Source organism: Dasypus novemcinctus, chromosome 18, assembly GCF_030445035.2.
Source record: "Dasypus novemcinctus isolate mDasNov1 chromosome 18, mDasNov1.1.hap2, whole genome shotgun sequence".
NCBI lineage: Eukaryota > Metazoa > Chordata > Mammalia > Cingulata > Dasypodidae > Dasypus > Dasypus novemcinctus.
The window spans coordinates 63,603,344-63,883,029 of NC_080690.1; the positions used below are offsets into that span (position 1 = coordinate 63,603,344).

Consider the following 279,686-nt stretch of genomic DNA (forward strand, 5'->3'; position numbering starts at 1 on the left):
AGGAGCCAAGAAAAAAAAAAGAATTTCTTTGGGACTTTCCACAGAAACCATAGCCACTGCCATCCAGGACTCAATGAGGCCTCTGGAGGGAGCCTGTCACAAGAAAGTGCAGCAGAAAGAGGACGAGATGGCACCCCCACTTCTCAGCAATCCTGGGAGGAATAGGCCTGTTCAGCATCTGAGCTCATTTATTATTCATTCCACTCACATTCATGGAAACCCTCCTTTTGTGCCAGCCCTGAGCTGGGCAGTGCTGAACACACAGCCCTGCCCTGCCTTCACGGCCTAAAGTCCAACTGGGGAGACAGACTCCTTCCCCAAATAGTGACCATCAGAGTGATCAGAACAATTGTGGGGGAAGCCCAGGAGCTGTGCGAGCCCCAAAAGAGGCCCCTGACCCAGACGGGTGGTCAGGGAAAGCTTCCTGATAGAGAGGGTATCTGAGCTGAGGTTTGGAGAAGGAGTAGGTGTCAGCCAGGTAGAGAGAGAGAGAGAGGAAGACAGGGAAAAGCAGCCAGGCAGAAGGAACAGCACATACAAAGACCCGGAAGTGACCTAAAGAGAATGATGGTTACAGTCCACTAAAGCTGAGTACAACCAGCATACGAATGTAAATATGGGGAGGGGGAAGGTAAAATTATGCTGGAAGCGGTCAGCTGCATGAGGAAAGCGCACATCATGGACAACCTTCTAAGCCATGATAAGGCATGTGGACCTTATCCGAGATGCTGGGGAGTCATGAAGGGTTATAAGGAGTATTTGAACTTGACCATATGTGCATGTGTTCCAGTTACAGAACAAGTGAAGGGGGAGGAGAATGTATCAGTCAGGATTGGCTAAATTAAGCTGCAGTGACAAACAATTCCAGAATTCAGCGGCTTCAAACAACCGCCTATTCCTGGCTCTTCTGACACTTATCACAGATCTATAAGGACTATTCCCCATTATCCTCATTTTAGGACTCGGGCTGACAAAATCACCACCATTTACAAGGTTGGTTGTCCTACCAGCAATCACACACATGGGCTCTTAAACTTTCCACCTGGAAGCAACACTTGTCACTTCAATTCTTATTTCATTGGCCATAGCAAACCACATGGCCATGCCTTCCTTTAAGCCATGGGAAGAGTGATCCTCCCATCCGCCCAGAAGCAGAGGAGAACTGGCTCCTGGAGAACAGGCTTGTCTGTGGCAGTCGGCCAGACAAAAAGATGAGGTGGCCTGGCCTTGAGCGGCAGAAACGGAGGAGGTGAACAGATTTAAGAAACATTTAGGAATCAGACAGAATTCTCTCTCTGATGTAAATAGTCTCTTTATTAAACTCTTCTCAAATCACTCCATTTGTGTGTGCTGTCTGGCTCCTATGCTTAAAAAATAAAATAAAAATGTTTCCTCTGTATTTAGTGCCAAAATAATGAGGTGCCTGCTGGAACTAATTGGACTCCTAGGGCTGCTTGCTGTGGCAGCTAAAATGCATGTGCACCTTTCTACACCCTTTATACGACAGCGATGTCCAATAGAAAAAGAATGCAATCCCGTAAGTAATTCCTGACTTCAAGCAGAGCCACATTTTTGAAAAGGTAAAAAGAAACAGGTGACATTAATTTAATATTTTAACCCAATATCAATTCCGCCAGTCATCAGTATGAAAGTGATGACCGAGGCATTTCACTTTCCCTGTGTTTGCGTAGGAAGCCCTCCAAGAGTGCTGCGTTCATCCCCAGCGCATCTCGAGTCGGGCCAGCCCCAGCGCATCTCGGGTCGGGCCAGCCCCAGCGCATCTCAGGTTGGGCCAGCCCTAGGGCATCTCGGGTTGGGCCAGCCCCAGGGCATCTCGGGTTGGGCCAGCCCCGTCTCAGGCGCCGAGTGCCCGCGGGCGGCTGGGCTCTCGCGCTGGACGGCGCCGCTTCAGGCCCAGGCGCTAATTCTCTCCTCACAGCGGCTCCAAGGGCAGGTGCTAGCACTGTCTCCAGTTTATAGCTGAGGAAACCGAGGCAGGGAGAGATGAAGGGGCTTGCTCAAAATCACCAGCCGGTGGAGGAGTGGGGATGGGGACCGAGGAGACCCGAGATGGGCCCCTGCCCTGGCCTCGAGTGGGGCTGGGTGAGCAAGAGGCCACGGGGCCACCCAGCCCCACGGGGCCACCTAACCCACTGGCAGTCTCTGCTTCAAGAGAATGATGGCGGCTCCTGAGGCTCCTGAAGGGGAAACTAGCGTTGGTCCCAAGCAAGAGGGTGTAGGTGGGGAGGGAGCGTCGGGACAAGGTGGACCTAGCTTCCCTCTGACTTGCCGCCGCCCGCCAAGGGGCTGGGAAGTCTCCTTAGGCTGCTGGGTGCAGACCGGGGGCCGCCGACGTCACAGTCTCTTAACCGTCAAATGAGGCGGAGAGTTGCAGTGCGCTCCCTGTGAGGGCCAGAAGGGGGCGTAGAAAGGCCTCTTTTTAAAAAAAAAGATTTATTTTTTATTTATTTCTCTTCCCTCCTCCTCCCCCCAGTTGTCTGCTCTCTGTGTCCATTCCCTTGTGTTCTTCTGCGTCCACTTGTATTCTTGTCTCGGCACCAGGAATCTGTGTCTCTTTTTTTGTTGTATCATCTTGCTGTGTCAGCTCTCTGTGTGTGCAGCTCCACTCCTGGGCAGGCTGCACTTTTTTCGCACTGGGTGGCTCTCCTTTCTGGGTGCACTCCTTGCACATGGGGCTCCCCTACGCAGGGACACCCCTGCATGGAACCGCACTCCTTGTGTGCAGCAGCACTGCACATGGGCCAGCTCATCACACGGGTCAGGAGGTCCTGGGTTTGAACCCTGGACCTCCTATATGGTAGGCAGATGCTCTATCAGTTGAGCCAAATCTGCTTCCCGAAAGGCCTCTTTTTAACAATCACCCCTGGTGTGCCCAGCCCTGGAACCAGCATTCCAGTGTCTCATTTAAAGCCCCTCTCTTTCCAAATGAGGAAACTGAGGCTCAGAGAAGATACTTGGCTTGTTCAAGATCGCACAGAGAGGAGGGGATGGAAAAGTCTCCTTCCACCCCCAGCCTATGGCCACCCAATTCCTTTCCCCAAGAGAATGGTATTTATTGCCTGTGGCTAAGCCCGGAGATATTCTAGGCACATATAAGCATTTACACATAAATTGTTTTTTAGACAAATGGTGGCCCATTCTTCTGTATCTGACCTTTTTTTTTTTCACTTACTATAATCTTTTCTTTTTTTTAAGATTTATTTTTATTTATTTTTCTCCCCTTCCCTCCCCTCCCAGTTATCTGCTCTCTGTGTTCAGTCACTGTGTGTTCTTCTGTGTCTGCTTGCATTCTTGCCAGCGGCACCGGCAATCTGTGTCTCTTTTTGTGGCGTCATCTCTCCTTGCTGTGTCAGCTCTCCATGTGTGCAGCACCACTCCTGGGCAGGCTGCACTTTTTTTTGCACGGGGCAGCTCTCTTTGCATGGTGCACTCCTTGCACGTGGGGCTCCCCTACTCAGGGGACACCCCGGCATGGTACAGCACTCCTTGCATGCAGCAACACTGCACATGGGCAAGCTCACCACAGAGGCCAGGAGGGCCTGGGTACTGAACCCTGGACCTTCTATTTGGTAGGCAGACGTTTTATCAGTTGAGCCACATTCATTTCCCCACTTACTATTATCTTTAAGATTTTTCCAGGTTAATACATATAGCTATGAGTCATTTTTTTGTAATGCCCACAAAGCCTCACACTTTCTGAATGTAACTAATTAACTTAACCCATCCCCTCCTGATGGATATTTACGTTGTTTCTAGCTTCTTAACATTACAAGCACGGCAGCAGTTAATATCTTTGGGCGGGCCTCATGTCAGCACATGAAGCCATTGCCATAAGATACATCCCTAGGAGTGGAACTGCCCAGCTGAAAGTGGTGTATATTACCATTTTTAAAGAAATTTCTGAATTGCACTCCAAATTCCCACCCCTGTGTTGATTGATCGCCCATTTCTCAGAAAGGCTTTTTGCTCTCTCTCTATTGTCTGAAAGTTGAACCATGAGAAGATATTCATGTAGTACTTCTGTAATTAAAACTAAATAAACCCTTCATTAAAAACACAAACTTGAAAAGAAGAGAAACCAGCAAGGCCAGTTCAGAAGGAGCCTCCCCCACCGTGTCTTGTCACACCTGCCCTGTCCCCAAAAGGCCTTGCTGCCTTATGTTGAAATCCATTATTTAAGCACAAACATGGATCTCAAAGACAGAACCTTGGAAAAAGCACGGGAAAAAGATTCTGTAATTTGCCCCTTCTGTTGCTTTAACATAACTAGATTCTCCTGCTCCTCCTTTTTATTCATTCTCTAACTTCTGGGTTGGTGAGCACTGTACTGAAAATATGTTAAAGCTATGGCCAACAAACGAACACTTATGTTATAAATAATCCAGTATTTTTCACAAGAAAAAGCAAAGGAAAGTCAGGAATAGCCAGAATCTTAGATATAGAAGTTGGAAGAGCATATCAATCACCTCGTGTTATTTTCTTAAACCCACTAAGCTCTTGCCTACCCTTCCTGAAGAATCCAGGGCAAAAGGCATCAGATGGAGCCAAGCAATAATGTGGCTGCAGAAGGGCTGGAGTGGGGGATGTGGGGCCCAGGGCAGGGTGACAGACCCCCGGAGGGTGAGAAGGGTGCTCCCACCCCTAATGGCTGGGGCTGTGGACAGCGGAAGCCACAAGAGATTGGTCACCTGCAAGGGGATCGATCAAATAAGTAAATACATTAAAAACAGTGGGAGCCATTGGAGCCACTGGAGAAAGGAGCTACAAATACGCAAAGGGATAAAACGAGAATGAACCCTACAGTGTGGGACTGCAATCAGAAATAGTGTAAATTCATTATTTTCCATATATGGAGACAGATATAGAGTAAATACAGATGTAAATATGTGTATATGTATGTATTTAATATATATATGCATATATTCTCTAGCTGTGTCCACACAGAAGGTCTGGGTGTAGCAACAGGCAAGCAACAATGGGCATACAAATCCAAATCTTTGCTTCTAAATACCATTCTCCAGTGAAAAATACCAGGCATCTTCGGAGTAAAGACTAAATCAAGGACGGAAAGAGGGAAGGTACAAGATGAGCCTGGAACATCTTGTCACAACAGAAAGTAAGGAAATGCTCAAAGAATGATGGGCGCAGGTCAAAAGGTCACAGGAGCCAGCCTGAAGGGGCTACCTAATTGCTTGGCAACAATTTGAACATCAAGATAAACAATTCCTTGAATCTATTCTGACACAACTAAGAATGAATGAATAATTTGAAAGTTGGGAGAAGTGGATTTGGCTCAACTGATAGAGCATCTGCCTACCATATGGGAGGTCCAGGGTTCAAACCCAGGGCCTCCTGACCCGTGTGGTGAGCTGGCCCACGCGCAGTGCTGATGCATGCAAGGAGTGCTGTGCCATGCAAGGGTGTCCCCCATGTAGGGGAGCTCCACGTACAAAGAGTGCACCCCACAGGGAGAGCCGCTCCATGCGATAAAAGCGCTGCCTGCCCAGCGATTTTAGGAAGCGCCACACACACAGAGAGCTGATGCAGCAAGATTATGCAAAAAAAGAGACACAGATTCCCAGTGCCTCTGACAGGAATGCAAGCAGACACAGAAGAACACATAGTAAATGGACACAGAGAGCAGACAACAGGGCGGGGAGGGGGCGGCGCCGGATGGGGAGAGAAAGAAATTAAAAATCTTTTTAAAAATGTTTGCAAGTTGGATGACAGCAGGATATTTACAGTCTCAAAATACCTTCTGAGAGAACACATTAATTACAAAGAGGAAAAGAGTAATTTCACATGGAGAAGCCCAAAGACACCACCTTATTCAGATGATCAAATTGGACATGGCCTGTAAAGGGCTAAGTCAAAATCACGGGCACCTGACCGGAGGTCATAAGAAGATGCAGAAGCTGAGTCTACTGATGAGAAGATATCACACAAACAAAAAGCAAGGGACGTTCTGCCCAAAGTAACTGGTAAAGGTCATGGAGGTCAAGGAAAGAAAGAGGAATTTTTCCAGACTTAAGAGGGCTAAAAATTCAAGACCACTAAATACAACAAAGCAGTCTAGATTGGATCATTTTGTTTTCATGGTCATTGTTGGGTCAACTGGTGAAACTTGAACAGTCAGAATTAGATGGTAGTAATCGATCAATACTAATATTTTTTATTTTTGAAATAATATGTGGTTATGTGGGAGAAGATCCTTGTTTGTCAGAAACACATCTGTGGGAGATGGGCCATAATATTGGCAACATACTCAAGGTTTAAAGAAAATAATGTATTTGTATGGTCCATGCAACTTTTCTGTATATTTTAGATCTTTTGAATTGAAAAAAAAGAGTACTTTTTAAACTTGTTTGAGCACAAACTTGAGTAAAAAAATTATATTCGATATTGAGGCCAGGACAAAATATATTTATGGAACGGAAACAAATGCTTCATAAAACAAAATGTGTGGTAGAGTGGGTGTAGCTCAGTGGCTGAGCACCTGCTTCACATGTAGGAGGTTAGGGGTTCCATCCCCAGTACCTCCTTAAAAAATGTATACTTACGTAAAAAGATAATATCAGAGATGATTTTATAAATGGTTACATTAACACAGGAAAATAAATTCCAAGAGAAACAGCAAGGAAACAAACTTAAAAAAGCACACTGGTTGACTTATTAAATTGATTTCATGACCCACCATCTTTGTCTAGTCCTTTCACAAGGATGTTCTAATAATAAGAGTGAACAAGGATGTAGGTTGTATCATGCCCTAGCCACTGATCTGAGTACTCGGCAGATACTACTTAATCCCCACAACAATTGTATGCGGTGATTAATATTAATTTCCACCTTGATGTTGAGAAAATTGAAGCCGAGGGAGGTTAAGTAACTCCCCAGGGTCACCACGCTGGGAAAAGGTGGAGCCGGCTTAGTATTTCATCCTCACTTCGTAACATCCTGTAAAGGGATATTATTATTCATAATTTGACAGATTGGGAAATTAAAGCTAAGATAAATTCCATGACCAGTCCACAGTCACGCTGATATCAAAAAGCATAGACAAATCCCCCAAAACAGTCCTGCATAGTCATGGAAACGTTACGGCAAATGCTAAGAACCACTGGGTGCTCATCCAGCCCAATTATGAGAGGACAGTGCTCCAGCTTTGACTGTCAATTTGGAAGCGTGCTGTCCAAAATGGTAACTATGAGCCACATGTGGCTGCATTTAAATTAAATAAAATTAAAACTTTAGTGTCCTGGGGGGTGGATATAGCTCAAGGAGTTGAGCGCCTGCTTCCCAAGTACAAGGTCCCCGGTTCATTCCCCAGTACCCTCTAAAAACAAACAAAACAAAATGAACGATAAAACCAACTCAGCTCCCAGCCACAGTACCTTAAATAAATGAATAAATAAGCAAACAAACAAACTCGGGTAATCACAATCACCACTTTTCAAGTACTAGTAGCCAACATGTGGCTACCATATTGGACAAGGCAGACTATAGGGAATCTCCATCATCACTGGAAGTTGGACAGCACCAAATCTAGAGATGGCTCTGCAAGGACCCAACAATTATTCTTTCAAAAGAAGGGTTCAGGTATTCTGATTATTCTTTTAATTAAGCAAGAAAGGCAAGACAACTCTATCTGATTTGTTGTTAACAACCACATTTAACTGTGTTTCCTTTGGAATGGTTTTGTCAGATTTCTCATATCAACTCACCAGTCAGAAAAAGAAAATACCATCAGCCCATAAATCCCAATTTGGCTTTTCAATCCGTGGCCATGATACCCAATGGTACCTGAAAACTTCCACCCTCTGGATTTTTAACCCACTGGCTTGAAACCCCAGATCCTGCTTCTGTGTTTGGTATTCTGTGCCTTTTTCTATTGCACAATGTATTTATTGCTTCTGGAACAGCCAGCCAAGAAAACAGAAAAACTGAATGTCTAGAAATAACAGCAGCGACCAATTACCAAATCCTCTACCCAGCTAGGATTGTTACAGACCTAATCATCACCTCTCAGGCGATCACCGGGAAGCCCATATAGTTACACCCATTTTATAGATGAGATGCTCGAGGCTCACGGAAGTGAAACTAATCAAATCTACACAGGTAACAAATATAGACTATGAACTTGAACCTGCTCCACCCCAAACTCTATATCCAGCTTTTTCGCATGAATAGATTTACCTACTTTAAAGCAAGCTAAGAGGAGACAGTGTTCCAGCGTAAAGCAATTCTGACTCAGCCCGGTAAAGTTTATCACAGCATTCGTCAAGGCAATTAGGATTACAGTAGACTGACAGCTGGGTGTATGCTAATGACAGACAGGTCAGAGATAGACTAGCAAAGAATAAATAGACGTGAGGGCTCAGGAAAATTTAACAACAACAAAAAAGGACTTAAAAGAAGAGCGAGGGGATAAAATGCTGAGCTAAGTTTTTCCCCTATCTCCTGCTGGTACCTTCTCCAGCCAGGCTCCAATGCACACCTTCATGACCACTGCCAGTGGATTGGAGTTATAGGTTTCTTGGCAATTACACCCACCAGAGTCCAGTCCTGCTCAATAGAACTTTCTGTAATAATGGAAATTTCCATATCTGCCCTCCCTGTCCTTATAGTAGTCACAGGCACATGTGGCAAGTGAAATGTGACAAGTGTGACCGAGGAACCGAACGTTAAATTTTATTTAATTGTAATTATTTTAAATTTAAGCAGCCATATGTGGCTAGCGGCGACCAAATTAAACAGTGCAGCACTAAAATGATGAGCTGTGGGGGGTTTGGGCAGAGCCTCCCCCATTTTTTATTTTTTTGTACTGTGAAAACAGTCTTTTGATTTGTTTTTAAAATTAAGTAAAATACAAGCTTTCTCACCACTAATTACTTATATCGACATACAATGTTTTTTTTGAAAATGAAATTTTTATTGTCTTTTTTTTAAAGATACATAGATCACACAAACTGTTACATTAAAAAATATAAGAGGGAAGTGGACTTGGCCCAGCAGTTAGGGCGTCCCTCTACCACATGGGAGGTCCCCGGTTCAAACCCCAGGCCTCCTTGACCCGTGTGGAGCTGGCGCATGCTCAGTGCTGATGTGCGCAAGGAGTGCCGCGCCACGCAGGGGTGTCCCCCGCGTAGGGGAGCCCCACGCGCAAGGAGTGCACCCTGTAAGGTGAGTCGCCCAGTGCCAAAGAAAGTGCAGCCTGCCTAAGAATGGCGCCGCCCATATGGAGAAATGACACAACAAAATGATGCAGCAAAAAGAAACACAGATTCCCGTGCCGCCGACAAAAACAGAAGCCGACAAAGAAGACGCAGCAAATAGACACAGAGAACAAACAGCGGGGGTGGGGGGGTAGGGGAGAGAAATAAATAAATAAATCTTTAAAAAAAAAAATATATATATATATATATATATATAAAAGAGGTTCCCACATACCCCACTCCCCACTTCCCCACACTACTCCCACATCAACAATCTCTTTCATCATTGTGGCACATTCATTGTATTTGATGAATACCTTTTGGAGCATGGATTATAGTTTACATTGTAGTTTACACTCTCGCCCAGTCCATTCAGTGGGTTATGGCAGGATATATAAAATGTCCTGCATTTGTCCCTGCAGTATCATTCAGGACAACTACAAGTCCTGACAATGCCCCCATATCACACTTCTTCTACCCTCTCCCTGTCCTCAGCAACTCCCATGGCCACTGTCCCTACATCAATGATACAATTTTTTCCATTGCTAGAGTCACAAAAGTTCTATAGTAGAATACCATAAGTCCACTCTAATCCATATTTTATTCCTCCATCCTGAGGACCCTGGGATGGCAATGTCCACTCCACCTCTAAATCAAGAGAGGGCTTAGATCCCACATGGCTGATGGATGCAATTTTCCTGCTTGCAGTTGTAGACTCAGTTCCCTGGTGTGGTGGTTGACCATCCTCACCTCCCTGTTAGCTGACCTGGGTAAGTCCAAGGAATAGCAGAGTAGGTGGTGCAACTCTGCTGAGGCTCAGGGCCCAGCTGGCACATGGACGGTCCAGAGATTCAAGTCACCCAAGCATACACCAATCCCAACACCAACCACAGGTTCAGAAAAATTGGCAGAAGAGGCATGTGTAGAGAGGTCACACATGAGTCCAACTCTATCACACTCAGGAGCACAAATTCCAAAGTAGGGCCCACCAGCAAGACACTGAACTCCAGAGCCATCTGCCATGACCGTAGGACCTGGGTGTCTCCATAGCCCTTAGCAGCACCACTACCTGGGGTTGTATATACTTTGGCTGCCTCTGAGATCCTGCTGAGATGTGCATAAGTACGACCCCTCTGATGACCTCCCCACTCATTTTGAAGTCTCTTAGCCATATAAACTCATTTGTCTTTACCATTTCCCACTTTTATTCAAGGTCTTTTTCTAGTTGCATCACCAGCTGGTGAATGGTAGTAATTCCTCTGTGCCAGGGAGGCTCATCCCCGGGAGTCATGTCCCACACTGGGGGAAGGTAATGCATTTACATGCTGAGTTTGGCTTAGAGAGTGGTCACATTTGAGCAACATGGAGATTCTCAGGAGGTAACTTTTAGGCACCCTACAGCTCTAGGCCTAGTTGAAATTACAAGCATGCAGGCTCATAAGCATAGTCATCAGTATCAAGGGCCCATCACTGGACCATCCTTCTTCACTGGTCTTTGCCCTTGCACTTGCCTCCCCCATTTTTATTCTTCAACATCTAACATGCAGAATTGTTGTTTTGAGGGCACAATCTAAGGTTAGGCTGCCCAATCCCAATTGAGGGGAACTTTAAGGAAGTGACTGAATCTTGTTGGTGGCTCAGTGTTTCCCTGAATAAGACAGAGCATCGTAAGACAATCTTGGAAAATGTGAAAAAAATGTTGCATCCAAGTGGAGGGCAAATGGAAGTTCACTGTATGATCTTTTCAACTGATCTGTAGGTATCAAATTTTTCATACTAAATGTTGGATGCCAAATAGTAATGCTGTTTTACAAGACTGCTCTGAGCATCCAAGATTGTATGTAAAGTACTGCACAGTGTCTGGTACTCAGAAGTAATGGAGGCTCTAAACACTGATAAGCATTTACTAGGCAAATATCTAGGCTCTGCGAGTCCTGGAAAAATGAGGATGAAATCAACATGAACCCCTGAGGAGTACCTCCTAGGGGCCAGGTGCTAGCCTGTTTCACACATCGATCTCATTTTAATCTTCACAACTGCCCTAGGAGGTAGATGTATTATTATTTTCTTTTAGTGTCAAATCATTACCATCTCTATCATTTTTCCTTTTTAAATTTCTTACATAATTTCAGACTTACAGGAAAGCTGTAAAAACATACAAAGAGGGAGAGATGTGGCTCAAGCGGTTGAGCATCTGCTTCTCACATGGGAAGGCCCTGGGTTCGGTTCTGGTGTCTCCTACGAACAAAAAAAAAAAACAAGCAAGCGAATGAAAAAAAAACCCAACTCAGGGCAGCTGATATGGCTCAGTGGTTGTGTGCCGGCTCCCCACATATGAGGTCCTGGGTTCAATTCCTGACCCCAGTACCTCAAAAAAAAAATTAGGAAGAATTCCTGTATCGCCATCAGCCAGATTCCACTACAGTTAATGTATTCCCATGTCATGGGTTAAACTGTGTCCCTTGAAGAGATGTATTCAAGTCCTAAGTCCCATTCCATGAATGTGACCCTAGATGGAAACAGGGTCTTTGAAGACATGATTAGTTAAGATGAGACCAAACTGGATTGGAGTGGGCCAAAATCCAATATGGCGGGTGCCCTTATAAGAAGAGGAGCAAGACTCAGGCACAGAGGAAAAGGTCATTTGAAGAAGGAAGCAGAGACTGGAGCGAGGCATCTACAAGCAAAGAATGCCAAGGATCACCAGAAAACACCAGAAGCTAGGAGAGGCGAGGAAGGAGTCTCCCCTCCAGGCTTCTGTGGGAGGATGGCCCTGCTGACACCTTGATTTTGGACCTAAAGCCTCTAGAACTATGAGACAATAAATTTCTGTTGGTTGAAGTCACGCACTTTGTGGCGCTTTGTTACAGAAGCCTAAGAACTAAGACGCCACATTTATTTTCTCATTTGCTCTCTCTCTGTATATGGATGTGTGTGTGGATATACACGTACAAATTTTACACGTTTTTCCTGAATAGTTTGGGAGTAAGTTGCAGACATGTTATCACTAAATATTAATATACATCACCAAGTATTTCCTAAAAACAAGGACATTCTCTTACATAATCATAGTACATTTAGCAAAATTAGGAAATTAACATTGAACATAAATTATCCAATTTATGGACGTTACTGAGATTTTTGTCAGTTGCCCCAGTAACATCCCTTAAAGCAAAGGACAATCCTGGGTCCTGCATTGCATTCTGTGGTGAGGTCTCTTCAGTCTCCCTGCGTCTGGAACAGTGTCCCAGTCTTCCCGTGTGTTTCACAACACTGGTGTTTTTGAAGCGTAGAGGTCAGTTATCGCGGAGAACTTCCCTCAGTTTGGTCTCGTCTGACGTCACACGATTAGGTTCGGGTCTGCACGTTTGGCCAAATACCACAAAAGGGAAGCCCTGTCCTCCTCAGGGCATCCCAGGAGGCAGGGGATGTCTGTCTGTCCCATAACTGGCAATGTGAACTTGGAACACTTGAATAAAGGGTGTCTGACTGGTTTTTCCATTGTAGAGTCACTATTTGCCTCTTTGTAATTGATAAGAAACTTGTGAGAAAATACTTTAAGATCATGTAAATATTCTGTAACTCCTCAAACTTGCACCCACTAGTTTAGCATCTATTACTGATTCTTGCCTGAATCAACTAATATTATGATGGTTACCAAATGGAGATTTTCTAATAACCATCATTTCTTCTATAGAAATTAAATAAATAAATAAATCTTAAAAAAAAATATTATTACTAACTACATGTAATATCTTACATTTGGTGTATTTTTCCCCAACCCACCCAATCATTAACACCCTATATTAGTATTATATATTTGTTTTCGTTCATGAGAGAACGTTCTCATATTTGTCCTGTTAACCACAGTCCACATCTACCACTGGATTCCCTGCATTATACACAGTCCCATGCTTTGTACAGTCCATTCAGAGTGTACACTTGGTGGCTCTCATTCTCATCACAGAGTTGTGCTGTCACAATCTCAGTCAATTTTAGAACATTTTCATTACTCCAGAAGGAAAAATTCCATATCCCCTAATACTCTCCTATTGTTCTCCCTTAGAACTGACATATCTTCTCTGCCATTGTTGCAAAAATATTACAATATTACTGTTAACTATTGTCCATAAGTTATATTAGTTGTAATTTTCCTGTATATTAATATATTCTAAACAGTTCGTAAAAGAACATTCTTATGTTTATACTATTAACCACAATCTTCATTCACCACTGGAATCACTGTTTTGCATTCTCTAGATTATTCTCTAGCTTCCTTTCAATTGACATTTATGTCCACAGACTACCCACAGGGAGCTCTTTTGACACACAGCCCCAATGTTCTTTGAGCACTTTCTTTCTGGATCATCTCTGTTTTAAAGACGAAGAAACTGAGGAACAGAGAAGCTGAATAGCTTACCCACATTACACTGCTAGTAAGTGGCAGGACCAAGATCTGAATGCAGGGCGTGGATGTGGCTCAAGCAGTTGGTGCCCACTTCCCACATGGGAGGTCCTGGGTTCAGTTCCCGGTACTTTCTAAAGAAGACAAGTTGACCCAACGAGCTGACACAACGAGCAGATGCAATGAGTCAACACAATGAGCAGGTAACGACATTGCTTCCTGCTTTGCTGAGAAAGCCGAAACATCAGAAGAAAAGTTCCACAAACTCCCACCACAACCCACCTGAGCCCACAGGCTCTGCCTCTTTCTCCTATGCCAAAGTATGCTTTTATTTTTAACATCTTTGAGGTATCATTAATGTACGGTATGTATGATATATTGACACATGATGTAATAAGACATACAATAAACTGCATGTGTTTAAAGTGTACAATTTGGTGATAAGTTTGACATATGTGTACATCTGCTAAACCATCACCCCTGGAGGTTTCCTTGTGCTTTTTTTAAAAAAAGATTTATTTTATTTATTTATCTCTCCCCATCCCCTCATTGTTTGCACTTGCTGTGCCTGTTGATCTTCTTTGTTTTTCTAGGAGGCACAAGGAACTGTACCCATGACCTCTGATGGGGGAGGGAGGCACCTAATCACTTAAGCCACCTCCGTTCCCTCCTTTGTTGGGTCTCTCATTATGTTTTTCCTCTTGTGTCTCTTGTTTCGACCCCTTGTTGTGCCAGCTCACCATCCTTCTCATCCTCTTTAGGAGGTATCAGGAACCTCTGCTCTCTGCTTTGTTGTGTCTCTCACTGTGTTTTTTCTTCGTGTGTCTCTTGTTGCATCATCTAGTTGTATCCACTTGCTGCGCCTACCTGTCATGCCAGTTCACTGTCTTCTTTAGGACGCAGTGGCAACCGAACCACAGACCTCCCATGTGGTAGCTGGAAGCCCAATTGCTTGAGCCGCATTCACTTCCCGCCTTGTGCCTTTTTAATCCCCACCACCACCATCACTCCTCACCCCATCCTTGCCCTCCTAGGCAACTGTTGATCTGCTTTCTGTCATAAGGAATGCTCGAATTTTCTAGAAATATATATAAATGAAATCATCCAGTATGTATTCTTTTTATTTTTATTACTTTTTTATTTATATTACTCCACGACCTGGTTACAACTAATAACTCTTTATATTAAACTCTTCCTGTTCAACTTACTGTGGGATTTCTCTCTTGATGGGACCCAGAGTGAGGAAATACTCTTCAGAAGAACATAAAGAATCCAGAGTCTCTAAAATCTGTCATTCACAATGTACAGGATAAAATCAAAACCACAAGACATACAAAGAAACAGAAAAATGTGAACAACATTCCAGAACAAAGGCAATCAGGAGAGACCAACCCAAAAAGGACCCAAGCAAGAAAAGATTTTACTGTAGCTATTATAATTGGGCTTATGGACATAAAGGAAAATACACTCACAATGAATGAAGAAAAAATATGTTAATTCTCAGCAAAGAAACAGAAATATGAAAAAGAACGAAATAGAAAAACTTGAGACTTGAAAACAGATAAACAGAAATTATCCAATCTGAAAAAGTGAGAGAAATAAAAACTTTTTCAAATAAACACATCCTCAGGGACCTGTGGGACATCAAAAGGGCTAGCATGTGTATTGGAATAAAAGAAGAAAGGTAGAAAGTGACTATATTAGAAAAATTAATAGGCAAAAATTTCTCAAATTTTGGAATAATAGGAAGTTACAGATACAGTCAACCCAGTAAAATCCAAGCAAGGATCAATACCAAAAACCTAACAGACAAAAAAAACTAAATCTAACCTAAAAAGAATCTCAGCACACTATAGTCAAATTGCAAAACACCAAAAATAATAAGAAAATCTTGAAAGCAGCCAGAAGAAAATGTCCCGTTATGTACAGATGAGCAAAGATAAGAATTACCAATGATTTCGCATCAAAAGTTACAGAGGCCCTGGCCGGATCCAGAGGGCAGCATGAGACATCTCACAGCTCTGTCTTCCCTGAGAAGCTCTGAACAACCAACAAAAACAGGAGGGAAGCGGCTGTGGCTCAATCGGTTGGGCTCCCGCCTACCATACGGGAGGCCCTGGGTTCGCGTCCCGGGTTGCCTGCACGCTGTGGAGAGCCGCCGGCCCGGGAGTCGCAGAGTGCTGCCTGGGCCCGCAAGCACCGCAGAGTGCCCCGCAGCCGGTGGGTGCTGTGGAGTGCCACCAGCCTGCAGGTGCCAGGGAGAGCCGACTCAGCAAGGTGACTCAACAAAAGAGGGAGACAAGCAAAACAACATAGAAGAGTGCACAGCGAACAGACACTGAGGGCAGACAGCAAGCAAACCACAAGGGGGTGTGAAATAAATAAAAATAAATACAGACACAGAAGAACGCACAGCAAATGGACACAGAGAGCAGACAGCATGCAAAAAGCCACAATGGAGGGGGATTAAACAAAAAAACAACAAACAAACAAAAAAAAAACAGACAGAAACGTCTTTCTGAAAACTCCAGAAAACAGATCAAGGACTGCAGTCACAGGGTGAGTGCCGAATCAAGGGAAGGCCACTTAGAGGCAGGGGTCTCTCCTGGCGCCCTGGCTGCCCCTCTTGCCTCCCCACCCCGGCTTGGTGCAGAGCCAGCCGACACTCCTCTTGCGGGCCCCTGGACTCGGTTCCAGATGGAGCAGAGTGACCCTTGAGCACATCCTGGGAGCATGATGTCCAGCTCACTGTCTGGTGGTGGCCCGAGGGCTCGCCATCCCGGAGCTTGCCTGGTGTGGACGGCGGCTCACAGAGCTCCCCCACGGAGCGCTGCGGAGAGCAGTCAAGTGGCTGTCGGGGCAAGGGACTGCTGGCTGTAGGACACACCACAGTGCAGGGCCTGGACCACAGGGAAACTTTTCTAGGGAAGAGGGGACACCCGTATCTGTGCAAATGGGGGGATTCTCAGGGCCACAAGTGCATGCCAAGTCAGGATGCAAGTGCAGACAGAATCCGGCAGCCTCTACACTCCTCTCTAAAATGTTGTATGGATGAGCTCTGCAGGACAGCGCTCACACAGGCCAATCTGCGAGGCTGGGAAAGGTGGTTTCTTTTTTTCCTTTTTTTTTTCATGAGCTCCTGCTCCTGGCATTCGAGGAGAGCTCTCTCATAACACTAGCTGCATACAAGCTTAAGGAACAGATGTCTCGAAGTCCAAACTCCAGTGATACATTAAGATATCAAAACGTCAAAGATTATTTAAAAATTTCAGAACATAGAAAGACACAGGAAATGACGGCCCAGATAAAGGAGATTAATATATTAGAAACCACCCATGAGGAGGATCAGACCTGGGATGCAGCAGACAAGGTTTTAAAAAGGGTCCCAACTGTGCTCAAAATTTTCCACATAAAGGAAAACATGAACAAAGAACTAAAAGAAATCAGGAAAATAATAGATGAACACAAAGAGAGCATCAATAAAGAGATGGAAATTATAGAAAGGAACTAAATAGAACTGAAGACTACAGTAATGTGTTATACACAAGAAAGTTCCAGTAAGATTACGTATCAATTTCTCATCATCAGAAACCATGGAGGCAAGAAGGCAGTGGGGCAAATTTCGAAAGTGCTGAAAACGATTGCCAACCAAGAAGTTTACATCCGGTGAGAATGTCCTTCAAAGATGAGGGAGAGATTAAGACATTCCCAGATAATCAAAAGCTGAGGTAGTTTGTCACCATTAGATCTACCCTACGAACAATGCTAAATTAGATCTACCATTAGATCCACCCTACAAACAAAGCTAAAAGGAGGTCTTCAGATTGAAAGGAAAGGACACTAGACAGCACATCAGGCAGCATAAAGAAATAAAGAACTCCAGTTAAAGGTATGGGTAATTATAAATGCCAGTGTTCTTGTATTTTTTGGCATGTAACTCCACTTTTCACTTCTTACAGGCCCTAAAATGCAAGTGCATAAAAAGTAATAATAAATCTATGGTTTTGGACATGCACTGTAGAAAGATATAATTTGTAACAAGTACAACAAAAAGGTGAGGGAAGAGGGGTAGAAGAACTGTGTATGTATATGCCATATGAAGATACATTGGTATCAAATCAAACATGATTTTTATAGATTTTGGATGTTAAATTTAACTCCAGTGGCAACCACAAAGAAAATACAGGAAAAATATATACAAAAAAAAAATGAGAAGACACTCAAAATGATACACTATAAATATATATATATATATATGAAAGTAGGCATCAAAGGAAGAATTGAAGGACAAAAAAAGGTATAATACTTACAAAGACCGAATAATAAAATGGCAGAAAAAGGTCATGCATTATCAATAGTTACTAAATGTAAATGGATTAAACTCTCCATCAAAAGGCAGAGAGTAGTAGAACAAATTAAAAAAAAAAAAACATGACTCAACTATATGCTGTTTATAAGAGACTTACCTTAAATTCAGAGATGTAAGTAGCTTGAAAGTGAAAGGATGAAAAAAGGTACCATACAAATTGTAGCCAAAAGAGAGCTGGGGTAGCTATACTAATATCAGTTTAAGATAGACTTAAAGTTAAAACTTTCACGAGAATCAAAGGAAGTCACTATATCCTGACAAAGGGGTCAATTCACCAAGAAGACATAATAATTCTAAGTATATATGTACCTAATGACACAGCCCCAACATATATGACACAAATATTGACAGATTTGATGGGAGAAAAACAATTCTACATTTATAATAGGAAGCTTCAATATGCTACTTTCAATAATTAATAGAACACCTACACAAAAGACCAATAAGGAAATAGAAGGCTTGGTCAATACTATAAACCAACTGGACCTAAAAGATATATATAGAACACTTCACCAAAGAGTAGCAGAATATACACTCTTCTCTAGTGCACATGGATCATTCTCTAGGACAGACCATATATTAGGTCACAAAACAAGTCTCAATAAATTAAAAAATATTGAAATCCTACAATGAATTTTCTCTAACCAAAATAGAATGAAGCTAGAAATCAATAACAGAGAGAGAACTGAAAAATTAGGTAGAAATTAAACAACTACTAGGTCAAAGAAGAAATCACAAAGGAAACTAAGAAATATCTTGAGGCAAATGAAAATGAAAACATAGCATACCAAAATTTATGGACTGCAACAAAGGCAGTGCAGATGGGAAAATTTATAGCTCTAAATGCTTATATTAAGAAAAGAAGATCACAAATCAGAGAAAACAGTAGGATATAGAAAAAGAAGAGTAAACTAAACCCTAAGTGAGCAGAAGGAAGGAAATAAAGATTACAGCACAGATAAATGAAATAGAGAATTTAAAAAACAATAGAGAGAATTAACAGAATCAAAAGTTGGTTCTGGGGAAAGATCTATAAAATCAACAAATCTTTAGCTCAGGGGTTCTTAACTTTTTTTTGTTCCACGGACTCTTTGCCAGTCAGGTGAAAACCATGGACCCCTTCTCCGAATGTAGGGCAGAGAGTTTTATGACACTCAACTTTGGCATATCTTTAAATTAAATTTTAGGATTATTCAAAATTACATTTTACAACTTTGCCATAATTTCAATACCTGATAACCTAACACGGTTCACGTCTGTTCAAATGGTCATTTTCAGCAAACATTTAGAAATTCAAGTTTTCCCATGGTGTCCCATCTCTGTCATCCTTATCAACCTTTTCTGTAGGCAGTTATCCACTGCACTCAGAACACACTACATCAAAATAAAAATGAGACTAAGTCCACACTATACTGTGCATTATTTTAAAAATATATCACACTTGCACCAATAAGAATTTTTTTTTTTAATTTTCAATTCACGCTCACAGACCCTTTGAAATCTTTCCTTTGGGGTCTGTGGACCTGGTTAAGAACCCCTGCTTTAGCTAGACTGAAAAGAAAAAAAGAAAGAAAACGCAAATCACTAAAATCAGAAATGTAAGAAAGCAAATTACTATCGACCCCACCAAAATAAAAAGGACTAAAGAAGCATACTAGGAACAACTGTATGCCCACAGATTAGATACCCTAGATGAAATGAACAAATTCCTAAAAACACACCAACTACATACATTTACTCAAGAAGAAATAGAGTATCTCAACAGACCAATACCTAGTAACAAGATTGAATCAGTAATCAAATATTCCCCAATAAAGAAAATCCCAGAACCAGATGGCTTCACTGGTGAATTTTACCATATATTCTGTAGCTGTTTGATATTATTGATGAATTCCAAAAAGAAATATTGGATTATGTTTGTATGCTAGTTTTTTCCTCTGGGCATATTGAGTGTATTGGATTCAGAGGTTTTACTTTTACTTGATTAAATAATGATTAAGGCTTTTATTGGGCCATGTCATTCAGTTCCCACTGGGGATTCACAGAGAAACTGCACCATAGAGAAGGGAGGTTAGAATTTTAAGCTCGAGCCCTGGGAAGTAAGCACACAGAGAAGCTTGGTCATGAGGAAAGAGAGAAGGCCCCAGGAAGAAAGATGAGCTGTTCTCTTGACAGTTTGCAGCTGCAGAGACCAGAGAATGAGCAGCTGAACCCAGAGAGAGGCAAGCCCTGGAAGAGAAAAACCCATGAAGCCTGAAGCCTGACAGATGTAGGCAGCCATCTTGCCCCGACACATGGCAGTAGACTGGTAAGGGAAGTAACTTATGCTTTATGGCCGGGTAACTGTGAGCTCCTATCCCAAGTAAATACCCTTTATAAAAACCAACCAATTTTTGGTATTTTGCATCAGTACCCCTTTGGCTGACTAATACACATTCCAAGAAGAATCAACACCAGTCCTGCTCAAAGCCTTCCAAAAAATTGAAGAGGAGGGAACACTCTAACTCATTCAATGAGGCCAATGCCACCCTAAAGCCAAAGCCAGATAAATATGCCACAAGAAAGGAAAATTACAGACCAATATCCTTTATGAATATATATGCAAAAATCCTCAAGAAAATACTAGCAAACCAAATCCAACAGCACATTAAAAGAATTATACACCATGATCAAGTGGAATTTATCCCAGGTGTGCAAAGGTGGTTCAACATAAAATCAATTAATATAATATACCACATTAATTGAACAAAAGAAAATAATGATCATCTTAAATGATGCTGAAAAGGCTTTTGATAAAATCTACACCCCTTAGAAAACTATGAATAGAAGGAAATTTCCTCAACCTAATAAAGGGTATATATGAGAAACTCACAGCTAATAGCATACTTAATGTTGAAGACTGAAAGCTTTCCCTCTAAGATCTAGAATAAGACAAGAATGCCCCCATCACCACTGTTACTCAACACTGTACTGGGAGTTCTAGCCAGAGCAGTTAGGCAATAAAAAGAAATAAAAGGCATCCAAAGTGGGAAGGAAGAAGTAAAACTTACCTGTTTGCAGATGACAAGATCCTATATAAAGAAAATCCTGAAAAATCTAGAGCAATGCTACTAAAGCTATGTTATAAACAAATTCAGCAAAGTAGCGGGGTACAAGATTGACACAAAAAATCAGAAGTGTTTATACAACTAGTAATGAACAATCTGAAGAGGAAAATCAAGAAAAAATCTACTTCAATAACAACTAAAAGAATCAAATATCTAGGAATAAATTTAACCAAAGATATAAAGGACTTATACACCAAATACTATAAACCATTGCTAAAAGAAATCAAAGAAAACCTGGATAAACGAAAGGGTATTCCAAGTTCATGAACCAGAAGACTAAATATTAACATGTCAGTTCTACCCAAAGTAATTTACAAATTCAATGCAATCCATAAAAATTCTAACAGCTTCTTTGCAGAAATAGGAAAGGAATGGGTTAGCATAAGAACATAATTTTCTGAGATCCACAAAAGACCAACCAGGACATATGCATATACCACATTTTGTTTATCCATCTGTTGATGGATACCTGGGTTGTTTCCACCTTTTGGCAAAGTAGTATATATGGAGACTTTTGATGAGATTCAGTTAAGGGACCTTTGATTAGATCATTTTTTTAAAAGATTTATTTATTTATTTATTTATTCCCCGCCCCCCGCCCCCGTTGTCTGTTCTCTGTGTCTTATTTGCTGCGTTGTCTTTATTGTCCACTTCTATTGTTGTCAGCGGCACAGGAATCTGTGTTTCTTTTTGTTGTGTCAGCTCTCCGTTGTGTGTGGCACCATTCCTGAGCAGGCTGCACTTTCTTTCGCGCTGGGCGGCTCTCCTTATGGGGCGCACTCCTTGCGCGTGGGGCTCCCCTACGTGAGGGACACCCCTGCGTGGCAGGTCACTCCTTGCACACATCAGCACTGCGCATGCGCCAGCTGCACACGGGTCAAGGAGGCCCGGGGTTTGAACCGCGGATCTCCCATGTGGTAGATGGACGCCCTAACCACTGGGCCAAGTCCGCTTCCCTATTAGATCATTTTTGATAAGATTACTTTAGGACCTTTGATTGGGCTTCATCTGTGAGTTGTGACCCAGGTTGGGTCTTTGCCCTCTTGCTGGGGTCTTATAAACTGAGAACTGAAAACAGAAATACAGAGTAAAAGAGTTACCACCATTTTTTACCCTGTCATGTGGCAGAGAGGACTTCAGGAACAGCAGAGATCTGCTGCCATCTTGCCTCGCACATGGCATGACTCCAGGATCTGCCAGCAGACAACCCTTGGTGAGAAAGCATCTCTGAGGATGACTTGATTCGAACATTTCATGGCCTCAGAACTGTAAGATTTGATCCCAGATAAATTCCCTTTATAAACGCCAACCAGCGGCTTCCAGGAGGATGGAGGATTAGAGAGGCAAAGGGGTCACTTTCTCACTCTCATGGAAGACATGAATATACGTGTCCAGGGAGCACAGCATACTCTAATTAGAGTAAATCCAAACAGACCTACCCCAAAACACATAATACACAGAATGCCAAATGCCAAAGATAAAGAAAATTCTGAATGCATTAAGGGAAAAGCGAGACATCACATACAAGAGACGTCCAATAAGACTCAGTGTGGATTTCGCTTCAGAAAATGTGGAGGTGAGAAGGCTACAATTACAGAACTGAAAGAGAAAAACTGCCAGCCAAGAATTCTTTATCCAGCAACACTGTCTTTCAAATGTGATAGTGAGTTTAAAATATTCACAGATAAACAGAAACTAAGAAAGATCAGAAACAAGAATACTGCTCTGCAAGAAACACTGAAGGGAGTTCTGCAGCCAGAAAAGAAAAGAGAGCGAGGCTTGGAAGAGAGTATAGAAGTGAAGACTATCAGGAAGGGAAACCAAAAAAGTAAACAGATGGACAAAATAAGATATGACATATGAAGGCCAAAGGATAAAATGGCTGAACTAAGTAATGTCTTTACAATAATATATTGTAAAGATAGACACATTGATAATGGATTAAACTCCCCAATCAAAAGACACAGGCTGACAGAATGGGTAAGAAAATGGGACCCATCCATATGCTATCTGCTGGAAACTGACCTTAGACCCAAGGATGCAAATAGACTAGAAGCAAATGTTGAAAAAATATATTTGACACAAATAATAACCAAAATAGATCAGGGGTTGCTATATTATTATCAGACAAAACAGACCTTAAAAAAAAAAGTGATAAGAGATTCAGAAGACAATTATGTATTAATAAAAGAGACAATCCACCAGAAAGGAGTAACAGTCATAAATATCTATGTACCTATGTACCTATGTAGCCAAGGTGCCCCAAAATATATGAGGCAAACTGGCAAAACTGAAAGGAGAAAGAGATGTCTCTACAATAGTAGATACACATTGTTATTCAGTATTGTACTAGAAGTTCTAGCTAGGGCAATTAGACAAAAAAAAAAAAAAAAAAAAATTAAAGGCATCCAAATAGGAAAAGAGGAAGTAAAACTCTTACTATTTGCAGGTGACATGCAAATAGCGAGAGTATCCATAACAAAGCTACTTGAGCTAATAAATGAGTTCAGCAAAGTGGCAGGATACAAGATCAACATGCAAAAATCAGTAATGTATTTGAATACTAGAACTGAACAATCTGAGAAAATCAGGGGGGGAAATTCCATTTTCAATAGCAACAAAAAGACTCAAATACCTAGAAATTAATTTAACCAAATAAGTACAGGACCTATATGCAGAAAACTACAAAATAATGCTAAAAGAAATTTAAAAGGACCTAAACAAATGGAAAGACATTCCGTATTCCTGGATTGGAAGAATAAATATCATGAAGATGTCACTCTTATCCAAACTGATTTATAGATTCAATGCAATACCAATCAAAATCCCAACAGCTTACTTTACAGAATTAGAAAAGGCAATTACCAAATTCATTTGGAAGGGAAAGTGCACTTGAATAGCTAAAAAACATTCTAAAAAAGAAGAGCAATATGGGAGGAATTTCACTGCCTGAACTTGAAACATATTACAAAGTTACAGTGGTCAAAACAGCATGGTACTGGCATAAAGATAGACACATCAATCAGTGGAATAGACTTGAGAGTCCAGAAATAAACCCTTACCTATACAGTCAACTGGTTTTCACAAGCCTTCCAAGCTAATGTTAATGGGACAAAACAGTTTCTTCAACAAACGGTGCTGAGTTAACTAGATATCTATAAACAAAAGAATGAAGGAGGACCCCTATCTCACTCCCTATACAAGAATCAACTCAAAATGGATCAAAGACCTAAATATAAAAGCCAGGACCATAAAACTACTAGAAGAAAATATAGGGAAATATCTTCAAGATCTTGTAGTAGGTGGTGGTTTCTTGGACCTTACACCCAAAGCACATGCAACAAAAGAAAAAATAGATACATGGGACCTCCTCAAAATTAAACACTTTTGCACCTCACAGGACTTTGTCAAAGGGTGAAAAGGCAGCCAACTCAATGGGAGAAAATATTTGGAAATCACATATCTGATAAGGGTTTAATATCTAGGATATATAAAGAGATGCTACAGCTCAACAGTAAAAAGACAGTCTAATTTAAAAATGGGCAAAAGACTTGAATTGACATTTGTCCAAAGAAGAAATACAAATGGCAAAAAAATATATGAAGAAATGGTCAACATCACTAATGCTTAGAGAAATGTAAATCAAAACTACAATGAGGGAAGCAGACTTGGCCCAGTGGTTAGGGCATCCGTCTAGCACATGGGAGGTCACGGTTCAAACCCCGGGGCCTCCTTGACCCGTGTGGAACTGGCCCATGCGCAGTGCTGATGCACGCAAAGAGTGCCGTGCCATGCAGGGGTGTCCCCCATGTAGGGGAGACCCACGCGCACGGAGTGAGCCCGGTAGGGAGAGCAGCCCAGCGTGAAAGAAAGTGCAGCCTGCCCAGAAATGGTGCTGCACACACGGAGAGCTGACACAACAAGATGATGTAACAAAAAGAGACACAGATTCCCGTGCCACTGACAACAACAGAAGCGGACAAAGAACACGCAGCAAATGGACACAGAGAACAGACAACTGGGGGCGGGGGGGGGGCGGAAAGGGGGAGAAATAAATAAATAAATAAATAAATCTTTAAAAAAAAAACTACAATGAGATATCATTTCACACCTACCAGAATGGCCATTATTAAAAAGGCAGAGAACTACAAGTGGTAGAGAGGATGTGGAGCAATAGGAACATTTACTCACTGTTGGTGGGAATGCAGAATGGTACAGCCACTGTGGAGGACTGTTTGGCAGTTCCTAAAGAAGTTGAATAGAGACTTGCCACATGACCCTGCAATACCACTACTGGGGATATACCCAGAAGAACTGAGAGCAGTGACATGAACAGACACCTGCGCACTTATGTTCATAGCAGCATTATTCAGGAATGCCGAAAGATGGAAACAACCCAGGTGTCCATCAATCAATGAATGGATAAACGAACTATGGTGTATTCACACGATGGAATACTATGCAGCTGTAGGAAGAAATGAAGTTGTAAAGCCTATGACAACAAGGATGAGCCTGGAGGACATTATGTTGAGCGAAGCACAACCAGACACAAAAGGATAACTACTATATGATTGCATTACTCTGAACCAAATATATTGTGTAACATATTGTATGATTTTTTAAAAAGTATATATATTCAGTATATTTAATTGAGAAACATGTTTTTGTTCAAATGTGTTTTCTTTTTAGTTTTAAATTTTTTATATTTTCAATTATTAAATGTACAAATGAAGTTAAATAAATTCAAAAAAATAGAAATTGGAGACTTTAACATGCCACTCACATCAATAGATAGAACAACTAGACAGAAGATCAACAAGGAAATAGAGAACTTGAACAATATGAGAAATGAGCTGGACCTGACAGACATATACAGACAGAACATTGCACCCCAAATCAGTAGATTATACGTTATTCTCCAGTGCTCATGGATCTTTCTCCAAGAAAGACCACAAGTTGGGCCACAACACATCTCTCAGTAAATTTTAAAAGACTGAAATTATACAAAGCACCTTCTCTGATCATATTGGAATGAAGGTGGAGATCAATAATAGGTTGGAAAGGAAAAATTTAATAAATATATGAAGGCTAAACAACACACTCCTAAACAGTCAGTGGATCAAAGAAGAAACTGCAAGACAAATTAGTGTATATCTCAAGACAAATGAAAATGAGAAAACAATTTATCAAAACATGGGATGGAACAACCAGCAAGATGGCGGCAGAGTAAGGAGCTTGTGCTATAGGGCAGTTGGTAATCACCCAGAGCTATCTAAAGCTCCTGTTTAGGGGCTCCAGGAGACCAGAAGAGCATCCTGCAACATCCTTGAAGGAACGGAAGGAGGACACTGACAATCTACAGTGAGGATTCGTAAGTAGAGCGCTCCATGCCACGGAGGTTGGTACCAGCCTCCACTGGTGGCACAAGCCACCTCAGGAGCAGTTCTGAGGCTGGAATTGGAAGCTCCGCTTTCAAAAATGGGGGAGGAAGGGACAGTTGGGCACCAACTTCAGCTACTGATGAGTGCATTCCGCAGGCTAAAGAATAACCCTAAGAACAGCTAAAGTTTAAACCTGTCCAAGTTGGAAAGAGGCCAGTAGCTGCCACTTTAACTCTGCCCCTGGCATGAGGAGAAGCCGCGGGGACTGAAAATCCCAGGGCTAGTAGGGACCAACTTCTTTCCATCCAGATCAGTTTGCAGCTCTAGCATAAGACCCAGCCCCACCTCTGGCAGGGAGGAAGTTGGGGGGATCTGCTCCAGCGTCTTTGAAAAAATACCAGCCATGCTGTGGAGGCTGATGATCATCCTACTCTGGCAGCACAAGTCACCTCAGGAGCTATTCTGTGGCTGGAATTGGAAACTTCAATTCCCCAAAACAAGAGAGGAAGAGATGGTTGGCCACCAGCTTCAGCTACTGATTAGCCAATTCGACTGGCTAAAGTATAACCCTAAGGAAAGCTAAAGTCCGAAACTGTCCAAGTAGGAAAGAGGCAATAGCCGCCATTTTGACTCCATTTCCTGGCATGAGGAGAAGCTGGGCTGAATGAAAATCACAGTGAGTTTAGGGACAAGCTTCTTTCACCCAGATAGGCCTGCAGTCCTAGCCTAGGCTTCAGCCCGAACTTTAGCAGGGAAGAAGCTGGTGGACCTTGCACCAGCCTCTCCAGGTAACTGCAGATACATTTGGCTGGCACAGACTGAATAGTCAGAAGTCTACCAGGTTAACTGTAGTCATTTTGCACCCACACAGCATATACTGCTGCCCACACCTGCAGCTCCATCCCCACCACAGGTAGTGGAGAGAGGGGTGTGAAGCTTCATCAGTCTCTCTAGACAACTAGAGTCTAGGCCTGCATGACTTGGATTATTACACATGACTGTGGCTCTGTCCCTACCTCTGGCAAAGGAGAAAGCTGGGAGAAGCTTCATCGGTCCTGGGAAAATGAGGGCAGTTTGAGCCTCCACAGCTTATAGCACCAACTACATCCTCAGCAACTACTACACAACCAGCAAAGGAGAAAGGGCAAGAAAGCCCTAAATTAAAGAGAGTAACTGCACCCAGAATAAATACATCTAGTAAGCCAGATGCTAAGGCACCAACAAAAAATTACAATCCACACCAAGAAACAGGAAGATTTAGCCCAGTTAAAGAAACAAGATAAGCCTCCAGATGACATAAAGGAGTTGAGACAACTACTCATAAATGTTCAAACAAATCTCCTTAATAAACTCAACGAGATGGCTAAAGAAATTAAGGATATTAAGAAGACAGTGAATGAGCACAAAAAAGAATTTGAAAGCATACATAGAAAACTAGCAGATCTTATAGGAATGAAAGGTGCAATAAATGAAATTTAAAAATACACTGGAATCATATAATACTGGGTTTGAAGAGACAGAAGAAAAGATTGGTGAGCTTGAAGAAATGGCCTCTGAAAGCAAACATACAAAAGAACAGATGAAGAAAAGAATGGAAAAAATTGAACAAGTTCTCAGGGAACTAAATGACAGCAAGAGACCTGCAAAAATACATGTCATGGGTGTCCCAGAAGGAGAAGAGAAGGGAAAAGGGGAAGAAGGATTATTTGAAGAAATAATGGTAGAAAATTTCACAACGCTATTGAAGGACTTAGATATCCATGTCCAAGAAGCACAACCTACTCCCATCTGAATAAATCCGAATAGACTAACTCCGAGACACATACTAATCAGAATGTCAAATGCAAAAGGCAGAGAGAGAATTCTGACAGCAGCAAGAGAAAAGCAATACATAACATATAAGGGATACCAATAATATTAAGTGCTGATTTCTCATCAGAAACCATGGAGGCAACAAGACAGTGGTATGATATATTTAAGATACTGCAAGAGAAAAACTTCTTCCAACCAAGAATCTTATATCCGGCAAGACTGTCTTTCAAAAATGTGGGCAACGGGAAACGGACTTGGCCCAGTGGTTAGGGCATCCGTCTACCACATGGGAGGTCCGCGGTTCAAACCCCGGGCCTCCTTGACCTGTGTGGAGCTGGCCCATGCACAGTGCTGATGCGCGCAAGGAGTGCCGTGCCACGCAGGGGTGTCCCCTGCATAGGGGAGCCCCACGCGCAAGGAGTGCACCCCATAAAGAGAGCCGCCCAGTGCGAAAGAAAGTGCAGCCTGCCCAGGAATGGCACCGTCCACATTTCCCATGCCGCTGACAACAACAGAAGCGGACAAAGAAACAAGATGCAGCAAAAATACACAGAAAACAGACAACTGGGGGAGGGGAGGGGAATTAAATAAAATAAATAAATCTTTAAAAAAAAAATGTGGGCAAGTTTAGAATATTCACAGATAAACAGAGAGTTTGTAACCAAGAGACCACCTTTGCAGGAAATACTAAAGGGTGTGCTATAGTCTGAAAAGACAGGAGAGAGAGGCTTGGAAGAGTCTAGAAATGAAGATTATATCAGTAAAAGTAACTAAACGTGTAAAAGGAGTGGTGAAAATAAAATATGACTGATAAAACCCAAATATTCAGGAATAAACTTAACCAATGTTGTAAAGCACTTATATTCAGAAAACTACAACTCATTGTTAAAAGAAATTTAAAAAGACCTAAATAAATGGAAGAAAATTCCATGCTCACAGATTAGAAGACTAAATACCATTGAGATGTCAATTCTACTTAAATTGATATACAGATTCCATGCAATCCCAATAAAAATTCCACTAGTGTTTTTTAAATAAATGGAAAACACAATTATCAAATTTTTTAAATACTATTTTTATTTATTTTTCCCCTTCTCTCCCCCCCGCCCCCCGCCGTTGTCTGCTCTGTGTCCATTTGCTGTGTCATCTTCTGCATCCACTTGTATTGTCAGGCAGCACTGAGAAACTGCATCTCTTTTTGTTGCGTCATCTTGCTGCATCAACTCTCCGTATGTGCAGTGCCACTCCTGGGTAGGCTGTGCCTTTTTTTCATGCCGGGTGGCTCTCCTTGTGGGACGCACTCCTTGCATGTGGGGCACCCCTACGTGGGGGTGCCCCTCCGTGGCACAGCACTCCTTGTGTGTGGCAGCACTGCATGTGGGCCAGCTCACCGCACAGGTCAGGAGGCCCTGGGTATTGAACCCTGGACCCTCCATATAGTAGGCGGATGCTGTATCAGTTGAGCCACATCCACTTCCTATTACTATCAAATTTATTTGAATGGTAAAGGGTCCTGAATAGCCAGAAACATCTTAAAAAGGAAAAGCAAAGTTGGAGGACTCCAACTGCTGGACTTTGAATCATATTACCTAGCTACAGTGGTAAAAAAAAAAAAAAAAGAAAAGAAAAGACCATGATACTGGCATAAAGACAGACAAGTAAACCATTGGAGCTGAACTGACGGTTAGAAACAGACCCTCACATCTAATGGTCAAGTGATTTTTGACAAGCCTGTAAAACCCACCTAGCTCAGGCAGAACAGTTCATTCAACAAATGGTGCTCAAAGAAGCAGCTATCCACAGTCAAAGGAAGGAAAAAAGACCCTGAGCTCACACCTTATACAGAAATTAACTCAAAATTGGGAAACGGACTTTGGCCCAGTGGTTAGGGCGTCCGTCTACCACATGGGAGGCCCACGGTTCAAGCCCCGGGCCTCCTTGACCCGTGTGGAGCTGGCCCATGCGCAGCGCTGATGCGGGCAAGGAGTGCCGTGCCACACAGGGGTGTCCCCCGCGTAGGGGAGCCCCACGCGCAAGGAGTGCACCGATAAGAAGAGCCGCCCAGCGCGAAGGAGGGAGCAGCCTGCCCAGGAATGGCGCTGCCCACACTTCCCGTGCCGCTGACGACAACAGAAGCGGACAAAGAAACAAGACGCAGCAAAAAGACACAGAAAACAGACAACCGGGGGAGGGGAGAGGAATTAAATAAATAAAAATAAATCTTTAAAAATAAAAATAAATAAAAATTTTAAAAAATTAAAAAAAGAAATTAACTCAAAATGGATCAAAAACCTAAATATAAAAGGAAGAACCATAAAGCTTCTAGAAGAAAATGTAGGAAATATCTTCAAGACCTGGTGGTAGGTGGGAGATTTTTAAAGGAGATAAGAGGAGGTCTGAGATGGACTACTCATGTTTAATGTATATAGAAGTTTTAATTTACTGTAAAAGTGTGGAAATGTTGGTAGAGGGGTGTTGTATGGGAATTCTCCATATGTGCATGATTGTTTTGTAAATTTACAACTTCTGTCATAAAAATATATTTTAAAAATAATAATAGTGTGCGTTGGGGGGAAAATACACCAAACCACCCACCCCCACCCTCAAATAACTTATGGTATGCGATACAGCAAAGGCAATGCTGAGAGAGAAATGGATAGCCCTAAAATGCCTAAATTAAAAAAGAAAAAAACTAAAATCAAAGATCTAACTGAACAACTACAAAAAGAACAGCAAACAAGTTCCAAAGCAAACATAAAGTAAGAAATAACAAGTATTAGATCAGAAATAAATGAAATTGAGAACAACAATTAAAAAAAAATAGAGAAAATCCACAAAAGAAAAAGTTGGTTCTCTGAGAAAAATCAATAAAATTGACAAACTCTTAGCAAGACTAACAAAGAAAAAAGAAGATGCAAATAAATAAAATCACAAATGAAAGGAGGAACATTATGACTTCCTCCACAGAAATAAAAAGGACCATAAGAGGATATTATGACAAACTGTATGTCAACAAATTAGATAACCAAGATGAAATGGAAAAATTCCTAGAAATGTACAAACAACCTTCATTGACCCTACAAGACATAAAGGAACTCAACAAACCAATCACAAGTAAAGAGAATGAGTAAGTCATCAAAAATCTTCCAACAAAGAAAAGTCCAGAACCAGATGGCTTCACAGGTGAATTCTACCAAGCATTTCAAGAAGAACAAATACCAATCCTGTCTACTCTTCCAAAAACTTGAAAAGGAAGGAAAACTACCCAACACATTTTGTGAGGCCAAAATCGCCCTAATACCAAACCCAGATAAAGATACTGCAAGAAAAGAAATTACAGACCAATCTCTCTAATGAACAAAGATGCAAAAATTCTCAACAAAATACTTGCAAATAGAATCCAACAGCATATCAGAAGACTTATATACATCACGACCAAGTGGGATTTATTCCTCGTATGCAAGGGTGGTTCAACGTAAGAAAATCAATTAACGTAATTAAAAAATCAAAGGGGAAAAACCAAATGTCATCTTCATTGATGCAGAAAGGGCACTGGACAAAACCCAGCATCCTTTCTTGAAAAAACACTTCAAAAGATAGGTATAAAAGGAAAGCTCCTTCACATAATAAAGGGCATATATGAAAAACCTACAGCCAACATTGTACTCAATGGGGAGAGGCTGAAAGCTTTCCCTCTAAGATCAGGAACAAGACAAGGATGCCCACTGCCATCCATAGCCAACTGTTACTCAACATTGTGCTAGAAGTTCTAGCTAGAGTAATTAGGCAAGAAGAGAAAGGCATCCAAATTGGAAAAGATGAAGTAAAACTCTCACTATTCACAGATAACAAGATCCTATATTTAGAAAATCCTGAAATATCAACAAAGCTATTAAAGTTAGTAAATGAGTTCAGCAAAGTGGCAGGACAACATCAACATGCAAAAATCAGTAGTGGTTTTGTTTGTTTGTTTGTTTTTAAGGAGGAACCAGAGATTGAACCTGGACCTTGTACATAGGAGGCAGGTGCTCAGCCACTGAGCTACATTCACTCTCCAGTAGCATTTCTATACATTAGTAATGAGAAAGTTGAAGAGAAAGTCAAGAAAAAATTTCATTTATAATAGCAACAGAAAGATTCAAATATCTAATTTAACCGGAAATGTAAAGGATCTGTATTCAGAAAACTACAAAAATTGTTAAAAAGAAATCAAAGTAAACCTAAACAAATGGAAGAGCATTCCGTGTTTATGGATTAGAAGACTAAATATCATGAAGATATCAATCCGACCCAAATTCATTTATAGATTCAATGCTATACCAATCAAAATTCTAACCACCTACTTTACAGAAATAGAAAAGTCAATTACCAAATTTATTTGGAAGGAAAAGGGGTTCCAAATAGCCAAATACATCCTAAAAAAGAAGAGCGAAATCAGGAGACTTGTGCTTCCTGACCTTGAAGTGCATCATAAAGCTACAGTGGTCAAAACGGCATGGTATTGGGAAAGCGGATGTGGCTCAAGTGATAGAACTTCTGGCTACCATATGGGAGGACCTGGGTTCGATCCCTGGGGCCTCCTGGTGAAAAAGAAGAAGAGAAATTGTGCCCTCACAGTGAGCCAGTACCCACTCAAGTGCCCATGTGGTGAACGCAAGTGCTCATGTGGTGAGCCAGTGCCCATGCAATGCCCATGCAGTGAGCCAGTGCCTATGCAAGTGAGTCATGCAGCAAGATGATGCACATCAAAAGAGAGATAAGGGGAGAGTCAAGGTGAAGCACAGCAGAGACCAGGAACTGAGGTGGCACAATTGACAGGGAACCTCTCTCCACATCAGAGGTCCCAGGGTCAAATCCCGGTGAATCCTAGAGGAGAAAGGCAAGAAGAGAAGACAATACAGACAGCAAAACAGCAGGGCAGGAGAAGGGGAAGGGGGGGGGGGAGCAGAATAAATAAATAGCTATTTTTTTAAAAACCAAAATAGCGTGGTATTGGCATAAAGATAGACACATTGGCCAATGGAATCCAGTTGAGAGTTCAGAAACAGACCCTCACCTCTATGGTCAATTAATTTCTGATAAGCCTACCAAGACCAGTTTTCTGGGACAGAACAGTCTCTTCAAAAAATGGTGCTGGGAGAACTGGATATCCATAACCAAAAGAATGAAGGAGGACCCCTATCTCACTCCCTACACAGGAATCCTCTCAAAATGGATAAAAGACCAAACATAAAAGCCAGGATCATAAAACTACTAGAAGAAAATGTAGGGAAATATCTACAAAACCTTGTAGTAGGTGGAGTCTCTTAAACCTTACACCCAAAGCATGAGAAACAAAAGAAAAAATATATAAATGGGACCTCCTCAAAACTAAATACTTCTGCAAAAAGACTTTGTGAAAAGGGTAAAAAGGCAGCCTACTCAAAGGAAGAAAATATTTGGAAATGATATATCTGACAAGGGGCTAATATACATGATATATAAAGACATCCTACAACTCAATAATAAAAAGACAAATGAGTCCATTTTTTAAAAATGGGCAAGAGACCAGAATAGATATTTTTCTAAAGAAGAAATACAAATGGCAAAACAAAAAACAAACAAAAGAACATGAAAGGGGAGTGGATGTGGCTCAAGCAGCTGAGTGCCTGCTTCTCACATGGGAAGGTCCCGCCCTGGGTTTGGTCTTGGTGCCTCCTAAAAACAAAAAACAAAACAAAACAAAACAAAAACAAGCAAAGAAATGAAAAAATCAACTCAGAGAAGACAATGTGGCTCAGTGGTTGAGCACTGGCTTCCCACATACGAGGTCCCAGGTTCAATCCTCAACCCCAGTACCTCAAAAAACAAAAACAAAACCATGAAAAAATGTCCAACATCACTGGCTATTAGGGAAATGCAAATCAAAGCTACAATGACTTATCATTTCACACCTACCAGAATGGCCACTATTAACAAAACATAAAACTACAAGTGTTGTGAGGATGTGGAGCGACAGGAACGCTTATTCACTGCTAACTGGAATATAGAATGGCACAGCCACCGTGGAAGTCTGTTGAGCAGTTCCTAAATAAAGTTAAATAAAGATCTAATCTACCAGGTGACCCTGCAACACCACCACTGGGTATATTTGCAGAAGAACTGAGAGCAGTGACACGAACAGACATCTACACACCAATGTCCATAGCTCCATTATTCATGATTGCCAAAAGATGGAAACAACCCAGCTGTCCATCAACAAATGAATGGATAAACAAACTGGTATATTCACATGATGGACTATTATGCAGCTGTAAGAAGAAATGAAGTCATGAAGCATATGACAGTATGGATAAACCTGGAGGACATTATGTTGAGTGAAGCAAGCCAGGCACAAAAGGGCAAATATTGTATAATTTTGCTGTTATGAACTAAACATAATGAGCAAACTCAAGGAATTAATAGCTAGAATAGGGGTTCTTAACCTCTTTTGTTCCACAGACCTCTTTGCTAGTCAGGTGAAAACAACGGACCCCTTCTCAGAATGAAGCGGCAGTAACTTTTATGACATTCAACATTGGCGTGTCTCTCTTTTTTTAAAATTTTGTTAATCGTTTTCATTATTCAGCATGTCCTTAAATTTTAGGATTATTCAAAATTATATTTACAACTTTCCCATAATTTCAATATCTGATAACTTAACATGGTTCAACATCTATTCAAATGGTCGTTTTCAGCAAACATTTAGAAATTTGAGTTTTCCCATGGCATCATAAAACCATCTCCGCCATCCTTACCAACCGTTTTGCAGGCAGTTATCCCCTACACTCAGAACACGCTATATCAAAAGGAAAATCAGGGAAACGGACTTTGGCCCAGTGGTTAGGACGTCCGTCTACCATATGGGAGGTCCGCGGTTCAAACCCCGGGCCTCCTTGACCCGTGTGGAGCTGGCCATGCGCAGCGCTGATGCGCGCAAGGAGTGCCCTGCCACGCAAGGGTGTCCCCCGCGTGGGGGAGCCCCACGCGCAAGGAGTGCGCCCATGAGGAAAGCCGCCCAGCGTGAAAAGAAAGAGCAGCCTGCCCAGGAATGGCGCCGCCCACACTTCCCGAGCTGCTGACAACAACAGAAGCGGACAAAGAAACAAGACACAGCAAATAGACACCAAGAACAGACAACCGGGGGAGGGGGGGAAATTAAATAAAATAAATAAATCTTTAAAAAAAAAAAAAAGAAAAGAAAAATCATACTAAGTCCACATTATACTATTATTTAATAAATATATCACACCCAACCAATACATCCCAACAAAAATGTTTTTAATTCACTTCATTTTTTTTTTCTCTCCCTTTCCCCACCCCCCTGCCCAGTTGTCTACTCTCTGTATCCATTCACTGTGTGTTCTTCTGTGTCTGCTTGTATTCTTGTCAGTGGCACCCGGAATCTGAGTCTCGTTTTGTTTTGTTGTCTCATCTTGCTGCATCAGCTCTTAGTGTGTGCGGCACCATTCCTGGGCAGGCTGCACTTTTTTCACGCTGGGCGGCTCTCCTCCATGGCACATTCCTTGCAAGTGGGGATCCCCTATGCAGGGGACACCCCTGCGTGGGAGGGCACTCCTTGTGCGCATCAGCGCTGCGCGTGGGCCAGCTCATCACACAGATCAGGAGTCCCTGGGTTTGAACCTTGGACCTCCCATGTGGTAGGTGGGTGCCCTATCTGTTGGGACAAATCCACTTCCCTTAATTCACTTCAAACTCACAGACCCCGTGAAATCTTTCCACAGATCCCTTGGGGGTCCATGGACCCCTGGTAAAGAACGCCTGAGCTAGAATATAAGTCACCAAAGAATAGAATGTGGTTAGAGAATGGGAAGCTGAGGTTTAATTTGTGCAGAATTGGTAAAAAGTTGTTTGGAAATGAATAGAAATGGTGAAAGCAGGTTACAGGATTTGTAATTAGTAGTGCTAACATATGGGTATATAGTGGTTTGTTTTGTTTTGTTTTGTTTTGTTGAAGTAATAAAAATGTTCCAATATTGAAGTAATGAATGTGCAACTCGATGGTTATACCAAATGCCATTGATTGTATCCTTTAGATAAATTATATGGCTCGTGTACAGTAATAATAGTAGGGTGGTGTGGTAGTCAGCCAAAGGGGTGCTGATGCAAAATACCAGAAATTGGTTGGTTTTTATGAAGGGTATTTATTTGGGGTAGGAGCTTACAGATACCAGGCCAGAAAGCATAAGTTACTTCCCTCACCAAAGTCTATTTTCACGTGTCGGAGCAAGATGGCTGCAGATGGCTTTGAGGGTTCAAGATCCCTGGGTTCCTCCCTTGCAGGGTCTTGCTTCTCTCTGGGTTCAAGTTTACTATCTTCCCAGGGTTTGCTTCTTCCTAGACTCAGGGTTCCTCTCTTTTTGAAGCTTGCTTCTCTTTCCTTTGTGAGCTTACTTCCCGGGGCTCCAGCATCAAAACTCCAACATCAAAAACCCTCAACTCTATCCTTTGCTGTGTCTTTTATCTGTGAGCCCCCACTAACCAAGGGGTGGGGACTCAACACCCTAATGATGTGGCCCAATCAGAGCCCTAGTCATAACTTAATCATGCCCGGGTACAGACCAGATTACAAACATAATCCAGTATCTGTTTTTGGAATTAATAACCATATCAAACTGCTACAGGTGGGTTGGGGGGGAAATGTACCAAATGTAAGATAGGACTATAGTTAGTAGTAATACTTTGATGATGTTCTTTCATAATTTGTTACAGATGTTTCACAACAATGCAAGGTCCTTGTGGTGGGTGATGTATGGGATAGATGCCGTTAGGCATGTTTGTTCTGTAAATTCACAACTTTTACTATATATTTATTGTTTATATATGTTCATGGATGAACAATATACTTCAATAAATTGTTTTTAAATGAAAAAAAAAGCCAGTCAATTTCTGGTAATTTTGCATTGGCAGCTTTAGCAAACTAAACAACATAAAATGGAATATTATCCAGCCATAAAAAGAATGACGTTCTGTTACATGCTACATCATGGCTGAACCTTGAAGACATCATGTTGAGTGAAATAAGCCAGACACAAAAGGACAAATACGATATCACTGATATGAGAAAATTAGAGTGAGAAAAATCTACAGAGTTGGAAACTAGGACACAGGTTACCAAGGGTCAAGGGGAAGGGTGGGATGTGGGGAGTTAAGGCTGAATCGGTACAGAGTTTCTGTTTGGGGTGACAGAAGAGTTACATTAATGGATGGTGGTGCTGGTAGTACAATACTGCAAATGTAACCAACATCACAATTATATTTTGAATGTTGTTTTAAGGGGAAATTTTAGGTCATATTTATGTTACTAGAATAAAAATAGTAATAAACCATAGGACTGTACAACACAATGAATGCTAATAAATACTATGGACTAAAGTTAATAGCATAATGATAATCACCTTGTTTCATCCATTTTAACGAAGGTACCACACTAATGCAAAGTGTTCCTAACAAGGAAAACTGTGGGGACGATACAGGGAAACTGTGTTTTCTGCATGATTTTCTGTAAATCTATAACTTTTCTAGTGAAAAAAAATGGTATAACCAATTTTGAAAGGGTCTGGTAGTTCTTATTAAGCCAAATATATATTACGCCAATCCTTTGATTCAGAAATCCCACTAGGAAAACGGACTTGGCCCAGTGGTTAGGGTGTCCATCTACCACATGGGAGGTCCGCGGTTCAAACCCCGGGCCTCCTTGACCCATGTGCAGCTGGCCCATGCGCAGTGCTGATGCGCGCAAGGAGTGCCCTGCCACGCAGGGGTGTCCCTCGCATAGGGGAGCCCCACGCGCAAGGAGTGCGCCCTGTAGGGAGAGCCGCCCAGCGCGAAAGAAAGTGCAGCCTGCCCAGGAATGGCGCCGCCCACACTTCCCGTGCAGCTGACGACAACAGAAATCCCACTACTAGGTATTTTACCCATGAGAAATGAAACTATGCATCCATAAAAATAATTGTACAATAATCATCACAGCAACATTATTCTTAAATCCCCAAACATGAAGCAGCATATGTGGCTGTCAATAAAAGAAAGGATAAACAAACTGTGTTGTATTCATACAACGAACTACTACTCAACAATACAAAAGAATGAACTGCTGACACGCACTGGAACATGGGTGGATCCCAACAATGTTACACTGAGTGAAAGAAGTCTTACATAGGAGAGGAGATACTGTATGCTTCCATTTATCCAAAGTGCTAAAATTTTAGATGAAACTAATCTAGGATGGAAAAAAAGGGACATTGGTTGCCTCTGGGGCTTGGGGGAAGGTGACATAACAATCTTTTTGCAATTATGGTAACATTGTATATCTTGAAAAGTTTTGGGTTGCACAGGTGAAAGCAATTGTCAAAACTCATCAAATGGTACACTTTAAAACTGATGTATTTCACTGAATGTAAATTTAGCCTTCCTCAATACAATGACCTGTAAGTAAATACTGAACACTAGGTAATAAATACAGATGCTGAGCTACTTAGGAACAAAGGATCCTACTATTTCCAAGGCACTTTGAAATGCATAAAAAAATATAAGGTGGATAGAGTGATGGACAGATGGACAAATACGTGATAAAGCAAACAGCTAAATGTTAACTGTGGAATCTCAGCACAGGGGAAGGGGTGTTTGGATACAAGTCTCTCAACTTCCCTACCTGTCTGAAATTTTTCATTAAAAGGAGGGGTGGGAATGTTTGGTGGACGGGGCCACAGACAGGAAGACAGGAACGGTCTCTGAGGAGATGACACCGAGGCTGAGACCTAAAGGACAAGAAGCCAGCAGCCCCATGAAGATCTAAGAGAAGAATATTCTAGAAAGAAGAGGCAGTGCATGCAAAGATGGAAATCCATAGGCCAGGATCGAGGAAAGGAGAAAAGACCTTCGTGCTCACAGAGCAGTAACGAGGGAGGAAAGTGGTAGGATGAAGACCGACCGGGGTCATCACAGGGGCCTTGTCGATGGTGACGCAGCGCCGAGAATTCCTTCGAGTAGATCGGAAGCCACTGGAAGGAGTGCCCTCTGATTTACATTTTTAGAGTTCCCTTGATCACTGTGGGGAGAAGCGACGGTAAGGGGCAGGCGTGGCTGCAAGGAGGGCAGTGAGGACACCACTGCACGCGCCCGGGCACAGGATGACGGGGCGCCACCGAGACACAGACTGGTGCACAGCTGGTGTCCTAGGGCCCCTGACAAGGCCACACACTGGGTGCCGTGGAACAGCTGGAACACGGGGAGCAGATGTGGCTCAGGGGTTTGGGCACCCGCCTCCCACATAGCAGGTCCCAGGTTTGGTTCTTGGTGCCTCCTAAAGAAGACAAACAACAGTAGTCATTGGGCGGGGGCGGGGGGGGGGATTTAAAAAAAACAACCAGCAGACAATGAGCAAACAATGAGCAGATAGCGAGCAAAAAAAACCTAAAATGAGCAGGAAGCAGATGTGACTCAAGCAGTCGTGTAGGGAAAGGTTCAAGTTAATTTTCACGTAAAGGTGAAGCCAGAGCCGGCTCTGCAGTTAGGGGAGGGAGGGAAAGGGGTTCTAGCGGCTTTGGCACCAAGAATTCGAAAAGTGCCCTCAAAGCAAGGGCAGGGCCAAAGTGAGGGCGGGCCAAAGTGAGGGCAGCCACTGGTGAGAAACGAGGGCTGGACCAACAGTGAAAGAGGCACTGAATTTGAAAAGCAGCGCCAGGGGTGAGAGCAGCACTGAGCCCGCCCAGCCCAGGGGTTTGTAGGGACCGGGAGGGGTGTGGCCACTCAGAGCAGGAACCAGGTAAGTTAGTTAGAGCTCTCGGATAGGCTGGAACCCCTGAAGTACCCAATCAACGGGGAACAGGGGAGGGACCTGCAGGTTAGGTTTACGGTATAAATGTCAGTGTTTCTTGCTGTTTGGTGCACTGGCCATTTTGTCCAGCTCACACACCCATTCTTGCAAGATCGTTAATAAACTTCTTTTTTCCTCCACAATCAGGTGAGCTTTTGTTCTCTTACAGGTGCAGTTTTCTTTCTAACAGGTGGGCACCTGCCTCCCACATAGGAGGTCCCAGTGCCTCCTAAAGAAGAAACAAAGGACAACGAGCAGACAACAAGCAAAAAAACCCAGACAACGAGCATAAACAATGAACATAAACAATGAGCAAACAGAGGAGGGAGCCATGGAGAGGGCAGGTAACCGAAAACGAAACACATTGTCTCACAGCTGTGGCGGTTTGGAGCCGACGGCGATGACGGTGTGGGCAGAGCCGGCTCCCTCGCAAGGTTCTCCGGGAGGCCTTCCTTCCTCTTCTAGCTGGGGTGGTCTGGCCGCCACCAACGGCGTCTTGGTCTGCAGGTGCAGCACTTCCCGCTCTGCCTCTACAGTTGCGTGATGTTCTCCCCGCATGGCTGTGTCCACAGTTCCTCCTCCTCTAAGGACACCAGTTATTTTGGAGAACGGCCCATCCTAGTGCCGTGTGGCCTCATCTTAACTAAACCACAACCACACCTTCGAATACCCTATTTCTAAATAAGGCCACATTTGCAGCACCAGCGGTGAGGACATCTTCTGGGGGGACAGAATTAAACCCATAGCAGATGTGTTTCATGGGTAATGAGAGCCAACAGGACTGAGAGATCTGATGGAGGAGGTAAATGAAAGGGAAAAGTGAGGGGTGACCATTTTGGCCTGAGCAAGCAGGGAGCTGGTTATTGCACTTGGTAGGTGTAGCAGTTTGATTATAGTTATGAATTCCAAAAATAGGTTTTGGATTATGTTTGTCATCTGGTCTGTACCTGAGCATGATTAAGTTATGATTAGGGCTTTGATTGGGCCACGTCATTAAGGTGTTGAGTCCCCGCCCCTTGGTGCGTGGGGACTCACAGATAAAAGACATGGCAAAGGACAGAGTTAAGGGTTTCTGATGTTGGAGTTTTGATGTTGGAGCTTGATGCTGAGGACTTAAGCTGGAAGACTTAAGCTGGAGCCCCAGGAAGTCAGCACACAGAGGAAAGAGAAGCAAGCCCCGGGAAGAGAGGATCTGAGCCAGGAGAGGAACACAGGTATAGAGACAGCTCCTTAGGCACTGCAGAAACCCCAGGGAGAGAGACAGAGCTGCTCAACTGATAGTCTACAGCTGACCTTGTGGAGAGAGGCAAGGTATAGAGAGGCTTGTAGTCTACCGCTGACCTTGTGGAGAACACACAGGAGCTGAGCCCAGAGGAACCCAGGAAGCCTGAATCCTCAGATGTCAGCAGCCGTCTTGCTCCAACACGTGAAAATAGACTTTGGTGAGGGAAGTAACTTACACTTTATGGCCTGGTATCTGTAAGCTCCTACCCCAAATAAATATCCTTTATAAAACCAATCAATTTCTGGTATTTTGCATCAGCACCCCTTTGGCTGACTAATAGAGTAGAGCTGCAGGAAAAACAGGTTTGGTGAAGGCTGGGGAATCAACAAGGCTTTTGTGTTGTTTCAGTGACTCTAAACCGCCTAAATGAAGAAGTCAAGCAGCCAAGAGAGTATATAAGTCAGGAGCTCAGGGGAGTGCTTGGGAAAGGTTGTGGACATAAACTAGGGAGTCAGCCTATTGGTTGTGTTCAGAGAGTGGAAGGAGATAGATAAGGTCACCTCTTACAGGAAGGCAGTACAGGGACAAGGAACCAGGACCAAGCCCCAAGGCAAGGCAGGGGCTCCCGGGTCATCACAAAAGATCTAGAAGGGACATGGAAGTGACTCAAGTGATTGGGCTCCCATCTACCATATGAGAGGTCCAGGGTTTGATTCCCAGGGCCTCCTGGTGAAGGCAAGCTGGCCCGCGCAGAGTGCTGCCCCACGCCGAGTGCTGGCCCATGCGGAGAGCTGGCGCAGCAAGATGACACAACAAAAAGAGACACAGAGGAGAGACAATAAGAGATGCAGCAGACCAGGGAGCTGAGGTGGTGTAAAGAATGAGCGCCTCTCTCCCACTCCGGAAGATCCCAGGAGCAGTTCCCGGAGCCACCTAATGAGGAGAGAAGCAGACACAGAATAACACACAGTTAATGGCCACGGAGAGCAGACAACAGGGGGAATAAATAAATAACTTTTTTAAAAATCTAAGTACAACCAGTGAGGTAGAAGGAATTCAAGAAGCAAAAAGAAAAGAGATCCTAGAAGACATGGCTGACCTTGAGGCCATAATGTTGAGTGAAATAAGCCAGACACAAAAGGACAAATATTGAATGATCTCAGTGCTATGAAATAATTGGAATATGCAAACTCAGAGAATCAGAAACTAGAATGCAGGTTACCAGGGGTTAAGATGGACGTATGGAATGGGGAGTTAATGCTAAATTGGTATAGAGGTTCTTTTTAAAAAAAAATTTAAGGAAGTATCAGAGATTGAACCCAGGACCTCATACAAGGGAAGCAGGAGCTCAACCACTGAGCTACATCCGCTCCCCAGGACAGAGTTTCTGTCTGGGATGATGAAAAAAATGTGGTTATGGATAGTAACGGTGGTGGCACAACACTGAATGTAATTAACACCACAGAAATGTATATCAAAAGTGGATAAAAATGGGAAATTTAAAGGTTTATGTATGTTCCCAGAATAAAAATCTAAAAATAAAAATACATAGACCACCACAAAGGGTGAGTCCCAGCATTACTATGGGTTATAGTTAATGGGGTAACTAAAGGTACCACACTAATGCAAAGTGTTAAGAACAGGGAAAGCTGTTGGGGGAGTGCATATACGGGAACTACACTTTCTGCATGATTTTTCTCTAAACCTACAACTGTTCTAGGAAAGAGGATAGTGGCAGATCCTGGAAGGAGAAAGTGTCCAACTGGGTCAAAGGTGACCCAAAGCAGAACACAAGGAGCCTCGGTGACCTCAGGAAGGGGAAGTCATTGCTGGAGTGAGCACATAGTGTAACCATAAGATAAATTCACTACTTTGAGAAAAAAGGGAGGTTACTGATAATTACACTGAAACAACCGGTGTAAACAGGGAGGCCCAGGGAGAGCCAGGACACAGAGTCACCCCAGCCACTGGCGACCATGACCAGGGCGTTAGGAAAAATGATCTAAAATCATGCTTTCGATATAGTAGCCACGGGCCCTATGTGGCTACTGAGCACTTGCACTGCGGCTTGGGCAAAGTAAAACATAACAGGAGTGTAAAATACACATGGGATTTCAAAGGCTTAGCACACACAAAAAAAGAATTTAACATATCTCATTAATGTGTTTATATTGGCTACATGTTTAAGTGATAATATTTTGCAGATATTGGATTAAATATTATTAAAATTAATCACACCCTCTTTTTACTTTAATGTGGATGCTAGAAAATATTAAGTTATGTATACATCTCGCAGATCTAAACCTTAGAAATAAGACAAAACGGGGACTACACGTACTTTCAGTATCATTCTGGACCACAGTCTAATAGACCCACTCAAGGATTATTTGATTCTCTGGGGGGGATATACTTTTGTTTGCCTTACTATCTATTACTGATTAGGGACCAGACACTATGTGTTTAGATATTAATTGACAGAAGATTAATAAGTTACAAATTGTGTCTGGTAGAGATGCAACTGATTTCTGACAGAAATTATTTCTGCCAATAGAAAATATAACACCAGAGATTAAGGTTTTATTGCCCTACTGGACAAGAACTAGTTGTTGCTGTTGTTAACTTTTTATCTTAAGAAATTTCAAACTTACAGGACAGTCACAAAAATAATATAAACTCTATACAGAGAACTCCAACATACCACACCCCCTCAAATCCCAGACCACCAATTTTAACATTTTTCCTCCTTTGCTGTATCACTCCATCTGTCATCCATCCATCCATCCATCCATCCAAATATCTATATATTCTCTGAACATTTGAGAGCAGGTTGCACACATCATACTCCTTGACCACATAATATTTCCATTACAATTCCTAAGAACAAGAATATTCACTTATGTAATCACTTTCAGCGCAAGCTCAAGAAATTTAACATTGATGTAAAGCTTACATTCTATACTCCAATTTTTTATGTCCCAATAATGTTCAAATTTTGAACCTTTTCTCTTCCATATGTAGATCCCATCCAATATTGCATTTAATTATTATTATATCTTTAGATCCTCTATAGGTTTTTAATTGTGGAAACATATACAACATAAATCTTCCCATCCCAAAACAGCCTAAGCACACCATTCAGTGGATCAGTCACATTCACGGAGTTGCAGTAGCCTCACCACCACCCATTACTAGGACTTTCCCTTCACCCCAAACAGAATCCCTTCAATCATTTTGCATTGACTCCCCACTGCCCTTGCCTGCCCCCTACCCCTGGTAAACTGTACTCTAATTTCTGTCTCTATGAATTTAGTATATTATATTTTCTTTGTGGTTACTATGGGGTTTAAATTTAACATTCTAGATCTGTGACAACCTCATTTGCTTTGATACCAACTTAAAAACTTCAATAGCATATGTAAAGCATGTTCCTATATCCCTCCCTCCCCCTCCTTTATGTGGTCCTTGCCACAAATCACATATTTATACACTATAAGTAAAAAACCACTGATTTAACATTGCGTTTTATGCATTTACCTTTTAAATTCTGTAGGAAGTGAAAAATGGAGTCATACACAAAAAAAATAGTACTGGTGTTTATATTTACCCGGCTCATTATTTTTACCAGAGAGCATTATTTCTTCATGTGGCTTCAGTCACTTTTCTAGTGCTCCTTCCTTTCAACCTGAAGAATTCCCTTTAGCATTTCTCGTAGGACCCGTCTAGTGGTGCTGAAGTATCTCAGGTTTTGTTTAATCTGGGATAGTCTTAATTTCTTCCTCATTTTTGAAAGATACTTTTGCTGATACAGAATTCTCAGCTGGAAAATTTTTTAAAAATTTTAAATTTTTATATCAATGTTACAAGTTACACAAGATAGTAACTACAATAACAATAAATCTGCTTTGGTCCATGGGTATGCTCCCCCCTTAATTCTGTTCATTCCTCAATTTTGAGGGATTTGAAACGATGTCCACTCTGACTTCTTCAAGGTAAGAAGGGATGTAGATATTATGGGGCAGAGGCAAGGACCTGCTTTTCTTGTAGTTGGAGATACTCCTTGTTTTGGGATGGGACTTATCCATCATCGTTGTTTTGTTAGTTGTCCAGGGCATGCCCAAAGACCTGGAGAGTAGGAGTTGGCTGCGACTCTGCTTGGTTTCAGGGCTCCACTGGCACAGGAACGATCTGAAGATTTAAAGTCTCTGAGAAGTATACTTAACAGGTACATTGAAAGGTATGTATTCAAGAAAGAGAGGAGAGAATCATGATTAGGGGAATTATAAATGAGTATAACTATGTTATATTGGGGAGATAGATTTTCCTGTATTCCCAGACAGGGACCATCAATGGGGGGGTTAATTCCACGAGGCTGTGTGAGGCTTATCTGTGGTGTCCGGATGTCCTTCAAGCTCTCGGGAGCACTTTTGTTTGAGGCGTTGTTTACCGTGGCATTTTGTGAAATCTGCCTGAGACCTACAGTATTAGTCAGCCAAAAGGGTGCTGATGCAAAATACCAGAAATCTGTTTGCTTTTATAAAGGGTATTTATTTGGGTTAGAAGCTTACAGTTACCAGGTCATAAAGCATAAGTTACTTCCCTCACCCAAGTCTACTGCCACATGTTGGGGCAAGGTAGCTGCTGACATCTGCCAAAAGTTCAGGCTTCTTGGGTTCCTCTCTTCCTGGGGCTGTTTCTCTCTGGGCTCAAGTGCTGTGCTCACTCCACAAGGCCAGCTGTAGACTATCAGGCAAATGCTCTGTCTCTCTCCCCAGGGTTTCTGCCATGTCTCTCTTCCTCTGTGTTGTTCTCCTGTGTGTTCATATCCTGGGCTCCAGCTCAAAACTCCAGCATCATAAACTCCAACTCTGTCCTTTGCCATGTCTTTTATCAGTGAGTCTTTACCCACCCAAGAGTAGGGACTCAACACCCTACTGACCTGGCCCAATCAGAGCACTAATCATAATTTAATCATGTCCAGGTACAGACCAGTTTACAAACATAATCCAATATCTAGTTTTGGAATTCATAACTATGTCAACCTGCTACACCTACATAAGTGTAACCTCTGGGTGACTTACTGACTCACTTTGAAATCTCTTAGCCATAAAAATTCTATTTTATTTAGTATTTCCTCCTTTTAGTCAAGGTCTTTTTCTAGATGCATCACTGATGAATATTTGGTAATAATCCCTCAGTGCCAGGGAGGGTCAGCCCTAGGAGTCATGTCTTCCCACTGCCTTCTTGTCTCTGTGGTTTTCTTTTTTTTTTTTTAGATTTATTTTTTATTTATTTCTCTCTTGTCAGCAGCACCAGGGAATCTGTCTCTCTTTGTTGCATCATCTTGCTGAGTCAGCTCTCTGTGTGTGTGGCACCACACCTGGGCAGGCTGCACTTTTTTCACATGGGGTGGCTCTCCTTGCAGGGCGCACTGCTTGCACGTGGGGCTCCCCTATGAGGGGGACACCCCTACATGGCATGGCACTCCTTGCATGCATCAGCACTGTGCATGGGCCAGTTCACCACAGGGGTCAGGAGGCCATGGGTTTAAATCCTGGACCTCCCATATGGTAGGTCAATGTTCTATCAGTTGAGCCAAATCCGTTTCCCCCTCTGTGGTTTTCAATGAGAAATCAGCACTTAGTTTTATTGAGATTCCCTTTTATGTGACATGTTGCTTCTCTCTTGTGTCTTTCAGAATTCTCTTTATCTTTGGCATTTGCCAATCTGTCAATAACATGGCATGGTGTTGGTCCATTTGTGTATATCTTGTTTGGAATACATTGAGCATCTCAAATGTGTATATGCATGCCTTCACTAAATTTGAGAAGTTTTCAGCCATTCCTTCTTTGAATATTCTCTGTGCCCCTTTCTTTCTTTCTTCTTCTGAGACTCCCACAAAGTGCATGTTGGTATGCTTGATGGTGTCCCACTGGTTCTTCAGGCTCTGTTACCTTTTCTTCACTCTTTGCTCTTCCTATTTCTCAGACTGGATTATTTCAATTGTCTTCTCTTCAAGTTCACTCTTCTTCTAGCATCAATCTCCTGTTGGATCCCTCTAAGGAATTTTAAATTTCTGTAATTTGGTCTTCAGCTTTGGTTCCTTTTCATAATTTACGCCTCTCTATTGCTATTCTCTTTGGGCTCATCTATCAGTTTCCTGATTCCTTTAGATTCTTGTCCATGTTTTCCTTTAGCTCTCTGAGGGTAGTTAGGACCACTTTTTAAAAGTCTTTGTCTAGAATGCCCCAGATCTGATCCTCCTCACTGATGGTTTCTAATACTGTAGTCGTCTCCTTTGCCTGGACCATCACGTCCTGTTTCTTTGTATGTTTTGTCTACCCAGAACCTATGACTGTGACCTTATTTGAAAAGGGTCTTGGTAGATATTATTAAGGATCTTGAGAAAAGACCATCCTGAATTAGGATGGATGGTGAATCCAATGACAAGTGTCTTTCTAAGAGAAGAACTGGAGAGAAGACGGAGGAAAAGGCCACGTGAAGGAGGAGGCAGAGATGGGAGTGATGCAGCTACCAGTCAAGGAAAGCCAAGGACTGCTGGAGGCTTCTAGAAGCTAGGAAGAGGCAAGAAATGGATTCTCCCTCAGGGAATCCAGAAGGAAGCAAGCCCGCTGACACCTTGATTGTGAACTTACGGCCTCCAGAATTGAGAGTGAATGAACTGCTGTTGCTCTGAGCCATGCAATTTGTGGTAATGTGTGACAGCAACCTAGGACACTAATCTACCTTTTAAAAAAGCCGTCCTTTAACATCTGCTTTGGCTCTGAGGCTGGAGCCATTGAATCCAGGCCTCTGCAGGTAGCTGGGAGGTGAAGTCAGTCTGCCTGGGTTCAAATCCAGGCTCCACTCTTTCTGAGCTGGGTGACCTGGGGCAAGTTTCTCAACCTCTCTGGGTCTGGTTTCCTCATCTCATAAAATGCAAATGATTATTATTTATCTAATCTCATGTAGATTAAATATATGAAAACAAGTAAAGCACTTAGGACACTTAAAACAGTATCTAGCACGTAATAGACGTATTCCTTGTGGGTTCCTCACTGTTCTGGGCTTCGACTTCCTCAATCATCCCATCTGAAGATGTATGAGGAAAATTCAATGGGACGATTGATGCAAACATCCTTAGCACAGGCCTGACACCCGGTGGAACACTTTTTAACCACTAACATTCTTCTAACTGCAGCAGCCATCACTGATATTCCCATCTGCACTGCTGCGCATGCACTTAGGAATTCTCTATCTTGTTGCTGGAATCATTATTTACTGTTGTTCTGTTATTAGTCTCCATTATTCATAGTCATAGTGGCCATATCACTCTCATTAACTCCCTTGTCCTCATTTCTGTCCCCTTTCCATTAAGCAGATCCGAGGCCTGCCAAAGACTTTTCACCCCCAAACCTCTCCCTCCCTGGAGTATCAAGGGCCAAGGCTTTTGGGTGCAGGCCCCAGGCCCCCAACATACAGCTAAGACTCACAGCAGCACCCTCAGTCCCTTCGCCCAAGCGGGACGCAGCGGGTGAGCTCATGGCACTGTTAATAAGCCAGGTGGACGGCAAGGCGGGTGGGACCTGGGCAGGGGCGGTCCTCTGTTCCCCAGCACTGCTAAAAACTTCATTCACCCCTCAAGATGTTTAGTGGTTTCTCCCAGTCTCCCCCTCACCAGTGGGATCGCCCACAAGCTGGCTAGATGCCAGAAAACAGAAGGAGCTCCAACCCAACTCCCCGCTCCGCTGTGGGTAGAGATCTCAGCTTCTCTGTCCCAACCCAGCCTCAAGAAAGAATTGTTCACAGCCCTAAATTTATATTTTAACAAAGGAAGAATTTTAGGTTGTATATGTGTTACGAGATAAAAAAAAAACAAAACCATAGGACTGACAAACCATAAATCCCAATGTTAACTATGGCTACAGCTAATAGTACAATTATTCTTTCACTAACTGTAACGAAGAAAGAAACCACACTAATCTAAGTGGTTAATAACGAGGGGGTGTATATGGGAACTGCATGATTCTTCTGTCAGCAGCTCCAGTAAAAAAAAGAAATACATTAAAAGAGATGACTGTGTTGTACATATGGTACCACAATAAAAATTTAAAAGAAAAACGTGAGGTGGGGGGGGGGGGGAAGATTACTGTGAAAAGTGAGGTGGAAACAACTCTTTGAAGCACTATACAAAGTAATTCAACTTTTATTGAGGCCTCTATGTGCCAGAAACTGGCCACGCGGAGACCAAAGGCACCATCCCTGCCCTCGAGGAGCTCACAGTCTTCCCACAGAGGGGCAGGGGCAGCAGTGACCACAGGAGGGTGTGATTCCCAGTCCCCCCACATTCGAAGCTGGCTAGGAGAACGCTAACGGGAAGCTCCTCATTGTCGCACCCACCTTCCCCGTGACAGTTCCGAGTCCTCTCACTGTCCTGGTCACCACGTTGGGAGGCGGGAGGGCCAAGAACGAGAGGGACAGAGCTGCTGCCTTCACGCTACAACACCCGGGCAGGGTATAGACAACAGTAACTTTATTTCCCAAAGCCGCAAACCAGTGCAGCAGAAGCAGGGGAGGCTGGGGGGAGACTGGAAGAGCAGGGGCTGGGCCAGCCCAGTCCACTGGTGGGAAAGGGAAGTCGTAGGAAAAAGGGGTGCCCAGGGCCAGGGAAGTAGGGCAAGAGGCAGGTGCCCAGGTGGCGAAGTTCATAAGAGGGCACCAGCGGCCACAGCCAGGAGAAGAGCCGCCAACCCCGCTGCAGGAGCTGCAGGGCCTTTACTAGGGGTGTAGTGGGCCCCACCTTTTGTGGGGTACTGTCCCATATTACTGCGGTCCTGGTGGCCAGCAGCTCCTCCAGACAAGCCGGGGTCCTCTCTGGAGCCCTCTCCCCGAGAGGTCTCGGATTCTACCTCCCGCGGGGGAGCCTGGGTGGCTGGGGTGCGTTTGGCGGTGGTGGTGGAGGTGGAAGTGGTTGGGGCTGGGGTGGAGGTGGTGACAGAGGTGGCCGAGACCATAGTGGTGGATTTACGGGGGGGCAGCAGGACCAGGGGCGGGATTCGAGGCGAAAAGTAGGTCTTGTTGCGGAGGTCGGAGTTACAGCGGGACCCCTGGCAGCAGGAGCCACTGAGCGTGAAGCCGGGGCCGCTCACCCCATCCCGGGTGCAGAGCTCATCTTGAACGCAGCCCCGCACCGGCAGTGACACAGTCACGTTGGCTGCAGGAGGGAGGCACAGGTCAGTGGTGAGGGGAAGGCGGGGAGGAACAGCCAGAACGAAGCGTGGGATCCTCAGGAGCAAGGCAGGAGCAGAGAAGCTCCAAATCCAGAAGCAAAAGGGCTCCTCATCCCTTAAGCCAAAAACTCTCAACTCCAGCCTCACTCTGAGCAACAACACCCCACCGTCTTTGGCACATGGGGGACCACCGTGGCCAGGTTTTTTTGAGGGGAAAGGCAGGTAGGCTGAGCTCCAAGTCCCACTCTGCCTTGGAAGAAAGGCTTGGACTAGGACAGACCACCTTTCACAGGACCAAGGAACAGAATGAGCGCCTCACGCGCCTCCCCACCGTTTCCTCCTGCCACGCCCCACCAGAATTTAGTCTCAGATTAGAAACCACATCTCCCGTAGAGCACCTGGCAGGGGGCTCGAGGAACAACGTCTCCCACGGTTCCTGAGGCAGAGCCCCCAGGGCGAGCTACCTCTCTCCTAATTCTCTGGGGCAGGTGGGGGCCCTAACCCCTTGAGTTTAAGGGGTTATAACTAAACGACCTGCAGTGCTGGGCACAAGTTTAGGGGCTTAAATACCATTCCCATAGCACGTGCTCCCATTCTGCACCTGGCGTTCCTCTGGGGAGCGCCAAAACTAGGAAAAAGCATCCCTGTCCCCAAGGTATAGCGGGAATATACCGTGAGGCTCTAGGCCAAGACAAGCACGTGCCACTACAGTTCCTAGAATGCGCTGGAAGTGAGAGGAGACTTTGGGTAAAAGGCTACCTAGTTGGCCTACGGTGCCCCACAACTCCAAGGGGCCCGTGCCCCGGCTCGCTCACCTGCTGTCAAGGTGACGTTGCCGTCGAAGCAGCCCCTGTAGAAGCGGTCGCTGGCGTTGTAGCAGCTCACGACGGGCGGCGCCGCACCCTGGCACGCCTCGCGGCTCAGCCCCACGCAGCTGTAGCACTCGACGCCGTTGGGCTGGTACGCGCTCTCATTCCCTGCGAGGGGAGCAGGAAGGAGGGGGCGCGGGTCGCGGAGGCTCAGCAGCCAGAGCGCGGCCCCCCACCTCTTCAGCGCACGCGGAGCTCCGCCCCAGCCCCGCCCCCACGGCTGGCCCCGCCCCACGGGGTAACCCCGCCCCCGGCGGCCTTCCCCCGGGCCCTACGGCAGACGTGCCGCCGGCCATGCTCAGCCCCGCCCCCGGCCGTGGCCCCGCCCCCAGCCCGGCCAATCAGCACAGCCCCGCCCCCGGGCAGCCCCGCCCCCGGGCAGCCCCGCCCCCGCGCACCTGCCGGGTTGAGCGCTGACGAGGAGAGGTTGAGCTTGACGTTGCAGCGGTCTTGGGCGCACTGCTGCAGCTGGATGAAGGCCAGCAGCCCGTGGAGGTCCAGGCCGCGGTCATTCTTCCCGGGGAGTCCCGAACCGCAGCCCCGCACTGCCACCGAGAATTGCCCGTGGACTGCGGAGAGGAGAGGGGCGGGGTCAGGGGCGGGGCGGGGCCTCGTGCAGAACCGGCCCCCGCACCCGAGAGGCGCAGGTCCGAGGGCGGGGGCTTCAGCAAGAGCGGACCGAGGGGCAAGAACGGCAGCCGGACCCCGGGCCGGAGGGGCGGGATCGCGGAGCAACGGAACGCAGAAAGCTGGGCCGGAGGAGACAGACAGGCTGACAGACACCGGACAGACTCCAAGAGAGGCGCTCAGACCCGCACCGCCAATGCGGGGCGGAGCTGCAGAGGGACCTCGGAAGGATCCGAGAGCCTGACAAAAAAGATGCAGGATCAGAGAGGGGTGGGCTTCCTAGGGGTCGTGGTGACGTGGGGCAGGGGCTTCCGTGGCCGACATCGAAGGGGCGAGATTCCGCAGAAGAGAGTCTGCGGGGACGGGGCTTCCAGGGAGGGCGGGGCCGGGGGAGGGGGCCCGGCTGCGGGGACCTAGGAGAAGAGCTCTTAGGGGGTCTCCATCACCAAGGGCCCCGCTGGATAGGGCGGGCAGCGCTGGGGAGGGAGGATTCCGGCAGGGACGGAAGGGGGATGCGCGGTCTCAGCGATGGAGGGGAAATGGACAAGGGATGCCCGCGAAGGGGCGAGGTCCCAGAGGGTGGGCCGGGGTCTCAGATGCGGGCTCTCGCGCTCCGCCCCACCCAGCCCTCCACCCTCAGCCCCCTCAGCCCGCCCCTCGTATCCCTGCCAGCCAGGGCCAGGCGGGGAGTGAGGGGCGTGGATGTGCTCCAGGGCCCGGCTGAAAGAGAGGAGAGAGCTGTCCTGAAAGGGTCTGCTCGGATTGAGAGGGAGGAGCCCGAGGGGGTGCGCTGGGGCCGGGGACCCCACTCACTGGTCTCCACCGCCCCCACGGCCTCGGTGCAGACGTCCACGCCCGGCGCGCACTTGACCGTCTTCATCTTCTGCGGAGAGCACCCGTCATCCGCTTTCTGCACGCAGCTGTAGCACTCCAGGGCCCGCGCTCCTGGGGTGCAGGGCCGAGAACTGAGCCCTCTCCACCAGGGCCTCCCCCTCCTCCCCGTCCCAGGCCGCCTGTCCCTGGGATGAGACCACCCTTACTGCACACGCTCTTTTCTGGGGTAGAAGAAAACTTTGCCCCAATCTTGGGGGCGCGGGGTACACCAAGCCCATTTCCTTCCAGCCCCCTATGCCTACATGGAAGCATCCTTCCCACAGCCCCCCATGCCTGACGTGGGAGATCCCTGCCACGGAGACCCATCGTCCCAGGAGAGGGGGACCCCTTCCCACGGCCCCTTCTGATCAGAGCCGGGGTCTCTCCCTACTCCCCTCTGCTCAAAATGAGAGCACTCTTTCCTCAGTCCGCTCTGCCCCGACTGGGGGGAAGCTCTTCCCACAGCCGGCTCTGTTCAGAACAAAGAGAACTTTTCCCACCCTCCAGCCCCGCCGCCCACTCTCGCAGTCGACCCACCTTGCTGAAGCAGCGCCGGCAGCAGCAGCAGCAGCCAGCCTGTAGCCCAAGTCACCGCCCGGGTGCCTGCTTTCCTGGCGGGGGCCATGGCTCCGTCCTGCTCCCTCGGCGTCCCCCCTGGGTGTGCCGCCTTCCCACTCGGGCCCTCTTACCTGAGCCCGGGATGAGTAACTCCCCCCAAGGCAGCCCTAGCCCTGCCCAACCGGGCCAGCTCAGCGTCCTGCGGGACCGGCCCGCCCGCCCGTGCGTCACCCACGGGGAGAGCAGCCCCTGCCCTAAGCAGCTGCCAGGAGGGAAGGGGCGGGAGTCGAGGTGCCCCGGCAGCTCCCGGGAGAAAGTCTGCATGGGGGGTCATGGGGGTGAGGAGGGCTATGATATGATACGATATATGGTATGACGACATGATGATACAACATGACATTACGTTATAGGCTATGCTGTGTTTCATATGTTGTGTTATAACATGCATTAATATAAGTGACAGCTTTAGCCTTCCTTGGTTCCTCCTTCCTCATAGACAAGATTTCTTAGAATCACCCCCACAGCATCCACTCCAGAGCAAAGCCCGGCTTCCTCAAACCCTCCACAAAACCATCAAATGCACGCCCAGCTCCTACAATCAGTTCCTTCTCACACCCCTTTCCCAGCTGCCCCACAGTTCTCCCATGACGTACATTCCTCCTCGTTGCAAGTAGCAGTAAACCCAACTCGCTGAACCATAGGTGGGTTCTGAGGGATCTTGGGCTGGAGGGCAGTGACGCAGGCAAGAGATGAGGTGGCTTGGCCTGGGGCAGTCGCAGTGGGGACGGTGAAAAGGGCAAGATCCAAAATATATGAGAGGAAGAGTTGGCAGGAAATTACTGATGGATGGGAAGATGATTTCCCGGTAGTTCTTGTCAAAAACCACATCTGATAGTAATAACGATAACAAAAGCAATAATAATGCTGACAATAACCAAGTACTGGGTGTTTACCATGAACACTGGGCATGCCTTATGTCGTTCAGTCCTCGCCAGCTCCTTTAAGGTAGCCATGGCTATATCGTTCCCTGGGCACCTACTGTGTGTCTGGCACTTTCTGTGAATCATCTCTGACTGTCCCACAGGTCTGCAAGGGGAGGAGTGTTCCCCGTTCCACAGAAGAGGAAACTGAGGCTGGGAAAAGCTTGGAAGTGGCTGAAGTAGCTATGAACCCAGACCCGTCTCCAAATTTCCCACTGCCACTTGTCGGGGGCCCCAGACTGGTCTTGGCCCTGAGTCTACGTTTTGCAGTGACCCTAAGCTTAGGAACCAGACTGGCTTGAGTTCCAGTCCCAGCTTGGCCACTGATGAGCTGTGTGACCGTCAGCAAATGGCTTCAATCCTTTGATGATCAGAGACCTCCTTTATAAACAGAGGTGCTTCCTATGTGTCAAACACTGTCCCCCACCCTTTTACATGAGACTCGCGCAATATTTTTATGATAACCACTGTACAGATGTGGAAATCGAAGCAGAGAGGGGTTTAACCACTTGCCCAGGATGACATGGCTAGGAAGTGATGGAAGCGGTATTTGAACCCTGGCAGTCTGGCTCCAGAACCCACACATATGTACACGTACAAGTGAACGTGGGTACACAGGCTGCCAACTGTGAAACCTGGACAACGGCTTGAATTCTGTGTGCCTCAGTGTCCTCATCTGTAAAATGGGAATTGAAACAGGACCTACCTCTCAGGGCTGTTGTGAGGATTAATAATATCATAATGCATGTGAACTAGGGCCCTAGTGCTAGGTGCTATAAAAGGACTAGCTATTATTATTAATAGGCTGAAAATATGTTGATATAAAATCAACTATTATATTATAACTATTATCACTCATTCGTAACAGTCCCCACTTCTTGAGCTCCGACTCTGTGCCAGGCACTGTGCTCCATTCTTTAAAAGCAACCGCTCCTTGAATTCTGAGGAAACTGGTACCCAGAGAGAGTAGGGTCAAGTTCGAGTTCCTATGGCAAGGCAACAGCAGAGCCAGGCGTCAAACCCAGCTCCCTCCCTCGGCTCGTATCTGACGGCAGGAGAAATAGCGGCAGTGGTTGTAAAGATGTGATCTGTTCCCCAGACCTGGTTTGGCTCCCCCAGTCCAACCATGACAGGCATCTCAGTCACCCAGGTGGGGTCACTTGGCTTCACGCTGAGGCTCAGAGCGAAAGTGGCTCCCTATGACGTCACTCAGCGCCGGCCCCTGCCTCCCAGGCTCCGAATCTCAGCCCAAGCTCTGCTTTGCCCGCTGACACTTGAAAGTGTCTGCACCTCTTTGTTCTCCCCGAGCTCCCCTTTGTATAATAAAAGGGGTGTCTTCCATGGCTGATGGAGGCCATGGGAAAAGAATCAAGTCTGGAATCAGATGGACTGCAATTTGAATCCTGCTTCTGCCACCTCCTTTCTGTGTGACCTCAAGCAACTCTCTCTCCCTCTCTGAACTTCAGCAGTCTCCATTGCCAAAGGGATCTGTAAACCCCTACTTCCTGAGGGACAGAGTAAGGGCTCAGAGAATGGCAGCCTGCAACTATGCTGTTATTATTGTGTGCAAGAGGCCGCGCAGGCCCCCAGTGTGGGAGAGTTTCGGGGAGGAACCCTGAACTGGCCCGACCGGAAGAACTAGCGTCCTGGGAGGGAGTGGGACCCAGGGTGGGGAGTCTCCTCTTGCTCAGGCCTGCCTGGATCCTCGCTGCTGACCCTGGCCTGGCCTGGGACCAGAAAGCAGAGGGAGGCTTGAATGCCGGCCTCCACGCACGCCTGCTCGGTGGCTGCTACCAGCCTCTGTCTGCTGGGGCTCCCTGCGGAGAACAGAGGGGTCAGTGTGCCAGCGGCCCCCGCCAGGGTCTCAGACAAGCCTGGGCAGGTACCCACTCTGGATTCCTGTGCCCCAAGGCAGGGCAGGCACAGACCCACTTCCCTGGGATGTACCGTCTGGGACACGTCAGGGAAGGGGCTGGGGCAGGGGCAGGGCCCGCTACAGAATTTGTGGAGCCCAGTACAAAATGCAAATGTGGGGCAGGAAAAAAGTGCCATTAAAAGGTACTGAAATACAGCTTTTCCTTTCTTTTGCAATCTCTCTCGACCTGTTATAGCATTGTTTTTGTTTTTGCTATTTAATTTGCTATTTAATGTCGTGTTCCCTTTGGCAGAGGGATATTGGGAAGGTGAGAACAGACCCTCACAGTGCAGGGACCCCACCCCGCCACTTGGGCAACGCTGCTGCTGGGTTAGGCTCTTCTCGCCAGCTGCGGGCCCCCCGCCCCGTCCCCAAACGCCCTGGTCCCCCCTGCACCTGTGGCCAGGCCCCTGCCGGGACTGGAGAGTCACAGGGACACAGGGCAGGAGGTGGCGGAGGGTGGGTAGGGGAGGCCCGGCGGGGGTGGAGGGAAGGTCACGGGAAACTCATCCCCCCGGGAGGTGACAGGTTGGGACCACGTGGGCTTGTCTCCAACTTCCCCGGCACATACTCCATTGTCTCATCAGATTTTACTTATAAAACCTAAAGATAAGACCATGAGGAATTTCCAAACGGTGACGGCAGAGCACTGTACCCCAAGAACAGAATCCTTCTGAGCAGGGGACCCCGTAAAGCCAAGCGTGATCAGGGGGAGAAGTTAGGGGATGAAATGACCCAAGAATCCACACGTTTTACGCCTGTGGTGAAGGCCAAGGGGCCCCTGGGGTCTGAGGGCCTGGGGACTTGGGTGTTTACATCTCCAGGACTGGGGAGCATATTTAAATCCTCGGAAGGATCTGGAGTCTGGGAAGTGGACACCCAGGTCCTGAGGAGAAAGGACAGAGGGACTGCCCGCCGGCATCCAGAGGCCTGTGAGGACCTGGTGTGGTTAGGGCAGTGAAAGCCCAGAGGAGGGGCCTGATCCAGCCTAGGGATCAAGGAGCACTTCCTGGAGGAGGGGGCACCTGAGACGTAAAGGAGGCAAAGAAGTCAGCCAAAGAGCCTCTGTCTGCTTTGTTCATGGCTGTCCCCAGTCCTTAGCCTCTTTCTCATCACTTTATTCAATCATCGAACATTCACTCAGTGCCTTACTTACAGTGAGCTCTTTGCTGGGTGCCAAGGACTCAGTGGTGACTGAGACAGTGCCAGTCCCTGCCTCCTGGAGTTTCTGAACGAGCAGGGAGAAAGCCACATTCAGAACAGTGGTCAGGGCCACAATGGTGGAGGCACAGGCACAGGGGTCAGGGCCGGGATGGGAAGCTTAGGGGGCTGCTGGAGCCCAGAAGCCTCTGACTCAGCCAGGAAAATCAGGGAGGGCTTCCTGGAGAAGGAAACATCTGAGCTCTGACCTAAATGAGTAGGAGTGGGTGGAGTGGGAAAAAGTGCCTGAGCAGAGAGAACAGTAGGTACGAAAGCCTAGAGGGAAAAGGGAAGCATTGCTTTATTCACTTTCGGGGAGTGAAATGTGCCCCACGGTGGAGACACAGCGGTGACCAAGGCAGCCTGGCTCACCCCTCCTGGAGCTCCGGGTCCAGTAAGGGGCTTGTATTCACAGAGGTCCAGCGGGGACCCAGGGTGCTCAGGGAGCCGGGGTCGGGGAGTGGGGGGAAATGCCTGAGCCAGCCAGGAGGAGACATCTGCACTAATACCTGTAGAATGAGAAGCTAGCTGGCTACCAGAAATTAAGGAGAGAGGGAACGACATGTGCAAGGGGGAAGGAGCCCAGTAATTCTTAGAAATTGCAAATAGCCCAGTCACGCCAAAAAAAAAAAAAAAGCAGAAGCAGGCGGCCCAAACAGGAAAAAAAAATGGCCAAAGACTTAAGAACGCATCTCCCTCCTTCCCCCACCCCCCTGCCATGGCCTGAGAGTGAAGGCCTCCATTCCTCGAGAGGTACCAGTTGTGGGACGCCGGGCTCTCACAGGTACCCTTAACCCTGAAGTCCTGCCTAGGGGCCCGGGGTCCCAACGCCCGGGCTGGAAACCACAGCAGCACCCCCGATTTTCGTCCAGGTTTAATTCGGTATCCCAGGAGCTCCAATAAATAGTTCCTTCCCGCCCCGCGCAGGGCCCCCGGGGCTGGAGATCCCGCCTGGGGAAGGCGCGCGCGGCGCCGCGGCTCAGGCCAGCAGAGCGCGGCGCCAGCACACTCCCCGCGGCGCCCCCTTGGCGCCCCCTCGGCGCGGGCCTGGGCTGCCCGGGGGCGGGGCCGCTCAGGGGGCGGGGCCGCTCAGGGGGCGGGGCCGCTCAGGGGGCGGGGCCGCTCAGGGGGCGGGGCCGCTCAGGGGGCGGGGCCGCTCAGGGGGCGTGGTTCTCGTCGGCCGCCGTCACGATGACGTCGATCCAAATCCGCATGGCCTCGGGGCTCGGCGCCGCCATGCAGAACAGGCGCTCGTAGGTCTTGACGCAGAACGTCAGGCGCGGGCTGGGGCTCTGGAAGAAGCACGGAGAGGACGTGGCGGGGTTAGCCCGCAGGCGCCCGCGGCACCCTGCCGCTGCGGCACCCTGCTGAGGCACCCAGCCTTCCCACTTACAGGCTGTGGGAACTGGGAGCAAGAATTAAAAGAGAACGCCCTGCCCCCCTTCCTCCAATTCCCGCTCCCCAGGTTCCAGGGCTCCCAGTGTATGGCTGGGGAAGGCTGGGGACCATACACCGAGCACTTCCCTGCTACCTGGCAACCGCGAGTTGAGTGAATCCCTATAGCCGTGTCCTGTTTTCACCTTCTCTATAGGCCTAAAGAGCTGGGGTGGGTTGTGCCCATGTTGCAGATGAGAAAATTAAAGTTCGAGAGGGGAAGTCACTTCGCAGCCACGGTCACACAGCTGGCATTCCAACTTAAGTTCCCCAAAGCCACAGGGGCTTGCCCTCCACGGCACTTCCTTTAAAAATTCAATCAGTTGTCAACATTTAAATCTCTGGCACTGGCTTGTACAAAAGTTCCAGTTCCTGAGCTCTCTGGGGGTGGGGGATAACTAGATGGGACTCCACGGGGCCCATGCCCACCTGGGGACCAGGGGTAGGAGCCGAGTCCTGCCCGGTCCCCTTCACACGCTGCCCAGGCGGCCGCAGTCCTGACCCTGCCCTCTTCATTCATTGACCCAGCTTGGCCTCAGATTTGCCAGATATTTGCTCAAAAACGTTTGTTCCAAGAGGAGTAACAGCGGCTGAGAGCCCAAGCCTGAGGTCTTAATTTCTGGTGTCTGCCATGAAGTGACCTGCTGGTCTCCTGGGAAGGACAGCCAGTACCGTGGCCGTAGGACCTGCAGGTGGCCCTTCCTGGGACAATCTAGAAATGGGGTGAGGCTTGATGGCAGGGGCGCCGACCCCGGGGGCCTCACCTTGAAGGCAGAGCGTAAGTGGTCGTAGTAGACCTCCTCGATGGCCTGGAAGTAGATGACGCCTTTGAGCTTGGTCTCTTCCTTGTCTGGTGGAGGAAGATGAGGGAGAAACAGAGCCGGTGAGAGGTGTGTCTGTCTGTCTGTGCGGGGGGTCAGTGGGCCCAAGTCCTGAGGTTGGGGTTGGGGTGAGGAACAAGGCGACAGGAGTCTGAGGGTTCCTAAAGTACCCTGGCTGGGAGGCGGGTTTGCAGGTGGGAGGCTGGGCGTGGAGGCTGCGCAGGGGTGGGGCCTCGCTCCTGGCTGTCTTAGGGAGCTGGAGTCCTGGGTCCCTGAGAAGGGAAGGAACCCGGGAGAGGCTAGAATCCTGCAGCCCCTAGAGAGGAAGGACTCAGGCCTGGGCTCCGAGGAGGGAGGCGGGGCTGGTATCTCAGGAAAACGGGGCTGTGGGGAGCCAGAATGCACAAACCATTTTCTATGTTACTCAGGAGGGCTGGGGTTTGGATCCTGGGTCACTTCATGAGGAAGGGGCTAGGGAGCTGGGCTCCGGGGGCCTGGCAGCTGACACTCCTTGGTTGTGGGGAAGGAGTTTGGGGCCCAAACGCTATAGGATCTTGGGGGAAGTCGGGACTGAAGGCCTGGGTTCCTGAGTCCTCAGGATCCAGCTCACAGGCCTAAGAGAGAAGGCGCCGGGTCCAGGACTCCTGGGAGTCTGCAGGGAAAGGTCCCGAGACCGGACTCTTCCAGGGTCCCAGGGGGCCCCCAAGGCGGCCAGGCGGGGCTTACCTGCGAAGTAGGCCAGGCGGCGGGCCTGGCGGTCAAAGCAGAACCACCGCTTCCTCCAGGTCTTGATGCGGCCGCCCATCTTGACCAGGGGCCCGCGGCAGCAGCCCCCCGACACCTGCACCTGCGGGCAGCTTTCCGGGTTGTGGCCCCACCGCTCCAGGTGCTGCCGGAGATCCAAGGCCTGGGGGCCTGGAGGACGGGGTGGGGGTGGGGGTGGGGCCTAGGGAGGTAGGAGAAAGGGGCAATGGACCACCAAAGGGCCCTGCAGCCTGCAGCCCCCCCCCCAAGGGATCCCAATCAGAGCAGCTCGTGTGCCAGTGTGTTGGGCTGCCACAGCCCTTCCCAGGAACAGCGCTACAGTGACACCAGCAGCCACGATTATTGACTGTGACACTCTGCCAGGACTTTATGCGCATCAGCCCCTTGACAACACACAGCCCCCCTCGGGATGTGGCTACTAGAGGCCCGTTTTACAGATAAGCCAACCGAGGTGCTGAGAGATGACATAATCCACCCGAGGTCCCACAGGTGGCAGAGCCAGGACTCGCACCAGGTCTTCCCGACCCTACAGCTCATGCTGAAATACCAGAGGCATGTCAGAGAAGCAAGGGGCCCAGGCAAGGGTCCCCAAAGTGGAGCTTTGGTGCTGCCTTGGTAAAATGAGGACCAAATAGTAAGTGATCAATAAACGAGAGCAGTGTTTCCCTGATTGTTGTTGCACCAGGTCTTCCCGACCCTACAGTTCATGCTGAAATACCAGAGGCATGTCAGAGAAGCAAGGGGCCCCAGGCAAGGGGCCCCAAAGTGGAGCTTTGGTGCTGCCTTGGTAAAATAGGACCAAATAGTAAGTGATCAATAAACGAGAGCAGTGTTTCCCTGATTGTTGTTGCTATTACATATGTTCTGAGGAAATCAGTTACTATCCATGCTAAGCCCTTGATAGGTGTGATGTCTGCCTCCTCCCACTTCCCTGGCAGTAAGGACATTGGTTCCCATTATACAGAAGTGGAAGCCAAGACACAGAGAGGTTAAGTCATTAAGCTCGAGTCACACAGCCAGAGCTGACTGAGCCAGGACTCTCCTGGCAGAGCAGTCATCTCAGGTGGCCATAAAGGTTAGCAGAGAAGAATTAAGGCCAGGGAAATGTGTCTATGGCTTACAGGAGCCCCAACCCCACACCCGGTCTGATCACACCCATGCTTCCCAAATAATCCCTACAAAGAAAGGGGTGTTTCTGATCCCCATGGTCAAACTGAGGCTTAGAGCAGTACATCTCAGACATCTGTGTGCCAGCGGCCCTTGGACATTTTGTTAAAATGCAGACTCTGGCTCAGTCCATCTGGGGCAGGGGGACATTCTAACCAGCTCCAAGGGGATGCTGGCGCTGTTGGCCCACGGACCACACTTTGGGTACTGGAGGAAAAGAAGGAATGAGAAAGGGGAGATTCACAGGCTGGAAGGAAGGGAGAGCGAGGTGGAGGGGAAATGGGAAGGAGCCAGGGCCTGCACGGGAGGGCAAGGGACCAGGGCCTGGACAATTCTGTGAGTCGTCTCGCCAAACCCATGCGTAATCACGACTGCCACCAATGCACACGGGAGCTCTACCATGTGCTGGCCACTGTGCCCATCCACCCCAGTGATCACCTCGTGTCTTCTTCAAAACGACCCATGGTTGTCCCCATTTGACAGATGAGGTAACTGAGGCTTTGAGAGGAAGCAGCTCACCCCGGTCACCCAGCTAGGACGAGGTGGAGCTGGGGCCCAATCCAAAGAGCAGGGACTCTCGACTGCTCCCCACCGTGTCACCTCCGTGGAACCCCTGTCCCCTCCAAGCCTCAGCTCTGGAAAGGGGTTCTCACAGCCCCCTGCTCACAGGGCTCTTTCACGGCTGAGCTGGCTGCTGTTGCGTTCAGCGATTCACTCTAGGTGTGCGCCTCAGACGCACTTGCACACGTGAACTGGAAGACAGCTTGGAGCGTGGGGGCAGGGGCGGGGCAGGGCGCGGAGAGAGCTGGGGACTGCTGAATAAATGATGGTACAGCCACACCGTGGAGAACCATAAAGCAGGGGCGTTTTATTTTTTAATGAGGTAGAGCTCATACCTAACAACCTGGAAAGCCCCACTGCCCTTCCTGCTTTGCTTCTCCCTGGCTCTCCTCAGCACCTGGTTTGCTCTGTATTGTACTGACTTAGGTTGCTTTTTGTCCATCTCCCCCACTAAATGCCAGCTTCCCGAAGACAGGGCTTGTTATTTGGGTGTCTGCTCTAACCCCAGGACCCAGCATGCAGTCAGTACTCAATAAATATTTATTGGGAAAGGACAAATTGTTGAGAAAGCAAAGAGCAGGTTGTGAGTGGTGTGTCCGTTTATGGAAAAAATTAATTCACAAAAGATGGTTCGAGAAGTGCATGTGGAAAAGTATAAACGAAATTGGAAGGCTTCTCAGCCATTGGAAAGTGCCAGCACAAAGGAGAGATTGTGGAGGTTTCAAGGGCAACCTTCACTTTCTTGATACTGCCTCATGTTCTTAGGACAAAAACATATTCATGCTGTTAGCTTAGGCACAAATAAAATTTCAATAAGGAAGCCTCCAGCTAAAACCACAATGTGAGAAAGTCTACAGGATAAATGACAGGATTTTCTTCCACAAATGATATTTTTAAAAAAACAAAGTGGGAGGGAAGACTCAGAGATTAAAAGAGATTTAAGAGATATTTTCACCAAATGCATTGTGTGTGCTTTGTTTGGATCCAGATTCAAATAAAACAACTATTAAAAAGGCAATTTGGAGACAACTGGGGAAAAATGAATATAAATGGTATATTAGGATGTTACAGAATTATTAATAATCTTGTAAAGTATGAAAATGGAATTTTTGTTAAGTTAAAAAATACCATTTATCTCTTGAAGGTACAGAGTGGGGGATGGAAGAAATGATACGAGCTGGACTTTACTTCAAAATCTTCTAGAACAAAGTGGGAAGTATGAGTGGGATTAGCAAAAGAAGTTGGCAAGTAAGACATGATTCAAAATTGACAATTATTCAAGCTGCATGGGGGTATGGGGGGGTTATTTATCTATTTGTTCTACTTTTTGCATATGCTTGAAAATTTCTATAATAAAAAGTTTTTTAAAAAAGAAACAAAAATAAATGAACAAGACAAAACTTTTAGATTATTTTTTAAAGCCCTGGCATGCAGTCTTCCTCATTCTGTAGTCACCGCTAACATTGTCAGCAGCTTGCAAAAGAGGAAACTGAGGCACAGGAGTGGAGCAAGTTACCCGAGGACATGCTAAAGATACAGAAGACCTTAACGGGAACAGAAACTGGGCTCCTTTTATCTCCCTTTCCCCTGACAAGCCCAGGACCCTTTTCTATTCCACTGGAGCGGAGGAAAGGGGTGAGATAAAAGAGAGGACATAGGCTGGGGGGTGGGGAGGGGAACAGAGTAAAGGAGTGGGGGGGAGGGCCAGAGGGGGACGTACCATGATGGCAGGGACAGCGGGCTCTGAGGGACCTTCTGGGCTCCTTTTTGTCCCTTCCTGTGGGTTTAGGATGCAGGAGTCAGTGAGGGTGCTGACCAGGAAGATGTGGGGAAAAACGTGCTGGGGTTCCAGGGTATAAAGGAGAAAGGCCTGGGGGCCCAGACTCCAGGTCTGAGGGAGGAGGGGGCTGGGGCCTGGATCCCTGGGTCTAAGGGAGGAGGGGGCTGGGGCCTGGATCCATGGGTCTGAGGGAGGAGGGGGCTGGGGCCTGGACTCCTGGTCTGAGGGAGGAGGGGGCTGGGCCTGGACTCCTGGTCTGAGGGAGGAAGGGCCTGTGGCCTGGACCCCTGGGTCTGAGGGAGGAGGGGCCTGGGGCCTGGACCCCTGGGTCTGAGGGAGGAGGGGCCTGGGGCCTGGACCCCTGGGTCTGAGGGAGGAGGGGCCTGGGGCCTGGACCCCTGGGTCTGAGGGAGGAGGGGCCTGGGGCCTGGACCCCTGGGTCTGAGGGAGGAGGGGGCTGGGGCCTGGACCCCTGAGTCTGAGGGAGGAGGGGTTTGTGACCTGGACTCCTGGGTCTGAGGGAGGAGGGGCCTGGGGCCTGGACTCCTGGGTCTGAGGGAGGAGGGGGCTGGGGCCTGGACCCCTGAGTCTGAGGGAGGAGGGGTTTGTGACCTGGACTCCTGGGTCTGAGGGAGGAGGGGGCTGGGGCCTTGACTCCTGGGTCTGAGGGAGGAGGGGGCTGGGGCCTTGACTCCTGGGTCTGAGGGAGGAGGGGCCTGGGGCCTGGACCCCTGGGTCTGAGGGAGGAGGGGCTGGGCCTGGACTCCTGGTCTGAGGGAGGAGGGGCTGGGCCTGGACTCCTGGTCTGAGGGAGGAGGGGCTGGGGCCTGGACCCCTGGGTCTGAGGGAGGAGGGGGCTGAAGTGGGGCTCACCCTGGCCTTGAGCAGCCGCTCCCGCTCTGCCATGGCCTGCTGCAGGAGCCGCTCCATGTGGGCAATGTCTGGGTGGAGGGCCCCACGGCTAGGAGGAGGGGAGAGACCAGAGCAAGTTGGAGCGTCTTGGCCCCCTCCTCCCACCTCCCCACCTTCTGTTTGATGTCTCACCTATTCTCAGAGCCACAGTTTAACAGCTGATAAAGGGGGTGTCTCCCGGAGTCCCCTGCTCCTGGTGGGAGAGCCGAGGCCTCCAGGGATCCTGGGAGAGAGAGCCGGGTTAGGGAGGATGGCTACTCCCTTGCCCGAGCCACTTCTTCCCTGGTGGGCGTCCTGGCCAGTGTCCTCCGCTGTCTGCTGCAGGAAGGTGGTGATGGGGGCAGGGGTGGGGGGAACGGGAGGGGTCCTCACCAGCAGAGTGGAAGGACAGAGGCCGGGGGTTTCCTCTCTGGCTCGCCCTTTCCCCCCTCTTCCGGGGTAGACTTCCGGTTTTCTGGAGGCCAATGGAGCCCTAGAAATACACAAGGACTTTGTATAAGGTCAAGACACTCAACCTCAACCATGAATCCCAGAAGCAAACGGTCAATGCGGATGGACAGTCAACGTGGATGAACCTTGAAAACATGACAGAAAGAAGCCAGACACAAAGGGCCACTTATCACCCAATTCCATTACAGGAAATGTCCAGAAGAGGCAGGGGAATTGGGGCGGGCGTGATGGCTAAAGGGTACGGAGTCTCTCTTTGGGGTAAAGAAAATATTCTAAAATTGATTGTGGTAATGGCTGCACAACTCTGTGAGTATACAAAAATCATTGAATTGTGCACTTGAAGTGGGTGGATTGTATGGTATGGGAATCACGTCTCAATAAAGCTCTTTTCCATATATAAACACAAAGCCCACTGTGCTTTGGTGGGGACATGGAAAGCCAGACTCTCTCATGCAAAGCAAAGGGGTGTGCTATCAGAAGCACCTCTACGGATGGCTTTTTATTTTTAATCAAAATGGCAAATGCAAAAACTTCTGGAAATTTATCCTACAGACAGACTCATACATGTGCAAAATGATCCAAGTTCAAGGTTATTCACCGCAGGCCGCCTATGCTGGCAAAAGCCTGGACTGACCGACGAGCCTATCGGAATGGGGCAAGCCAAACAACCAGGGACCAGCCACAGCACGGAAAACTGCAGTGTGAAAAAGGAGGAGGTTGCTCTTCATGTGCAGACAGAAAATCATCTCCAAGATAAAAGCAAGGTTTGGGACAGTGCGCAGGCTCTATGCCTGTGCACAGAATGGGGAAAAGTACATGCATAGGCTAAGACAGCGTCTCTGGGAAGACTGGCCACCCTGGGGGCACTCCAGAGGTGAGCTGGGTGGCCAGGAACAGAGGTGGGAGTCTTCTCTCTGAATATCCTTCCATCCTGTTTGAACTTTTTTTTTTTTTTTCACTAAATAAACATGATAGCTAAATGTAACCTGTGTTCCTGGACCAGAAAAAAAAAAATTTTTTTTTTTTTTTGCTAGAAAAAATTATTAGTGGGACAATTAACAAAATAACAATGAGGTCTCTGGATTTTATTGATACTGTCTTAAAGGAACCTTCCTGAAATTGATCATCATACTGTGGTTATATAAGAGAATGTCCTTGACCTAAGGCAATACATGTGTATTTATGAGTAAAGGGGAATCATGGTTCAAAAAAGTACAATTGTGTGTGTGTGTCTGGATAGACAAGGGTGATAGCAAAAATTAAATGTGGTAAAATGTTAACAGTTATGGAATCTGGATGAAGGATATACAGGAATCCTTTCTACTATTTTTTAAATTTTTCTATAAATCTGAAATTATTCCCAAATAAAAAGTTAGAAAAAAAGAAAAAATAAACATATTTGAAGACAAAAAAATAAAGAAAAATGAACTTTTAAAAAAGAAAATGGGAGCAGATGTAGCTCAAGCGGTTAAGCGCCTGCTTCCCACATATGAAGTCTTGGGTTCAATCCTTGGTGCCTCCTAAAAACAAAAAACAACAAACAAATGAAAAAACCAACTCAGAGGAGCTGATGTAGCTCAGTGGTTGAGTGCCGGCTTCCCACATACAAGATCCCAGGTTCAATAGCTGGCCCTGGTACCTCAAACAAAACAAAACAAAACAAAACAAAAACACAAAAACACTGCAGCAGGGGGTACTAAAGAGTCATAAAAAGAATAAATGAATAAATTACATGATTGCATCGATAAGGATACTTACTTCCATAGACCAAAATTCACCAAATACATTTAATTCATGAGTTAATAATTAATACTAAAAGGAAAGTCAAATTGGGCAGCTTGGGAGGGTACCAGAGAAGGAGCTTTTTATTTTGAAGATAAATAAAGTGAAACGATCAAGCATTTTCCCTGCCTTGCCTCCAAAAACCATACTGCTGGGTAACCAAATAGTAAAGGAGAGCTAGTCCTCTTTCTAGAAGTATTTCAATAAATAAATGCATAGAGAATGATAAAATTGGGATTTCACTATCTGCAACTCCAAATGTATTAATGGATATAGGTGCTGATGTCACAAAGAGAGAAGCAGCAGACAGTCTTCTTGGAAGACCTGCCAAAATGCTGAACTTGAATCTAATCAAGACTCAACATCCAACTTTGCAGTTAATACAGAGGCAGAGGAAAGGGATAAGCCCTCCACCCTTGGGTGCAACCAGCAAACCCTGTAGGGAGCTCTACAGAGCAATGATCTGGTTTCCTCTACAATTAAATTTACAAAGGGGACCAAAAGAGAAATGGAAGGGGTGCCCATAGATTAAGGGTGACTTAAAAGACACATCCACACACACCCACCAAAAAAGGCCAAACTAAACTACAGTGTTTAGTTATTACTTAGTTAGTAATAAGATATTACTCTCAAAGCAGGGCCAGCAGTTATTGAGAGGGGCATGAGGTAGGCTCTTGGTGCGGCTGCCAGTGCCGACAGCTACCCTTATAATCATAAGCTCTGTGTTCTTTTAATGTGACTTTCTATATTTGGGTTTTTAATAAAAAAGTTAGTTTAAATGCTAATAGCAGCAGCCAATATTTCACAAATGCTCATTATGTATCTATGAGTGGTCTTGGCACTTTATAGACCCATTGAAGGATTCCCAGACCCTGGGAGTTGGGAAACGTGAGCGCCACTTCACAAAGTGGACCAAGTCCCAAGTCCCTGGGCATCCCTTCAGTCTCTCCTACCTTCAATCCATATTCCCAGCACTTGCTAGGTGGGAGACCCCAGACACTGTGCACTTAGGGGCAGGTAAGAGAGACTCAAGTCTTGTCCGCCAGCCGCTTAACACTGTCGGAACTGAATAAGCCATTGTACAGATAAATGTATAAACAGGAATTGCCATGAATGATGAGGATAGGGTGTCATCAAAGAGGATCACCTTCCAACTGGAAGACCAGAGAGAGCCAAAGACCCAAAGGATGAGGGTAGGCCAGGGGAAGGCTGAAGGGAAGATGGTTCCAGCAAGTGCAAAGGTCCTGCGGCAGGAACAAATTGGCACGTTGGAGGCTCGGCGGGGCGGCTGGTGTGGCTGAGCAGAGCATTAGAGTGTGGAGAGAGGTAAGCAGGGATCTGCAGACCAGGGTGAAGAGGGCTGGAGCAGGGGTGGGGAGAGGACACTCTAGACTGGAGTAGGAGGCATAAAGACCACTCTGGCTGTTGCATGGAGAATAGAATGTTGGGAGACAAAAATTTCAAGATGGGGATTTCTGAGGGCCTGGTGTGGGATCTTGCAAGATGGAGATGAGGTGGGGGTGGAAGGAACAAGTTAATAATACTAATCACTGTCATCATAATCCTAGTGACAGCGGCTCCCATTTGCCGAGCACCCTCTATGTACCAAGCACGGTGTTAAGCTCTTTAATAATGCATTAATCTTCAGGTGCAATCTTCACTGTGCAGCTAAGGAAACTGAGGCACAGAGGGGTGAAGTATCGAAGGACACCCAGCTAGGAAGTGCCTGGACAGGCAGTTGAACCCGAGCAGGCTAACTCCAGAGGTGGTGCTCTTAGGCGTCACATAATACTGGGAAGAAGGGGTGGAATTTGAGAGGAATTTAAGAGGACCTGGAGGGAAAGGGGGAGGGAAGGAGGGAAGAGCGAGGAAGGAGCAAGAATTCTTCACTTAAAAACTGCTTCTCCGACTGAGTCTTTCTGTGCCCTGGGGTCCCCCAGTGCTCGCTGGGATTCTGGAGGACTCCAGGGAAACTGTCTCCAGAAGAGCTCAGGCCAAGGGCACAGGCAGACCGGGGTTCAAAGCCTAGTTCTGCCACTCCTGGCTGTGACCGGGCTGTTCCTCTTCTCCCAGGCCGGGCTTCCCGTCCACAAAGGGGACAGCATCCCCCGCCCTCCGGGGGCTGTTGCCAGGACTGGAAGCGCGCCCTCCTGCCAAGCACGCGGGAGAGGCCCCGACTCACCAACCAACCTGGGCCTGGCCTTCCTGGGGGCACCCCAGGTGCGAGGGGATGCGCTCCGTGTTGGTGGGTGCTGCGGAGCCTCGCTTCCCACAAGGCCTCGGCAGCCGCTCCACGGGGCCGGCCACGGCTTCCCACCCGGAACCTCCGGCCCCACCATTTACTAACAAGGCTCGTGTTTACCCTAAGTCGTGGCAACACAGCTGCACTCCACCTTCATCGGTTTCCAGGGGAATGAGCTGGCAAGTTAACCCAAGGCGAGGTTCTCACTCTGAAGAAACCCTTTGCCCATGTGGGGATAATAATAGGACCTACTTTTGGGGGTTCTTCTGAGCAAAAAGTGAGATTATGTGTATTAGGCTGAACCCCCATATGAAATTGCCAGTGTTTTGATGGTTTTTCATCTCCCAATAATAGCAATTCCACATGGTTCAACCTGATAAAAAGGCTGAGAACAGACCCTGGCCTATACTAAGCTCTTAAAAGTGATTATTATTAATACATAATGCTATTGCTATTGATTAATAAATAATAAAATATTCTGTTATAAATTGCATGTTATAACATTATACAATATACTGCTATTATTACATATTACCAATATCTGAATAATATAATAATACTGTTCATTATCATGTGTGCAAAGACATGCGTGCGGGGATATTCATAACAGCCTTGCTTAACCTGCAAAAGCCTCAAATTACCTTCCACAGAGGGCTGGCTAAACGCCCAAAAAGAATAGTATACCACAAAGAAGCCAGAGCGGTTAGAGCTTAGGCTCTGAAAACACACTGTCTGGGATCCCTGCTCTGCTCCATTCTAGTTGGTTAGTAATTTAACTTCTCTGCCTCAGTTTCTCTACCTAAAATGGAGATAGAAGAACCTACTTGGTAGTTGGTGCAAAACTAACAGTGGATTCAGGTAAAACATTTAACAGTGTCTGGCACTCTCTAAGGACTCAATAACTATCTTAGCTGTTATTATTATTATCCTCCTGGTTAATATTGTTATTATACAGCCATTAAAATGATGAGGCAAGTAGGCGGGGTACATGGGAACTCTGCATTTTTTCTGCATGACTTTCCTGTAAACCTGCAATTTCTCTAATAAAAATACTTAAACAATGAGGCAGCTATAAATATATCAATAGAAAACAATCTCCACGATATATAGTGTCAAGTTTTTAAAAAAGCAAATGGTAGCGCATACATTTTTGCAAAAGAAATGTTTGCATGATCAAATGGCTACCAATTTCAAAGCATTTCCCTCATATCCACACAGCTGAATCACCCTCCTTTCATCTAATACCCACCCCTACTTCATGGCACAGCACTATGATATTTTCTATTTTACTTCATTTTTTAAAGTTAGTAGTGACCCCTCAATGACTGTATTAGCCCACTAATAAGGTGGGACCCCCTGTTTAAGGAGACTCAGGAAACCAGCAGCACAGGAAGTGGAGTTGGCCCAATGGATAGGGCGTCCGCCTACCACATGGGAGGGCCAAGGTTCAAACCCTGGGCCTCCTTGACCCGTGTGCAGCTGGCCCACGTGGAGTGCTGATGCATGCAAGAAGTGCCGTGTCACGCAGGGGTGTCCCCCACGTAGGGGAGCCCCACGTGCAAGGGCTGTGCCCCATAAGGAGAGCCGCCCAGCGCGAAAGAAAGTTCAGCCTGCCCAGGAGTGGCGCCGCACACATGGAGAGCTGACACAACAAGATGATGCAACAAAAAGAAACACAGATTCCGGGTGCTATTGACACAAGCGGACACAGAAGAACACACAAGAACACACTGCGAATGGACACAGAGAACAGACAGCTGGGGGCGGGGAAGGGAAGAGAAATAAATCTAAAAAAAAGAAACCAGTCGCTGCGCAGCTTCTGGGGAGGGGGTCTATGGAACAAGTGGGGGCAGGATAGGGCACTCTCTTATCACTCTACTCTTTGAGCACTTTACACATGTATTCCTGGGTGCACACATTCCCATTTCACTGGAGGATGGGTGGGGAGTTAAGCAAAAGAAAGAAAGAAAGAAACCTGGAGCCTGATAAAAGATATTCCTGATCAACCCTCCCCTGCTACCCGACTCCCCTAGAGTAGAGAAAGTCATGGAGAAACCAGGGTTGGGGGAGACCCCTCAGCCCAGTCCCTCCCCACTGAACGAGACATATGGGGAAACAGAGGCCGTGGGAAAGCCACCTGCAGGGAGCTGTGAACGGAGAAGAGGCAGGAAGAGGTAGAGGTGGCAGCGGCGTGGGCCGTGGGGTCCTGGAGCACCAGCACCTGGCGGTCTGTCTTCTGGGTGAACAGGAGCTGCAGAAGGCGGGGTGAAGGTTACGGGGAGCTGGAAGGATCACAGATGACGCTCTGCGCCAGGCCCCCCGCCAGCCCATTTCTCGTCTGGAGAAACAAAGGCTCTACGTTGACAGGGCGAGCTGGCATGTGATCCTGAGCGTCCAGCCCCCCAGCATGAGCGAAGCCCGTGAGCAGAGACTGCTGGCTCCCTGAAGAGCCAGGAGCAAGGAGGCTGGGCCTGGACTCCTGGGTTGAGGGAGGAGGATTTTGGGAGGCCTGGACACCTGGGTCTGAGGGAGGAGGAGTTCGGGGACCTGGACTCCGGGGTCTGAGGGAGGAGGATTTTGGGGGGCCTGGACACCTGGGTCTGAGGGAGGAGGAGTTCGGGGACCTGGACTCTGGGGTCTGAGGGAGGAGGATTTTGGGGGGCCTGGACCCCTGGGTCTGAGGGAGGAGGGGGCTGGGGGCCCAGTCTTCCGGGTCTAAAGGAGGAGCAGCTGGCAGGGGCGTGACCTCTGCATACCTTGGTGAGGGCCTGGTTGGGTTCTGAGAAGTCTCCACCAGGTGTTCCTTGGAGGCGATTGAGCTCCAGCAGTCGGCTCCGTTCCTAGAAGGCAGGCGTCACGGACTACCACGTCACATCAGGGGCCGTCCCAGCGGCTTTACCTGATGCCGGGGGACATCTGGGGCACGGGGAGGTGGTGGGAGGCCCCGGGGGCAGGAAGGAGGATGGCAAGAGCAGGTGTGCAGGGGAACGCACCTGCGTCAGGGCCTGCAGGGCCTCCTCCTTCTTGCGGCTCAGCCCCCAGCTCTCAGCCACCATCTGCTCCCCCAGCAACTTGAGCTGCTCCTCCAAGACCTGGATCCGGCGCTGCAGGGCACCCCCAATGCCGTGGTTACCACTCACTGCTCCAGGGTTCCCCAGCTGGCTCCCTGTGCCCACCTTCCCCCAGAACCAGGTCCTCCTCAAGGGCCTCTCACAGAGACCCTGGGATCTGTGTGCTAGGGGCAGGGACTCAGAGTTGAGCTTCCTGGGGCCCTTGTCCCTTATGGGGTCCCGTAAGAGACCAGGGGCGGGTGGAGGGGATGGAGGATTTGATATACAGACTGAGACCGAGTGAGACAAACAGAGACAGAGACCCAGAGAGAGCAACCGAGAGAAAAGGATAGAGAGACCACATAGAGACAGAGAAGAACAACTGAGACAGACCAAAAAAAACAGATGCAGGGAACAGATGTGGCTCAAGGTTGAGTGCCTGCCTCCCACATGGGAGGTCCTGAGTTCAGTTCCCAGTGCCTCCTGAAAAAAAAAAAAGCGAAATAACGAGCAAAACAACCACAAAAAGCAACCCAGGGAAGCCAATGCAGCTCAGTAGTTGAGCTCCAGCTTCTGACATATGCAGTCGCAGGTTCAGTCCCTGGGCCCTGGTACTTAAAAAAAAACTAAAAACAAAAAACAAAAAAACCCAGAGATGCAGAGAAAGGAGACAAAAAGGCAGAAATAGACCAGAGCCAAACAGAAACTGTCTGAGACAGAGGAAGAGACATGACTGGAGAAAGATCTAGAAATAGAGGTAGGTAAGAGCTTTCTAATCCAGTAACTTTGGGAAACTGTGTTAAACACAATCATACAGCTTCTTCCCATAGGACATATCCGATCCTTGAACATGAAAGCTCCCGGAAGGGACCACTGGGAGCGTCTTTTTGGACTGAGGGTTGAGAGGTGTAGTGTGTAGTGGCAAAGCCTAAGCAGGTACAAATCCTGATTCTGCCACTTCCGTACTAAGTGACCCTGGAAAAGTCACTTAGTATCTTCATTTATGAAATGGAAAGTATAACAGGACTTGCTTCATAGGACTGTTGTAAGGATTCAATGAGTTAATACATTTAAACGCTAAGGACAGTGCCAGGCATGTAGAAAACGTTCAATGACCATCAGCTATTACTTCATTATTCTGAAGAACACGGCACAGGCTGGAAATGGGGACAAAGTCCCAGACCCGGAGTAGAGGGACGGAGAGGAGCGGTGAGGGTGGCAGGGCCAGCTTGGCCTGGCTGGCTCACCCTGTGCTGTGCCACACTGGCCTGGAGCTCCTGGATCTTGGAGTCCAGCGCCCGGGCCCTGGGGCTGCCCCGGCCCTCCTCCTCCCGCCGGCTCTCCCGCTCCAGCTGCTGGAACTCCAGGTCCTCATAGGCATGCTGGGCCACATCCAGCTGATCCCTCATCTGTTGGCGAGGACAGAAAAGGGCTGAAGGCCTGACCCCTAGGGCCCGGGGGGATGTCGGGGCAGGGGGCCCAGACTCCTGGGTCTGAGGAAGGAAGGGGCTGGGGGCCTGGCCACCTGGTCATGGGAGGAGGGGCCTGGCCAATGGGTCCCTGAAAGGGCCGGAGGGGCCCTCACCTCCTGCACCCCCTGCAGAAGCTGCTCCCGCTGGTCCTCTGGCTGTGAGTCGAGCTGTCCTTGGGCCTCCCGGAGCTTCCTGCGAAGGCCCTCCACGTGCTCCCGCTCCTGGCTCAGCTGCCTCTGCTCCTGAAAGGACACGCCAGACTCTCGGGCTCAGCCTGACCGCAGCAGGGGAAACAGGCCGGCGAGGGCCAGGCCAGCCAGACCTCAGACCCCTCCCTGGGGTGTCGGCTCCAGGAGGACAGGGACTTGTCCGTCTGGTTCGCTCCTGGACCCGCCTGCCCTAGAGTGGGTGCAAAGTAGAGAGTTGTTGGAAGGAAGGATTCCTGTAAAGGCATATCCCATGCTGGGTGATACTGGGGACCCAGAGGTGGGTCGGGGCCGCGCCTTGCCCTCCAGGTGGGGACACAGACAGTCAGGGCAGTGAGACACCCAGGCCATGGGAACCAAGAGGAAGGAGCAATTTCTCCTGGGGTAACCCAAGGCTTCCAGGATGTGGGGATTCTGAAGTGAGCCAAAAGGTCAGGAGTTTGGGGCCTGAGGAGTTTGGGGCTGGAAAGGCATTTTGGGCAGAGGGAACAGCATGATGCAAATGTTTGGAGGTTAGAAAGGGGGAATTTGGGTGGCAAACTCTGGTCAGGGTGGAAGAGAATATGGCGGTGGGAAGAGATGGGGAACATGAAGTGAGGTGACAGTGGACGGAGGAGGGGGCTGGGGCCTGGACCCCTGGGTCAAGGGAGAAGGGGGCTGGGGGCTGGACTCCTGGGCCTGGGTGAGGGAGGAGTACTATTCCTCCTCCTTTATTCAGGAGGCAGGACACACAGGTCTAGACCTCTGGAGAGAAATCAAGACTGGGAGAAATATAAGCTCCTTGAGGGTAAATGAGGGCCCGTGACCAGCCCCGGGAAATCATATTAGATACAGGCAAAGAGAAAGACTAATTGAATCAGAAAGTCGCTATTTTCCAACGGGTCCAAGCAATGGCCATTAATGGATATTAAAACCTTTAGGTAAGAGCATAAGAAAGGGATCTGGGTGATGACACGGGGTTTGGATGACGGGACGTGATGCCTGCTGCAAGGGGGCACAGCAAGCACTGAAGCCTGTTAGCAATGGGTGACACTTCTACCTCTAACCACCCATTTGCAGGAAACACCAGGGACAGAGGAACAGGTAAATGACACGACAGGGATACAATCAGCCAAACCCTGTCTGTGTGACAAAAAGCTTGGTTTCTCCAACAGATAAACAGTATGGGAATAAAAAAGTAGGAGGGACTCATTAGAGCTGAAACAACACTCATGAGGCTTATCAACTAATTACAACATTCCAGCCCTTTGGGGACTTGATTCAAACAAACTAAGCATTAACCAGCATTCTTGAGACAATGTGGGAAACATGAAAACCACCTGGATAGGAGATGATATTAGGAACGTCTTAATTCTTTAGGCATGAGGATAATATGGTAATTATGTTTTTTGTTTTTGTTTTTTAAAGGCATTTTGCTCTGTAAGCCATATGCTGAAGTATTCACAGATGGGATGATATGATGTCTGGGACACGCTTCAAAAACAGACTGGGAAGCAAATGGGGGGACGCTACAAGAACAGAAGAAGGTTGATCACCGAGGGTGCAGCACACACACAGGCTGCTGGCCCGACTCTACTTTTTTATTTGTTTAGGATGCACCAGGGATTGAACCTGGGAACTAGTACATGGGAAGCTGGCGCTCAACCACTGAGCTACACTCACTCCAGATTCTACTTTTGTGGATTTGAAATTGTCCATGATATTACACTTAAAGAACAAGAGACAGAGGCAAAGGAAGAGGTCCCTCTGAGTCAGACCCAAAGAATACCAACAGGGAGGAGGAAAGCAGGAACATGGCCCTCATCCTCTCTGGAGCCCAAGGATCCCCACCATTTGCAGAATGGGGAGAACCCTGGAGCCCAGGTCACCGCTGAAGACAGGATTCGAAGACCCAGTGAGTCAAACAGACCTGTTCGCGCTGCTCCCGGCGGCCCTGCTCCGCGTCCACCTGCCCCAGCAGCTCACAGAGCTGCTCCTCTTCCCGCCGGGCGGCCACTCGCTCCGCAGCCAGCTCACCCTGCAGCAGCGCCACCTCCACCTCCACCTGCAGAGAGGATGCAGGACGCCTGGGTCTGACTCCTGGGTGTGCAGGAGGAAGGGGTGGGGGACCCAGGCGCCTGCATTAGGAGGGAGGATAGATGGGGCTGGGGGCCTAGAATCCCATCCCGAAGGAAGGAGGGGCCGGTTCCCCAGGAGCTGGAGCCGGACACCCCCACGGGGGCCGCAGCCTCACCTCGATCCTCAGCTCCTTCCTCTGGCGTTGCAGCTCCTTCACCCGCTGCTCCATCAGGATCACCCGAGTCAGGGCCTCCAGCTGCTGCCCTCGAAGCCGCCGAGCTGCTCCCCGGGCCCCTTCCCCCGGGGGGCTGGACGCCCCCGAGGCCTCGGACTAAGGGGGAGAGGAGTGGTCCAGGGCGAGGCCCACGCCCTGCAGTCACTAACTTGGTACCCCCTCATGCCCTCCCCAGGGGGCCTGAGTCTGAGCGACTCTAGCCACCATAATCAATAACCAGTATCTATCTCAGGCTCAAGGTCGGGGCTGGGGAGAGGGGGGAGGTCCGGCGACCACCCGACCCCAGGAGGCTCGGGGTCTCGCCTTCCGGGTTGGGGGAAGGAGGTGGGCTGGTGGAAGGTGTTTATTTCCCTCTGCCCGGGTCCCATTCTCCTGGGCCTCCGTCTCTCCTCTGGGTCTCTCTAGTTTCTCCCGTGTCTCTGCCTCTCACCCTCTCTGGCTCTCAGTAGTCTGCGCGTCCCTGAGACTCGGTCTGTCTCCAGTTTCTGGACATCTGTCTCTGGGTCTGTCTCAGTCTCTCTGAGTCCCTCTGGCTGCGCGTGAGTCTCTGTCTCTCGGCATACCTCTGGGTCTGCTTTCTCTATACCTGTCTCTCCGAGCCTCGGTGTCTTCGCTGGGTCTGCCTCTGCGGGTCTCGGCCCCTCGGCGTCTCCCCGCGGCGCTCGTGCTCCCAGGTCCGCCCCGCTTCGCGGCTGCTCTCGGTGCTGCTGCCTTCTCCCGCGTCCTCCTCGTCCTCCGCCTGCCGCTCCATTCCTTGGCCGCTCGGAAGCTCCGCCGGGGCCTCGGGAGCCTTCTGCTCGCGGGGCTGCCCGGGGGGCTCCTGGAGCGGGGCGGTCCCTTGGGGCCCGGCGTCCGCGTCGCGCTCCGGGACCGGCGGCGGCGTCGCCTTCTCGGAGTTGCTCCGCGTCCCCATGGCCGCTCCTAGCTGTGGCGGGGTGGGCGTGGCCTGAGGTTCCGTGGGCGTGGCCCAGCCGCGTCGGGGGCGGAGCCCAGGGGCCCGAGCGAGAGCTCCGGAAGGCGGGGCCTAAGTTCCAAGCAGGGCTGAAGCGCCGGGGGCGTGGCCCGAGCTTTCCCAGGGCGGGGCTTGCAGGCTCCTGGGGAGCCACGCCCCCGAAGGGCGATCGGAATTTGAGTGCCGGGTGCTAGGGCGCCCCCTACTGCCCTCTCCCACCCCGCGTTTCCCTCCTCCAGCTGTCGGCCTTGTACCCTCCCAGCAGGCCCCCCAAATCTATGGACTTCTTTAGAGAGACCCCTCTCCCCGTCTCCCTCGGGGACTCAGGAGCCCCCCCCTCCTTGAGCCCCGCAGTCTTGGCCCCAACCTCCCTGTGCAGGGGGCCGGGGCTCCCACTGTCCCCCTCTCTGGACAAGCCAGGAGTCTGGGTCCTCTCCTCCTCCCGGCAGGCAGATTCCCGAACTGCAGCGCCCTCCTCCCGCGCGGCCCCAGGAGGCCGAGCCTCGAGCCTCCGCCTTCCCGCAGCCCCGGCCCCCTCACCGGCTCAGGCTAGGGCGCTCCCGGCGCTGCCGCGTCTGCCTGTGAGACAGGTGGCTGGGGAAGAGGGAGCAGGGAGGCTGCCCGGTCCCAGCAGGCCGGAAGTGGAGGGGGGGTGGCGACAGGTCAGGCAGCTCCCGAGGGAGGGGAGCCACCAGCCTGCCCCGCCCCGCGGCTTCTGGCCGTCCCGGCCCCGCCCTCCGAGAACCCAGCGCTCCGACCCCCACTCTGCCTCCAGCGCCCCATTCCTGAACCCTGGAGGGCCAGATGTCCTGGCCGCCTGTGATGCCGAGACCCTGGGGGGCCGGAGATAAAAGAGGAAGGGAGATGGAGGCATCTCACCTCTAACGAGCCTGTCAGAGGGCCCCGACCGGTTTGGGGACTGGGCATGGGGGGGGGGGGTCCCTAAACTGAGTCAGAAACCTGCCCAGAGATAGGGGGAAGTGTGCCCCACCCCCACTTTCCTATGGGTGGAGGGCAGAGGTTAAAGGTCTCAGTCAGACCTTTCCTCTCTGGGCAAAAACAGGAAAATAACTGCTGAGGGAGAAGAGATTATTCGATGTCAGGTGCTGTTCTAAACCCTTTATACATGTTCACTGAAAGTCATCCTCACAGCAGCTCTTGGACAAAGGGATTCTTGTCCCAATTTACAGTTGGGGAAACTGTGTCCGAGGCCTACACACGGTGTAAATATTCATGCCAGATTCATTTGCTAGGAAGCCCATGCGCTTTACCATTATGCCCACTGTCCCCCCCTCCAGGAAGTGCCTGAAAGATCATTCCACCTGATAGTAACAATAATAGCTAAGGCTGGGACCAAGCTTCCCAGGCAGGCACCCGTTATCATTTCCATCTTACAGTTATGGAAACAGAGCCCCAGAGAGGTGACATACCTCATTCTTGGTCTCACAGGGAGACGTGGCTCAAACTCAAGTCCGTTTTCTAATCCAAACTGCTAAGGAGACCGACCCCAGATTTCTGTGTTTGCTTCTGAGCTTGTGCATTAAGAATTCTGCTCCTTCCAGGCTCCCTGGACGTTCACTGCGTCCCACTGCCCTGGCCTCTCCAGGCGACCAGAACTAACCCCAGGCACTTCAGTCCAGAACAGAAACTCAACTGTTTTCCCCCAGGAAATCAGACGAAGTCAGATTCACAGCAAATATATATATTTTTGTTTGTTTGTTTTGGTTTTTTTTTTTTATTAAGAAGCTTGAGGCTCTGGTGAAGGCGAAAAAAAGGAGGGTATGAGTGGTGGGACCACCTCGCCCCTCACCCCACCTGGTGCACTTTTAACGGATACGAGCACCTGACAGAGAAGTGCGTCAGGAAGGGGGGCTCTGGACCCCACAGCGCATGTTGGCTGGAACGGCGAAGTCTGAAAGGAAGAGACAAAAGTTGATACTAAAGGGTCCAGGCAGACTCCCTATGTCCCACCGGGACCCAGAAATCTAGGAACCCTTCTTTTTAGGGATTTATAATTCTGGCCCCACCCTCCTCCCTCAGACCCATGAGTCCAAGCCCCCAGCCTCTCCCTGGACCCAGGAGTCCCAGATCCCAGCTGCTCACCTATTTGCATTGGCTTGGGCAAGTTCAGGTTGTCCATGACCTTGACAAACTCCTCACAGCTGAGGGTGAGCCGGGGGTTCAGAGTCCGCTCCTCCTCCACAGTGGACACTGTGTGCCCTAGTGACCGAGGGAGGGGGAAGGGAAGTCCACCAGTCGGGCGCCTCGGGCCGGGGACTACATTCCCCAGGAGGCCTCGGGGTCCCCAAATGTTAGAGATTGCGTTCCCTCCTCGCACAGCACTATGGGAAGTGTAGTTTCCCACAGTTCCCTAAGAAACCCAGGTCCTCCAGGGTTCTAGTTTTTTCCACATCCACACACACTGCATCTAACAATTGATCTTTTTAGCCAAAGGAATTTCTGGGAATTGTAGTCTGCGTGCTCCCCAAGGATTGTGGGAGTTTGGTGCCCCCTCTCAAATAGTAATTATATAAGCCCCATGCCTCCTCTAGGAAGCCCTCACCATGGTAATCGTGAGCAGGGTAGATCAGACAGTCACCCGGAAGCGTGAAGATCTTTTCGTGGACCGAGTGGTACAAGGTCCTAGCACAGCCTGGGAGGGAAAGTTCAGAGGTCACCAGACCAACAGGACAGGAGAGGCCCCCTAACGCCTTCCTTTGGGAAAAGAGTAGGAGTATATGATCACCGGAGCTAAACCTTCTCTCTCATCTCCTGCCAATACCCCTTTGTCTGGGTAGAGAAGGGGCGGAAAGGGCATTCCAGGCAGGTGGAACAGCATGTAAAAGGATTGAGGAATAGTGAGAAATTCAGCATGGCTGTAAAGAAGGGGGGGATGAGCCTTTGAGGTACCAACAACTTGTGACCTTACCCTGGAGGTGCCAAACAAGGGTTCTGGGCAAGAAAGTGGGCTGGAAGGTCAGAAACAAAAGACCTGAGGCCAAGGAGGAGCCTGGGGCCAAGCTTCCGACAAGAATCTCTGAGTCCAAAGTTGGAGCTGGGGCAAACCTCTCCAGAACATTCTTCTGCCCTTTGTTTCAACCTAACTCCTTCAATTTCATGACTGTGTCGGGAGTGGATAGATGGGAGACCGGAAGCCTCAGAGAGAAAAAGACAGAGACCGAGACGGAGCGATAAGGAACGAGGGAAGAGGAAGCAAGAGGCAGCCTGGGGATCTGGCTGCCCGCTGCCAGCTCATCACGGCTTCTGTCTTCTCTCTCTCACGCAGCTTTGTCCTCCTCCCCACGAGGCGGCTAAATCTTCCGAATCTGATGTCAACCCCCACATTCACACACGTACTCAAAGGGCAGCTAAACCCTGAGATTCTGAAACTGAACTCCCTATCCCCCTGCTAAACCCCTGATTCTATCTGCCCCCAGCAGCTAAACTCTAAATTTAACTACAACCCCCAGCAACTAAACTATTGAATCTAACAACCTCCTTGCAGACAGAACCTAGAATCCAACTGGCCCCTAGCAGCTAATTCCTGATTCTAACACTTCATACACATACACCAGCATTTAAATTCCTCAAGGCAGTTTTAAACTATGTCCACAAATTCTTTGATATTCCTCTCTTCAAAGTGTAAAGCTTAATTCTTCTCACCTTTGACTTAGTGGTTTGGACTAAGTGATTTCCTTCCAATAAACAGGAAATTGCAGAAATATTGGAGTTTCAGGGCTGGATCATTAAAAAAACAAAAAACAAAACTGGCTCGTCTATCTCTCTTTAATCACTCCCTGGGAGAATCCAGAAGCCATGTTGTGAGGACACTCAAGCAGCCCTGTGGAGAGGTCCACGTGATGAGGAACTGAGGCTTCTAGCAACAACCACCACTAACTTGCCAGCCACGAGAATAAGCCACACTGTAAGCTGATGAATGTAAACCAGTCTGACAGTTTGATTGCAAGCTCAGGATGAGCAAGAACCACCCAGCTAAGCCGTTCTAGGTTCCTGACACTCAGAAACTGTATGAGATAAGAAATGCTAATCACTGTTTCAATCTACTATATTTCAGAGTAATTTGTTACACAGCAAGAGCTAACTAATACACCCTGAATCTAACTTTCCAGCAACTAAACCTCTTGAATCTAATCCTGACCCCCTAAAAGTCTAATGTTCACTCATTCATTCTTGCAATGGATACTTAAAACCCTGACACACGCATCACTATACTAAGGTCTTGGGCTGGGAAAGGGGCCTGAGACCTTGCTGGAAGTCCGTCCGCCCACATCCTCGGATGAGCAGGGCATCTCCAGTGAAGGCCATGCTGTGGTCATTCAGGACAAAGGTGACACAGCCTGGGGTGTGGCCGGGGCTGGCCCGGGTCTCCAAGGCCTGGCAGGGAGAGGAAGTACAGAGACAATTACCAGCAAGCCATAGCTCCATCCTCATGGTGAAACTAACCCCAGAAGTCCCCACCCCACCCCAAGGTCACATCTAGATAATCTCTGCAGGTTAAAAAAGTTAGATTCCCAAATTCAAACCTTACTCCAAATGGATTAAAGACTTGAATGTGAAAAAAAAAAAAAAACAAGTCATAAAACTCTGACAACAACAACAACAAAATACAAATGTGAATATGTGATCTCTGGTTAGGGAAGAAGATTCAAATGTGATCCCTACAGCCATAAATCACTAAGACAAAGATCAACAGTTTGACTTTTAATAAATTTAAAGTTGCTGAATGGCAAAAAGACCATAAACAAAATTTAAAGGGATCCAATAAGCTGGGGAAATATCTGCATAATATATACATATATTTGTATATATCACACAGTGGTCAATATACTTAATATACAAGCAGATCTTGCAAATCAACAAATGAAAGATAAGCACACTAATATAAAAATAGAATACTAACCAGTAATTTAAAACAATGTTGGCAAAATAAAACTTAACAATTAAACCTAAATGTTTAATGACAGGAAAAGATGTTTAAGTACAAAAAATAGATAACAGCAACTTGTACATCTGTACTTGTTTGCTGTTGTTTTTTTGAGGTACCAGGGGCTGGGGATGGAACCCAGGACTTTGTGTGTGGGAAGCTGGTGCTCAACCACTTAAGCCACATCTGCTCCTGTGTTTAAGATTTTTATTCATTTTAACTGTCAATATATATTTTAATCACTAGACTTTCCCTATATTATCCTATTTATTTTTATAGTACACTAGTTTTGTAATTAGAAAGAAAAAAACACAAATTTAGCATAAAATGAAGATCTAAACATTGAAAAGACATAAAAAAAACTAGAAGAAAATGTAAGATATAGAAACAGACATAGATAGATACATAAGGACACACAAAAAATCTTGAGGTAGAAAATATTGTTCTGAGCATGCTAGGAAATTCAGAGGCCATGAAGAGAAACAGTAACAAGTGTACCCCCCAGGAGTTTTCACTGTGCTTAGGAGCGGTTTATATATTCAGGCTGTTAACATTTTATAATATTTTGGTATATGGACAGCCAATATTGTCTCTGAGTTTTTATTGCCTTTTAACTCTGTTAAATTTAATATATATAAATGTAATACATAATATATAAACAGCTCCTAAGCATAAGTAAGAACTCCTGGGGGAAGTGGGGAATGGGTAAAAGAAGAGAACGGGCGATTCAGGGAAGGTGAAACAGAAACAGTCAAAAAGCACCTGAAAGCATGTCTTCATCTACCTGAAAGGAAGGGAGGGAGAGAGGGAGTTAAAGTTTGAAAACCTTACCTGACTGGTAACTGTCGAGAGTTACCCAAGGCATTAGAGACAATCCTTTGCATTTCCTGAGTGTAAGTATAACTGACTTGGAGGGCAAGTTGGCAGTATCTATCAACATCTCAAATGTGTACTTTATGATCCTCAAAGCCACTTCTAAGACTTGGTCATTAAGAAGCCCTGCCAAACACGCACAAAAATGCCCATTCAGGAAGTCCTTGTTATCTAACTTCCCACACTCAGCTCAGGGAGCAAGTTATCAGAAAAAAATATTAGCCTAATGATCTAACGTGACTATCCATATGTAGGCGCATTGTATTTCATCTAGCTCCTCCACCAATCAGCATCCCCGTCTCGGTCGGTCATCTGCTGGTTCTGAAAGGATACCATGTGCAGATCCTAATGTCCATCTCCCAAGAGCCATTCTGCCCTTTCCCCCTACTCACAGAGCCCCAGCTTGGTTCTGGGCATAAATGTGCCCAGTCAACTACACACTTTCCTGGCCTCCCCAGCAGCTTGGGTGGCCCCTGACACTGTTTTCTGGCCCTTGAGATCCCAATAAAATTCTCCTGAGCATTGCTGGGAAAGCGTTTTCCTTCCTGATGAAAAGAACCGGTGTCTCCCCTTTCCCCTTCCTCTGGCTCTGACCACAGGGCTGATAGCGGCAGCTGCAGGAGCCGCCTCACAGACGTGAAGCAAAGGCCAAGAGAAACCCACAACCAGTGGTGCTGCCGCATCCAGGGCAGCAAGGGCCTGCTTCCAGATGTCCTGTTACAGGAGAAAATTAAACTCCTTTTGTTTAAGCCGCTACAGTGAGATTTTTTTTTTTTATATACTAAACTTTATTTTTAAAGAAGTTTCAGATTACAGAAAAGTTACATCACAAGTATAGGGGATTCCCATGTACCCCACTCCCTACCCTTCCCACATTTTCCACTATTAACAACGTACATTATTTTGGTACATTTGTTACAACTGATGAACATATATTGAAGTATTGCTACTAACCAAGATCTATAGTTTACATTATGTCTACACTTGGCACTGCACAGTTTCATAGGATTTGACAAAATGCATAATGGCCGGTATCCATCATTGCACTCTCATGCAGAGCAAGTCCAGGGCCCTAAACATGCCCTGTGTTCCTCCTGTTCTTCCCTTGCTCTCTCCTCAGAGCCTCTGGTAACCACTGTCTGTATCAGGGTTACAAGTTCTTCTGTTACCACACTAGTAAGGCTACTTTGGTCCATTGGTGCATTCCCCCCTTATGTCTGTTCATTCCGCTCTGCTTCAAATTGAAAGGGGGCTTAGAGCTCAGGGCAGATGGAAGGAACTGTTTTTGCTTGCAGTCGTAGATACCCTTTGTTTTTTGGGGGAATGGGGGAGATATTTTTAAATACAAAAATAAGTTGTGCGCTTACAGAGCATGCATAAAATGTAGCATTTTGCAGTGGGTTTTTTAGTTACTTGCCGTCAAACACCTTCTTAATTCATATACGAGAGGATATATGTGCAATGCAAAACAAGTGACAATCTTACAAAATTTGATGGGGAACATTTATTATCTGCCCCCTCCAAATTAATATTACCGTATTAACCTTGATGAGTACCAAGGAGGGGGTGATATTTTACTTTTGATTTCACGTGTTTCCATATTCTGATTTTTTTTCTTTTTTAGCAAAAAGCATGGGGTGTCTTTTGAATTAAAAATGTAGACAGATATTCAGGAGTGATGTTCAAAACAGTTAACCACCGCTATAGCATGGGTGTGGGCCAACCCAAGGACATTAGATGAAAGCAGGCGGAACACCTATATATGGTATATATGTATATATGGTACCGTTAGAGCAAATGCATAGGATAAATGTCTGTGTGTGTATATGTTTGCATATACACTGCACCAAATATTAATATCACCTAAATAAACTCCTGCTTGCCATATGGATTAAGACTACCTTGGTCTGTGTCACAGTGGATTTGCTGATAAGCCTCTCGGCTGCAGGATCTTTCCTTTCTCTGGAATTTCTAGAATCGATCCACTCTACCGACCCCCACAGCCCTGCCCAGCTCAGCACTCCAGCCTCCACCTCCCATGTGCTCCTGCGGGCATTTCTAACGTTTCCAAGTCTGCCTGTCCCTGCTCAAATCCTTTCCAGGGCTCCCACTGCCCCCACGGCAGAGGTCTGGTTCCTCACCTGAACTTTTATTTTTTTGTTTGTTTGGGGTTTTTTTTCCTTTTTTTGTGTGTGGTTTTATTTTTTATTTTTTTAAATTTTTTTATCTAGCACCTGAACTTTGGAAACACCCATGCACCTGTGCCTGCTCACCTTTCCAGCCCAGTGTTTTACAACAGCCTCCTTTCCCGCACGACCCGCCACACTAAACACCTGGCGGGGTTCTGGAATGCACCAGGCTTTCCACACCTCTTTGCGCATGCGCTTCTCTCTGCCAGGCCCACCCTTCCCTGTTCTCCCATCAGCTGTGTCTGGCCATCCTTCGCGAGGCCCTGGTGTGGACTGACCCCTGCTCCCGCGCCCAGGCTCTCTCCAAAGCACTTCTAAGTTCAGGCCCGAGCTCATTTACCCACATATATCCTGATGTGGTAGGTACCATTTCTGTCCCCATTCTACAGATGAGGAAATGGAGGCACGAAGAGGTTAACTCACCAACCCAAGATCACACAGCTACCAAGTGGTGCTGGATTTGAACCCAGGCCGTCAGTTTCCAGAAGGCTGTGCCCTGGATCGCTCCATGTCACTGCCTATCTGTGTTTTGCCCTCCAACTGCTCTGCCTCCAGGGATCTGACCTGATTCTTTCAGGGTTCCTCATTTACCTAACAAATATTTACTGAGCACCCACTACAGGCCAGACATTGTTCTAGAGCTGGGAATACAGCTGTGTTAGAAAAAGAGCCCCTGCTTTTATGGACTAGTGGGTGGAGAGAGACAATAAACCAATGGATATAGCATGTCAAGAGGTGAGATGTCGGTCAGGTGGTGCGATGTGCCAGGGAACACAGAGGGGATACAATTTCATCTAACATAGTTAAGGAAAGCCTCACCAATACAGTGACATTTGAGAAAAAACCCAAGGGAAGTGAGGGTGTGAGCCATGCAGGTACAAAAGAGCACAGCAGGTGCAAAGGGCCTGAGGTAGAAATGTGCTTGGTGTGTTAGAGGAACAGGAGGTGGATGGAGTGTGGTAAACAAATGGAAAGTGGCAGGGGGAAGTGGATGTGGCTCAACTGATAGAGCATCTGCCTACCATATGGAGGGTCCAGGGTTCAATCCCTAGGGCCTCCTGACCCATGTAGTAAGCTGGTCCACATCAGTGCTGCCACATGCAAGGAATGCCATGCCACGCAGGGGTGCCCACATGTAGGGGTGCCCCATGCACAAGGAGTGCACTCTGCAAGGAGTACGCCCCACGAGGAGAGCTGCCCCGTGTGAAAAAAGCGCAGCCCGCCCAGGAGTGGCACCGCACACACGGAGAGCTGACGCAGCAAGAGGACACAACAAAAAAAAAGATGCAGTTTCCCAGTGCTGCCAGATAATGCAAGCGGATGCAGAAGCACACACAGTGAATGGACAGACAGCAGACAACAGGGAGAAGGGGAGAGAAATAAATAAAACTTAAAAAAAAAAAAAGTGGCAGGAAATAATCAGAGAGGAAATGGTGGACCCAATCCAACAGGGGAGAACAAAGACATGGGAGGGTTTGAGCCAAGGAGAGACAAGTTTAATAATCTGGTTTTTTTGGATTTTTTTAAATTAAGCATTTGTTCATCTGATTCAAGATGGAACAGACACTGCAGGATGGGGGAAGGGAGTGATTTTTTTAATAGAGTTCTGGGTCGAATGGATATACATTTGAAAAGAAAAAAAATTTATCTTGGCCCCCCTCTCACACCATTCACAAAAATGAACTTGACATGGATTGGAGTTCTAAATATGAAAGATAAAACAATAAAGCTTTTAAAGAAAAATATAGAACAACTTTGTGACCTTCAAGTTGGCAAAGATTTCTTTAGCATAAAAAGTGTTAGTCATAAAAGTCAGAACAGATATCCTGGACTATACCAAAATTTAAAACTTCTATTCTTCAAAATATACCATTAAGAAAGTAAAAAGGTAGCTCTCAGGAGTGGGAAAGGTATTCACATTTATCCATGAAAGTTCTTGTACCTAGAGTATATAAAAAACACCTACAAATCAATAAGACAGATAACCTAGCAGAAAATTTGGTAAAAAGTTGGACAAACACTCCACAACAGAGGATATCCAAATGGAATAAACATGAATAGGTACCCAACTTCATTTGCCATCAAGGAAATAAAAGTAAAGCTACTAAATACACTATGTAACACGACAATGGCTATAACTTGGAAAACACCAAGTTTGGTGAGAATGTGAAGCCACTGGAACTTTCTTATACTCTAGTGGGAGCATAGGTTATTGGGCAGTTTCTACTAAAACTACATATACCCTGTGACTCACGCCTAGATATACAACAGAAATGTATATGTCTATTCACCAACTCATGTACCAGAATGTTCTCTTTGTAATAGTTGAAAATTGGGGACGACCTGCATGCCCATCAACAGCAGAATGGATAAATAAATTGGGGGGTATTTAGGTAATGAAATACTACACAGAATGAAAATGAATAAATGAGAACTACACACAACGAAATGGATGAGTCTCCTAGATGTAATGACGAGCGAAAGAAGCAGATACAGAAGAGAGATTGGAATGGAATGGAATGGCACAGAGTGGAGTGGACTAGAATGGAGAAGAGAGTGGAGTGGAATGCAGTGGAAGGGGGTGGGGTGGAGCGGAGAGGAATGGAATGAGATGGAAAATATCAGTACCTGGTACACAGTAAGGATAGATATTGGTTCACGAAGCTGAGGTTTCAGGTCTGAGTCAAGATGTAAAAGACCTGTCTCTTGGAGTGGGCGCACGCAGTGGTGGCTGAGAGCAGTCTCTGGAGCCACATGGCATGGGCACTAGTCTTGCCTCTGCTATTACTAGCTGTGTGGCCTAAGACAAGCTGCATCTCTCTGGGCCTGACAGTTCATTTGTAAAACGGGGATAATAACTACCCACTGCACAGGGCTGTTGTAAAGATTAAATTATTTAAAGCACTTGGAAAAACGCCTGGCACTAATAGTAAAAATAAATAATAATAATTAAATTTTTGAAAAACACGAACTAGTGGAACCACAAAGCCTCTTGGATTCAAATCCTGGCTCAGTCGCTTTCTCGCTGTGTGATTTTTGGGTAAGTCACTTTCCCTCTGAGTCTCCGCTTCCTTATTTGTACAATAGGAAAAGTAATTCTGATCTCATCTCACCATTTGGTTATAAAGGTTCAATGAGATCTATTTGTCAGAAAACACACACTGGAGGTCACCGGCTGGATTCAGCCTACAGACGTGTTCTGGTCAGAACGCTCAGGAGTTATTAAAAGTCTTAATTCATTGTTTATCCTAAAAAAGTGAGAGACTTCCCAAAAATTTCAATTTCTAGCTTCAATTTTTTTCTTTTTCAAAAAAGAGGAAGACTTGGAAATAGACTATATTTCCAAACACGAATAATGAACTTGAACTGTGCAGCAACTGTCTCTCACAAATGGGACGGGCACCCTGAAATCTGCCACAGGCCCCACTGCTCCCCGCTGCATGGCACCAGATGTCAGCTGCCGCTTCTCACCCTACTTGTGTGCTTGGCGCTCCTAGAACACAGTCAGAGTTAGAAAGGAAGTAAAACATTTCCTATAATGTTTCCTTTGAGACATCAAAAGAAAGACTTGCAAACGCCTCATTTCAAGGGAAAAAATGAAGGAGACCATATTTCTCTGCGGAAATAAACCACGATAATGACAAGAGTGAACATTTTTTGTCTGGAACTAGTCATGGACTAGGCACTGCTCTAAGCACCTTCCATGGCTTCATTCATTTAATCCTCCTAACACCCAAGAGGTACCACTATTGTGTCTCTTTTCCAGATGGGGAAACTGAGGCCCAGCAAGGGGAAATACCTGACCGAGGTCATGCAGCCAGGGAGAGACAGAACTTTCCCTTTACCTGGTCAGCCCTTGTGGGCGCCTGAGTTAGTGGTCCTTGTGTTTCAGGGCTAGATCAATAGTTGCTTTTATTTTTCTGCATCATTAGGAAGGAAAGAATGCCAGGCTCTGGCCTTCCCTAGACTTTGAGGAGGAAAGAAGCAGGTTCTTTAGGGGGTGGGCAAGAGGGGCACCACTGAGAAAAAAGAAAAAGAGGGAACGGATGTAGCTCAAGTGGCTGAGTGCCTGCTTCCCATGGATGAGTTCCCAGGCTGAATCCTCAGTACCTCCTAAAAAAACAAACAGATGGAAAAACCACCTCTCACTGGGCAGATGTAGCTCAGTGGTTATGAACCTGCTTCCCATGTACGAAGTCCTGGATTCATTCCCCAGTACCTCCTAAAACATATACATATTTTTATATGCATATTCTTAGTTCTAATTTTTAATATAGTAAATACAGATAAACAGAACCCACATAAATAAAAGCTTCTTAGGGTGCTCAATAATTTTTAAGAGTGTGAAGGGTCCTGAGACCAAAAACTTTGAGAATTTGAGAACTACCGATATAGGGAAACATGCTTAGTCCTTCACAGGGGTTCTTACAAGGCGTCCGTGAGCTTGAACTGAAATTCAAAAAAACATTATTCTTGTGAGGATGTGTTGGAGCAGGTGTGATATATTTATTAAATAATATATAGCATAGTGTGAACTTAGTAAGGGGTCCATGGTTTTCACCTGACTGGCAAAGGGGGCCCATGGAACAAAAAGGTTAAGAACTCCTATGTTAGGAAAAGTCTTTAGGGGTGAAATGTTTGCAACTCACTTTTGAATATTCAAGGGGATAAAAATGTATGTGGAGAGACTTCCAGCAAGATGGCAGAATAGAACAACGCAGGGCTCTCTTCTCCTCCAGAAAAATAGCTAGAGGACAGGCTGAAACAGCCTAGAAAAAGATCTTCTAGGGTTTAGGACATGAGGTAAAGGCTGTACACTGCCCAGAGGAGAAAGGGACAAAGGAGGGAAATCGGATAACAGAACTGGTTCATAGCCTTCAGACAGGAAGCTATCACATTTATCGAATCTACGCTGCAACAAATACACTCCCACCAGGCACTGAACTGAGAGCTGTCAGAGAGCGCCATCTACTGGCAGACTAAGGAAAGGCACATGAGAAAATTTAAAATGAGCAGAGGCTTTTTCTGGCTTCTATAGCCTCCCTCTCCAAGGCCCTACAACCAATTACAGGGTCCAGTGCCCAGTTTTGAGCAACCAGCAGGACAATCCTAGTCAAGCCAAGAATCAAAGAGCAGTGGTAACACACAGCCTCCTGCCACTAAATCTCTACAAGAGAAAAACTGAGCATCTGAGTAAACTATATTCCAATCAGATGCCTAGACATCAGCAAAAAACTGAGCCATACTAAGAAAATAGAAGGCATGGCCCAAGAAAAGGAATATATAAAAGACCCAGAAGAGAAGCAGGATTTGAGAGAACTAATCAGTGATATGTGCACAAATTTCCAAAATCAAATTAATGGTCAAAATCAAATATGGTCAAAAAGATAAATGACATCAAGAAGATAATGAGTGAGTGCAAAGAAGAATTTAAAATCCTGAACAGAAAAGTAACAGATCACGTGGGAATGAAAGACATAATAGGTGAGATCAAAAACACATTTGAGCTAAAATATTATATTATGGGTAAGTGATAAAATGGAAGAATGACAACACGACATTCTTTGAGCTCCTTTATCCATGAATATTCTGTAGTTTAAAGGTTTTTTGCAGAAAAACTATACAGTATGTTCAGTGATTGTATTTCTTCAAAAGAATGTTGCAATAACTAGCCATACATGTGAAATGTATTTGAATTGGCTCTTAGTATCATGTATGCACAGAAAAAGGTGTGCCTGCTGCTGCTACAAATGAAGAATTGCTTTTAAAAAACCCAAATTGTGAATTTACAGGATAGTATTGAATATGTTTCTGACAGAAATGCTTTAAATATATACAATTAATGTCTTTCTTTGTAAAATGCTTACTGATGATTTTTTTAAAAACATTTTAAGTTTAATGGATTATATTTCTTTCAAGTTTCTACATTTTGCTTAAGCAATCTTGATTTGAGTAAGGGTCTTGAGTTTTGCTATTATGTTCTGTTAGTTTTGGCATGAATATACTAAACTTTTTTTTCCCCCAGCATGTGTTTTCTCCTCTTTGGTTCTCTTCGTATTTACTACTTTTTTCTTTTTCTTTTTTCCTGTTGTTTTTGTTTTGTCCTGGTGTTTTGTTCCTGTCTTCATTGTTTCAGGTATTTCTTTTCCCCCAAGGGCTAGATCAAGATGGTCCAGTTATGCCCAGCTCCTTCCTCCCTCCTCCCCCTCCCCCTCTCCCTCCCCCTTCTCCCCCTCCTCCTGTAGAACACTCTTGCGATGCTGACACTGCCAACCTCCAGTATCCTTACCCTCGCAGATCTATCTCTTGGCCTCTTAACTTCTTACCTGAGAACAAAGGGGTTTAAAATACTGATTTCACATTTTAATAGGCCTTATTCACATGCTTGTAAATGCATTCATTTCTGGCTGCTTTTTGTTTTTCTTCATTTTCTTTCAGATGATTTTTCTAATTTAGGGTCTGTCTTGCATGTATTACAACCAGAACACAGTTTTTGGATCCTAAATGTGTTTGTGCTTCTGCATCAAAGGAACATTTGTTTCATTGGTTGATAGCCTTTGATGAAATAAGATATGTACAAGCAACAGTAACTATGAAAGTTACACCCTGTAGCTGACTTTAAAGTGCTTGTTCCGTAAATTTTATTCTGAACTCTTATGGTTCTAAGTTTCTTATGCTTTGTCATCTGGCTAATGTGAAAGTAAGTCATTATGAAGTTCACTCTGCCTTTGAGACATTAAGGATGGTTTTAAATTTTATAGGCTAAAGTTGCAACTGATTAGTATATATAAAATAAGTCATTCCTGTGTATAAAGCAGAAGAACATAAAATGAACTGGTTTTTTTTTTTAAGGAAATTGCCATTCACTAGTTGGAATTACTGTATAAAGCTTTTGCAATTAACCTAAGTTATTTAATAAAATCTATTTTAAAAGATATATAAAAAAAAAACACATTTGAGGCCTACAAGGGCAGACTCAAAATGACAGAAGAAAGAATAAGTGATATTGAATACAGAACAGCTGAAATTGAAGAGAGAAAAGAATGGAAAATTGAGCAAGAGCTCAAGAAGTTGAATGACAACATGAAACACAACACATGTGTCATGGGAGTTCCAGAAGGAGAAGAAAAGGAAAAGGGGCAGAAAGTATTTGAGGAAATCATAGCTGAAAATTTCCCAACTCTCATGAAAGAAATGAACTACATGTCCAAGAAACACACCATACCCCAATCAGAATAACTCCGAATAGACCTACTCCAAGACATACTACTCAGAATGTCAGGGATAAGGAGAAAATTCTCAGAGCAGCAAGGGAGAAGCAAAGCATCACATACGAGGGACATACAGTAAGACCTAGCGCAGATTTCTCAGAAACCATGGAGGGAAGATGACAGTGGTATGATATAATTAGGATGCTAAAAGAGAAAACTGCCAGCTGAGAAATCTTTATCCAGCAAAACTGTCCTTCAAATATGAAAGTGAGTATAAAATATTCACAAACAAACAGAAACTAAGAGAGTTTGTAAAAAAGAATCAACTTTGCAGGAAATATTAAAGGAAGTCTTAGAACCTGAAAGAAAAAGACAGGAGAGATAGATTTAGAGGAGAGTACAGAACAAAGCACAGCAGAAAGGATAACCAGAAGAGTAAAAACACTGACAAAAATAAGATAAACGATATGAAAACCAAAGAAGAAAATGGTGGAAGAAAATAGTGCATTTACAGTAATATCACTGAATGTGAATGGATCAAACTCCCAAATCAAAATATACAGGCTGACAGAATGGATATAAAAACATGAGCCATCCATATCCTGCTTACAAGAAACTCACCTTAGACCCAGGGATATAAAATGGCTAAAAGTAAAAGGTTGGAAAAAGATATTCCACACAAATAGTAACCAAAAAAGAGCAGGGGTAGCTATACTAATATCAGACAAAACAGACTTTAAATGCAAAAAAGTTGTAAGACATAAAGAAGGTCATTATACATTAATAAAAGGGACAACACACCAGGAAGATATAACAGTCATAAATATCCACCTAACCAGGGTGCCCCAAAATACATGAGACAAACTCTGGCAAAACTGAAAGGAGAAATAGACATGTCTACAATAATTGTTGGAGACTTCAACACCCCACTCACATCATTAGATAGAATAACCAGACAGAAGATAAACAAGGAAACAGAGAACTTGAACAATACAATAAATGAGTCGGACCTAACAGATACATACAGAACATTGCGTCCAAACTCAGTGGGCCATACAGTCTTGGTCCCACCTCACCAAGCATCTGGGTAGTGACCAAGCTCCAGATCTCGCCCTCAAGAGCATTGGGGTGATTGCCACACTTTAACCAATCTTTGGGTTATAGTCTTAAAACCCCTAGTACAGTAAAGACAACATCCTCTCTAACCTTTGGCATACAGGCTCAACTCTCTCAGAGCAATGAGATGACCACCTAGCCTTCCATAATCCATGGGGTACAGGTTCGCCCCTCTCAGACCAGTGGGGTGCTGACCTTATCCACCCTAATCCTACAGGAATGTGCTCCACCCTCTCTGTACCCGAGGGCGGCAAAACTCTCCCTGAACATCAGGTGGGAACATCCACCCACTTCAACTGCTGGGGCAAACTCACCCTCTCTGTACACATGGGTGGGGCTCCTCTCTTGGCCCAAGGTGATGTCTTAATTACAAATCTCAGCTTCCATGGTTTTCCTCTTAAAACTGTTTCTCCTTCAATCTCCCTTGTCATGTCCCTTTTAGTCCAAGCTGACAGTGGTTTTGTTCATATAGCTCTCTCAAAAAGCTTGTTGGTTTAGAATGCAAGAAGCAGGGGTCCAAGCGATCAGACAGTAAAACTTTCCAAGTCTTTCCTAGATAACTGCATCTTCAATCCTGATTTACAAGTTCCAAATTTAGTTAAGTCTTCAAATGGGGCACTATATTCTGGGAGCTTGATTCCCAGAGGCTTGGAATTTCCAGAATCAGTTTCTGTTTTCCTTGTGCCCAAAGTTCAGTCCTCAGTGTACTCTCATCCAGCATTTTGCTACGAGCTGCAAGGAGAAGCCAAGCCACATTCTCTAAGTTTACTCTGGAAAGTCCTTCAGCCAAATGCCCAGGTTCATCATTTTCAAATTCTACCTTGCATAAAACACCAGGAATTAATCTTGCTAAGCTCTCTGATACTTAAAAACACAGACTGTCTTTCCTCCAATTTTCAATAATAGTTTCATCATTTACTTCTAAGGCATCATAAAAAGTCTCTTTAGCACCCATATTATTATCAACAGTCTTTTCTACCAACCCATCTCACAATTCCTCAAAAAAATACCCCTTACCCATTTATAAAACCATTCCAGCATTTTGGTAATTACAAAAGCACTTCCCACTCACCAGTACCAAATTCTTTATTAGTCAGCCAAAGGGGTGCTGATGCAAAATACCAAAAATTGGTTGGTTTTTATAAAGGGTATTTATTTGGGGTAGAAGCTTACAGTTACCAGGCCATAAAGTATAAGTTACTTCCCTCACCAAAGTCTTTTGTCACATGTTGGAGCAAGATGGCTGCCAACATCTGCCAGGGTTCAGGCTTCCTATGTTCCTCTCTTCCTGGGGCTTGCTTCTCTCTGGGCTCACGGTTCCTCTCTTCCTGGGGCTTGCTTCTTTTTCCTCACAACCAAACTCCTTTGTGTACTTACTTCCCAGGCTCCAGCTCAAGACTCCAGCATCAAAAACTCCAACATCAAACTTTCAAACTGAGCAGACAACTGGGGGGCGGGAGGGCGGGAGGGAGAGGAAAAAACTCTCCAACTCTCTTCTTTTGCCATGTCCTTTATCTGTGACTTCCCACACTCAGTGTCCTATTGACATGGCCCAATCAAAGCCCTAATCATAATTTAATTAAGTAAATGTGAAAGTTCAGACAGACCAGTTTACAAACATAATCCAATGCTTCTTTTTGGAATTCATCAATAATATCAAACTGCCACAGAAGGACAATTCCTCAGTCTGATAACAGGCATATATGAGAAACCCATAGCAACATCATACCCAATGGGGAAAGGTTGAAGGCTTTTCCTCTAAGATCAGGACAAGACAAGGATGCCCACTGTCACCACGGTTATTCAACATTGGACTAAAAGTTCTAGCTAGGGCAATTAGACAAGAAAAAAAATTAAAGGCATCCAAATAGGAAAAGAGGAAGTAAGACTCTCATTGCTTGTGGATGACATGATCCTGTACTTAGAAAATCCTAAAGTATCCAGGACAAAGGTATTTGAGCTAATAAATGAGTTCCACAAAGTGGCAGGATACAAGATCGACATGTAAAAATCAGTACTTTTTTAAAAAAAAGAATCATGTCTTTATTTTTTTTTCCAAAGAACATTATTGGTTTTTTTTTCTCCCCCTCTTTCCTCCTCCCACCATTGCTGCTCTCTGTGTCCATTTGTTACATATTCTTCTGTGTCTATTGTATTCTCATTAGGCAGCACCAGGAACCCATCCTGGGACCTTCTGGAGTAGGAAAGAGGTGAGCATCCTCTTGTTCCACTCAGCTCCCTAGTTCATTGCAACTCATATTGTCTCTTCTCTGTGTCTCTTTTTGTTGCATCGTCTTGCTGTGTCAGCTCTCAATGTGGGCAGCACCACCCCTGGGTGGGCTGCACTCCCGCGTGGGGCGGCAATCCTTCCGTGGGGACACTTCTTGCACAGGGGTCACCCCTGTGCGGGGCAGCACTCCTTGTGCACGGCAGCACTGCACATGGGCCAGTTCAAACTCCACATGGGCCAGGAGGCCCTGGGTATCAAACCCTGGACCTCTTATATGGTAGGCAGAAGCTCTCTCAGTTGAGCCACATCCGCTTCCCAATCAGTAATGTTTTTGTTCACTAGTATACTGAACAATCTGAGGAGGAAATCAGGGGGGAAATTCCATTTTCAAAAACAACGAAAAGACTCAAATACTCAGGAATTAATTTAACCAAAGAAATACAGGACCTATATGCAGAAAACTACAAAACAATGCTTAAAGAAATTTAAAAAGACCTAAACAAATGGAAAGACATTCCATGTTCATGGACTAGAAAAATAAATATTGTAAAGATGTCATTCTTACCCAAACTGATTTACAGATTCAATGCAATACCAATCAAAATCCCAATAGCTTACTTTACAGAATTAGAAAAGACAATTAGGGAAGCGGATTTGGCTCAACAGATAGGGCATCTGCCTACCCCATGGGAGGTCCAGGTTTCAAACCCAGGGCCTCCTGACCCATGTGATGAGCTGGCCCACATGCAGTGCTGATGCGTACAAGGAGTACCATGCCACACAGGGGTGTCCCCTGTGTACGGGAGCCCCATGTGCAAGGAGTGCACCCTGCAAGGAGAGCCGGCCAGCGCAAAAAATGTGCAGCCTGCCCAGGAGTGGTACCATACACACAGAGAGCTGACGCAGCAAGATGACGCAACAAAAAGAGACAGATTCCTGGTGCTGCTGACAAGTACACAAGCGGACACAGAAGAACACACAGCGAATGGGCACAAAGAGCAGACAACTGAGGGGGGAGGTGGGAAAGGGTAGAGAAATAAATTTAAAATAATAATAAATCTTAAATAAAATAAAATAATAAAAATAAGCAAAAAGAAAAGACAATTACCAAATTCATTTGGAAAGGAAAGAGCACCCAAATAGCCAAAAGCATTCTAAAAAAGAAGAGCAACATGGGAGGAATTTCACTGCCTGACCCTGAAACATATTACAAAGCTACAGTGGTCAAAACAGCATGGTATGGCATAAAGATAGACACATCAATCAGTGGAATAGTATTGAGAACCCAGAAATAAACCCTCACCTATATAGTCAACTGATTTTTGTTTTGTTTTGTTTTGTTTCTTTTTTGGTAGGTACTGGGTCCAGGACTGCACCCGGGACCTTGTATGTAGTATGCCAGCGCTCAGTCACTGGAGCTACCCTGGCTTCCCAGTCAACTGGTTTTTGACAAACCTATCAAGTTACTGTTAATGGGACAGTCTCTTCAACAAATGATGCTGGGACAACTGGATATTTATAGCCAAAAGAATGAAGGAGGACCCCTATCTCACTCCCTATACAAGAATCAACTCCAAATGGATCAAAGACCTAAATATAAAAACCAGGACCATAAAACTCCTAGAAGAAAATGTAGGGAAACACCTTTCAGACCCTGTAGTAGGTGGTAGTTTCTTGGACCTTATACCCAAAGCATGTCCAACAAAAGAAAAAATAGATAATTGGGATCTCCTCAAGATTCAACACTTCCGCACCTCACAGGACTTTGTCAAAAGGGTGAAAAGGCAGCCAACTCAATGGGAAAAAATATTTAGAGATCACATATCTGAGAAAGGTTTGGTATCTAGGATATATAAAGAGATGCTACAACAATAAAAAGACAACCCAATTTAAAAATGGGCAAAAGACTTGAATAGACACTCGTCCAAAGAAAAAATACAAGTCGCAACAAAAAATACATGAAGAAATGCTCAACATCTCTAATGATTAGGGAAATGCAAATCAAACCACAATGAGATATCATTTCACATCTATCAGAATGGCCACTATTAAAAAGAAGAGACCTACAATTGTTGGAGAGGCTGTGGAGAGATAGGAACACTTTATTCACTGTTGGTGGGAATGCAGAATGGTACAGCTACTGTGGAGGACTGTTTGGCAGTTCTTAAAGAAGTTGAATATAGGCTTGCCTGTAATCCTGCAATATTACTACTGGGTATATACCCAGAAGAACTGAGAGCAGTGACATGAACAGACATCTCCACGCTGATATTCATAGCGACACCTTGCACAATTGCCAAAAGTTGGAAACAACCCAGGTGTCCATCAACAGATGATAGATAAACAAACTGTGGTCTAGTCACACGATGGAATTTTATGCAGCTATAAGAAGAAATGAAGTCATAAAGCGTATGACAACATGTATGAACCTGGAGGACATTATGTTGAGTGAAGCAAGCCAGACACAAAAGGACAAATACTGTATGATTATGTTACTAGAAGCCAAATATATTGTGTAACATATTGTATGATTAAAAGAAAAATATACAGGGAAGTAGACGTGGTTCAACTGAAAGAGCATCAACCTACCGTATGGGAGGTCCAGGGTTCAATGCTCAGGGCCTCCTGACCCGTGTGGTGAGCTGGCCCACGCACAAAGCTGCCACGTACAAAGAGTGTCATGTCACAAAGGGGTGCCCCTGCGTGGGGGTGCCCCACGCATAAAGAGTGCACCCCGAAGGAGAGCCGCCCCACTTGAAAAAAGCACAGCCTGCCCAGGAGTGGCGCCGCACACACGGTAGAGCTGATGCAGCAAGGTGATGTAACAAATAAGAGACGCAGTTTCCTGGTGCCATGGAGGGTGCAAGTGGACACAGAAGAATACACAGCGAATGGACAGAGAGGAGACAATGGGGGGAAAAGGGAGAGAAATAAAAAATAAACCTAAAAAAAAAAAAAAAAAGTACAGGTATCCAGTACATTTAATTAAGAAATATATGCTTTTGGGAAGTGGATTTGGCCCAATGGATAGGGCGTCCGCCTACCACATGGGAGGTCCAAGGTTCAAACCTAGGGCCTCCCTGACCCGTGTGGAGCTGGCCCATGCGTAGTGCTGATGCATGCAAGGAATGCCGTGACACACAGGGGTGTCCCTTGAGTAGGGGAGCCCCACACTCAAGGAGTACACCCTGCAAAGAGCCACCAGCGCAAAAAAAAAGCACAGCCTGCCCAGGAATGGTGCCGCACACACAGAACTGATGCAGCAAGATGACGCAACAAAAAGAAACACAGGTTCCTGGTGCCACTGACAGGAATACAAGTGGACAGAAAGAAGAACACACAACGAAGGGACACAGAGAGCAGGCAACTGGGGGTAGGGTGGGGAAGGGGAGAGAAATAAATGAAAAATAATAAAAAAAAGAAATACATGTTTTTATTCAACTGTGTTTTCTTTTTAGTTTTTTAAATTGTTTATATTTTCAATTATTAAATGTACAAAGTAAAGTTTTTTAAAAAATGTATGTGGAGAGAGAGAGAAAGCAAATATGACCACGTGTCAGCCTCTGGTGACTCTAGATGAAGGCTAAGAGGGTATTAATTATTAAGTACTATTATTCCAACTAACTGTAGATTTGAAAATATTCCAAATAAAAAGTTGTGTGTGTGGGGGAGGCACTTAAAATCTTGATGTAAGGCAGCCTCAGCTGTTCCTAAAACTTATTGAGTGATCTCGCCAACTGCAGAACATTCCAACTCGGACCCTGCCTGCACGCCAGCAGCTCAACCACTTAACCTTGTACTTTTTCAACAAATTCATTCGTACCCCCCACGATGCATCAGATACATGACACATGCCCTCACCTGTTTCCCACTACAGCTAAATCTTCTGAAAGGCAAAATCTCAGCGCAAGAACACACACTCGTCCTGCAGTTCCCACGGCCTCCACTGCCCCCTGGTGGCAACTAAGCTCTCGGCCTCGCCAGTTGATCCACAAGCCCACTGCTCAAAGGCACCTCACCTTGGCCTAGCCAACCCTGGTTTTTATGCTCTCTAGGTTCTACAACCTGAAATGTACTCTTCCATTGTCGCTAAGTACTCTGAACTTCCATCGGCTAAAGAAATATTTTAAAAATTATTTGTTTCTGTTTAGGGGAAAGTATACTGATATTTGCAACTCTGAGATGCAATAAAAAAAATAAGATGGCTGGATAGAGATGTACACTGTAAATTTTTTTTTAAAACTTTACCGTATGCTTGAAAATGTTCATAAGAAAATTTTGGAGGAAAAAAAGACCTGTTCCACAATTCAAATATTTAATTCCATGTAGGAGAAAGCCCTGAAATTCAAATATGGTCACATGAGGATCACCTAAGGAGCTTTAAAACACTCTTCCATAAGTTCACTCTAATTAATAAGAACCTCTAGGGTGGGACCTGGGAAATCAGTATTTTTATGAGCATTTCTCTAGAGCAAAATATTTAACTGACAATCCTATAATAACTTTATGAATCTGATACCCGGTCATGGGAGCTAAAATGTTCAATTCTCAATCATTGGTCATTAAAAAAGAAAATTTCAATCTCACTATGCAACATGCCCACAGTCCCTCCCTGCCTCAGACTTGTATGCTTTTCTCATTTTCTTGTTTCTTAAAAAATTCTCTACTCCCTTGCCTACTCTAAATAAATAAATAAATTTTAAAAATTCCTTCTAAAATGAAACCATTTAAATTTGGTCTACTATATACAATTGGTGCAGAAGGCTGTTTGGCAGTTTCTACTAAAGTTAAACATCTGTTGCCTCTATGACTCAGCAAACTCACTCCTTGGAATTGAGTAGAAATGTCCACCAAGAAATTTATACAAGAATCTTCATAGCAATGTCATTCATAGGAGCCAAACACAGGAAACAACCTAATGCCCACCAACAGGAGAGGATAACAAAATTGTAGAATATTTGCACAATGCACTACTATATAGCAGGGGCTGGCAAACTGTGGCCCGTGAGTCAAATTTGGCTTGCCACCTGTTTTTTTTTTTACCACCTGAAAGCTAAGGATGGTTTTTATTGTTTTAGATTGTTTTTGGGGAAAAATCAAAATGAGAATGATATTCCATGACACACGATAATTATATAAAAACCCAATTTCAGTGTCCATCGATAAAGGCTTTTTTTTGGTGTTTTTGGATTTTTTTGGCTTAATGGGAATTTATTAGGTCAAACTTTTGAGGCTAAGAAAAGTACAAGTCAAGGCATCATCAATGCAAACCTTTCATCCCAAAGACTGGCATTCTGGGCTGGCTGCCAAAGATTCGTGGTCTTAGGCTCCTGCCACATGGCAATACCCATGGCACCCTCTTCTGCCCTCTCCCTTCCTTTCCAGAATCCATTGACCTTGAGTTTGCTTCCGGGGGCTTTCTCTCTGTTTCTGAATTTCATTCTGCTCACAAAGGATTAAGATCATCCTGACTGGGTTGGGCCGCACATTTAACTGAAGTAACCTCATCAAAAGTCCTCCTGACAATGGGTTTACCCCCACAGGAAAGGACTAGGTTTAAGAATAGGTTTTTCTGGGGTACATACAGCTCCAAACCACCACCAGGCATTCACTTGAACTCTTATAAAATGTAAATGGGGAATTCCTGAGGCCTCTAGCAGAAAAGGAAGCTGGTTCTGAAGTTCCATTTCCACTCTGGATCAGATAAACAGGTAGGACCCCCCACCTCTCACTTGCTTCAGGCTGGTCTTCTTGCCAAGAGGGCTAATCTCTGAAGGAGACCACTAGCCAAGGCAGAGCTAATTTGCAAAGACAGAAAAGATGCTTTTAGCTTTGGTTGGTTTGTTTTGATTTTCACCTGGCACTAAACAAAGTCTCAGTCTCATCACTAATTGGATATAAAGAAGCAGCAGACAGTAGCAGATACTAAATTTCAGAGTTGACGATTTAAAATATTACAAGTTGCACTGAGCTGTAATTAAGGAACATTCTATATAATTTATGACACATTTCTATACTTGCAAAATTATATCATTTTATGGATATAAAGAGAAAAAATACCTTTTAATAAAAATAAAAATAAAATATTAAAATATCCAGGGTGCAACAAAAGATTAGAAGACAAACAAAGAAACAGAAAGTTATGGTTCATCCAAAAGAACAAGACAAACATCCAGAAACCATCCCTGAAGTGGACTGGATTTCTGGATTTACTAGTCAGAGACATTTTTAAAAAAAGGATCCTCAATATGCTCAAGGATATACAGGAAAACACAGAGAAAGAACTAAAGGACATGAGGAAAAACAATACATGAGCAATAAGGAAATCTCTCTGACATTGTCAAAAGGAATCAAACAGAAATACTGGAGTTCAAAAACACAGTAACTGGGAAAGCAGACGTGGCTCAACTGATAGAGCTTCCACCTATCACATAGGAGGTCCAGGGTTCAATACCCAGGGCCTCCAGGCCTGTGTGGCTAGCTGGCCCACGTAGAGTGCTGCTGCGCGCAAGGGTGCCCCCATGCAAGGAGTGCTGTCCCATGCTGGAGTGCAGCCCACCCAGGAGTGGTGCCGCCCACACAGAGAGCTGACACAGCAAGGTGATGCAACAAAAGAGGCACAGGGAAGCAGATGTGGCTCAACTGATAGAGCATCCGCCTACCATATAGGAGGTCCAGGGTTCAAACCCAGGGCCTCCTGACCTGTGTGGTGAGCTGGCCCACACACAGTGTTGCCACGTGCAAGGAGTGCCATGCCACGCAGGGGTGTCCCCCGCATAGGGGAGCCCCACGCACAAGGAGAGCCGCCCTGTGCAAAAAAAAGTGCAGCTCACCCAGGCATGGCACCACACACATGGAGAGCTGATGTGGCAAGATGACGCAACAAAAAGATACAAATTCCTGGTGCCAGCAGATAATGCAAGCGGACACAGAAGAACACACAGCAAATGGACACAAGAGAACAGACAACGGGGGAGGAAGGAGGGGAGAGAAACAAATCTTTAAAACAAAAACAAAAAAGAGACACAGAGAAGAGACAATATGAGACACAGTGACCTAGGGAGCTGAGGTGGAGCAAGAAAATGATCACCTCTCTCCCACTCTGGAAGGTCCCAGGATGGATTCCTGGAGCCACCTAATGAGAATACAACAAACACAGAAGAACACATAGTGAATGTACACAGAGAGCAGATGGGGGGGGGGGGGAGGGGAGGAGGGAGAGAAATAAGAAAAAAACAACACAATAAGTGAAAAGTAAAAAATTCCCTAGATGGTTCAAACAGCATTCTAGTAGGTATGAAATGATATTTTATTGTAGCTTTGATTTACGTTTCCCTAATAGCTAGTGATGTTACACATTTTTCGTGTGCTTTTTAGCCAGTTATATTTTCCCTTTGGAGAAATTTCTATTTAAGTCTTTTGCCCATTTTTTAATTGGGTTTTTAATCCTTTCATTGTTGAGTTGTAGGATTTCTTTACATATTCTGGATATTAAATCCTTATTGGAAATGTGGTTTCCAAATGTGATAAAGTTTTATTGGAACACAGCCATGTTAGTTTTTTACAAGTTGTCTCTAGCTGCTCTCGCACTAGAACAGCAGAGATAAGTAGTCAAGACAGAGACCATACTGCCCACAAAACCAAAAATATGTGCTATCTGGCCCTTTCCAGAAAGAGCTTACAAGGCCTCCTATCGAACAATGGAAGGAATGAACTACAACTACCTACAACACAGATCACCTCAGAAACATTAGGCTGAGTGAAAGAAGCTGCACACGAAAGAGTCTTAACTGTACAATTTCTGTTTTTACAATCTTGTTTATAAAGTTCAGAAGAGGCAAGGCAATCTATGGTGAAATAAGTCAGGACGGTGGAATACAAGGAAGCCTTCTGGGGTGATGGGCATGATTTACATCTGGATCTGAGTGGTGGAACCCTGAGTATAAACAAATATAAAAATGGATCAAGCTGCACATGTATGTACCCTTTCCATGCTATACTATATGTATGTCACAACTCAATTTCTTAAAGTAGGGTGGAAAATAAGGGAGAGAAAAAACTGGCCCATCTCCAAATGCTTCTAAAGAACTGGGACAAAAAACAAAAACAAAACAATGAATAATTATAAAGACAGATAATAACAAGTGTTGATGAGGATGTGGAGAAATTGGAAGCTTCATACACTGCTGGTGGGAAGGTAAACAGTACAGGAAAACAGTCTAGCATTCCTCAAACTGTTAAACCTAGGAGTTACCATATGATCCAGCAATTCTACTCCTAGATCTATACCCAAAAGAAATAAAACATGTCCACACAGGGAAGCGGACTTGGGCCAATGGAGAGGGCGTCCGGTTACCACATGCGAGGTTCGCGGTTCAAACCCTGGGCCTCCTTGACCCATGTGGAGCTGGCTCATGCACAGTGCTGATGCACACAAGGAGTGCCCTGCCACGCAGGGTGTCCCCCACATAGGGGAGCCCCACGCACAAGGAGTGCGCCCCGTAAGGAGAGCCGCCCAGCGCAAAAGAAAGTGCAGCCTGTCCAAGAATGGCGCCGCACACACGGAGAGCTGACACAGCAAGATGACGCAACAAAAAGAAACACAGATTCCCTGTGCCCCTGATAAGGATAGAAGTGGTCACAGAAGAACACACAGCGAATGGACACAGAAAACAGACAACTGGGGGGCAGAGGAGAAATATTTTTTTTAAAAAGTCTTAAACAAAAAACAAAAACCACATGTCCATGCAAAAGCTAGCACACGAATGTCCACGGCAATATTATTCACAATGGCCAAAAAGTGCAGAGGCCTACCAACTAATGAGCAGATAAATACAATGCAGTACATCTATACAATGGCATGCTACATCAGCAATAAAGAGAAATGAAGTTCTGATGCATGTTCCAGTGAACCTTGAAAACAGGACACTAAGTTAAAGAAGACAGTCAGAAAGGACTACATATTGTATTATTCCATTTACATGGAAGGTCCAGAATAGGCAAATTTATAGCAAAAGAAAGTAGAGTGGTGGTTGCCTAGGACTGGGAGCAATTAGGGCAACAGGAGGTGAAGGCTAAGAAAGAGGTTCTTTTTGGGGTATTGAAAATATTATAAAAATGACTGTGGTGACAGATGCACAACTCTGTGAATATACTAAAAGTCATTAAATTGCACACATTAAATGGGTGAATTGTATGGTATGGGAATTATATCAATAAAGCTGTTTTTAAAAAAACAACTCATATTTTTTAATGTAACATTTTGTGTGATCTATGCATCTTTAAAAAAAGACAATAAAGACAATTAATAAAATTTAATTTTAAAATGTTAATGGTATTAATAATTATATCTGAAAAGCAAGCAAACAAACAACAACGCTGAAGCCAAATCTTTCACAGCTAGATCCTTGGACATTCATTTCATTTAAAGCGCCACTGAACACTCATTCCACAGTTTAACAAAGGGCTCATCTTGACACAAAGCCCCCACTGTCTCTAATCCTTCTAACATGCCTCTCAAGCCTCAAAATACTTCCTAGCACCTGATGACTTACTTGTTCAACGTATAATACATTGAAAAAGACAGCGAATTTTTCCACCTGCTTCCAGAAAAGCGCTTGAAGAGTGTTTACTTATCGCACCTAAAAACCCTCTGATGCCACACACAGCCCTCATTTCCAGGAAACGCCTGACTGCCTAAAACTGCTCCCATTTACCAAAACCCTCTAACCAGGAGGCCAGGTCCTCACCTGACATTCAGTCTCCAAAGTCGGGCAAACTCCAGATTTTTAGCAACTCTCATCCGAAAAAAAAGGCTCAGCTAGCTGTTTTCCCTCTCTCTGAGGGCAACTCGCCACCCCACCCCACTCCATAGTGCCCAGGGTCACAATTCTGCCAGGAAACCAGCTGATAAAAGCCTGTGGCAAGGAAGGGGAAGGAGGCCGAAGCTAGTCCCGTGTGAGGCAACAGCTGGGCCAGGAAGCGGGTGAGGCAACCCCGGCACCTAGCGTGCAGAATGTAAGGAGGCGCTCCCTCTCGGGGGCCGACCCTCCCCTTGGGCGAGCCTGAGAGTGAGCGCCTCCTTCAAACGCGCACCCCAGGCGCCTCGCCCACCTCACCCCAGTCCTGGCAACCGGACACTCCTTCCTCAAATAGAGGCTCTTGGAAGGCAGGACTGGGTCTCTCCCTCAGCCTTGGCCTTGACATTCCAGCCCCCAATCAACTTTTTATGGGGACGCCAAGGCCAAAGTCGCTGCGCAAAGCTGTTGACTCAAGGGGCTCGGCCAGGGCCGCCCTCGCCGGGCGCCTGCCGCCCCGGGGCCCGCCTCGCTCGCCGATGCCCTCCTCCCGGGGGGCACAGACTCAGCGCCCAGGAGCCCCGCGCCCCTGCCCCCGCTTCGGTCCCAGCGCCCCTGCCCCGGGCCCCAGCAGCCCACTCACGAAGCGCCCGAAGCGGATGCGGTCCCCCTCCTCGAGGTGCACGTCGGCCTGCGCCCCGCTGAGGCGGGAGATGACGGACTGGCAGCCGGGAAGCAGGGCCCGCAGGCGCCCCGAGCCGGTGACGTGGTCGGCGTGGCAGTGCGTGTTCACTGCGGGAGAGGGGCGCCGGGAGCGCGTGGGCGGGGCCGCGACCCCCGCGCCCCCCGCGCCCCCCGCCCCCGCGCCCCCGGGGCGGCAGTGCGGTCCCCGGACTGACCGGCGTAGAGCAGCCGCAGGCCCAGCTCCCGCACCAGCCGCGCGTCCCGGGGCGCCGTCTCCAGCACCGGGTCGATGAGCACCGCCTCGCGCGACTCGCGGTCCCCCAGCAGGTACGTGTAGGTGCAGCTCTCGGGCTCAAACATCTGGGAGGCGGCGAGGGGCAGGTGAGAGACCCCCGCCCACCGGGGACCCACGAGCCCAGGCCCGGGGGGCCCCGCCCCAGCGACCTCCTCCCCCACAACCAAGGAGCCCCCGGTTGGGAGTCCTCCCCACCCCCACACCAGGGTCCCCAGGCCCCGCTCCTGTGAAGCGCCCAGGAGTCCGGGCCCCGGCGCGCCTCCCGCCACGATGCAGGCGCCCGGCCCCCCGCGCTCGGGCGCCCCCCACCCTCGCCCCCCGCCCCGGCCCCGCGGGTCCCGGCACCTCGCACCTGCCGCAGGAGGAGCGGGGCGCCCGCGCCCTGGCTCAGCGGCCGCCCCGCCCCGCGCACCGCCGCCCGCGCGCCGCGCAGCAGCCGCGACCCCATCGCGCCCACCGCCCGCGCGGGACTGAGGCGCGGCGGCCGCGGGCGCACCCGGGCCGACCCCGGGGCGGGGCGGGGCGGGGCGGGGCGGGGCCCGCCTTAAAGGGGCCGCGGGCTGCAGGCGCGGCGGCCGCCGGCGCACCCGGGCCGACCCCGGGGCGGGGCGGGGCGGGGCGGGGCGGGGCCCGCCTTAAAGGGGCCGCGGGCTGCAGGCGCGGCGGCCGCCGGCGCACCCGGGCCGACCCCGGGGCGGGGCGGGGCGGGGCGGGGCGGGGCCCGCCTTAAAGGGGCCGCGGGCTGCAGGCGCGGCGGCCGCCGGCGCACCCGGGCCGACCCCGGGGGCGGGGCGGGGCGGGGCGGGGCCCGCCTTAAAGGGGCCGCGGGCTGCAGGCGCCCGCGAGGCCTGCGAGAGCCGGAAGACGGCGAGGCGCGGAGAGCGGGGGAGAGACGCTCGAGACGCGCAGAGACACTCGCGCCCAAACCGAGACCGGGAGAGAACTAGAAATGCAACGAGAGGCCCCCAAAGCCACGGGCCGTTTTATAGGAAAAGAGAATGGTGGGCGAGTCACGGTTAGAAAGAAAAAAATGTTGGGTTCAAGGGCACTGGTGTCTTTTTTTTTTTTTTTTTTTTTTTGCATTGTTGTGAAACATTTATTATAAATTCTGAAAGAGCATCATCAAAGTATTACTACTAACTATAGTTCCTATGTTACATTTGGTGCCTTTTCACCCCAACCCTCCCTTTTGGTTTTTTGTTCATAAACCATACAGTTTATCTAAGTGTACAATCAATGGCATTTGGTATAGTCACAGAATTGTACATTCATCACTTCAATCAATAGTAGAACATATTCATTACTACGAAAAGAAAAAAGAAAAAAATCCACTATCACTCCTATATGTTTGCACTACTAATTACGAATCCTATTGTAGATTTGATTTTTTAAAAAGAGGTACTGGATATTGAATCGACGACCTCGTACACGGAAAGCAGGAGCTAAACCACTGCACTACACCCACTCCCCTAGATTTGACTTTTGATGTCTTTCTGTTTTTTTTTTTTTTGGTTTGGGTTTTTTTGTCTGTTTGGCAATAGTGTCTTCAAGGGCGGTGGGGTGGGTGCCTGGTTCCCAGAACACCATTTAGTCCCACTAAAGTTCACCAGAAAATTGAGCATTGTAACACAATGTATATTTCTTCCCAGGAAGAAATAATTTTTTAAAATAATTTTGCAGCATATCTTGCAAAATCAGATTTGGGATCATTTGTCTTCTGCCGGGGTGTTAACCTGTAAAAACTGTTCATGTTAATTTACACCAAGGACCTTGAGCTGAGAAACTCTGTTATCTAAAGTTATATAGGCTATCAGGAAGTTGGCTATTTGGAATCTTACCAATAGTGAGAATGGAACTCCCACTCTTGCCCATAGGATCTAAGTCATTTTGTCACAGAGACGCAGCCTTGGTTTCCAACCCAGGTTTCAATGGAGGGGTCTTCAGCAATTATCTTCCACATTTATCTTGACAATGTAATTTCCATAGAAACAGGTCCGTGGGGCTGCTTCTCAGAGAGAGCATAATGTTGACTCCTATTAATTTTTATGTAAATGCACCATTTCCCCCAAATCTCATAATAACCCTTTTTCTCCCTGTGTTTGGGGTGATGCCCAGTACGCCTCAGCTTCAGCAAGTCTTTAAACCCAACTTTGCTGGACTCCCAGTGTTTTCCTTTTGGCCCTTATCAGATAGGCTCTATCAGGGGACTCAGAGACAAGAGCTATCTCAGAGATTTGAGAGCCGACACTCAGCAATGCTGAAGAGGTATTCAATGAGATTCTGAGCTACAAGGTTGAGATGGGATGGCCTTAATGTGATATAAAAAGATACACTTGGAGATTCCAAAAGATAGTGAAAGATGGGGAGAGATATTGGGAGATCAGAGCAGGGAGAGATGTGGAGAGACAGGGAGAGGATCTTTCAGACCTGGGAGATACCCAGATAGGAGAGAAACCAGTGAGAGAAAAGCTCAGAGTCAAGGAGAGAATTTTGCTTATTTATTCCTCAGGTGTGAGGTCTCTGGGATATCTAGGGACCCTGAGGTGAGGCTGGTGGGGGTGTGGAGCTCAGGCTGAGACTTGGGGAGGTGTAGAGACACTGGGGGAGCCCAGGGGAGGAAGGAGCACCTCAGGCACTCTTCACTGAGGGTACCCGCAAATAAGACCCCCTCGCCCTTGGGGCCCTTTCCTATTGTTTTTGCAGGATTTCTAGACCTTTGATCTGTCCCTTGAAGTCATTGGCTCCGGAGTTTCTGTAGGGGCAGCTGGGGGATGTCCTAAGAGTTAGAAACCTTGGCATCTCCCATCCCAACTGTGTGATCTTTGGTTTAAAACTTATCCTCCCTTGGCTTCAGTTTTTTCATCTGTAAAATGAAGCTGAAAATATTTCCTCCCCGTTTGTGAAGATCCAATGAGTTCTCACATGTGAAGTGTCTGAAAGAGCACCAGGCACAGAATGAGCTCTCTATAGAAGTTGGCCATCCCTATTTGCATCCTCATCCTTGACTCCTTCCTCCCAGTACCACCTCCACCCAAATCATCACCAGGCCCTGTTGAGTTAACCTAGCCATGCCTTTCTATCATCAGTCCCTCTGCCCCAGTCAAGATTTGCCTAAGTTCAAATCACATGGACTCTGGGGCCAAGCTGCAGGAGTTCCAGCCATAGCCTTGTTACTTCCTGTCTGTTGTGACCTTGGGCAAATGACCTCTCTTCTTGGGGCCTCCATTTCCTCCTCTGTACAAGGATATATAGTAGCACCTCCTCATAAAAAATTGCTGTGAGACAAGCCTCTCCTGTTAACGTTTACCAGAACTGTAATTGGTGCTGGGGTTTAATATATACCCAGAGGATCTGAATCTCTGGACTGACCATATGATAGCCAGGCCCTGAGCCTCAACAGACTTCAGCTCCTACACTCTGGTTTATTGGACTTACCCCATTCAGCCAACATGGAGTTGAAGAAAGTCAACCACCACACTATGGAGCCTAGAGTGCCTACAACTGAAAGCAGGAGGATTGCATCCAGCATCCATGTGGAATCTAAGCCCCCTCTTGATATAGATGTGGAGTGGACACAACCATTCCAAGGTCCACAGGATGGAGGAATAGAATATGGATTAGAGGGAAACGGACTTGGCCCAGTGGTTGGGGCGTCCGTCTACTACATGGGAGGTCCGCGGTTCAAACCCCGGGCCTCCTTGACCCGTGTGGAGCTGGCCCATGCGCAGTGCTGATGCGCACAAGGAGTGCCACGCCACGCAGGGGTGTCCCCCGCGTAGGGGAGCCCCACGCGCAAGGAGTGCGCCCTGTAGGGAGAGCTGCCCAACGCGAAGGAAAGTGCAGCCTGCCCAGGAATGGCGCCGCCCACACTTCCCGTGCCGCTGACGACAACAGAAGCGGACAAAGAAACAAGACGCAGCAAATAGACACAGAGAATAGACAACCGGGGGAGGGGGGGGAATTAAAAATAAATAAATAAATCTTTAAAAAAAAAAAAAAAGAATATGGATTAGAGTGGACTTACTGATATTCTATTCATGAACTATTGTGATTAGTAATTGAAGAAAATTGGCATTGGTGTGGAGAAAGTGGCCATGGTGACTGCTGGGTGTGGGGAATGGGAGGAAGAGATGAGATGTGGAGGTGTTTTCGGGACTTGGAGTTGTCCTGGGTGGTGCTTCAGGGACAGTTACCAGACATTGTATGTCCTCCCATGGCCCACTGGGTGGAATATGGGAGAGTGTGGGCTTTGATGTGGACCATTGACCATGAGGTGCAGCGGTGCTCAGAGATGTATTCACCAAATGCAATGAATGTCTCATGATGATGGAGGAGATTGTTGCTATGGGAGGAGGAGTGGGGTGAGGGGAGTGGGGGGTATATGGGGACCTCATTATTTTCTGAATGTAATAAATAAATAAATAAAAGAAAAAAATTGCTGTGGGGATTAAATTAATTAATGTATATAAAGCACTTGGGACAGTTCCTGTACTTAGTAAGGGCTTGATAATTATTAGCAATTAATAGTATAATATATAGCAACTGCCTCACTGGCCTCTTAGCATCGATCTGCCTTCCTACAGTCTGTTTCCCATGCAGTGAAGTGAGCCTTCTAAAAATTACTATGGTGGCAAAATATACATAACAAAGTTTTCCCATTTTAACAACTTTCCAATATACAATTTTTTTTAAAGATTTATTTATTTTTTTAAATTATTTATTTATTTTTAAAAATTACATTCAAAAAATATGAGGTCCATTCAACCCCACCGCCCCCACCCCCCACTCCCCCCACAGCAACACTCTCTCCCATCATCGTGACACATCCATTGCACCTGGTAAGTACATCTCTGAGTATCACTGCACCCCTAGTTAATGGTCCACATCATAGCCCACACTCTCCCACGTTCCATCCAGTGGGCCCTGGGGGGATCTACAATGTCCCGTAATTGTCCATGAAGCACCACCCAGGACATCTTCTCGTCCCGAAAACGCCTCCACATCTCATCTCTTCCTCCCATTCCCCAAACCCAGCAGCCACTATGGCTACCCTTCCCACACCCATTTCACATTTTCTCTGTGGACATTGGATTGGTTGTGTCCATTGCACATCTATGTCAAGTGGGGGCTTAGATTCCACATGGATACTGGATGCACTCCTCCTGCTTTCAGTTGTAGACACTCTAGGCTCCATGGTGTGGTGGTTGAGCTTCTTCAACTCGATGTTAGCTGAGTGGGGTAAGTCCAATAAATCAAAGTGTAGGAGCTGAAGTCTGTTGAGGCTCTGGGCCTGGGTGTCATATTATCAGTCCAGAGATTCAAATCCCCTAAATATATCTAAAACCCCAGCACCAACTACAATTCCATTAAAGTAGCATGCAAGTCTTGTGAAAAGAGAAGATTTATTTTTATTTATTTCTCTCCCCCTGCCCTATTGTTTGCTGTGTCCATTCGCTGTGAGGTCTTCTGTGTCCATTTGCATTCTCGTCAGTCAGCACGGGAATCTGTGTCTCTTTTTGTTGCATCATCTTGCTGCGTCAGCTCTCTGTGTGTGCAGTGCCACTCGTGTGCGAGCTGTGCTTTTCACACAGGGTGGCTCTCCTTGCAGGGTGCACTCCTTGCACGTGGGGCTCCCCTATCCGGAGGACACCCCTGAGTGGCATTGCACTCCTTGCGCGCAGCAGCACTGTGTGTGGGCTGGCTCACCACATAGGCCAGGAGGCCCTGGGTTCAAACCCTGGATCTCGAAATGGTAGGCGGATGCTCTATCAGTTGAATCACATCCGCTTCCCTCCAATATACAACTGAGTGGGATTAAATACATTCGTGATGTTGTGGTACCATCATCGCCATCCATTACAAAACTATTCTGTCACCCCAAACAGAGTGAGCCTTTTGTAAATTCAATGAAAAGAAACGGAATCATCACAGCAAACAAATGCAAAGCATGGATCTTTTTTGGATCCTGATTCAAACAAACCAATCATTAAAAATAATAATAATAAAAACATATTTATGGGATATGATGTCTGGTATTTAGCTTCAAAATCAAGAGTGGGTAGGGGCAAATAAACCCAGCATTGGCCATAGGTAGATAGTTGTTGATGCTGAACAATGCTATTATTCCGTCTATTTTTCTCTAAATGTGAAATAAAATAAAAGGTAACATATGCTTGGGAAGAGAGGGAAAAGATATTTATGGGACTATTGGGAAAATGTGAACACTGATAGCATATGTTATAACAAGAAGAAATGAATGTAACGTTTTTAAGGTGTGGTAATGGGATTGCGGCTATGTTAAAAAAAAAAAAAGCAAATTCTGCTCATTTAGAGACACAGACTAAAGTATTTCTGCATGAAATATCTGGGATTTGCTTCAAAGTAAGTCAAGGGGCTCATTGCAGAGTATTGCAGAGATGGTGAAACAAGATTGGCCAGGTTAGACCTGGGTGATGGGTATGTAGGGACTAGTTATTATATTCTTCCCTCTCTCTCCTTTTGTGTATGTTTGCAATTTTCCATAATTAAAAAAAAAACAACTGCCAAAAGCAGATACCATAAAGTGCGCTGGCTTTAACTATGGGAATTTATTAGCTTCAAGCTTCCAGTTTTGAAGCTATGAAAATGTCCAAATCAAGCCATCATCAAGGTGATGCTTTCTTCCTGAAGACTGGCTGGCAATGATCCTGGACTCTTCAGTCACAAGGCAAGGCACATAATGGCCTGTCTCTCCCTCTCTTTCAGGTTTTCTTGCTTTCGCTTCTTACTTCCATGGCTTTCTCTTCTCTTTGTCTGAACTTCATTCTCTTATAAAGGTGTCTGGTAAAAAGGATTAAGACCCACCCTAAATGACGGGTCACATCTTAAGATCCCACTCATTGTGCTCACTTCGGCAGCACATATACTAAAATTGGAACAACACAGAGAAGATTAGCATGGCCCTTGAGCAAGGATGACATGCAAATTTGTGAAGCATTCCATATTTTAAAATTTTAATATTAAAAAAAAAAAGATCCTACTCATCAAAATATCCTACTTACAATGGGTCCATACCCACAGGAATGGATTAACTTTAAGAGCACACTTTTCTGGGGTACACACAGCTTCAAACCATCACAACTGGTGAGGAAAAAAAAAGTATATGAAAACTTAAGCCAATTTGTGTCAATTCAGTATTTAAAACCCTCCTTTGGTTTCCCACTCATTTTAGGTCCCTGCCCAACTCCCTGTCCTCAAGTTCTACACTCGCCCCATCATTCTCATGTCTTCCCATAGAGAGGGCTTCTGGATGTTAATTCTTTCAAGCATTCATTTAACACAGATTTATTGAACATCTGCTATTTATGCTAATTCCTGTTTTGGAGGTTGACGACAGAGAGATGAACAAGATAGACAAGCTGTCCATCCCAACAGCGTACATGCTAGGAGGGGACAGGTATACAGTGCTGACAGCATACACAGGGACAAGACAACAGAGTGATGGAGGGAAGGGGGCTCCATGAGGTTAAGCGGGCAGGGGAGACCTGAGTCAGGCCTGCTGAGATGGAAGAAGGGCCTTGATGACAGAACAGCGGGTGCAAAGGCCCTGAGGTACAATGGAAGAGGCAAGTACAAGAACCAGGAGAACCTGAGTCTGGAGTATGGCATGAGGAAGAGATCCCTTGAACACAGTTGGCTTCTTCCCACCTCCAGGTGTGTGCACTCGCCGTTCCTGGGACATCCTTGACCCCACCACGGCCTAGCTCAATGCATAATAAAAACAAAAAGGATATTGATAATATTTATTGAGCACTCTGTATGCTAAGCACCATTCTAAGCACTTTTCGTTGATTCCCATATTTAATCCTAACAACCCTTCATTTTTATAGATGAGGAAACTAAGGTCCAGAATGATGAAGTGACCTGCCCAAGGTCACACAGCCAGAAAATGGCAGAACCAGGATTTCAAAAGTTACCCAAGCAATCTGTTATTCCAGAACCCAAATAACCCGGCATGTATCTCCCACAGCTCCTGGGCTCGCCAGAGCCTGTGGGTTATCACCCTAAAGACCCACCCGTGCACCGGACTTTTATTGGCACTTCACGGTCTTCCCTGCGCCGGGCGGGAAAGTGCACTGTCACTGCTCAGGGAAGGGCGCCAATCCGCGTGCCGTCCCCGGCCCCCACCAGGAACTCCAGCCCTCGAGAACACCAGCCTGGGCACCTCCGAGATTGTTTCGATCTCCCGAGGGGAGGGGCATCGGGAAGCTGAGAATTTTGAACCAACCAATGAGGAAGGGTACGGGAGATCTATGCAAATAAGGATCCTCAGGTCGGGCGTCCGCTGGCTCACAATCTATAGAGTTCTGCCCCTGCCCTCCTGGGAAGAAACGTCCAGTCTCTTTTGCAAACGCCTGCAAGTGTGGCCGGGCAAGGGGCTCTAGAAACTGCCTCTGGACTCTCAGAGAAATTCTCGAAAAGGGGAGCACAGAAAACGGGGGCTGGGTGTGCATACGCTAGAAGATATCTCAGTGGCCTCTAAGCGCAGTTTCTCCAAGTTAGGTTGTGCACGTGCTTGACCCCACTCAGCCACCGTAGGCCCCGCAAACCGCAGCAGTTTAGCTCTCTACCAGCTCACGAGCCTGCCTGCCTTTCCCACTCACTCCCTCCTCCCATTTCATCTTTCCACGCCGCAGCCGCCTCTGCACGCGATTGCGCATGCGCACCGACGCCCCCACTGGCCCAGCGTGGGAGGAAGGACCGAAAATGAGGCTGGTCGTGCACGCTCCCTCTTCTTCCCTCCCGGTCGCTGGGCGCGCGCCGGGCGGTGCAGCTCCACCGGATCCAAGGGCAGCGTAGCAACCGCGGCCGCTGCGGGAGGGGCCCGGAGCCCCGCCCCCGGGGAGGGGCAGGCCCGCAGGTGAGGAGGTCAGGGGTCCGGACCGAGGACCGCCAGGATCCTCGGGAAATGGACCGAGGGATGGACGCCAGGGTTTCCCGGAGGGAGGTCGACTGGGGCCCGGAAGACTAGGTTTCGGAGGGATTGTGCATTAGTGCCTGGGCCTGGGGAAGGTCAGCTGGGCCTGAATGCCAGAATCCCGGGGGAAGCGCTGAAGCCCGGACGCTTGGTACCCCTGCGAAGGCCATTAGGTGTCTTCTGGGTTTCAGCACACTCTGTGCCCCCTTCGGCTTCTCCAGGTCTCCTCTCTACCCCCCACAGCCCAACCTCCGCGCTGGGAATGAAATTTAACTGCAAGAAGGAAAAACGTTGACGCGGCGTCAGTGGACCGAGACTAAGCCTAGAGTTGGACGAAGCCACCGCCTCCACCTGGAGCCCCGCCCACCGCGCACATAGGCCCCTCCCCTGGGGCGGAGCTACAAGAGCCCCGCCCCGCGACGGACTTGCCTGGAAACGGACTTTGGGTCTTCTTTACCTAGCCCCGCCCATTCCCGTTTTCGGTACCACTGCGGGGAGGGTCGGGTGGCGAAGGGTCCACGCTCAGGCCATGAGCCCCGCCCACTCCACGCCAGGCTTAGGCTAGAAGGACTCGCCAAGGCCCCGCCTACTCCGCACAAGGTTCCAGCCCACGGTTGGAAGTTGCGAAGGGCCTGCCTCTAGGTCAGATTTGCGCAGCCCCACTCATCGCGCTCTTAGGCGCCACCTGGACTTAACGCCAGCCCTAGCCTTAGGATCCGGACTTGCCCAGGCCTGGCTCCTAAACGGGCTGACACTTTGTTTCCAGGCCCTCCAACCCTATCCCCATCAGCTTGGCAATCACTAGCGTCGCCCCCTGATCCCAGGCCCTGCCCCTAGGTCCCTGGGCCGGCGAGATGCTGGAGCGAGGTGCGGAGTCCGCAGCCGAGGGTACCGACCCAAGTCCCACTGGCAAGGAACCGGTCACCAAAGGAGCAGGTGAGAGCGGTTCGTTTGGGGGGGATCTCAAGTGAGAGTTTGAGGGCCCAGGGTGATCCTTTGGGATTCTCGAAATGCTATGTTCTGAGGAAACCTGTATTGAATTTGGGGAACCCATAATGACCAATTACTAGGGCCCAGGAAGTTGAAAGAGAGACGGGCATGGCATCCTTGGGAGGATACTAGAAACCCATAATTTGGGGGAACCCTTAGTAGCTTTGGGGGTCCAGGTTGTGACCCTTTGGAGACCCTCGGGATGATGCATGGCAGGGAATGGGAATATGCCATTTGGGGGTCTTACTGTGATGCAGAGGTTACACTTTGTGGGGCCCTTGAAGATCTAGGTGATGGGGGAGTGGAGGAAGCCTGGCCTAGACACAGGGTGTGCGCTGCTTCCTGGAGCCCACCGGCCCTTCTGTCCTCCAGCTCCCCACCAGGGCCTGCCGCAGAAGCCAAGCCAGTCAGCTCCAGGGCCAGCCGCCTCTGCAGAGGCTCCTTCCCGGCCCCGCCGGCGGCCCCCACCCCAGCGCCCACACCGCTGCCCCGACTGTGACAAGGCTTTCTCGTACCCATCCAAGCTGGCCACGCACAGGCTGGCGCATGGCGGCGCCCGTCCCCACCCTTGCCCCGACTGCCCCAAAGCCTTCTCCTATCCCTCCAAGTTGGCGGCCCACCGCCTCACGCATAGTGGCGCCCGTCCACACCATTGCCCACACTGCCCAAAAGCCTTCGGCCACCGCTCCAAGCTGGCAGCCCACCTCTGGACCCATGCACCCGCCCGCCCCTACCCATGTCCTGACTGCCCCAAGTCCTTCTGCTACCCTTCTAAGCTGGCGGCCCACCGCCACACGCATCATGCTACTGACGCCCGCCCCTACCCTTGCCCGCACTGTCCCAAGGCTTTCTCATTCCCTTCCAAGCTGGCAGCCCATCGCCTGTGTCACGACCCCCCTACTGCGCCAGCCAGCCAAGCCACAGCCCGGCACTCCTGCTCCAGCTGCGGCCAGGCCTTTGGTCAGAGACGCCTCCTACTCCTTCACCAACGCAGCCACCACCAAGCAGATGGCCAGGGTGAGCGGGAGTGATCTCTCCCTTGGCTCACTGGCCCCCTGGGGCCAGCCCCCCCATCAGTAAAGTGGGATTTCCAAGCCAGGCTTTGTGAACTTGCCACTTCCAGAGAGCTGGCAAGGAGGGAAACTGGCCTTCATTTGGGGAAGGCTAACTCTTTGTTCACCTGCTTTGGGAGAAGGAGGTGCCACACACGAGTTACTGCTGGGCCCAAAAATTGAGACCTGGAGTTATGGTTTGATAGCTTTGGCTTTGATTTTCCCCACACATTCACATGGCAAAGGTCAAAAGCTTGCCCCCATTGTGGGTTGGTAAGGACTGTGGGGAAACAGGCTTTCTTCTTGTTTTAAGTTTAAAGTGGTCATTTGACTGTATCTATAAAAAAAAAAAATTAAAATGCACACATGCTTGTGCCAACTATTCCACTTCTAGAATTTATCCTATAGGTAAACTCAAGCACATGAAAAAAACAAAAGGGAAGGATGTTCACAGCAGCGGGATGGTTGTGACCACAGGTTGGAAGCAACCCAAGTGCCCATCAATAGGGGACCAGCTAGTGAACTGCAATACAGCCACAGAATGGATACCATGCAGCTGTAGGAAAAGGTCAGCTCTGCATGTTCTGACGTAGTAAGATCTCTGAGATACAGTAAGTGACAAAAACAAGAACAAAAAGGAAAACTATTGAGAATATGAAAAAACTATAAAGCCCAGGCATTGAGCCAGGTACACCTGGGCTTAAGCCCTGACCCATGACTTAGAAGCCACCAGGCCTTAGGTGTCTTCACTTTTCTGGACTCAGATGACTTAGCTGTTAAACGGGGCTGTGATAAGGCATTTGTGTTGGGAAAAGCCCCTCTTGGGGCCTGTTTCTCCCACTGTAAGGATGACTGAGCAAACATCGAACTGCTCCTCATTCCACACATACGTATTAAGCACCTACTGTATGCCAGGTCCTGCACAGGACATTAAGGCACGGCAGTGAACAAGACACACCTGAAGGAGGTGGACACTAATCAAGTGGTGGCAAAAATAAGTATAAAATGGCCAAGACCATTTTGAAGAACAAGTAGGGGGCCTTGCCCTCCTTCATTTCATTGCCAAGCTGCACTGATGCAGCCTTGAGGTGCTGGCTTGGGAAGAGATCAACAGACCAACAGAAGAAAACTGAGAGCTCACAGGGCTGTGCTTCTCAGAGGTCCTGATGTGAGACATACATATGACCCCTACCTGTAGGTCAGGGATTGGCAAAGTTTCTGAAAAAGCCAAATAGTACCTATTTTTAGGTTTTGTGGGCCATATAGTTTCTGCCACAAATACTCAAATCTGCCATTGTAGCACAAAAGCAGCCACAGACATTCCAATATGTAAATGAATGTGTGGCTGTTTCAATAAAATTTAATTTATAAAAACTGGAGATGGGCTGGATTATGTCTACAGGCTGTAGTTTGCCAGACCCCACTGTAGATGAGTGGGGAAAGGACAGACTAATTCATGAGGCTAAGGGAAAGGAAAAACAAAAACAAAAATCCCAAAGATGTCCACGTCCTATTTTCTAGAATTTGAGAGTATGTTACCTTACACATGGCAAAGGGACTTTTGGTTAGGTTAAGAATATTGAGATGGGGAGATTATCCTGATTTTCCGGGTGGGCCTAATGTAATTACAAGGGACATTCTATGAGAAAGAGGGAGGCAGAAGCATCAGAGATTTGAGTGGAAGTGAAATGGAGCTGCAAGCCAAGGAAAACGGGCAGCCTCTAAAGGCTGGAGAAGACGAGGAAATGGATTCTCCCCGAGGCCTTGTGGAAGGAGCACAACCCTACTGACACCTTGATTTTTCAGACTTCTGACCTCCACAACTCTAAGATAATAAATTTATGTTGTTTTAAGTCACTAAAGGTGGCAGTTTGAGATCATTTATGAACCCCAAAAAGAGAGATTATGTTTGTAAAATCTATTCCTCTGGGTGTGATACCCTTTGAATGCATTAGATTCAGCTGACATGTCTTAAATTACCTGCTAAGATTAGATCTTTGATTCAACTATGTCAGCAGGTCATGACTCAGATAGAGTCCCTGCCCCCTTGGTGGGCTGATATAAATGGACACTCACTCAAGAAGATACAAAAGAGGAGAGAACTTGATCATTTCAGTTCTACCATGTGACAGAAAGAGACATGAGCCATTTGCCTGATAGTTTGCAGCTGAAGAGACTACAAGAGATCACCTGCCATCTTGCTTCAACACATGTCAACAGTCTTTGGTGAGAAAGCAGCCTTGAGTTAAACTGTTTAGGGCCCTTGTAACTGTAAGCTTTTTACCCCAAATAAATACCTTTTATAAAAGCCAACAGATTTCTGGTATTTTGCATCAGCACCCCTTTGCCTGACCAATACCCTAAGCCTGGGCAATTTGTTACAGCAGCCATGCGAAACTAACAGATTCCCTACCTTACACCTTACACAAAAATAAGTTTCTAATCCTTTAAGATCTGAATTTGAAAAGCAAAATTCTAAAATATTTAGATGAAATAAAGGAGACTATCTTAGTGACATCCGAGATAGAAAAAGTATTCTCAAGATAAAAGCAATTGTAAATCATAGAGGGAAAGACTGGTAAATTTGATCATAAAGCAAATGTAAAGTTACAACTCTGACAGAAAGAAGATAAAGTATTGTGACTACTTGGCATAAATAATTATATAGAGGAGGTGAGGAATGGCCTTAGGAGACAGCAAGCTGAGATCTGAAAGCCATGGAAGATGGAACCTTCGAGAGTATATAGCACAAGCGGTAAGACCAAGCATGGCAACGGAAGTCAGCAGGCAGCTGAACTGCAGTCTGCTCGGCCCTGTGGGGGCTGGAGGTAAGGACTCCACTGCCTCCAAGCCTGGCTTTGCTGCTTGTATCCATTTTTACCCAGAGAGGTTCCTGGAAGATTTCTTCCAAAGCAGCCACATCACCATCAACGTTTCTAGGACACAAACTCACTTGAGAAGTGTTGATCTTCAACATTACATGGTACAGATGGAGAGACTGAGGCCAGGAGATGGGATTTACTCACAACCAAACAAGGGGCTGTAGCTGAGCTCAAGTGTACCCTGGGTCTCCTGATGCCCTGCTGCTCCTTGAACACATCAAATATGCTCCTGCCTCAGGGTCTTTGCACTTGCCCTTCCTCTTCCTGGAAGGGCTCCCAGACACTTCCTGCAGAAAGGTGGAACCTCAGAGAGACCCTCTCCCCCCACCTATCACCCTATCTAAACTATCCACCCTGCCCATCACTCTTATCACATTGCCCTGATTTACCTGCTTTCATGGCACTTAGTACTGCCCGACACTTTGGTCCCTCCTGCGGTCACCCCTCGGGCTGAAGTGTGGTTTGCTGGCCTGGCAGGGGAGCGGCCACGGTAGGCCTAATTCCGCTGCCCCCATAATAGGGTGGTTGGTCGGGCCCACCGCCACCCCTGAAGGAAGCTCGGCATGGGCGCAGAGTGCCCTCGGGTCTCCCCTTCTCGGCAGCCATGCTTCCGCGGCCGCCCCTCCTCCCAGATGGCGCCACCCGATGCCTTGTGGGGCGGCACCCTTCTTCTTTCTCCCTGCGCAGGCGCAGGGCAGAAAGTTCCAGTCTGCCCTTTTCCCCTCCCCCAACAGCAGCAACAGCCAGGTGTGGGCGGAAAAATCCAGCCCGCCCTTTTCCCCTCCCCCGACAGCAGCAACAGCCAGGTGTGAGCGGAAAAATCCAGCCCGCCCTTTTCCCCTCCCCCGACAGCAGCAACAGCCAGGCGTGGGCGGAAAAAACTCAAGTCTGCCCTCCACCCCAGCAACAGCAGCCACCAATCCCTAAACCCTGCCCCTTCCCCCAGCAACAGCGACAGCCAATCTCTAACCACCACCCCTCCCCCGTCCAGTACCGCCCACTGACCTTTCGCCGGCAACCAATCAGAACAGGGCGTGGCTTCGACCAATCAGCCTTCCCCAGCCCCTATAAAACTGTTGCCTCTCCCTCAGTAAAGTGGACTTGCGTGTTTACCTTGTCTCCGCGGTAGTTCTTCTGCCGTGCGCCCTCCAGTCCTGAGAGCCCCCGACAAGGGCCTGGCCTCCCTTGTCCCCAGTTCGTCGCCTGCTTCTCCGGGCGACCCCTTCGTCGCCTGCTTCTCCGGGCGACCCCTTCGTCGCCGGCTTCGCCGGGCGACCCCGTCAGCCGAACCGCGCAACCCCTTGTGAGACCGATCCCTCGTCTGCTGCCGGACCGACCCCTCGTCCCAAGCGGGACTGACCCCTCGTCCAGAGCTGGACCGACCCCTCGTCCGCAGCCAGACCCCACCTCTACCAACCGAGCAAGCCGCCGCACCTCCCACCCCCCAGCAGTCAGACTTCTGCGAGAGGAGACCTGTGTTCCCAGCATCTCACACATGGTAGGTGTGGTGGGCAGAGTAATGGCCATCCAGTGGTGTCCACATCTGAATCCTGGAATTTATGACTATGTTGTGTTATGTGGCAAAGGGGAATTAAGGTTCTAATTGGCTTGACCTTAAAACTGGGAGCTCACCCTGGACTGTCCAGGTGCGCCCAATATAATCACAAGACTCTAAATGTGGAAGAACGTGATGAAAATGCCAGTGTCAGAACCACGTGATATGAGAAAGACTGCACTGGCCGCTGCTGGCTCTGAAGATGGAAGGGGAACGCAATGTGGGCAGCCTTAAGAAGCTGGAACAGGCAAGAAAATGGATTTTCTCATCTGGAGTCTCCAGAAGGAAGGCAGCTCTGCTGACTCCTTGACTTTTAGCGCAGGGATACCCATTTCAGACTTCTGACCTCCAGATCTATACACTAAATTTATGTTGTTTTAAGCCACAAAGTTTGGGGTTGTTACAGCAGCCACAGGAAACCAATGCAGTGGGTGGTTAGTACATGAGTGGATGAATGAACAGAGTCTAATCCCACCAGCTCATCTACCTTACAAAGGTCAAAAAACGGAAAGGAAAAGGTTGAGATTGGTGGCCCTTGGTTGGTTCATGAGAAAAAAGTTGGGAAAGAGCTGGAATGTACAAGAGAAGGTCACCCAAAGGTCAGATCTCAAACTCAGCTTTGATCCAGCCCTTGCCCTTGCCCTTCTTGACCCTCCATTCCACAGGATAAAGTCCAAGCTCTCTGGCCAGGTTCACAACCCTTCAAAACAGCACTGTCCATAGAACTTTCTGCAGCAATAGAAACCTCTATCTGCACTGTCCAGTAGGGGAGCCACTAGCCACAAGTGGCTATTGAGCACTTGAAATGAGACCGAAGAGGTGAATTTTTAATCTCATTTAATTTAATTTAAAGAGCATCCTGTGTCTCTTAGCTACAATACTGGACAGCAGAACTGCAAGAATTGTGCCCACCCTTCCAGCTAAATCTGCCCCCAAGCCTCTTCACTGAAGGTAGCAATGTTTCGCCAAGTGTCGCCACTTCCTGGTCTTTGCCCAGGCCATGGCCCCTCCTTAGAACACCATACCATCTTCTACCCCAATTCCCTAAGACCCAGCTCAGTTTCCTTAAATGTGGTGGAGATTGGAAGGGGGTCTAGGATTTGGGTGGGTTAAATAAAATGCCCCTTGTCCCCACTGTCCCTTCCAAATTATGTGATATAAAACCATGCCAGTGACAACTGTACAGCTATTTCTGGAAGCCCTGGAGAAATGGAGGTATTTCTTCAGGAAAGAGGCACACTCCAGAGCATCCAGGCCTCCAGCCAGGGCCTAGATGCCCTATTCCAACAAGGAAAAACCAAAATCAAGAATAGGTTCAAAGGGTCAGAACCCTCTGAAGAGGTGCTGGGTCAGATTCCTAATTCTCTCATGCCCCCACAGGGGTGAGGAGGCAGGAAGAGGAGACAGAGCTCCTTCCCCACCAGACCACTGATGAGGGGCCCCTCATTCCTCCTGGAACTCTAGGACAGGAGTCTTGAAGGATCCTAGAGACCCAGCCCTAAAGGAGAAGCCAAAACCCTACTGGGATTGAAAGCTGGGAGTCTCGTGGAGATTCTGGGAGATCCCAGGGTGAGAAGGGGCAGCTGTTCCAAACCAAGTCACCTTTATTAAACTTGTCATATGTGTGTGCGTGTGTGCGTGCATGCACATACTTCAGGTCTGGGGCACCACGCCATACAGCTGGTGGGGAAGTAACTTCTGCTTCTCGTTGCAACTGTAGATCCAGCGGGGGCGGACGAACACCAGGGCAGGGTTGTCCATCAGGGCCTGAGCAGTGGGCAGGGACACATGTGAGCGTGGTGGGGAGGTCACTCTGGCCCTCTCCCTGGCCCTCCAGCACTCACCTCCTCAAAGCTGGGGTCCCACTCCTGCGCCGTGATCACAAACTGGACGCGGTCACTCATGTAGTCCTCAAGCTCCCTGGTGCAAGAGAAGGAAAGAGGGAGAGGGCACTTCAGGGCTCTCAAGTCCCCCCTCTCAACATCCTGTGTCCCAGCCGTCCTCAAAGGCTGTCCTCTCTCCACCCCAGCCTGTGGCTTGCCCTTTCTCCCATGTGCTGGTCTTGCCACAGCCACAGCTGCAGCACCACCATCGCTAGTCCTCATGACAGCCTTTCCAGAAGTGGGGTGGGGTGCCTCACTTTAGAAAAGAGGAAACCAAAAGAGTAAGCAATGCATCTGAGCTGATGCCCCCTTCCCTGGCCTCCAGGTCACCTTCCTCCCCACAACCTCCCACAACATCCAAGCCCTCCCCTGGACCCAGCTCCCCTCCTTGGTCCCCAGCCTCTGGAGGTTCTGACCCATTGAAGGCTGTGACGTATCGGATGAGCTTCCGCCGCTCGTCCCCAGGAAACTCTCCGTACAGGAAGAAGTGTTTACCCTGAAAGAAGTCTGAGGGGGCAACGGCGGATGAGGGAGTGTGAGGCCCCAGCCAGGAGCCACAGCACACTCAGGGTCAAGGCAGGGAGGCGGGTACAGGGCTGAGGAGGGGCGTGCATGCCCAGGTGGGCAGTGAGAGCAGTGGTTCCACCCAGGGGCCCATCAGAACCCTATGGGTGGTGGTGGCGGTGTTTCTGAAATGGTCAAAGATGCTATTACTATTACTGCAACGTGTATCTGACAGAAGGTCAATCACAGAGGACAGTGCCACTTCATCAGCGTCGTCCCAAGTGGAAACTTTATATAGTCTGCCAGTTCTTCACCTTCACTTTCTCACTCTTTCTCAACCAGTGCCTTCTCTGGCTCTCACCTTTGGGATGGCTCTTTCTTCTGTCTGTTTTAACATGATTTTCCAGGCCATCAACGTGCTGATGCTGCCTTAGGGGCTTGGGGGGATCAAAGTATTTTCCTGCCATCGCCCATCGGGAATTGGAACAGCTCTTCCTGCAGCCCCTGAACCGTGCCGGCTGAGACCCTCAGCCTTCCTCCTCCTCCTCCCTCCATGCTCAACCTGCAGAAGCTTTGCCCTCCCCACCCCAGCCCACTCCCCCCACCTCACAATCCCCTGCAGAGTTTCCTACTCCCTCTGTTCCTTCTTTTATTTTGGGAAAGTGCACACACACACACGCACATGCACACGCACACCTCCAGTGTCTGGGGCCAGGCATACTGCATGACCACCGCCAAGGTCCTGACAGAGCTCAGTGCCCAGGCTCACCCTAGACCAACCAAACTGAACCCAGGGGGCTGGACCCAAACAGCTGTAGGTTTGGAAAGCTGAGTCCCGCCAAAAAAGCCCTTCACCCCACCCCCCATTCGGAAGCCTGGGGAAGGTACTGGCACTGGCCTGAGGGAGGGGCTAACACCTGGCTGGACACAGCAGGAAGACATAGAGCAGGTGTGCCAGGAAGAACGAGCAGGTGGCAAAGCAGAGGGGAGGAGGGGGGAGGGGAGACAGGTCCTGGGGGTAGCAGGGATCCTGGGGCTGGCTGAGGCAAGTCACAGCCGGGAACTGACAGGGATGGAATCACTCACCAGGAGGCAGGGAAGCACTTCCTACCTGGCAGCTCTGGAACAGGCAGGCTGGGAGACTCGGGGCGAGCCTCGCTGTCTGTGTTCTCATCTGTGGATCCCGCATACGGGTCCTCACCATTCTCCCCCTGGTCTGGGGGCTGCCTCTGTTCCTTCTGCTCAGCCACCCTGGGGGAGCCGAGGGGTTGGGGGCCAGCATACAGACCAGGGACCCCACCCCCAGGCTGGGGCCGCCCTAAACCCAAGCTCCAACCCTACCTTCTCAGCTCATCCTCAGTGTCCCCAGAATCTTCTGCTCCATTTTCCTGGCCTGTGAGTGGAAGCTCAGTCAACGTGAGGGGCCCGCCATGTCTTCTGGGAAGACTGGTAACTTCCCTCCCAGTATCACACCTGAGTTCAGACACAGGCACCCCAACCCCCTACCCCAGCTGCCCTCCAGGTCCCGCTGCCTGGAATCCCAGCTTCCTTCTCCATCAAAGCCAGATGTCCAGGATCCAGCCTCCACCTCTCTGAGACCCAAGAGTCCAGCTCCCTGCCCCGGCCCCTTCACACAGGCGAGTCTGGGTCTCCAGCCCCTCCTCCCCAGCACACAGGAGTCCAGGCCACCCCGACCTCTGACTGACCTGACTGCTCCCCCTCAGTGGGAGTATCATCCTGGGGCTCTGGTGAGGCTGCTGCGGTCCCTTCAGGGGTTGGGGGTCTCTGGGGTGAGCTGGGTCCTGCTGCCTGAGGGGGCTTGGCTTTGGTCGGGGGACGCTGAGGAGGAAGGGTGAGACAGATGAGTGGACGGGGTAGTGAGAAGGGAAGGGCAGCGTGGGGGTGCACGTGGGAGGCACTCGGCTGACCCCGTCCACCTCCCACTGTAGCCTTCCCCACTGGGCAGGGCCATTGGACCTTGCGTGGAAGCTTGGGGGCTTCATCCCCGCTGCCGCCGCTGTGAGACCCTCCCTCGTCCTCGCTGCTCGAGCCTGGTCCCGCCATGAGGTACCTAGAGGAGAAATCAGGACAGGACACGGAGTCCCTGGGGGAGGTACAGAGGGCACCTGGGAAGCAACCACCAGCCACGCTTAGTAAATACTTGGGGTCACAGTCACGGTCTCCCAGTGCCCCCCCCCCAGCTCAGGAAGGGCCCCACGACTCCAGTCACCCCAGCCACCCACAGCGCAGACCTGAGTATGCCCCCATCTCCTCTCCTCTCCTTGGGGAAGAAAGGCTCTCATTCAGAAAGGGGGAAAAATCAGAAATATCTGATTACCCCTTTGAGAACCAAAGTCAGTTTCTCATTAGGAGATGCCTGCCAGTTAAGGGAAAAGTCTCAAAGCGAATATAATTTCCACAACCTGACAATGAATTCATGGCTCCTTAAGCCACTGACATCGCAGGAAAAGAAACTATCAAGTAAAGTGCTGATGACAAATCAATCAACAACTAACACTTCCTACGTGCCAGGCACTGTTCTAAACACAGGACAAATACTGACTCGTTGAATCCTAGGGTGAGTGCTATTTTCAGTCCCATTTCACAGATTAGGAAACTAAGACACGAAGAGATTAATTAAATTGCCCCAAACCACAGGGCAAGGTCTGTGGCAGAGGCAAAGGAACCTGCTGCAACTTGAGGCTCTTCTGTGCACGCTGTGGTGGTGTCGAAGCTGGTGAAACCCTGTTCAGGTAAGTCAGGGGGAGCTCAGGGGACTGACAGTGGAGCAGTTGATGGAAGAGCCAATGGTCAGGTGGCTAAGCGTCAGGGTGCTTTGTACTCCAAGGGAGGAAGGAAGAAACATACTCAACTTTTGATTATGGGAGGGAGGGCAGGGCCATCAGCCTGGAGGCTTCCGACCAGACCAAAGTGCTTTCAGAATTGTTTTTCCACAACCCAGTGGCAAAGCCACTGCTGCTTGTCTTGTTGCCTTTGTCTTCCCTGACCTCCTGTGACAATAGCTCATATCCAGCTCCTTCTGCCTCTGAATAGCAATCCATCCTTCCTCCCACCCCTGTGGCCCCAGCTTCTTCTCAAGTCCCTACCTGCAGCCTCTCACGGCCACTCGATCCCCCAGAGCCCCAGGGGATCTTTTGGCCCAGGCCTGCCCCTGCCCCTGCCCTACTCAAAGCTTCCATGGCTCCCTATCGCCCATAGAAGAGGCACTTGGAGCCATATGGGTTTCAGAATTTTGAATTTTCTGATTTTAGAGGTAAAGCTACAGGTATACAAATTGTTACATAACATCCCCAGTGGGGTCTGGGGAAAGAGTCCTGTAATCAAACCTGTTAATATTTCTGCAGTAACTACTTGGACACACTGAATGGGGTAAATAAAGCCCATAAAGAGCCTCCCATCAGTTCAGGATGCTCGTGTAGCCAAGGAGTCTTTGCTAAAAGCAGGAAGGCACTCTTGGCTTCTTGAGCTGTCTAGACTCCTGAACTAGATAAGGAGTCTGAAGACCTGGTCCTCGGCTGGCCCTGGAAGTCCTCTCAGAGCTGACCCCACCCACCTTCCCAGCCTCACCTTTCTCACTGGAGACCATCTCTCAAATACGCTCGGCGCCACCTGACTTCTGAACATGCTCGGCCTCCTCCTCTCTTCCCTCCAATCCATGGGCCTCAGAGCTGACCCTTCCCTTCCCCAGCTCAAATGTCTTCGTGGCTCCTGCAGAGCCTCCTCTCCTGCGGAGCCTCCTCTCCTGCCACTTCCTGCCTCCTAGGGCAAGCTCAGCCCGCCTGCTCCTCATGCCAGCAGACACCAGGCAGCCCCAACCTTGTCTCCGGGCCCTGCCAGCTCTCTGCCTATTTAGCTAAGCAAACCTCTTCTCGTCCCTGAGGACCCCTGCTCACTGCCAGCCTCCCGTCGGGCTGGGGTCCTCCTCCGCACACTTCCACACTGTTAAAACAAGCCTGGCCCCTCGTCAAAGTGAAGGCTTTCAAGGGCACAGCCAAGGCACGCCGGCAGCTGGTCCCCAGCCAGGCACCAAGCAGAGGCTCAGGAACGTGCTCCAAGTGATCGTGAATGGGCCCAGTGCTCCTCCGTTCTGCCCGGGGCCTTCACACATGCTGTTCCTTCAGCCCGAAATGTCCTTTTTCTTCTCCACAAACCAGCCTCACAGAGCTCTCTGTGACCTTCCCAGACAAGGTCTCTCCTCCTGTGGGGTCCCCTCCCCCTCGCCTCTGCCCCTCCTCCTCTTAGAAGCCTGTCCAGGGAAGCGGACTTGGCCCAGTGGTTAGGGCGTCCGTCTACCACATGGGAGGTCCGCGGTTCAAACCCCGGGCCTCCTTGACCCGTGTGGAGCTGGCCATGCGCAGTGCTGATGCACGCAAGGAGTGCCGTGCCATGCAGGGATGTCCCCGTATAGGGGAGCTCCACGTGCAAGGAGTGCACCCCGTAAGGAGAGCTGCCCAGCGCAAAAGAAAGTTCAGCCTGCTCAGAAGTGGTGCTGCCCACACGGAGAGCTGACACAGCAGGATGATGCAACAAAAAGAAACATGGATTCCCGGTGCCACTGATAAGGATAGAAGTGGTCAAAGAACATACAGTGAATGCCCACGGAGAGCAGACAACTTGGGGGGGCGCGGCGAGGAAGGGGAGAGAAATAAATAAAAACTAAATCTTAAAAAAAAAAAAAAAGCCAGTCCACTTCAGGCTGGACCCAGATCAGGTGTGTGCGCTTGTATGTGTATGTCTGTGAGCGCACACGTGTATGTGTGACACGTGTGGGCAGTGGGGCCTCACCTCCGGGAGGGCAGCCGTCGACGCATGCGGTGACAGTCCAGCACCCACTCTTTCCGCACGATGCGGCCTCCAAGGCTTAGGACCTGGCTGTACTTGGGTGTGTTGGCAAAAGCACAGCTGTGGGGGCAGAAAGGAGGGTTGTCAGTCTGGTAGGATCTGAGGGGTGAAGGAAAGAGGAAGACACAGCGACAGATATGGGAGAGACAGAAAATGAGCTGGGAAGGCTGAGGGAGAGATGGAGGAAGCACAGAGAAAAAGAGGCAGGAGATCCAGAGAACCAGGAAGAGAGACAAGCAGAGAGATGAGGAGAGGACAGCATGACGGATGGAAGGGATGAGGGCGAGGGGGCAGAAGTGGGTGGGAAGCGTGGGAGGTGCAGGGCGCACACTTACATGAGGTGGGTGCTGTCTGGGGTCCAGTCTGGCCGATACTTGGCTCCCAGCTCTAGGGCCTTGTCCCGGAGGTCTGAGCGGAAAGGGTTCTGGAAGCCACTCAGCACCACCACCACACCCTGAAGGATCTTCCCCAGCTCCTGGGGGCCGGCTCGGGGCCCCCTGGGCTTGGTGCCTTCTCGCTGGGGCTTCCCTGGCCCTGCCCCTTGTGCTGCGGCAGGGACTGGAGCCGGGGCTGGGGTACGGGTGGGAGCGGGCACTGGGGAAGCCAAAGAGCAGGATTCAGTTACCACCACCCAACCTGTGACTAAGCCCAGCCCTCCTCCCTGAGGACACAGGAGTGTGCGCCCCAGCCCCTCTGTCCCCTTGGAAAAGGAATCTGGTTTACTCACACTTGGGTCTCTTGAGGGCAGGTGGCGATTGCTGGGCTGATGGTTTGCCAGGGGCCTTCTGTTCTTCTTGGTTCAGCTCCAACTTCCTCTTCCCCTTAGGAGAGTCCTGAGGCTGAGGGGGTGCGGGCGGAGTGAGGCCTCTGACTTCTCTCTCCTACTCCACCCCATAGGGGTCTGATGATTGTACCTTGGAGGTGCTACCCATAGCTCTAGAAGTGAGGAGAGCTGAGGAGGCAGCGCCAGAGGCCTGGAGTGTAGCGGCTGCGTAGCTGGGTCCTGCTTGATCACTGGTTATGGCTACAGAGAGAGAAGATGTACCCAGGATGAGGGGGCTGGGCCCTGAGACCTTTCTGAATCTATCTGTGGGACACAGAGTATTGCTCACAAAACCAAGAAGTGGTCCAGAAGTCCAGGCCCAGCCTCCTCTTCCCCCAGACCCAGGGGTCCAGGCCCAGCCTCCTCCTCCCCCAGACACAGGGGTCCAGGCCCCAGGCCCCTCCTCCCCCAGACACAGGTGTCCAGGCCCCAGCCCCTCCTCCCTCAGACCCAGGGGTCCAGGCCCAGCCTCCTCCTCCCCCAGACACAGGGGTCCAGGCCCCAGCCCCCTCCTCCCCCAGACCCAGGGGTCCAGGCCCCAGCCCCTCCTCCCTCAGACCCAGGGGTCCAGGCCCAGCCCCTCCTCCCTCAGACCCAGGGGTCCAGGCCCAGCCTCCTCCTCCTCCCCCAGACCCAGGGGTCCAGGCCCCAGCCCCCTCCTCCCCCAGACCCAGGGGTCCAGGCCCCAGCCCCCTCCTCCCTCAGACCAGGGGTCCAGGCCCAGCCCCTCCTCCCTCAGACCAGGGGTCCAGGCCCAGCCCCTCCTCCCTCAGACCCAGGCCCTCTGCACTCACCTGGGGATGTCTTGTTGACCCGGCTGAAGAAGAGAGCCCCGGGTCTCAGGGAGTTGCCACTCTCGTCCTCCTCCTTCACACGGAACTGGCCGAGCTTGGTCACCTTCTAAGGTCCCGCAAGGTCAGTGCAGCAGATGTGCTACTGGCAGGTGGGGGTGAAGAGTGGGGAGAAGGAAAGGCTCTGGGGGGGTGATGGGTAGAGCTTACCTGGGACGAGGACTCAGGGGGGGCCTCATCTTTGTCTGGGGGACTGTGGAACCGCACAAAACTCAGGCCATAAGGGGCGTCCTGGGAAAGGAGAAGCAGGCATCAGGAGCCTCTGGCCCTGGCTGTCCTGGGGCCCCAGAGCTTAGCTCCAAGCCCCTAAACTTCTTAGGGAAATTCCTTTCTGGCGCTTTCCCTCTTACGGACACATGTCTGGGGAGGCACTGCAGTGATAATGACAATAACCTTCCAGCTGTGGCCAGTATTAACTCTCTCTCTGGCTTTGCTCCCAAGCCCTTTCCTCGCATTAGCTCATTTTGCCATCAGAGCAGCTGGCCAGGACTATATGTCCACAAGAATCCACTCCCAAATGCCTGCACTCCTGCCGATGGCATGGGATGGGGAGAACAGAGAAAGGCCCCTCGCTCCAGGCTTTCCCGCTCAGCCAGCTGGATGCAGCGCTGTGTGATAGTGATGGAAGGAGCCAGAAGCCAGCTGGCTGGCTGAACCCTGCACCCCCTCCAGAACAGTTATTCCTACTGTGTGGTGCCATTACATAGTCGGGGTGCATTGCTACCATGGCTCAGCAACCCTGTTAGAACCTGGACACTGAGGCCTAGAGAGGCTAAGCCACTTGCCCAAAGTCACACAGCCAAGGGGTGGTGTAGCCAAGATGGGAACCTGGTAGTGTGACATGAACTACTACTAAACTGCCACCCTAACCCCCTCTCTCTAACTAGCTAGTGCTGCCCCCCCAATTCCTGTCCCTCTGGGATCTTGAGTCCACCCTTCCTAAACTCCAAGAGAAAACTCAGCCCCCATCCCAGGGACACAGATGACGGCAGCCCCATCACACACCTTGCTGGACACCAAACTCAGCCTGGGGACCATGGAGACGCAGCCTCCCCATGACCCCAGGAGAAAGCCAGCTTTCCAGTCCTCCCAGGCCTCCGGGACTCAGACACTGGGCCCTCAGCTTCCTCCTCCCCCAGCACCAAGGAATCTGTGCCCCCAGTCCTGACCTCAGGTACCTTGCTATAGGGCTGGCTGCAAACAATTTTGACGCGGTCCCAGCGCTTCTCGGCTGCTGCCCGGACCAACTTGTCAGGCCCAAAAATGCGAACACGGTTGGTGTTTGAGCCACTGCGGCTCTCAGAAGGGGACATGAAAGATGAGGTGACCAGAAGGACCTAGGCGGGGGAGGCAGAAGGGCACAGCAAGTGAGAACCAGAGCAGACTGGCTCATCCAAGACCTCCGGGGAATTCTGCTTGAGCAGGGCTCTCTCTGGGTTCCTCCCCGGTTTCTGGCTCCAGTCCTTCCCTGACACAGATCTAGAGGACCTTTCAAACCTCCATGTCTGAATGGTCCTTCTCAAAACCTTTCCACAGTCTTTGATTTCTGGCAACATGGCAGAGAGAAGTCCCAGGGGAGAAGAGCAGCAAGAGTACACCACCTGTTGGAAATGCTTGGCCCAGGCAGCAGAAAGGCAAGGCGGTTTTCGGACGCCAGAAGTGAAGGCGCAGACTCTAGAGCGGCGGGGAGCTGCGACAGCCTTGAAAGGATGGTCTCTCAGCTCCAAGCCTGCCCTCCTGCAGCCGGCACTGCCAACGGCGGGGCCAGAGGGGGCTGCCAGGCTGCAGGAGGGGGAGAGGTCCTGCCCCTCCCTGCCTCCACCTTGGCCCCCTGCCAGGCTCCGCACGGCACCGCAGCAGCTCCTGCCCACAGCAGGACCCCACTGGGCAGCTTACCAACATGGCAGAGGCAGCCTCATTGACGCCCTCAGCGACACAGGCGGATGCCGCCCCCTAGGGCCCACATTTCCGCTCCCCAGGGCCCACCTCAGCTGCTACGTGGCTACATTTCAGTAATTCCAACCTCTTTCCTTTTGTTTCCCCCAGCCCGAGGGTGGCAGCTGCTGCTTCCTGCAGCTGCTCCTTCACAATATTTTATCTTCTCTTGTCGCCTTTTCATGCCTTCAATTCCTAGCTACTAATTCTCCACATCAAATTCTCTGTTAGAGGGGTGTGGTGCCGGGCTCCTGGCAGGACGCTTGGCTTGGGCCAGCAGCACCGATGCTGGTGCCTTTGTACCACCTAGGGGCACAGGGCTGTCTTAGAGGGCTCTACGTGGGGACCCGGAGGTGGGCACACAGGACACCAAGCCTGGGCGCCAAGAAAGGACAAGGGTCATATCAGAGGCCACCACCACATCACAAATGCAGGGGTTCCCATGGGTGTTCAAAAGCCTCAGTGTGTAGGCTGAGAAAAGGTGCCTTGTGGAGAGAGTGGGTAGGATGCCTGCCTGCTTCGGCCTTGGGAACAGCAGAGAAAAAAAACAAAAAATGCTCTCAGGGGAGTTCTTAGCTCCAAGTCTGTGCTCTCACGGATATGGAGCAAAAATTCCTATGACCTATATGTGTGAAAAAAACAAAACTGACAATTTTTAGTGGTCCCATGGGGGTAGCACTGCAGATGCCAAGACAAATCCCCTTTGGAAGAATGAACTTCAAACCAACTCCTCAAAAAAGTCCCAGAGATATAGTCCCAAAGAAGGAAAATTACCAAGAAGGTAAACAGCCCTATGAGGAAATAAGCTGCCATGATTTAGGATCCACAGAAACCCAAATTGCAGACTCAGACCCACAGGTTTTGCACCTGTTGAAATTATCAGGACAGAATATAAAATAGGTATATTTACTAGAAACAAACAGAGTGAGGACATGATGATGCAAGAACAAACGACAATCAAGAGTGGCCCCGTGGTTTTGAAATGAGTAAAGAGTTGTGTGCCCAACGCCAGCCAACTTGTGCCCTGTGGAACAAGGATGGGCACAGGACCAGTTCCAGCCAATGTGATGGGGGCTCCTGGGGAACATTTTCCTTCCTCATTAAACAGATACGGAGGAGGCCATTCTACCTCCTCCCCCACTTCCTGCTTTGGATGCTGAGGTAATGGATGGAGCAACAGCAGTCACCTTTGGATCACAAGGGTAAGTCTGGGAGACTCAAGAGGTGCTGACCCACCTCCCTGATATGGTTAACCTGCCAGACCAATTCTGGGTCTGCCTAATGCTAGATATTCCCTACAGAAATAATAAATGTCCATATATATATAGTAAGCCACTTTTAATCAGATATATTCTATCACTTATTTTATCTTTCTTTTTCTAATTGACAGGCTGTGACATTCATGAACTCAGAGAACAACTACGTGCTTCTTTGTACCCAGCTCTAACTGTAAAGAGGAACATCGAAGTCAAAGAAAATTGTATAGAAGGAATGCCATCTGCCTGGCCCTGACGATACTTGTTTATGAAAGGCCTTCGAGCTGGCAGGGGAGCTGAATTTATCCTCTAGTGACTGAATCAAGGAGCTAGCTGACCATCAGAGCAATACAAACTGGTTGGCAGCTGCTATTCTGAAAAAGAGGCAGATTTCCCTGGAATGTACTCCCCTGCCATTCACTGTGAGACCAAAACAACTCTGGTTGTCAGACTGTTTTATTACCCAACACTGTCCCTCTGCCTCCAGAATTAAACCTTTAATCTCTAGACTGTGTTAACCTCAAAAGCTTATGAGTCTCCTTTGTAGACTTCGGAGGGGGAAAAAAGAACATGTAGTTGACTCTGTAGAAAATGATATTCATTATTACAAGGATGCCTTACACTTAATTTGTAGGTGACATCAACAGTCACCTCTGCTCCACCCTTCTTCCTTTTTGTTCTTGATTCTCTCAGCCATATCTAGTCTCTGAGTAGAAAGTGAACATACAATTCCCAGAGTCTTTAATTCAGTCTTGGCTAGACAGTATAAAAGAAACCTGACACTTCTTCAGACGTTTCATTAAAAACCTTGAAAGAACAGGAGGGTTGGTATAGGTGTTTTGAGACTTTAAAATTGACTTTTTCTGGGGAAGCAGATGTGGCTCAACTGATAGAGTGTCCGCCTACCATATAGGAGGTCTAGGGTTCGAACCCCAGGCCTCCTGACCCATGTGGTGAGCTGGCCCATGCACAGTGCTGCCACATGCAAGGAGTGCCATGTCATACAAGGGTGTCCCCTATGAAGGGGAGGCGTATGGGTAAGGAGTGCACCCTGCAAGGAGAGCCGCCCCCCCCACACACACACACAAAGTACAGCCCACCCAAGAGTGGCACTGCACTCTGAGAGCTGATGCAGCAAGATGACGCAACAAAAAAAGAGACACAGATTCCTAGAGCTGTGGAGAATACAAGTGGACACAGAAGAATACATAGTGAATGGACACAAGAAAGCAGACAATGGTGGGGGGAGGGGAAGGGGAGAGAAATAAAATAAATCTTTAAAAAAACACCAAAACTGACTTATTCCTGCTTTCATCATTATAAAGTAGAATTTTTATCTAAATCTGTTTGCAGAAAACTTTTTTTAATAGTCCCAAAGTCCGTCGACTTATATAAACTTGAGAATAAAAATGTTTGTAAGAGGAAAACTCATTTGTTAATATATATACTATAGAGCAGAAAAATCACTTGATAAAATTCAACATACATTCATGACCAAAGCTCTCAACAGACTAGGAATAGAAAAGAACTTCCTTGACCTGGCAAAGGACATCTATTTTTTAAAAAACCTACAACTAACATCATACTTAATGGGGAAAGACTCAACACTTTCCCCCTAAGGTCAGGAACAAGGCAAGGATGTCTGCTCTCATCACTTCTGTTTAACACTGCAATAGAGATAATAGTCAGTGCAATATGGTGAGAAAAATAAAAATAGAAGGGCTCTAGATTGGAAAGGAAGAAAACTGTCTTTATTCACGGACAATATAATAATCAAAGCAGAAAACCCCGAGGAATCTACATAAAATTAGTAGAATTAATAAGTTAATTAATTTAGCAAGGTCATGGGATACAAGGTCAATATACAAAAAAAAACACTGGAAAATGAAATTTAAAAAGAAATCATTAGAACAGCATCAACACTTTAGGCAAGAATCAATAGTAGATGCTAAAAATAGTAGGTGCAAGCTTGAGGAGTAACAAGATATTTATATAGCCTCAGAGTATTTCCTCACATGATACTTATTAATTACAGTGGGTAAAATAGTAATTTTACAGTAGAGAAACCTTGCAGACACCACCTTAATTAAATGACAAAGTTATCATCACTAACAGAGTAAGTCAATAGCACATGCCTCATAAGATGCACAGAACACATCACGTCTATGGATTCAGGCCAAAAACCTAAATTTAAACAGAACGAAACACCAGGCATTCCATAAAAGTACATTTTACAAAATCACTGCTGTCTACTCTTCAAAAATGTCTATGGCAGGAAATACAAAGAAAGTCACAGAAACTGTTCCCCATGCAAGGAAACCAAAGAGACATGATAGCTTAATGCAATGCACAAACCTGACTTCTTTTTTTCCTGCTATAAAGAACATTATTGGGACAATTAAGAGGATGTGAAGAAGGTCTGAGATACGATGATAGTATTGTATCATGGTTAATTCCCTAGGGAAGTGGACTTGGCCCAATGGATAGGGTGTCCGCCTACCACATGGGAGGTCCGCGGTTCAAACCCTGGGCCTCATTGACCCATGTGGAGCTGGCCCATGCGCAGTGCTGAGGCACACAAGGAATGCTCTGCCACACAGGGGTGTCCCCCATGTAGGGGAGCCCACGCGCAAGGAGTGCGCCCCATAAGGAGAGCTGCCCAGCGCAAAAGAAAGTGCAGCCTGCCCAAGAATGGCACCACACACACGGAGAACTGACACAACAAGATGATGGAACAAAAAGAAACACAGATTCCCGATGCCACTGATAAGGATAGAAGCGGTCACAGAAGAACACACAGCGAATGGACAGAGAGAGCAGACAACTGGGCGGGGGAAGGGGAGAGAAATAATTAATAAATAAATAAATCTTTTAAAAAAAGGTTTATTTCTTAATTTTGCCAGTTTTTAAGAAAACGATAAATTAGAATGTCTAGTAATGTTAAGAAAATGTCTTTTTTAAAGAAAATACCCTCTGGGGTATGTGGGGGTAAAGGGGCATCATTGTATGCAACTTACTCTCAGCTCAGAAAAAAAATATATATGGGTGTATTAACATTTGGGGAATCTGGGTGGAGAATATATGGGAATTCTAGGAATTACTCTGCAACTTTTCTGTAAGTCTGAAATTATGTCAAAATGAATAGTTGCTGACAAGCTGGTTTTTATGGTTTGTATGGAAATGCAAAGAATCTAGGAGTGCCAAGTCTCATAGAAGAATAAAGTTAGAAGTCCTGACTTCGATATTTACTCTTAAGAGAATGTGATACTAGCAGAAATACAGATACATAGATCAATGAACATAATGGAGAGAACCAAAATATAACCCACACAAATACTGTCAATTAATTTTCAAAAAAAGTGCCAAAATATTTCAACAGGAAAAGTAATGTCTGAAAAAAGTTTTTTAACAAGCATAGAAAAAACATACAGAAAAAATGAAACTTGTCCCCTACTTTAAAGAATACACAAAAATCCATTTGCAATAAACTGCCAATCCAAGGGTAAAAGCTAAAACAACTTCTAGAAGAAAACAGAGGAGATCATATTCACTACTTGGGACAGGCAAATATTTCTTATAGAAGACAAAAAGGCACTAAGCATGAAAGAAAAGGTTTGACAGATTGAACTTCATCAATTTCTGCTCATCCAAAGATACTATTCAGATAATGAAGAGACAAACCACAAACTGGGTGAAAAGATTTGCAACACACATGATAAATAGACAAATAACAAATTAAAAATAAGCTAAACAAGCCAGACACAAAAGGACAAATAATATATGACTGCGTTCCTATGAACCAAATATTTTGTATAACATCGAATGATTAAAAAAAAAATTATATGTATACAGTACATTTAATTGAGAAGTGTATGTTTTTATTGAATTGTGCTTTATTTTTATTTTTTAGTTATTGTTTATATTTTCAATTGTTAAATGTACAAAATAGAGTTTAAAAAAAATAAGCTAAAGACTGGAACAGACACTTCACAAAATAAGATGAATGGGTGGCTAATAAGTACATGAAAGGTACACAACCTTGTCACTTGTCAGGAAAATACAAATTAAAGCACCCAGCACAGGGCCTGGCATGCAGTAGGAGCTCACAGAATATTCACTGAATAACACGCCCATCTGAATGGTTGAAATTAAATAGACTAACAACACCAAGTATTGGTGATGATGTAGAGCAACTAGAACTCTCATACACGGCTCAAGGGAATACAAAATGATACAACCATTTTGGAAAACTATCTGGCAGTTTCTAACAAAATCAAAACATGTATCCAGGCTATCACCCTGCAATTCAACTATCACCCTGCAACTCTTAGGTATTGACCCCAAAGAAATGGAAACTTATCTCCAAGAGACTTGTTCAATCAGAGTCAAAAATTGGGAAGTCCATCAACAGGAGAAAGGATCAATGGACTGGACTAATACCCATACAATGGAATGCTACTCAGCAATCAAATGGAATGAGCCACTGACATATGACATGGAAGAATCTCAAAAACTGTATATTGAGCAAAGGAAGCCAGACACAAGAGAATAAATATCTTATGATTCCATCCGTATGAAATTCTAAATTGGTCTAGAGTGATGGAAAAAAGGACAGTGGTTGCCTTGAGCTGGGAGTGGGAGGACTGACTGCAAGGGGGCCCGAGGGAATTTTCAGGCATGCCGGAACTGTTCTGTCTCTTGATTTTGGAGGTGGTTGCGCAGGTGTATACATCTGTCAAAACTCTTTGAACAGTTTTTTGGGAATCCCTTATTTTTTAATGTAACATTTTATGTAATCTAAGTATCTTTTAAAAATAAAAAATATATTTTAAAAAATTTTAAAAAAGATCTATGCATGTTACTGAATGTAAAACATGCCTCAGTTAAAAACGACTTTTTACTGCATGAAAAAAATGTATCTTGTAGAAAACTGGGTTTATTCTCTTAGAGTTGTAAATTCCGTTTGTCATAGAAGGTTTATTTGTACCCAAGACATTTATTTTACTGCTTAACCAGCTGGCTATGACCTCACAAAACCAGCTCTAATTAACTCAATCAGTTAAAAAAAAAAAGACTTGTGCTTACTGTTTTAATATTCAGAATGCAGCTAAAGGCTTTTCTTCTTGTACAAATTTATTGCAAATAAAGTGACTAATAGAGGCATCCCCAATGCAGATCTCAATATGCCAGGCCATCTGTGATAATCTCTAAAAGTAGTAGTTTTTTCTCCTGAGCAGTAATTGGATCTTAGAACAAAAAAGAGCCTGAGGGGCGTAGATGTGGCTCACACTGTTGACCACAGGGGAGGTCCTAGGTTCGGTTCCCAGGGCCTCCTGAAAAAAAAAACAAATGAAAAACAAAAGTCAGGGAAGCCAATGTGGCTCAGTTGAGCGCCGGCTTCCCATAGACGAGGTCCTGGGTTCACTCTCCGGTACTGAAAAACAAATAAATAAATAAACCTCCAGTTTGTTTAAGCAAGCACAGTGCAAATTCCACTCCTTCCCTGAGTGTGTTTATCACCCTGCATCTGCTCTGTCTCCTCTTCCCAATGAGCTGTCAGGATCGGCTGTGACTCACCTAGACCCCGGCCTGGCCCAGCACACAGAAGGCCCCAGGTGGGGGTGGGGGTGGGGAACGCTGCCGGGGGCCTCTGGGGTGGAGAACAGCCCAGGCCTTCTCCAGGTCTTGCTTACCTCGTAGTCCTGCTCCCCGCCTCCTCCAGCTGAGCTGCCCACCAGCACCTCCGCGAAAGCAGAGCCATCATTCCCGATGTCGATGCTGTGTATCTGCTCCTCTTTCTCCAGCTGTGGGGAGAGGGCAAGGCCCTGTCAGTGCCAGCTCTGCCCTCAGCCTCAGGAGTGGGGGGAGCCCCATCTGGGCTGCCATGTCCCCTTGGAATGTCAACTCTGTGACAGTGGAGACCAGGGCTGGGTAGTGCCACTGTGTCCCCTGCACCCAGCACAGGGCCTGGCAGAGTAGGAGCTCACCAAATATTTGCTGAATAAAACTCCCCCCACCACCTGCTTCACCAACCTTCCCAGATGCCATCAGATCCGCTTATTGCACACTCTTGGCAGCTATCCAGAGTTATAACTGTGCAAAAAACCCTGCAGATAAATGTCATATCTGTCACCCCTGCCCCAACTACACAGGACTCAGTGGAAGCTTCCCAAAGGCAGGGTCCTCCTTGGGATTTACTTCCCAGGGAATCTGGGTTTGAATTCCAGCTCTACAGCATACATGCTGTGTGGCCTTATTAGCTAACATCTCAGTAGCTCAGTTTCCTCATATGTAAAATGGACATGATCATCTTACCTATTCCACATGGCCAGTGGGATTAATAAATGAGGTCAGTCTCATAGATACCAGGGCACAGGGTGCGGCATGTAGCAGGTGCTCAACTGTACTGTCCGGAGACATGATTAGCCAGTGCACGGTAATTATTTGTTGAAAGAAGGACTCTCTAGAATGACTTCCCCAAAGGATCTGCCACTCCCACCTGACAGCTGGAGGCATGGAAAGACCTACTGCTGGTGGGGGAGAGTTAACACAGCACAAGCAAGTCTCCTGCCTTCCAGGCTGGGATTCTAAAACAGATTAGGACCCTAGAACGCTGAGTCATTAGAGCTCTCGAAGGTACCGAGTCTGCCACCCCCACTCACCCCATTCTCCCACCACCATCCAGTGCTCCCATGTGCTCTTTAACCTCCCTGTCAGGTCATCCCAACATCGCCTGCACACTGCTGCAAACACGGGAGGAAGGGCTGCATTTGGGGTAAGCCAGCCTGGATTGATTACAGGCCGGATTTGATTCCAGCCCTGCCCTCATCCTTTCCTGCAGGAGCAGCTGGGTAGGTGGACTTGCGTGTATGTGTGCATGCACAGTCAGGGTGCAGGAGTCTCCAGATTCTGCTCAGAATACAGCTTGGACTCTTTCAAGGACTGAAGGGAGGCTGCCGAGCTGGTATGGAGGGGGCAAGGCCCCAGGGACGTAGCTGGTCTGGGGGCACAGGAGCACCCCAGCTAGGGAGAATGGGAGGCGAAGGCCAGTGGGCCCCTTACCTTCTGGACAACCACTCTTCCTATTAAACTTGGCTTTCTCTGGGAAAAGGGGATGGGATATTACTGGGGGAAATGATGCTTCCTCAATCTCATTGCTTCTGGATGAGAAAAAAGGACACTTTTCCATTATTCCAGAATATAAATGCCTACCCTCCTTGGAGTTGCAGGGAAAGAGTCACTGAGAGATCACTAAGTTCATACCCCTGACTTAATCCAACCTTCAGGCTTGAATCACTTGAATCATTTGGGTTCTGAAGGCTCCTTCAGGGAACTTCTTCCTACTCCTTACCCACATTCCTCCAGCTGCGCCTTAAATTTGTCGACTCTGAGTCAAGTAGGTAAGTATGATGGGGTGGGGGACTCAGGGTTCGGGAGTGCGTGGGGGCGGCTGGGGAAGGCAAAGAACAGGAGTATGAAGAACTGCCTCCCGCCCAGCTCCTCTTCTTCATCTCGGGGAGGCCTGGCCTAGCATGACTGTACTGATTCAATTATTCCCCGAGTGCAACAAAAATAAATGATCCGAAAGTTAAAAAAAAAAAAATCCAGCCCTTCCATTTCCAAACTGCAACCCCCGCTGAGGGAGGCGACCTCTCTGAGTGCCAGTTTCCTCCCTGTCATGTGTGAAAGGGGCGGGTCCTTCTGAAGGGAGCTGAGAGGACACAGGCCAACTGCAGTGACCAGTTGAACGCCCACTACGGGCCAGCCACATCCATGCCCTGCTCCCGCTCCTCACCACCATTCAGCGAGGCAGGTGCTGCTGTCCTCTCCATTTTACACAGGAGCAAACGGAGGCAGGAAGCAGTTATAGACCTTCCCCAGGGTCACCCAGCTGCTGATGGGAATGGAGACAGACTGGCTCGAGTCCCCATGTGCTCGTCCGCCACAGCACAGAAAGGCCTTCCTGGCTGCCTGGCCACTCCCCCTGGCTCCACTGCAGCTCCCAACTCAGCCTTGGGACACAGGAGCCCCAGTCTGACTTTTCAGCCTCCTGCCCCATGGGATCACTCTCCTCGGGCGGCACCAGCCTTCCTTCTGCCCTGAGAACAGGCGCTCCTTCCCATCTGCCCCTGCCCCTGCTTGGAACACTGTCCCCCTATACCTCCCTACGGCAGGCTCCATCCTTGGTGCAGGCCTCTGCTCCTGTGTCACCCCTGCCCTGACCCCCCAAAGTAGGCCCCCTCAACCCCTTCTAGGTGCTACTCCTTACTCCCTAGCCTCACTTCGTTTTTATCACCACTGGGTATCATGTAGCTACACCGTTTGTATGTGTCTAGCCACCTGTCTCCCCTGCTACCCGTTTAAGCCCATGAGGACACGGACAATGTCTGATTCATTCCCTGCTGTGTCCCCAACACAACACCAGTGACTGGCCCTTCCCAGCTCTGCTTAGTCACTGGCTGTGTGATCCTGGAGCAAATGGTTTCATTTCTCCCCTTTGCCTCAGTTTCCTAATCCGTAAAACAGGGGCAGTGGCTATATTAAGTTGTTGTGAAGAATAAATGAGAAATACATGTAAAGTCCCTAGAAAGGTGCTGGCACAGAGTAAGCATTAGATCACTGTCAGCTAAGCCTCCTACAGCAGGCCTTCAACACTTTCCTGATAGACGGACAGATGGATGGACGGGAAGCCCAACAGACATTTGCTGAAGAAACCAATGCCCCCTGAGCTGTAACTCTGGGTCTGCCCTCCCTTCCCGAGTGGCTTTGGCATGTCACTCCCCTGTTCTTTGCCTGTGTCCCCATCCGTCACACAAGGGGACCATCAGGGCTAGTTTTTGGATTACTCGCTGTGTGCCAGCCGCTTGGGGAATAGCTTTCTCTGGCTGCTGTAAACAAATTACCACAAACTTAGTGGCTTAAAATAACATACATTTATTTTCCTACAGGTCTGGAGGCCGGAAGTAGGGAACTGGGTCTTACAGAGCTAAAATCCAGGTGTCAATAGTGCTGTGTCTTCCAGAGGCTCGAGGGCAGGTTCCGCTTCCAGCATTTTCCAGTGTCAGAGGCCACCCACATTCCTCGGCTCCTGGCCTCCTTCCAGCAAGGGCGTCCCTCCAGCCTCCGCTTCCATCATGGCACCTTCTCTGTCTCCCTTTCCCTTATAAGGACCCCTGTGATGACCTGGGCCCATCTGCCCTAGGCAGGCTGATCTCCCCATCTGGAGATCCTAATCACATCTGCAAAGTCTCTTTGCAGGGTAGGTAACATATTCACAGGTTCCAGGAATGAGGACGTGGACATCTCTGGGGACCTCGCACTTGGCTACGTTCTTCTGGATCCCCACAACCACCTTCGGAGGAAAAGTCTGTTACCACCCGTTTTACTGATGGGGAAACTGAGGCTCATGTGGGTTAAACAAACAGCTCACATGCCACACACAGCTAATTGCTAGCAGAGCAATTTCGACCCGACTGCCTATTCAATACCAATTCCCTATCAACTTCCTGGTTCAGTGCTTGAGGTAAAAAGTCAGTTATCTTTACCTCTCCCACAGTACAAAGAACAGGGTCCCACATCTGGTCGGAGTTATATATTTGTACTTTAAATGAGTGATTCTTGTTGCATATACAACCATTTGCAGTCTGAACACACACCTACACTCCCTTGTGTTTCTTCTTCTTGATAAGTTCTCACAAAAACTTTTACATGGACTGTACACCTGAAAGTGGTTAAAATGGGAGATGTTACATTGTATTTCTGTTACCACGATAAAAAGTAAAAAAAAAAAAAAGTAAAAGAAAGTTTACATGGTTAGTTTACTATCAGGCAATTCACTAAAAATATGTATATAGATGACAAGCAAGTTATTAGCAATAAATAACAGATGAAATTTTTTTTTTTAAATCCAGTCTAAAAACATTAAAAGGTGGGTTCTATAGGAATGAAGTCTAGCAGTCCCGGGCACTTCCCTGCCCTGCCTGCCTCACGTGGGACACTTACTCCTCAGACAGAACGAGAGGAGGGGCAGGAAAACACTTTGGAAATCTGGCGCTAATGTGCGAACATCAGGCCTTTTAATCAGGTCAGGCTTCCTGAGGAACCCACGTCCCAGAAATCATGAGTACACTCCCACACTGTCTTTTCAGCTGCTCCTAGTTGGATAAGAGTTCACACAGCCATCCCCTCACAGTCACCTGAAGCAACTGTCACCCAGCTACACTTGTCCCGACCATCTAAGCAGATGGCTGCCCCTCAGTCCTTGTCTACTCCATCTCTGCTACATTTGTCACAGATGTCCACTCCTCACTTCTACTTAAATGAGGTGGCGCATGCCTCAAGTAGGAAGGCACGAATAGTAAGTTTATTTTTTTCATCTGTGTATGTATACGCCATCATTCTGACCCAAATGGAAAACATTTCCAGTACACACTTCGGCTCCTTCCCAGTTACATCTGGGAGCGTCTTAGCTGGGCTTTGGGGATGGAGGGTGTTGCCCAGGAAATGACTGAAAGCCTGGGCATGACCCCCTGGATCTTGTTTCCATGCACTTTTCCGGGCTAGACCATGGTTTTCACCAGCGTTACAGGCTGATCCATTAGGATCACCTTCACAGCTGAGAGCACAGACTCTGGGGCCGAAGCCTGCTGGCGGCTGAGACCTGGGCAGATAACTGCACATGCCCATGCCTCAGTCTCCTCAGCTGAAAAATGGAGACAGCACAGTGAAAATACCAACCTGCTAGGGGGGCATGTTCAGTGATTTCAGACCCATGGGGCAACTGGCACAGGGCCTGGCCCACAGTGAGGGCTCAGGGAATGTCAGCTGTTAGGACAAGGGATTGAGCCCACGACAACCACTGTCTGTGGACCAGGCTTTGTGAGCCTTGCTCAGAAAGACACAACTGGTAATGGTGAAGCAAATGGGACATGGAAGGTTCGCCAAGTTCTTGAGAGACATCTTGTTAAAAACTTGTGCCACATCCACGAAATTAACATTATGTATCACTTAAAAGAAAATGGTAAGGTTTTTTTTAATGGCTGTGGATTTCCAAGGAAAATGGTTATTTGAAAAAAAGCTAGGGGCAAAACAGTATCTATATTCTGTATTTTTAAAAGGGGTGGAGGGGTGAATATGTGTACTTGTATGTGTATGCCCTGGATGGCCACAAAAAGAACTGCAACAGTGCCTGCCTCAGGAGAGATGAACCGGGCGACGAGGACAGTGAGAGAGGGATTTTCTTTCCAGCAGAGGGAGTAGCAAAAACTTCAGGCTGCTAGGTGGGCTGTGCCTGGTGCACTGGAGGTAGAGCAAGGAGATCAGAATGGCTGGAATGGAGTCAGGGGAGAAAAGACAGAGATGAGCTGATGGGGTCGAGGGCTGCCTGGAAAGCCACTCTAAGGGCTCTGGCTTTGCTCTGAGCAGAAGGGGGACAGGAGCTGGCCTAGCTTTCCCCAGGACCCCCTAGTCTTCCACGCGGAGAACATACTGACGCAGGCAATGGCAGGACAGGCCACAGGCACTGCAGCAGCAGTTGCTAACTTATTCCTTATCTGAGACCTTCTGGAAAATCTGATTGCATCTGGTAGCTGCCAATATTAGCAGTGACTCTCTCCCTGCTGAAGGCTGAGTTGGGTTCTTTCAAACCAGTGATCAGGCAGAAATTTTTGGACACCACGGTGTACAGACTTAACCTGTGGGTTTTCCTACCGCCGTGTTTTCTCCTCTAAACAAGGTTACACGGGGAAACGGACTTTGGCCCAGTGGTTAGGGAGTCCCTCTACCACATGGGAGGTCCGCGGTTCAAGCCCGGGCCTCCTTGATCCCTGTGGAGCTGGCCCATGCACAGTGCTGATGCGCGCAAGGAGTGCCCTGCTACACAGGGGTGTCCCCCGCGTAGGGGAGCCCCACGCGCAAGGAGTGCACCCATAAGGAGAGCCGCCCAGCGCGAAGGAGTGAGCAGCCTGCCGAGGAATGGCGCCACCCACACTTCCGGTGCCGCTGACGACAACAGAAGCGGACAAAGAAACAAGACGCAGCAAAAAGACACAGACAACCGGGGGAGGGGAGGGGAATTAAATAAATAAAAAGAAATCTTTAAAAAAAAAAAAAAAACAACCAAGGTTACACAATAGCCAGGTATTGCCACATGGGGTGCAGCCCTCTGCTCGTGAAGGCCCCATGCACACCTTTTTTGGTCCCACCGCCAGGAGGCGGAAGGTCTGACCTCCAGAACAGTTTCTGCTACCCCTCTATATCGAGTGCTCTTCCCCAGGTACTTGCTCAGTTCACTCTGCTTAAATGCCCTTTCTCAGGGAGGCCTTCCCTGCCCACTCCCCAGCTGAGGCACTCCCTACTCCCCTTAACTGCTTAATTTCCCTCCATAGCATTCATCATCTGACATATGTTTTACCTATTTGTCTGCTCACCAGCCTTCCCCTAATATAAAAGTTCCCCTAACATAAAAAGAACTGAAAGTCCTTTACCTTGTGCCGTCCATTGCTATATAGTCCCAGTACCTAAAGCAGTGCTTGGCCTATAAAAAACGCTTAATAAATACTCGATGCATGAATAAATGAACAAATAAATGAATCCATTCATTCCCGAGTTTTTGGGTGTTGTCCCTGTGCCAACAAGTCCCATAGTTCTGTCTCTGGCTCCACATCTGTTCCCTCCCTATCTCTTGAATGCCACTCCCTGGATGTTATCACGTCAAACCTGGATGTCCCAACCAAACATGTCACCTTCCCAAGCTGCCCTCTCTCTGGGTTTCCCATTACGGTGGCAGCTGTACCTTCCCCCTCCGTCTCTTAGATCACAGAATCTACAGCTTGTTCTGGCACTTTCCGTTTTCTCTCCTTCCACGTCCTGTCTTTCCTGCCTCATCTCTCTATCTCAGAACAAAGGAGGTAGAGGACGAAACGTAATTTCCCTGGTGTCACCTGATCAGAACAGAGCCCAGGAGAATCAACATTCAGTAATTAAAAAAATGATTCCCTCCCTTTACACAAACACCTGCTTGTTGACAGAGCACTTGTGCAGACATTATGTCACTGAATTGCCACAATAACCTTGGGCTTGGATCTTATTATTCCCAATGGACAAATGAGAAAACACGTTCAGAGAAATGAAACAATTTGCCTGAGGTCATAGAGTAAGAGAGCTAGGGAATCGAATCCAGGTCCCAATACTAAACTCTAAGCAACCTGTACCTCCCTCAGTGTAAAACAGTGACTCTTGGGCAGGTGGCAAAACTTCTCTGGGCTTGAGTTTCCTCATCTGTAAGATGTGGATAACAAAAGATCTTGAGTCATGAAGATTTTATGAGCCTTCAACAAGTCAACCCATGTGAGGAGCTCAGAGCAGTGACTGCCGGGCTGTAACATTAAATGTTAGCTCTCATTATTGCTGTCAGGGCTGGGGAGATGTTAAAATTCCCGAGATCATTCAGAATATTTCATGTATTTTTCCTAAGAGAATCCTCAGCATCTATCAAATTCTCAAAAGCCTCTGTGACCCCAAACTTATTTAGAATCACTGGGCAGGAGACCGAGAATATGATCAGAATCAAAAGTAATCATGCAAGCCTTGCCTGCCTCCCACCCCAACATCAATCCCCAAACACTCCAACATTCAGAACTAAGGAATGTGGCCCAAATCAAGAAAGCTAGTGAACACAAGGCAGTTGATTAAGTGGTAAATAACACCAGCACTGAGGTATGAGTTCAAGTCCTGCCTCTGTCACTTATTACTGGTGACAGTGCTTTTCTGAAGGCTGAAATCAGGCAGGTAAAACACCTAGGTCAGCGCCTGGTAAACAGCAGATGCTTAATATATGTTTAGATCTCTTCTCCCATCATTTTCTTATCCCTGACAAGAGCAACCTGTTTGGAATTCAGTAACCATTTCAGGTCAAGCCACCCATTCCTGTCTGGCTCCTTTTAACCTCACAGGGCTATGATATGGATTCAGTGGGAACATGAACAAAAAGGACTCAGAGGGCAGTGAATGAAGCTCAGTGGTTGAGCATCTGCTACCCATGTAGGAGGTCCCAGGTTCAATTCCCAGTATCTCCTAAAAAAAAAAAAAAAAACCTCAGAAAGAACCCGGCCAGCATTCCAGAAAAGGAAGCTTAGACTGATCACGTCACTTTCCCTCTCTATACCTCAGTTTCCCCATCTTGAAAATGGAGTTGATTGGCTTAGATGATCTTCAGGGACACCTTCCAGTCAAGGAAACGGATTCACTCTGTTCCAGCTAAGGAAACTGAGGCCCAGAAAGCAGAAGCAACACACAGAGGCTGCACATTGATTGCTGTGGTCGTCCCTGGCCTAGTCCTGGAGTCTCCTTTTCTTCTCTGCTAAGGGCAATGGGAAGCATGTTGCCCATTTTCCAGGTAAGGAAGCTGAGGCCCAGAAGGGAAAGTGACTCAACCCACTGCCAGTTGGCTCAAGAGCTGAGTCTGGACCCTGGGACTCCAGACTCCTCGCTGGGGGAGGGCAGGGTCACCTGGAGGACCACAGAGATGGTCTTCTCGCCTGCCTTGGCAGCCCGCCATTTTCGGTAAGTGTCCGCCTTGAGAAGGTTTTCTGCACAGTGGGTCTGGGGGCAAGAGTGGGAAATGGATAGGTTAGGACACAGAGCTGAGAGCTAGACCCGCCCGAGTCTTCTGCTAGTCGCCAGACAAGCTCATTAACCCCCCACACCCTGCCTTGAGTTTCCCCTGCAACCTTCTGCCCTGGAAGTTCACCTACGGGCTCTCCAAGGAAGCTTCCTGCTCCACTTTTTATCTTCAGAAATTCCACAGACGCCCGGAAGTTCCCCTATTCCTCATATCTCCCAGAATTCACTTCAAGCCTCCTGCAAATTCCCACAAGGCCCTTCTTAGACTTCCTGAAGTTCCCTTTTACACCCCGAAAGTTCTTGTAGAGCCCTTCCCCCACCAATTCTCTTCGTCTTCCCACCTCCCCCTCACCGGCCCCTCACCGAGTCCTGGCTGCTGCAGGACACCACATGGCGGAGGCGGATCTCCGGCATGTCAATGTGGTGGGCTTCTCCTGGCCCGAAGGCTGAAGCGGGGTCCGGGTTTGGGGGCGGGGAGAAGCGCCTCGGCGCGGGCTCCAATGCGCAAGCGCGCGGAGCTCGGGCCTTTCAAACCGCGGCGCGCCGGCACGCGCGTAGACGTAGCGCATGCCTATCGCGCGTACACATAGCGCATGCCTAGTCGCGCCTCTCCGGAAGGCGGTGCTGAGTTCCCTAGCAACGATCTCTTCCTCTAGCCCCGCCTCCCAGGGACTGGTACACACGACTTTCTGGGCGCCTAGCAACAGGAGCAGCCTCCGAGATTGGTCCCTAGAAGAAATTCGCTATTCTCATTGGGCGACCCAGGCACCGCCCAAACTGAAGCCTGGAAAGCGAGACAGCAAGACATGAGATTTTCGCCTGGCGTCTGAAGCCTCTCGCGGATCCCGCGGTTGCGCTCCACCCGCTCCCCGCCCCGACAAAAACCTCAGGTCTTTTCCAAGGTTATGCTTGAGGCCAAGGGAGAGTGGGTCACAGACCTAAAACACAAAGCATGCGCCCAAACCACGCACACACCCAGCCTCGAATGCTTCCACCCCTACCTCAGTTTCTCAATAGAAGACCTACGGGCATCCGTCTCCTACCACGCCTGGCCCTGGCCGCTGACAAGCATCTCTCTGTTCAGTCCCCGTGTGACTCAGGCAAGCAGCCCTGGGCTGGGTCGGAGTCGGAGATAGCTGAAACACAGAAGCAGGCAAAGGAGAAAGGGAGACAAGGCTCCCAGGCCCCCGCAGAACGAGCCTGGGCATGCTGGGCGCTCCCGGGTGGGGCCCCACCCATGTGGGGCGCCTCCTTGGGAAGAGAGGGAATCCCCCACCTTGAAACCAGTCCCAAACAGCAGGGCTTCCAGCAAAGAAAAAGGGCAGTGGGGATGTGAGAAACCAGCGCAGTGACCTTCTGGGTCCTACTGGAAGAAGGAGGTGGAAGCCCAGGCTCCTGGGGTTCCCGTGGAGGAGGGGAACGGGCACCTGGGCACCATGTCTTGGTTCCGCCTCCGCATCCCGGGGCTGGTGAGGCCTGCCCTGGGCTCTGACCTCAACTCCTTCTCGCCTCAGGTGAATGTGGGTCTGGCCCGCCCTTCCTCTCCGCCCTATAAGGGCTGGGGACCCAGGACAGCACGTCCACACACCATGAGGCCTTCGCTGCGTCCGGGAACCTGCCTGCTGGCCTTGGCGCTGCTCTGCACCCTGCTGGGTCCTGGTGAGTGGCTGCGGGCCTGGACTCAGGGCCCTCTAGGAAGGAGAGGGCTATGAGAGAGCATTCGACGAGGTCTTTAAGGGGCAAACGGGAGGAAACCCGATAATTCGATTAATGGAAGAGGCTAAAGAAGGAGAAAGCCTGGGTGGGACTCCAAGGGAAGAAAACTCGCATGATTGTATCCCTAAGAGGGAGGGGCTTGGCGGGCCCTGAATCCCCTGTCCCCCAGGCAGAGCATAAATAAGACGTCTGATAAGAGCAGGACTAGAAGGAGGAATCTGAAGGGAACAAAAGGGGGGGGGATTCCCTTTCTCCCTGGATTCGAGTTCAGGCCCCCGGCCTCCTCCTACCCCAGGACTCAGGAGTGTGGGCCCCCAGCTCCACTTTCCCCAGGGCCCAGGTGTCTGGGCTTCCCTGACCACTCCTCTCTCAGGACATGGGGTCCATGCCCCCAGCCCTCCTGGTGGCCATTCTCCCTCTTTGACCCAGATACAGACCCCAGCCTTAGGTGCCGCTGCCTGAGTTCCTATTGTCTGAAGACCCCTGTTGTGCCTACAAGGGGAAGGGTCTCAAAAGCAAGAACCAGTGGCTCCAGAAGCTTCACAAAAATCCCTGAAGCCCTCGCCACGCCCCCCCATGCCCGAGCGTTCTCGGAGGACTCTGGTGTCCAAAGCCCCCAGCCTTGTAATTAGGTAACCAAGCACCGTGGTGGAGCCGCTTCCGCCCCTGGGAGCAGCTTGGCAGGCATCACCACCGCGTCCCCGTCAGGGCTCTGCACGCTTCCGCGACGGTTCACTGGACAGGGGCCAAAGCTCCGCCCACGCACAGCCTGGGAGACGCGGCCCTCCTCTCTTGGGACCAGCAGTCTGGGTCCCGGCCCACTCTCCCTCGCGACCCCGAAGTGGAAGTCTTGGTCTGCACACTGCGCCACCTAGACTACAGCCCTGCCTCTGCCCTGCAGGGTGCCCACTGAGCTGTGAGGTGTGTAAGGGCTCCGGGCCCACGTGCAGCGGGAAAGTGAGGCGGTGCGAGGCCGGCAAGGACGCATGCGTGGTCGTCGTGGGCGAGTCCAGCACAAGTACGAGGGCGGGGCGTCAGGCGGGGTGGGGCGTCAGGCGGGGGCGGGGCTTCAGGGCAAACGAAGATACCATCGCGGGGTGGGGGGGTGTCATCTCCGTTCACCCGCTGGGTGGAAAGTGGGAAGAAAAGGGATGGGGGCAAGAGCGTGACCTGGTGGAGAGAGGAGAATTGAATGGGGAGACAGTAACCCTCGTGGTCAAGGATCCTAAATAGGAGATTCTCCGCAAGAGGAGGAAGATGTCTATGGGGGAGGGAGGGGAGCGTGGAGAAAGAGACTTCTTTAGGCGAGAGCAGGTGAGGAAGGGACATGCGGAACAGAGAAGTAGTGAGAAGGGGAGAATCTAATAAGATAGAGGGAGAAGAGAGAGGAGCCTGGGCATGAGGGACTAGCAAAGGCTCAGGGAAGAGACCATTTTGGACGGGAGGGAGGAGTCTCCAGAGACCACCCAGGGATGGAGCTGGGCTGGAAGAGACCATTCCCGGCAGGAGGAGGAGAGACGGTGCTGGGGTAAGGGGAGGGGCGGAAAAGGACAGCCAGGAGAGGAAGGGGAAGGTAACCATGAACTCTGGAGCAGATCAATATAAGGAGAAGTAGAGGTGGGGCAGGCGGGTGGGTTGGTGAGTAAAATGTAAGGGAGAGGAGGGGCGCGGCTTAAATGGAGAGGACCGTCCCAGACCTGAGAAACGATGTAGGGAAGAGACCCCCGGGGACCCTTCTTCACAGGAAAGATGATGGAGCAAGGTGCGGGATGGAGGCTGTGGGCTGTGGCGGAAGATGAGGGGTGACTTTGACGGTAGCCCGACTGATGGGGGCGTGTGAGAAAGGTGAGATGGAAGCTGCACCGTACCATCCACCTAGCCAGCATTGGAGACTGGGGGATGGACCTGAAGAGGCCACCCCAGATGGATAGAGGGACAGATGACCCTGGGAAGCTCAGAAGAAAAAACCTTTCGCCTGGAGGAAAGGGGGAAGCATAGGATGGGGTTGGAAGAGAGCACCACAGGGTGGCGAGACTGGGAGAGACGACCCTAGACAGAGGAGGGCTAGGGTGTTGGGGAAGGAGGGCAGCAGCCCCAGGTTTGTTGGGCAAGACCACGGGGCAGCGGGGGCGGGGGGGGGGGGGGCCGGGAGTGTGTGAAAGCCTTGGAGATTGGAAAAGACCACCCCCCAGGGGAGTGGGAGGGGCCACTGGCGATCAGACAAAGACCACAACGGGCTGGAGGACCAGAGAAGGATGGCGGTGGGGTGAGTCGGAAGGGACCAAGGCAGGCAGGCGCCAGAGGTGTTGGCCGTGGGGAGCGGCAAGAGACCACCCTAGACAGCCCGGGGCGGGGTATACAACGAGTACCTAATAAACCACTACAAACTGAGCCCTCAGCCCTCCGCAGACCGACCGGGGGAGGGTCTGGGAGGCCTGGAAGAGACCTCTCGAGGCAGAGAGGGAAGTGTGGATGGGGCACGGTGGGCGAGATGTTGGGTTAGGTGAGGCCCGAGACTGGGGAGGGGTCAGCGAGCGCGCCCGCTCCGCCCCGCAGAGGGCCACCAGGCACTGAACACTTACAAGGCCTGCATGAGGTTCAGCGACTGTTACTCGGGTTTCGTGTCCACCACCACGGGCCCCAAGGATTACATGGTGTCCAACACACACTGCTGCCAGAGCGACGGTTGCAACCGTGACTCCGTGCCACGTAAGTGCCTGCTCCAGCCTGCCACTGCCCAGCTCTGCGACTTCGGGAAAGCGCCTGGGTCTCTCTGAGGCTCAGTTTCCTCACATGTAAAACGGGTCGTGCAGCGTCCCTTAGCAACCGCTGTTCTCCAGGGTTGTTGTGAGGGTAGGGGAAGGGTTTAAACGTTCCTGTTGACCTTGCACCCACCCCTCACGCCCCCAGCTCCCCTGAACAATCGCACAGAGAACGGGCTCCAGTGCCCCGCCTGTATCGCACCCTTCCAGGAGACCTGCCCAGGGATGCAGGCAGTCCGCTGTGTTGGCCAGGAGACCCACTGCATCTATTTCGCAGGCAACGTGCAGGCTGGTGAGGGGACAGGGTGGGGAACTGGAGGCTCAGACTTCCAAGTTCCCGGCGAGGAGGGGCCTCCTAAGGGGGAAGAGGGGCCTGGGGGCCAGGACTCCTAGGTGGCGAGGAATTGGGGCCTGGCAGTTCTGACTTCAGTCTGCAATCCCCTTTCCTAGGTATCATCAACCCCAAATTCGCCATGCGGGGCTGTGCTACAGAGAGTACCTGCTACACCAAGGCTGGGGCTGAGGTGCCCTCAGCCTCCTACTTCTACCTCCTCAGCCGAGCAGACTGCCTCCCAGCCCCCCAGGCCTCTGGCCAGGCTGAGTGAAGAAATGAAGCTATGTGGCTTGAGGCCTTTCTCTGTCCTCAACCTGCAGCTCCCCATATGCCTATAAATTAAACAGGTTAACAGAGCCAGCCCTGAGTCCCTGTGATGTGATGCATTCTGAGCAGGTAGGGTGCAGAAAGTAGGATACCCCCTGGGGTCCTCCCTCTTTTTGAGGAAGAGAAGGAAGGCCCTGCCTTTTGTCGATTACCTCCTTCCGGGCCCCTGAACTAAGTGTTTTCCATGCTGTGTCTTATCACAACTCTAGGAAGTTGACATTATTGTCCCCAATTTGCAGACGAACAAACTGAGGCACAGACTGTGGAAGATGCTTACCTGGATCAAACTGCTAGGGAAGGGGAGTGGGTGTAGCTCAGTGGTTAAGCACCGGCTTCCCATATATGAGGTCTCAGGTTCAATTCCTGGCACCTCTACCTACAAAAAATAAAATTAAAAACTGCTAGGGAGGGTCAGAGGCCTGATGTGCACCCTTATCTGATAAACTCTGGAGTCCATGATCAACTCTGCTGATTAACCTCTTTTTGCCTCATTTTCATGTCTGCAAAATGTGTATATTGATAGTTATAGCCTCATGGGTTTGGTATAAAAGTTAATGAAAGAGGGAAGTGGACTTGGCCCAGTGGTTAGGGCATCCGTCTACCACATGGGAGGTCCGTGGTTCAAACCCTGGGCCTCCTTGACCTGTGTGGAGCTGGCCCATGTGCAGTGCTGATGTGCGCAAGGAGTGCCCTGCCACACAGGGGTGTCCCCCGCGTAGGGGAGCCCCCATGCGCAAGGAGTGCTCCCTGTAAGGAGAGCCGCCCAGCCTGCCCATGAGTGGCGCTGGGCACACACGGAGAGCTGACACAGAGAGATGACACAACAAGAAAAGGCCAGATTCTGCTGCCGCTGACAACAGAAGCAGACAAAGAGGAAGGCGCAGCGAATGGACAGAGAACAGACAATGGGGTGGGGTAGGGGACGAAGAATGGGAGAGAAATAAATAAATAAATCTTAAAAAAAAAAGTTAATGGAAAAAACTTAAAAAGCAATCAGGAGAGAGCATTTAAGATAATGTCGGTTTTAGAGACAGTATGTCTGAGTAAATAATAATCACCCTAATAGCTGCCACTTCCTGTATGACCATTAGTTGGTGCTGAATTTTGGCATTAGGACAGACAAAATTATGTTCAGTAAAAGAAAGTAAGCCTGTAATCATGGTGGTTTAAACAACAAAGGAATATTAGTCAATTAATGCAGCAATAATGCTGTGTAACAAACCATCCCCAAACTGAGACTTTTAGCAATGAACATTTTCTTTTTGAGAGCTTGCAGGCAGCTGGGGCAGCTCTGCTTCTGGCTGTGTGTTGGTTGGCTTTGCTCCAGTTTGGGGCTAGGGTTCAGGTCTTCACCATGGGGTTCCACAATCCTCTGGGATCAGTGGCTACCTGGTGAATGTTTTTCCTCTCCTGGCATATCCCAGGAGCTCGGAAGCCAAGTGCTTTTAAGGCCCCTGTTCAGGTCAGGTCTGCTAACCTAACACTGCATCAACAAAAGTAAATTATAGGGCCAAACCCAACATCAGTGGGGCAGGAATGTACACTCTCCCTTCAGGGGGAGGGAGAGGGGAGTGACTGTTGCAGAACAAGGGCCATTCACACAAGGTTGATGTTTCCTTCACTCTACACGTGCAGCACCATCCACAGGGGCCTTTGCTCATTGCAGTCAGCCAGCAGCCGCCAACTCGAACATCGCCGATTTCTGTGCACGGAAGGCAGAGAGCTGGGTTACCATAGCCTCTTAGGGCTGTTTCTTATTTCATCGTCATAGTAACCCTGTGTGATAGGCACTGTTATTCACATCCTTGTCTTCAGAAGAATCTGAGGCTTTGAGAGGGGATGTCCCCTTGTAGGTGACACAGCTAAACAAGGTCAAGTTGAGGGGGAGAAAGGGACCACATCAGGCAGTGAGGGAACCAGCCTGCATCAGTCATCTTTTGTGTATATAACCACTCCAAAACTTAATGGCTTAGAACAACCATCTTCTATTTAGTGCTTGATTCTATGAGTGGGCAATTTGGTCTGGGACCAGCAGTTCTGCTGGTCTTGGCTCAGGGTGACTCGTGCCTCTGGGGTCAGCTACCAGTCAGCTGGGCAGCTCTGCCTCAAGGCTGGCTGGCTGGGGGCTGGGAAGTCAAGGCTGACTGGGCCGCATGCTTCTGGATATGGCACGGTGGAGCAAGAGAGCAAGCCCCAATGCACGAGCACTTATCGAGCCTCGGCTTGCCTCGAGTTTGCTACTGTCTTGTTGGCCAAGCAGATCACATGGTCAAGCCGAGTCAGGAGGAGAAGGGTCTGTTATCCAAGGGCATGGATGGGGGGAGGCTGGACGAACTGGGGCATTAGTGTGACAGTTGACTGCAATGCCTGAGTCTCAATTCTTGTAGATTTCAGCTACCACCAGAGTCCTGAGGTGACATTAATTCCTTCGATTCATTCATTTGTTCAACACTTATCTATTGAAGGTCTTCTATATTTGGAGCTCTGGGCTGGGTACATGAACAAATTTACAGGGTACCCTCCTGAAACTTCCAGTGGTGAAGAAAGACTTTAAAAGTAGGAAACACATGAATAATTTAGGATGGGGAAAAGTGGGATGAAGGAAATAAAAACTAAGATGTAATAGTAATTGATAGAGGGTGCCACATGGGAACTGGATTTGAAAACAAACTTTTATTTATTCAGAGTTTACAGTTAGTTCAGCACTTGCTAAGTGCCCTTCATGTAACAACTTATTTTATCTTCACAACAGTTCTTGGAGGCAGGTTCTCTTATTAATGCCATATTACAGAAAAGGAAACTGAGGCCCAGAGAAAGGGAACAACTGCCAAGGTCATATTGCCATGAGGTGATGGAGCGCGGACGCAGTTGGGGATCCCTCTGAGGGATTTCTGGGTGGGTTCCTCAGTAGGAGGAGCAAGGAGCCTCCTTCAGGACAAGGGTGGAAAGAAGGAGAGCAACATTTTCTCACCTGGGGAAAGCTCAGGCTGCAGTTCAACTCATTACCCAACCTTCCCAAAACAAAACTCATTATGTTAATAACAGCAGCCCCAACTTACGGGCAAGAATTTCTCTAAAGTGGCAGGGCTGGGACTCAAGCCCAGGCCAAGTTGTTCCCAGAGAGACGATGGTGTTTCACCATTACAAGCCCCCAAGGGCTAAACAGTTACCAAATCCACTTGCCTCACTTCCTGGGTGGCAAAACTCAGACAAAGATAATCACTTGATACTAGCCTAAGGGATTCTTTCCTAGACAGATACCCCCATCCTATCTTCCCCAGCACCCAGAGTCCCCATTCCCCTCCTCTTTAGACCCAGGAGTCCAGGACCCAGCCCTCTCTTCCCTCAGACCCAGGAGTCAAAACCCCAGACACCTCTTCCCTCAGACCCGAGTCCAAAATCCCAAGCATCCCTTTTCCCCCTTCAAACTCCAAAAGAACAGACACATGCAATGGGATTTCTTCTCATTTTTATTTATTCCTCCAAACAGCACCACATGTTGACTGCATCGTGATTCACCCTTCATGGTTCCCCACCCCAGTGGACACGAGTCTTTCCTAATCATCCGGAAATATATGTAATAGGTTGTTTCTTCCATTCGCCTAGAATTTTTGGTGCCTGTTCTGATTCGGGGGATGGCAAAGCCAAGATTTGTCATACATTTCCTTGAATCCCTGCCTGGGAGGGTCTGCCAGTCTGGAGATGCCATGTAGACACACCCTGGTGGCAGCCGGTGATCTTCCTACAGGAAGCTTTCAGTCTTTTCTGCTTGGATGCTCTCAGAGACAGATGCCTCATGAACAACCTTCTGTCTCCACAGAGCCTAAAATGCAATCCCATCAAAATTAATGCTTTAAAAGGCAACCACATAGAGAGTGACAGATGATGATGATAGTTCTTTGTACAGGGTTTGTATTATTTTTGCAACTGTCCTGTAGGTTTGAAATTATTTCAAAATTGAAAGTTTAAAATTTTTTTAAAAAGTGAGATAAGGCCACAGAGGAGCCAGAAGCCAGAAGCCAGTGAAAACCAGAAGAGCAAGGAGACATTGCCATGTGATGGGAGGCCAAGGAACCCCAAGGACTGTGGAGAGCCAGCACCTGAATGCTACAGGCTTTGGGGAGAAAGTGTGGTCTTGTGGATGCCTTGATTTTGGACTTCTAACCTTCCAAACAATGAATCAATACATTCCTGCTACACTACACACATACACATACACACACACACACAAAGCTACCCCCACCCCCAAAGTAGTTGTGATACCCAAGAGCACCAATATACAGCTCAGTAAACACAATGACCCCTCCCCAATGCACAAACTGCACATGCACAAAATTGGGTCTTGCTTCCTCACATACAATCTCTGGCACAAAGGCTGAGGGAATTTAGAGCAAGGAAACCCAGAAAGCCAGGGATGCCAAGGGCAGGACCAAATTGAAACTGTCAAAGTGACAGAAAAAGATGAGGGCACTCCGTGAGCAAAGACAGGGTAGTGAGACAGAAGATGCCCAGACGAGAGTCATCTTGGTGCTGTCTGGGCTGAGGGTGTGTGGGCAGAGGCCACAGGACTCACATTCAAGCTCCCCAGGTGTGCCTGGCTCCCCAGGAGATGCTGCAGTTTGTTATGTGTGTATCCATGATGGTTCATACACTGAATTCTCAATAACCCCGTGAGGTAGATGCAATCTGCCGAGGGACAAGGTCACCCCCAGAGTCAGGGGAAGGGTGTCTCTAGAGCTCCCTAATAGAATTTTCAGTGACAATGGAAAGATTCTAGAGCTACACTCGCCATGTGTGGTTTCTGAGCACTTGAAATAAGGCTAGGTGAAGCGGACTTGGCCCAATGGATAGGGCATCTGCCTAACACATGGGAGGTCCGCGGTTCAAACCCTCAGCCTCCTTGACCCGTGTGGAGCTGGCCCACGCACAGTGCTGATGCATGCAAGGAGTGCCCTGCCACGCAGAGGTGTCCCCCGCGTAGGGGAGCCCCACGCGCAAGGAGTGTGCCCCGTAAGGAGAGCTGCCCAGCACGAAAGAAAGTGCAGCCTGCCCAAGAATGGCACCACACACACGGAGAGCTGACACAACAAGATGATGCAACAAAAAGAAACACAGATTCCCGGTGCCGCTGATAAGGATAGCGAATGGACACAGAGAGCAGACAACTGGGGAAGGGAGGGGAAGGGGAGAGAAATAAATAAAATAATAAAATAAATCTTAAAAAAAAAAAAAAAGAAATGAGGCTAATGTAACTGAGAAACCAAATATTAAATTTTACTTTCAATTAATTGAAAAACTGATGCTCATTTCAATTACTGGCAAACTGTTAAATATAATTGGGACAACTTGGGTACCTCAATCTGTATCTCCAACTATGAATTTTATGAAATCTAAATATAGATCAAATATTTCAGATAAGAATTTACCATCTGTGGTAGTTTGGGGTTCTGTATCCCAGAAAAATATGTTCTTGTACTTAATCCATTCCTGCAGGTGTGAACTCTTGTAAATAGGACCTTTTGATTTAGTTAATTCAATTAAAGTATGGCCCAGTTTAATCACGATGGGTCTTAATCCTATTAAGACCTTCAGTAGGCCTTACAAGGAAGGTCAGAAAGAGAGGAAGCAAAAGGGAGTAGCCAGAAGTTGAAAGTCAGTGGAATCCGGCAGAGAAAGGAGAAGCCAGGGAGGCCGCCATTTGCACTGCCATGTGACAGAAAAGCCAAGGACCAATGATGGCTGGCAGCCAGGCCCAGGACGCCAGTCTTCTGGGAAAAAGCACTGCCTTGATGACATATTGATTTTAGACTTTAAGCCTCAAAACCATGAGCCAATAAATTGCCATCGTTTAAGCCCACCTACTGCATGGTATTTGTTTTGGCAGCTAGAATACTAAAACATCATCTACACTGAGATGGGTTGCAAGGGTAAAACACAAACTTAGCATGAAAGACTACAAAATAGCTCATTCATCCTTTTTCATATTGATTACATGTTGAAATGATGATATTGTGGATACAATGGGTTAAGCAAAACACATTAAAATCGGGAAACGGACTTGGCCCAGTGGTTAGGGCATCCGTCTACCACGTTGGGGGTCTGCGGTTCAAACCCTGGGCCTCCTTGACCCGTGTGGAGCTGGCCCATGCGCAGTGCTGATGCGCGCAAGGAGTGCCCTGCCACACAGGGGTGTCCCCGGGTAAGGGAGCCCCACGCGCAAGGAGTGCACCCCATAAGGAGAGCCGCCCAGCGGGAAAGAAAGTGCAGCCTGCCCAGGAATGGCGCCGCCCACACTTCCCCTGCCGCTGATGACAACAGAAGCGGACAAAGAAACAAGACTCAGCAAATAGATACAGAGAACAGACAACCGGGGGAGGGGGGGAATTAAATAAATAAATAAATCTTAAAAAAAAAACACACACAAACATTAAAATTAATCTTACCTGTTGCCTTTACTTTTTAGAAGTGCTCTGCTGGACATCACAGGTTTGGATAAATAACATTCGCCCAAGACTGAAAGAGCTTTTGAAAACAATGCCCTAGGCCATTCAGTTGAGGATGAAATGCCTCTTCCTATCTTATTAGCTCCTAAAAGCTTTCCTAGACGGATAAATACCGAGAGGAGAGACCCTGACTTGGCCATGTCAGCTATGATGGGACAAATTGTGCCAGTGGTGAGATTTCAAGCTGGGGCTGGGGGGGCGGGGGCAGCGCCATCCCTCCTCTTTGACCCTCAGGTCAGCTACCCTTGTCTTCAGCTGTCAAGGGAAACAGGGTCTCTGAAGTATTTATAGTTCTCATCCAGTCCTCTCATGTCAGAGATGGGGAAAAGGCACTCATCCAAGTCACACAGGACAGTGGTGGCGAAGCCACGCTTCTCTTCAGGTCCCCTGACCTCAGACTTCCTCTCCCATTAAGAGCTTCTCTTTCTTCCCATCTCACTCCTTTTCCCTGTCTTGAGGTTAAGAGGCTGACAATCTAAATTTCAGACCTAGTTTTGCCATTGATTAATAAACTAAAAGAATAAATATTTACTCAGCATCTACTATGTCCCAGGCACTGTCTAGGTGCTGGGGATACAGCAGAGAACAAGACCCGTGAAGAGGTGACAGACAATAAACAGGTAAATAAATACATACATACATAGGGTCATTTTTTAATGTTAATAATCACTACAAGGAAAATCAACTGGCCGAGATGAGTGATGGGGCATGTGTGTTATTTCAGTTACGGTGGCCAGGGAAGGCCTCTCTGAGGGAATATTCAAGCTGAGACAAGACTGAGGAGCAGCCAGTCATGGGACAATCTGGGGGCGGAGCATTCCAGGCCAAAAGAAACAACCAGGGCAAAGGTCCTGAGGCAGGGCTCAAAGCGCCCCCTCCAGCATCAGAAAGAACACTTCTCAGGCTGGTTGGGGATGTGGTGGGGCAGGGCATGAGAACAGGCAGGGGCCACACCACATGGGGCCTCGATGCGAGATGCTGAGCCTAAAGCCTGCCCTCTGGGCTTTGCCCTCCCCATGTCTCAAAAGATGGATGGTCTCAAGTCCCCCCTTTCTGTCCTTGACATTGAAGGATTCTGTGGCCTTTTATCTATGTCTCTACATATAGCTGGCAGCCCAGAACATTCCAGGCACTGTGACTTCAGCCTTGTCCTTATGGCATATTCCCATGGCTTGGGACACCTTCCCAGCCAGTCTGTGGGTTGCCTGCTCACTGTGGTGCCCTGTGAGTACACCAGAAGCCTCTTAGGGATACTTGAGGTAGCCACACAAAAATATCTGGACTACTGTAGCAGTGAAGCTATTTTTCTAAAAAGGAAGGCGCACAAAATCCCAAGGTCAGAAAGAGTTACAGGTTAATGACAGAAGAAACCAAGACCGAAAAGAAGTCTCTAAAGGAGAGACAGAGAAAGCAACTCCCCAGAGATCCCCCGAATCACTTAGCAGCAGCACCTGTAAAACAGGGTAGTCCCATCCCTTCCCAATCAAATGCACAGTGAGAAGCATCATCGGGATCAAATCCACTAGGGATTTGTGGGAGCTGCCTCGGAAGTCATGGGTACCTGCCTTTCTACCCCAGAAGACCTCAATTCCTGTCTCTGGCTGCCCAACTCCCATTTTATGGGACCAACCCCCTACTTGCAGCTGGGGAAAGGAGTCTGGATCACCAGCTGCCTGGAGAAGGAAATATTAGACACCCCTTTCCTCCTCCAGAGGGAACAAGGAGGTGGCCCTCCCACAGGCCCCATATTTCTTCTCTCCAGACCTAGACCTTTTATCATACAGGAATTAGCAACCAAAGCCCATCACCCTCTTGGGAGCTAGGAGCCTAGGATACTAGGGATTCCCCAGGGAAGATCCAAAGCCCCCTGCCTCTGTAAAGACCTCAGAGGCTCGCGCAGGCCTTTTCTTCCCAGGGAACCCCAGATCCTGGACCCCTGCGAAGCCCAGAAGTCCAAGAGTTCCACCTCCCTGGGCCACCCAGACCCCTCAACCCACTCTACAGTCTACATCCCCACATCAGGTGCCAGGCTTCACCCCTCCCTTCTTGGGGATTGGACATCTGGTCATTCCAGTCTCTATTTCCTTGGAGATGAAGACATACGCTCTTCTAGGAGCCCAGGTCCCAGGTCCCCAATTCCCTTCAGGGCACAGCAGTCTGGGTGTCATGCTCCTGGTCCTCAGAGAACTCAGAGTGTGTCCCCCAGACTCTATTCCCCCTTAGGGCCCAGGAATCCAGGTGAGCAGAATTCACACCTCCCAACCAAAAGAGACCTCGCCCCCTTCAAACACCCGGGATGGGAGCCCCTACACTAGCTTAGAGGCCCAGATATCTCATAGGCGAATCTGGACAACCCCCCGCCCCCCCACCTAACCGGAACGTGGAGTGCTCAAGCCCTTGTGAAGCTAGCAACCCAGACTCTAGACATCCCGGATGTCCCGGCCTCCGACGCACCCATTACTGGGAGGCCGCCTGGGGTGCCAGCACGGCCTCGGCGTCCGCGAGCATCTCGTCCAGCGCCTGCAGCAGGACGCCGTGCGCCGCGCGGTAGCCCAGGCCGCCGGTCGCTGCCGCGCCGCCCGCGGGCCACAGGAATGAGAGGGCGCCCAGCGCCGCGCCCCCGGCCGTGCCCTCGCCCGCCCACGCGCCCAGCCTCGCCTCCACCTCCGCGCGCGTCACCGGGCCCGGGAAATGCGTGCGCGCGGCCAGCTCCCCAGGAGGCAGGCCCAGCGCGCGCTCGCGACGCGCCAGCGCGGCGGGTTCGAGCCCCATTGCCCGCCGCCACTCGGCCAGCTGACCCCTCAGCAGCGCCACATCACACGCCCAGCCCAGCCCTGGCACGGGCGCCGCCGCCGCCGCCAAGCTGGCCAGCAGAGCCGGCCGCCAGGCGCCGGCCCGCAGCGCCGCAGCCTTTGTTCGGGCTGCGCGGGGAGACGTGGGTGGCAGCGCCAGCAGCAGCGCCCCCGCCTGGGCGGAGGGGAGCGCCTGCCGCAGCCACTCACAGAGCCCCGCGAGGCCGCCCGGCCGCAGCGGGAACACGGGCGGCGGCGACTCCTCCAGCACTTCCCACGTCTCGTCCTCCGGGCTCGACGCCGCCGTGCGCTCTGCGTCCCCGCCGCCCGATTTCTTGGCACCAGCGCCAATCAGCTGCCAACTCTCGCTGCCTGCTTTCTCTGAGCCTTCCCCACTGCCTGTTGTCTGCTGTCCAACACCGCGTTTCCCACTGCGTGCATTCTCCAACCCCTCGCCGCTGGACTTCTCCGCCTTTCCCTCTTCTTCCAAGGGCTCTGGATCCTCGCCCTCGCCGTCGGTTCGCACACAGACCAGCGGCGCATTTGGAGGCACCAAGGCCCGGACCTGGGCCCAGTCCTTCTCCACGGGGACCCCAGGCGTAACGAGGATGACAGCATCGTAGTTGGTCGGGTTGGGGGCGGCGGCAGTATCAGCGGGGCTCAGAGGCACGGTCCAGAGCACGACGTTGGGGCGCTCAGGGGCCGGGTAGGGCGTGGGCTCCGCAGGCGCAGAGGCCGGCGCAGCCCCTTGATCGCCGGGGTCCAACCCGAGTAACGCATCCAGCACAAGGCCCAGGTCGGCCGTGCCGGCCACGGCCACGTCTAGCCGCGCGCTGCCCAGGCGCTCCAGGCCGGCGCGCACCCACGACAGCGCTGCCTCCAGGCCACCGGTCTCGAACGCTTCACGCACAGCCTCCAGCTCTGCTGCACCCAGCACCTCGAAGCCATCCTGGGCGGGGGGCAGAAGCCTGCAGGGGCAGGGAGAGATGAGACTGAGAGCAGAAGAGCGACTCTATACCTGAGTCAGTTAAGGAGAATAAGGGCGGGGCTGCGGTAACAAAAGCAAAAGGGAGTTTTAGTAAGCCTTCCAACAGGGGCGGCCAGGGAAAGGCGGGCCATGAAGATATGGGTGGGGCTTCAAGGACCGAAAGAATTGACTTAAGGTCAAGTTTCCAGCGAAGCCCAAGAGGAAGGCGGAGCAAAGCCCTCCCAGGCATACAGTCTTTGGGGACAGGGCCTTTCCTAGGGGGGCTCGGAGCCCTGCTGGGTGGGGCAAAGCTCGCAGGGGGTAGGCTGTGAGCAAAGACAGAATCGCGACTGTATTGGGCCCTGTGCTGCCACACTCTGTCACGGGAAAGGCCGGGGGTAAGGAGGCCCAGTGAGGGGAGAAGGCTCATCTACTCGTTCCTCCCTCGGGTGTGTGGCTGTGGCAACACTGGGTGGGTGAGGCTAAGAAAAAAGCTAAGCTGTGGACTTGGTCGAGAGGCTGCCTCTCTGCGCCTCATTTTGACCATCATAAAAATGAGGTGGCTGTGGCTTGGGGGAGAATATTCAGGAGGTAGCCAGCAAGTGAGCACAGAAAGGTCGGGACCTGCAGCCGACCCTTGGTTGGGGCCGGACCCAGGTGAAAGAAAAGGGCCAAGGACAAGGCGCTCGCCTGGGGTGGGGCCTCGCTGACCTCAAAACTTGTGATGGAGGACGGGGCCTACAGCAGCTCTCTGGTAAATTCACCAGGGCGCGGTGCGCGCAGACTTCAAAGAGCACTTTAGGGGCGCTCCACCCTGAGGGCCACCCTCAGTCCCCGCGCTCACCTCTGCAAAGCCTCTGCCTGACTCTCTAGCGCCACCCGCAGGCGCTCCAGCTCCTCGCAGCCGTCGCTGCTGCTGCAGTTCGCCGGCAACACGAAGAGAGTCGCAGCTCCCAATCCGGCGCTGTCCAACAAGGTCTCAGCCTGATCCCGGGCCTGGGCCTCATTCTGTGACTCCCCGGCGTGGATGGTCCGCACAGCCAGCAGCGGAGTCCCCCGGGCCAGGGCGGCCCGTGCCGCCTCTCCCAGCGCTGGAGCCAAGATCTCCCCGTTCCGCTCGGGTCCGGGCAGCACCAGTACCAGGACATTGGCCTCCGCGGCCCAGGGTCCCGGCGCTGCGGGTGGGCAACTCAGCTCGCCCAGGAAGAGGCCTGGGCCTGCAGCCCGCAGGACGGGGACCCCGGACTCCGTCCGTCCGTCGGGGGCTCCCAGCGTCTCCACATCCTTGTCGCACAGCGCTGTGATCAGCGCAGATTTTCCCGAGCCCGGGGGCCCCAGGAACAAAGCAGTCACGTCACCCCGTGGCGAAGGCATGGCTGGAAAGCAAGGAGTGGGAAAGACCCGGGTCAGGGAGCCAGCCGCCAGCCCTTTCCTTTCCTAGCCTCCCCACTCTGGACCGAGGCCTCAGGCCTCAGGCCTCCGCCCTGGCCCCCTCTCTGGCCCAACTCCCCAGGGACCCAGGCGTCCTGTCAACCGTCTTTCTGAACGTAAGCGTTTCTTTTTCTGGTTCGAAAACTCTAGAAACCCCGGCCTCCATTCCCCTCCTCCCTCGGGGACATTCCCCCCCGCCCTCCCCCATTCTCCAGACAACTCCCAAATCACCAACCCAGCGCACAGCCCGCACACTGACAGCGCAGTTCGCGGCGGCGGCGGCCGCTGGGAAGCCCCGCCCCGGGGGCCGGCGGACGGAGGCCGAGAGGCCAGAGCGGCCGGATCTGGGGACGTCGAGACCCGATCTGGGGGCTCTAACCTGCTGTCACTCTCCCTAGGAGGAGGTGTGTCTCAAAAACGTGACTTCGGAGATCTGGGCCGGGAACAATGAGAGTGTCAAGGCGCCTGCGCACCATGAACGCTTAAACATCCCTGCGCAAAAGGCTTGAGTTTGTACGGCAACGGCCGCTTGCAACGTCATCATAACGCTGCCCAGTGCAGGGAAGGACCCCTCCTGCTAGTTAGAGGCCGAGGATGGCGCGACCACACTACTGCCGGGTGACAATCGGGGATTTCCGCTTTGAGGCTCAGCAGGCAGAAGTGCGCGGGAACTGTGCTGAGCGACTGACAGGCGCAGCTAAAGGCAGCCCCATGCTGTACGGAGAAAAGCAGAGATCTGAGTTACGGACGTCGGGAGACCGTGGACAGTGCTTCGGTAACAGGGATACGGAGCGGGTAAAGGGGCGCATGGGAGGTAGAAGGATGCCAAAGGAGGTTGTCTCTGGGAAGAGGCGAGCTAAAGAGTGGAACCAAAGTTCAGGTACCAGTCCTAAGGTGGGAGACGGGGGTCGGAGGGTCTTGCTGGTGTCAAAAACCGAGGGACCCACGGTCTGAATTCAGAGTTAGAATGATGCAGGAGATCATAAGTCACACAGGTGAGAAGGCAATAGGGGAGTCACAAATTCGGGGAGTCAAATCCTTTGGGAGGCTTGAAGTTTCAAGGATATGGCATCTCTTAGGGGTCAAAGGTTGGCAAGGAGAGCCTCTGTTGAGGTCCACGGTCACAGGATTAGAGGGCCCTCTAACCGAGGCTGAAGACAGATAAGCAACCTCACGATTCACTATTCTATCACACTTGCTCCTCTCATGCTTAGAGGGGCCTCAAGTACCTGCACCCACAAGAGACGACAGAGCAGGAGGACTCGTCAAAGAAGAGGGGTCCCCACAGCCCAGGAGGTGACATCTTTGAGAACAGTGCAGGAGCCGATGCTGAAAGGATCTCCATAGCATTTCAGTGTTCAAGGCACTATGTGCCTTGGCCCCTGAACTGCCCTAACGGGCACTGCCTCCCCCAATCCTTACTACCTTCAGGTGTACTCACCCTGCTGTGGGCACATTAGCAGGAATGGGGTGTGGTTCAGAGGGAGAGAGTAACATCCAGGAGAGGCGTGGGATGGGAGATGTGGATGGGAAGGGGTAGATGAATAGAGGCCTGAGATTCCAGTCCCAGCTGACCTACAGTTATGATTTGGGCCTTGGTTTCCCTCTCAAAAGGGGCTGCCACTACCTACCTCAGGGAATTTGGCAGAGTTTGCTGCAGAAAAGGGGGAAGTTTGATGTTAAGGAAGGTAGCCAGTTTGACATAACAGCAACACTGAATGTGATGTGCCAGACAGCATTCTGAGCTTAACATTCACTATCTCATTAAGTCCAGCAAGCAGACCTTATTAAGCTGGTATTATCTTTACAGATGAGAGAACTGAGGCAGAGAGAGATTAAGTATTAATAATCACGATGGCAGTAGTGTCAGGGCCTCCAGCCCAAGACCACTCACCACGAACACAACTGTGGTTGAATGCAGCAGGGGAGAATGCACACCACGAGGAACCCATGAAAAAGGGGTTAAGAGAGGACTTACTCAACCAGGGATTCTTAACCTTTTTGGGCCCATGAACCCCTTTGCCAGTCAGGTGAAAACCATAGGCCCCTTACTAAGTCCCCACTATACTGTGTATTAATAAATATATCACACCCACACCAACACATCCCCACAAGAATTTTTTGAATTTCAATTCAAGCTCACAGACCCCTTGTTAGGAACACCCATACTAAAGGATTTGGCTTGCTATTAGGCAAGTCTGGGGAGGGTTCAAGGAAGCAGAGCTCTGACCATCTCTGATAAGGCATGTTAAATCCTAACTAGAAGGGCGGAACAAAGCGAGGCTTAAGACGTGATTGTTACAGCAGCACTCACTCCTGTTGGCCAGGATAGGAGGATATTTGGACATTCCTCTTTTTATCTGTGTTCAGACACATTTTGGCATGGTCTTGTTTTTGTCTTGATTCCTTCAGGTCTTGTCGGATGTTGTTCTGTGAATTTGTGTATGCCAGGAACTAGCTGTGGGTGCCAGGCCAGCTCCGGGATGTCAGGTGGCTTTTCTGTCTCAGTAGTAGTAACTGCAGACCCCTGTAAAACACATATGTGTTCTCCAGGCTGTTCTAAGCACTTTTTTTTTTTTAAGATTTATTTATCTCTCCCCTTCCCCCGCCACCTAGGTTGTCTGTTCTGTTGTCTATTTGCTGCGTCTTTGTCTGCTTCGTCAGCTGCACGGGAATCTGTGTTTCTTTTTGTTGCATCATCTTGTGTCAGCTCTCCATGTTTGCGGCACCATTCACGGACAGCCTGCACTTTCTTTCGCGCTGGGTGGCTCTCCTTACGGGGCACACTCCTTGCGTGTGGGGCTTCCCTACACGGGGGACACCCCTGGGTGGCAGGGCACTCCTTGCGCGCATCAGCACTGCACATGGCCAGCTCCACACAGGTCAAGGAGGCCCAGGGTTTGAACCGCGGACCTCCCATGTGGTAGACAGACGCCCTAACCACTGGGTCAAGTCTGCTGCCATCTAAGCACTTTCTAGAAATTAACTCATTTATTCCAACAACCCTATGAGATGATATTACCCCATCTTCCAAATGAGGGAACTGTTATCCTTCCCTGGGAAGTGATGGAGCCAGGATTCAACACGACAGATCCTGCTGTCACCCTATACTCTGGGTTCCATCCTGGCTCTATTTGATTTCCTGGCCTTGTGTGACTGTGGGAAAGTTGCTTAAACTTTGTCTGCTCATCTATAAAATACGTTCAATTATAGTTCCCTTGTAGCCCTGCCTAGCACAGGCACAGAGCGAGCACGTCATGCTATTGTTCATATTGTTCCTGGGCTCGCAAGTGGTCCTGGAGATGTCTGCTGGTCTCCTCTGACCTCTCCCCCATCCCTCAGGCCACCTGGGGGCCCTGCAGTGCACCCACTGCTCATCACCTCTGCCGATTCCAAGTTCCAGGAGCACCACATGAAGCGGGCACTCCTTGTAGACTTGTGGCCCAGAAGCTGCAGGGGGCCCTTTTCATCTGCTTCACCTGTGCCTGCTCCCCCTTCTCCAAGGCCCTGGTCGCCCATCAGCATGACCATGGTCCCACCACTGTACCCTCCCCACCGGCTACACCCACTGCTGCCCAGCCCCCCTTCTCCTGTCTGGACTGTGGCAAGACCTTTGGGGGGACCTCTTCTCTGAGTCTGCACAGCAAGGCGCTCGAGGCCTGCATGGCTTCTGGCCCCTTTGCCTGCACCCAGTGTGGTCAGGACTTTGTCTGGGAAGCCAGGCTGCACCACCGCTACGCCGGCACGCCCAGGAGGAAGCTCTCAGGGCCTTGGAGGGATCTGCTTCCCTCCCTGAGAAGGCAAGGGCTCCTGAGAAACAGGACCCAGGAGATCCTCAGTTGGGGCTTAAGTCTCTGGAGGACACGGAGGCCTTTTAGGGAAATAGTGAAATTACACAACAGTGGCATCTTTTGTTTTCAATTTTTTTAAATTAGCAAGAGGAAAAAATGTTATTTGTACTCCCCTCATTCCTAATTAGAGTTAAATCCCAACCTGCTGCAGATTGTGTAATCACCTTTCATTCTTCCCAGATGGATTCCACAGGCTATTGGAGCAAAGTGCCCTGGATTTGTGCCCAAGGTGGGGAGCAGGGAGGGTACAGTGCTGCTGCCTTGTGAGGCCTCTGGGGCTGGGCAGCAGGGCTGTGAGCCCGACCCTGAGTCACGTGGGGGCTGCAAGCTGAGACTCTGGCTCTTCCCACTCAAGGAGGGGCCACCCCATTGGATGGCATCCATCCGTCTGATAATTTATACCCCACTTGAATAATTTTGGGTACTGTTCTAGTCATGGAATATTTTTATATGTGTAGGTGAGATGGGATAACATGAATAAACTAACAGAATAGTATCTAAAAACAGAAAAGGTCTGTATTAAAATGTCTAAACAGTGAGCGCTGGCTTTTGAGCAGGATTTCCAGAGAACATAAGAAGGGGAATGAGAGCTCGGGGCAGGGCTGGCATTGCCTTGTGGGAAACTGATTTGGAATCAAACAGAGATACCTTCTGTTTCATGTTTTATTTGGCCAATGTTGGAGACACTGGGCGATGTCCCATTAAGATCCTATTTTCAAGCTTTCTTGAAAGGCCCAAACCTGGACTTACATTGTCTGCAAGGGCAGAGCAGAAGCCACCAGACTAGTTAGGAGGCTGTCTGTGGTCAGTTTTATTCCCTTGCCTTATCTGCCCTGCTCCTGGAGAACATGGTTGATGCCCTGCATGCAATCATCGTAGAGTAGGAGTACTTAACTTTTTTGTTCCATGGACCCCTTTGCCAGTCAGGTGAAAACCACAGACCCCTTACTAAGTCCACACTATACTGTGTATTATTTAATAAATATATCACATCCACACCAACACGTCCCCACAAGAATGGTTTTTTGAAAATTTCAATTCAAGCCCACAGGCTGCTTGTAAGAACCCCTGTCATAGACTATTTGGCTTGAGGGATGTTTATATTCAGGTGAGGTGCATGGTGGAGACTGAGAGCTGTCTCAATTTTTAGCTAGGCACATGGCAGCTAAAAAGACTACACATACGGAGCTGATGTGGCTCAATGGCTGAGCACCAGCTTCCCACATATGAGGTCTGGGGTCAATCCACGGCACCTAAAAAAAAAAGACTACACTTCCCACCTTCCCTTGTAGCTAGCTGTGGCCATGTGACTAAAATCTGTCCAGGGGGAGAGAGAATGTGGTATGCATAATTTCTGGGTAGTGTCCTCAAGCTCTGGGAGGTGGACATGGTGGCAAGCCATCTTAGATCACAAGGACAAAAACACGCAGGAAGGCAGATGAAGAAGATGCAGGAGCCTGGGCGTCTAGTTGACTCCATGGAGCAGAGCTGCCACACAAGCCCTAGAATACATTCATGCTTCTATCTGAGAAATAAACCTCTATCTTGTTTGAGCCACCATTATTTTGGGTCTGTATCACATGCGGCAGAATTTAGAGCCAAAGCCAGGAGGGTCTGCATACTACAGCCAAATCTAGCATACTGCACAGTCTTGTAAATAAAGTTGTATTCGACATAGCCATGCTCGTTCACTTATGTGTTGTCTAGGGCTGCATGGAAGAGCAGAACTGAGTAGGTGCAACAGAGACTAACCTTAAGTTCCACAAAGCCTAAAAGAGTTGCCACCTGGCCTCTTACAGAAAGTTTGCCATCCTCTTGCCTAGCTGATAGACATAAAACCTATTCCAAATCTGGAAGCAGGATTTCTGCCCTGGGAAATACAGTCTCACAGGATGTATGCACCATGTATGGGTAGGACTGGGGGCAGGGATAGAAGGTTTCTTTGCTGGGATGACTTATAGTTGGCCGTTACCTTTTCCCAGATATCAATTTCAGCAAAGCCAAACATTTCCTGTCACTTGTTGAAACACCAGAAGTTACTAACCCAGATGTCTTAGCACCACCCCCACACTCTGGCTTTCCTGACCTCAAACCTTAGGCTCTCCCAAGACAATCAACAGCCTGCCCAAGTATACCCTCGACTTCCTATTTTTTCTACACTCCCCAGATGTCACAGATTCCCAAGACTTTCATTAGCATCATGGTGACTTCCAAACCTATCTGCAGTGGAGATGTCAGATTTCTCCCAAGAGCCATTGCCACTTAGATGACAAATAGGGATTTCAAACTTAAAGAGGGTAACTGTGCTCCTGTAGTCCCATTGCAATCACAATTTCCATTATATGACCTCGCACTCTGCTTCTAAAATCCTGAATCTGACTACATCTTACCATAACCCCAACGGGCACCTTAGCTGCCTAACCGCTCCCCCTGCTACTACTACTACTTGCCTTCAGGTTTTCTTTCCTTTTTTTTTTTTTTTAATTATTTATTTATTTAATCCCCACCCCCACCCCCCCTTCTGTGTGTCTATTTGCTGCGTCTTGTTTCTTTGTCCGCTTCTGTTGTCGTCAGCAGCACCGGAGGTGTGGGCGGCGTCATTCCTGGGCAGGCTGCACTTTCTTTCGCGCTGGGCGGCTCTCCTTACGGGTGCACTCCTTGCGAGTGGGGCTCCCCTATGCGGGGGACACCCTTGCGTGGCACGGCACTCCTTGCGCGCATCAGCACTGCACATGGCCAGCTCCACACGGGTCAAGGAGGCCCGGGGTTTGAACCGCGGACCTCCCATGTGGTAGACGGACGCCCTAACCACTGGGCCAAGTCCGTTTCCCGCCTTCAGGTTTTCTACCACAGACCACGCCTGGCTTGCCTCACTTCTCCATTTAAAACCCTCCATGACATCCCATAAATGAGATCCAAAGACCTAACTGAATTTCACAAAACTCAACAATCATCAGCCTCCAGCCCTTTAAACCACCTTGTCTCCCTCTGCCCTATCTCCTTCACCACACATGCCAGGCTGGCTTCCTGCCTCAGGGCCTTTGCACTTACAGCTCCCCCTGCCTGGAAAGCTTACCTCAGAACTTTACAAGGCTGTCTCATTACTCAGATCATCACTCAAATCTCAACACATGCTGCCTCCTCAGAGGCCCTCCTCGACCTGCTTAGCTAACTCCCCTCACCCTGATTTTCTAACTAGCACTCTGTAACACCTAGAATTACCCACTTTTGTTTCTGTGCTTATCTGTGTCCTTACACTGGAATCTATGCTCCTGAGGGCAAAGGAGCCTCATGTCTCCCTCACTGCTCCATCTCCAGCACCTAGGACAGGGCTTAGCATGGGGACTCAAAAAGCACTTTCCACACCACCCTGTGTGCAGAGGCTTCCTGCAAACTGCTTTCCAGTCTCCCCTGATAGCCAACAGCAGGAAGAGGGGGGGAAGGGACCCAGCTGCCTCAGGGATCCTGCTGGAAGCTCTCCAGCAGCAGCCGAGCTCCAAGCATCATCGTTTTCCTCTCCACACAGGTCCTACGCTGGACCCCTCAGAGGTCTCAACCCCAGCACGTGGTGCCTCGTCAGTGGTCCAACACCAGCTGCATGGCAGCCTGTCCTCCAAGCTCCTATTAGGTTCTAGTGACATCACTTCTTTTTTTATATCCCAGTCTTGGGGGTGGGAGCTGCTGCTTGTAAACACTGCTGGATGGCTTCACTCTCCTGTGTTTGTACTTTTAGCCTTTTAATCTGTATTCAAGCCGATCCTTTCTTTTGGCCACCAAGGAGCCTGAATGGAAGCAGACCCAGATCTCCTGATTCCTAATGTCTCTCCCAATCCTTAGAAATATCTGCTGATGGATAATGATCTCCTTCTTTTGCTTAGAAATCCCTGTCTTAGGGAGGAAGAGGGGATAGACCTGCTGCCCCAGGAAAAAGAACTCAATTCATTTTGTTTTAATGCTCTGTGAATCTCTTTGATTCAGGGATTCTGTGATGATAAGCTAGAGTAGTTTTCAAAGTCTCAGTTCAAAGAGTTGACACATGTTCCATTCTGATATTCTGAGCTGCTAGAACGAGAAGTGTGGGTTTTGAAACATACTTTAGTCTAAGATCCTTTAACAAGGGTCAAAAACGCAAATGCTCCTCTGGGGCCAGGCAGGTACCATCAGTCAGTGAAGCGGACAGGGTAGATGGGGTCCAGGTGTGTGATGCTGAGGAAAAGCAGGAATGGGAAAACAGGAGTAAATGCCCAATCAAAAAGGGGTGACCCCTACTCGGCTCTGGCAAACTACTGCCTCAAGGGATTGTAGGTTCACCATTTTTCTCTTGAAAAACCTGCACTTCATGTGAAATCTGCTCATTTTCAAGTGTTGGTCACTGATGTGATTAAAAACTTTCAGTAATTCAGTAGAGACCAAATACACCCCTGCAAGTCAGAGGGTGGCTCTGGGCTCAGTGGCTAAGAACATATGCCCTGTATCTGACTGCCGAGCTTCAAACCTGGGCTCTGCTTCTTTCTAGCTCTGGGGACATCAGTCTCTCTGTGCCCGCAGTCACAGCAGTTGAAAATGCGCTCAGGCAATGCCCATATTATTAATACTTAGCACAGGGCTAGCACACCGAAAGCCCTCGGAGTAAGGTTCCAACTTCACAGGGTCAGGCTTTTGTAAGGTCTTCCCATCTCAGAAAGAAAGCCAAAGCCCACACGATGGCTTCTAGGCCCAGGCCCATAACCCTCAGCTCCAGCCTCTTCTAAAATCCCAAGCAGGCCCCACCTTATAAAGAATCCAGTACAATTGTCCACATACTAAAGGGCTTATCCCAGGGCTTGTCCACTGTGAAGGCTGAATTAACGGGAGCCATTATGATAATTCAGATTCTATTCTTGAAGATTCTTCGTTTGCCACGGTTCTAGGAATTAACACACGTCAAGCACTTTAGAACAGGCCTTGGCTCATGGTAATGCTCAGTAACTGGTAGCTATCATTATAATTAGGCTTCTATTTTCCAAAGGAGCTTTGGTGCCAAGCTTTTGCAAAATTAGTCCTTCCTATTTCAGAGCAAGAGCCAAAGCTCTGACAAGGCTGTTAAGGAGCTGGCCTTCTGCTGCCTTCTGCCCTCATCTCCACGGCCCTCCCTCCCGGCCCCTCTGGCCACCTCTTGCCTGTAATGTTCTTCCCCACTAACCTGCACAGCTCCCCCCTTCTTCCTTTAGGTCTCAGGGAGGACCACAGCTACTTAAAATTGCAACCCCCTGCAGCACTCTGTTCTCCTTTCTCTGCTTTATTTCTCCCTACAGCATTTACCACCATTTAGCATATGCTAGATCTTCCTTGTTTACTGTCCTGTTTCCAATGCTACCCCCCTGCCCCCATGTTAGCACCATGAGAACAAGGGTTTTGTTTCTTTCACTGGTATATCCCCCATAGCTTCAGCACAGAGCAGGTATGGAAAAATATTCATTAAATGGGTTAATAAACGCACCCCCCTCCATGTTAGCTCCATGAGAGCAAGTATTTTGTTTCTTTCTGGTGTATCCCCATAGCTTCAGCACAGAGCAGATATGAAAGAAATATTCGTTAAATGGGTTAATAAACCATAGTCCCTTAACTCATAGAGTTATTCTAAGGACTTGATGATCTTATGCAAATAAAATGTTGCAATCTCTAAGTGCCGGGAAAATAGCAGCTATAATTATAATTAAGGTTCCGTTTTTTTAAGTTCCTAGATGCATAGCTTCCGTAAGTCAATATATATAAAACACTTGGACTGGCGCTTGGCACCCTGGAAGCATTCAGTTAAACGTAGCTATAATTATAATTAAAAAGCTCTCTTTGTGAGGATTCTTAGGCAATGTGACAGAGAGCACTAACTACCTTCCAAACACTATTTTCTAATTTCTAGGGCGTTTGGCTAGACTGCTTTTCCCAGGATCCCTTGCAGTTAGCTGTGTCCATGTGACTGAATTCTCAGCAAAGGACTGTAAACGGAAGCAATTCCAAACCAGGGCTTTTAAGAGAATACGTGTGCCTCTCCCTGCATGCTTTTTCCTCTTCCACCAGCACGGCCTGGCTGTGCTGATGCCAGGCTTAAAGGATGCTGGGTCCTCAAATGACTTTATGGAAGAGCGCTGCCTGCCAACCTGAAACATCCGCTCTGGACTACTTTGTGCATAAGAAACAGACTTCGGTTGTGTTTGAGCCCTTTATGTTTAGAAATCTACTTGGTACTGCAGACTGCTTACCTGATACAGGTGCCAAGCTTCTAGAAGTGAATCCATAGAAACCACAATGAACATGAGCACTTGGGAAATGTCAGTTACCTTGGCGGTGGCGATGCTAAGGTGGCCCAGAGCAGGAGCCCAGGGGGATGGCGGATCAACGTCCAGGCGCATCCCTGCACCCGTGCATGCACACACCCCACACACCCCACGCACGCTGGACTGACACACACAGGATCTGGCTTTTATTCTGGCCTTCACACATCTACTGCTGAAACGACACAGACTGAGGTACCCCCCATGACCATCGTGAGCACCCCCATCCCCCAGCTCCCTCCTCCCACCCTGCCCCTTCTGCCAAGCCCGGGCGGGGTCTCTGCCTACACCTCACCCCGGGCATGCAGCATGAAGTGTCCATGCAGCTCCCCAAGGTTGTCGAAGGAGTCCTCGCACTCCGTGCAGTGGTAGGTGCCCTCCTCCTCCTCCTCCTCCTCCTCTTCCCTCCCAGCTGGCCGACCCTCCCCAGCCCGAGGCGGCTCCTCCTCTTCCTCCCCGAGGGCCCTCCCTTCAGAGGCTGGCGCTTCCTGGGGGGCTGTAGCGGGGCAGCAGAGCCGGCAAGGTGGGGTGCCTGGGGGGGCCTCCCCAAGGGGTGGGCGGCCACAGAGCTGGCAGGGCTGGGCCGGGGGGCCCGGGGGCTGGGCTGCGCGGGGGGCCCGGCGGGACGGGCCACCTCGGCCGCCCCCCCAGGCGCTGCTTCACCTTGTAGCCTGGGTCATACTCGGGATCGTCGGTGGTCTCCTCTTCCTCCTCCTCTTCATCTTCTTCCTCTTCAGAGTCCGGCTCGGAGAGGGTGTACTCAGAGTCCGAGGAATGCTCAGGGGCCTATTGGGGGGTGCAAGTGGAAAGATGACAGCATCAGAAGACAGGGGACCAGGCCCCGCAGGCCCCTCCCTGTGCCCCATTCAGACTGGCCCCCTTCCCCACAGATAAATTCTCAGCACACAGGACAGGGCCCTGGCACCCAGCAGGCGCTCAGTATGTGTCAAATGAACAGGTCTTGCAAGAACTGCCTCTCGGGCTTAGGAGGTCACCACAGCAGTAGCTAGACTGGCAGAGCAGCAGTGGCTCCCCCTGCCATCATGAAAGCCTTGTTCTAAGTTCTTCACGGAGATGACCTCACAGAAGCCTCACAACAACTTTGAGGAGGTGCTATTGATGTCCCTGGTTGACAAATGGGGAAACTGAGGCCCTGGGAGGTGAAGTGATCACCTGTCTATGGTCACATAGCTCCAATGCGGAAAGCTAAATATGTGTTGGCCTACACTGGGTCTCTTCAGGTAGAAAAACATTTGAACACTTGAACAGGAATTTAAGCAAATTAAAACACACATACATATATGTGAGTATTTTGATATATGAGGTTTTATATATATATATACACTTAATTATTTATAAGTATAGATATATTATTGTGACTTCATGGGTATTATTGCCTAGGACAGGTTTAGGTTTAAAAAAGGGGGAGAGGTGGTAGACTTGGCCCAGTGGTTAGGGCGTCCGTCTACCACATGGGAGGTCCGCGGTTCAAACCCCGGGCCTCCCTGACCCGTGTGAAGCTGGCCCATGCACAGTGCTGATGCGCACAAGGAGTGCCCTGCTACACAAGGGTGTCCCCCGCGGAGGGGAGCCCCACGCGCAAGGAGTGCGCCCCGTAAGGGGAGCCGCCCAGCACGAAAAAAAGTGCAGCCTGCCCAAGAATGGCACTGCACACGGAAAGCTGACACAACAAGATGATGCAACAAAAAGAAACACAGATTCCCGTGCCGCTGACAACAGCAGAAGCGAACAAAGAAGACGCAGCAAATAGACACAGAACAGACAACAGGAGGGGGGTGGGGGGGAAGAGGAGAGAAATAAATCTTTAAAAAAAAAAGGGGAGAAATATTTAAACTAGATTTTCAGGACACTATGACATCACAGCCATTATTGAGTGGGGCGCGTCCACGCAAAAAGCAGTGATCGGGAGAACGAGAGGCTTGCGACTGTAGTGTGGGGAGCACTGGCTTCTGCGTGTTGGTGGCAGCCTTCAAGGGCGCCTCACAGGACAGCTACAGCCTCTCCCTGCGTCCGTCCCACCCATCCTGGCCCCCCTTCCATCGATTCTCCTCCAGCAGCCAAAGGGGTAACATAAAACAGAGCCAGCAAGGACAGCCCCTGCCCTCACTCATGCAAGCAGTTTCCCCAAGGCCCTACGGGTCTCTCTGACCTCACCTGCTGTCCTTGCCATCGGGCTCCTCGCTGACATTGCCCTGGCGTTGGGCTCCTGGCTGTCCCTCAATACCCCAGGCATGCGCCACCCTTTCTGCGGATGGGCCAAAGCTCACACTCTTCCCCCCTCTAAGCCTCTGCTCATGATGTCAACATCTTAGTGACACCCTGGCCACCCTGTCTACCCAGCATCCCCTCCCCAGCAGAACTCACATCCCTTACTGTTTTGTTTTTCTCCTCGTCTTCTGAGTCACTGTATACCACATTTACTTGTGTTTGTTTATTGACTGTCCCTGAGAACAGGGACTTTGGTTCACTGGAATGTCCCAGTGTCTAGAAAGCGCCTGATGCAAAAGTGCTTAGTACATATTTGGGGAATAAACATCCCTCCATTCAACTTGAGGAACTTTTACCGAGGTCTTCACACATGCTGTTCCGTCTGCTGGCAATGTCTTTCCTTACGTTTTCCCATCATCCTTTAGGACCCAGTATGAGGCTGCCCTCTTTGGCAAGGCTGTCCCAGACCGCCGTATCCCAGGTAGACACATTTTCTACTGCCCTCCCGCTGTCCCCAGCCCCGAGCCCCCAGGGCCATGGCTGTCTGTGCCCAGGTTTTTTCTCCACCAGACCAGGAGGGCAGTCTGGTCTGACTGTCGCTGGATCCCGTCATCACCCCGCCTAGGAGAACAATGGGTTGTAATGCTTTGCTGAACATCCCTCCCTGCCCCCTCTCTGTCTCTTACTTGTTCCTACCTCGTCCTGCTGTCCCCGTCATTTAACAAAGGTTTCCTGAGGCCTTGGCACAGGCTGGTCCCTCTGCCTGGAATGCTGTTCCCCACTTCCCCACTGTCCACCTGGCGACTCACCCTTTGGTCCAGCACAGCCTGTCCTCTGTGAAGCCAGCACGGTGGGTACCCCAGCTCCCAGTCAGAGGCCTCTCCTATGCACCCTATGCCCTGGCTCCCCCTGCCCCAGCATTTTCCCCCATCTCTGCCCCAATCTCCCTGGAGGCTGTGGTCCTTTGGGGCCCAGTGAGTCTTCCCATCAGACTGGGAACCCCTCAAAGGCAGGTTTGGCTCATCTAAGGGTCCCCAACACTGCCCAGCACAGGATACATGTGTCAAGTGGACAAGGATTGCCCCAAGGTTGCATTCTCCTCCTCCAGGCCTGGGCTTCTAGGGCAACCCTTTCCTCCTCTCCTGGCAAAATCCTGCTCCTGCCCCTGTACCGTCCTCTAGCCTACCCCGATCACCCTTGGCAGTGACTGTCTGGCTTTGTCACTGCCAAGGTGACAGTCCCCACCAGACTGGAGACTCCTTGAAGGCAGGACCTGTGTCTGACCTGTCTCTGTGTCCCCAGCCATGCTGAGCATGAGTTGACTGCAGGAGACATTTGCTGAATGGCTGCAAAACAGCCCCTCCCCTCGCTCTCCTCCCACCTCTGACTTCACACTACCTACCCTCCAGGGTCTTCAATGCCCTCTATGACTTCACCTAGGTGGCTGGGAAAGGCCATCAGGTGGTCGTCCACAGCAACCAGCTCTTTCATTTTCATGTCCACCATGACTTCCAGGACCACGAGCCCCTTCCCGCCCACCATGCCTTCTCCGCCTACAAGACCCTCGAAGTCCAGCAAGGCCCCGGCACCCACTGGACCCTCCATGCCCACTGCGTCTCGCACACCTCCTGCCTCCTGGAAGACCACCAAATCGGCCATGCCCAACAGCTCCTCGTTGCCCACCCAGCCATCAACAGCTCCCAACTTGGTCATGAGCCCAAGCAGTTCCAAGTCCACCAAATCGACAGGTGCAAAAGCACCCCGGGCTCACCAGCCCGGGAGCAGATCCCAAGCCCGCAGCAAGGCGAGAGCGGCCAGCAGGGCCAGCACCGACACCAGGGCCAGCACTGACACTGGGACCTGCAAGGCCACCAAGGCCAGCGGGGTGAGACGCCACCAGCGGAGGGGCACGCACAGCCGGGGCAGGACTCCTGGAAGAAGAGGAAGCCGCAACTCCAAGAGGTCACCCAGCAGGGCCAGCACTCCCAGCGGGATGAGAGCTCAAGGTGCCAGACCCAGGACTCCGGGCAGGGTGAGGACTCCTGCTTCCCTGGGCAGGAACAGTGCGGGGCGGAGTCACAGCCGGCCTGGGACCAATAACTGGGAAAAGAGTGACAGCCAGCCGGGAAACAGCAACAGGGAGAAGAGTTATAGTCCACCAGGGGCCTCCGGGGGAGGGAGTAGTTCCAGGCTGGCTGGAGTCCCCAGTAGGGCAAAGAGTTACAGCCCAACTAGAACTTTAGTCAAGGGGAATGATGATGAGTCTCCCTTGTCGAGGAGGGTGAGGAGCTACAGTCACATGATCACCCAGAACAGGGAAAGGATTTACAGCCCAGCCAAAGTGCCCAGCAGGAGCAAGGGTTACAACGAGGCTGGCAAGACCAGAAGCCACAGCCTGTCTAGAAGCCCTGGCAGGACCAGAAGTCACAGCCGGTTTAGAACCCCCAGCAGGACCAGAAGCCATAGTCGGTCTAGAACCCCCAGCAGGACCAGAAGCCACAGCCGGTATAGAACAGACAGTAGGGCCAGAAGCCATAGTCGGTCTAGAACCCCCGGCAGGACCAGAAGCCACAGCCGGTATAGAACAGACAGCAGGGCCAGAAGACACAGCTGGTCTAGAACACCCAGAAGGACCAGAAGCCACAACCGGTCTAGAACCCCTAGCAGGACCAGAAGCCACAGCTGGTCTAGCACACCCAGCAGGACCAGAAGCCACAGCCGGTCTAGAACCCGCAGCAGGACCAAAAGCCACAGCCGGTCTAGAACCCGCAGCAGGACCAAAAGCCAGAGTCAGTCTAGAAGTCCCAGAAGGACTAGAAGTCGCAGTCGGAAGAGGACCCACAGCAGGGAACAAAGTCATGATTGGAAACGAACGCATAGTAGGGCAAGAAGTCATTCCTGGAAGGGAACCCCCAGCCAGATGAGAGGTCGTAGCCAGTCTAGAACACGTAGCAAAGGGAAAAGTCATAACCAATCTAGAACCCCCAGAAGACAGAGCAGTCACAGCCAGTCTAGAAGCCCCAGTGAGGGAAGAACTCACAGCTGGTCTAGAAGCCCCAGCAAAGAAAGAGACCGCAGCCAATCTCAGACTCCCCACAAAGAAAGTGATTACAGCCGATCTAGAACACCCCACAGGAAGAAAAAACACAGCCAACCTGGAACCCCTGACAAGGAGAGAGAGCGCAGCCCATCTACAAACCCTAACAAAGAGCGAGAGCACAGGCGATCTAGAACTCCCAGAAGACCCAGATTGAAGAGAGCCTCCAACAGGGCAAGGAGTCCCAGCCAGAATAGAACCCCCAGTGAGAAGGGGAGCCCCTCCCCATCGAGACTTTTCAGCACAGTCCAAACTCCAAACAAAGGTGCTATCCAAGCCAATGCCACCAGCTCTAAGGCCACCTCACCTGGGGAGAGGTCCTCATCGTCTTCTTCCAAGCTGGCATAGCCCCCAGTCTCAGCTGGCTCACGGGTCTCTGTCATGGCCGGGGGAAAGAGACAGGAGACAGAAGCAGAGCAGCAGCTGGGCAGCGTCCCTCCCCGGCCAGCTCTCTACAGCCACACCTCCGGCCACAAGTTCTTCTCCAATGCAGGATGTCGAAAGGTAGAGAGCAATACTGGATAGGGAAAAGGAAAGGCCTGTGGTGACTCAATAAATTTTTACATAGCACTGTGTTCTCAGCACTGGCGATGAAGCAAAGATGGCCCTAACTCTGTCTCTATCTACAAGGCTTTGGCTACAGGCCCTGCCCCTCTGTAATCTTACTTTCCCCATCTGGGCAACAAGGCTACCTGTGGTTCTTCTTCAAAGGGGTGAGAAGGGGTGACATTCCAAATGTTAACAATAGTTAGGGATTACTTCGTGTAGCAGTGACATACCATCCAATGCAGAAGTATTTCAATATTTAAAGAACAGCTAAGCTGTAACAGTTCATTAATGTCAGCCCCAGTTTTATATCAGTTTATACCTTGGCTAGATGGGTCTAGGTTTGAATCCTAAATCTGCCGCTTTCTAACAGAGTGGCTTCAAGCAGATGACTTCACTTCTCTAACCTGTTTCCTTCCCTGTATGAAGGGACTTCTAGGGCTTCATTCATGTTCTCCTCATAACCATGTTGAGAAATTATCTCCATTTTATACATTAAGGAAACTGAGGCACAGAGAGGATACACAGCAGCCTAAAGTCCCACCATCTGGTAGGTAGCTAAACTAGAATATGAAGCCATGCCTTCTCTCTCTCATAAAGTGATCTCTCCATTGACAAGGTTTTTTAAAGACTCAGTAGGCTAATGAGTATAAATTGCTGGAAAATGAACATTGGCTGTGACTTCTCCCACCCTCAGCCCTCTACAAATTCCAGCCACTCCAGATTTCTCACCTCTTCCTGTGCACAACAGACCCTTTCACATCTGTGGGTCTTAGCACATCCTGCTATTGCTGTCTAGAATGTCTTTTTTTCCCCCTTTTCTGCTTGGAGAACTCCTACTCACCCTTCAAAGTCCATCTCAACCTCTGTACTTCCCAGACTCATTACTCTCTCTTCCAAGAAGTCTTCCCTAACTCCTCTTTCCCTCCTCACCAATACCCTCTTATACACACACACACACACACACACAACACTGCAGAGCACTTCTTTTGTCTCCCACTGCACTTCCTGAATACACTTCCATCCCTGAGGGCAGAAAGCCACATAGGGCCAGTTAATGAACGGGTTAGTGGCCTCAGCTGCACCTATTTATAGGCTTGTGCTGGACATCAGAGAAACAATGATGAAAAATACACAGCCCCTTCAAAGCCCAGAGATCAAGTTTTATCCTGGGGCCTAATTAGAAGAGGAGGCTGGGACTCAGGATAGTGGGCATCAGGAGAGAGGAGTTTCCTAAAGAAGACATCTAAACTGGGCTTTTAAGGACAAAGTATCCACAGTTGTGGGGAGGCAAGTTCTCATGATACTCCATGAGCTGTAGGCCCCATCTAATTTGGGATTGCCAGGCTTAACAAATAAAAATTACTCCCACTCATTAAACTGAATTTCAGATGAACAAATAATTATTTAATATATCAATTAGGACTTTCCATGAGGTTTCCCAGAACCATACTCCAGTCCAGAACGACCCTTTCCTAAGCCTCCAACACACAGACTTCTTCCAGAATATGCCAGACCTCAAGTGGAGGCATCTCTTGGTGCACAAGATCCACTCCTACAAATGCCTATGGCAGCCAGGCTTGATCCCACTATTGTATAAAAGAAGCTCCCTCACTACCATAAGGCAAACACACTTAGCGAGACCCCACAATGCTCCGAGCCAACAGCAACCAAATCCCAAGATGCCCTGTGTGAACACAATAGGCACCCGTTCCCACAGGCCAGGGCAAGGAAACCAGAGTAAAATAAGGACCAGTTCCCACAATGCTCTGGGGCAATTCTTCCCGGGATGCCTCGATCCTGTAATGACCACCTTCCATGGTGTCCTGCGTCGAAGCACTCTAAGCTTCAAGGGATGCTTAGCGAAGGATGTATGACAAAAGGTACGGGGTCCCTACGAGGAACCAGAATACTTCTTCCCAGAATGCACCCGACTTATAACGACTAGTAAACCGATTCCCACAATGCTCTGGGGCGGGGCGCCCCGTTTTCCCAGGATGCCGCGTGGGAGGAGAAAAGGGAGCCTAGGTCTCGCTCTGTGGCCGTCACGGCTCAGGACCGCTGCCATCTGCTCGGTGATGGGAGCCGTTACTCCCATCATGCAGCGGGGCCGTAGGGCCCGCTTCCCAGCATGCCCCGCGCACCCCTGCCCCGGTCACTCACCGGCGCTGGAGGACCCGCTCCGGCTCGGTGCTGGCGGCTGCACGTCCCCGGCGCTGCGCCTGCGCTTCAAGTTGAGTAGGAGGGTGCGCCGAGGGCGTGAAAGGCCTAGGGCGCTTGCGCAACGAGCTGGACCATTCCTGTCGCACGGTGGGAAGAGGGGCTCTCCGGGTCGAGCCATCTGGGAGGCCCGTGCAGGGGGTGCCGAGCTTCGCCCCTCGCTGGCTGGGTTTACATGGTACAGTCTGCGGTCCAGTGGAAGAAGCTGCAGGGCACGCGCGTGCGTGTGCGGATAGGAACGGGCCTTGTGAAATAGATGTGTTGGGAGTGGGGGGCGCCAGCTCTGCGTGGATCCTTGGACCCGGGGCCTGTCATTTGCATAATCCTAGCTTGGGACAATGGAAGGCTTCCGGTGCAGGAAGGGGGTAATTTGCATATTCCCCGGAGTGGTTGTACTCGGGAACGCAGTGATTAGCATAGGGGGCGGGCGTGCGCAAGCGCTGGGTATTAGCGCATGCGCACAGGAATTGCGGACTACGGCAAAGCGGCTCGGTTTGCCTTAGTCGCGGTATCAGTTTACATCCGGAGGGGATTTCAAGGGCCAGGCCTTGCCAGTTGTCCTCCCAAACCGAGATATTTATTGATTCCTTATGCTGGCGGACACTGGTTTCTGCTGACAGACCTGGCCCCTACGAATCAGACAACCAAAACCACACTGGTCACATTTTGGGTGGGTGAAACAGGAGGCTGTGGGAGCTAGAGAAGGCTTCGAGGAGGCTTCTAGGAAGCAGTGACCTTTAAAGCCAAGGATGAATAGGACCTGGCTAGAAGGGGATTCTGGCAGAGAGAACTGTAAGAAGAAAGGCTCAGGTTTAAAAAAAAAAAAAGGTTTGATTGAGGAAGTGAAAGCAGCTTAGTATGTCTGGGATACAGAGGTGGAGGAGGACAAGTGATGATAAGCTCAGACTTTGCTTATAGAATAGGAAGCTATTGCAGCATTCCACGCTTCCTGGAAGAAGTGATTTGTCATATTGCAGCTCGAAACCCTCCTGTGGCGTCCCCATCACACTTTTTAAAATTCAAATTCCTTATCTTGACCTCCGGTCTAGCCCTGCTTTTCTGACCTCACCCATCTCTTTATTAACACTGTGTGACTCCACTTCACCTCAATCTCTCACTTTTAAAAATTCAAATTCCTTATCTTGACCTCCGGTCTAGCCCTGCTTATCTTTCTGACCTCACCCATCTCTTTATTCACTCCCTAGTGGCTTCACTTCCCCACAATCTCTTTACCATCTCAGGCATTTGCTCTTGCTGTTCCCTCAGCCTGAAAATGCTTTTCCTTCTGATCTTCGAATAGCTGCCCTTTGTGCTCACCATTATCTGGGCACAGATGCCAATCTGAGAGGCTTTCTCTGTTCCCAAAAAGTACCTCCAGATTTGTTTTGGGACAATGCCATAGTGGAAGGAAGTAGGTGAGATAATGGGTAAAGTAGGATAGGCCATGAGTTGATGGTTGCTGAAGCCGAAGCTGGGGTGATGGGTGCATGGGACTTCACTGTCCTGTTCTTCTCTGTTTGAAGTTTTCCATAATAGGTTAAAATAAGGCGGCAGGCACACCCCTTTACACTGCATTTTATCTTTTTTTTTTTTTTTTTTTTTTTTTTTTTTTGTGTTGTAATTTTTATTTTATTTTATTTTTTTTTTTTTTAATTTTTTTTTTATTGACTTTGTAATAATATTACATTAAAAATATATATGTGAGGTCCCATTCAACCCCACCCCCCCACCCCCCCTCTCCCCCCCCCCAACAACACTCGTTCCCATCATCCTGACACTTCCATTGGATTTGGTAAGTACATCTTTGGGCACCTCTGCACCTCATATACATTGGTTCACATCATGGCCCATACTCTCCTCTATTCCATCATGTAGGCCCTGTGAGGATTTACAATGTCCGGTGATTACCTCTGAAGCACCATCCAGGGCAGCTCCATGTCCCGAAGACGCCTCCACCTCTCATCTCTTCCTGCCTTTCCCCATACCCTTTGTCCATTATGTCCACTTTTCCCAATCCAATGCCACCTCTTCTATGTGGACACTGGTTTGGTTGTGTCCATTGCACCTTTATGTCAAGAGGAGGCTCAGATTCCACCTGGATGCTGGATGCAATCCTCCCATTTTCAGTTGTAATCACTCTAGGCTCCATGGTGTGGTGGTTGTCCTTCTTCACCTCCATCTTAGCTGAGTGTGGTAAGTCCAATAAATCAGATTGTAGGTGCTGGAGTCTGTTGAGGCTCAGGATCTAGCTATCACATTGTCAGTCCAGAGATTCAAATCCCCTAAATATATCTTAAACCCCAACATTAACTGCACCTCCAGCACATTAGCATGAAAGTCTTATGAAGGGAGATCCCATCTGAGTCCAGATTCATCACACATAAACACCATTTCCAAAGAGGGGCCATCTGCCCTGGTAGTTAACCCCATCGGCCATGACCATAACTCCCATGGGTCTCTTTAGCCCTCAAAGGAACCAATATCTGGGGGTTGTATCTGCTTTATCTGTCTCTCTGACTCTGCTCAGTTGTGCATGAGGGCAAACCTTCTGCCAGCCTCCAGACTCTTTTTTAGAAACTCGTAGCCATATAAACTCATTTCTCCTTTCCATTTCCCCCTTACTTTAGGTCAAACAGCATTTTAAAGTCATGGTATTTTATGTAGACATGGATATTCTGCTGATCCGCATTGAACCTTCCGTATAAGGTCATTTTCCAGTTGCATCATCAGTTGGTAGTTGATAGTGGTCCCTCGTTGCCAGGGAGGCTCATCCCCGGGTGTCATGTCCCACGCTGGGGGGAAGGCATTGCATTTACATGCTGAGTTTGGCTTCGAGACTGGCCACATTTGAGTAACATGAAGGCTGACAGAAGGAAATTCCCAGGCACAAAGTTGCTCTAGGCCTTGTTGTTATTTTGGGTTTATCAGCTCACAAGCATAGTCATTAGTATCAGGGGCTCACTGTTGAACCCTCACTCCCTCCCGGTCCCCACCACTGTACCTGGGAGACTGTCGCTGCTCCCCTAGGGACCACGACAGAGCACCACTGGCCAGGAACCCAGTACCCCCCCTACTGTGGTTTTTAATTGTTGCCACTATGAGTATATCCAAACATTACCATGCACCCTGGACATATGTTCTGTACAGCTCCCTGTCAGTCATATATCACCTGTCATTGGTATCCCATACCAGTATCCCTCCATTGCCATTGTTGAAACACTCTGTGATCCAGAACTCCCCGAAATTTGAAGCCCAATATAATGTCATGGTCCCTTACTAGGGAATGGCATATAGCGATGAGTTTAAAGGATAGATAAAGAACTTGGATAAAGTTAGATAAAGAACTTAGATAAAGAATGTTGACTTGAAAAAATTCCACATCCTATTTTTTTCCTTTTTTTTTTTTTCCCCCCCCCCCCTTAATTATTCAGCTTTTCTTCACAGGAGTCCTAGACCACAGCAATGTATATATATAATATACAGCACTCCCACACATCCACCAGAAAACCTTTTCCCTTCCACAGTGATACTCTTACGCCCTATTCATATCATATTTACTTAAAGTGATGTACAGAGTCTGAGACATTAGCTTTCTAACAAGGTGACATCTGTGTTTACATTATGGTGCATACTTTAGGATACACAGTTCTTTACATTTTTAGTTATCCTATGTTTTACATTATGGTTTACATTATCAGTCTGTCATCTCCTATATGTTATGGTGTAATATTACATGTTTTATATCCATCCTTGTGTACTCTCAAGAAACTCCTCTCTTACCCCCCATTTACTTTGGTTCCACACATTTAACGTCCATTTTCCCTTCCACCTTGGTGCCCTCAGTGATAGCCAACCTCCGTTTCCTGAGGAGCCACTTCCAGAGATAGATGGAATAGTGTTCAGGGCCTAACTTGCTCAACTGCCCCAATGCCCTGGGAGCCACCCTTTCTCTCGAGGGATACAGTTCCCTCTATTGGATGGCATTAGTCCTCCCCAGGATGTGGGTCCACCCCCACTCTCACTTCTTGGGTTTCTACCCCATGGTGTCACCCACTCTGGCAGAATGAGCATTTAGACATTCCCCAGGAGCCCGTCCTGCATCAGACCCTCCCCTCCGAGCATTCTAAACAGGTAACCCTCTTTATTATATTTTGATATGATTTTCTCGGCATTTTACTCTCCACCAACACCTGACCCTCTCCTGGTTCGTATGCTACCCCTCCCTCCCCCCACTTTTGGGCAACGTTACCCACCCGTCCCTCCCCAGCCACCCTCAAACCCGCAGAGCCCCAAGCAAAGGCAACCCCTTGCCCCCCTTTTATCTCTTCTTTGTGTTCATACTTACCACCATCTCGTCTTAAATTCCACCCCTGCAGACATCGGCTCATATCCTTCCTCCACCCTCCGATTTCCTGCAAGCCTATCGTTCAGTCTCTTGCTATCTAGGGCAGCTTGTTTATTTCATATCATTGAGGTCATGTAGTATTTGTCCTTCAATGTCTGGGTTGCTTCACTCAACATAAGGTTCTCAAGATTCATCCATGTTATCACATGTGTTTGTAGTGTGTTTGTTCTTACAGCCGAGTAGTATTCCATTGTGTGTATATACCACATTTTATTGATCCACTCGTCTGTTGATGGGCATTTGGGTTGATTCCAACTTTTGGCAATAGTGAACAATGCTGCTATGAACATTGGTGTACATATATTGGTTTGTGTAAAAATATGGAACGCTTCACGAATTTGCGTGTCATCCTTGCGCAGGGGCCATGCTAATCTTCTCTGTATCGTTCCAATTTTAGTATATGTGCTGCCGAAGCGAGCACTGCATTTTATCTTAACAGCTTTTATCACAAGCTTGCTTGTCAATCCCTCCTGAAAGCTTCATAGGGGTAAGAATGGAGTCACCTTTTTCCACCTTTGGTTCTCAGTGTCTAGAAAAGGACCGTTTCAGATTAGTGCTATCTTTATTCACCAGGGTATCTTCAGACCTTTGAGCAGCACCTGGCATATAGTTAGGGTCCAATATATTTTAGAATCTAAAATCAGAATAATTCATCTAAAACTTGGATGAATGAATGAAAGGGTTGGAACGCCAGGCTAAAGAGCTTTGACTTGATCTACAGGTGATGGGAAACCAGGAAAGAGTTTTGAGCAGGGCAGGCAAAGGGTGAGATGTGAGTAATTGAAGCTCCCCCTGGAGACTGATGTTAGGCAAGGGAGGAAGCCAGGGTAAGAGTCCAAGCCCTGGGGATGAGGTAGCTCAGCAGTTATTCAAGCTGAAAAGACAGGACTATTTAGCTGAAAGAGTGCTCGAGGGTGGGGGAGGGGGGAACAGGTTTCTTGGGAGGGTGGAAGTGCCCTTGTCCACCAGCAGCCATCAGACTCACCTTTTCCTCCCTCCACCCACCTCCCTGTCAGTTCCCTTCCCAACATGCTGCAGCCCTAGGCAGAAGGACAGACACACAGCCACCCTCGACACTTGTTCTCTCCTCAGTTTAATGGTGGTTAGTGGGATTGCCAAACCCCCTCCCTGTTCCCCTCCCTGCCCCGTACAAAACGTGTTTTGCATTTTTTTTTAAACAAGAAAAAGAGGGCAAAGGCCAGGAATGGGGGTGGGGTGGGGGCGCAATCTGATATTTTCATACAGATTTTTGACTTTTTTTTTTAATATATTATATATAAAACCATAGAGACCAATGCGCCCTCCCAAAATTCCTTTCCTCCTCCCTGGGGGGCCTGGAGGAGAGATAGGGAAGGCCCCCCCAAGGACTGGGTGGAAAGAGAGACAAACACGGGTGCGAAGATGGGGAGAGGAGGTGGAGGGAAGGGGAGCCCAGGAACCTGGGGAAGAGGGACTGGAGAAAAGGGTTAGGGCTGTCTCCCTCACTGCCCCCATCAAAGTTATGACACAAAGACAGAGAATCCCTGTTTCCACTCCCTCCCCCACCCTGCCCCCCACCGTGCAAACATGGCTTTGCAAAGAGGTGCCCAGAGCTCTGTGGAACTCTTACAATGGCTGGCGTGGGGTCTGAAAACCCCAAAGAAATCTGTTCCCCTTCCCTTCCCCCCCACCTCCCCACCTTTCCCAGAATCTGACCCCCTCCCCACAAGACCTGGTTCTGCAGCCTAGGGGCCCTGGCCTTCCCCCAGTTATCTTCCCCCAACCCAATCCCTGCCCTGGACTTCCGGGGTCTGAACCTTTGGTTCCCTGCCCCCTGCGGGGCCCAGACCTCTGGGCCCTCACTTCTGGCCCTGACAGAGTCCCAGGCGACCGACACCCCCATCCCTGCCCAAGCATCTGAGGTGTTAGTGGTGGGGGAAGAAGCCCACCATCCCAGACTCTGGTAAATGTCTTTGCTGGTTCCTTGCAGCTGGCAGTGGGGGGGGTGGGGTCAGATGAAGAATTCTTCTTTCCTCTTGTGTCCGTCGCTGCCATTGAGAAAGGCTTCTCTTGCTTCTCCCTGCTCATCCAAGCCACTGGCTTCATGGGTCAGATAGGAGCCTTGAAGCGCAACGGCCCCCCAGGCAGAGCGGCCATGTACGCGGTGGACATACATGGACAGCAATACACAGGAAGAGGGAGGCAGACAGAACAAACCGGACCGAGGAAGCAGGGGAAAGCCAAACAGTGGCAGGGAAAGAGGTAAAAGCAGAGTTAGGAAAACGCCAAAAGTTGAGGCACCCCTCATCCTTTCTCGTGGAGATATTCCCTGCTGCGCTCCCAGCGACTCCCCAGCAATTAGGAAGATTGACTGGTCACACCCGAGGCCTGAATTCAGCCTTTTAAGTTTCAGCCCCTAAACACGTCCTGGGCCCACCCCTTTTGGAACTCGGCTTCAGGTGCCGCTGGGTTTCGAATCCGGATCCCGGCCCGGGCCGCTGGGCCCTCGGCCCCGCCCCCTCCCCGATCCCTCAGCCAACCACAGCCCTCGCCGGACCCAGCCCCGCCCCCGCTCACCTTTCTGCCGGACCGAGCACCAGACCATGCCCACCAGCACACAGATGATGAGGAAGACCAGGAGCGCCAGGATGCCGCCCACGATGGCGTAGGGCACCGACGTCTGAGCCTCGACCACCGCGCCGGGGTCTGCCAGAGGGACAGGGCGCGGGGCCAATCCATCAAGGGACGGCCGCGCCCCGGCCCCACCGCTGCCAAGCTCTAAAACCCTTCTGCCCACCGCCACACCTAGCCGCTCCTTTAGGTGCCGCGCCCCTCCAAAATTACTGCCACCTTGCAGCCCATTCTCAGGGCTCAACTCAAGCCAGGAGCTCCGCCTGCTCCAGGAAGGCTCCCGGTCCTGCCCTCGCCCCACCCCACCCCCCAGTCCTTTCGGTAATCCTCTCCCTACCTTCTTCTCCCCTCCAAGGAGGACCGAAACAGCACATCTCTCTTCTTGACTGTTTCTTCCCCCACAGAATCTCAGGTCCAAGTCCTTTCCCACCTTGTCCAAAACGCTCCAAGTGTTCAGAAATTCCTCCCCCACCGTAAAAAGAGCTAAACACAACACTTAGGATGTGCTGGGGACCATTCCACCCGCTTTATATATACTCTTCACCACAACCCGATGAGGTAGGTGCTACTGTTTATTTCCACTTGCCCGGTGCGGAAACTAAGGCGCAGCCAGATTCAGTTACCTGCCACCCGACGCAGTAGAGCCACACTTGAACCCAGACGGACCTTCTGGACCCAGAACTACAAAAACTCTGGTGACTGTTGACCTCCTGAATCTGTTTGCCCAAGGCCCTGCCCCTGCCCAGACCCGCTCCGGGGCGGGCCGTCGCCATCCCTCACCGTAGACTACGAGCACGTAGAGCGCCCTCGCGTGGCCGTGCTTGTTCGACGCCTCGCAAGTGTAGGTGCCGTTATCTGCTGATACCAGGCCTGGCAGCGTAAGCGTCTCCCCTGCCGCCTCGGCCCGCTCCGGCAGAGACTCGTTCCCGCGGTTCCAGCGGATCTGGTTTGGCCTAGGCAGGGGTAAAGGGTAGTGAGCCCCCAATTCTGACTTCTCAAGAATCTAGATCTGCAGCGCACACCCGGCAGGGACCCCAAAATAAGATGGTCCTTACCAGCCCTTTCCTTTCTAGAAAACCTACAGCCTCGGGCCTAGCTTCCATGCATCACCAGGGTCTCAGGAATCCTAGGCCCCCAGCTCTGTTGACCTTCAGAATCCAGAACCCACAGCTTCCTTCCTCGGACCCAGAAATCGGGGCCCCAAGCCTCTCCGCCAGGTACCAGGCCCCTGTTTGCCTAGGCCGCTTCTGCCTGAGATTCAGGTGTCTAGACCCCCAGCCACCTCTTCAGGACCCAGGAGTTTCGCGCCCCAGGGCTCACCTGGGATTCCCCGTTACAGCACACGTCAGCACCAACGTGTCGCCCTCCCTCACCACAGCCTGGGAGGCATGGATCCGGGCCGTGGGGGAGTCTGTGGGCAGAAGTGAGCAGGGAGAGTGGATATCCGGCTCATCACACAGGGACTGGGGCCCCTACTGATGGTGGGCGGCTGGTGTGGGGGTCCCCCAGGTCCCAGCCCTCTGGACACTTACACTGCACGTCCAGCACGTACTGCGTCTGCTTGCTATGTCCAGAGGGCAGCGCCTGGTTCTGCGCCTCGCAGATGACAATACCACCGTCGTCCTTGCGATCCACGCGAAACCGCGCGGTGCTGGCCACGCTCCACACCTTGCCATTTTCCTGGCGGCTGCTCACTCCTGCCAAGCCCCGCGGAGACACAGAGGGTTCAGGATTCTGACTCCACCCACTCGGGGCCCTTCCCAGCCAATGCCAAAGCAGGCTTCGCCTCCTGTCTTCCAGACCATGCCTTCCCCAAACTAAGCCCACAACCCCAAGTGCCTCTTCCCACAGCTCCTCCCTTTCAGTCTCATTTATCAGTTCATGCCATAGCTGTGTACTTTACCCTCCAACCCCGTCCCCATAGAACTCTCCTCTTTCCTAATACCCTCCAAACCCCATCCAAGCTACTCCCCCTTAAAATATAATCCTGACCCTTCTGCAAATTCTGCCCCTAAGGATTCTCCTGCCTTTTCTCTAAGCCCCCACCTTCTTTGAATTCTGACTTATTTCCAGTTTCCATACACTTAGAATCCTAATTCTATTCCAAGAGCCCCTCCCCTACAAACCCCGCCCCCTTCAGGTCCGCCCCGCCCCCTTCGAGTCCCGCCCACTTGGAATCTTGACTTTTTCCCCAGCTCACGCCCGGAGGACCGGCGTTTTCTCAAGCCCCGCCCCCTGGAACAGCCCGCCCCTTCCCCAGGTCCCGCCCACACAACGCCACCCTCCTTCCTAAGGCCCGCCTCCGGGAGCCCCGCCCCACCTCATGTCCCGCCCTTCGCCCGCGTCCAGGCCCTGGTACCTTTCAGCTCTTTGCGGTCCCGGTACCAGCGCAGGACCGCAGCCGGGCGGGACCGCGGAACCAGGCAGTTGAGCTCCACCTCGCCGCCCTCCACCGCCTGCTCCCGGACCTCCACCACGGGATTCTCCGGGGCCACTGTTGCAGGGAGAAGGGGTTAAGTGGAACAGTCAGTAGAGGCGCCGATGTGGGCGCTCAAAGGGAACCAGGATCCCAGGTGGCAGAGGTCAGGAAGGCCATATTCACTGGGACCAGATGTCCAGGAGGTTAAAAACAGCCAGAGCCAGAAGGTCCCAGGCTAAGAGGTAAAAGCAGAGGGGAAAGGAGGATGGGCAGTCCATTACCCAGCACTGTGAGCGTGGCAATCTGGTGGTGGGTATCCTCCGTGTAGAGCTGGCAGAAGTAGCCCCCCTCGTCCTCCAGGCGGGCATCTGAGAGCCGTATCCGCACCCGGCGCGGGGAGAACTCCTCAAGCTGGAAACGCTCGTCCTTCAGGGCTAGAGAGTGCACAGGAAGGGGTGAATTCCTGGGCTCCTGGCCTGGAAAGCGCCACCGTTCCTCCAGGAGCTTAGGGCCCAGCCGTCTGCCGCTCTCCTCCAGCCATATATGAGAATCTGGGGTGCCCATCCATTTACTCCCTTGGGGACCTGATATGATCCAAGCCCCCCCACCCACAAACCCAGGAGCCCAGACCCCCAGCTCTATTCCCTTTCAGGACCCAGTAAGCCAGGCCCCCAGGCCCCTCCTCCCACAGACGAAGAGGTCCACACCCCCAGCTTTGTCCTCTCTCAGGACACAGGAGTTCAGCCCCCAGCCCTCTCACCCTTCACAACTCAGGATGCTGGCCCCAGCACTCACCCCGGGTGCCATTGAAGAAGAGGGTCTGCCGGGCTGGGTTCTGAATGACAACTATAGACCCATCATACTGGTGCAGCCGGCAGGTGATCTCAGCCACCCCACCCTCTGCCACTGTCACATTCTCTGTCTGTACTTCCTGTCCTGCCCCTGGATCAGGAAACAAGAGAGACAGGTTAGGACACTCCTTGAGGGCTGCAATTCAATCTTTTCTTTCTCCCTCTCCTCCTCTCCTATCCAAACCTCCAATTCCTCTGCTTCCCCTCTCATTCAGTTCATTAAACCTAACATTTCCCATGGGCTGGAGTCAGGGCGATAGAGACCACCTGCTTCCTGCTCGAAGGCGCCGGCAGCACGATCCAGTGGTGTGTGCTCAAATGGGGAGCCGCACAGGGCACACCAGGGGCCCAGAGGAAGGAAAAGCTAGGACTGCCTCAGGAGGCAGGTGGGGAGAGAAGGCTTCTGGGAGGAAGCTTTATTGGATCTGGGTCTTAAAGAGTGAGCAGGAGTTGCAGGTGTGGGAGACTCCACCAAGTCCCAACTTTCACATCTGGGCACATGGAGCTTATTTGCAAAGATGGCCGCAATATTCTCCCCATCCCCGCACTTGACCTTTACCAATTGATTTTGCCGTTCCTCCCGTTCATAAGTCCCTCCACCCCCTCAGATCTCAGCAGGCCGTGTGACTTGCCCTAACCTAGAGAATTAGCTAGAAGTGATATACAAGTTCTGGGTCTAGGGCTTCAGGGACCTTGCAGCGTCGCCTCCTGCCCTCTCCCTGAGACTGTCATGCGAAGATGCCCGAACTAGCCTCCTTGAGCACAAGAAGATCACGTGGCGCAGGAAGCCCAGCCAACAGCGGGCACCCACCACCAGCCAAGGAAGTGAGGCCACCCTGGACTGGCCAGCCCCATCTGCACCATCGGGCATCTACAGCCACATGAGGGATCCCAGCAGAGACCACGGAAGAACTACCCCCGCTGAGCCCAGCCCAAATTGCTGGCCCCCAGAGTCATAAGGAAACAACGTAGTAAAGTACTTGTTTTAAGCCACTAAATTTCAAGGAGTCTGCTACACAGTAAAAGTTAACTGATACAACACACAGGCTACATATTCCAGCATGGGTGGGGTCATGCGACTGATCTGACTAGTGGAATGGAGATAGAAGAGATAAACATCTCTGCCCAGCCTGGCTCCTCTCCCTTACAGCCCTTCATGCTGGCCAAAGGACAGGACGCCAAGGACCCTAAGGAGGGCGGGTTCACAAGCTGGAAGGAGCCCGTGCCCTGACAGACCTACACACAATGGTCACATAAACCAGAAATACTTTTTTGTTAGGCCACTGAGATTCAGGGCTGTTTGTCACAGCAGTTCACCTACTTCCACTAATCCATCAGAGGAAGAAGGTGGGGGATAAGAAAGGGGGTGCTTCCAGCAGCGGGAACAGCCTATGGAAAAACTCCAAGCCAAGACTCAGCAGCAGCAGAAGCAGCACGTCGTTGTTACCTTCAAAATAATACCTGTGCTAGGGGTATTGCCTATATAATTTCCATTTCATCTTCACAATAGCTGTATAAGGTAGGTACCATTACCTAGCTCCATTTTTTTTTCCAATCCCCATTTTATCAGTGAGAAAAAATGAGACCCGGAGAGAAGAAATGACTTGCCCAAGATCACAGCCCGAGAGTGGCAGAGCCAGGATCTGCATCCAAATCTCTCTGATTCCACACCCTTGGACCCACATCCACCCCCAGCTGTCTGGGTGAGGCATGCAGATTGGTGGGGGGTTGTGGGGGCAGGCTGATCGTAGTATGCGGGAAGCACTTGCAAAAGGCCTCAAATGCCAAGCTAGGAGATCAGCTTTTATACCGAAGGTCAATGGAGGTTTGAAGCAGGTAAGTGCCATGATCAGATCTGGTTATTCATCTTTAAAGGTTGGATAACTAGCTTTTCATGGCTCTTTCATTCCGTCTCAGGGTATTTCATTCATTCAAATATATTCTGAGCAATTGGTATGTTTTCACGGGCTGGATGCCCAGAGATGCATCAGATGGGGTCCTTGCCCTGGAAGGCTTTCGAGATTTATGGGGAGGTAGATACAAATCACTGTACTATTCCACCAAAAGTGTTACATTCCCTGTAAGAGGGATAGCTGATCTGACTTGGAGGTTGAGGGGTGGGAAAATTAATTCTGGGGTGTAGAGACAGAGACTGCTGGCTGCCTGCCCCAACATCTGTTCTTCCCTTTCTCCTCAGTGAAAAAAATCCTGAATGTATTTTATCAAAGCCTTATATGCCCAACTGAAAGAGATATTTTCCAGCCTCCCTTGGAGGTAGGTGAGACCATGTGATCAAGTTTTAGCCAATCAGATGTAAGTAAACATGTCATGTGGTAACTTGGGGAGGACTTCTTAAAGACGAGGACAAGTCCTTTTTCCATCAGGTCACTTTTGTACTGTCTGGATGTGATGATGGCTGGAGTTCTGGCAGCCATCTTGGACCATGAGAACAAGGGCTGTAGGGATGGTGGGGCAAAGAATTAGAAGGTGCCTGGGTCTCTGGCACAGCTCTGGACTTCTACTTCTGGACTTTTTCTATGTGTGGGTAATTAATTACTTTGGGTAATTAAGCCACTATTGGGGCTTATCCTGGAATATCAAATTTAACAGGGCCAACCTCAAAGTCATTGGTCTGCTAACCCTTACCCCAAGCCTCTTCCTGTGCAAGTTTTATCAATCTCAGTAAATGTCATAACCATCCACCTGGTTTCTCCAGGAATCATCCAAGTTTTCTCCCTTTCCCTTTTCTCCAACATCTAGTCCATCAGCAAGACCTGTCCATTCTACTGCCAAAACATATCCCAAACCTATTTACCTTTGCCCACCTCCCCTACCATCACCCTTGTCCAGCCATATCATCTCTCACCTGAAATCTTCAAAAGCCTGCTCACAGGCCTGCCTCCCCACCAGGCCATCCTCCATGTAGCAGCCAGAGAGAATTTTCAGAAGGGTCAATTAGACCAGTCACTTCTCTGCTTGATACCCTCCGAAGGCTGCCCGTTATACTTAGGACAAAATCCAGTCTCCTTCCTCGGGCCTTCAAGGTGCCAAGTGGCCTGACCTCAGCCCATTCTCCAACTGCAGCTCCAACTTGCCTGTTGCTCTCTTCACTCCAGGCTCACTGACTCGATGTCTCTCAAACATGCCGAGCTTTCCCCACCTCGGGGCCCTTGCCCTTGACCTTCCCTTTGGCATTGTGTTCCCCCAGTCATCCCAGGGATGCCTCCTGTTCTCATTTGGGTCTTTGCTCATGTGGACACCTCCTCAGAGAGGCCTTCCCTCACCCCCACCCTGGCCCCTTCACCTCAGGAAAACTTTTTATCACCTTGTTTTCTTTCCTCTGTGGAAACTTCACAGACACGATAATCAATTTGCTTACTTGTTTATTGCGTTTGTTCCCCATCATTAGAGCATATGCTCCACGAAGGCAGGATATAACCTGCTGGGTTTACCACTGCATGCCTCGTGTCCAAAAGCTTGCCTGGTACTCGGCAAATGCCTGGGGAGCTTGCCAAAGGAATCACATGTGTCAGGCAGGATCTCTTTCCAACCTCACAACGACTTTACGACAGCCTTATTCTCCTCTTACAAACCTGGGTGTGAGCCCAGCTGGATCACTTGCCATCTGTGTGACCTTGGGCACATGGCCTAATCTTTCCAAGCCTCTGTGACCCCATCTGTAGAATGGGGATGATGCCAGGGCCTGCCTCGTGGGGATCACCCCGGTGCGGGAGGCACAGGCAGCCAGCCCTCTTTGTTGGGCTGTCATTATTACGCCTTCCAGAAACATGCCCATGCACAGGGAAACCGGCCTGCACACTCCGGCACTTTTAAAAACATCTTGAAGCCTATCCATGGATCTTGGACCCCGGGGCCAGCAAATGCCAGACACCCCCCACCCCCCCATTTTACAGATGTGGAGAATGAGGCTCAGGGGTCCTAGGGCAAGTCAGTGGCAGAAAGTCACAACCTTCCGGGAGCCATCAGGACCTCGGCATCTGCCCCCCAAAACTTACCCCTGTTCTCTGCTTGAGGGTGCACACGGGGTGAGGCTGGGGGGCTTTTGTCCTATTCCCTCCCCCTCCTGAGGAGTCAGTAACCAACGGTGTCTGTGCCCGGAATATTAATGTCCCAGGAGCTTTTGTTTCGGGGTTGGGGGTGGTGGGGGCGGGCCTTTCTGGTCAGAGAGGGGCTGAGCTTTGGGGACTGGGGCACTGGCCCTTTAAACCATGTTGACAGCTTGGGAGTCGTCATGGGGATGGTGCCTGGAAAAAGGGACAGGGGAGGGTTTGGGAAAGAGAAGCTGAGCAGGTGATATTTAGAGATCCAGGAATCCAGTCCCCACTTCCCTTAGACGCAGATATCCAGCCCCCCACGGCCTCCCTTCTCAGGTGCCAGGAGTCCAGCCCCAGGCCCCTCCTCCTTCAAAACCCAGGATTCTGGTCTGTGACTTCTTCCTCCCTCAGAGCCAGGAATCCAGCCTCCTCCTCTCCCAGGACCCAGAATCCAGGGCCCACAGCCCCCTCACCCATCAGGACCCCGTAGACTGGGTCCCCAGCATCCTCCTCCCTCTAGACCCAGGAGTCAGAGCCCCTCAGGCCTCTCCCCCTTCAGATCCAGGAACGTGGGCTCCAGCCCCTCCTCCTTCGGGACCCAGGAGCCAGGGGTCCAGAGCACACAGCTGGTGGATGTTTCCACGGAGACTAAGCAGGGTGGGGGAGCACTTCCTGGGTCCTGAGTCAGCGAATACCCAAGGGAGTCTCAAGGTCACGGCTCCGGGAAGGTCACAGCCAACCCCTCCGTATCTGCTCCCCAGGGGGCTCGTGGCATCATGTCTCCTTCCTCCCCTAGGGAGGTGGTACATCCCTGCGTCCTGACCGAACCCCCCTCAGCCCCCCATCAATGGCGGAGTCTGAACATCCTCACACAAAGCATCAATTCTTCCCCAGCTCAGCCTTGTGAAGGCGCCTGTATTCGCAGGACCTAGGCGTCAGGGTCCCAGCCCCTCCTCCCTCAGAAACCTGGAGTGGGACCCCCAGCCCTTCTCCTCTCCGGACCCAGGAGCCTCTACCCGCTGGCTTCCTTCCTCAGGACCCAGCAGTATGGGCCTCCACACCCTCCTCCCTCAGATCCAGGGGTCCCAGCCCCCAGCTCCCTCTCCCCTCCCACACAGGGGTCCTGTCCTCTTCCCTCAGACCCAGGAGTCCCAGCCTCCAGCCTCCTCCTCCCTCAGACCCGGGAGCTCCGGTTCCCAGGCCCCTCCTTCCTCAGACCCAGGAGCTCAGGCCCCCAGGCTCCTCTCTCCTGGAAACTTTTGACCCCAGACCACAGCCCTCAACTGCCAGAACCCCCAGCCCTTTGCCCCGCGCCTATCTGAGGACGAAGGCATGGGGTGGGGGCGTGGGGGTGAGTCAGCAGTCTCACACACAAAGTGCCCCCTGTGGCCCCACGTTCCTGGGATATTCAAAACTCCCCGGATTCCGGGCCTCCGGCCCAACCAGGGGTGGGAGAGTCCTCCAGAGGTTCCCCCTCGGTGTGGGGTGGGGGAAGAATTCCTGCTCCCGGAAGGGTGCAAGCCTGCACTGAGCGCTCACTGTCCGGTCCTCCGCCCCCAGTTTCCTCCATTCACCCCCTGCCCCCACCCCCACTGGGCCTGTGTGGAGGGGCCTGGGAGCCTGGTGCCCTGGGGGCCTGTGGGCCTGGGGTCTTCACAGCCAGGAACCAATGGGTGCTTGGGTCCTGGTGCCACAGGCCCTTGGGCACTGGCAGGTCAGATTGCTTCTCCCCACTCCCCCACCCCCCAGAGAGAAAGCTGTCTTTGTGTTCCCCAAGACGGGGACAGGCCAGGCTCGCACGACATTAACCCACCCCAGGCCCCAGCCCTGCTGCGCCCAAGGTCTTGGAATCCTTTGCAGGACTTGACCCCCACCCCCAGGCTCTGGGGCCTTAGGCGTCCATCTGGTTCCTGGGTGGGTGGGGGTCAGTGATGGAAGTCTCCCAGACCTGCTCCCTGGGGTGACTCACAGTGGGGGGTGGTCCCCCATCTCAGAGCGTCAGGCTAGAACTTTAGCAGGGCAAAGTGAGTCACCCTGGGAGGGACACAGTTTTCAAGAACAGCCTCCCCCCCCACAAGGCCCCCAGTTCCTGACAGCCTCTCTGTTCTGCCTTTTTATCTGTCCGTTTCCTCTGCTCCTTTCTGTTCCACCCAGTTTCTGGCCCCTGGGTCGCTGTTTCTTCCTGTGCTCATCTCTGGGCAGCCAATCAATCTCTCTTCCTCTCCCGCCTCCACCCCTGCACCCCGGTCCTTCTCTCTGTTGGCACATGTCTCAGCATCCTTTTCTGGTGTTCTCAGCACAGAAGGAGATCCGGAAGGAGGTTATATGTTTTTGAAGGGGTACGAGTGGACCCCATTTCCCATCCTCACTCCTGCTGATGGGGCAAGGTGAGAGAGGAAGGGAGTGCCTACGAGAGAATTAGGGGTACCACTGATAGCCCTAAAATCCAGTGGCCCAGGCCGTTCAGAGATGTCCAGTGGAAAGGAAAGCAGGCAAGGCCCTCTGGGAGAGACCCTGTACCCCATGCTGGACAGGGGGAAAGTGAGGCTCAATGACAGGCAGGGACTGGCACAAAATTATACTGGAGAGGCCTGGGCAAGGCTGGGACCCAGTTTCCTGAGCTCCCAGGCCAGAGCACTTGCCACGGCGCCTAGCTCTCTCCCCACTCGTAAAGCCCCACACCACGTAATTTAGAGAAAGTTTACAGAGAGGATTAAGATGCTGGATGCAGTGACTTTAAAATCGAATAAGGAACAGGGCTATAGAGTGCTGGAGAAAGGATTCTTGAGCTAGGTTGGTGATCGTCTTGGGCGATTAGCTGATTCTGAGAATCCAAAAGTCCACGATTCTAAGCTGTCGAGATTCTAGATCTCAGAAATGTCAAGAATCAAGAAGCCCAAGAGGTCAAGATTTCTGAATTCTGAAGAGGAAGAGATGCTAAAATGCTAACTGCTGGCAAGGTTCTAGAATTTTAAAGGGGTAGGGATTCTAGAATGCTAAAGAGATCAAAGTTCTAAAATACCCTCAGGTTTTTTGATTATTAGATTCAATGGTTCCAGGATTCTATGAGCCTGATTTTCAGGACCTGAATAAAGAAAAATAAATGTCAACCGAAATCTAGCTACGATACTAGAGCTCTCATCTGGGCAATTGTGGTACATCTGACCACATCCTTCAAAGAAAGGACTTACTGATGAAAGTTCTGAAGTGACTGCAGAAGACTCTGGGGGGAGAAAGATGGAGGATGAAAGGGCAGCTTTGCCCCTTGCCTTGTCCTGAGGAGAGGGAGGCTCTGCTCCTCACGCTCAAACTCTGGAGTGCGTAACTGCACCCGACTTGCCAGAAACACGTGCTTAAGGGGGTGAACACACACCAAGGTCTGAGCTGAAGATGCCTTTCAGGTCACTGAGCTCAGCATCCTCATCGTAGAGAAAGGGAAACAGGCCCAGAGAGAGAAGGGTGCTTGCCCTTGGCTGCTGGGGCAAATGGCACGAGGCAAGATTCAGACCCAGGCCCCCAGCCCCGTACCACCTGGCTACATGCCCCTTCCAAATCTGCAGAACATCCAGCCCTCCTGCGTTTGCCGAGCCACCGCCCAGTCATTCATTCCCCCCACAGTGGTTATACCAGGGAAGGGGGTGATCCACGGCAGGTTCAAGGTACCCACAGTGTCAGAGTATGAGTGTGTGGGTGACATTTCCTGACCTTGTCCCCAGTCTCAGGGTCACCCTATCTTGGGCGGGGGGGTCGTCACCAGCTTCTCACAGTGTGCAATGAGGGTATCAGGACGGCCCCTGCATGTCTGGTTCCGGAGGGCTGGGTCGCAGTTCTCTGCGAGTAGTGGCTGGGGTGTGTGACAGGGTGGGGAGGGCCAGGGCTCTGGAGGCATCTGCTGAGTGCACGTGTGTGCCCACATGCCAGCTCCCCACTCCCACATACACACAGACCTTTCCCCCAGGCCTTCTGGATGCCCTGCCTGGCTCAGCTCCTCTCCCGGGCACAGGAGAGGGGTGGAGGGAATGAAGGATGGGTTGAGAGCTCTTGGGATGGAGGTTGTAAGGAGAGAGGAGGCAGAGAGACAGAGGACAGGGAGACAGTGGGACAGACAGAGAGGGACAGAAGAGGCTAGAGAAATAGGGGTGACAGAAGGAGGGGGGACAGAGAGACAGGGATGGGGCAGATGAGGGACAGAGAGGGACAGGGAGGGAGAATGGGGGCAGAGAAGGAGGAATTGAGAGGGTGAGGGGGGGCAGAGTGACCCAGTAAAAGGGACAGAGACCAGGGGACAAAGACAGGGTAGAGAGATGGGGGACAGGAAGGAAGGGGGATAAAGAGAGGGAGGGACAGGACTTCGAAACTGAGGGCCAGAGGACAAGGGTAGGGGGGCAAGGAGAGAGACAGGGGGACCCAGAGACAGGCGGACAGAGGGTAGCAGAGCCCGGACGGAAGGACAGCGGGACCGGCCCGGGGAAGGCGGGCTTGTGTGTGGGGGGGTGGTCTTGGGCTCTTTGTCCCCGCCGGGATCGGGGCCTGTGCGGGGTGGGGTGGGGGGGCTGCGGCACGGCGGCCCGGACCCGCGCCCCCTCCCCCACTCGCGACTCCGGCCCGCGCTGCGCTTTGTCCCGGGGAGGGGGCCCGGCCCGGCCCCGCGCGCATTGTTCGGCCTCTGCGGCCCCGCGGCCGCAGGGCTGTCACGGCGGCGCACCCCCCGCCCCGGCCCGGCCGGCCGGCCCCGGCCCCCGACCCTACCTGGCCCCGCCGCGGCGGCCCACAGCAGCAGCAGCGGCCACTGGAAGCGCCGGGCCCGGCCCATGGTGGTGCCGCCGCCGCCGCCGCCGCTCGCTCCCGGCCCGGCACCTGCACCGCCCGCGCCGCCCGCCCCGCCCCCGCGGCCCGCCCCCTGCCCGCCCGGGGGGCGGGGCGTGGAGGCCGGGGCGGGGCCGGCGGGTCGGCTGGGGCGGGGGGAGAGGCGAGGGGAGGGAGAGGCCTCCAGACAATGGGGAGGGGGGAGAGGGACCGCGGAGAGAGCGGCGCGGGGGGTCGCCCAGGGCCGGTGCGCGCGCGTGCGAGGGTGTGGGCGAGGGCGCGGGGTGGAAGGGTGCGGATGAGGGGGTGGGTGCTGCTGGGAGAGTGAAGGTGTGGAGAGTGAGGGCGGGAACGCTGTGGGAAGGTGCCCGCGTTGGTGGGTGAGGGTGCGAGGAAGGGTGCGGGAAGGCGCGGGTGTGGGTGGGGTGCGAGGGAGAGAGAGTGAGGGAAGGGAGCTGTGCGAGGGGGCGAGGGTGCTGGGTGCGCGAGTGTGCGGGGAAGCGCTATCTGGGGAGTGAGCACCGCGGAGGTGAGTGCGGGGGAAGGGGAGCGTGGAGGTGACGCTGGGCTGAGCGCGGCAGGGACGGCAGCAGCCCGTGGGCTCGGCAGGTTCTGGCTCTCCCGGGGCAGGGCCCGCGGGGGCTCGGCTTGGGGCGGGGGCAGGCCTCTCCCTCCCTGCTGTCCTGATCTGGAAACTCTGTTTTTCTGCTTCAGTTCCGGGAGCACCCCCCGAAAGTGAGCCTGCGCCCCAGGGAGGGAGAGGGCGCTTGGGATCGCCTCCGGGCTGGATCCCAGCTGCCCTCTTCGTTCCGTTACTTCCAGTCCCAGTCTCCGCGGTGTCCCTGTCTCTGTGCCTTTTCCGTTTCTCTCCCCCCGTTGGTGTTGACTCAGCCTTCCAGACTTCAGACCCTTCTCCCTCCCACTTCTGTAGGATCCTGTAGACCTGGTGCAGGATTATCAGTCTTAGGACCCGGGGAGCACGAGAAGACCTGGAAGGTAGGAGGTCCCAACCTCTCCCGTGCCCATTTGAGAATCCGGTGAAGAGATTCAGGGCTGCCAATGATGAAAGTCCTTGCCCTTTAGCTCCATCACTGCGAAACAGCTCTACATCCACATCCACCAAGGGACTTCCGCTTCCAGTGCCCTTTCTGTCCTCAGTGCCCAGTTCCTAGCACCCTCTGTCCTCAGGACCCAGTACCCATCAGGACCCCCGTGCCCTGGCCATTCCTTTCCCTTTCAACTCTCTTACCCTTTTGTAAACTGGGGAACGAGGTGATCAGGCTAGACAATCTCGAATCCTCCTTCCCGGGCTCACTTCTGTGAGTTAGGATAAGTGGGAGAGAGCTGTTTGACCTGGATTGAGGATATTGGTTCAGGGGTATTTGGCAGTTGTCTTTTCCAAAAAAACCTACAGACCCCCCCCCCCCCCCCGCCAAATTCAGGACTCTAACCGTAGGCATCATAGAAGGTGTTGGTTTGGTTTTCATCTGTCACCTTTGGGGCCCATCCTTTCTTTCTTCCACTCAAGGGCACCACAAAAAAGGTGGCCCTAACCCAACCTACTCCAGGATTTTCTATCTGTTATGATTTTACTGCAAGTGACAGCAAGTCAAACCCAAATTGGCTTAAGAGAAAGAATTGGTTCGTGTGATGAAACGTTCCAGGGTATGGCATCTCTCGCTCTAAGGGTGGGAGCTACTCTTTATGTTGCAAGATGACTGGCAAAAACTCCTGGGACCACACACTTCTTCACATCTGGGGAGAGGCAGGGAGAGACAAATACAGAGGGACAGACTGGAAGAGACTGAAGAAGGCTAAGAGAAGGGAGGAAGGGAGAGGGAGAAGAAAGAGGCTTAAGAAATGACCTCAGTGGGACTTGGGAGTGAGGAACATTCTTCCCCAGAAACATGCGGCAAACTTTTCATTCTGTCTCATTGGCACAGATGACGCCCCGTGCCCATCCCTGCACCAATAACTATGGCCAGGGGGTGGGGTCATGCTGATTAGATCAGACTTGAGCCACAAGCTCCACCCCTAGGGTCAGAGGGACAGAAGGGGACCCCGGAGAGACAGTTGCTATGCCCACTATTTTGAAGGAAGAAATGGGACCCCCAAAAGTTATGTGGGCTGCATGTCATGAGTTGATCATTCTTCAGTGCTTGAAATCTTGGGATAATGCAGCTCTTGTTAGTTGTTTCCCCAGTGTCATTCCCTTCCCCTTTGCTCCTTCCAAAGAGAATCCTAATTTTGTTCTGGTACCCACCATTCTTTAATAGCTAGATGATTTGGGTGAAGCCCCAGGAGTGGGTTCTGGATATATTTTGCCAGATATAGTGGTCCCATGTCCTCTTCCACTGATTGCTTTAGGCATGGGTGTATATGAAGCTAGAGGGGAGTCTGCTGGGAAGTGTGGGGGTAAGGTTTCCTCCTTTAAAAAAAAACACACCCAATGCCTCTGGATGTGGGTTTGATATCTGGAACTGCAGCATCCACCTTGTGGTCATGAGGTAGAAACCAGCCTGAACAGATCCTTTCAGACATTGTGGAACCATTGAATTAGTCAACCCAGGAATTACCCTAACTCATGGTCTCCTGTTATATGAGATAACTGATGTCCTCTATGTTTCATATATTTTGAGCTGGGTGTCCTGTAACATGCAGCCTTGGCCACCATCTAACCATAATACACAAAGAATACTTGGAAGAAACTAAAAATAAGGACAAAGAAAAAAAATACATGGAGGTAGCTTACTTGCAGATTAAAACGTTCTTCACTGGTGCAGGGCGTTGGTGATGGGAGGGATGTGTAGGGAGGGGTGCACGGGGGGCATGCCTCTGTCGTATGAATATGTTCAAGTGTTCATGGGGCATTGTCTTAGTGGGTGGAGACCCACGCAGTAACTGAAAGAATATTGAATTCCCATCCTGGGGAGTCCTGCTACATTCTCTAATAGAACAGCAAGAATCGCTGGAATATAAGGGCAGTGTCTAGTGAAGGAAGACAGACCACAAAACAAACAAACAAAAATGCCATTTTGAGTGATATGGTTTTCCTTTTCAGCTGCTCTCCCACCCTTGTGGTAGGACCTCTCCCACAGTCTGTTTTCCCAGCTCTGGCTGAATGGGCTGCAAACTGTGAGAACCACAGGAGCTGTGGATGGTTGTGTATGACCTAGACAACTGTATACAGTGGCTTTACTGTGAACTGCCCCAGCCAGAGCAGAGAGGTCATAGGCAGACGCCTGACCCAAACTGGACCCCAGCAGAGTCTCTCAGCTAAAATTTGAGAACTGTAATTCAAGCAGTTCTTGACACTTGAAATCTCAGAGGACATATTTGTGCAAAGCAGAGGAAGGTAGTCTAAGGAGAGACAGGAAAATAAAGTGGGGGAAGTGGACTTGGCCCATGAATAGGGCGTCCGTCTACCACATGGGAGGTCCGCAATTCAAACCCCGGGCCTCCTTGTCCCGTGTGGAGCTGGCCCATGTGCAGTGCTGATGTGCGCAAGGAGTGCCCTGCCACGCAGGGGTGTCCCCGCGTAGGGGAGCCCCACACGCAAGGAGTGCGCCCCGTAAAGAGAGCCACCCAGCGCGAAAGAAAGTGCAGCCTGCCCAGAAATGGTGCCGCACACACGGAGAGCTGACACAACAAGATGACGCAACAAAAAGATACACAGATTCCCGGTGCTGCTAAGGATAGAAGCGGTCACAGAAGAACACACAGTGAATGGACACAGAGACAACTGGCAGGGGGGAGGACGGGGAGATAAATAAATAAAAAAATAAATCTTTAAAAAAAAAAAAAAGAAAAAGAAAGTGGAAGTTCAGATGGGAAACTACATTCAGACAGAGAGAAAGCCGGGAGGGGGCAGAGAGCCTGACAGTCTGCAGAACAGAGAGACAAACTTTTCACCTCTGTTTCCTGTCTCTGGTGAATTGGAGCCCTAGCTCTTGCTTGAATTCTAAACTTCCAATAAGGCTGTTGTTTCTGCTTAGGTAGGCTTAAACAGATTTTATTTCTTGCAACTATAGATCCCTGAACAAAAACTTGGGAGCCGAAAATGATGAGGTCCTCACTGCAAGCCCTGGTGTAGAGCATCATGGGAAACGTATTCCCAGCCTCAGTTTCTGCTGTAGAAATCATGGGACATGCAATCCTAGCCTGTAATCTCTGCCATAGGGTGTCATGGGAGATACAGCCTTAGCTTCATTCCCTGCGGTAAGGAATCATGGCAAATGTAGCCCTTACCTCTAGTCTCTGACATAGGGCAGCAGGGGAAATATATCCCTAACTTCCAGAACTGCTGTGCAAACTCATGGGAGATACATTCCTGGCGTCATTCTTTGCTGGGGGCATCATGGGGCATGTAATTCTAGCCTCCAATCTCTGCTGTAGGAAATCATGGGAGATGTGAAACTATTCTCAATTTTAACTAGCAAGTATCTCCGAAAAAGTCATCTTAACCTCACCTGTGCTGTAGGCCATCATGGGAGATAAAGTCCTAGTCCAATTTTTGTTTTAGAGCACCATAGATGACGTTGTCTTTCTTTCCTTCCTTCACTCCTCTTTTCTTCATCACCTGCCATGTTCCAGGCACTGGGAATATAGCAGTGAACTCTTGAAAAGCCTTGCCCTCTACTGAGATTATAATGGGGAGAGTTAGCAAAATGCAAACCAAACTGCTGCTCCAACTAAACAGTTTTGCGTTAAAAAATACCCCCAAATTTAGTGGCGAGAAACCATAACCAATTCGCTAAAGTTCATGTTTGTATGTGTCAGATTAGAGTGTCCCACGATGGACTGAGGCCCCGAATGGACTGGTCTGAACAGCTGGAGAGCGAAAGCAAGTCCATCTGGGGCCATATAGCTGAGGCCTTGGTCCCGGCTGTTGCCTGGGTTCACCAGATCTTCTCTACATCACAAATGCTGGAGCTGCATGGTCCAAGATCACCCCTTCATTCACTTGTTTGGCTCTTGGGCCGAGATGGCTGCAACAGCTGGGGCTCTCTCACCACACGGTGTCCACTTGCGACTTGGGCTTCCTCACAACGTGGCTGTCTCGGGCTAGTAGGATTTCTGTGCAGCAGCTGACTTCCTCGGAGTGAGCATTCCAAGATCCAGGAAGTGGAAAATGACAATTTCTGAAAGCCTGGGCCCAGAAACTGGCCCAGAATAACTTCCACCACATTCTCTTGGTCAAAGCAGGGTCACACAGCCCCCCCTTATTAAATGAGGAGGAGAAACAGGCCCTGCCTCTTTAAGCCACCACAACAGGTAGTGATAAGTGACTTGAGGAAGTCCTAAAAAGAAATCAGATATCATGGAAGATGGCCCATCTTTTTCTTCGTTAGCCACAGGGCCCCATGAAGAATGTAATTTCGTCTCTACAGGTTGCCTCAGAAAATCATGAGAAACATGAATTCTATCAGTGCCATGCTCCAAGGGTGCCACTGAAATTGCACTTCTGTCTTTTTCTCGGCCAGTTGCAGGGCATCCTGGGAAACATGGCCCAGGCTTTCTCCCTGGTCCACAGAGCAAGGCATCAAGGGACAAGAGTTCTTGTCCCCAGAGCAATGCATCAAGGGAGTTTTGATCAGCATGCACTTCTGTTCCCACATTCTGTCCCAGAGCCTCATGGGAAACACAGACATGTCTCCTTAGAACAACCAATCTGGACCTTTGGAGTATGGGGAGAAGAGACTAGAAGGTTAGTGGGTGATTTGGAGGTGGTGCTGGGGGCCCAGACAGGACTAACAGGACTGTTCCCGGGTCAGGACCTCGAATACTAGGGACCCTACGAATGACCTCTAATTCCAGGAGCTTGCGGCAAGGTATGTGTTCCCCCCCTCTGCCCATTCATTCTCCCAGAGATAGACGCAATGGAGAAGAGCAGACCTGGCCTTGTTCACTGGTACAAAAATCTTTTATTAAGTATAAAATATTAAATAATAAAATAATAATTAGAATAATAACAAGAGCCTCTTCCACTGGCCCGCAGCCTTTCTCCAGCTTTTCTCCTCCGAGTCTCACAGCTAGGTGAGGTAGGTGTTTTGGCAGCTGGGAAAGCCGAGGCCCAGAGAGGTAAGTACACTGGCCTGAGGTCACATAGCAAGTCCATAGGGCTGGGAGCTGGGGGAAGGGTGGTCCTGGGGGAAGAAGTCTCCTGGATCCAGCCAGGGCAGGGGGCCTTCCGGGTTCAGGTCCAGAGGAGAGTGCCTCCCCACAGTCTTGCGGTCATCAGCAGGGTGATGGTGAAACTGAAGTGCGCAGGGCCAGGGCGGGCGGCTCCGGCCATGCGGGGCTGCATTTCCGGAGCTGGGTGGTTACAGCCATTTCCCATACAGCAGGAGACACTGGGATGGGTCAGGCTGAAGGCTTCGGCCACGTGAAGGCTTTGGCACCATGAGGGGGTTGCACAGCCTCTCAATGTGTAGTTTGAAGACCCCAGCTCTGAGGAAAGAGAAGACAAAAAAAAAAAAAAAAAAAAAAAAAGAAAGAGAAGACGGTGAGAGACTCTCAGCTCTTGGGCCTGGGCCCGGGATTCTCAAGGGGTGGCCTGCCACCTTGTGGTGGGTGACTTCCCTGCTGCCCCTGAAGGAAGTGGTGGTTCTCAAAGTATGGCCCAAACTTTGAGTCAAAACTCCTCTTATCATAATGCTAAGATATTATTTGCCTTTTCCACCCTCACAAGTGTACAGTGGCATTTTCCAGAAACTACAGGACAGAGGATACTACCTCAGCCTGAATGTGGAAGCAGATATGAGGATCCAGCTGACTTCTTTTAAGCCAGACACTGAAGCCATCTGCAAAGATGTAAAATAATGACTCCCTCATTAAATGCTTTTGCTTTGGAAAATACAGTTATTTAAAAAAAATATGTTAACAAATAAGGGATCCACTATTGTGATTTATAACTGAATTAATAAATATGTCTTTTAAATGTTCTCAGCTTTAATTTCTAATGCAGTAAATATCAAAAGATATAACCACATAAACAATAATATTTAAGACTATAATGCAATTTTGAAAGAGAAAGCTGGAGAACCACTGGCGTAGAGACTTTGCCAGGATGTCATAGGTTACAAGCCCACGAGGCCCAGGGGAGGTCCCACCCACATTAACAGGAAAGCCCACCCCCAAAGAAATCCACAGTTCTACAGTGAAGCGTCCACTCCCCTGGTGGACAAGGCCTAATTCCTTACTGTCGTTTCCACGTTCATGAAGGAAGTCCCACCTTTTGCACAGGAAATGCCATCTCAATTACGTCCAGCTTAACTGGAAGTCGATCTCTTGTGCCCCCCCCCACTCCTCAATAAGTGTCTCCTCCTGGCCTCCCCACGGAGCTCACCGTCAGTGCCTGTGGCCTGCAGGCATTGATTCATGGGCCCTCGGCAGGCGATGAGGGACATCTGTTCCGAAGAGCATCCATGGGTGCTGTTGCCCTCACAGCTGTAACACTGCAAGCCATTCAGGGACATGCTTTGAAGGTCCTCGACTTAGAAGAGGCAAGAGACAGAGAAACCAACAAAATTAGCACAGGGGCCCCTCCTGCTTTGCATTACCTCACCAGCAGGCCTTGGGGGAGCCCAGAACTCCCAGCTCTCAGCCGGAGATGTCCTGGAGCCACCTGCTGGTCAGGCCGTGGAATGGCAGCTTCTTCTGGGCTGTTCTCTAGGGCTGGTGAGAGACTCTCCCCCTCTGACCAGGCCTTGGGTACGGGGCCACATAAGACGAAACAGTCCCTGCCCTCACCAAGCTTACAGTTTAGAGCTACATTGTCAAATACGGTAGCCATTAGCCTTAGGAGGCTGTTTAAAGTCACCTTCAAAAAAATGAACAGGAAATAAAATTCAAAATTCAGTTTACATTTCAAGGGCTCCACAGCTACACGTGGCCAGTGGCTACTGTGTAGATGTGGAACATTTCCATCACTGAGGACAGTTCTGTCAGATAGCGCTGTTTAACAGGACAGAGGGGTCTAGAGTCTACTGCACGGAAGGGACAGGAAAGTTTCTCCAGGGACCACCCGTTAAGCTGAGACTTCACAGATGAGAAGGAGCTCCAGGTGAAGTCCCGGGAGAGACACGTTCCAGGTGGAGGACACTGCATGTGCCAAGGGCATGAGGCAGTTCAATGGCATCAGCCGTCCAAGAAAATGCACATTAAAACCACCATGAGATAACACTACATACCAACCAGAATGGCTAGTGTTTAAAAAAACCCCACAAAACTGAAAATAACAAGTCTTGACAAGGATGTGGAGAAACAGAAACCCCCATACATTGTTGGCGGGATTGTAAAATGGGGCCACCGCAGTGGAAAACAGTTTGGCGGCTCCGCAGAAAGTTAAACATAGAAAAAGGCCATGAGGCAGGATGGAGTGTGGCAGTTGCAGAAACTAAACAAAGACCATGAGGCAGACAGCTGCCAGATTCCGTAGGCTGCGGTAAAGCCTCGGGGGCTTAGAGTCTAAGAGCAAGGGCTTATAGTCTAAGAGCAAGAGCACGCTGGCCGAAGTGCTTGAGGCAGGGGATGACACGATCTGCTTTATACAGTTTTAAAAATTGCCTCTCGGGGGAAGCCACTGTGGCTCAATCAGCTGGGCTCCTGTCTGCCAAATGGGAGGCCCCTGGTCCCCGTCCCGGGGCCTCCTTGTGTAGGCAGGCTCGCCCGCATGCTGCAGAGTGCCGCCAGCCCGCAAGCGCCACAGAGAGCTGACTCAGCGAGGTGACCCAACAAAAAGGGAGACAAATAAAAACACAGAAGAGCATGCAGTGAATGAACACAGAGAGCAGACAGCAAGCAAGCAGCAAGGGAAGGGGAATAAATAAAAATAATACAGACACAGAAGAACGCACAGCGAATGGACACAAGAGAGCAGACAGCAAGCAATAGATCCCTGGGGGGGTAAAAAAAAATTGCCTCTCGCTGCTGTGTCCAGAGCATCAGCTCCTGAGTGGCAGGAGTGGAAGCAGCCAGACAAGCGAGGAGGTTATTGCAACAAGCTCGGCCAGGGTCCTTGCACGGGGCGGGTGGTTTGGGAGGGGGTGAGCAGTGGAAGGATTCCAGAGACACGTAGGAGGCAGAAAGCACAGGTCTTAGAAAAGGGGTCGTAGGAGGCAGAAAGCACAGGTCTTGGAGAAGGGGTCGTAGTCTCAAGGGGTTTCCATAAAAGCCCTCTGGGAGGATGCCTCTGTTTTTCAGAGGAGGAAATGGAGACCCATGAGCAACTGTGCAGCGGTCTGCCTCAGCGCACCTCCCCGCCCGACCCCGGGCCTCGCGCCGGGCCCCCTGCCCTTACCTGGGCCGCGGTTACATTTGGTGGTGTTGCAGCACTTCAGGAAGTGGAAGGTGTGGTTATTGTGGAAGCCGGTGGGGCCTGGGCAGCCGGGAAGGTAGCCGCAGCCGCGCGAGTAGCGCTCATCCCCTGGGCTCCCTGTAGGGGGCAGTGGAGAGAGCACAGACCCCAGCAGTCATTCCCACATTCTCTGCTTCACTCCTTACAACAGTACCCTCATTTTACTTTGGGTGGCCATAGAGCTAGACAAAAGACAATATTTCCAGTCTCCTTTGCAGCTTGGTAGAGTCATGTGACTAAGTTCTGACCAATATGATATAAGTAGGAGGGGTTGATGGGACTTCCTGAAATGAGACCCCTTATAAAAGGAAAGGTGCCCATTTTTCACCCTTTCTTTTCCCCTTCTTTCTTCCTGGAACTTGGACATGAGGTCTGGTGCTCTGGCAGTCATCTTGGACTATGCAGCAATCTCAAGAATAGAGGCCATATGTAAGAAATGAGAAGGCTTCTGGGTTCTTGGTGACTGTGGAACTGCCCTAGCAGTCCTGGATTTCCTACATCAGGACTTTTTGTACGTAAGACAATTAATCCTCTACTTTTTTAAAGTCACTGCCTTTTGGGAGTCAGTAGTAAGTGCAACCTTGAGGAAGAGCAATACAGAGAAGAGGAGTTGCCAGCAGGTTGGCTCACCTTCCAGGCCCCGGTGGGTTACCACCTCCAGACACAGTTCTGCAGGGTTGCGGCATTGCAGGCTCTGATCCCAACCCCTTTCACAGCTCATGTCCGACGAGGCGCAGGAAACACATTCAAGGTAACGGTTTCGGGGGAAGCTGGAAACCTGTCCTGGTTGGAGGAAAGGGCGCAAGGGTGAGACTCCATAGGGAGAGTCCCTGAGATCCAGCTCCTTGGATTTCCCTTAGCTTACCTTTCAGCCAGTCACGAAGCCCTGCCCATGCGGCCCCCTGAATGTTTCTAGAGTCCACCCCCTCCTTTCCAGATCCCTGTCCCCTATCCAGCTCAGACCTCTTTCAACACCAGCCTTCTCTCCACCCTGGCCTCCTGGTTCCAGCCTTGCCTCCCTGTCCTCCTTCCCCCTACCGTGGCATACCCACGCGGCCATAGAAGGATGTTTCTAACGCCAGATCTGATTCTGTCTCTCCACCACTCAAAACCCTTCCATGGCTCCCCAGTGTTCTCAGCATAAAATGCAAGCTCCTCAGCGTGGCATTCAAGGCCCATCAAAGACTGGGTCCCAGCCACCTTTCCTGCCTCATCTCCCACCACTAGCCCCTCAGACTGTCTACTCCACAGTGACCTCTCTAAGTCCCTGAATATCCATGGTGACTTAAATCCAGACCTTTGCATATGCAATGCCTTTGCCTGGAACACCTTTTCCCCTGCTTGTTACTTTCTCTTGCTTTCCCTAAGTGCTTCTCATTCTTCAGGGGTCAGTTCTAATTTCACCTTCTCCCGGAAGTCCTCCCTGACCCCTAAAGCTGGATCAGGTTTCTCTTCTGGGCCCCCATGTTCTCCAGAGCCCCCATCCCAGCTCTTATCTCTCTGGGCTGTCTGGGGGCAGATCTGTCTCTCCCACTGGACTGTGAGTATCTGAAGGCAGAACCAGGGCTTTCTTGATCACCCGCTGTGTCCCAGCACCACCCAGCACAGATCTGGGCACAAAGAAGATATTTAAGAAGTAGTTGTTAAATACCTACTGGATGTACAAATGCTTAAATCCCTCCTATGGTTCTGCGTGGTAGCCGGCCTCCACGATGGCCCGACTGATCCCTACCTCCTGGTGTTCATGCCCCTGTGTAGTCCCTTCCCACAAAGATCAGGGATGACCTGTAACCCACAGCAAATGGCAGACACAATTTGGGGCTAGATCGTAAGAGACATTGCAACTGACATCCGGCTCTCTCTCGGATCACTCTCTGGGAGAATGCAATTGCCATGCTGGGGGGATGCTCAAGAAGCCCCCTGGAGAGGTGCACATGGCAGGGTGCTGAGGCCTTTGCCCAAGCCACAGGAGTGGATCATCCACGTGGGTGATGCTACCTTGAGAGTCCTCAAGTGGCTGTAGGTCTGGCTGACATCTTGCTGTAAGCTCATCTTGCTGTAAGGTCCTGAACCAGGACCACTTCTCTAAGCCACACCTAGATTCTTGTCCTTCCAGAAACTTTGTGAAATAATAAATGTCTATTTTTGTTTTAAGTTTTGGGACAACGCAGCAAGAGATCAATACACTACCTATGTGTCTCAGGGATCAAAGCTTCCCTTGGTTGATCCTTGGTAACTGTCTCTCATATGAACTTATATCCAGTTCAAGCCAACTGGGTCAGTTCCTTTTCCCTCCCTTGCCTGGCACACCCTCTGTTTCCTAACCCCAAATAGCTGAGTTGAGTTGGGGCCAAGTCTTAGAGAAGTGAGAGTGTGCCTCAGCCAAGGCTCTCACTGGCATGCCAGTAACTGTAATTAAGTGAATCATTTCCATTCAAACCTTAATTCTTCTTTGAAAGAAAAATAACTGAAAGACCAATAACCCATGTCTTCTCACATGAACGTCCTTGAAAATGAAAACACAAATTGCCATCACTGCCAAAATAGCAGCCTCACACCATTTATGGGTCTCCTTTGTGAACTCTTCTTCTTATGCGGCTCTTCTAATTGGAGTGATCTTCAGGACTCTTTTCATTCCTCAAAGTATGCATTCTCCCTTGGGAATGTTATCCACTGACATGGCTTCATTTCTTCCGATTTGCTGCTCACTCACAAATTTCTCTCCAGTCCAGATTGCCTCATGCTCTGCACCACCCCCGCCCTGTTCACTCTGTCTGTACTTCCCCCATCCCTGCCCTCACCAACCTTGGCAGGCACTGTCTGGTGATGAGTCTCTCTCCCCGGCCCCATGAGGGCAAGGCCCAAACTGTCTTGGTCACTGCTGTACTACCCAGCATCATGTACGTACAGGATGTGGGTAAACCAATTATTCAAGAAGCCACAATCAGGTAAGATGATATTAAAAATGAGGCTGATATAGGTCACTTGATTGTTAATTCCTGAATTGACAGCCACTGCCCTTGAACTACCTGGTGGACCCGTGGCCACTCCCAACTCTCCCCCTAGAAACCTCATATCCCCACAGTCCATCAACTAATAGGTTAGCACAGGGCCCAGGGGAGGCCTCCAGGGGTCTGTCCTAATTGGGGGTGGGGGTGGGTAGGTGGGGCACTGACAGCTATTGTTAAATATTTTGAATATCATCTTTGATTAGAAGCATTACTTAGACCCAAATATTCTTTCCTTAATCACATTTAACCAATTACATTCTCTCTCTTGTCAATTCCTTGAAAATTAACATCCGATTCAGTCCTAACCAGCAGGTGGAAGTTTGAAACCAGGATAGATGAAAGACAAGGAAAAACCAGTACAAAACTATGTGCTCTGCTCACTGATGTCATTGTGGCTGGACTGGCCTGAACGAATTTCCTTCCTTATCAGGGCTACAAAGAAAGCTCTGCTTCACCATACAACATGGGTCCATGCCTTCCCTCCAGCCAGAATTTGGAGAATTTGATTCTATGTCTTCTTTTCTTACATTGACCAAAACCTAAAGCTATGAACTCCACAAAAGGACGTATGGAAGTTTCTTCCCACCTTATTTCACTGCTCAAGTCCAGGACCAGGCAGCTTTCCCAGCCCACCTGAGCCCAGCTGATTCTTCCTCTTTTGACTTCCATTAATAACTCTGAGTCTCTGCTATTATCTTGACCTCTCAGCATCTGTTGCCTGGACCATCTCCTGTCCCTATGGAAAAAAGTAGATGGCAAAACAGCACCGAGACACCTCATCTACCTCACGAGTGGGACTATATGTAGAAGTTTCTTAAAGACAGCTGCGGCATCTTATACATATGACTATAAATACCAACATGTGTAGGGTGGGGTGAGGGATGGGGATGAGGTGGGAGAGAAATGTGCAGTTGGAGGTGGGACTGGAGACAGTTTCAGATGCAAATGGGGTTGATTTGGGGATGTGTTTGGAGTAAGAGTGAGTTTGAGCTGGAGGTGGTGTTGGGGTAAAATGAAGTTGGGGATGAGATTGGACATGAGGTTGGGTTGAGGGTGGGGTAGAAAATGACTTGGGGATGGGGTTGGGTTGGAGAGAGGCTCAGGGATGGGTTTGAGATAAGGATGGTTTGAGTTGGTAATGGTACTAGGGTAAGGCATGGACTTGGGTTGGGGTAGACTAGAGGGTAGGATTCTGTACCCCAGAAAAACATGTTCTTTAATCCGTTCCTGTGGGTGAGAACGCATCGTGAGTAGGAACTTCTGATGAGGTGACTTCAGTGACAGCACGTGTGGCCCAGCCTTCTCAGGATGGGCCTTAATCCTATTCTTGGAGTCCTTTATAAATGGAATGAGTTTAGAAATGAGAGCGAGAAAGCCACAGGAAGCCAAAAGTTGAAACAGAATCCAGAAGAGAAGGGAGAGACCAGGAGACGCCGCCGTGTCCTTGCCATGTGACAGGAGGAACCAAGGGCCACCGTCAGCCAGCCCCAGAATGGCACGGCACAGTTCTAAGGGAGAAAGCATCGCCTTGACGATGCCTTGATTCGGCCTTTCTTTTAGCCTCAAAACCACAAGCTAATAAATTCCCGTTGTTTAAGTCGACCCATTTCATGGTATTTTCTTGAGCAGCCTAGAAAACCAAAGCAGATGGGGATACCCATGAGGTTACGTTGGGGATGGCGAGGCTGCCCTACTCACCAGGTCTGGGCTGGTTGCACAGGTCGAAGCCACACACCGCCTCTGTGAGGGTGATGATCTGACCGCCTGTCCGGTAGCTCATGGTCCTGTTGCTCTTCTCCCGGTGGGCACATCCTCTCTCCACCACCTCCAGCTCTTCACCCCCTGTGAGAAAGGTCTCCCTGTCACCCCAGCACCTCCTGGTGCTGACACCAGGGCTGATGCCTGCTAGTCCTCTTCTACTGTTTGGATCCAAGAGTTATCCTGCCCTGCCCTGCTGCACCCCTGCCCCCAGCACACAGGCAGGGACCCTTCTCCTTCTTAGTGACAACAGTGTCACTGGGACCTTCTGGATCTATCTGCTGCCCTAGCTTAGTGATCTCAGCCGGGAGATGCGTCTGATAGGAATTTCTTTCTGTTTACCAAAAGTGTAAGAAAATGATATAGTAATTCTCTTATCCTGTCTCCATGGAAGAATGGGACATCCATCATCTAACTTTGCAAAACATTAGCAGCATTGTGCTGTGCTTTCAAGTACTTTAAAAAGAAATAAAATATTGATGATGCAGTTAAGCACTCTTCATACCCCTCTCAAATCCCCCTCCTCCTAGGCCATTCCAGGAGCACCCACTTCTTACACTATGTGAGTAATGTAGCACATACGCTACTGCTTTACATGTGCTAGATTTTATATAAAAAGGTATCACCCTCGGCAGCATGCTTTTTTCTCTCAACCTTCTGTTTTGGAGATGTATCCACATTTGATACATGAAGCTCTAGTTCCCTCAGTTAAATCACTGCAGAGCATTCCTTTAAGTGCCCTTTCTCTTCTGCTGCTGATGGACTTTAGGTTGTTTCCAATGTTCCACAGCAAGACCAATGCTGGTGAGAACATTCTTAGCCCTGTGACCCTGGGTACACTGGCCAAGGTTCTTTGGTGTGTCTAATTCCCAGGCGTTGAACCGCTGGGTCAGAAGCCCTGCTAAGCTTCATCTTTACTAGAACTTGCCAAGCTCTTTGAGATGGCTTCACCAATTTACTACCCCCACCCCCCATCCCAGCGTCCCCACTCTGCATCCTCACCAACCTGGGTACTGTCAGATTTTTTAATGCTTGTCAGTCTGCGGGGTGTGAAATAGGGTCTCCTTGTTGTTTGAGCTTGCATTTTCCTGATTACCGGTGAGAAAAGGTTTCTTGGTCACTCGCCTTCTCTGTCGCGTTGGGGTAGGGGAACTCACCTTCCCATATGCGCAGGATCGTGGTCCTGCAGAGGTCCTGGCCGGGGGCACATTCGCTCTCCTGGCAGTGCCCGCTCCTCTCACACAGCATGCAGCGCAGGCCCCACGAGGCTGGAGGGGACAGGCCGTTAGTTACCCGCGCTGCGCCCGAGCCCGCCTCTCACGCCCTCGGGCCCCAGGACCAGGGCCGAGTCAGACAGCCTCGTGTTCTGCCCTGGGCCTCCCTTTCCACGCTGGGTCCCGGCTGCACTTCTAGTCTCTCTTTTGCCCAACGTTCTACCTCCGCCTCCATACCCTGACGTCCTGTGCCTGCCCCAGATTCCCCCCAATGTCTCTTTAATTCTGTCCTTGAACTGGGGCCTCTCCCGAAGTCCTATCCCCACCCTCACAGTCGGTCTGGAGGCTGGAGCCCTGCAGGCATTCGGGTCCTTTCCGCTTGCCCCGCCCGCCCTCGGTCTACGCCGGCTGGTGAGCTCTCCAGAGGCGTTCTACCCTCACCCCAGATCCTCTACCTCTGGCGCTATACTGTCCACTCCCCCCTCCACCCCAGGTTCCAGCCCCATTCAGTGGCCCCTCCCCGACGTTTCTCCAGAAGAGTGAGCCCATCCGGAAGTTCTGACCCCGCCCACTACTCGCCCGACCTTATCGCCCCGCCCTCCAGCCCCGCCCCGAGATTCTCTCCCCGCCCCCTAACTCCCCCCCAGGTTCTGACGCTCCCTCTAGCTCCGCCCCAAGGTTCTAACCCCGCCCTCTGGCTCCGCCCCAAGGTTCTAACCCCGCCCTCTGGCTCCGCCCCGAGGCTCTAACCCCGCCCTCTGGCTCCGCCCCGAGCGTCTCTCCCCGCCCTCTAGCTCCGCCCCGAGGCTCTAACCCCGCCCCACGGCTCTAGCCCCGCCCACTCACCCCCCCAAGTGTCTCTGGGCGTCTTCTCCCCAGTCTCAGGCTCCACCGCTGCCCCCTGGCCGCCGCCGACCTCCCTTCTCTGCCTGCCCCAAGCCCCAGGTTACTCACGCTCGGCCTCCCGCGGTGCCGAGCGCTTTCCGCGTTATTCATCGCCACCCCGCGCCGCGCCCGCCCCCCTGACTCAATGCCTTCTCAATTTCCTCCCGTTTCTCAACCTGGTCTCCCACATTTTCCGGGGGAAGGAGGTGAGAGGGTCAGGTCGGTGAGGGGGTGGTGAAAGGGAAGGGTCCTCCAGGGACGAGCCCGGGTCCCCATGCCTGGCTCTGCCACGCTCGGCTTGGCCCTCGGGACCCTCTGTAAAATGGGGCGCCGTCCTCTCGGTCTCTCCAGGGGCGGATCCCACCGAGTGGAGAGCGCTGCGGGGCGCCGCGACGGGACCCAAATCCCCCTGATGCAAGGACTGGCTGTGTGACCTCGGGCCAGTTACTTAACCTCTCTGTGCCTCGGTTTCCTTCTCCGTGCAACGGGGCTAATGCTAGCCCCCCCCCCCCGCCCAGTTTGAAGTCGCCAGGACGGCGCTTGGAGGAGCGCCTGGCATCCCCGCGCTCAACTTCAGGGTGGCCGTTGTTAAATGCCTTCTGCATGCGAGGACCGCAGGTGGCACGAGAACTAGGATTGGTGTGGGGGAGCTGGGGGATCGAGCCGCCTTCCCGCACCCCATCCGATCCCGAGGTCCCCACCGTCAGACCCAGCACCAGCCCTACCTGGGATGCAGGTCTGAGCCAGGAGCAGCAGCAGCGGCTGCAGCAGCAGGCGGACCATGTCTGGCGGGCGGCTCCTGTGCGCCGGCCCGCACCTCTTCTCTCAGGCTGACCCCTAGGAAGGAGGCGGTTTTGTGGGCCCCGGGGCTCCTCCCCGACGGTTTGCGAAAGAGCGAGTCAGCCCCAGATGCGTGGGCGCCTCCCCATTCCCTTCCACGTCACCCCCTCCGAACGTCCCTTCCAAGGGTGGGGCCAGCCGAGTGGTGGTGGCGGCGGGGGTGGTGGGGGGTGAGTGGCCTCCTCTGCCCTTACTCATGTGACAGTGGCCACAGTTCTGCCCCAGACTTCCTGGCTCAGAGCCTAGTTCCTGCTCTAGGACAAGGAATATAACTCGTCAGTGTCCTCACCTGGAAAATGGATAAAAACTTGGTCCCTGGGAAATTTGCATGTGGACTGATTATTGGATAATGTCATGATTTTTCCTAGTTTGGTGAGGAGGGATAATGCTATTGTGGTTGTGTGGGAAAATGTCTTTATTTAGAGCTGCACGCTAAAATAGTTGGGTGAAATAACATAATGTTTACAGTTCACCTTAAAAATACTTTAGCAGAAACAACAACAACAAAACAGATGTTACTGTTGTGAAAACGGTTTTGTGGTTATGCAGGGAAAATATCCTTATTTTTAACAAATGCCCACTGAAATATTTGGGGGCTGAATGCCATTGGTGTCCATATTTATTTTGAAATCCTTTAGAAAAAAATAAAGGCAAAATAGTAAACTATTATCAATGATATCAAGGTTGTGAGTCTGTGAGGACTCATTACACGTGTATATTCTCCCTCCTTTTTTGTGTGTTTGAAAATGTTCATATTAACTTTAAAAAATAAAGTGCAAAAGAAAAATATAGATCTTTGCACTTTTGGGAGTTTCTACCCAATCATACCAACTTAGTGCAGGCGAAATGTCTAGAGCAGTGGAGGACTCAAAAGACTCCTTCAACAAGTATTTATTAAGGACCTAGAGACGCAACAGGGTACAAGACATAGGACGTGGCCTCCCTTGTGGTATTGACAACAGGGTGGGAGCAGATACAGGTCACCTAATCTATCGGATGTTAAGTGGTGATAAGTAAAATGGAGAAAAACAAAGTGACCTCAGGAAGGGGTGAGGGTTGGGAGTGAGGCAAGCACTGCTGTAGAGAGGGCTGTCTGGGGGGAATTCTCTGAAGAGGTGGCATTTGAGCAGAGGCTGAATGCACAGTGGGAAGAAGTTGGGCAGATGTGAATGGGAAGAGGCTCCAGGAAAGGGGAACAGTCAGGGCGAAGGCTCTGAGGTGGAAACATACCTGACGACATTTAGAAACAGCAGGGTGGCAGGAATCCAGTAGGGGAGGGAGAAAGCTGTACTATAATAAAGATTATACTATTGCTTTTCTTATTAATTCACTGAAGTCGTAAGCCAGTAATTTTAAGATAGAGTAAGAAAAGTCCCAAAGAGATTCTCTCTCCTAAGAGCTAGCGGAGCCTAGGGGTTGAGAGTGTGGGGGGATCCTTTTGTGGTTCATAAACGTGATGAATGGGTGATCACGTGCTCGTGTGAGGTGTGCCTCCCTCCAACCTTGTTACAACGTTGGCACATTACCCGTCTGCCCTGAGAAAAAAAAGAGTGTAGGAGTTGAGGAGCAGATGTGGCTCAAGCAGTTGAGTGCCTGTTTCCCACACGGAGGTCACTGGTTCGGTTCCCTGTGCCTCCTGTTTTTTTAATTTTAATTTTAATTTTATTTTAAGATTTATTTATTTATTTATTTCTCTCCCCTTCCCCCCCACCCCGGTTGTCTGTTCTCTGTGTCTGTTGGCTGCGTCTTCTTTGTCCGCTTCTGTTGTTGTCAGGGGCACGGGAATCTGTGTTTCTTTTTGCTGCGTCATCTTGTTGTGTCATTTCTCCATGTGTGCGGCGCCATTCTTAGGCAGGCTGCACTTTCTTTTGTGCTGGGCAGCTCTCCTTATGGGGTGCACTCCTTGCATGTGGGGCTCCCCTACATGGGGGACACCCCTGCATGGCAGGGCACTCCTTGCGCACATCAGCACTGTGCATGGGCCAGCTCCACACGGGTCAAGGAGGCCCGGGGTTTAACCTTGGACCTCCCATGCGGTAGACGGATGCCCTAACCACTGGGCCAAGTCCGCCACCCCCTGTGCCTCCTAAAAACAAACAAACACCAAGCAAACAAATGAAAAAAACCAACTCAGGGAAGCTGAAGTGGTTCCGTGGTTGAGCGCCGGCTTCCCACATTCGAGGTCTGGGGCTCAAGCGTAGGGGTAGGGGCTGGCCCAGACTGTGTGGGCTCAAATCCCAGCTACTCACTAGCTGGTGGCCTGTGGCCGCTTCCTCAACCTCTCTACGCCTCAGCCTCCTTATCTGGAAAGCTGAGATAGAAGTGCCTCCCTCCTAGAGCTGGTGTGCCAGGGAGAGGAAAGAATGCACAGAAAGTGTGTGCCACAGTGCCTGGTGCAGAGCAGAGCTGGAGACAAAGTGAACAAATGGCCGTTATCGTGGTCTGCGGCTCTAGACTGCCCTGCCCTGCCTTTCCCCCGCGTGCAGGGAAGGGAGAAGGGAAGTGGAAGCGTGTCATCGTCATGCTGACAACTGCTGAGGTGGGCGCCTCCTTGATTAGGTCACCCTGGGCCACAACAGATGTCTTCCTTTATTTAGGAGGTAGCAGGGACTGAACCCGAGGCCTTGCAGGAAGCAGGCGTTCCACCTCTGAGCTACATCCGCTTCCCCCCTTTCTTTTTATTTATTTATTTTGGGGGCAGTTGTTGGGTTACAGAAAAACCATGCAGAAACGACAGAGTTCCCATATCCCGCCCCCCACAGTTTTCTCTGTTATGAACGTGTGCAGTAGCGTGATACGTTTGTTCAAATCGGTGAACCAGCATTGTTCTACTATACAACGCAGAGTAGATGCTAGCTTCCTCCTTTCTGAGCCTCAGTTTCCTCATCTGGAGAAGGGGGCCTCCTCGGAGTGGCAGGAAGACTAAGCGGGATGCGAATGAGCATGGGGCGGGGAAATAGAAAGGGGCATCGGAGCAGGCGGGCTTCAGACCCGGCTCTGTCAACCTCCCCACCCCCCCAGGCCACCCTGGGCAGGCAGCTTGGCTCCACTGATCCTGGGTTCTCCCCCCAGGAAACGCATTGGGGGTGGGGATGGGGTTCCGAGGTGTTTCTCAGGGAGAGGAAAGCTCAGATTTGGGGGGTCATGTGGTGTGGTGCTGCCATTTCTGGGCAGTGACCTCACCAGCCTCGGCTACAATTTCCGCTTTTATTTAAAGAACGAAGGGGTGTCTCAAGCCCCTCATCTCCTGCCCGGCCTGCTCTGCTCTCAGGAGACGCCGTCTCTCTCCAGCTCTCTCTCTGCCTGTCTCTTTCCATGTCTCTGGACCTTTTTGTCTCTGTTTCTCCCTGCTTCCTGTCTCTCCTCTTCCTGATTTTTTTTAACAAATCAATTTTATTGATACATATTAATAAAGCGTACAGTTCACCCAAAGTGTACAATCAGGGAAGTGGACTTGGCCCAGTAGTTAGGGCGTCCGTCTACCATATGGGAGGTCCGCGGTTCAAACCCCGGGCCTCCTTGACCCGTGTGGAGCTGGCCCATGCGCAGTGCTGATGCGCGCAAGGAGTGCCGTGCCACGCAGGGGTGTCCCCCGTGTAGGGGAGCCCCACGCACAAGGAGTGCGCCCCGTAAGGAGAGCCGCCCAGCGCGAAAGAAAGTGCAGCCTGCCCAGGAATGGTGCTGCACACAGGGAGACCTGACCCAGCAAGATGATGCAACAAAAAGAAACACAGATTCCCGTGTACTGACAACAGAAGCGGACAAAGAAGAAGGTGCAGGGAATAGACACAGGGAATAGACAACTGGGGCCGATGGGTGGGGGAGGGGAAATAAATAAATAAATCTTTAAAAGAAACAAAGTGTGCAATCAGATGTGGTACAATCACACAGTTGTGCATTCAGGACTCCAAGTGTTATTGGAGCATGTTCATTATTTCGATAATAATACTAATAAACAAAAAACAGACAAACCAGAACATTGTTCACCTCTCAGTCTCTCTCTGTTTCCCCTGTCCCTGATCTTTGTTGCTGTTGGGTTTTGGCTCCTCTCCATGCCTGGCTAGCCCTCTTTGCCTGCCTTTTTTGGTTTCTCCGTTTCTGTCACTCTCTGACTCTTTCTCTCTGTTTCTCCCTTAAGTGACACAGACCTGTGAGGTTCGGTGACGTGTGACGGGAGCAGGCAGGCAGGGGCCGGAAAGGCACAATCCCAGCGAATGTCAGGAGTGCCCTCCTTTTCCTCCCCATGACTCACCTGCGCCTCGCCCCTCACCTGACCGCCTGCTGGGCCCTGGGCGCGGCTCACTGGCAGGTTTCGGGGGCTTCCCCCGCCTGAGAAGGATGGGAGAATTCCATGCAGAGAGGGAGAGAGGAAGACACAAAGAGAGGGAGAGACAGAGGGGGAGAGATAAAGAAGGAGCGACAGAGACAGAAGGAGAGACAGAGCAACAGGTGGACCGACTCAGGGAAAAGGCGAGACGAGAGCGAGCTTGAGGGAATGAGGACTGAAAGAGAGGGCCAGAGGAAAAAAGAGGCAGAAGGAAGGAGAGACTGAAAGAGGGGGTCAGGGAGCATAGCACCCAGTTGCCTTCCGAGGGAGAAAAGCAGAGACAGACCACGTGTGTGTGTTTGTGAGTGTCCGCATGCATGGGCACGTCTGTCTGGGACCCCTCAGCCTCTTGTCACCTCTCTCGAAGAAGTGGCCTCCCTCGGTCTGGGGAGCCGAGGCCTGGGCTGGGGCTGCAGCCAATTTCCTGCCCTCCTCCAGGCCACACCAATGTGGCTTTCCGGTCCTGGCCTGGTCACCCCCCCGGGTGCCGGAGACTTCCTATCTGCAATAACAGAATCATTGCAATTCGAAGCTAATGTTCCTAATATATATAAAGAGCTCTCACGAATCAATAGAAAAATCAGCAAACAGCAGAGAAGGATGCACAAATGGCTCTTCAAAATATGGGAAAAGTTGCTCATCATCATTCATTAAAAAAATGACACTAAAATACCATCTGTTTATCCGTTAGCTTTCGCTGTGTTAAACCACCCCCAATTGTAGTAGGTTCAAACAACAAGTGTGTTATGGCCCATAATTCTGAGGCGTGGCTGGCTGGTCTGGTTGGTCTAGGATGGCCTTGCCTGGTTGTCTACACTCCTGGTGGGGCCGGCTGGAAAGCTGGGGCCTCTTGCCGTGTGTCTTCCCATCCTGCAGGGCACTAGCCTGGATTTATCCGCAGGGTGGCAAAACGGTGCCAGCAGCAGGAAAGTGAGAGCAGAAGCTGCCAGTCCTCTCGAGCCTAGCCCAGCCACATCGCTACGTTAAAGAAAGTCACGAGGGCAGCTCAGATTCGAGGGGTGGAGAGAGCCTCGCAGAATCTGTGGCGCCTGCATGCCTCTGCTCCCCTCTTCACCTGTCGGATTGGGGAGGACCAGATGGTTCGATAACACGCGGCGTTGGCGAGGCCGTGGGGAAACAGGCACTCTCCTGCTTTGCTGGCGTGAGTGTAGATTGGTCCGAGCCGAGCCTGAGGCAGGGCCATTTTGCAATTGCTCTCAAAAGGACAAAGGTGTAAAAAGCTTTTGAAGTAAAAAAATAACAAAAAACAAAAATTTAAAAAAAAGACATAAAACAACAACAACAACTACAAAACACACACACAAAACCCAACCTCTTGACACAGCGAAACCACTCTCCACTCGCGGGAACTGGGCGCATTTCTGAGTCGATGCAGGCACCCAGCTATTTGCGGCGTCACAGGGAGCAATACCAAGCAATGGGGAAAGATACCCACCCGAACAGGAGATACATTCACGCACCGGAAAAAAGAAAGTGGAGACTCTTGGCGTCGTCCAGTCATATTTTCTGCCGAGCAGAGAACTCTAGGGGCCTGAGAGGCGTGTGGAGAGCTCCGCCGTTTGGGCACAGAGGGAGGGAGGGGGGCTTCTGTCCATGTTTACTGGTCTATGCAGCAAATAACCCCTCTGATGTCCCCTCGCCTCTAGGTTTCTAATCAAGGTCAGCAAACGTCCTTTCCCGCCTGCCCGCCCTTCACCCTGCACTTGACCCCGCACGCCGCGTGTTTGTGCAGTTCCCGCCTGTTTGCCCAGCCCGGGTTATCAGCCTCGCGCTGACCTTCCAGAGACCGGCTTTATCTAGCTGCGAGGTACCAGGAGCCGGGTCCTCCCAGACTTCAGGCTCCCCCAGGGACCCAACCCCCCTTCTTCCCACCGCTCTTGTACTGGGGGGACTCTGGGCCCGCCAGAAGGGGGCGGGCCTCACCCCCAAACTTCTCCCTGCCACAACACTCCCTGAGGAAAATCCAGCGCCCCAGGCTCGTATCTGCCCCGCTCCCCGCACCCCAGTTTGGTGCCTTCCAAAGCTGACTCCCTGATGGTGCACACAGATTGAGGGGCCCCACTGGGGAGTCTGGAAGCTCCGCAGGCCCGCGACCGTGACTTTGGGTGGGTCCTTTCTCAGAGCCAAGGGGAGCGGCCCAACCCCAGCCTCACCGGGCATGTGGCTAAATAATAACAGTAATAATAATAGCAACCTACTATTAACCTACTAGAGCACCTACTGTATGCCTTAGACCCTGTTCTACATGCTCTGCATGCACCAACTCGTTTAGTCCTCCCAGCAGCCCCCTGAGGTAGGTCCTCCCCATGCCCTATTTTACAAAGGAGGAAACTGAGGCTCGGATAGGTGAAATGTCTCACCCAAGGCCACCCAGCTTGGGAGAGGCAGAACTGGACAGTGAGCCCAGGCCGCCTGACTCCAGCGTGCTCTTTCTCCCCTCCGGCTGTGGGCGTAGGGGTTTTCCTGGAAATCTGAGCCTCGCTCACTAGTACAAATGTCCAGCAAGCATCTGGCCGTCACTGGCGGGGCGCTCACTGGAACCAGGCCCTGGGTTGGGTCCACTTAGCAGGTGAGGACGCTGAGGCCAGAAGCAGGGGCAGGGGCACCCCCAGAGGGACACCTCGAAGGAGAGGTGGAGTGGGGGGTGTCGCAGCCCGCGACAGAAGCATCAAGTGGCGGGACACCACAGCATTGTTGCCATCAACCTTATTCCCATTGGACGGATGTGAACATCAAGGCCAGGCAGAGGCAGGGGCACAAGGGCAGTGCAGGCCCTCGGCTCGGGCAGGCCAGTATCCGGGGAAGCATCGGGGGGCTGCCTTCCCTCTCCCCTCTTGGTGAAGCCAGTGCTCAAGTCAGGGAGATCTGGGTTCCAAGCCTGGTTGTGCCACCATCCTTACCCGTGGCCTTGGACAAAGCGCTGGATGGCTCTGAGCCCGAGTTTCCTCTTTGGTAAAATGGGGAAACGGGCCGATTTCACCTGTTGAAATCAGTTGTTGAAATACTGAGATATTTCCAGACTTGGGTGGTAAAAATCCACTGCCCTGAGTGGCCCCTCAGTCATCCCTAGCCTGTCCCCTCGGGTCCCTCCGAGTCCCAGTCACTGAAGGGGAAACACTAAGCAGCAGTTGGCAGAGCTGTTACTGCTGCATTACCTGGCCTCTGCTGGCTGCTGGCCAAATATTTGGAATATCACTCCTGAAGCTAATGGCAGTGGCTTGAAGGATTAACACAGGGATTTGGTGAGCTCCCTTCTCTACGGAATGACCAGGTAGCGTATTAGTAACGACAATAATATGTCCTTCTGTCCTTCTTTGGCCTTTCTCTCACACCCCTCTCAGGACTCAGTTTCCCCATCTCGAGGCTCTCTAAGGGCCCTCCCTTTCCAGGCGTCCCTGGGATGGTGGGTGCGGCCTGTTTGTTCTCCCTCTTCCGGGGCTGCCACTCCAGCCAAGGTCCTAGGATAAAAGGCCGGGACACCGCCGCCCTGCTTCCTCCTCTGCGGCCTGGATCATGCGCTGGCTCCTCCCCACCGTGGCACTCCTGGGGGTGCTGGGCACCCCGGCAGGTGAGCATGGCAATGTGAGCGCTCGGAGAGAGAGAGGATTGGGCCAGGGTCCCACGGGCATGGAGGTCTGGCTGCAGTGTCTGAGCTCACACACCTACCTGAGCTCGTTGTCGAACAGCGGTTGAGAACAGGTTCTGGAGTCGGACTGCCTGGGTTCAAATCCCAGCTCTGCTACTTCTTAGCCGTGTGATATTGGGCAAACTGCTTAACCTCTCTGTGTCCCAGTTTCTGGAGTTGGTGGAATGGGGGTGATAATAACCCTGACCCAGAGCACCACAGGGGCTGTTGATTGAACAAAGATGTTCCAGCCCTGTCTGGTCTGGCACCCAGGGTCAGTTCTCTCCCTCCGGCCTGGGCGCTCTTTGGCTATAGTTCTGCCAACATTTGGACTGGGTTGGGAATCAGTGGCCTGGGTCCTGGCCAGGGCCTCACTGAGGGACTGTGGGTGAGAGCCTGACGCCCCTCGGGACCTGCTTCCTCCCTTGTAATAGGAAGTTATGAGCCTGGGCCAGGGGCTTGCAAGCTGTGCTTCCAGGAGCCCGGAGGTCCTTGGCAGGCCTCAGGGACCCCGCTGGAGGGCCAAAAGAGAGGGCGTGCGCGGGTGAAAATCCCCTCCGACTCGCCTAACAGTGGAAGCGCCACCGTTATCTGCTCAATTCCGAAAGTTCAAAGGAGATGCTGTTTGGAGAACGTTCTGCGAAGAGAACTAGTGGGTTAGACGGAGACCCCCAGTGGCTCCAGCTTGGAGATTCTGGGTTCCCCACCTCGGGACCTTGGCCTGTGCTGTTTCGTCCACCCGGGATGCCAGTCACACTCCTCCAGGAAGATGACCCTTGCACTTCCCCTGCCTCTTCCCTGGGAGTCTGATCCTTCCATTCTCCCCACAGAGATGGCCAAGGCATGTCCAGTCTGCTCGTTGCTGGGAAACTGCTCCAAGACAGCTTGTCCTTCCGCCCAGGATTCCTGCTTGTTCAGCCAGCTGTATCTGGGTGAGGGACCAGATAGGACCTGGGCTGAGAGGACAGACAAAGGGGGTGGCCAGGGGCTGGAGGGGAGATTCATGGACAAGCCACCCAGTGGGTCTGGAGGGTCTAAACTTTGCCCGTAGCTCAGCTTGGTGCCCCAGGGGCGGGAGCAGGGGTGGTCTCGATGCCAGCTGAGGTTCTAGATTTACCTTCAGGGATCGCGGCAAATGGGGCAGAGGTCTGGGGTGGGGCGGGTTGGGGGCCCTCTAAGCTTCCCTCCACAACCTCTATCGCCAGAAGATGGGACTCTGATGGAGAATGGGTCGTGCGTGGCCCCTGGGGAGTGCCGAGAAGCCGTCTATGCCCTGACATATGGTCCCAACTCAAGCCTCTGGGTCCACACGGCCTGTTGTGAAAACAACTGCAGCAGGCCTGCCAGGCCAGGTACGTCGGCGGGGCCTGGGGCTCAACGCCGAGTGGGGTGTCACGGGGCCTTGGACTCGATTCCGGCTCTGCAGCTTCCTGTCTGGCCGACTGGGACAAGAGAGAACTTCAGCTTTCTTGTCTGTGAGAAAAAGTTTGCATGACGCTGGCGCGTGGCAGGGACTCTACATTACAGCTGTGCTAATTCAGTTATGGGGCGGGCAGGATTCTTAGTTCTCCTTTGGAGAGGGACTCCAACGGAGACTAGTCAAGCAGAACAGGGAATGTTATGGCTGGTGACAGGGCCAGGTCTAGGGTGAGGCAAGTGAGGCACCCAGGCTGCAAAATTTAAGGAGGTGCTGATGCTCGGTGCTGATCCTGCACTTGCACGACCCCAGGAACCAGCGCCTCCTTAAATTTTGGTCCCCTGGTGCCTGCCTTGCTTCACCCTAGTCAGGTCCCTGCGTGGTGATAGAGATCACTTTTTGTTTCTTGATTATTTCTCCAAAGACTGAATTTGTATTTGGTGGCTGTGGTAATGGGGAGACCTGGGACTGCTCCCCACTTGGGCCAACTGGCCATTTTCAGCACTGTCCAATAGAAATATAATGCAAGGCATACATGTCATTTAAAATTTTCTAGTAGCCACCTTCAAAAAGAAAAAGAAACAGTGAAATTAATTGTAATAATCTATTTTATTTGAGTGACAGTATCTAAAATATTATCATTTCAGCATGTATATAATCAATATAAAAACTATTAATGAAATCTTGCTCTTATTTTCTTTTTTTTTCATACCAAGCCTTTGAAACCTGGTGGCTATTTTACACTTACAGCAGATTTTAGTCAAAGCAGATCAGACACATTTCAAGTGCTCAGTGTCCACCTGTGGCTACCTTCTTGAGTGGTCTCAGAATTTGCAGATGCGTTCTGAAATCACTTCAAGTGGTTGGAGGACGGACTTTCTGAGCAAAAGGATTAGGATAGAACTATCGCTGGTCAGAGCACAGACTAATTCTGAAGCCAAAAAACTACCAAGAGCAGTGACCTGAGCTTCTGCTCCTGGCAGTAAGGTGGACTAGATTCTTCGAAGGACTTTCCTGCTACAAATCATGGTTCCACAGTAAGGTTTTCTGTAGTCTACTTTTTGGTATTTGCCAATGTTTCACTATGAGTCCAAATTACTTTTTAAAAACTCTTCCTGGCTTAGAGCTGGCTTAGGAAAAAATCTGCTTGGACAGCTTCCTCTTAAATGTTTCGGATCTCTAAGAATGCTCTCAAAATCAGTCAGAGGGTGGAGAACCCTGAAGCTGTGGTTCTGATTTTTGCAGAAAAAACACCATAAGATCTTACACTTAAAACAAAGTCACTTTTTGATCATTTTTGCAATTCAAGGTCTTAGAGGAATTTCATCTTCTGGAGTCGCTGTGGCACCTCCATCAGTGCCTGGTACCCAGCGGGCACCCCAGAAACGTTTATGGAATGAAGACTTGCCTAGGACAAATGAGTGGCTTGGGGTCAGCTCCATCTTCTACTCTGTCTGCTGCTCAGGGCCTGGAAGGAGGTGGAGGAGAACAAACTGCTCCTGATTTGCAAGAAAATGAGCTGGGTTGTGTGGAGGCAGAGAGCAGAGGGCTGGCAGGGCGGCAGGGCTGCTCCCGGGTGCTCCTCAGCCCCTCCCACCTGACGATACCCATTCCCACCAGGGGCGGTTTCCCCGGCCCGGCCCAACGAGGTGAAGTGCCCCTACTGTTCCGGGGACAAGTCGGCCCTGTGTGACTCCCTTTCAGTCATCAACTGCACTGGAAACCAGACCGTGTGTGTCACCCTCAATGGGACGTGGAGTGGAGGTAAGGGCCCCTGAGGGGGGTCTTCGGCAAGGCAGCCCTCCCTGCTCCCCGGCCACCCTCCACCCATACATGTGGTGGTTCATTTGCATGTGTGTTTTGGTTATCTACTGCTGGGTAACCTATTACCTGAAAACAGAATGACTTAAAACCCCAACCCTCATTTTATTCTCTCTTCCTGTTTCTGTGGGTGGGGGATTCAGGAAAAGCTCAGCTGGGCAGTTCTGGGCTCTCATGTGGTTGCAGTTAGAGGGCAGCAGAAGTTGGTGGCTGAGAGCAGCAGGGCCTTGCTGAGTCTCTCTCTTTATATATACACGTAGGCCCAGGCCCTTTCCATGGAGTCTTTCCACAATGGTTAGTGTTTTAGTTTCCTGGCTGCTAAAACAAATAATGTGCAATGGGTTGACTTAGCAACAGGAATTTATTGGTTTCAGAGGCCAGAAGTCTAGCATCCTCCTGCGGTCAGGATCTTCTGACTGGCCGGCAGTCTTTGAGGTTCCTTGGCTTCTCTGTCACCCAGCAAGGCACATGGTGGCACCTTCTCCTTTCTCTCCTGGATTCCTTTGACTCCCAGCTTCTGGCTGCTCCCCATAGCTTCTCTCTCTGTGGCCTTCTTTCTCTACCAGACCTGTGATAACAGGATCAAGACCCGTCCTGATTGAATTGGGCCACCCTTAACTGAAGTCACTCATCAAAAGGTCCTGTTTACAATTGAGTTCACACTCACAGGAAGAATTGAGATTAAGAACATGGGCTTTCTCACATCATGGCCATCTCCAGGCTCTTTACATGGTGGCTCTTTAAGAGTAGGGATTTCAGCAAATGAGCTGGCAGCTGGGGCTGGCTGGGCACCTCTCTCTCTTCGTGGCGTCTTGGAGCCTCTCTAGGTGGCTCCTTCACCTTGAGTAGATTGGGCTTCCTCACACCATGGCTGCCTCTGCGCTCTTTACAGGTGGTTGAAGGCTCAAGAGCGAGTATTCCCCAAACAAAGTGGAAGGTGCATGCCACTTCTGCCATGTTTTGTTGGCCAAAAGGGTCACATGAGTCCATCCAGTTGCAAGAGAGGGAGATGTAGATCCCTACTTCTTGATGTGTCAAAGAAATTTAGGTGTATTTTTTTTTTTAGGAATATAACTATATATGTATATCTTTTTTTTTTTTTAATTTCTTTCCCCTTCCCCCCCAGTTGTCTGCTTTCTGTGTCCTTTCGCAGTATGTTCTTCTGTGACCGCTTCTATCCTTATCAGTGTTTCTTTTTGTTGCACCATCTTGCTGCGTCAGCTCTCTGTGTGTGCGGCACCATTCCTGGGCAGGCTACACTTTCTTTCGTGCTGGGCAGCTCTCCTTACGGGGTGCACTCCTTAGGCGTGGGGCTCCCCTATGTGGGGGACACCCCTGCGTGGCACGGCACTCCTTGCGCGCATCAGCACTGCGCATGGGCCAGCTCCACATGGGTCAAGGAGGCCCGGGGTTTGAACTGCGGACCTCCCATGTGGTAGGCGGACGCCCTATCCATTGGGCCAAGTCCACTTCCCTCCTTTATAGTCTTTTTCTTTTTTTTTTTAGATTTATTTATTTATTTTTATTTGTTTCTCTCCCCTTCCCCTCCCCCCACCCCAGTTGTCTGTTCTCTGTGTCCATTTGCTGCATGTTCTCCTTTGGCCGCTTCTGTTGTTGTCAGCAGCACGGGAATCTGTGTTTCTTTTTGTTGTATCATCTTGCTGTGTCAGCTCTCCGTGTGTGCGGCGCCATTCTTGGGCAGGATGAACTTTATTTCGTGCTGGGTGGCTCTCCTTACGGGGCGCACTCCTTGCGCGTGGGCCAGCTCCACACGGGTCAAGGAGGCCCGGGGTTTGAACCATGGACCTCCCATGTGGTAGATGGATGCCCTATCCATTGGGCCAAGTCCGCTTCCCTCCTTTTAAGTCTTATCTCATCACAGACCATTCCCATTCCATCCCCATCCCCATTCTTGATAAGCCAATGTTACAAATGAGCTAGAGCCTCTACAAAACCTATTTTTCCATGCTTTGGGGAGGGGGGAGGAGGGCAGGCTTTCAGGAAGTAATGGAAATTCCTAAGGGCCCCACAACATAAGAAAAATGAGCAGAAACCAGAAGGAGAGCAGTGAGCAAACATGAACAGTACAGTGACTCTGAGAGCAAATGCTGACAACAGCCCGCTTTGGGTCTTAGGCCAGCGGCATGGCTGAGGAGCTGACTGTTTCAGTTTCCTAGGCTGCTCAAAGTAAATACCCTGAAATGGGTCAGCTTAAACAATTGAGGATTTATTCACTCAAGTTTTTAGGCCAAGAAAATGTCCAAATCAAGGTGTTATCAAGGCGATACTTTCTTCTGGAATACTGGCTGCTGGCAATCCTTGGCTCCTCTGTCAAATGGCAGGTCACATGGCAGGTCTGCTGGTCTCTCTTGCCTCTCATCTCTTCTGGCCTTTGTTGATATCAGCTTCTTGCTTTTCTCTTTCTCTGTATTCATTCTGTTTATAAAGGACTGCAGTAATGGGATAAAGACCATCTGATGGAGGTGGGAAATATCTTAACTGGAATAATTTCACCAAAAGGTCCTATTGACAATGGGTTTACACCCAAGGGAATGGGTTAGATAAATTTTTTATTTTTATTTATATATTCTCCTTACCTGCTTGTTGTTTTTCCTTGTTGAGTCTGTTCATCTTCCATGTTTCTTTAGGAGGTACCGGGAGCTGAACCCAGGGCCTCCGATGTGGGAGGGAGGTATCTAGTGGCTTAAGCCACCTCTACTCCCTAAGATTAGATTTAATAACATGTTTTTTCCCTGGGGTACATACAGTTTCAAACCGCCACACCCTTAGACTACATTAAATCAGAGAGTTCAGAAGGAGGCTGAAATAATCCCAGGCTGATAGTACCTCCTGGCTCTTAGAAGCAAAAGCAAATCCTCTACATGGAAAAGCATTTTCAAGATAGGCCCCTGGGATTCCCAAAGATCAACATCAACCAAATATGGGTGCACGATCAAAGGTCATGAATAACACAAGGAAATAAGCCACCATCAGCGATAGCAGAAACAAAAAACAATGGATGCAGACCCATGAGGAGCTCAGCTAATTGTAATCATCGGCTACAGAAACTTACATAATTATATGTGATGTATTTGAAGGAATAAAGTTATAATCCCCAAAATTAGCAGGCAACAAGATATTGTAAAAATTGACCAGGCAGGTTTGAAAATGAATCATGTAGAACTACCAAGAGGGACGGGAATTTTCAAACCGAGAAAGATAGACATCAAAGCAGGAGTCCCTGTGTCCTCCCTCTACTTTTCAGGGGACCCCCAAATCCTGAAGGGCTGTGCTACACCAGAGGTCTGCCATCTGTCAAAGAATACCACTCTGGGCCCGGAGGAGTCTGGATTTCGACTCACCGCTGATCCTGAATGCAACCACCCGACTCTTCCCAAAGAACCAGGTGCTTTGGAGCCTACCTTCCTGACTCCTTCTCCTTTGTCCACTGCCTGGATCCCACATGCCCTTTCCAATCCTATGGGTTCCCAAGGCACTTCTCCCCCTAACCACAATGTTCCCAGGGAGTGCAATGACCCATACGTGTGCGCGCGCGCGCACACACACACACAATTCCTGACATGCTCAGAAGCAGAAAACTCATTGGCACTTATCCACAAATATCACATATATACTCCAGTACCCCAAACACACCTCAGGAGGTACGCTCACTTCTAAATAGGAACATCCTGATAACGTGAGCGCGGAGATCCAAATTCTATTTGAATAAGAAAACTGACAGCCTTCATTATTCTTTATATTTTTCATTTCCTTGATTGGGGGAAAAGACAGAATTGCTAATAGTCTTCTTTTGGCTTAACAAAGAAAACACGTAATAATTTTTGTCTCCGAGGAGAGAGAGATGTTAATTGAAATAGCATTTACTGGGGCAACAGCTTGTTAAGCGAGACAACTAAACAGAATTACAGGCATTTTAGAGGTGAAGGGCGTTAACAAGAAGCATTCCCTCAGCACTGGAGTCTTGGAAGGCACATTTGTTAGGAGCCACATCGGCCAGGACTGTTCTGTGAAGAAGAGGACTGGCAAAGCAGCAGAGTCACCTTAGCAAATTCTCACCTTAGCTTCCTCAGATTACCAGCTTTCAGGAATTTTGCTTTTCAAAACCAAACAGTAGATTGAATTTGATTGATGGCAGGGAAGAAAAAGACAGACCTGGGAGCTCAGAATCTACAATATGGGAAGGAAAAGAGAAAGCAGGATCGCTGAGAAGTGGAATATGGGGCGTGTAATTTCCACGTGCAATCCCTACAGACACATAATAAATCCATGCGAGGGCACGTGGCTTCTCAGATTCATACCCCCGGACTGGGAAAGAGACAGATACAAACACACACCAACACCCAAAAGTACAAAATATACACACACACGGCCACGCTGAAACACATCACCAACATCCATACACGTTCACATCTGTTCACCGACATATCCAAGCCCTGCTGGAAACACAGTCACACCCAGACACAGAAGCACACACAGACCCACAAAACCAGCCTTATACACACGCCCAGGAACATAAGTATGTTCACACAGCAATACATAGAGACATGAACTCCCAGGCAAACATGCCCTCTGCCTGCAGACAGGGAGTTCCAGAACACACAGACCAATAGCAAACACAAGCACTCACGGTCGCACAGGCACGCAGAGAAACCCGCCTGCGTACTTGCACGCGCAGACTGCACCAGGGCAGCAGTGCACACCCACGGGCACGTTCCATGTGCCCAGAAACACGCAGGTTGCTCTCCAGCCAGCCCTTCTTCCTCTCCCTTCAGGTCCTCACACAACTACGACCCACGCGAAGGCCAACGGCACCATCTGTTTCACCTGCTCGGACCTCAACCACTGCTACCCTCTCCCCTGCCCTGCGGATGAGAACTACTGCCTGCAGAAGGCGGGCGTCTTGAGTGAGCACCCAGGGAGGCAGGGGACAGGGCCGGGGTAGGAAGGGGAGACAGAAACGGGGCCTGAGGCCTACCAAGACTTCTCCTGGCCCTCCCACGTTTGCTGCCTCAAATCCAGCCAGTTTAGCCTTTTCTTGGCCTCGGAGGAGAGAGGCTGGGGTGCAGTGGGGAGGGGGCAGGTTGTGTGAGTTTAAAATCTGATGCCACGTTTGTTTCAGTTATTTATTGCTGAATAGAAAAAGCCTAGAGTGTAGAGACTTCAATTCCCCAGGATTCTGTGGGTTAACTGGGCTCAGCTGAGCAAGTTCTGCTCAAGCAGTGAAGGGTGGGATCATCCTTCTGGCTGCATTCACCTGGAAGCTGGACTGGGGCTGGGGCCTGTGGACAGCCTCTCTTTCTCCAGGCCCTCTGTCCACGTGGCCGCTTGTCCTGCAGGGCCCAGGCTCATTGCCTGATTGCCTGGTGGCTGGCTTCCAAGAGGGAAGACGTTGAAACCACCAGGCCTCTTTAGGGCAAGGCCCAGAACTGACACAGCACATTCTATTACATCTATTGGTCAAAGCAAGCCACAAGGCCAGCTCAGATTTAAAGGGCAAGGAAGTCGACCCCACCTCTTAATGGTCATGCTGGAAAAGTACGTGTGGGGTGGGAGACCCCATTGCTGCCTTCTTTTTTTAAAAATTTTAAAAATTTATTTCTCTCCCTTCCCCCAACCCCCAAGTTGTCTGCTCTCTGTGTCCATTCATTGCGTGTTCTTCTGCGTCTGCTTGAGTTCTTGTCACCGGCACCTGGAATCTGTGTCTCTTTTTGTTGCATCATCTTGCTGTGTCAGCTCTCTGTGTGTGCGGTGCCACTCCTGGGTGGACTGCACTTTTTTTGCACTGGGCGGCTCTCCTTACAGGGCACACTCCTTGCGCATGGGGCTCCCCTATGTGGGGGACAACCCTGCATGGCAGGTTGCTCCTCGCGCACATCAGCACTGTGCGTGGGCCAGCTCATCACATGGGTCAGGAGGCCCTGGGTTTGCACCTTGGACCTCCCATGTGGTAGGCGATGCCCTATCCATTGGGCCAAATCTGCTCCGCCCCCCCTCCCCCATTGCTGCCTTCTTGATGTCTTCAGTCTGTTCTCATAAAGGGGAAAACCAGTCTCTTCTAGAAATAGGAAGAGGAGTTGAGCCTAAAAGCAGTTTTGCAGTCTTCCAACAGCACAAGTAGGACTAGTAAAGATAATATATCAGGTTCAGTGCTGGGCATTTGGGGAATCCCGGAGAAATTTCTGACTAAGCCCATGCGGTGTTCATAGTCAGCTAGGGGAGGCATCATAGGTTCAGAGCCAACCTGCATCCCAAGGGGAGAAGGCGGGACACCAAGGAAGGCTTCCCGAACCATGTGCCTTGAAGAACAATGACAGGCTTTGAATGGACTACGGGGTGGGTCTCAGGCAGATGGAGCATCAGCAGGGTGACACCCAGAGGGATGGTGGGGGTTCAGCTGGGGGGTGGCTTGTGCTTGCGTTTTCTCTCTAGCCTGCCCTCCACATTTCCTCAGAACTGTGGGAGAGTAACCAGGTCACCTGGAGAAATGGCTCCTGTGTGGCCTCCAAAGACTGCAAATTCCACAACTCCATCTCCGCCCTGACCAACAGCGCTAACGTTAGCTTCTGGGTCAACACCTCTTGTTGCCAAGGCAACTGCCAGGAGCCCACTCCTCTAGGTACGTCATCACCAGAAAGCAGCCAGGTGGGTGTCCAAGGAGGTGCTGAGGTGGTTTCGGAGGAGAGCCGGTCCCGGTGTGAGGAGGGAAAGCAGACAAGCGAGAGCCTTCCCCAGCTCCCCTTCCCCAGCTAGCTTTCCCTAAGGTGCCCTGACACCGACTCAGTGGGAAACCCCACTATGGTCATCCCCCCGTGGTAGAGCCTGAGTGCAATGAGGAAGGCTCTGAGAGTCCTCTCAGCTGACTTTCACCCTCTCCCGTACAGCACCTCTGCCGACCTCACGCACCCTGAGTGATTTCCTGTGTCCTTCATGTTCTGGAGGCTTCCCGGGGCCCTGCAACGCTTCCTTCTATGAGCAGTGCCCCCGTGGGCAGACCGAGTGTGTCCAGCTGAATCTGGTGCCTGAAGCAGGTAACGGGGCTTGTGTGTGTGTGAGAGAGTGTGTGTGTGTTCCCGTGCACGAGTGAGCCTGAGGGCTCTGGCGTTGGGCACAGGCATGCCTGAGTTTGGGGTCTCCCCTCCATCACTTAATCTCTGTGTGACCTGACAGTAAGCAGCTTCTTTTCTTTGCACTTCTGTTTTCTTCTCTTGTTGACAAAGGTGGTGGAGGCACACCTTGCGGGGTTTGTGAGGATGACGTGAGCTCATGAGAGAAGTGATGGGGTAGAGACAGTAAGAACAGGACTCTGGGGTCCGGCTTCCTGGGTTCAAATCCAGGATCCACCACTTATGAGTTGGGTGACCTTGGGCAGTTGACTTTGCCTCTCTGTGCCTCAATTTTCCCATCTGGGAAAGGGGACAATAATAGTTTCTAACTCATAGGACTGTTGTGAGAATTAAATAAGAGAGGCCATTAAAATTTTAGCTCAGCTCTGTTCAATAGAAATGTAATGGGAGTCACATATATAATTTAAAACTTTTTAGTAGACACATTAAAAAGGTAAAACAGAGGGAAACGGACTTTGGCCCAGTGGTTAGGGCGTCCGTCTACCATATGGGAGGTCCGCGGTTCAAACCCCGGGCCTCCTTGACCCATGTGGAGCTGGCCATGTGCAGTGCTGATGCGCGCAAGGAGTGCCGTGCCACGCAAGGGTGTCCCCCGCGTGCGGGAGCCCCACGCGCAAGGAGTGCGCCCGTGAGGAAAGCCGCCCAGCGTGAAAAGAAAGAGCAGCCTGCCCAGGAATGGCGCCGCCCACACTTCCCGTGCCGCTGACAACAACAGAAGCGGACAAAGAAACAAGACGCAGCAAATAGACACCAAGAACAGACAACCAGGGGAGGGGGGGAAATTAAATAAATAAATAAATCTTTAAAAAAAAAAAAAAAGGTAAAACAGAAACGGGGGGGGGGGGGAGCAGATGTGACTCAAGTGATTGAACGCCTGCTTCCCACGTGGGAGGTTCGGGGTTTGGTTCCCAGTGCCCCCTAAAAACAAAACAAATTAAAAAACAACAACAAGCAAACAAATGAAAAAAGCAACTCAGGGGAGCCAGTGTGGCTCAGTGATTGAGTGCTGGCTTTGTACATAGGAGGTCCTGGGTTCAGTGCCCAGCCCCGGTACCTCAAAAGAAAAAAACAGACCAGAAAAAAAAAAAAAAACAACAAAACAAAACAGGAGAAATTAATTTGTAATAATATATTTCATTTCAATTAACCCAAGAGAGCCAACAATGATCATTTCAACACATAAGCAATATAGAAATTGTAAATATGCCTTATATATATATTTTTTTTCTTTCTGCCAAGCCCTCAGAATCTGGAGTATATTGTATGCTCACAGCACATCTCAATTTGGACCAGCCACATTTCAGCCGCTCAGTAGGCACGTGGGGCCAGTGGCTGCTGTACCGAGGACAGGTCTAGAATATAGGAAGTGCTCTTTACGCCATTCTACCAATACTGAGATAACCCCAATGAGAACGCAGGAAGACGTGGCTCTATTTCAGGAATGTTGAAATATGGTATGGGGGAGGGGAACGTGCCTCTTGGAATTGATGAAATCCAGTGAGCAACAGTCGTGACTGGTGAGGTGTGCGCAGTGCTGACGGGGCCTGGAGCTGGCCTCGAATTAGTCATCACCCAGGAAGTGGGGACTTGGGCTTGTGTGCTCAGTGTATGTGTGTGCATTTGTGTTTCTTGGGCAGGGAGGTGTGTGTGTGCACAGGGTACGTGGGTGCGTTGGTGTTGATTGTGTACGGGTCCCTGGGAGTGTCAGGAGAGCAGTGTGACTAAGATGAGTGTGTGATTGTGGGTTTGTGTGCACGCGGGCGGGTGGGTGTGCATGAGGGCGGGGGCAGGGCAGTGATTCTCAAACTCCATTCTGCAAGGGAGCAAATACCAATTCCTGGTTAAATGCAGACGAACCTGTGAGGCTTAGGTTTCTTTTTAACTGTTTTCTTCTGCAGAAGTTCAAAGAGTAAAAGAGCAGTTCAATGAACCCCATGAGCCCATCACCCAACTCCAGAGTTTATCTACTCAGTGCCCAATTGTATCTCCATCCTGCCCCATGTTATTTGGAAGCCACCTTAGATATCATATCACTCCTTAAGTATTTCCAAATATAGCTCTTAAAGTTAAGGGCTTAAAAATAATTTAATTCCAAATATATCTCAAAGATAAGGACTTAAAAATAGCCTACAATTGTTGTGAGGATTTTTTTTAATTGGAAAAATAAGACCAGTTCACTTTCCTATCCCCCTGTCAAGTCTTCTACAAGGTGGTTACATTTGGATATTTATATCTGTCTATAAATATATCACCTTATTATATTTTATCATATATGGCTCTAAAGAAGCATAGGACAAAGCAGAGAAAGCTTTGCACTAAACTGGCTGGGGCCACCTGTGGAAGAGAGAGTGGCTTCTGAGTGTCATTAAGATAGCTCATTTTTTATTACTATTAATTTGTTAGCGCCTGAGTAAAAGAATAGGAGTCAAGCGTGTAAGGTATAAAGAGCAACAAGGAAAGCACAGCCTCGACAAAACCCGGGCTCAAGAAACAGACATTCCTACTGAGTTCCAGGAAGGACCTGGATTCCCTCCGAGGCTGGCCTGACCCCGGTTTTCCTTTTGGATGTGACAACGTCTTTAGGAAACCTCAGCGCTGCTGGCAGATCCCGAGGCGGATCTGGGGAAACACCAACGAGGCGCCCCCACCGGGCGGGCGGGCGTTTTGGGGAACTTCGCCGGGTCAGCGACCGCCCCGAGTCTGGGGAGGGCGACGCCGGGCTGGGTGTCAGTCAGCGGGTGACGCGCGTGCCAGGGGCGCGCGTGTACGCTCGCGTGTGCGCGCCGATGTGAACGAGTGCGCGCGCGCGTGTGCTCACGCCCGGCCTCTTCCGTCTCCGCAGGCGGCCGGAACGTGAGCGTGCGCGGCTGCGGCTCCCGCGACCTGTGCGGGCCCCAGGCGGTGGCCGAGGGGCTCCCGGCGCTCCCGGGCCACCGGCTGGCCGGCCCGCCCGCCTGCAGCTCCCGCCAGCGCGCCGTCCTCGAGGCCAAGTGCGTTTCGGCCGCGGCGCCCGGCCTCCGCCTCGCCCTGCCTGTGCTAGTGGTCGCCCTGGGGACCGGGGCACTCTCCTGAGGGGCCCGCCTCGACCACCCTCGCCGGGAAGCTGCCCCTCTTGTATCTTGGGTCGCCAGATGGCGCCCTGGCTCCCCTCTACTCGGACATTTCTGGGGCCTGGAAGCTTCTGGTAAGAAATTCAGGAGCCAGAGATAAACCTCTTCCCTCAGATTAGGGTTTCAAAATCCAGGCCTTCTGCCTCAGATTAAGAGTTTCCCCAAGGTGTCCTCTTTCCTTGCACCAGGGCTATTTCCCTCTCACACTAAGACCCCCTCCCTGACCTGAGTCTATACCTCCTCCATCAGACTAGGGCTGTGTTTGCCCCCCTTGGACTAAAACCACCCTTCCCCTGCTGAAGTCAGGTCTCTTTGCTCAACTAGAGCTAACTCTTCTTCTTCAGATTAGGGGCTTCCCCAGTGCCTGACTTCCTCCCTCAGACTGTTTTCCTTTTTCCTCAGATTGGAGAAGCCCCTGTGGCTATACATTCTCCTTCAGACCAGAGAGCCCCAAAGACTAAACCTCTTTTCTCAAACTAAGGGATCCCCAATACCAGGCTACACCCTCAGTTTAGGGCCAGATCTCTTCTCTCAAACATTGGGAAGCAACTTCCCTTTCTTCAGTCTCCCTCTTTGGGGTCCAGCAAGTCCAGGGAAGCCAAAGTGGGATATATGGACCACTTCCTCCCCAGGCTTTTAGGATGCTCCATTCGACCCTCCCCTGGGCCAGAGTGGAGGGGGCTCTTGGGTGGGGTGAGAAGACAGTCTTCTGTCTAGGTCCAATCTCCCAGCTGTAATCAACTCTGAATGAATGGCATCCCACAATGCTGAGTGGCTTGAATTTCATTTTTCTGAAGTTACAGCCCCAAATAGGGCCCTGATGTGGTCTACTTTCTCCTCTGGGGTCTCTCAGGGGCTAGAGGGTCCTGGGACCTGGCAGGTCCTGCAGATAGCCATGTCTGGGAGCCAGGGTGGGCATGGATCAAGCGCTGAGGCTGGAGCGAGCATCATTTAGGAGCAGCATGGAACCCAGAGGATTGAGCAGAGGAAGAAAAATGGAAAGTCGAGACCATTTGCTTTCAGCTGAAAGTAACAGCTAGCCCAGCTAAAAGAACTGTAGCTGGAACAAGCCGTTTATTATTAGCACAGAGCGAGATGTGCCAAACACCATTCTAGACCCTGGGGATAGAGTGTAAGCAAAGCAAAATTGCCTGCCCTCATGGAGCTCATGTTTTAGTAGGGGAGACAGATAGTAAATCAATATTACATAGACTATGCCAGATGGCAGGAAGTGTTATGGAGAATTGAGTGCAGGGAAGAAAACTGGGGTGTGCTGTGGAAGGGTGGAGTGGAGGCCTCAGTAAGGTGACATTTGAGTAAATGCCTGAAGGAAGTGAAGGAGAGGGCAGTACAGATGTCTGGGGTAGAAGTGAGGGGTACCTCAGGCAAAGGAACTATAAGTGCAAGGCCCCAAGGCAGGAGAAGTAAGGATAAGTTATTATATTCCAGAGCAAAAAAAAAAAGTGCCTAGGGTTCATTAATTCAGCAGTTCAAAGGAGGCATCGAAAACCAACCTTTCTGCTCTGCTATCCTCAGCATGTTGGTGTTAGCATGATGACGGCAGTAGCTTTGGCATTGCACCCTCATATAACCATATCTAAAGCTGGAAGGGGATCCCTCCCATCCTCATCTTCTCAGAAACTCCATCAACCAGCAGATTTCCCCTCCCTCCTCCTTGGCCAGAATTGAGCCAGCCAATCAAGGGCGAGATGATGGACTTTGCCCAATCAAGAATTCAGTCCTGGGGGTTGAGAAAGATCCAGCCTATTCTGAAGTATCTGGCTACCCTGAATTCTGGACAAAATGGGATTCTACTAGCAAGGAAGAAAAGAGGTGAGATAGTTGGGATCATTCTGGAAAAGAAAAAACACCATAGGTGTTTCAACAGAAGGAATTTAATCCAGGGGATTACTTAATTACTTATACTGTGTTGGAAGGGCTGGGAGAACATAAAAGAGAAGGAGGGGAGCTGGAGGACAAAATGGTAGGTGGAGGCTGCTCTAGCCACTGTGGCTGTGTAACAAATTACTCCAAATCTTAGTGGTGTGAAACAACCGCTTAGTAAGTTCATGAGTTCTGTGGGTCAGGAATTCACACAGGACACAGCTGGGACGGCTTGGGTCAGCTTCATGGTGTCTGAAGCATCAGTTGGGGAGCTTCAGGCTGCGGGCTGGACGTACGTGTGGACTCGTTCACTCACAGATCTGGCAGTTAGTTGGGTGTTGACGGAAACCTGAGCCAGGACACCTGCATGTGGCCTTGCCATGTAGCTTGGGCTACCTCACAGCATGGTGTCTGGGTTTGTGATAGGCAGAATTCTAAAATAGACCCCCAGGATTTCCTGCCCTAATCCCCAGAACTACGAATTTAACACCAAGCCAGTGATTGTGTTCTGTTACATGGAAAAAGGGATTTTGCAGAAATAAATAAAATAAAATAAAAAGGAATTTTGTAGATGTAATTAAACATTAATCAACTCATCAGTTGACTTTGAGTTCATCCAAAGGGAGATTATTTTGGCAGGCTTAATCTAGTCACTTAAACCCTTTAAAAGCAGAGAGTGTTTTTCTGGCTGGTAGCAGAAGGAGAAGTCAGAGATGCTCAAGCATAAAAAGGATTCAGTGCACCACTGCTGGCTCGAAGTGGGAGGGAGCCATGCGGAAAGGACCTGAGGGATCACTGACAGTGATCCCAGCCAATAGCTGGCAAGAAAACAGCTCCCTTGATTTTATAACTGCAAGATAATGAATTCGGTCAACAATCCGAATGCACTTGAAAGAGATCCTCAAAACCCCAGTAGGAGGCCAGCCTGGCCAACACCTTGTCATCAACCTTGTGAGATCCCAAGCTGTCAAGCCCACCCAGACTTTTGACCTTGAAAGGGTGCTGTTTCAAGATGCTGAGTTTGTGATCATTTGTTACGCAGCAGTAGATGCTCTTGGGTTTTCGATTTCTAGGCTGCTCAAGCAAATACCATGACATGGGTCAGGTGTGGGAATTTATGCACTCATAGTTTTGAGGCCGGGAAAATGTCTAAATCAAGGCATCATCAAGGCGATGCTTTCTCCTCAAAGGCTGTGGTGTTCTGGGGCTGGCTACCAGTGATCCTTGGTTCCTCTGTCACATGGCAAGGCACATGGCAGTGTCTTCCTTCACTTCTGGATTCCATTTCAACTTCTTGCTTCCGGTGGCTTTCTCTCTCTCTGTCTGAATTTCATTCCACTTATAAAGGACTCCAGGAAGAGAATTAAGACCCATTCTGGGGAAGCGGACTTGGCCCAGTGGTTAGGGCATCCGTCTACCGCATGGGGGGTCCGCGGTTCAAACCCTGGGCCTCCATGACCCGTGTGGAGCTGGCCCATGCGCAGTGCTGATGCGCGCAAGGAGTGCCGTGCCACGCAGAGGTGTCCCCCGCGTAGGGGAGCCCCATGCGCAAGTAGGGCTCCCCGTAAGGAGAGCTGCCCAGTGCGAAAGAAAGTGCAGCCTGCCTAAGAATGGTGCTGCCCACACGGAGAGCTGACACAGCAAGATGACACAACAAAAAGAAACACAGATTCCCATGCTGCTGACAACAACAGAAGCAGACAAAGAAGAACATGCAGCCAATAGACACAGAGAACAGACAACTGGGTCGGGGGAAGGGGAGAGAAATAAATAAATCTTTAAAGAAAAAAAAAGACCCACTCTGATTGAGTTGGGTCACATCTTAACTGAAGTAGCCTCATCAAAGGGTTCTACTTGCAATGGTGCAGACCCCCGTGAATGGATTAAAGAACCTGTTTTTGTAGGGCACACACTGCTTCAGACCACACAAAGAGCATCCTGAGAAAGAAGCCTTGCTTCCTTTTATGACTTAGACTCAGAAGTCGTGTGACCACACTTCTGCACATTCTGGGTATCAAGGCAGTCACAAAACTCTGCCAGGTTCAAAGAAAGGGGAAATAGACTCCATTCTTGGTGGGAAGTGAAGAGTGACAAAGTTCTGAAAGAGCGTGTAGGACCAGGCATATTGCTGTGATCGTTTTTGGAAGATACAATCCACTGCGTGCGCCCTGCAGCTACAGGGAGCAACTCCCACCCCTGGTGCTGGGAGACCAAAAGGGAGGAGGTCGTGTTACCGCCGTCTAGCAGCACCACAGGTGGGGGGCTCTGTGCCCAGAGCTGGGGCCACGGAGTCACCACAGCCATTTCCATTTACGCTGCCAGAAGAAGTGAGAGGTGGGAAAGCATGTCTTATTTTTGTTTACCTTCCTATCTGCAGTGCTGCCTCTTTACCGGCCAGGCAGCAAGGGCACTTGGGAATGTAACTCTCAGCCACTTAGCCCCAGCATTACGGGACTGAAAAACTACAGGTAAATAACAATGTTATTGGGCAGATCTCTTCCTCTTACACATTTACACAAAAGAAAACACACATAAATGTTTCCTTACACGGAAGTGCTTCCTTATGTGTAAATTGGGTGTATAGGAGTTCCTGGAAATGTGAAAGAACACAGAGCTCCTAGTGAGTGAGTAATAAGCACCCCATAAATGGTAGCTGTTGGGATGCCATTAAAAAGAAAGAGGAAGGAAGTAATATGTGTGACTACCTCTGTGTGTGTTGCACATCACTGATCTCATTCAGTGCCCTATGAGGTAAGCATTACAGCCTTCGCTGTGCAGGTGCAGCAGGGAGACCCTGAGGTCTTCTACCCAAAGGCACTCAGCCGGTGACTGGACGTGTCTAGCTATTAATTCACGCAGATCTAAGAGTCATCAGACCCAGTGCTGAAAGGTGAGGGAGCTCCTCACAGGCCCCTGACATGTGGTCACTTCTGGGCAGAAGCCTGGCGGGCCAGCCAGTGGTTCACCCTGTCCCTTCTCTCTGTGCCACTACAAGGTTCCCGACAGAATCTGCCAACCTGGGCCAGGCCCGAAGTGATGAGGACGTGGAGCAGAGCCCCGCTGGCCCCCTGTGGACATGCGATGTGAGAAATGAACCTTTCTTGTTGTTGGAAGCCACCAGGATGCCAAGGCTGTTTCTGTGGCATCACCTGACCTATCCTGACTAGTACAGAGGTCACAAAGGGAATGCCTGGCAGAGTTGGGGGGTAAAACCAAATCTCAAATTGCTACCCCCGATGGGTTGCTGGTGAAGCTCTCTGGACTCAGACTTGGGTTTGTAGTGTGGATTAACCATTTATCTCCTGTGTGGCCTTGGACAAGTCTCAACCTCTCTGAGCCTAACCTCACATTACTGAAAGGGATGTAAAGACCCAGGCTTGGTACAGTCTACCCTTTCAACAGAGGCAAGTAGCCACTTCCCAGGGCTGTAAACCATCACGCCAACTGTACTGTTATGATTCCTTCTGTATAGGAGAGGAAACTGAGGCTCAGGGATGAGAAAAGATTGCTAGCTAAGTGGCAGCACTGGGATTTGAACCCATATCGGTCTGACTCCAGAGCAGAAACTTTGATTTTCCATAAACATTAAGGGAATGTCCAAACATATACAAAAGTAGAGAGAATAGTACACTGCTATCCCTCCCCGGCGTCAACAATGATCTGCATTTCGACAATTAGCTTCTCTTTCTCTCCCCTCTCTTCCTTCCTCTTCCCTCCCTTCCTTACTGTGCTGAGACGTTTTAAAGGAAACCCCAGCCATCGTGTTTCACCCACAGATACCTGGGCGCACACCAGGCCTGTGGGCACTCCCAGCCTTGCAGCCCCCTGCCTCTGTGGGAGGGAGGGCTGAGGAGAATAAAGCCCGCCCCACTCCCGCCCTTTAGCCAAAGCCCCTGGCGTCTCCCTCACCCACGGGGCACTGGCATTTTTCTAAAGCCTCCCCTGCAAAATCATTTAAAATAGTTCAAAATGCAGATAGAGCCAGAGATGCCAGCGTCGTGATGAAGAGGACGGGCTCTGGGGCCAGTGTTCTGGGTTCGAAAGCCGGCGTTGCCAGGAACTAGCTCCGTGACTTGCGTGACGTCAGCTTTCCCGTTGATAAAATGGGGCCATAACGGAGCTACTCAGAGGTGATGTGAGGGTTGAAAGAGTTGATATGGACTTTCATAGCACTCCAAACAGCGCTTGGTATTTCGTAGGAACTTAATAAAAGTAAAGGGCAGCCACAGGGAAAAAAAAATTAAGGCAGCCATTGCTATTATTTTTGGGGGGCCGTGCAGCAGGGGGTGTGTTCGACTTGCAAAGCCCCGCTCTTTCCGGACCCAACAGAGCCTCCTGTCGGGAGGAAGCCTGCCTGAGGCGTCTGCGTGGAGGAAGCTGCGGGTGCCAGTGGAGGGGCTGAGCGAGGCACAGTCTCTGCCAGCTGGAGGCCCAGGGATCCCCCCACCTCACCTGACCCCGGGGCCGCTGGCGGGCGCTCGGGAAACTTGCAGGTGGAAGTCATTTACTGCAGGGCACGAAAGGGACTTCCAGGGCACCGGGGACCAGCCTGGGCACGCAACTTCATCGTCTCCTTCTCATTTTCCATAAGGGCAGACCTGGGAGCACGTATTCCAGCTTTTAAAACTTGCTGTCAAATTATTTAAGACCTGCAACAGCCAAGAATGAATAAGCAGTGTGTCCCGACCCAGCCGAACGGCAGAAGACGTTATCAAAACAGCTGGATTTCTCAATGTCCTCTTCCCTGCCCGCAACCTCTCTTCTCTCTCCTCCCCCAGAGGACTCATCCCTCTCCTGAGCATGGAGACTTCTAATGTTGCAGCATCATTCACACTTTTAGTTTTTTTAATGGTCTTTTTCCTTTTCTGCTGGGGTTTCTCCTCTCCTCCCCCAGAGCTCCCACCCCACAGGATACCCCTCTGGGGATTTTTTGTTAACCTAGTATATAGCGTGTTATTTTCAAGGTCAAACAATCCTGTATTTCATATCTACATATATATATATATAAATAGTTCTGTGTTTTTTTTGTGTCTTTCAATAATAGGATATTAGCCACAGCCCTCTGTATCTTGCTTTGCACACTCAACAATAGCTCACGGAAATCCTTCAAGTCACATGAATCATCCTTTTTAAATAGCTGCAGAACAGTTTCTGGTGTGGTACCAGAATTTATTCATTCATTGTCCTCTTGATGGGAATTCACATTACTTCCTTTCTCCCCCTCCCACCATGAGAAATTCAGCAGTAAACATCAGGAGCTTTTATTGTTATGTGTCTGTGTATCTTCAATAATGTGTAATACTTTTTTAAAAAAAGATTTATTTATTTATTTCCCCCCACCTTGTTGTTTGTGCTCGCTGTCTGCTCTCTGTGTCTGTTTGTTGTGTGCTCTCTGAGTCTCCTCGTCTTCTTTTAGGAGGCACCAGGAACCAAACCTGGGTCCATGTGGGAGGGAGGCGCTCAGTCGCTTGAGCCAGATCTGCTTCCTGCTTGTTGTGTCTCTTGCTGAGTCTCCTTGTTGCATCATCTTGTTGCATCAGCCCATCGTGCCGGCCGGTCATGTCAGTTTGCTGTCTCGCTCATTTTCTTTAGGAGGCACTGGGACCTCCCTTGTAGGAGGCAGGCACCCAACTGCTTAAGCCACATCCGCTCTCGTATAATACATTTTAAAAGCTTGGATGAGATGTCCCTTTCATGCATTTAAAGAAAATTATGAAATGTATAATGAAATGTAAAGGAAGTTATGGTTCACAACTAAGAATCAGAAATGTTGACATGGGGTCAAGGAGCAGCTGCCCCCACCTCCCCCGGTGTCATCTCCACCCTGGTGCGGTCCCTCTGGACACCTCTTCTGCCCTGCTGAGGCCAGAGGGCAGTCAACTCAGTCACTTCAGTCCCTAAATGTCTGGGACAGGTCCTCGGGAGTGGGGATCTGGGTTGAAGGGGCTGAGTGGATTTAATTCACTGACAGGTGATGCTGGGTTGACCTCAAGTGTTTCTTCTTGAGCCTGACTCTGCATGGCAGCACGGCTCTTGGCCAGGCAGAACCTGACTTCCCAGAATCCTTTGCCCTCACTCTCCTCCCTTCAGGAAACGGCCCTGCCCCAACTCCCTGCACCTCCTGAGGTCGGGGTTCTGACTGGCGCTGGGCTAAGTCACATGTTCCCATGCACACGTGATTTTATGTATTTTTTTTTAACGGCTAATGTTTCCTTAGAATGTTATAGTCATTGAAAAATATATTGAAAAGTTGTAAAGTCGGTATATGAAAATGCACAGTATTTTCAGTTAAAATATTTTATTTATACCCAGACAGAATTGATTATTAGTTTATTTCAGCTGACACTGATGAAAAATTATTTAAGGCCATGGCTTGGTCAAGAGAAATTGTCAAACACGGCAGTTTGGTTCTTGCATTTGAAAATGAGAAAAGACAAGAAGTAGATTTTGAAAATATGATTGATAAGTTTGTGCCCGTTAAAGCTGGGGAGGCACATTTTCCCCTTTCCTTCAGGTTCCAAGATAGCTCGGCATGACCTTGGTCTTTATTTTAAATGTCGATACTTGGAGGAGATTGTTGTTATGGGGGAGGAGTGGGGTGAGGGGGGTGGGGGGTTTTTGGGGACCTCATATTTTTTTAATGTAATATTAAAAAAATAAATAAAGACAAAAAAATCATGGATTTTTTGCATTGATTTTTTTTTTTAAATATTTGATGAAACGATTATTTATTTTGGTTATGAATTTTGGCACTGCCTTAAACTGTGCTCCCGAAGCCAGTGCCTCACTCGCCTCGCCCTGGTCCTGGCCCTGCTTCTCGCCAGGATAGTGGCGCTGAGTGTAGAAGCAGCCTCCCTTCACTCCTGGCCCCCTGGCCCTTTCTTTTTCTTCTATTTTTTCTCCTCACTACTTGGCTCTATCTTAATTATTTTTATCTACATCTGTCAAAAAAATATAAGCTCCACATGGACGAGGAACTTCTGTGTCTCGTTCACCACTTTATCAATGATACATAAAAGGCATCCAGTGGGAAGCAGCCTTGGCCCAGTGGTTAGGGCGTCCGTCTACCACATGGGAGGTCCGCGGTTCAAACCCCGGGCCTCCTTGACCCGCGTGGAGCTGGCCATGCACAGTGCTGATGCGCGCAAGGAGTGCCCTGCCATGCAGAGGTGTCCCCGTGTAGGGGAGCCCCACGCGTGGGGAGTGTGCCCCGTAAGGAGAGCCGCCCAGTGCGAAAGAAAGTGCAGCCTGCCCAGGAATGGCACCACACACACGGAGAGCTGACACAACAAGATGACACAACAAAAACAAACACAGATTCCCAGTGCCGCTGATAAGGATGGAAGCGGTCACAGAAGAACACACAGTGAATGGACACAGAGAGCAGACAACTGGGGCGGGGGGAAGGGGAGAGAAATAAATAAAAAATACATCTTTTTTTTTTTTTTTTAAATGGCATCCAGTAACTAGTTGAATGGCTAGCTGGCTGGCTGGATCCCTGGAGCCTAACTTCAGGCTGACCCAGGGGAAGGTTGGTGTGTAGACGTTCCTGGGGAAGTGCTTTCAGGTTTCTAAGGCTAGGGAGGAAGAAGGAAAGGAGGGGGATTGGCAGTGGGCAAGAGAAAAGGAAGGACGCAGAGGAAGCAGAGGTCAGGGAGCCTCCCGAGAGAAGGGACCGTCTTGGTCACTGACGCACCTCCATCCTCAGCCGCGGGGCCCTGGCACACGGCAGGGGTTCAGGAAGGGTGTGATGAATGAATGAACTTTTGCTAAATGGTGCTCCTGCCCCAAGGTTGGGTCAGGCACCTCTCTGCTCCCACAGCCCTCTGGGCTCCTACCTGGCCGTAACCACTGAGGGCCGTCACTGCCTGGGGATGGGTCTTTGTCCCCTACTGGACTCAGTCCTGTGGGGGCAGGGCTGGGTCCCCCCCCGTCAGCCAACAGGCCCTTGGCACATAGTAAGTATGTACTGCATGAACTTCCTGCCTGGGGGCAGGCCCAGGCTGTGTGCCCAGACAAGCCAGACAGAGGGGACGCTCAGGTAGCACTTGCTTTTCATTGATTCTGAGATGCTCTTTATCCCCGCCGTACACACACATTTTAACATCTCCCAAATAAAGAAACTATAGTTGGGAAGCTGGCATGTTAAACTGATAGAGCGTCCGCCTACCACATGGAGGGTCCAGGGTTCGATACCCAGGGTCTCCTGACCCGTGTGGTGAGCTGGCCCATGCACAGTGCTGCAGCGCGTGAGGCATGCCCTGCCACGCAGGGGCGCCCCTGCGCAGGGGAGCCCCAGGCAGAAGGAGTGCACCCCGCGAGGAGAGCCACCCTGCATGAAAAAAGCACAGCCTGCCCAGGAGTGGTGCTGCACATGCAGAGCTGACGCAGCAAGTGACACAACAATGAAAGAGATGCAGTTTCCCGATGCCACCTGACAATGCAAGCAGATGCAGAAGAGCACACACAGAGAGCAGACAACGGGAGGAAGGGGAGAGAAATAAATAAAATAAATCTTTAAAAAAAAAAAGAGAGAAATTATAGTTGACCGTGCCTGACAATCGCAGTCAGCCAGGCAGCCATAGGGACGTAGCTGTCACTGCCCGGGTGTGATAACGGAGCCTGCCTTCCACCGCGTCGTGTTGCCCAGAGGACTGGGCAGGCAGCGTCAGAAAGCACGAATGGCGACCACTTTGGAATCACAGGCAAAAGGATTCCAAAGAGGCTCTATGTCATTTGAGGAATAGCTTAACCAATTTATTTCCCTTGTACTTTCCTATTTATGTGTATATACGAGAAAACCCTGTTTTCTAAGTGAGTCTACAAAGAGCTCTTTCAGGATGTACAAAACAAAAATTTTCAAGTGATAAGGAAATATTGTGTCATAGTTTAATTGGCAACGTTTCCTCCTTTGTTAGTGGGCCATCAAATGATGCATCCTGCAACTGGCGGCATCTTAGGTTTGATTATGTATGGAATCTGCTGAAGAAATGGATGAATAAATGTGTTCTTCTCATTTGTCGCTTTGGTCTCATCTCCTGCGCTTTATGTCTGCCCTGGGATGACAGGTGGGAGAACAGAATTCCAGTTCTGAGTCACTCTACCCGGTGGTCTTGAAACGGGACCCGGCATGCTGGAAAATCTCGTTAAATGAGTGCTATTGTTTTGACCAGTTCTGTGTCGGTGTGGGACCTGTCAGTCGCCCCCACCAGCCTGTGGATTCTAGAACAGCAGGGACAAGCGTGATTCACCTCTCTGAACCCAGCCCGGGGTCTGCCCTGGGGTCAAGTCTGAATAAATATTTGTGAAATGACCAAACGACTGAGTATCTGAAGTATTGGATGAATGACAGCTCTCTCCAGGCAGGGACTTTGCATTGGCTGGCGCCTTAGGGTCGTACCTTGCCACGGCTGCTCCCACAAAGGACCCTGTGCTGGTTTGGTTTACACAGCAGGGACGTACCTGTCCCATGGTTCTGGAGGCTGGAAGTCTGAAATCCGGGTTTGGCAGGACCATGCTTCCTCTGAGACGGCCGGAATCTCGGGGCAGCCACTGCCTCTGTCCCATGGCCATCCCTCTCGCCCTGGCTCTGCGTCTCTGCATCAGTTGTCTGTCTCTTGGTCCAAAATTTTCCTTCTTGATAATAATCCTAGTCTTGTGGGATCAGGGCCCACCCTGACCTAGTTCGGTCTCATCTTTTTTTTTTTTTAAGGATTAATTAATCTTTAAATTTTTTTTTTTTTACTGCAGTAACATATATGCAGCATTACATTTCCCCTTTTAACCACTTTCATGCATACCGTTCAGTGGTGTTAGTTGCATTCACAAGCTTATGCTGCCATCACCACCGTCCCTTACCAAAATTTTTCCATCACCCCTAACAGAAACTCTAGACCCATTAAGCACTAACTCCCCATTCCCCATCCCCAAACCCACCCCTGCAACCCCGTAATCTTTCCGTCTCTGTGAATTTGCATACTCTAGTTACTTCCTGTAAGTGATACCATACAGTATTTGTCCTTTTGTGGGCTTATTTCACTCAACATGATGTCTTCAGCGTTCATCCATGTTGTCGTGTGTATCAAAGCATCATTCCTTGTGTGGCTGAATGATATTCCACTGTAGGGATATACCACATTTTGTTTATCTGTTCATCCATTGATGGATACATGGACTGCATCTATCTTTTAGCTACTGTGAATAATGCTGCTGTGAAAATTGGTGTGTAGATATCCGAGTACCTGCTTTCTAGAAGTGGGATTGCTGGGTGACATGGTAATTTCTATGTATAAGTTTCTGAGGAACTGACAAACTTCCACAGTGGCTGCACTATTTTACAATGAACTTGAGTTCCAATTTCTCTGCATCCTCTCCATCACTAGTTATTTTCTGCTGTTCTTTTTTAATAGTAACCATTCTAGTGGGTGTGAAATGGTATCTCATTGTGGTTTTGATTTGCATTTCCCTAAGGGCTTATGATGTGGGGCATCTTTTATGTCTATTGGCCGTTTATATATTTTCTTTGGAGAAACATCTATTCTAGTCCTTTGGCCATTTTTAGGTTGGACTGTCTTTCTGTTGTTGAGTTGTAGGAATTCTTTATATATTTTGGATATTGGGCCCTTATCAGATATGTTTTTTTTCCTGTTTCCTGGTTGCTAAAACAAATACCATACAATGGGTTGGCTTAAACAATGGGAATTTATTGGCTCACAGTTCTGAGGCTAGAAGTCTAAAATCGAGGCACCAGCAAGCCGATGCTTTCTCCCCAAAGACTGTGGCGTTTCACGGCCAGCCGCCCTTGGCCCTTGACTTTTCTGTCCCAGGGCCATGTGTCCCCCCTGGGCTCAGCGGACTCCTGATTTCTTGCCTGTGACTTTCTCCATCCATCTACCTCACCCTGTTTAGAAAGGACGTCAGCAATTTGGACAGAAGCCCATCCGCACTGCGCGGGGCCACACCTTAGCTGAAGTCACGTTTTGCAGAGATCCTATTTAAATGGGTCTGTACCCACCAGAGTGGAGCAAAGCAAGGCCGTGTCCAAACAGGGGTGTCCAATTCCATCCACCACAGGGTTTCCCAACATTTTCTCCCATTCTGTTGGGTTGTCTTTTCACTTTCTTCTTAATGTCCTTGGGTGAATAAAAGTTTCTAATTTTGATGAGGTTCAGTTTATCTAGTTTTCCTTTTGGTGTGAAGTCTAAGACGCCTCTCCCACGTTTTCTTCAGGAGTTTTATGGCTTTAGCTCTTACATTTAGTTCTTTGATTGATTTTGGGCTCTTTTTTGTCTCTGGTGTGGGTAGGGGTCCATGCGGATGCCCCGTTCCCCAGCACGGTCTGTTGAAGCTGGCCTCATCCTAACTAATGACATCTCCAAAGGTCCTCTTTACAAGTGAGTTCATTTTTGCAGGACCAGGAGTTAGGACTCAAACATGTCTCTTTGGGGACAGGATTCAGTCTGTAACAATGAGTCTGGAACGCACCGCCTAGTAGGCCATCTGACTCACTCCAGCTCATTCTTCAGATCTCAGCTCAGGGCCCCCTCCTCCAGGAAGCCGTCCTGGTCTCCCAGGCTTGGTCGGGGAGATCTGGATCTGGGCTCCCACAGATCTCAGGACATCTTCTCCGCTTCTCTCCCCTCCGGGTTGTCACTATCTAGGGATGGATCTGACGGCCTCCCTGGGCTTGGAGCCCCCTAAGGCAAAGCCGGGGCTCTCTTGGCCATTGCTGCATTTCCAACACCCAGTCCAGGACAGAGCTTGGATTGGTGCTGAACGTCTGATGAAGGAAGAGAGAAGAGGAGGCTGTGGCAGGCAGGCAAGGGTGCAGCCTCTCTCTGGCGGGCGCTCCCAGCAGCCGGTAGGGCGTCCCGGGCAGCGTGCAGCCCTCCTGGGCTGCGTGGCATAAGCGCAGGTGCTCGGTGGCTCTCTGTCTTGGCCCTCAGTCACCTGGGCTGCTGCCGCCCCTTTCCTCAGACCTGGAGGCCCCCGGGCAGTGCTTGGAGCAGAGTGAATGTAGGTCATCGATGGGAGTGGGCAGTTTCAGGGGATGGAGTCTGTCCATGTTGTCGGGTGTAACGGGCTCTGGTGGCCTGTGAGCCATGTGTCTGAGTTTGTGTGTTTGTGAGGCTCTTGTATATTTGTCTCGGTCTTGCTTTTTGTAATGATCTGTATTCGAAGGTCCATATTTTCCCTTTCCCTCTTGGGTCGGATATGGGTGTCTGTGAATTTGGGAGCCGAGTCTCAGGTATCTGCTGCACTGTGTGCTTAGACTCTGGGAATGTCAGAGAATTCTTTTTTAAAGATTTTATTTATTTATCTCCCTCCCCCCGCCCCGATTGTCTGTTCTCTGTGTCTATTTGCTGCGTCTTCTTTGTCCACTTCTGTTGTTGTCAGCAGCATGGGAATCTGTGTTTCTTTTTGTTGCATCATCTTGTGTGTCAGCTCTCCGTGTGTGCAGCACCATTCCTGGGCAGGCTGCACTTTCTTTCGCACTGGGTGGCTCTCCTTTCGGGGTGCACTCCTTGCGCGTGGGGCTCCCCTACGCGGGGGACACCTCTGCGTGGCAGGGCACTGATTGCGCGCATCAGCACTGCGCATGGGCCAGCTCCACAAGGGTCAAGGAGGCCTGGAGTTTGAACCACAGACCTCCCATGTGGTAGACGGATGCCCTAACCACTGGGCCAAGTCCTCCTCCAGAGAATACTTTTTAGGCTCTCAGTCTTTTGTGCGTGTTCGTCAGTCGATTCGGATGTGGCTGACGCTGGGCAGGCGCTGGTCCGTGTTTCTCTTCCTGGCTGCTCAAGCTTTGACTCCATGGCCAGAGGCCCCCTCTTCCCCGGACTCTGGGCGTGACCCGCGCGAGCCTTCCCCCTTCCTGGGCCCCCATCTCCTGCTCCGGGAAGAAAGGGTCCAGCCAGCTGTTACCTGGGACTCCTGCGCAGAGCCGCCTGCCACGCGCCCCGCCGACCTGTGGCACGTATTGGGAAATGGTGACGGGAGAGGCCCAGGCAGAGAGCAAGGCCCGAGGGTGCCGGGCTGGCGCTGTTAGAAAGGACCTAGAGGGTGGGGGGTGCCTGCAGGCTGCAGAGCTGGAGGACAGGATGGGGGGCTGGGTTCAGGGTCCCTCACTCTCTCGGCCTTTGGCTCCCTCGCTGGATGGCTCTCGGTCTCCACGTCTCAGTTCCTGCTTCCTGAGTCTCTGTCTTTTTCAGTCTCTTGCAACTTGTGCCTCTGGGTCCGTCTGTCGGCGGTTCTGACCGGGTCTTTCGTTCACTCTCTCTTCCCGCCTGGCTGCTTTTCTCCACCTGCCCCCCACCCCCCCCAAGGGGGCTCTGTGCCTCTCCGTCTTTTCTCTTTCATGGCTCTCTCTGCTTACATCTGCCCCTTTGTCACACCCAGACAATTTTAAAGGGTCATGAGGAAGCCGAGCAGGGGGAGAGCAGAATGGATGGAGGCATTCTAGAAGAGTCCGCACCTGAGTGGTCTTTTTTTTTTTTTTTTTTTTGAGGTACCAGGCGTGTCAGGAATTGAATCCGGGGCCTCAGATATAAGAAGCGGCCCTCAATCACTGAGCCGCATCAGCTCCCCTGAGTTGGTTTTTTCATTTATTCGCTTGTTGTTTTCATTGCTGTTCAGGAGGCACCGGGAACAGAACCTGGGACCTCCCACCTGGGAAGCAGGTGCCCGGCTGCTCGAGGCACATTTGCTCCCTGCGTTCGGTTTTGAAGGCTGGGCTGGGGGTGGATGGGATAGGAAGATGGAATTCCAGGCATGAGGCAGGCCAGAACCCAGGTGGTCCAGGTGCCCGCTGGGCTGTGGGTGCGTCCTCCGTGCCACCCCAGGCCGCGCGCGCAGGGCAGGCAGACACAGTGCGGGGTCATGGTGCGGGCGCTCCCCTCCCCACTACCCCATTGCCACGTTTTCTCTCAACCAGCCAGGGCCGGCTGAGCTAAATCACCACCCTCAGAGGGCGTGCAGCCCATCGAGAAGGGGCTGTGGATGACCCGGAGAACACAGCGTCCCCATGGACAGGGGAGTGGGGAGTGGCGGGCAGGGCCCTCTGTGCTGGGCTGAGGAGCTGGAACTGGGTCCTGGGGGTGGAAGGGACCAGGGACGGGTTTTGAGCAAAACGGGGTGTTCGAACGCTCCGTCTGGGGCCGGGCGGGGTTCTGAGGGCCCGGGGTGTCGCAGGGGCAGCCGGGGTCCTGCCCCACCTGGGGCCCCGCCCCTGACATCACTGTCACATTATTGCACTGGGCCCAGGGGGCCAATAAGCCGCTGCTCCCTATCATAATGAGCCCTAGCAACGGGGTCTGACCTTGGGCTACCGGAGGAGACCCCAGCGGGGAGAGTGTGAGGGGAGAGGGAGAGCCTGCAGGGCAGGTGAGTCCCCGAGGGTGGGGTGTCCAGCCAGACCGGGGGGCGGGCAGTGGCTGTGCTCCTGGCCCCAGCCCAGCCCCTTGGTGGGAATTCTACTCAGTGGCCACTGACCGGGGGGGCCTGTCCCCAGCTCCCGCTCTCCCCCACCTGGGTTGTAGCCCAGATGGGCTGGGGAGAGGGGGCGCGGGAGGGAGGGAGTGGGTGCAGCGTAGGGGCATGCCAATCCTGTGGGAACTTGTCAAAAGGACTTGTGTCTGCAGGGTGGGGTGGGAGGGGCAGCAGGGGAGGGGAGGAGGTAGGGAGGAGGTGGGGGAGGCACACAGGGGCAGGCAGGCGGCGAGGGGGGCAGCTCTCCGGGGGGCAGGAGGGGCTCGGGGTCCCGCTGGGGGTCCCGGCTGGTCCGAGCTGTGGACGTCACTGGTCTAGTCCGAGCTCCCGTCCCCTCCCAGGGTGCTCTGTGGGGCCTCTGTCAGTGAGCGTGTGTATTCTAGGGCCGACGAGGGAGAAGCCAGTGAGTGGGGACAGAGGGCCAGGGAAGCTCAAGGGGGGGGGTGGCGGGGTCTGAGGGGCCCGAGGGAGGTGGGCTGGCTCCTTGTTTCAACAAGGGGAAACTGAGCCACGGCAGGGCTGTGAGCATCTCGGGCTGAAGCCGAGGATGACTCGAAAGTTCATCTTGAATTAGGTGGGCACGATCATAGACCAAGGAGGCAGCGGAGGCCCAGAGAGGGGCAGGGACTTGCCCGAAAGCACACAGCCGGGACTCTGAGTGCTGAGGTGACCCTGTGATGATGCTGTGCCAGGCACCCTCCATGTATTAACTCAATTTCACCCCCAGCAACCCTAGGAGGTGCTTAGCCATCGTCAGTTACCCCCCCTCCCCCTTTTACGGAAGGGACAGGGAGGCAGAGAGCCGTGAGGAACTGGCCTCGAGTCACTCAGCAAGCACGTGGCAGAGCCGGCCCCTGAGCCCAGGCAGCGTGGCCCCAAGGGCTGGGTCCTCCCCAGCTTATCACGCAGCTCGGCTTAATTCCTTGCCCACGCGGCACTGGCTACAGGATTTGGGCCCCGGTGCAAAATGAAAACATGGGGCCTCTTGTTAAAAAAATGCTCAGAATTTCAAGCCGGCGATGGTGGGGTCTTAAACGGAGCCCCGGGCTCTTCTACAGCCCCAGGCCCCGGGAGATGGCGCAGGTCACGCACCCATGAAGCCAGTCCCATTCCCGGGTCACCCCCCAGGCGCCTGGCAGTACTCCAGGGGACAGATTTCTCGTGAGGCCTGTACTCTGCAGAAGCAAATAGGCTCAGAGAGGTGCAGCTGTTCGTCCCGGGCCACACAGCGGGTCAGTGGCAGAGCCTGGAGGTGACACGAGCGGGAGAGACTCCGGGTCCCCTGGCTCCTGCCCGAAGCGGGCTGCACATTCCTGAGGCGGGAGAGGGGTGTGGGGTCCCCCCGGGGGGCCCCCTCCTCCTCACCGCTGCATGTCTCGCTCCCGCGCCAGGGCCCAGGAGACGTGACCAGCAGCCTTCTCCCCGTCCGGTGACTCTCCCCGCCCCCTGCCGTCCCCCGAACCGCTGTCTGCCATGGCCGGTGCCAGGTCGCCGGGGCCCCGGGAGGAGGAGACCACCATTCTCATGGCCAAGGAAGAGCTGGAGGCCCTGCGCACCGCCTTCGAGTCGGGCGACATCCCGCAGGCCGCGTCCCGCCTCCGCGAGCTGCTGGCCTCCTCGGAGAGCACCCGCCTGGAAGTGGGCGTCACGGGCGAGTCGGGCGCCGGCAAGTCGTCGCTCATCAACGCCCTGCGCGGCCTGGGCGCCGAGGACGCCGGCGCGGCCCTCACGGGCGTCGTGGAGACGACGATGAACCCCTCGCCCTACCCGCACCCGCAGTTTCCCGACGTGACCCTGTGGGACCTGCCGGGCGCCGGCGCCCCGGGCTGCCCGGCCGACAAGTACCTGAAGCAGGTGGACTTCGGCCGCTACGACTTCTTCCTGCTGGTGTCGCCCCGTCGCTGCGGCGCCGTCGAGGCCCGCCTGGCCGCCGAGATCCTGCGCCAGGGCAAGAAGTTCTACTTCGTGCGCACCAAGGTGGACGAGGACCTGGCGGCCACGCGCAGCCAGCGGCCCTCGGGCTTCAGCGAGGCGGCCGTGCTGCGGGAGATCCGCGACCACTGCGCCGACAGGCTGCGCGCGGCCGGCCTGGCCGAGCCCCGCATCTTCCTCGTGTCCAACCTGTCGCCGGCCCGCTACGACTTCCCGCTGCTCGTGTCCACCTGGGAGCACGACCTGCCCGCGCACCGGCGCCACGCCGGCCTGCTGTCGCTGCCCGACATCTCGCTGGAGGCCCTGCAGAGGAAGAAGGACATGCTGCAGGAGCAGGTGCTCAAGACGGCCCTGGTGTCCGGCGTCATCCAGGCCCTGCCCGTGCCCGGGCTGGCGGCCGCCTACGACGACGCCCTGCTGGTGCGCTCGCTGCGCGGCTACCACCGCAGCTTCGGCCTGGACGACGACTCGCTGGCCAAGCTGGCCGAGCAGGTGGGCAAGCAGGCCGGCGACCTGCGCTCGGTCATGCGCTCGCCGCTGGCCAGCGAGGTCTCGCCCGAGACGGTGCTGCGCCTCTACTCGCAGTCGTCGGACGGCGCCATGCGGGTGGCGCGCGCCTTCGAGAGGGGCATCCCGGTCTTCGGCACCCTGGTGGCCGGGGGCATCAGCTTCGGCACCGTCTACGCCATGCTCCAGGGCTGCCTCAACGAGCTGGCCGAGGACGCCCAGCGGGTCCGCATCAAGGCCCTGGAGGAGGACGAGCCCCCGGCCGAGCTCAGCCTGGAGGCGGCGGGTGACGGCGGCGTGGAGAAGCGGGGAGCCGGCGAGGGGGGCGGCGAGGAAGCCCCGCTCTCCGCCCGCAGGAAGCTCGGCCTCCTGCTCAAGTACATTCTCGACAGCTGGAAGAAGCGCGACTTGTCCGAGGAGAAATGAAACTGGAGTCCCTGTCCCCTCCCCCACCCAGCCTGACCCACAAACTGAACCTTAACAAAACCAACCAATCAACAGAAAAGGCCGATGTGGTGACCGCGAGGGGCGCGGGCGCTGGGGGACGGGGCGGGGGTGATCTGCAGGGAACGACAGGCGCTTGCCACCTGGGCAGGCCTGGGGTGGGCGATTGTGGGGGGGAGGCAGGTGGGCACAAGTCCCGGAGGGGACAGAGGACAACCTGAACCGGGTAGGCGCTGGTCCTGGGCAGGGGTTCGGGTATAGAGAGTGGGCAGAGGGCTCCTTGGGGAGTCTCTCCCTGGTCCCCGAGGGGCGGCAGGCCGGCCGGCCTGGTTTTGAGACGCGTGTTCACTGTCCCCGCCATGTGGTGGCTGGGCGGGGCCTGGGGCCTGCTAAGGTACTTGTTTTAGCTTCAATCCCGTATCCCTCTCTGAGAACTCCCAGTGTCCCAAAGGCGGCCTCTGGACAGTGTGGAGGGGAGGGGCGGCCGATGGGTGCCCGCGATTGGCACAGTGGTGCCAGGCAACTGGGCACCCGTGGCCAGCCCTGCTGCCGGGGAGTGATGTAGGCCAGGGCGGGGGCAAGGGTGGGGGTGGGGGTAGGGGTGGCAAGGAGCTGGAAGGCCGGGTGGCCGCTGGGCTCGCCTCCAGGGGGAGCTCGGGGGAAACAGACTGAGGGGAGGTGGTGAGAGGGCACGCCTTGGAGAAGGGCATCCCCTTTGGGAGCGGGAGACACTCTGTGTGTCACAGCGAGACAGAGGGTGCAGCTCCGTCCTGCGGTGGTGATGGGAGTCGTTTCCTGAGCCTGGGGCCACTCGTTCCCTGCGTGGCTGTGTGGGTGCCCATGTGTGTGAATGCCGGGGTTGTGCCTGGAGCGCCTCTGAAACCACACTCAGAGGTGACTTCCCCCGGGCTTGGCTCCCCGGGCTGCAAAGGTGAGTGACGCCCTCACACCTGCCCAAGTCCATCTCTTACCTGCTGAATGAAGGTTCACACCTGTTTAAAAAATTAATTCCCCAGGGAAGCGGATGTGGCTCAACTGATAGAGCATCTGCCTACCATATGGAGGGGCCAGGGTTCAAACCCAGGGCCTCTTGACCCATGTGGAGCTAGCCCATGCGCAGTGCTGATGCGCGCAAGGAGTGCCCTGCCACACAGGGGTGTCCCCCACGTAGGGGAGCCCCACGCGCAAGGAGTGTGCCCTGCAAGGAGAGCTGCCCTGCATGAAAAAAGCGCAGCCCGCCTAGGAGTGGCACCGCACACACAGAGAGCTGATGCAGCAGGATGACGCAACAAAAAGAGACACAGATTCCCGGTGCCACCTGACAGTGCAAGCGAAAGCAGAAGAACACACAGTGAATGGACGCAGAGCAGACAACAGGGGGAAAGAAAGAGAAATAAAGAAAATAAATCTTAAAAAAAAAAATTAATCCCCCAGATCAGGGGCGGAGTTTCAGACAGGCTGGGGGGCCCCCAAAGCCCTGTGAGCCTGGACAAGACTTTCTGGGGAGACGGCAATTACTGAGGAAGGATTTAGGTGAAAAGAGAGCTTTTTCTGGGTTGGAGCTGAGTGTGGGCAAAGGGATGGAGGCCAGAATGGGCTGGGAGTGCCAGACTCAGCGGGACAGCCCTGTCAGGGTGGGCGCAGCTGCCGCCGGGCAGAGGAGCTGGGGGCCCAGAGGCGTCTGGGGGTGGAGGAGACGCCCCCCTCCTGGGAGCGGGATTCTGGGTGCGCCATAACCTCGGCATTTGGCGACGAGAGCGCAGCTTCATGGCTCGAGGAACTCAGGGAGCTGGGGAAGACGGGTGGGGTTGAAATGAGGGGCCTGTGGCCGTGGGGGTAGATTCAGGGTTCTGGGTGGGTGCGGGAGGCTCATCTCCCAGGCTTTGCCGCCCCGCCATGCAGGGCTGGGTGATGTAATGGTCCAGGTCATTGCCGAGGAAGACGGCTGGCCCAGGATCTGGCCCGGGTGTTCCGTCATGGAGAATCTTCCAAGGCCCAGGAAGATTACTAGAAGGCTCCGGAGGCTGGTGCCAGCCCTTGGCGGAGTGGGGCTGGGGTGCAAGGGAGTCGAGCTCACCCTAGCTGCTCACACCTACTCCTTGCAGATTTTCCCAGGATCTGGTGGCTGCTCCAGCCTCATCTGGGGGCTTCAAATTTGCTCCCACCACAGGAATCAGTTCCAGACTAAGTCCGCTTTTTCCTGGAGGTTTAAAGGTGGTGCCGATTCTCTCTGCTCAAGAGCTCTGTGCTTTGCAAAAGGAGGCCCTCTTCCCGGGCGGCCTCCCCGCTGGGCCGGGCCAGGACTGCTGGGAGGTCACGGCCTTTCTGCACTGAGGGGGTGATGTGGGATCACGGGAAGGAAATGCATGAAACAGGTGGTCTCTGCCAGGTCCGTGCCCCCAACAGGCCACACTGCTGTGGACTCTTAGACGTCGCCCTGAACATGGGGCTTGTTGCCCCCACGAGGGGCCAGGTGGGGAAAGTCAGGCAAGGAGATGGCACCTCTCGGCACCCGGCCCCTCCTCCCCTGCACCTGCTGGTCCCACGCCCTGGCCTTTCCACTCCATCTCTCCCTGCCCGGCCCCCACGATGAGCCCCTCAGCCACTGCCCCGGCTTGGGGCTCCCCCAGTCTACCCCAGTTTCTACCTTGTCTCCCAGGCTCTGTTTCCTCCCCCCATTAGGCCACAGAGCGTCTTATGTCCACAGCGGTGCCCTCCCTCACTGCTCGCAGCCCCTCCAGGGCCACCCGCAGACAAGGAACAAGCCGCTCCCTCTGCTGCCGGGTCCCTCCCAGGCCGGCCTCCGCGGAACCTCGTCCACAGCGAGACCCGAGTCTCCCGAAAGGGGCAGAGGCGTGGGGCCCTGAGGAGCCATCTCTCCATTGCACGAGTGAAGCCAGCACCCCGACCTCTCCAGCCCCTGACAGCAGAGGGAGATACAGGCTGCGGCGGGCATGCAGCTTGCCCCGCGTGGTGCCCCTGGGAGGAGAGGCAGCCAGGCCATGCCGGGTGGCAGAGCGGTGGCCCCTGCCCACGTCCCAGCGAGGATGCTTGCCTGGGGGCGCCCTGCGTTTCCGGGGCGGAAGTGGGATGGGGAACCCCAGTAGTGAGGGTGGGCAGTGTCTCCGCAAATGCCCCAGACCCGTCAGGCAGTTGTTTCTCTTAGGTCCGGGACTGCAGCACCCACAGAGCTCTCGGCATGAGGTGGGCACTCAGCGGTGCATTGGTGGCGGGGTGAGGGGTCGTGTGGCAAAGGAATCGAGGGAGCTACTCCACGTGCTGGCTGTGCTGCCGGCTCTAAGACATCTAGCAAGTGATTTGTACCTCCCTAAGCCTCTGTTTCTTACTCTGTAAAATGGGGAGGTCATGAAATGATGCCTGGGGTTTGGACACTAGTTGGCCCAGAGTAAACATTAAGAAAATATTATCAGTGACGGGGAGGGCTCCAGCTGTTCATCAGGCTCTGCATTTTTGATCGCGCCCGCTGCATGGTAGATGTTGAACAAAAGCGGTGAAGAGCTAGACTGCCGGGCTCAGGGCACCTCGGTCCCCTTCCCAGCACCTCATGCACAAGCTGGCGACCTTGGGTGAGTTATCCTCTCACTGCCTCCGTTTTCTCATCTGGAAAAACATGGAGAGGAAGAGGATCTCCCTCTCCAGGCTTTTTGTGAGACAGCAGCTTGCATGCTCAATAAACATTAAAGCATTTGGCACAGGGCCTGGCCTATTGTTACACTCTCACGGTTTTTGCTGGTGATGCCTTGGATGCTTCAGGCCTGCAGGGGTCCAGAGAAAGAGGGTGACCCAGAGTGAAAATGCTCCCTTACCTGTTTTACTGAAGGTCACCAAGTCCTGGAGATGGAGAACTGGGGTCAGGCAGCCCATGGCAAGCAAAGTCTTCCAGCCAAGATGCTGGAGAAGGAGCCCTGCAAGCTGTCACAGGAGACCTGGGCTCTGCAGGAGGCCTTCGAGGCTGGGGACCTGTCAGCAGCAGTGCCCAAGTTGCCAGCCACGCTTCATTCGCTGGAGAACGTCGAGCTGGACATTGGCCTCGCTAGGGGGCACAGGCTCAGGCGAGTGGACCTTTGTGAATGCCAAGCTGGGGTGGGGAGATGAGGAGCCCGACTTGGCCCACTAAGTGCCTTCTGGGCGGACCCATACGTCCAGCGGGTGCTGCTGGCAGTTGTGGCTTCCTGACCACCACCACGTCTGAGCACCTCACTGCTAGCCAGGCCCAGCTGGCCTGCGAGATCCTGCAGCAGGGCATGCGCTTCTCCTTGGTCCATTCCAGCGTGGACGTGGACGTGGACGCCTTCCCAGCTGCTGCCCAAGAACCTTCTTCGAGGGGAGAGTGCTCAGCCAGATCCAGGAGGACTGTTGGCAGCAGCTGGAGGGTGGGGCACAGGTTCTGGGCGGCTGGGGTGCATGGCCCCTTGAGGGATTGCCCTGCCCCTTCCCCTCCATCTTCCAACTGAGGCGGGAGTGGGAGGACAGGTCCCCTGGGCACACACAGTGCAACTGATCTAGGTTCTGCAATGAAATGATGCTTACAGCTGCCATTTCCTGAGAGTGGCACTTTTCAGTCACACATGACAGAGACCAATCACTTGCGTTTAACAAAAAAAGGGCATTTATTGGCTCATATATTTGAAAACTCAGAGTTGCATAAACGCTAGGCCGCCAGTGTGGATCCTGGCACCCAGCGACAACGTCCTGGCCCCAGTTGGCGCTGGCATTTGGCATTTATCAAGGACTCCCCCTGTGCAAGGCACCATTCCCATAAACTCAATGCATCATCATCACACCCCTAGGAGGTGCGTATAACTATTACCTTATTTTACAGGTAAAAAAATGGAGGCTCAAATTGGTTGCTGACTTGCCCAAAGCCACACAGATGGTAGGAAAAGGGCTGGGACCTAAACTGGGCAGCCCAGCTCCAGAGCTGAGCCACCGCACAGTGCACTGGAGCCCGGGCAGCCATGGGACATGGCGACTTCTTTGGTGTGGAGACCACCGAGCCGTGCTCTGGTTTCCTGCAGCGGAGGGCGGGAAGGCCCGCAGGGTCTTTCTGCTCTCCAAGAACAACTTCCACCCGCTGGAGGAGACCCTGGTGAGGGAACTTGAGAGGCACATGCAGCCCGTGTTCCTGGTGGCCGTGCCCAGTGTTTCTCATCCAGGAGGCTCCGTGGAGCAGCACATCTGCCTCACAGCCTCGGTGGCCTGCAGCACCAACCTGAGGTCCGCGCTGGGCGGACGGGGCGCGGCGTGTGGCCTGCACCTGCTTTCACTCCCTGGAAGGCTCTCGCCACGTCCTTGGCCTGGATGATCCTCCCTCACCCAGCTGGCTGAGCAGACAGGCTGGCCCCTGCACAAAATCCTAGTCGGGGTCCAGGGACCGTGGATGGAGGTCACCAAGGTGCTGGCGGTGCCTCTGCCTCCCTCCAGGAGCTCCTCTCCATGTCCACACTGGGCACCCTGGCCGCCTGTGGCATCTCCTTTGCCACCACCCACCGACGCTCCGCCTGACCCTTCTCACAGCAGCCCTGGACACCCAGAGCACACCGATCCAGCCTCCCTGCACATCTGACTCAAGCTCCCAAATGGGGCTTCTGCATCCCAGACCCGGGCCTAGGCCAGCTGGAGGTGGCGGGGAAGGGATTGGGGGACAGGCGCCACTGGTCCCCAGGCTGGGTGGTGTTGGGGGAGTGAGAAAGTCAGGCGCCAGCTCCCCTGCACCCGGCCCATGTGCTGTCTTGTGCTCCTGTGCCCTCCCTGTTCACTGCTTTTGTGTCCTCTCTGGTCACTTCCCACTCTGGTGAACCCCATGTCAACTGGCAGTCACCCTCCTTCTCAGAGGACAGGTAAACTTTGATGAGGAAGGGAAGCACAGATTTCTAGTTAGAGAAGGCAGTTAAGGGGTTTCTGTGCAGGTTGGGGAAAGAGGTCAAGGATCTAGAAGCAACACCATCCGAGGGCAGTGGGTGCCAGAGCTCTGCAGGGTCTCAAGGACCACCTTCAGGTGAGCTGGCAGAAAGCCCAGGGAGTGGGGCACCCTGCCTAAGTCTCATGGTCAAGAACAGGTAGACGAAAGACTCCACTAGCTGCCAAAAACTGCATTTCCCAACAGGGTGGAGTGGCAAGATTTGACAGTCAGGGACAACTTTAGGTGGGTGGGGCCGACAGACCCATCTGGAGACACACACTTTGGGAAACACTGACTTAAGATCACGTGCTGTTATGAGCAGAGGTGAGGGAGGGGACTACTGAGGGAGACGGTGTGTTTAACTGAGCGGAGGGCCTGGGTTTAAATGGAAGGCTAGGTGACGTTTACGAGGGAAGGATGCCACCACATTTAACCAACTGTGGGATCTTCTGTCAGGTAAGGCATCTGAGCAAGCGCAGGGGCTGGAGCAACCAAGGGTAAGCATACAGTTAACGCATGGGATTTCAGGAAGGACATGCCCTGCTTTTCAGCTACAAGCAGGCACGGTATTTAACTGGGCATCTGACCAAACGCAGGTGCCTTCCAGTGAGGGCCGACAGGCAGCCGCAGCCAGGGCATGGAGCCGACGGGTCCTTTATTTGCCTCGCACAGCACATGGAGACGGGGGCGTGACCCGTCCCAGGGACGAGGAACACCCCTTTCTAGGGGCTGTCTTCATAGCAGACGGCAGGGCCCGTCGCCCTGCCAGCCCTCTGAACAGTGGAGGTGTTCTGGTGGGAAACTCAGGCTCCCCGGGGAGCCACGGACAACCTGCCCCTAAGGGCTGCATCCCAAGTTGGCCCTCCTTCCAGGTCAGGGCTGTGGGAGAGGGACTAAGAGGACTAGCGAACAGGCTTGCACGACCGTATTTATTTCAATCACCAAATCTACCCCAAGAAGAAGCCCTTCGGACCCTGTCTCACCTTACAGGAAAGGACTTGGAGTCAGGGAAGGGACTTGTTTTCCCTGTCCTTGCAGAGGGAGGTCGCACTAGAACTTGGGCTTCCTGGGATGATCACTCAGACTCCTCTCACCGCCTGTCCTGTGAGGACTCAGGATGGGCCACCCTGTCCCAGGTGGGGGAAAGGATCCCTCTAAGTTGCCACCTGGACGGTCCACCACTGAGGAGGGGCCTGGCCCTGGGCACCTCACGGCTCCAGAGGAGGCAGTCGTCCCTCTTCCGTCAGACCTGCTGTCATTGTCCTCTGCCGGGTGGAGGACGTGCGTGCTCCCTCATGTCCACTGGGACCCGGAAAGGGACCCGTGGGCCATTCCTCTCCGTGGCCTCAGGCCAGCAGGCGGCTGTACTCTGCCAGGGCAGAGGACTTCTTCACCCCATCCCAGATCCGGGCAGCGTAATGGAACCTGTGAGAGGAGGTCAAGAGTCAGGGCTGCCCTAGCTGGCTGAGGCCCGCCCTGCACAGATGGGCAAGTGGAGGCCAGTGCACCAGCCTCTCGGGGCTGGTCTCTTCAACAGGGATACAGGAAGATGCCGGCACCAACAGGAGGGAGCCCGGCTTCTCCTGCCTCACTCAGGGTCAGCAAGGCTGAAGGGAGTGGGCTTGGACCAGGACCTCAAGTCCTTCCTCCCAACCCAAGATCTCCCCGCCACGCTTGGTGCTGGTCTTTGGTGGGGGTTCTCACCTCCACCTCTCTCCAGTGTTGTGATGACTGGAAATGTCTAACAGCAGCTGCTCAACTCTCCCACCCCCAAATTCTCCCCATTCCTGCCAGACCCTGGATTAGACCAATGGCACCCAGTAAGTGGCTTCCTGCTGAGCCTGTACCCCTGCCCCTCTGGCCTCAGCCAACTGCACACAGACCCTGGGCAGCCCAGCTAGCGGCTGCACCAAGCCCATCTACTTCTCCTTTAAAGAAGTTGGGAATTAGATGGAGGCAGACCTGGATCCATCTGCTGTGGGCTCTGGATAAGGAAAGTTGCATAAAGTAGGATGGGGAGGTGGTGCAGGCCCACGTGAAGGCGCGGGGAGAAAGTCGCTGGCAGAGAGGGCGGAAAGAAGGAAGGGGACCAAGGAGATCACGCAACCCAGCAAGACCTGGCAAGGGCAGCTCCTGCGGTCCCTGCCAGCTTTCTGGTTCCCGTCTTGTATGAGGCTGTGCTTTCTACTCTCAGGCACTCAGGTCCTTATAATAATAAAGCCTCTTCAAGCTCAATCAGGTTGACTGGTCTACTCCTAGCAGCCAAATGACCCTGGCCACAGGTATTTCCTCACTGTGTGATCTTAGGCAAGTTACTTTCTCTGTCTGAGCCTGAATTTTCCCTGTAGTAAGTCAGTAAAAAGACTTACACCTCACTGGCTGATGAAGAAGATCAAAACCTGTGAAACGTCAGTATGTTGTCTGGCATGGAAGAGGCTTATAAGATGGGAGCAATTATGAGTATTCAAAAACAAAATACAAAAGACAACAGGTCTGGAGGGGGCGGAGACGTAACGAGGTCACACAGGTATCCATGTACCCCTTCCGTGCCTGCAGCAGGGTGGTGAGGACGGCGCCCCTCTGTTGAGAGCACCTACCAGTTCTTCTCAGTGAGGATCGTGTGCGACAGCTGCGGCCGGGCCATGGACATCACTTGGCTTCGGAGCTTGCTCACCAGGGACTGGAAACTGGGGTGTCCACGGTACCCAGGCAGGAGGGAGAAGAGTGGGCTGGAACCAGGTCCTGGAGAGGTGGGGGGAGGGGAGGAGAGAGAGCCTACTGAGGGTCCTCCTCCCAGCCAACCAGCTTTCTGAAATTCAGGGAGCACCTCAGACTGGAGCCCTGGCCCAGCTCCTCCTGCACATCCACGATTCTGAAACAAGCGCCTAAGGTTCACAAGGCCCTTGGGGATAGGCCAGAGTCTCCAGTGGGCTGGGGGGGCCTATGTCACCCCAGATGAAGGAAAGAGCTGTCTCCCTACGGACCAGATTCCCCTGAGGGGTGACCGTACCCGCTCTCGGTGGGTTTTCACTCTCTGCTTCACTGTCCATGAAGGGCACCAGGAACAAGTTGACCTCAGAGTCTAGGAAGTCAGGTGGGAGGCCGGGGAAGACGTTGCATTGTAACATGGACAGAGTACCTGGAGAAGAAAACAAATCAGCCTGCAAATATTATGGTATGTGTGAGAGAGAAAGGAAGCTGGGCCTCTGGAATGGGGACTTGGGAAACTTGGCAGGGGCCTGTGCCATGGTTTTGGGTCAGGAGTTAGGAGGTCGTTAGCCAGCATTGAGGGGCCTGGGGCTTGGGGACCCTCACCCTTGTAGCGCAGGTGGGAGTGAGCCATGAGCTGGTCGATCATCAGATGCATCTGCCTCAGCTTTCGGGGACAGAAGTCCTCCCGGCGAGCTTTGTTCTGCAGGAAGACTGGGTGAGAGGAGAGAGAGGCCGTCGTTGCACAGGGCTCAGCTTCAGGGTCTCCTCCTGTCTCGCGCCAAGGACCGCTCCCCCCCCAGCGCAGATCCACAGCGTGAACAGTGAGGAAACTTCACTTTAGCCCCAGGCACTCCGCGGAGAGATGATGGGGACCCAGAGATGAGGCAGTTCTGGTTTCTGCCCTCAAGGAGCCCCTAGTCAGATGAAAAAGACAGATGAGGAAGGGGGCCACGTGGGCAGCAGTGTGAGAGAAAGAGGCACGAGGGGCTGTTCATGGCCAGAAGAGGTAGGGACGACCCTGCCCAGGGTGGGGGTGAAAAATGAACTAGACCATTGCAAAGGAAGTGTGTCAGGAGAGCAGAGGACGACACAGCAGCGAAGGAACGGGCTGTGCAAAGGCTGGAGGAGGGAGAACAGGGTGCGGGGCCTCTCAGCTTCACTGACACTCATTTTCTGAGCCTCATGAAGGGAGATGCCAGGGACCCAGAAACGGGCAGACCTGGGTCCTGCTGCCAAGAGGCTCCTGGTCTGATCACAGAGCCAGCCCCAGTGCCACGTGGTCGTGCCCCGGGGTGGCCAGAGCTGGACTGAAGGATGTGTACCCTAGAGGAACAGCAGCTAACCCTCTTTGACTTCCCTCCTCCCAGCTTTCAAGAGTGCTGCTCTCAGCTCCCTGCCCCCCCGCCCCTCGGGTGTTCCTGCTTCGCAGCCTTCCCTCCTCCTGCCTAGCCTCCACACCCAACCCCCCAAGAGCCTCTCACCCAGGTGGGGGTAGTACTCGGTGCCTTCGTCAGAGCCTGAGGCGCTGCTGGACTCGTGGCTGGGGGATGGGGTGGAGGGCTTCACCATCTCTGCTGTCTGGAGGAACCTTGGGGATTGGAGGGAGAGCTTGTTGCATGCCCACGGGTACCCCATCTCCCATAGCCTGGGTGCTGGGGATTGAATCAGGTCCCCCACAAAAGATATATGTTCAAGTCTTAACCTGTGTTCATGTGTGTGTGAACCCACTTATAAACAAGCCCTTTGAGGATGTTATTAGTGGGAAGTGGATGTGGTTCAAGCAACTGGGCTCCTGGCTACCATGTGGAAGGTGCCAGGTTCAGTTCTGGGGGCCTCCTGGTGAAGGTGAGCTTATGCAACAAAAAAGAAACACGGAGGAAAGACAATGAGAGACAACAAAGCAGAGAGCTGAGGTGGCTCAAGCGATTGAGCGCCTCTCTCCCACATCAGAGGTCCCAGGATTGGCTCGTGGTGCCTCCTAAAGAGAAGATGAGAAGACAAGGAGACAGAAGAACACACAGCGAATGGACACAGAGAGCCAGAGAGCAGACAGCGAGCATAGGTGGTAAGGGGGGAGGAATAAATAAATGATAAATAAGTCTTAAAAAAAAAAAGATGTCATTAGTTAATATCCGAACCAGGGTGGGCCTTGATCCTGCCCACTCACCCCTCCTTTCCTGGGGGATGGCACACATGCCCGGAGGAAGTGGACTCCGAGGACCAGAACAGCCAGCTCCTCAGCTATTCATTCAACAAAGTGCATGGTGAACATGTGAGGGGCTGGGGAGCTCAGAAACAAAGGAGATTTGGGGTGGTCAGTCAGAAGAAGTCAGAAGTCAGCAGGAATCAGAGAAGCAGACACCAGAAGAGAAAGATGTGATAGAGGATGGCCAGAACACCGCAGGCTCCAGGAGAAAGCAAGCCCTACCAATACCCTGATGTCGGACTTCTAGCCTCCAAAACTGTGAGACCGTAAATTTCTGTCCTTTAAGCCCGTCCACTGTGTGGTATTTGTCACAGCAGCCGTGGCAAATGAAGACACTGGGGGTGCAGGCTCCCTTTGAAGATTTGATGAAAGGTAGTCATGCTCAGAAAAATGCCAAATTTACCTAATATTTCTCATACAATTTTAGGAAATTCAGAAATAAACCTCTCAGACACTAATCCATGGACCCTTGCCAATTATACGAATTTTTACAAGTTTACTATTTTTAAATAATATTTTTTAATGTGTGAAAGTCAACAAATTTATGTAAGGTAAGTGTAATGGGATCTGATGAAAGCTGTGGACATTCCTCCTCACACACTCTTGTACACACACACAGACATGCACACATACACTGCCCACAATTTCAAGGGGCTCACCTACTCTGAGAAGCCCACCGTAGACTCTGGCTTAAAAATGAGGCTCCACTACGTGCCACTGCCTCATCCAACACCTCCACAAGGACAAGGAGTCCTGTGCTCATCACTGCTGTATCCCCAACAAACAGATGTTTAATGTTTGTCAAATGAATGAATTCGAGGGGAAGATGGTGGTGGGAGAGGGTGCTTCAGATCTGGCCACAACAGCTGGTTACCTCAGCAAGTCATTTTGGTGTCGGCTGGACCTACAGCTCATTCCTGTTCCTAGGGTTACTAATAAAAACAGTAAGCTCCCATTTATAGAGTGCTTGCTATGTGCCAGGTACTATGCTGAATGTTTTAAATTCTTTAACTCACTCCATCTGCACAAAATAGTTTTGCCAACAAGAAATGAGGCGAGGCAAAGACACACCCTGTAAGAGCTGGAATTCAAACCCAGTGGCCTGGCTTGGGAGCCATCTGGCTTCCTTCAGTTCAGCTCTCCTCTCCCCTGAGTTCCTGTTCCTTCCTTCTGCTTGTGCCTGTGCCCAAGGCTGCTGGCTTCCCCCACAGATGTCTCCTGGGGCCTGCAGCCAAGAGGAACTGTTGGGCCACAGGTTCTGAGTCAGTTCTGTCTGGGGACATTTCTGAAGCCTCCTGTTGCTGCAGGCAGGACTTCTGCTCAGGCCCCTTCCCTCTCCTTTCCTGGGGGACACATGCCCAGAGGAGATGGACAACAAGACTCCGAGGACCAGAACAGCCAGCTCCTCAGCTATTCATTCAACAAGGTGAATGGTGAATGTGTGAGGGGCTGGGGACCCTGCCTTCCCAGGGCTTACATTTTAATGGGGAGACAGACCACAAAGAGATCTATTACCTGTCAGGAGTGATAAGTACAACAAAGGAAAAAAATAGGGTAAGAGGAGGGTATAATGGGGGATGCTACATTAAATGGCCAAGGAAGGCCTGAGGTTGACCTGAAGGACATGACAGAGCGAGTCTAAGAAATCCGTGGGAGTGTTTCCAGCTAAGGGGTAAGGTGTGCAGAGGTCCCAGACTGTGCAAGGAACAGGCCACCACCAATGCAGGGGAGGGAGTGGGGTAGAGTAGGGGGGAAAAGGTCAGAGCGGTGACTGGGACCAGCTCGTGTAGGACCTTGTAATCCATGCACAGGAAGGACCTTGGATTTTATTCTAAGCAACATGCCAAGTCAGTGGAAGGTTGTAAATATTTGTGGGCAGGGGGTGGGGAAGGGAGCAGGGAGCTAGGTGGAGTGACCAGCCCTGACTTACATATTTAAAGGCTGTTGTATGGAACCTGTGAGACCCTGGGCGAGTGGCCCTAGGTCTCTGGCCTCGCTACTCCTGTCTCTGCCTCCACCAGTTCCTTACCTGTACAGACTGAGGTCCGTGAACCAGTCCTGGACGACGATCACCACGTGGCAGACCGTGAAGAGGAAGGCAGCGATCTGGAGAGACTGAAGGGTGAGTGTGAAGGGACAATGGAGTTGAGGGCCAGGACTGGGGTTCCTGATCCCAGTTCCTGGCTGAGAGGGAGGCAGGGCAAGGGTCTCAGAACCTTTGAGCACCTACAATGTGTCCAGCACTGTGCTGGGCAGTTTCCTTACTGGCCACCCCTAAATCATGCAGGGCAGGACTTGTCGCCTCCACTTGACACAGCTAGATACTGAGGCATGAAGGGGAAGGGCCAGGGCCTAAACCAGAGCTGACTCTCTGCCGTCCTCTTCTCACAGGCAGCAGAAACCAGGGGCAATCCATATCCAAGCTCCCCCATGGGAGAGCAAGGTCTCACCTCCCATCCCGGCTTGGCCCCTCACCTGCATCTCAACATAGGTGTGGGGAAGGTTGTATTCTGGAGGCAGTTTGCGATCGTTGTTGATTAGATGGTCCAAGATGGAGGGGCTCAGGATGGGCTGGAGGAAGACAGGGCTGTCAGGAACGGGGTTGGGGCCCACGATCCTAGGGAGTCTCATAGCTACCCAAGTTCCACGTGTAACTAAATTGCTTATCTATGGACAAAATAAGTTCATTGACACAAGCAGGTGGCTTCTAATTAGTATAGATCTAGTCAGTTAAAGTAAAAAGTTTCAGAGCAGATAAAAATTTTCCTCAACTCCTTTATGTAGTCTTATCACTCTCGAAGTACCTCCTGCTCAAAGGAAAGAAATCTAGTGCTAATAAAGTTAACATTTACTTGAATGAGTCATGTCCTTTTGTTGGTAGTTCTTGCAAATGCTTTCAAAACTCTGCTAAGGTCGAATGGACACAGAGAGCAGACAATGGAGAGGGTGGGGAGCAGGAAGAAATAAGAAAAAAAAAACAACAAAAACTTTGCTAAGGTAATTAATTACTTAAGTCAAAAAACCAAAGGTTATTAAATAAACCATGTACTACAGTTAATAGTACAATTATACAAATGTGCTTTCATCAATTATAACAAATGTACCACATCAATGCAAGGTGTTAATCATACGGTGGGATATGGGAATCCTGTATTTTATGCATAATTTTTCTGTAAACCCACAATTTCTCTCTCTCTCTCTAAAAAAAGATTATTTTCATCATTAAAAAAAAAAGTTAGCGTGAAAACTGGTGAGGATTTAAAAATGCATCAGTGGATGTGAAACAATCAGTGGTGAGCTCACCAAATTTTTCTAAAAGGAGCAATGAATTTAAACACTAATGGAGATAAATTAGCTTGACAGTCTATCAACCTCTCACTGCAGTGCGTGGACTTCTTTCATAAAGAGGCCTTCCCAGTGGCTTATTTTTAAAACTCAGGGCAGTGTTGGGTTCCAGTCTCTCTGCTCTGGTGTGTTAACTTCTGGGTCTGCCCCACTCCCCCTCTGGCCTCTGACTCAGCTCACAGCCTCATGCGATTTGTCTCTTGGTCCCAGTGGTGCCTGCACAGGACCTGTACACAGATCTCATGTAGTAGAACATTTTCCACTTTCCATGTCATCAGTGCCCAAAGTGACCAGACTCCTGGGCTCCACCAACACGTAGTGAGCACTGACAATGGGCCAGGCCCTGGGCCTCAGTCCTGACCAAGAGAGCCAGGGCCCCGAATCCCCTGAAGCACTCCAGCTGGGTGGGGAGAGGGAGCAGCACCCTGCCAGGAGACTGTAGCAGACTATGTGCTGTGGTGGGAGGTGCACACGGACAAGAGTGGGTGCTCAGAGAAGGGGAAGGCTTCTGGGAGGCAGTGAAATTCCAGAACCCTGTGTGGAGAAGGCATTAGCTGGGGCAAAAAGGCAAGAACATTCTTATAATGTCACTACTAACAGCTAAGAGTACTGAGTAGCTACTATGTGTTGGGTGCTGTTGTAAGGACTTTACTTGTATCTCATTGAAACCTCACAAAAACCCTCTGAGGTACACAATATTATTTTGCCCATTTTACAAAAAACTGTAGAATGCAAATGTTAAATAACTTGGCCAAGGTCACACACATGTAGGTGGTTTCCAAAGGAGTCAAGTCACACAGGATCCAAATGCTGGGCTAAGGGATATGGATTTGGCTTGAGAGCAGGGAAGAAGCCGAGGAAAGCTGCCAAACACATGACAGGTCAGCTCCAACAAGAGTCCAGCCTGAATGCTAACCAGGTGCCAAGTCCTGTACCAACCACTCTGCTAAACGGTTTCACTGAATCCTCAGAAGCACCCTAAAAGGCTGAGTGCAAGTATCACCCCCATTCACAGATGAAAAAAGTGAAGGCCTGAGGAGCTACATTTATGCAGAGCCCCCCTTTTAGGCACTATACTATTCTTCAGGTTACTGTGGGCAAAATAGATGAGCAACTAGACAACTTGCTCAATGGTGCCCAGCATGTCTATGGCTTGGCTGGAATCAAATGGAACCCAGGCAGCATTCTGGCTTAACATTTGGGGATGGGGTGAATGGGGCATGCAGCAGGGTGGGGCAGGCACCTGTGTGTCCAGGAAAACTATCCGCTCTTGAGTAATAAAGAAGTCGATGCCACTGGTCTGGTTGCCCCCTCGTTCCTTCATTTCGGCACTCTGGGCCCGGAAAACATATGCCCTGTGGATAGGAGGAGGGGGCGTGAGAGCTCTGGTTCTTGGCCTCTGATATTTCCAGAGTGTGACCCTGTGAACAGGTATGAGACATGGTCTCTTTCCACCCTCAAAGCCTTCCATCCACAGGCCCCGCTGTCTGGGAGGTCATGCTCTGTAATCTCTGACCTCCCTCCTACTCATGAGATATGCCAGTTCATTTAACAGAGGAGTAGACTGAGATATGTAACAGCAGGAACCGTGCCAGACTGCTGGGATTCAAACCCAGCTCTGCCTCTTCCTGGCTGTGGGGCTATGTGCAAGTTCCTTAACCTTTCTCTCCTTAGTTTTCTTATCTGTAAAACAGAGATGACAATAACTGAGCCTCTTAGGGTTCTGGCAAGGTTAATATATGTAAGGCCCTTAGAACAGTATCTGATATCAAGTGCTGTATGATGATTAGCTGGCAATTTCCAAGGGTAACTGCTAGATACCAGGCACTGGGGACACAGCACTGAATACCCCCCAGATGCATGATGAAAGGTAGTTTGGTCTCTTGGTTTCCAGCCAGGCCAGTCTCCCACATTTCTACCTGTCCTGGCTGCTGGGGATAGGATGGCCAAGAAAGCAGAACTGGACCTTGTCCCAAACCACTGAGCTCAATTTGGTCACTCCATGCCTTGGACAAGTGATTTTACCACTTTCAACCTTTAAAATCAGGATAATAATGGCATCTACCTCTCAAAGGGTAGTTTCTACCTCCCTGAGATGCTCAATGCCTTGTCTGACACAAAACAAGCATTCTTCCATTTCAGAAGCTCTGTTCTAAAGGCCTCCTGTGTGCCAGATATCAGGGATATAGCAATAAACGAGAAAGACGAAGTCTCCAATCCATGGAGCTTCTGGTCTAGCTCATAAATAAGTGTCAATCATTAACTGTGGGAGTGAGGAAAGAGAGGGCTGTGGTACTGCAACTGGGGATAACTTGGTAGTGCTGGTGAGGGCTGCCCTGGAGAGAATGTGATGCCGGGGCGAAGGAGAAAAGGGGAGCTAATTAGGCAGAGGGGGTTAGGGACATGGGGATGGAAGAAAGCAGAGGAAGAATATTCCAGGCAAAGGGCAGGTGGCTAGTATGAGGAATGGAAGAAAACCAGTATGATCAGAGTAGTGGGAATAAGGTAGGATTGGGAGCAGGATGGGAGGCTCTTGTGGGGCCATGAAGAGCTGGAGCTTTAGCCACAAGCCAGGAGAAGTCTCTGCAGAGTTTTAAGTGGAGAAGTGAGGAGACCAGATTTTGGTTTTGAAAAGTTCTCCCTTGCTGGTACGTGGTGAGGACTGTCAGGTGAAGAGTGGATAATGGCTCATGAGGCCGGTCCTGGTGGCCTCGCTTTGCCCCTCTGACCTCATCTCCCATGGCTCCCCTTCTCGTTCACTCTGCTCCAGCTCCATGGCCTCCACAATGGTCTGCACACCCCCGGCAAGCTCCCAGCTCAGGGGCTTTCCATTTGCCGTTTCCTCTGCTGAAATGCTCTACCTCCTTCAAAGTCTGCTTTTTCTAAACCTCCCCTTCTTAGTGAAACCTTCTCTGACCACCCTATTTAACATCGTAACCCAGCCCCCACACCATGCTCTCTATAATCCCCTTCCCTTGTTTTATCATGCTCTAAATAAGCCAAATAAATTTTTTTTTTTGCTCTGTAACCTCATGAAGACCAAAACAAACAAACAAACAAAAAACCCACGAACGTTTTATTTACTGTTGTATCCCCAGCACCTAGAACTGTGCCTGGCACATAGTTGGCACTCAATAATTGAACTAAAGCAAGGAGATCACTTAGAGGCTCTTAGAATCCTCTAGAGGAGATGCTGGTGGCTTGAACCAGGGAGATGGGAGTGGAGGAGGTGGAAAGCAGGTGAATTACAAAGATAATTAGGAGCTGAAACTTAGAAGATTAGGTGACAAGTGCTGGCACCAAAGCTCACCACACCAGAAGCTGACATGGCTCCAAAAGACAAGCTGGGCCAATAGATCTCTCTACACAGGATCTGAACCAAGAGCCATGGGGAACATTTTGCTAGTTGGAGGCAAAGCTGCAATGGAAAGAATGCTGTTGGAGAAGTGGAGCCACTGCAAAGTGGAGCCTCGCTGAGCTAAAGTCACAAGTGAGCAGAGGAGAGAGGGGAAGGGGCAGACATGGGAGAGAAGCAGAGAAACCTCGCAGCTCTGCTCCTAGTGGCTGCAAGTTCTCACAACAGTTGTTGGTAACCGTTTCTTGATCTCCACTGGCTCCCTCTGAGACCTGATGAACACTACGTATCCCTAGAAGAAAAGTCTGGCTGTAGATGGGGGCAAAATTCTGCATATAGTGTTAGGGACTTCAGGGACTCCTTGATGCCCGTCTGTGGAGTCCAGGGTAATATCACCTGCTATATAAAAAAACAAATCCCTTTTTTTTGGTGATAACTCTAATGAGGCTGTTTCAAACAACCCCAAAGGGCTACCTTTCTTGTCCCCCATTTTTATTTTTCCTGAATTAGACTATAAATTTCTCATGCACTAATCCCTGCCTTTCTCCCTTTCCTTCTCTGCCCCCCACCCCTACCCCCTTGTTTTGGGCTCTTATCTCCTAAACTCCTCCAACCCTTATAATCCTCTCCTAACTTTGCCTTCAGCCCTTTATCTTCATAATCACAGTCACTATGGATGTCATTCAGGAAGGGAATCCTCAGGTCCAGTCCTCAGCCCACAGAGGTACAGCCAGTGTCCCAAGATGACACAAGACTGAGGCTGGGCTAGAGCCCGATTCCCTGCATCCAGCTCTCTTCCTACCCCATTTCCCAGGCCATATCAGCTTCCATTCTTTGAGTGTTTGCTCTCTGCCAGGTGCTCTTTAACTTTTTGCTGGCTTGATCTTACTTCATCCTCCCAAATCCCACTTTATAGGTAAGGAAATAGGATACTGGGAGATGAAGAAACCCGCCCAAGATCAACCAACTGGTGAGTGGCAGGGCTGAGACTCAGGTGGGCCTACATCCAAAGCCTTAATGGCCATATAATTCTACTTCCTGGCTGGGCTCTGCAGCATTTCCTGCAGCAAGACAGGAAGGAAGAAGA

At 50.3% G+C, this 279,686-nt stretch overlaps 13 protein-coding genes and 3 non-coding genes across 25 annotated transcripts in view; 6 read left to right on the top strand and 10 right to left on the bottom strand.

The window, feature by feature from the left end:
• Positions 1–49,653: 49,653 nt before the first annotated feature.
• LYPD3 (LY6/PLAUR domain containing 3) lies at positions 49,654–53,652 on the bottom strand. The gene is made up of 5 exons (XM_004460077.5): positions 53,523–53,652; positions 52,926–53,057; positions 51,884–52,054; positions 51,432–51,593; positions 49,654–50,600 (listed from the first exon to the last, which is right to left on the bottom strand). Exons 1-5 carry the CDS (start codon positions 53,608–53,610, stop codon positions 50,092–50,094), a joined length of 1,062 nt encoding a protein of 353 aa, XP_004460134.2. The 5' UTR covers positions 53,611–53,652; the 3' UTR covers positions 49,654–50,091.
• A 4,845-nt stretch (positions 53,653–58,497) lies between these two features.
• On the bottom strand, positions 58,498–78,167 carry PHLDB3 (pleckstrin homology like domain family B member 3). Its single transcript, XM_058280351.2, has 16 exons — positions 78,066–78,167; positions 77,160–77,498; positions 76,514–76,669; positions 76,190–76,324; positions 74,188–74,316; positions 73,850–74,011; positions 72,546–72,656; positions 72,309–72,392; positions 71,690–71,803; positions 65,451–65,550; positions 65,211–65,301; positions 65,040–65,127; positions 64,107–64,163; positions 60,620–60,839; positions 59,837–59,922; positions 58,498–58,930 (listed from the first exon to the last, which is right to left on the bottom strand). Exons 2-16 carry the CDS (start codon positions 77,484–77,486, stop codon positions 58,796–58,798), a joined length of 1,995 nt encoding a protein of 664 aa, XP_058136334.1. The 5' UTR covers positions 77,487–77,498; positions 78,066–78,167; the 3' UTR covers positions 58,498–58,795.
• A 1,044-nt stretch (positions 78,168–79,211) lies between these two features.
• Positions 79,212–107,361, bottom strand: ETHE1 (ETHE1 persulfide dioxygenase). Its single transcript, XM_058280352.2, has 7 exons — positions 107,218–107,361; positions 106,786–106,930; positions 106,530–106,678; positions 81,791–81,920; positions 80,089–80,178; positions 79,629–79,745; positions 79,212–79,437 (listed from the first exon to the last, which is right to left on the bottom strand). The coding sequence occupies exons 1-7, from the start codon at positions 107,311–107,313 to the stop codon at positions 79,385–79,387; spliced, it is 780 nt and encodes a 259-aa protein (XP_058136335.1). The 5' UTR covers positions 107,314–107,361; the 3' UTR covers positions 79,212–79,384.
• Positions 107,362–113,745: 6,384 nt separating this feature from the next.
• Positions 113,746–113,852, top strand: LOC111764530 (U6 spliceosomal RNA). Its single transcript, XR_002797117.1, has one exon. It is a non-coding gene; the product is annotated as a U6 spliceosomal RNA (small nuclear RNA).
• A 1,580-nt stretch (positions 113,853–115,432) lies between these two features.
• Positions 115,433–120,176, top strand: ZNF575 (zinc finger protein 575). 3 transcript variants are annotated; one of them, XM_058280369.2, is made up of 4 exons: positions 115,433–115,764; positions 116,065–116,463; positions 116,659–116,757; positions 117,184–120,176. In XM_058280369.2, exons 3-4 carry the CDS (start codon positions 116,676–116,678, stop codon positions 117,840–117,842), a joined length of 741 nt encoding a protein of 246 aa, XP_058136352.1. In that variant the 5' UTR covers positions 115,433–115,764; positions 116,065–116,463; positions 116,659–116,675; the 3' UTR covers positions 117,843–120,176. The 3 variants fall into 3 exon arrangements, with proteins under 3 accessions (XP_058136352.1, XP_004460143.2, XP_004460142.2); XM_004460086.5 differs by having other exon boundaries at positions 115,434–115,764; positions 116,065–116,303; XM_004460085.5 differs by having other exon boundaries at positions 115,435–115,764; positions 116,043–116,757.
• A 3,710-nt stretch (positions 120,177–123,886) lies between these two features.
• On the bottom strand, positions 123,887–151,754 carry XRCC1 (X-ray repair cross complementing 1). 4 transcript variants are annotated; one of them, XM_058280361.2, is made up of 18 exons: positions 150,626–151,754; positions 149,401–150,173; positions 148,924–149,016; positions 140,109–140,219; positions 132,403–132,561; positions 131,375–131,455; positions 131,168–131,273; positions 130,465–130,574; positions 130,278–130,389; positions 129,886–130,144; positions 129,494–129,610; positions 126,665–126,758; positions 126,394–126,526; positions 126,029–126,080; positions 125,799–125,938; positions 124,600–124,690; positions 124,145–124,220; positions 123,887–124,067 (listed from the first exon to the last, which is right to left on the bottom strand). In XM_058280361.2, the coding sequence occupies exons 2-18, from the start codon at positions 149,449–149,451 to the stop codon at positions 123,954–123,956; spliced, it is 1,899 nt and encodes a 632-aa protein (XP_058136344.1). In that variant the 5' UTR covers positions 149,452–150,173; positions 150,626–151,754; the 3' UTR covers positions 123,887–123,953. The 4 variants fall into 4 exon arrangements, with proteins under 4 accessions (XP_058136344.1, XP_058136343.1, XP_071065392.1 ...); XM_058280360.1 differs by having other exon boundaries at positions 132,394–132,561; XM_071209291.1 differs by lacking the exons at positions 149,401–150,173; positions 150,626–151,754 and adding an exon at positions 149,169–149,269.
• PINLYP (phospholipase A2 inhibitor and LY6/PLAUR domain containing) lies at positions 150,552–160,591 on the top strand. The gene is made up of 5 exons (XM_004460105.4): positions 150,552–150,696; positions 151,655–151,771; positions 153,310–153,462; positions 153,664–153,807; positions 153,966–160,591. The coding sequence occupies exons 1-5, from the start codon at positions 150,627–150,629 to the stop codon at positions 154,118–154,120; spliced, it is 639 nt and encodes a 212-aa protein (XP_004460162.4). The 5' UTR covers positions 150,552–150,626; the 3' UTR covers positions 154,121–160,591.
• IRGQ (immunity related GTPase Q) lies at positions 156,831–176,780 on the bottom strand. 3 transcript variants are annotated; one of them, XM_012525758.3, is made up of 3 exons: positions 176,695–176,780; positions 165,283–165,814; positions 156,831–164,439 (listed from the first exon to the last, which is right to left on the bottom strand). In XM_012525758.3, exons 2-3 carry the CDS (start codon positions 165,810–165,812, stop codon positions 163,137–163,139), a joined length of 1,833 nt encoding a protein of 610 aa, XP_012381212.2. In that variant the 5' UTR covers positions 165,813–165,814; positions 176,695–176,780; the 3' UTR covers positions 156,831–163,136. The 3 variants fall into 3 exon arrangements, with proteins under 3 accessions (XP_012381212.2, XP_071065390.1, XP_004460148.2); XM_071209289.1 differs by lacking the exon at positions 176,695–176,780 and adding an exon at positions 166,249–166,444; XM_004460091.4 differs by lacking the exon at positions 176,695–176,780 and adding an exon at positions 166,105–166,240.
• ZNF428 (zinc finger protein 428) lies at positions 174,633–184,490 on the bottom strand. The gene is given in 4 exon segments (XM_058280370.2): positions 174,633–176,678; positions 176,680–176,815; positions 181,664–181,874; positions 184,067–184,490. Coding segments are annotated over 3 exon segments (576 nt in total). The 5' UTR covers positions 181,741–181,874; positions 184,067–184,490; the 3' UTR covers positions 174,633–176,315.
• A 4,352-nt stretch (positions 184,491–188,842) lies between these two features.
• Positions 188,843–188,949, bottom strand: LOC131274426 (U6 spliceosomal RNA). The gene has a single exon (XR_009181708.1). It is a non-coding gene; the product is annotated as a U6 spliceosomal RNA (small nuclear RNA).
• A 655-nt stretch (positions 188,950–189,604) lies between these two features.
• Positions 189,605–203,330, bottom strand: CADM4 (cell adhesion molecule 4). The gene is made up of 9 exons (XM_058280366.2): positions 203,213–203,330; positions 194,353–194,499; positions 193,839–193,991; positions 193,498–193,632; positions 192,671–192,835; positions 192,459–192,549; positions 191,919–192,091; positions 191,085–191,213; positions 189,605–190,628 (listed from the first exon to the last, which is right to left on the bottom strand). The coding sequence occupies exons 1-9, from the start codon at positions 203,274–203,276 to the stop codon at positions 190,519–190,521; spliced, it is 1,167 nt and encodes a 388-aa protein (XP_058136349.1). The 5' UTR covers positions 203,277–203,330; the 3' UTR covers positions 189,605–190,518.
• A 5,840-nt stretch (positions 203,331–209,170) lies between these two features.
• On the bottom strand, positions 209,171–220,349 carry PLAUR (plasminogen activator, urokinase receptor). The gene is made up of 7 exons (XM_012525760.4): positions 220,221–220,349; positions 218,554–218,664; positions 217,337–217,480; positions 213,258–213,410; positions 212,571–212,705; positions 210,618–210,764; positions 209,171–209,719 (listed from the first exon to the last, which is right to left on the bottom strand). The coding sequence occupies exons 1-7, from the start codon at positions 220,276–220,278 to the stop codon at positions 209,466–209,468; spliced, it is 1,002 nt and encodes a 333-aa protein (XP_012381214.2). The 5' UTR covers positions 220,279–220,349; the 3' UTR covers positions 209,171–209,465.
• Positions 220,350–221,767: 1,418 nt separating this feature from the next.
• LOC111764531 (small nucleolar RNA U13) lies at positions 221,768–221,871 on the top strand. The gene has a single exon (XR_002797118.1). It is a non-coding gene; the product is annotated as a small nucleolar RNA U13 (small nucleolar RNA).
• A 6,258-nt stretch (positions 221,872–228,129) lies between these two features.
• Positions 228,130–238,657, top strand: LOC101434721 (uncharacterized). Of its 2 annotated transcripts, none has more exons than XM_071208979.1 (8): positions 228,130–228,251; positions 229,139–229,240; positions 229,514–229,660; positions 231,346–231,489; positions 234,812–234,952; positions 236,340–236,471; positions 238,019–238,183; positions 238,449–238,657. In XM_071208979.1, exons 1-8 carry the CDS (start codon positions 228,197–228,199, stop codon positions 238,649–238,651), a joined length of 1,089 nt encoding a protein of 362 aa, XP_071065080.1. In that variant the 5' UTR covers positions 228,130–228,196; the 3' UTR covers positions 238,652–238,657. The 2 variants fall into 2 exon arrangements, with proteins under 2 accessions (XP_071065080.1, XP_058136350.1); XM_058280367.2 differs by having other exon boundaries at positions 229,517–229,660.
• Positions 238,658–257,981: 19,324 nt separating this feature from the next.
• IRGC (immunity related GTPase cinema) lies at positions 257,982–261,119 on the top strand. The gene is made up of 2 exons (XM_004460096.2): positions 257,982–258,070; positions 259,567–261,119. The coding sequence occupies exon 2, from the start codon at positions 259,649–259,651 to the stop codon at positions 261,038–261,040; it is 1,392 nt and encodes a 463-aa protein (XP_004460153.1). The 5' UTR covers positions 257,982–258,070; positions 259,567–259,648; the 3' UTR covers positions 261,041–261,119.
• Positions 261,120–267,891: 6,772 nt separating this feature from the next.
• The window catches only part of SMG9 (SMG9 nonsense mediated mRNA decay factor), a 19,776-nt gene continuing 7,981 nt past the window's right edge, over positions 267,892–279,686 (bottom strand). For both annotated transcript variants that reach the window (XM_058280364.2, XM_071209292.1), the window contains 8 exons: positions 276,488–276,599; positions 274,375–274,470; positions 273,929–274,014; positions 271,175–271,281; positions 270,297–270,404; positions 269,992–270,120; positions 269,579–269,723; positions 267,892–268,406 (listed from right to left, as the gene is read on the bottom strand). In XM_058280364.2, the coding sequence (XP_058136347.1) occupies positions 268,328–268,406; positions 269,579–269,723; positions 269,992–270,120; positions 270,297–270,404; positions 271,175–271,281; positions 273,929–274,014; positions 274,375–274,470; positions 276,488–276,599 (862 nt within the window). In that variant the 3' untranslated portion in view covers positions 267,892–268,327. The remainder of the gene's footprint in view (positions 268,407–269,578; positions 269,724–269,991; positions 270,121–270,296; positions 270,405–271,174; positions 271,282–273,928; positions 274,015–274,374; positions 274,471–276,487; positions 276,600–279,686) is intronic.

Excerpts from the sequence above, each read along its gene's own strand:
- LYPD3 (XM_004460077.5), bottom strand. The coding sequence starts at position 53,610 with ATGGCCCCCGCCAGGAAAGCAGGCACCCGGGCGGTGACTTGGGCTACA. Across the intron at positions 53,058-53,522 it reads GCCGGCGCTGCTTCAGCAAG|GAGCGCGGGCCCTGGAGTGC; the intron begins GTGGGTCGACTG and ends CCTGCACCCCAG. Across the intron at positions 51,594-51,883 it reads GTCAGCGCTCAACCCGGCAG|GGAATGAGAGCGCGTACCAG; the intron begins GTGCGCGGGGGC and ends CTCCCCTCGCAG.
- PHLDB3 (XM_058280351.2), bottom strand. The coding sequence starts at position 77,486 with ATGGGGACGCGGAGCAACTCCGAGAAGGCGACGCCGCCGCCGGTCCCG. Across the intron at positions 76,325-76,513 it reads GGAAGGAGCTGAGGATCGAG|GTGGAGGTGGAGGTGGCGCT; the intron begins GTGAGGCTGCGG and ends TCCTCTCTGCAG. Across the intron at positions 72,657-73,849 it reads CCAGTGTGGCACAGCACAGG|CGCCGGATCCAGGTCTTGGA; the intron begins GTGAGCCAGCCA and ends GGTGCCCTGCAG.
- ETHE1 (XM_058280352.2), bottom strand. The coding sequence starts at position 107,313 with ATGGGGTCGCGGCTGCTGCGCGGCGCGCGGGCGGCGGTGCGCGGGGCG. Across the intron at positions 106,679-106,785 it reads CCTGCGGCTGCTCTACGCCG|TGAACACGCACTGCCACGCC; the intron begins GTCAGTCCGGGG and ends CCTCTCCCGCAG. Across the intron at positions 80,179-81,790 it reads GCGGACGGACTTCCAGCAAG|GCTGTGCTAGGACCTTGTAC; the intron begins GTCTCAGGCCCC and ends TTTCCCTCCCAG.
- ZNF575 (XM_058280369.2), top strand. The coding sequence starts at position 116,676 with ATGCTGGAGCGAGGTGCGGAGTCCGCAGCCGAGGGTACCGACCCAAGT. Across the intron at positions 116,758-117,183 it reads ACCGGTCACCAAAGGAGCAG|CTCCCCACCAGGGCCTGCCG; the intron begins GTGAGAGCGGTT and ends TCTGTCCTCCAG.
- XRCC1 (XM_058280360.1), bottom strand. The coding sequence starts at position 149,451 with ATGCCGGAGATCCGCCTCCGCCATGTGGTGTCCTGCAGCAGCCAGGAC. Across the intron at positions 149,017-149,400 it reads CCTGCAGCAGCCAGGACTCG|ACCCACTGTGCAGAAAACCT; the intron begins GTGAGGGGCCGG and ends TCTTGCCCCCAG. Across the intron at positions 124,691-125,798 it reads GCCTGTTCCAGAGCTGCCAG|ACTTCTTTCAGGGTAAACAC; the intron begins GTAGGAAGTGCT and ends TTGCCCCCTCAG.
- PINLYP (XM_004460105.4), top strand. The coding sequence starts at position 150,627 with ATGAGGCCTTCGCTGCGTCCGGGAACCTGCCTGCTGGCCTTGGCGCTG. Across the intron at positions 150,697-151,654 it reads CTGCACCCTGCTGGGTCCTG|GGTGCCCACTGAGCTGTGAG; the intron begins GTGAGTGGCTGC and ends TCTGCCCTGCAG. Across the intron at positions 153,808-153,965 it reads CGCAGGCAACGTGCAGGCTG|GTATCATCAACCCCAAATTC; the intron begins GTGAGGGGACAG and ends CCCCTTTCCTAG.
- IRGQ (XM_071209289.1), bottom strand. The coding sequence starts at position 166,345 with ATGGTGCGCAGGCGCCTTGACACTCTCATTGTTCCCGGCCCAGATCTC. Across the intron at positions 165,815-166,248 it reads CCTAGGGAGAGTGACAGCAG|CCATGCCTTCGCCACGGGGT; the intron begins GTTAGAGCCCCC and ends CTTGCTTTCCAG. Across the intron at positions 164,440-165,282 it reads CAGGCAGAGGCTTTGCAGAG|GCTTCTGCCCCCCGCCCAGG; the intron begins GTGAGCGCGGGG and ends CTGCCCCTGCAG.
- CADM4 (XM_058280366.2), bottom strand. The coding sequence starts at position 203,276 with ATGGGCCGGGCCCGGCGCTTCCAGTGGCCGCTGCTGCTGCTGTGGGCC. Across the intron at positions 193,992-194,352 it reads CTTCTTCAATGGCACCCGGG|CCCTGAAGGACGAGCGTTTC; the intron begins GTGAGTGCTGGG and ends TGCACTCTCTAG. Across the intron at positions 191,214-191,918 it reads CTACGTGCTCGTAGTCTACG|ACCCCGGCGCGGTGGTCGAG; the intron begins GTGAGGGATGGC and ends TCCCTCTGGCAG.
- PLAUR (XM_012525760.4), bottom strand. The coding sequence starts at position 220,278 with ATGGTCCGCCTGCTGCTGCAGCCGCTGCTGCTGCTCCTGGCTCAGACC. Across the intron at positions 218,665-220,220 it reads GGCTCAGACCTGCATCCCAG|CCTCGTGGGGCCTGCGCTGC; the intron begins GTAGGGCTGGTG and ends TGTCCCCTCCAG. Across the intron at positions 212,706-213,257 it reads AACCCACCGGGGCCTGGAAG|GGAGCCCAGGGGATGAGCGC; the intron begins GTGAGCCAACCT and ends TGCCCCCTACAG.
- LOC101434721 (XM_071208979.1), top strand. The coding sequence starts at position 228,197 with ATGCGCTGGCTCCTCCCCACCGTGGCACTCCTGGGGGTGCTGGGCACC. Across the intron at positions 229,661-231,345 it reads CAGCAGGCCTGCCAGGCCAG|GGGCGGTTTCCCCGGCCCGG; the intron begins GTACGTCGGCGG and ends CATTCCCACCAG. Across the intron at positions 231,490-234,811 it reads CAATGGGACGTGGAGTGGAG|GGGACCCCCAAATCCTGAAG; the intron begins GTAAGGGCCCCT and ends TCTACTTTTCAG.
- IRGC (XM_004460096.2), top strand. The coding sequence starts at position 259,649 with ATGGCCGGTGCCAGGTCGCCGGGGCCCCGGGAGGAGGAGACCACCATT.